General features: G+C 39.6%; 1 protein-coding gene across 2 annotated transcripts; it reads left to right on the forward strand.

The window, feature by feature from the left end:
- The first annotated feature begins 19,088 nt into the window (after nucleotides 1–19,088).
- On the forward strand, nucleotides 19,089–231,534 carry zfpm1 (zinc finger protein, FOG family member 1). 2 transcript variants are annotated; one of them, XM_059993028.1, is made up of 10 exons: nucleotides 19,089–19,308; nucleotides 73,196–73,327; nucleotides 90,099–90,194; nucleotides 174,676–174,812; nucleotides 195,337–195,439; nucleotides 209,915–210,160; nucleotides 212,499–212,723; nucleotides 218,758–218,853; nucleotides 225,419–225,562; nucleotides 225,849–231,534. In XM_059993028.1, exons 1-10 carry the CDS (start codon nucleotides 19,269–19,271, stop codon nucleotides 228,347–228,349), a joined length of 3,720 nt encoding a protein of 1,239 aa, XP_059849011.1. In that variant the 5' UTR covers nucleotides 19,089–19,268; the 3' UTR covers nucleotides 228,350–231,534. The 2 variants fall into 2 exon arrangements, with proteins under 2 accessions (XP_059849011.1, XP_059849012.1); XM_059993029.1 differs by lacking the exon at nucleotides 19,089–19,308 and adding an exon at nucleotides 20,419–20,528.
- The last annotated feature ends 56,824 nt before the right edge of the window (nucleotides 231,535–288,358 follow it).

Raw genomic sequence — 288,358 nt, forward strand, 5'->3', positions numbered from 1 at the left:
GGGAAGTCAGAGAACGATAGCAGATGGTTGCCTCTCTGACTGGAGGCCTGTGACCAGTTGAGTGCCACAGGGATTGGTGCTGGATCCGTTGCTGTTTGGTCATCTATATCAACAATCTAGATGGTAATATGGTAAACTGGATCAGCAAATTTGTGGATGACACCAAGATTGATGGTGTAGGGGACAATGAGGAAGATAATCAAAGCTTGCAGGGGGATCTGGACCAGCTGGAAAATTTAGCTGAAAAATGGCAGATGGAATTTAATGCAGGCAAGTGTGAGGTGTTGAATTTTGGGAGGACCAACCAAGACAGGTCTACATGTGAGTGGTAGTGCACCAAGGAGGCAGCATAATAGAGGGGTCTGTGAATACAGATCCGTAATTCCTTGAAAGTTGAATCACAAGTAGACGGGGTCATAAAGAAAGCTTTTGGCACATTGGCCTTCATTAATCAATATGTTGAGTGCAGGATTTGGGATGTTATGCTGAAATTGTGTAAGATGTTGATGAGGCTTAATTTGGAGTCTTATGTCCAATTTTGGTCAACTACCTACAGGAAAGATGTAAATAAGATTAAACAAGTGCAGAAAAAATTTACAAATATGTTGCTGGGACTTGAGGAGCTGAGGTATAGGGAAAGGTTAAATAGGCTAGGACTTCATTCCCTAGAACGTAGAGGATTGAGGGGACATTTGATAGATGGATACAAAAATATGAGGGTTAAATGCAACATTTAAGATAAATTTGGATAGGTTATGGGTGGAAGGGTTATGGAGGCCTATGGTCCAGGTGCTGATCAATGGGACTAAGTAGATTAATGGTTCAGCACAGACCAGGTGTGCTGAAAGACCTGTTTCTGTCTGGTAATGTTCAATCTTGCTGCTCTTATGTCAAGGGTGGTCACTCACACCTTACCTGTGGAAACCAGTTCCTTGGACAATGTTTAAACCAACATGTAATACTCTGGGTGGTCCTGGCAAAACCCAAATTGGGCATTAATGTTTATCAGATACTATCAAGACATAGCTAATTCTAACAATACATGCAAAGCAGCCTTAATTTTACACTGTGCAGGCAAATTTCTTCTGCTACTAAGAATGCTGGCTTGAAATATTTTGCTTTTCAATTTTTGATTCACTTTTATTGGTTATTATCTTTGGGAAAGTCAGTTAATTTTTCTTATTAAAAATATTGATATCAACTTGTAATTTTTATTAAAAAATTCAGATAAAGTACAAAAATAATACAGTAAATACTGTCTGCATATGAAAACATGTTCATTGTTGCCAATTTCTTTGCTATTCTTGGTACATGCCATGTTAACTAACAATACCACTGACTTATACTGTATATTTCAATGTGGCCAGAAACAGGCTAGTAGTTCTTGTACAATATTTCTATTTTGAAACCAAAATTTATGATTGTTATTAATCTCAACACCATACACAATTGGTGTATAAAATTTAAAATAAATACATTTCAAGCAGGTTTTAGGGGCGGAATTGTATTTTTTTGTTGTTATTGATTAAAACAGAAAAAAATTCAAGCCTTGGCTGTCGTGCAAACAAAATAAGCATTTTCATAGATACTAGCATATACTGATAAAGCCTTTAAAAATCTCCTGACAAAGATGTTTGTTTTATATAACAGATTTGCCTTCTATTTAAATCAATCAAAAAGCACAAATGCCAACAGCTGCAACATTTTGAACAATTGGTAGTGGCAGTAATTCTATGGTTTCTGAGAGCAATAAGTTACACTTCTGTTAGACAATTGTATGAAATATTAATGGTAAATGTTAATCATTAATTTTCAGGTATCAATTAAACACTTTGAAAAGTTCATTCCAAAATGACAGTGATTAATCCAGATTCTCCCGCTAATGAATGTTCTAGAAATATTAGTTGTAGTTATTTTTTATGGATGCCCTTCATATAATGTTTTTTACTGTGATTTTGTTATTTTTCAGGTCTTGTTTACTAGAAACAATGAATGAACAGAATTTTATATTGTTCTCAGTGTTATCAATTAAAAAGAATAGTAATTTCTGAGATGCGTCTTTCTTTCAGGATTGTTGCTAAAACATCTGAAATTATATTGTGTGAAAACAAAATTTATAACCTACCTTTATAACTTCGAGGATTTTCTAGTGACCAGATGAGGGTGGCATAACAGTGATACATCGGACACTGTTCTTTGTCAAAATCATGTGGCCTTGGAGACTTACACAAGTGACCATAGGTACAAGAGTGCCTGTATATAAGACTCTGACAGGGAATTAAAGTAATGGTGGTGGTGGTGCTGTTGGTCAGCCTTATTGCTTGGAGAAAGTAACTGTTTTTGAGTCTGGTAGTCCTGGTGTGGATGCTACATAGCCTCCTCCCTCACGGGAGTACAAGCATTGGTGAACATTCACACTTCTGGTCTGATGATGCAAGGAAACTCAGTGATGAAATAGGGGAAGAAGACTGGCCTAAGAGTGCTGCCTTAAGGAACTTCTGCCATAATGTTTTAAGCATGGTATGGTAGCCCTCTAATCACCAAGGTCATATCCTTTGTCCAAGGAAGGTATGTCATAATCTATTGGAACAGTTTTACTCTTCATTCTATTACACCCTTCATCACTGAGATCCTGCTGGATTCATCTTCTCTGTCTACTCGGTAATTTCTTCCCACAACAGAACTTAGAATATAGAGTGTGTTTCACAAATCTTCAGTTGGGCAAGTGACCCACCCAACATAGCTAACTGAAAATAACTGGTTGTTATCTTGGGGAATTATTCTGATATTGGTTTGCTTGTCCTTCCAGCAAATTTGGAAGAATTTTCAGAGAGAACATAAGTGGTATTTTTCCACTGTCTTGAGATACCTGTTGCATCTAGTCCAGGTGTCAGAAGCAACCAGGAGGAAGGAGGTGGCCCAAAAATGCCAGCATTAATGCAGATTTAGGAGAATATCAAGTTGAAGCTCATCGTCATTCAGCTGTACGCATGTATACCACCAAACATGACAACATACCTCTGGACTAAGGTGCATATTAGTAGGTAGAACTCACACACATAACACATAAAGTAGTATTACACAAATTAATAAATAATAAGGTGCATATATGATAAAAGTTAAAAAGTTAAACACTACCGACATTTCATACGCTATGAGACCCTGATGGTGGCAGGGAGTTCAGTAGTCTTACAGCCTGGGCAAGAAGCTGTAAGTTTCTCACCCTAACAGTTCTTTTCCTAATGCTACAGTACCTTCTGTAGGGGACAAAGGAGATTGTTAGATGGATGGGATGGATCACAGGGCCCTGCATACGCTGCGCTCCTGATAAATGTCTCTGATGGGTGGAAGAGAGACCCCAATGATCATCTCAGCATTCCTCGTAATCCTTTGTAGAGACTCATAGTCAGCTGACCTACAATTCCTGTACCAGGCAGTGATACATCTAGTCAGGAAATCTGATGGTGCTTCTATAAAAAAATGTTTAAAATAAGAGCCGGGGGGGGGGGTGGTGGTAGGAGGGGAAAGCCTCACTTGCCTTAATCTCCTCAGAAAGTGGAAACACTGTTGGGCTTTCTTAAGCAAAACAGTGTTGTTGCGGGACCAGCTGAGAGCACCCATTATGTGCACCCTCTGAACCTTGGTGCACCTAACTCTCTCCACGAGGAGCCGTGTATGTGCAATGAGGAGTGTTCAGGCAGAACCTTCCTAAAGTTTATGATCATCTAAACACAAAGTGTACTGCAGATGCTGTGGTCAAATCAAGATGTACAAAAAAGCTAGATGAACTCAGCAGGTCAGGCAGCATCCGTTGAAAGGAGCAGTCAACGTTTCGGGTCGAGACCCTTCATCAGGACTAAAGGAGGGGGCAGGGGTCCTATAAAGAAGGTGGGGGGGGGGTTGGAAAACCAATCAGAGGAAAGATCAAGGGGTGGAGGAGGGGAAGAAGGGAGGGGATAGGCAGGAGAGGTGAAGAAGGTATCAAAGGGGAAAGTACTACTGGTAGTAGAAGAAGGCAGAATCATGAGAGAGGTGACAGGCAGCTAGAAGAGGAGACAGAGTGAAGGTGGGATGGGGGAAGGGAGAGGGAGAGAATTACAGAAAGCTGGAGAATTCGATATTCATACCAAGGGGCTGGAGACTACCCAGACAGTATATGAGGTGTTGCTCCTCCAACCGAAGTTTGGCCTCATCATGGCAGTACAGGAGGCCATGTATGGACATATCCAAATGTGAATGTGAAAGAGTTGGAGTGGCATCCAGGAGATCCTGTCTGTTGTGGCGGACAGAGCGGAGGTGCTCAACGAAGCGGTCCCCCAATCTGCGTCAGGTCTCGCAGATGTAGAGGAGGCCACACCGGGAGCACCGGATGCAATAGATTACCCCAACAGACTCATAAGTGAAGTGTTGCCTCAACTGGAAGGACTGTTTGGGGCCCTGAATGGTGGTAAGAGAGGAGGTGTAGGGACGGGTGTAGCACTTACGCTTGCAGGGATAAGTGCCAGGTGGGAGATCTGTGGGGAGGGACGTGTGGACCAGGCAGTCGTGGAGGGAATGATCCCTGTGAAAAGCAGAGAGGGGTAGAGAGGGAAAGATGTTCTTAGTGGTGGGGTCCTGTTGAAGGTGGCGGAAGTTGCGGAGGATAATATGCTGGATCCGGAGGCTGGTGGGGTGATAGGTGAGGACAAGGGGGACACGGTCCCTGGTGCAGTGACGGGAGAATGGGGTGAGGGCCAAAGTGCGGGAGGTGGAGGAGATGCGGGTGAGGGCATCATTGATGACGGCAGAAGGGAAACCACGATTCTTAAAGAAAGAGGACATTTGGGATGTCCTGGAACGAAAGCCTCATCCTTGGAGCAGATGCGGCGGAGACGGAGGAACTGGGAATAGGGAATAGAATTTTTGCATTTGGCAGGGTGGGAAGAGGTATAATCAAGGTAGTTATGGGAGTCAGTGGGTTTATAGAAGATGTCAGTGGATAGTCTGTCTCCAAAGATGGAGACTGAGAGATAGAGAAAGGGGAGAGAAGTGTCTGAGATGGACCAAGTGAATTTGAGGGCTGGGTGGAAATTAAAGGCAAAGTTGATGGAATTGATGAGCTCAGCATGGGTGCAGGAAGCAGCACCAATGTAGTCGTCAATGTATCGAAGGAAAAGTTGGGGAGCAGTACCAGTATAGGTTTGGAGCATAGACTGTTCCACATAATCCACGAAGAGGCAGGCATAGCTAGGGCCCATGTGAGTGCCTATAGCTATACCCTTGGTCTGGAGAAAGTGGGAAGAGCCGAAAGAGAAGTTATTAAGTGTGAGTACCAGTTCCGCCAACCTGAGGAGTGTGCTGGTGGTGGGGAACTGGTGAGGTCTATTGTCCAGAAAGTAGCGGAGGGCTTTGAGGCCTTCTTGATGGGGAATTGAAGTGTATAAGGATTGGACATCCATGGTGAAAATGAAGTGGTTGGGACCGGGGAACTGGAAGTTATTGAGGAGGTGGAGGTGGATGTATCCCAGATGTAGGTAGGGAGGGACTGAACTATGGGTGACAAAATGGAGTCGAGGTAGGCAGACAAGTTCGGTGGGACAGGAGCAGGCCGAAACTATAGGCCTACCAGGACAGTCAGGCTTATGGATCTTGGGGAGGAGGTAAAAACGAGCAGTGCGGGGTGTGGGAATTATGAGTTTTTTGGCTGAGGATGGAAGGTCTCTGGAGTTGATAAGGGCAGTGATGGTACGGGAGACAATGGTTTATGATCATCTCTTTGGTCTTGTCCGCATTAAGACTCAATTTCTTATGCTCACGTCATTCTGTCAGCTGCTGTACCTCCTCTCTGTACACCGCCTCGACATCATTGTTGATGAGGCCAACCACTGTTGTGTCATCAGCAAACTTGATGGTTCAGTTTGAAATGCATTGGCAGCCTGAACAGCAGCAGACTAAGCATGTAGTCCTGGGGAGCGCCAGTGTTCAGCTTGATAGGACTAGAGATATTTCTGCCAACATGGACTGACTTTGACCTTTGTAAAGGCTGCAGTTACAGAGAGAGATGTTGAGGACAGTTTACCCACCAACTACTGAGCCATGATCAAACTGAATGCCAAGCTGAAGTGAATAAACAGCATCCTGGCATATGAGGCATTGCTTTCCAGGTGGGACAGAACAGGAGTGGAGGGCAGAGGCTATGGCATCATCAGCGGACTGATCTGAGCAATTAGTGAACTAGAAAAGGGTCCAATGTAGCAGGAGATGGAATTTAATGTGATCCATAACCAGCTGCTCAAGGCACATCATTATTGCTGAGAACAGTAGTCACTGAGGCTGGTTACTGCCACCCTCTTGGGAACTGGGCTGATGGTAGCCACTTTGAAGCCTGAGGGGACAAGCGAGATGTTAGAACCTCAGTTAACTGTGCTGCACAGTCCCTCAGCACATGACCAGGTATGCTATCATGCCCCACAGCTTTACATGGGTTGACTCTGGCTAGAGTCTTCCTCACATCAGCTGCAGCCGGACATCGTACCTGGTCCTTGGGCAGAAGTGGCATTCCATGCTGGCATATCATTCCATTTCTATCAAACTGAGAGTAGAAGACATTCAGCCCATCAGGAAGTGAAGCTTCACTGTCACTGACATGCAGAGTGGACTTGTAGTCTTTTATGGTCTCACTACTGGATAAATGATGTAGAAGTACAGTCCAACGATTCTCTGAGGGTCATCCTGTCATTGAGCCCCTTCTCTTGCATGTTCCAGATGCTGCAAACATACTCTGATATACCGGATGTTTTTTCATCCAGTTTCAAAAACACAAGAAATAAGAACAGGAGTTGACCTTCTGGCCCCTTGAACTCATCTCACCACACTATAAAGTTCTGGATGATCTGTGGTCTGTTTTCCATAACCCTCAGTTCTCCTAAGATTATAAAAATGAAACCTGGACCCAGCCTAACAATGATGCAGCAAACAATAAAGTGAAAGACCAGAAAAACAACCTCTGAGCAGGAAATGTAAAATTTGATACAATATACTAAGAACCATAACTAAAAAAAGTGAACTAGCAAATACTACAGGGATCTTTAACAAAAAGACAATGGCTTTCATGTCAACTACCTTCATGTCATGATGAATGTGGATCAATGACCATCACATATCAACTGGAGGATAATTTATATTATATATATTATTTATTACCCTGAATTTGGCTCACATGTTTTCCTGCTTACAGAATAATCTACTTTCCAACATATCTGGTAGGATTTTCACAGAAAATGCTTATTTCTTGCCTCCCACACCAGAGGTTTCGAAAGTCACTTAGTGTTGAAAGTTCACGCTCAATGGTCGCACTTCTAGGTTCCACACTGTAAGCAAAATCTATGTTTGTAGCTATTCCCTAACCAGTAAGGAAATGGGATATTTAATCTTCCTGTGCTATATATAGCTATTTCCTCCCTGGCAAATAGTCAATATTCCAGTGAACTAATACGCAAGATCATCAAAACACCTCGGCTAAGTTAACTAAAAATATTTAAGCCCGTTGCTCCTTACTGGGATATAGGCCATTGACAGAAGCTCACCAGAGTCCTCTGTCCTGGGCCATTATGCCCAGGTGTAGCCCATCTTCAAAGACTCTTCCTCTCCCAGGGATGAGGTCTTGGGAGCTTCGTTTGGCATTCCCATAGCTCTGGCTTTTTATGGGATGGCATTGCTACTCCATGCCCAACCCTCCTCCTTTTGCAGCCAAGCTGGGACCGTCCAAGGCAGAATTTGCTAAGTTAATTGCTGTAGATTTATTGTATTTATTTGATACATTGTGAGGAATTGTGTCATTGAAGTTGTTAAAACACATATTTGGCATAAGAGAATAATGAGTCCTAATCTGTACCTACCCAATGCCAAGTGATTACTCAAGTGAAAAAATGTTCCGTTCTCTACTCATCATATGCTTTCTAAAGATAAAAATGAATATCTATCAATGAACATATAATTTATTTTAAACTATGTGATAAACAAGTTAACATTTGTAGTGTTAAACTAAAAATGCTTATTGAATCATTAAATGGATGCTCAAGAGAAATAGATAGATTGAGTGAGTGGGCAAGGGTCTGGCAGATGGAGTACAACACTAGTAAATGTGAGGTCATCTACCTTGAAAGGAAAAATAGAAGATCCAATTATTATTTAAATCGTGAAAGACTGCAGCATGCTGTTGTGCAGCAGGACTTCAGAGTGTACATGCGCAAATTGGAAAAGATTGGTTCACAGGTGCAATAGCTTATCAAGAAAGCAAATGGAATGTTGGCCTTCACTGCCAGAGGAATTTAAGACTGAGGGATTATGCTACATCTATACAGGGTACTGGTGAGGCCACATCCAGGGTACTGCATGTTGTTCTTGTCTCCTACTTGAGGAAAGGCATATTGGCTTTGGAGTTGATACAGAGGAGGCTCACAAAGTTGTTTCTGGGGATGAAGGAGTTCTCCTATGAGGAGAGATTGAGTCGCCTAGGATTCAATCTTTCCTTATGGGTTATCTCCCCTCATTGCGGCAATTCTGAGAATGAGAAGGGATCTTATAGATTATGAAAGGACAGTAAAGTTGTTTCCACAGGTTAGTGAGACTAGAACTAGGGGACATAGCCTCAAGATTCAGGGGAACAGATTTAGGATGGAGGTGCAGAGAAACTGCTTTTCCCAGAGAGTAGTGAATCTGTGGAACTCTCTCTCGTAACTCACAGTTAAAAGGTTCTATTTATCATATGTATATTGCTAAAGGTGAAAATTAAGTATGAAAATATTCCAGGATATTTTCATTGGCACATCCTACCACATTTAATTTGTGGGAATCGTAGGTTGAAGTTGGAAATATGACCTATTACAAAAACAAAAGGATATGAATAACTTGCCAAAATCATAACTTGCCACATTTAATTTATTCTGTTAATGATTGCTCATTAGGTTTCAAATACTAAGCCAGAATTCATTATTGGTTAGTGTCAGTTCCATAGAAACCAACAGTCAGTGTGTCAGTACATTTTGGACTACAGTACTCTCAGTCATCACAATAGTAGATGTGAGCTATTACTGTAAGCATTAATATATTTATGAGATTTGGGGACCTTGCCACAGCAGGTAAGTACATGAACAGTACAGAAAACAAATTCCCAAGGAGTCTTCAGAAGCACTGGAAGAACATTGTCCTTCCAGGCTCTGGTCTAGAAAGAGAGTTCTGAGATCAGGTTCATTTTAATCACAGAGCAAAAGATCACAACATGAGCAGAACATGTAGGTTCAGGAGAGAGAAGAGTTAGATATCCCAGAACCTGAAGACCATCAGGGAGAGGAGAAAAATCAGAGGAAGTGACATAGGAGGGATCCTTGGGACATCATGAGTGAGTCACAGGTAGGAGACAGACCATCACTGCAGGGGGATAAATGGTCTTCTTTAATAGAGAGAAGCTTGAAGACCTGGCAACATACATGCAACACCATCTCCATCAAAGATGTATTTTTCTACCATCTAACTTACAAATAAGATATCAAAACCAGAATCAGGTTTATTATCTCTGACATATATCATGAAATATGAATGAAGACCTCTCACATCCTCATTTGCACATTCATTCATCAGCGCACATCAACAAAGGAATCCATTAATCACATATCACAATGGATTGTTTTAAAATCACTGCTACCTATACACCAGAATCAAGGAAATAGAATGTAGAGGCCAGCCAAGTAATACAACTTTCTCCCTGTCTTTGTTCTCTCAGCAAGTGTTATCATTGTTTAAACTTTTAACCTCTTCATATTGCTGGTCAATGCAGATATCTGGTAGGAAGAAGAGAAGATACAGTTGCTGAGTTATGTACATAGGAACAATGTAATCAGAAATAAAAACAAATGCTGGAAATAAGCAATAGCTCAGGCAGCATCTGTGGAGAAAGAAAGGGAATTAATTTCTCATCTTGATTCCCAGTCATTAGAACTGATTAATGTGCTGTACCTCTATACTGTGCTTATATTGCTGATGTATGAATGGTGATCGAAAGGTAAGGATGACACTGGAGAGGAAGTAATTTGTCAATGGAGTGTATGCGTGCACACGTGATAGTAAATTTCACCTTGCTCCATCTGATCGAAGCATGAACTATCTTGTGGCATTGCTGTATGGTGCAGGGATTAAAGCCATTGACCAAACCCCACCCAATTGTTCTGAATGGTAACTCTATTTCCTGGTGTCCCTGTAGCTGAGGAAGTCCTTCCTAATATTATTTAGCACTTTAAAAGTGTGCTGACTGAATTGTGAAATCACTTTCTGCTCCCTTGAAGATCACAGGGGAGAGCAAAAGAATGTCACAGATAGATAGTTATAGCTATCTGAGCTTCCTGGGGAGTGTGCCTTTATCGACTTGTCCTATGATAGTGTTATGCAGCAAAATGGGTTAAACGACTGGTAAAATAGTGAAACACTCATTTTACCATGCAACTCTCTGTCTAAAACATGTTATTAATTGCCTGATACCAATTTCTTTATGATCAAAATCAATGGGATTATTTTATGAATACCAATTCAGTAAAGTATGACCAAAATCCATTTAGTAGGCAAAGAATTTATTCAAGCATTTTGTTAAGTTTTATTATTTTAACTATATAGTGGCATCTTAATTAATTACAAGTGGATGAACATTTTAAAATGTAGACAGCTTTCAAAAGCTTCCGATTATCAGAGGCATTTGAAAATACTGGAACAGGCCTTTGATAGTGAGAAGGACAAGACCTGAAGGTCATTTGGAGCTGCGTGTTAGAGAGTCCAGTGCCACCTCGGGGCTAGTGCAGGACACAAGATAGGGCAGTGGGTTAGATTAACAAGATCCAGCCCAATCCTTGAATTAGCTATACCTAATTGCACTCTAACATATCACTCAAGTAAATGCCATGGCCTATGTGCAGTTAATTTTGTTTTGCGGAAAACAAGTGTTAGGTTAGTAATACTTAACCGATTAGTTGGTCCATCGGTTAGTCGGCGCAGTCGCTTATTTGGAACAATTCTTAAAGAACAAAAACTGATCAAGAAAATTGCTGGGATTCTCTTTGTTTACTTGGGACACCATGCCATTTAATTGGGACAGGAGAATGTTACTGAACATTTTCTAACTAGAGTCAGTCATATGAACTTGTACAGGCATTAAACAGTACACCATGCTTGGGACAAACACTTTAAATAGCATTAGTTGCGTGTGTCTGTGTAAAAATCAGTGACTTTTGTCACTGATAGTTGGCGAGAAATAAGCAGTAAGACAAATCAGAACTGTTTTGCTCACTGCACTTTCAAGCATTCAGGCTTGAGGATGCCAGAAACAACCAGGAATGAAAATGAAATGCAAGTTAGGAACTACAAACAATTTGAAGGTATTGACAGCCATCTGGAATAAAAATGAAGATTTGGAGGATGCAATCATCTAAAGCATTGTATGAAGTCAGTCCATTACTTGCACTTTGGTGCCTTAGCTAATTTTGTTCATTTACATTCAATCAAAAGAACATAGTGGTGCATTGGTTGTCGATCATAGCTGACAATGAAAGCTGAGCCTGTGCAGAGCTTTTAAAGTGGAAGAGCTGTTGCATTGGACAGTTCCACTCTCGCTACCTCAGATGAACCTGGGCGTGGCTATTATCATATGCAAACAGCTACTTGAAGTTACAGGTGAGAGCTGAGTGTCCGGAGAATGAGCTGCTTCAGAATGGACATGACGCATCCCTCCACCAGAGATGCTCCCTCTTCCTGGACACCTCACATACAATAGCATCCTCCATTGATAACTATTAGGAACTAATCCAGTTTTATAGTACTGTAGTACTGTAATTGGTAGTGCTCTAATTTGTTCTGTATTTAAGTATATAATGTATTACTCAGTTTGTTTTTTTATATTTCCATGAAACTTTGGCTAATTGGGACAGCTGCTTAATTGGGCCATTGTACTAGTCCCAATGTGTCTCAATTAACCAGAATTTACTGTATTTTCTTTTATTTTACTGCCACTCAATTTGCCATGTTCTGTTTCACAAGAAAATCCTCAGCTAAGGAGGACAGGCAAAACTCAAACAAGAAAGAGTTTGTGAAAAAGAATTTGTCAGATGCAAGTCAAAGTGACCCTTAGGTAATTAAAAAAAAATTTTAACAATGTGTATAACTAAGAGTGCATTATATTAGAAATTATAGCAAGTCCTGTAGTGTTATATAACATGGTATACCTATATAATATTCTATCAGGAAACATTGGATTGAAATATCAGAACCAACTCTGTGCCAAATCTGCTGGAATTTTTCAGATTGGTTAAGTTGGACACCAATTAAAAGACACATTAGTGTGGGCTGTATAAAATAGGATGCTTGGAAATTGATGCTTTGCTGAAGATTGTAACACTCATCTAAGAGAGTAGGAGATACACGTTTGGATCATGCAATTGCATTGGATGGCTCATGTAAGTTTTAATGCAAATTTTCCAAAAGTGTTTCTCAAACTAAATGGGAATTAGAGCAAGGCAAAGAGCAACTGAAACAAAATGCAGATATTTTGTTCAAGATTCAAGTTTATTTGTCCCAGGTACATTGAAACATACAGTAAAATGAATCGTTTTTGTTAACAATCAGTACACCCAAGGGTGTGCTGAGGGCAGACAGCCACATAGCACGCTCTCACTGCTTGCATAATAACACAGCACAACAAAACAGAACGAAAGGAACAAAACAACAACAGCAAAACAAGTCCCAAACCTTCCTCCCACCATGCAAACCCCAAGACAGTTTCTATTCAGCCTCCAGTGGCTCCAGATTCAAGTTTGGATTCAGACACTTTGACCATCAGAGACTCTCAGAGATTCACAGACCGTGGGCTCTGCCCAAAGGGCTTTGACTTCCAGACTTCCGATTCGACCCTTGGACCTCGATCCTCAAGAGTTGCTTATCACCGAGCTGTTATCCTGGTTTTCCAGGCAGATATCCTGGCTGAGTTTACAAGTGATCCTCATCTGCAACGCTGTGCTTTGAATGCAGAGTCAAGACTAAAGACTTAAGGCTCTGGCCTGACCTCCATTTCTTCTATATCCCTGTCCCTAAAATCCTAACCTGACCCCTAACTCCCTCCCTCTACTTTCTGTTCCCAAAACCATCCCCACAAGCCCAAATAAAAACACTAAAACAATTAAAACAGAACTGCAACCTGAATGGAGGGTGTAGAAGTGGGGCATATTCCATGGGAATATATGTATATCAGAATGAAATATGTCGAGGGGATGGATATGATACAGGAAATAAGTATTGCCTGTTCAACCCTGGAATTAGAGAGCAGAGCTTCAAAAGTATCATGGCCTTTAAATAAGTAGCTCAAGAACTACTTTTCCTTTCTTCCTTGTGAACCACCAGAATTTTCTCTTTGAACATTAACTATCCAACAGTTCACTTTGCTCAACATTGAATGCTGCATCAGATCCACAAACAGAAAATACTTGTACAGAGAATATTAAAACTCCTTTCTTATCTTATACAAATTGACATCAACTTATCTTTTATATCAGCTCTTTGATAGTACCAGCGAAACAGCCAACAGCTGACAATCTTGTCAGTATTCTCTCTAACTTTGCAGGAAATGCAGATGCAGTGGGTGCCACAGATATAATACCGGACAAGGAATTGTCAGCTGTAAACAAATTGTTGGAGGACTTCAGCTGGCTCGGCAATATCTGTGGAGGCCCAGGAATGGTTGATGCTTCAACTAAAAACATCAGCGATCTCAATGCCTCCACATTTGCTGCAGTGTCTTGTGTCTCTATTTACTAACCCACAATAATAGGATGGCATTCTCCTTTAGTAGGTGATGGACTGGCGGAAGGGTGGATTGGGGCTTTAAACTAGTGCTGTTTTAATGACTGCATACTTGCATAACCTTTGGTTCATAATGAAGAGCGAGCACAGTATCACACATTTCTATTTCTTCTCTCATTAATGTCAGGAATTTCTAACCTGCGTCATTCTTTTCTGAGGATCGACAACAGAAAAGGGAAGCAAGCCAGGGGATGAAGAATAGAAGCAGGTGATCAGGAGAAGAAAGAAGAAAAGCAAAACAGATCATCTTCCTCATGGACTGTGAAAGGGAGAGGGAGAATGAAAATTAGAGAGAAGTAGGGGTGAAACACATGCATCTATCACTGGGCCAAGGTCCTACCCTGCCTTCCTCGAGCACTCGGAGATAATGGACTCAACGATCGCTATATTTATTTATTCAGCTCTGGTGCACTACATGGTTTTGAAAGTTGCTTCCTGGTTGGATTTTGTTCTGCTCAGAATGAAAATTCTACTGACCAAGTTTTTTTTTGACACGATTACCACATCCAGTAACCTATTGGTGCAAGGAATTCTGTTACAAAATTTGTTATTATCTAGCACCTTCAGATGTGAAAAATATCTTTTGCTTTGGTTTATTTATATCTGAAAAATGTTTTCCTGCTACATTTAGATTTACACACAATCATCTCTTGAGGTTTTGTTCCATTTTATTCCAGAGCTAAGATTGTTCACGTAACATATGCACATAACTACTCCCGAAGCTCAATTTGCTCAGTCTTTTCAAGATTACTGAGTTGCAGTTTTTTTCAAATCGTTTGTGATCAATATATCTCTATGCTTAATTATTTCTCCAGTAGAGTTTGCAGGTGTTTTAGGTGTTATTTTAATAGGTAGAGTATTTGATAATTCTTTGAAGGTTTCAATAGCAGCTTATAATTTAATGAAGAAAACAAATTAATGAAGAGTAGCTGAAAAAGAAATCTGCCAAGATCTACTTTGAAGCTTGAAGAAGCCTGAAAACATATTCCATCCATAATCTAACAATTTACATTCAACTGTGCACATCTTTTAAATTGGAGCCGCTGGTCAGATCATGCAGTTGTCAATGAACTCATTAATGCCTGGAGTAATTCCTTGGAATCTTCTCACTATAACAATTTTACTGTTATAGCAGGAGAGAATCATGTTATCCAGTAGAACAGCCTAATACAACTTGGCATTCAGCTGAATTTAGGCAGTTCCAAGTTAGTTGAAGGCAAGTTATGTGATGGTTTATTTACACAGGAGAGGGAAGCATGGGCAGAAATAGATCAGAAAAAAAAAGCTATCATACAGGATTTGCCCTCAGTTTAATAGTGGTCTATGAAAACAAGCTCAGCAAGAGTACTGGAGAACTGAACCTACAACCATGGAAATAGTATCACTTTAAGCTCTGGGAATGATGTTGGAGTCCATTGAGGAGTTTAATGAACACTGTTTCTTATGGTTTCAGCTAATACCTGTAACTTGGAATCCAGTGGCTTGAGAAAAACAAGACAAAAACATTTAAACTGGTGGTGAGTGGAGAGTAGGATGAGATCTCAAGATAATGGGTTAACAGTCAGAGGGGTACTGTAATCATAAAATAAACACAGGGACAACTATCCCACAGTTGTCAGAGGGATGTCATTTAAGTAGCAGTCCAGGTCGCCCTGGCAAGTGGAGACTAGATTGCCATGAAGAACTGGTTTGTGAGCTGACCCTTCCTGTCTCTCCATCTCCCATCAGGTAAAGACATTGTGATGCATTTCCACTCCATGCTTCCCTGTCCCTGAAAAGGAAGTACTCCGAAGACTGAGGGTTACAAAGAGAGGTGTGGAAAACCAACATATTCACATCTTGCATCAGTGATGTGTGTGTATGTGTGCATGTGCTTGTTTTTAGACCATAAGATATAGGAGTAGAATTAGGCTATTCAGCCCATTGAGTCTCACTGCCAGTCGTCATGGCTGATTTAGTTTCCATTTCAGTCCCATTCTCTTGACTTCTCTTTGTAACTTTTGATGTCCTTACTAATCAAAAACCTATCAAGCCCCTACTTTAAATGTACCCAATGACTTGGGTCCACAGCTGCCTATAGCAGTGAATTCCAGATTCACCAACCTTTGTCCAAGGAAATTCCGCTTTATCTCAGTTCTAAAGAGACGTCTTATTCTGAGGCTCTGTTCTAGACTCTTCCACTACTGGAAACATCCTCTCCATGTCCAAACCATTTAGTCCTTTCGGTATTCAGGAGGTTTCAATGAGATTCCCTCTTATTCTTCTAAGCCCGAGCAAATGCAAGTCCTGAGCCATCAAATATTCTTCATACATTAGCCCTTTCATACCTGGGATCATTTTCATAAATCTGCTTTGGACCCTCCTCAATGCCAGCATATCCTTTCTTAGATCATGGGGCTCAAAACTGTTCACAATACTCCTAATGTGGTCTAATCAATCCCTTAATAACCTCAGCATTACATTCTTGCTTTTTATATCTAGTCCTTTTTGAAATAAATGCTAACATAGCATTTACCTTTCTTTCTACCATCTCATCCTGCAAGTTGACATTAAGGACATCCTCAAATTCAGAAATCAGAGGTACAAAGGGATTTGTGAATTCTGCACTAGGACTCCTAAACCCCTTTTTGCTTCTATTTTCTGAAGAGTTAGGATCTGCCCAAAAATACAAAATAATGGATTTACAAGGCCTTATTACTCAACATTGTTCTATACTGATAAGGATAAATTTAACAAAATGCCTCTCCTACTGTTAATACTAATATTGTAGAACAAAATATCAGGCTTTGTGTTAAAGGGCTCTCTGTCCCATTTATCACCTACTCTTCTTCTGTTTAAGTAAAGCTCCAGAGGCATTTAGGATGGATAGACTGTGATAGACATTAATACATAGAGTGTTTGAATAAATATTCTTTGTGCCCCTTTTGTGACCAAGCAATATTAAAACATGCCATGCCATTGTGGTCAGGTTATTAATGAAGTTAACCCCAGCATTCGGAATGCAACTATTGTAGCTAAATAGAACAAGAATATAATGGCCAATAGCTCAGGAGAAAATGTTACCCTCTCATCATTGTTCTATAGAGAGATTTAAGAGACTACTAGACAGGTACACGGAAGGATTTAAGATGAAGGGTTATATGGGAGGCAGGGTTTAAGGGTTGACACAACATTGTGGGCCGAAAGGCCTGTACTGTACTGTGCTGTATTGTTCTATGTTCTATCTGACTGGCAGTAGTTTGTATAAAGTGACTGTAGGTGGGTGATAGTTGTTCATCAGTTTTTGCTCTGGTGCCTGTAGTTAGTCAGCCAATTAAATGCTAGCATTAGCAATGCAAGGTTGTGCAGACTGCTACAGAGTATCTTGTGCTTAATGAAGGGACCTTGAGCTCTTAAGCATTCCAAGAGCCTGCCTACCTGTTATCATTGATCTGTTATCTGTGGAAATGGCCTAAATATTTGGTGGCACCACACCTCTTTGCGGTGTCAGAGCCTCCCATTATCAGAAGAGCCATTCCAGGTGCTCTCCTCAGCTTGCTCTCTCGGGCACCCGGGAAACAACTGCAGCTCACTGGTGTACATGCTCGAGTCTATGCACAGGTGGTGCTGTACCCCATTATCTACAATTCACTCTTCAGTAAATGATTGACCAACACCTCATTGAATTGCTTTCATGCATGCTATTTCAATACCTTTCATGTCCAAAGGATTGTTCGGCTTCACTTTCCAACCATGCAAAATGATCATATTGATAACTGAAATATGACTAATAAGCATGACTAATATCTGGTAGACATTCTCTTACAACTGGCTGTAGTTGCGCGAAGATTTTCCTCGGTGTTTCAAAACTAATGTCACATAGGGCTTACAATAGAGGCAAGCAATGCGCTTCAATAGAGTTGGCAATACTCCGTCATTACCTGTTTCTCGGACTTTTATAATTATTCTTGGTTCTTTTTGGTTAATACCCACAAACCGGTTTCCTGTTTTCAAATCTTGCCATTTTTTCCCCCTGTCAAAACCCAGGTTTTGGCAGAGAGAAAAAAACAAGCACAGTAGACAAGTTTATCGTTGTTTTGTATACAGTACTAAGTGGTGCGGTTTTAAATGGTTAAACTCTGATAGTACTCCTGCACAGATTTGGGAAGCCCGAAGATGATGCTGCACCGGCTGGTCCTTCGCTCCCTTGAACTACGAGGTACGTCTTCCTACAGATAAAGCAAGTGCCCCCAGTCAAGAAACCCGCGTGGCTTACTTAGAGTTGGGGAAGGTTCCCCCAAATTTCAGACATACATTACTAATAAAAAATGCTCGGGAAATAATTGAGGTCGCAAAGTATGTGACTGCGTGCGTGGAAGACTACCCAAAGAGAGTTTTAAAATCCAGTCTAGACTAGTCAACAAAAGGGATATTGTCCTTCACTCTCACACAAGTGTATCCTATTTTAATTTTCTCACTCGCGAGTAGTTGTACCTCGTGTTGAGGTCTACTGAAAGGGCAACAGGAACCATTCTCTTCCTCAACTCATTTTCCTCCAAGAACAAGGGTTCAGGAACGAGTACAATGACCAACAATTAAAAATACTTTCTAACATATTCACTACCGAACAAACGTGACCACTCTTCAAAAATAGGTTTTATTGGGTGTGAAGTGTTCTGGGGCACAGCAAGTTCGTGCAAGGGGTATTTGTTAGATTTGCTTTAAATATTACTTTTATTTGTCACATGTGCATCCAAACCTACAGTGATCATCAACACAAGAGATTCTTCGGGTAGGTACACCTCGAAGAGACTTCACAGTGCAGCAGCAAACCCCCAGCTTCTTGTGCTTACCCTGAAGAAGTTTAAATCCTTCGATGGGTGTTCAGTGAGACCCTCCTTCGCAGTTTGTTTTAACAGTGATATAGATTTATATTTAACATCAAACATCCAAGTGAAGTGATACGTCATCATTGTAATAGACTGTGTGAAATTTGGCCTACCTGGAAAATATGTTTAAACAATGCACAGGTCAATGATTTACCGGGCATCTGCGCTACTCGCGCACTTCCCAACACCAGGTTCGCTTCCGCGAGGGAACCCAGGTGCAGAGCGTGAGGTGGCGAATTTTATTTACATCGCTGCGCACTGACGTACGGACCAATGCTGCCGGGTTGCCATGGTTGTCGTGTGCGGCATGACGTCAGACGTCGGATTGGATACAGTGTATCGGGTGAGTGCTGGCTGGATAATAGCGCGGTGCTTGTGAATGGGACGTTTCTTAGCGGGTTGTCTCGGCTCTGGTCACTGAGTTCCGTACTCAGCCTGTGTTCTGCGAAGATACCATGCTACGAAAGCACGCCACAGTTGACCACCCGTAAATCCCCCCTCCCCTTCCCACGGCGACCGACAACCACAATGTCTAGGAGGAAACAGAGTAACCCCCGGCAGATTAAACGTGAGTTTGTTGCTTCGATTCTGCTCTTCTGATCACTTTACAAACTCTCTCGCTGTCTGTCAACTATAACAACGCCTTGCCGTCTCCCTTACGAGCTTTAAAACCATTCGTTTACAGGCAGGTGTTCGTAATTCAGATATGAAGTAGAAAACACGGGATATTTTTAATAGTCGACCTCGACAGAGAGCCAATGCCTGCTTAATACAAGCTAAAAATAATTAGGCACATTTACTTATCAAGTATATTTTTATATATCGCAGTAACAAACGCCAGATCATGACACTAGGTTTTCCCATTTTAAAATATGATTTTAATTTCATTTCTTTTCAACTGTTTTTTTAAACTGATGACGACTTTTTTTCTCTAGTAGAGGAAACATAGAACAAAAGTGGAGCTTGTTTGACTGTAGACTGGGTGATGAGAAAACACGATAAGCCGGAGGCTTGATCTAGGTCCTGATATAGATTGCCAAGTGCGATAACAGTTCTTATCAGTTCGAACCAGACTGGAGAGGTACCGAGTGGGACGGTTATACAAATACAAAGAAATATAAACGCGAAAAAACAAGACTGCTGATGTAATCGATTCCATCGTTAAGCTATTAATGCCATTGATTCCTTTAAATCTAAAATAGAGAGATCTTTGGAGTAGTGTGAGGAAAGGCGTACAAATATTTTAGCTTTTTAAAAAATATATTGTTCCACCTGGAATTAGTCTAAACTCCAATTTTTCACTTGTTATTTTCTTAAGAACTGTACACCTTTGACTATAAGACTGGTATACAGCTGTTAGGATCCAGGTGCCGGTTATTTCTTTTTCAAGAAAAAAGTTGTTTTGATGTAGCGATATGGGAAAATAGATGTAGGATATTACGTAACATTGGCAATTTATTAAGAAATTTACTTTATGAAAGATAAATAACTTGGGTTCTGAAGCTTTGCTGCAACAGAACATACTTTTCTGAAGCAATGTTTAACGTAGCAGGTCATTTGGATGGGATGCCCACGTCTCAGGTACTGTAAATTTTTTTTTTCAAAAATTGCTTGAAAGTCATCAACATTATGTGTAGCAAAATTGTTTCCAAAATGTACGAACTGTATTTGCATTTAGCTGGTAACCGATGTTTTAATTCGGGATTGGAATACATCGACAGGAGAACGTTTGAACAAAAAATAGTTGCGATGAAGATAAAGAACGGATCAATTAATATTAGACACGAGGTATTAGACACGTTTTTAACTTGATTACCATTTTGAGTTTTAAAACAGTGTGACAGTTGTTTTACAGAATGTTCAGAACATGTGAAATAGGCCGTTCGGCCTGTTGAGTGGGTACCAGCTCTGTAAGAACAATTAACTAGCACCTTTCCCCATAGGCATCCAAATTCATTCCTTTCAGATACTTTCTAAGTTCCTTTTTGAATGCTGCAATTAAATCGGCACCAACGTCTACCCCTAGCAGTTCATTCCAAGCTCTAAAAAAAAATCCCTCATCTCATTTTTGGTCCTTTTGCCAGTCACCTTCATTTCCTGTCCCCTTGGAGAGACAAGAGACTGCTGATGTTGCAATCTGGTGCACAGGTCTATAACCTAAGTCTGGGCCTTACTGCTAGTGGGAACAGTTTCTCTCTGTATACTTTGTTAATACACTTAATAATTTTAACTATCTCCAATGGATCTCCTTGCAATCTTATCTTTACCAAGGGGAACAACCCAATTTTTCCATTCTGTACACAGAACTGAAGTCTTCCCTACTTGGAGACCAGTTTAAATTATTACTACATTCCCTTTCATTAAGTGCAGCTCTCATAATTGGTGCAATATTCCAGTTCTGATTGAAGCATTGTTCTACAAGGTTTCATCATGACTGTCCTATAAAGCTCAGGCCCTTAACAACTTGCTCAACTTGACTTGCTGTTTTCAATGGAACATGCCCATGAGCATACAGATTTCTGTTCTTCTGCCAGTTTTGAAATTGCACCCTCTGGTTGATCTTGTTTCTCATTCTTCCAATCAAACTGCAACACTTAATATTTCTCAGTGTTAAATTCAGCTGCCACATTTTCCCCATGTGTCCAGCTTCTGTATGTAGAGTGCAACATTGTTTTAACCACGTGACACAAGTTGACCATGTTATTTGAAAGGATTCATAACAGTTTGTAGAGCTTTGAGGCTTGATTGATGGTGCTGCCCTGCTCAATTAAAATGTATATCATGCTTTTTATGATGAATATTCTGTTCGTTTGATGAAGTTACCTTTGAGCTGGATTTGAGCAGCTTGCAGTCTAGCTGAAGCCAGGGAACACTACAATTAACTAAAGTGTTATAATCTAATTATAGTATTTTCTCAGCCATCCGGCATCCATGGGGAATACACCAGTTGCATGAGAATTGCTAAACAAAAATACATTGCTCTTAACCATACACTTGGATTCAATGCAAAAACCATTAAATAAATTGCTGTAATGTCTGACACTGCACTAATATATTGTAAGACTAAATAGTATTAATATAAACCACAGCATATATAACTCAAATGAATGACTACTCACCATTACATATAATCCAAATTTTCAAAAAGGATGTCATTGCTAATCGGCAACAACTGCACCATCCTTGTGTATCAATGTAACTAAAGTTGTATTACTAGGTATTTAAAAAATTAACTAAATATTCAATTTTTTTTTACCAGTTGCATTATAATTATGTATTCACAAATACCAGATATACAAGATGTTACTGTAGAAAGAAATGGTTGTTCTGAAAGAAAGAAATTTTACTCTTTATTGGACTTCAGTCTGAATTTATTTTACAGATTTCTATGCACATGTGATCTAAGGGGTTTGTACTAAAACAATCTGACAATTTCTTTAAAAATCACGTGTAAAATTAGTGTAGTTGTATATTGTTCAGATTAAATGAAAGTGAAAATGAATGATCTCTTTAGAAACATAGATTGGTGCTCATTTGTAAAAATGTTTGTTAACCACAGATTATTGAAACAGTTGCCAATTGTCCCCCAGATTTTTAAAATAACAGACACTGGCCAAACATAGAAGTTGGTTCAATATTCTCAGCTGCTTGTGCATATAATTTTTTGAATGCATATTGTCTTCTCTATCTTAAAGACACGTGTGGAATAGTTTTTCTCTCCTATTGCAAGGATAATGCTAAATGCTACCTGGTAAAATGATTATGTTTACTAGTGCACTATTGATAAGGTTTTAGTTTGCTTAGTATGAGGTGTTATAGTTGGGGAATATACTTGCTTTTAGCTGCGTCCTTCTGTGAAAATAATTTAATAATAACTAAAGTTACCATTTATCATTTAGAGAGTATTTTAATATTCACCTTGTAAACTTTGTTTTAATATAAGAATATCTTGTATCAGCTACATTGTGAAAGCAAAGAATGTAATGTACTTGAGATCATGCATTCTTCATAATTCTACAATGTGTCTTTTTAGTTTTTTAACCCCCATTTCCTAATGCTTTGTTCTTTTTGCTTCATTTCTTTCTGTGGTCTGTTATCAAAGGTTGCAGGGTATTTGGTTGCTGTCCTTGATTTTCTTTAATTTTAATTATTTTTCTCTTTTTGCCTCATTGCTTTCTCTAACTGGCATTGTACCATTCTCTTCAATGCATTTCAAGTGTTACCTTTTTATCCTTTTGTTTCCCCTTTACTTCAAGCACAGTTCTTTTTAATTATATTTTCCTGTTATTTTTAGGAAGAATGGGTTCTATATATTTCTGTTCCTCTCTTTGTCTATACAGACCTCTTTATTTCCACACTTTGTTGCTTTCACCATCAGTGCTTTTCCCTTCTCTTGTACTCTGAGCTGCATAACACACTCTTAGTGTAGGCCTCATGGGCAGGTTTGCTATATGATAATGCAGAAAGTTGAACTGGCCCCATTACTATGAAGCGATGGTTGCCTTGATAAACTTTGATAATGGTACAGATAGCAAGTACTAAGCGACCAATGGTCGAGCCTTGTCCTCCATTAGCATTCCGCTCCAGTAATCTGCACAGCTCTGACAATCACTTCTCCATTTCCACTCCTCCAGTAGATAAGAATGGAAATACTGACTTCATGGGAGCTGATTAGGGTGTCTGGATTTCTCGATAATACCTTGATAAATTATGTTTCTTTTTTTTTAAAAAGGGGGAGAGTTAAAACTTCACATCTATTTTTTTCCTCTCAATGTGTTTTATTAAAGGAGCTTCCAGTCCGGTTGTGTGAAAAAAACTGTGATAAAAAGCAAAGATAAGTGTTGGACTGTTTTGTGTAGGAGTGCATATCAATGTTATCTATCTTTTTTTCACTTTACTGAGCAGCCTGTTGTTTTTAGCCTTATCACACTCCACCAAAATGCCAGGGAGAAAAAACTGCCTGGATTATTCATTGCCTGATGATAACATTTTTTTAATCTTTTTTTACATAAAATTAAATTTTTCAAATTGGGTTTGAGCAAACAAGGTGAATGTTCTTGTAATAAGATACAGCATGATTGACTGTCTGTCCACAGGAGAACGAGCACACTGTCTTCCAATCCCTTTTGTGTTTTAAAAAAAACTATTAATTTTGTACTGGAAATGTTAATTGAATGAGAGCTTTTTAAAAAAAGAGAATTGAGGGTTTGGAATTCTTCAGAATAATCATGGCAAGGAGATTTTTTCCATCAAATATTTCTTCTTTGGCGAAACAAGTAAGTTTTTTTTAGACTGTTTTAGTGATGTGTCCAGTTGAGAGACTGGAAGAGTTTGGCTTTCTGATTGATGGAAACCTGATATATTTGTGAGGTCTTATTTTTCCATGTAGTATTGTTAAGTGACTTCCCACTTGTACCTTCAAATTCATGAGCTGAGCTGAGTCCTGTGTGCTGAGAACTCTGTTCTTTTTCCACTTGCAACTTGTTTCTCGGGCTGTACCTGTCTCCTGCCTTTCAGGGTGTTGTTCATGGTCAAAAGGGGATATTCCTAATTTTCTTTCCTCCAAAAATGACTCAGAATAAAATATCCGGAATTTTGCTTATTATGGAATAGAAACAAAATGGGACTTAATTAACTGTTGTGATATTACAAGGCTTTGATTAAAAACAAAAAAAATATATATTTGGGGGGGGAAGAGTAATGCTATTTTACAGTGTCATGAGCATTTCTAGAAAACCAGCAGATCATCTCTGATTTGTCTCTTGTAGGATGATTTGGATGATTTCATAGCAAATCTCTTTTAATTCACTTTGGGCATGATTTCAGTAATGTCACCACTGTTATCACTGACTTAGCGAAAACAACAAAATAAAAATTTACAGTACAAGTTAGGTGATGCATCCACTTGTTGGAATTGTTTGGTAATAGGAATAAAATTAAATGGATGGGATGCTAGATAGATTCTGGGATATTGCATGACATTGTCTCTGTGTACCTTTCCAGTCTGGTCAACATTATAATTTTTATTTTAAAATAAATTTTGATGGAGAAATGTCAAATAGTAATGTGTATTTCTGTATTTCCTGACAAAGGTCTGTCCCTATCTGAGTAGTTCAGGATTATAATGGAACTGTTAGAAACTAGATGGCTCACTATAGAGGAAGCAGCCTAATTATGTTGGCACATTAGTGTCTGTTTGGATTTGACCTAATTATCTGTTTTTGGGAGGTCGTTGCAGCACCTCCTAGAAAATCGTAATGCAATGAGGCTAAACCAATATGGTTTTATGAAAACTATCTTGAAAGATATATTCTTGATGATATAACTAAGTAGGTGATTAAAAAGGAACCAGTGCATTATATTTGAATTTGCAAAGACAGTCGATAAACTGTTACAGACAGAGTTACTTCACATGTATTGAGGGTTATATTTTAACTTGGAAAGACAATTAGTTATCAGAGGAAGCAGAATAACTGTACCTTGTGTGTAATCAGTGAGATGAAATATGAATGTTGGTGTTCAGAGAGATCTTGGTATTTGTGTGCAAGGGCACCAGAAGGTGTGCATGGCAGTACCATGAGTAATGCGGAAGGCAAGTTCATTGTTGCCTCTTTTTGTAAGAAGTAATGACTTCACAACTAGGGAGTTCTTGCTGCAACTGTGACAGTGCTTTGGTGAGATTGCACATGGTTTATTGTGTGCAGTTTGGGCCTCTGTACTCGAGAAAGTGCTGTGAAGGTTCATGTGATTGAATGGTTTATTGTCACTGATATAACTCATGAAATTTGTTTAGTGACCACGGTACAATGCCGGACTAACAAAGATACAATAAAAACAGTGCAAAAGAGGAACAGTGTGTAGTGTCAGGGGTTCATGGATGGCTCATAAATCTGTTGGTAGAGGGGATGAAGTTGTTCCTAAAATGTCGGGTTTGGGTCTTCAAGCTCCTGTACCTCCTCCCTGATGTAATAATGAGGAGAGGGCATGCCCCAGATGGTGTGGATCCTTAATGCTGGATGCTGCATCCTTGAAGCACTGCCTTGATAGTGAGTGGGTGTATGCCTGTGATGGAGCTGGCTGAGGCTACAAGCTTCTGAAGCCTCTTACAATCCTGCATTCGACAGTGATGCAGCCAATCAGAATGCTCTCCATGGAGCCTCTGCAGACATTTGCTTTGGCTATGTACCAAATCTCCTTGGATTAAGGTCTGTGTGGAACAATTGAGTAGCTTGGGCTATACTACTGGTAGGTTAGAAAGACATGAGGTAGAGGGATCTTACTAAAATAGTATATGATTTCTGAAGAGGTTTTATATGGTAGATGCATTGAGGCTGATCTTGGGGTAAAGGTTAAAGTTATAAGGCATGGAAACAAGCTTTTTGGTCCACCATGTAGGTACCCATTGGCATTAGTCCTACCTTCCATCAATTGGTCCATGGCTTTCTATACTGAGTTGATTGAAGTGCTCATCTCAGCATTTAAATGCATTCTCGACTCAGCTTCCACCATTCTCTCAGGCATTCACCATCCTCTGAATACCCCTTAGATCCACTCTATGCCCTTTACCCTGTGTCCTCTAGCTTTATCTGCCTCTTAACTTGGGAAAAATTCCTGCTGTCACCCACCCCCCGCCCCCCATTTACCTCATAATTTAGCATTTCTCAATCTCGTCCACTCTTAAAGTCGTCTGCTGCAGGGAGAACACACTTGGCCTTTCCAGTCTTCCCTGATAACTGAGAAGTTCCTTCTCGGACAATATCATGGCGACTCTCCTTTGCACTGTCTCCAGCACTGTTACATCTTTCCTGTAGTGTGATAACCGGAACTGCTTTCACTATTTCAACGAAGATCTGAACAATGTTGAAGCATAACCTCCCTGCTATTTTCCTCAACATCTTAAAAGTGAGGGCCTGTATCCCACATGCCTTCTTAACCATAGACGGAGGTCCCTCCGTTTCTCAGTACTCCCCAGGATCCTAACATTTGTTGTGGATGTCTTAGCCGCATTAGTACTCATAAAATGCTTCACCTCACAAAGGTGTGTCCATTTAAGGCTGAAATACTGGTGATGTTCTTCCCTACGGATAATGAATATTTTTAAGTCAGAGGACTAGGAATGCTGAATGATTAACATCTCAAAGGCTGAGAGAAGTTTCTTTGGGAAAAGGAGATACAGTGTCTTGCAGGAATTGGGGAAGAAAGAGGATTTGAGGCCAATGTTCAGATCAGCAATAATTTCACAAAATAGTGTGCTGGAAGGCTGTGTGACCTACTGCTGTTCCTGAACACAAGATCCGACAAATGCTGGAAATCCAGAGCATCACGCAGAAAATGCTGGAGGAACTCAGCAGGTCCGGCAGCATCTATGGAAATGTATAAACAGCTGATGTTTCAGGCCGAGACCCTTCATCAGGACTGGGAAGGAAGGGAGAAGTTGCTAGAATAAGGTGGTGGTGGGAAGGAAGGGCGGACAAGCTAGAAGGTGATTGGAAGTGCCAGGTCGGCGGGGAGGGGGGATTGAAGTAAGAAACTGAGAGGTGATGAGTTGAAAAGGCAAAGGGCTGGAGAAGAAGGAATTCTTCTGAATTCTATTCCTGAATGTCATTTCTTATGTTCATCCAGTTAACATACCAAATCAAAACAGATAGCTACTTTGACTAAGGGGATGGAATACTGTGCTATATTTCAATTATTAGTTTAAAAGAAAGCATTTACAGACATGATAGAGGCTTAGGCTCTAAGTACAATTCAGTATTGGGAGCTAAATCTTTCTATAATTGTTGCAGTGCACTATTGCACTCCTAGGGCAAGTTTAATAGAAGTAGTTGACAACAAAAGATTCTCTGTCTCAGTTACAGAGCACTCTATTCTGCAGCAGTTGTATTCTTCCACTTCAGGAGTCATTGTGATATTACTTCTCAATAAGATTAAATTTGAGATTTATTTTCAGAATAAATACATTCACATAGTTTACTCTGAAATATTGTGCTCAGTGTTGGTGACTTCAACCTAGTAATTGCTATGACATCACCCAGTAGACACAAGACTGAGCCAACAAATGAAGGAAAATTCCTACTTAAGTCATAGTGGATACTATATTAGCTCACATTTCCCAGTTGGCCCTTTTGGAATTGTACTCTTCGATGCATTCATGGGGTTTCAGTTCCATTTAAGTGAGACTAGATAAAACTGTATAAAAAATGAGACAATAACAGGTTTCAGAACATCCCATCTTTCCCAGTGTTCATAAGTCATGAACTCCAAAAAGCATTTCCAAACTCTGCCATGGAAGATAAGGAAACAGACAGATAGGTGCACACAGAAAGGCCAGTGCCTAACAAATTGTCCCAAGACAGAAACTTGCTGTAAAGTGGAGCACAAGAATGTGGTCAATTGCAGGGTTGCATTTGGGATTTCACAAACAACAGACACTGTTTCTGTCTTGCACCATGGGCACAGAAAACGTGTATAGTTTCAGCAGGGCTTGACTTGGATTGCCAAATCTTGGAGACCATAGTTTTGAAGACACAATTTTAGGATAATATCTTAAAAGAGCTACTAGTGATACTTCTGACCTACTCACTTTCCCTCCCACCAACTACCACTTCCCACCCACCAACTACCACTTTCCCATCATCCTCTTTCAAAGAGTCAAGTTTCTGTTCTTCAAAACCCAACTTTCGTTTGCTATTGATTTATGACTTTCTAATGTGTGCCTCTATTGAGTAAGCAGCCCACATTATATTGTTGTTGTACCTTATAGATTGCCATGTTCTGTGTTTCAAAACACTGACTTCTTAAATTAACTTCATAGCTCTCCACTGCGACATAAACTAAACTGGGGGGAAATTGATTTAGGATTGGATAAGGCAGTTAATAAATGTAATACAGTCAGTATAGCAGGTGTTCTGAAATAGTATTTAGCCTGACAAAATATTCATCATCTGTACAGTATCCTACTGTACAAAGACTGAAACAAAATACTCCATGAAAAAAAGGCTATTATCAAACAATGAATAAGATATATCCTGAAGTTTTCTGATGCAAGTTAAGCTAAGGAATTATAATTACTATTTAATTTGTGCTGTTAGGAATTTCTTTCATATTGTTTCACGTTTTTGTTTAATATTAATACACCAGGGTTTGCTGACCCGATTTACAAAGTACTATAAATGCAGTGAAACTTGGTTTCTGGTGATTATTCTTTAGCTTGTGTTTTCCTGTAGCTAGTTAATTTACATTCACTCCTCTTTGCATTTTCTTTCTCCCTTCTGCTTTCCTTCTCCATTTACAGACTTTATTATGAATAGGGAAGTCCCCTACTTCTTTTAATCCTTGCAGTTTTAATTCAATATTTGAGTTGTTCTTTGTAGTTTGATACATCCGTTCTTACCTGCTTTTTTATGTCACATATTCCTTACGTTGTCTTTGTCATTCAGCTTCTCTCTCTGAAACAACTGATGGGAGCTGTATTGTGTGTTCTGGAAGCCACATATTCTCAAGTGAAACAATCTATTGTAATCTATCACACTTTTATCTGTACTATCTGAGAACTGAAAATGGCCTGCCCTTGCAATGGCGCCATGCTTGTAAGCTGATAAAGTTACAGAGTTCACTGGTGATGAATGTTAAGTAACTACACCCTCATTAGATAGGATATGGACTTGGCAGAAGGACTAGGTATTTGAAACTAAGCTACTCTGCATCTTAATCACTGGCTTTCTCAGGGCTCCTCTCAATAATAGCCCTCTAACATTATTGAATCAAGCAAGCCTCGAAAGAAACATTTATTCTGATCAAAATGTGTAAATTAATCAGCATATCTATTTAAAGATCTTCCTTCTATTTGCTATTTAATCAGTTAAAAAATAAACTAAATGGCTGGGTTGCTATAGATACGTGATGGAAAGGTCAAACTGAGTTTGCCTTATCATGATACAGACAGTTACTAATTAGAGATAGGTATTGGATTGGCAAAGTCTAACAGCATTTCTACCCATTATCAATGATGCACACCAGTGCAATATTAAAATTATCTGCAGACTCTGAAGGTACAAGTAAACTGAACACACCTAATGTTAGCTTTTAAATGAGTCATTTGATATATGTCAGGCTTTAAATTGAGAGATCCAGAGTTCCTCTTAAGACTGTTCATAACATAACAGGGCACTTTCTTTTTAAAGAAAAAGTTGTATATTATTTAATTTTGTTTTTATACTTCAGAAATTGTTTATAATACAGAATAGCATCACTTGAAATAGTTCATTTTAAAATATTTCTTCAAAATAATGTTCTTTGTGAAGCATAAATTAAAACAGGTGCAGATGGTACATTTTGCTTCAATAAAAGGTTTTATCTGCAAGCTACTTTTTCACACTCTTAGAAGGGGAACTATCAATTCACACAAGATAAAAGGTTGCTAGCTTATTAGTCTGCAAATATTCCTCAAATGTAAAGAATTGTAAAATTCAGCAGATAGTTAAATTCACTTTCAAAAAGTCTATGTCATTGATATGAAACCAGGGATCACTTTGTAACTTTGTATTGTTTTCAATGTTATCTGAGTAAGTGACCAGTTACTAGTTTGAACTGCCTGTCCATTTGTTGAAGCAAAATAATCCATATTTTATATGGTTGTATATGGTGACATGTATGTCTTTTTACTTTTAATTTTACTTACAACTATATTAGTCTTTTTGCACAGGGGCAATAAATAAATAGAAAAGTGAAATGACTGTTGCTGTTAAATTTGGCAGAATAGTGTGTTTAATTTACATACCATTTATAAGATACAATTAATCATGTACTGAATTAATGATGCTTGTGTTTTTTAGTATTATTGAATAATACTAAAGCTTTATTTTAATCAGTCTATTAACCATTGACGTCTTTTGAATTGTGAGGAAGAAATCTGAAGATTGGATTTGATCTGCTTTCTACTTTTATTTTAATATGGAGTGTTTATACATAAATCTTTTAATTTGACAGAGGAAAGGTCTTTGCTTTTTTTTTCCACTCTTCTCTTCCTCATAGTGAGTGTAATTGGCCTGAAACGTCACAGTTTACTCATCTCCATAGATGCTGAGCAACTCCAGCATTTTGTGTGCGTTGCTCTGGATTTCGAGCACCTGCAGAATCTCTTGAACTCGCGAATTTCAGCTCAGCTTTGCCCCTAAGCCAGGGGTTTAGAGCAGTTAGGTTTCTTCAGTTGAAATGAATTGATTTCCTCATGCTATATGTTTTAATATTTACAACAGTAAAATGAAGATTTGTTACGTTCAGCAAGAAGGATAATACTTAGCAGGTGGAAAGCAGTAATAGAATTTATGAGCATCAAAATATGTCCTTTTCATTTACGCGACGTGGATGTTGCAGCATTTGTTACTGCCCTTACAGAGTTTTGCTGCTTTTTACTTGTGTTTACCTTTATCCCTGCAAAAAGTGTAATTGAAATGGCAGATTTCTGATCTCCTCTTAGTGTTTGCAATTGTTCTTCAGCCTACAGTGGCATTATGGAGAAGTAGCCTGAGGGTTGTCACCCTCCTAAAAATCAGCATGGGGAATCAACTCTGAGAGGCTGAAATTCCATCTTACTGCTATTTATCAGATCTTGATGCAAAAACATCTTGTATCACTTAATTGTTTTTATCTATTTTGATCTGACAATGCTTTTACAAAAGTCAGGCAGTGACGCTTCCTTTGTAAGCAAAAGGGATATTGGCAAGTTTATTAAATTAATTTAGCTCCTTATTACATGTTAGTTCCCAACTGAGAATTCTGCCGTTTTCCTTTGTAGTCATCTCAAGCTCTACCTCCATTTACTGTTCTTGTCTCTTAATCTCACTGCTTCCTAAACCTCTTGCCCTTCACCAACTTGTTGACCTGTGGCATTTACTTAATGACCACAACCACAGATCAATCTGCACAATAGACAACAATTCTATGCCACTCATTATTGTTTTCATCTCTGCTCCTTGTAAGCCATCTTGTTCCAATGCAATTCCCATACTGCTTCTTACATCCTGTTAACTACATTGGCTTTGAGTTTAGTGGTTTAAAATTTAAATTCTCATGGCTTTTTACCATATTGCTGTAGCATCCACCTTTAGAACTTGTCATTCCAAAATACATGATTTGACCTCTGCCACATGCAAATCTTTCCCTAGTCCACCATTGGCAGCCAAGTCCACAATCGTCTGAGCTTCACACTTGGAACAGTTTCGTTCATAAAGCCCTGTACCTGTTTACATCTATACCAATCTGAAAACCTCCATAAACAATTTATCCTTTTAATTCAATCCACTGAGAGTTTGCCTGAGCACTTAACAATTGTATGTTGTTACCAGAACACTCAAATGGCTCTGACTAATCCATTTGAGTAGAGGATGACAACAGATCAGAGTGTGTCTATGGATCTTACCTGCAAGGGCTCCAGAGGTTCCACACTGAAAACTGCGTAATAATGAGTATATTCGGAATTCAAGGTAATCTTCTGACTTGGATTGAAACATTTTCTGGAGAGAAGAGGCAGATTGTAAAAAAAATTTGAGATATTTGAAGGGAGCAACATTAAGTCAGGAAGATGGGAGCAGAGGTTGCAGTGGGACTGAGATGAAGTGAGTGGATGAAATATGGGAAAGTGAAGCACAAATCACATGATTTAATTCTTGGAAGGATAAGCGAGCTAAAAATTAGGAGCTGGATTACCTATTGCCCCTGCTCCACCATTTAGTAAAGTCATGACTGCTCTAACTGTAATGCAATCCTGCATAACCTTTCAGCCTGTCACATAACAAGGTTCTATCTCCCTCTGCCTTAAAAATATTAAGACTCTGCTTCCACTGCTCTTTGAGGAAGAGTTTCAAAGACTCAACCCTCAGAATTTTTGTTGTCTTATCACAGGATTATAAGGTAAACCCCTTAGTTTAAAATTAAACCCTATTTCTATATTCTATCACTCCATTTTTTGCATGTACCCTCTCAAGACTTTTCATGATCTTAACTCATTTCAGTTATCTTTCACACTTGTAAGCTTCAGTAGATAGGCTAGCTTGTTCAATCTCTTTTCATTCAACAAACTACTTATTCTAGGTATCAGTCTAGAAAACTTTCTGTGAACTTCCAACATATTTGCAGCTTTCTTTAAATAAAAAGACCAGTGCTCTGCACAATACTCCAGCTGTGATGTCATCAGTTTTCTGTATAATTTGAAGGTTAGCATCCCTAATTTAGAATTAATTTCCCCTGAAACAAACAATAATATTCTTTTAGTTTGTGTAATGATTTGCTGTACTTCCAAATTAGCCCTTGCCAGCTTGTGCCCTGTGTGACGTCTGCATCTTGGAGCTCTGCAATATCTCACCATGGTGTGAATCTATGGCTTCATTCTTGTTCTGCAAAAAAAGGGTAATTTCACAATTTTTTTCATTATACTTTACAAGATCATTTAACCTAATGGTATATCTATAGCCTCCTTATGCTCTCTTCACAATTTATCTTTACATCATCACCAAATATAGCGAACATATCTTTGGTACTATCATTCATGTAATTTGTATGTGCTGTAAGAAGCTGGGGCTACAATACCAATGCCTGTGGTATCTTGGACATCTTGTCAACCAGTGGAAAAAAATTCAATTTTACCTACTGTTTCCTGTTAGTCAGCCTAATGTCTTGCCTTGCCGAAATACGGCCTATAATATTATGAGCTTTCATTTTCCACAATAATCTTTGTGGCATCTCATCAAATATTATCTAGAAACTTAAATATATTGTAATATGTTAAATTGCTCCTCTTTATCTGCAGCATCTGCCTTTTCATCAATAAAATCCAGTAAGTGGGCTAAACATGATTTCCTTTTCATATGCCCATGTTGATTTTACCTGAATTTGTCAAGTGCCCTAATAGCTTCTGAGATTTTCTCAATGACACTTGTTAAGGTAACTGCCTATAGTTTCATGCTTCTAATTTCCATTTTTTGTATGACTTTGGGTACTTTCTAAATTACATAAAAATAAGATCATTGGTGATGCAACGAGAAATAGAAGACAACATACACAAATTACTAAAACCATTTATCATCAATTGTCTCTGGTGATTCCTATAATATTGTAAGACAGTTTGTCTGATATTCAATCCTGGATGAGCCATTGACCTTTATACCAAGAATTGTATTTTAATGGAGATAACTTGTTTTCGATATCTGATATAACTTGCAAAGGGCAACTATATTTTTCAAAAGACATGAAAATCAGTGGATACTTGGGGTTGCACAAAAACAAACAGCTGCAGATGTTGGAAATCTGAATTAAAAATTTAAACTACTGACTGGACAAAGAAGGTAAATCAAACTCTGTGGAGAGTGGAAAATAGTTAATGCTGCAAGCCTATTGGAATTAGTGAAAGATTTGATGTATGCTTGGCAACCTGAGAAGTCAACTTTGAGTGAAATGCTGGTGCGATTCAATGTGAAAGCAGTGATAATGCCTATTTTAACAGATGGTGAGAACATTAGCAAAGAGAACAAATAATTTTTAGGAGGAGTCAGTGAGGAATTCACAATTATTGTCCAAATTTGCCAGAGGAAACTACTATGAATGCCGGATGTCTCAAATTAATATTGCTGAAAATGTTAATTATGTAAAATTGTTGTTCCTACTGTTGTATCAGGAATATGGGAATGTAACTATTGAAGATATGCCATTGCCCTTCAATACTAGCCTTCTCCTCATCTTTCTTGAATTCTAATGGGATATCTGACCAGAACCATCAAACCTGTTTCTCTCTCCATGGGTATTATCTGACTTGAATATTTCCAAAACCTTACCTCAGAATCAGATTTAATATCACTGGCATATGTCGTGAAATTTATTAACAGTGGCAGCTGTACATAAAATACATGGTAATATAGAGAAAAAAATTACACTACGTGTATATATGTTAACTTAAAAATAGTAGTGCAAGAACAGAAATAATTTTTTTTTAAGTGAGGTAGCGTTCATGGGTTCAAACTATTTTTATTTCAGAATTCCTGTATCCACCATGTTTTCTTTGGTTAGATCTCAGCTGACATGTTCCCATCCATTCCAATGGCTGTTTTTTCTCTTTACTATTAGCAATATTTCTAAATTTGTGTTTTATGAAAACATCCAAGTAGTGCCCAGTAGTTCCCAAATTGAAATTCCTAACTAATGATGAAAAAATTAATGATTATATAATACAGAGATGACCCTAGGAGTAGTGGCCCTTGTTTATTCATCCTCAAAAACAACAGTTCTACTTATTAATCTCATTAATCTAGACCAGCTATACAATAATAGACTAATAATTTGGAGTTACGTTCATATCATCTTAAGTTTGTTGGAAGTTTAAAGTCCAATTATATTTAGACTGGAAAGTTTATCTGTTAAGGCAATAAAGTTATTGTTTAAAAGTCCATCATCTTCACTGATTCCCTTTAGGGAAGAAAATACAATCTGTACTTGGTCTGGCCTTTGTGTCACCTGACCCATAACGTATAGTGAGACATAGGCCTGCTGTGTCTATCTGCTTTCAGCCTTCAGGAATGGTCTACTAAGCCAATAGGTTCAAAGGTAATTAGGAGTGTATGTACGTGTAGTAAATGATGCGGGAAAATAAAATGCACTGCCCTCAGTCCACTATTATTTTATCAAATAACTCAGTCAAGTTCATCAAACACAATTTGTCCTTGAGCAACAGACAATTTGCTGGAGGAATTCAGTGGGTCGAACAGCATCTGTGGGAGGAAAGGAATTGACAGCCTTTCAGGTTGAAACCATGCATCGGACAGTTTGTTCTTGGTTCAAGATTGTGCTGGTTCAAATTGTAATTAAGAAACAATAATTAGGTTAAAATTAGTGTTTTCCGGTGAGTAACAGGTTCACTGGCAAAATTTATTCTTCCTTTTAGTAAGGTGAGGATGCACATTTGAATGCTTCCAGCCCTTTGGAACTAACACTATATCTAAGAATTGTTGCAAGACCATGGCCAAAATCTCTACAATTTCTATTTTTACATCCCTCTGCAACCAATGATGAATCCCATCTGAATGGGTGACTTATTAAAACCTCTAATGCGGCTTTCTATTTTCTTTGATCTCACTCAGTGTTCCATTTTCCTTCTCGTTGAGTGAAGGAGCAGGAATAGTGCCGGTTGGCCCACCAAGTATTCAGGTCTGCTCCCTGAATTTTGAGACTGTGACCCTCAGTTTTATTCTCATATGCCTGTGGAAGCAACTCTCCTGCCTTTATGTTACCTGTCCCTTTCATAATTTCTGTAAGATCTCCTCTCATTCTTTTGAATTCCATCAACTCAATCTCTCCTCATAGGCTAAACCCCTCATCTGCAGAATCTACCCAGTGAACCTCCTCTACACCACCTCCAGAGGTATTCTTCACAATCAAGGAAACTAGAACTGCATGCAGTGCTCCATGTTAGCCTCACCAGTCCACATAACCTCCCTGCTCTTAAATCCAATAATGAAGGCCAGTGTTTTGTTTGCATTCTTGATGACCCATTGCACCTGTAAGCCAGCCTCCTGTGATTCATGTACAAGCCCTCCAAGTGCCTCTGCACAACAGCCTGCTGCAATCTTTCACTATTTAAATACTGATCTGATTATGCTAATTTTCCTTCCCAAGTGGATGACCTTGCATTTACCAGCATAGTACTCCACTCACCAAACCCTTGCCCACTCTCTTAACCATCTGTATCTCTCTGCAGACGGTGAAGTGGTGTTTGTTTATAACGATGCTGATAAATCCACTCTTTCAGTACATGATCAAGATCTTCATTCTTTGATTATACATTGTTCCTCTATTTTCACCAACTTCCATTCATTACATATGTGAGGTCATTGCTCAGAACTGTCTGTGGTGCACAGAAGCCTGCGCATTGCCTATGAACCTTCCCAGTGCCTTGAGGAATTTTCCATTTGTTACATCATGTCAGAGCTCAAAAAAGTTTAGGATTTTGGAATTTAAGATAAGGGCTACTCAACCTGTAAGCAACAGCTGTCTGTTACCTTCTACCCACCGTGCTCATTATATCGTCAATGAACTCCAATAATATTGTTGAACTTGCCTACCCATCATGGATCCGTGCTGCTTCTGCCTGATAGAATGATTTCTGTCTAGATGACCTTATGTTTCCTCTTTAATGATAGCTTTAATCATTATGCTAACCAGCTTGTAGTTACCTGCTTTTAGACTTTAGCAAATCCTCTTCCGTGGTAGTCACTGATACATAAGAACAGAAGTAATAGGAGCAGGAAATGGCCCGTTGAGACTGCTCCGCCATTCAATAAGATTAATGCAAATTACTGAACCATGTTTTCTTGCTCCATTACGATCCATTGGTCCTCTGTCAACTGTTCATGTGCTTTTAGAAGGTGTTTGTATCTAATTTTATTCTATCTCTTCTATTTCCTACTCTTGTTTTTGTTTATATTCAGCTCGCCTTCACTCTTCTCCAAATTCTTCATCCGTGAGCCTTTGGCTTTGGTTTCCCTTCCTTTTCTATTTGTTGGATTCTTTTTATATTGTATCCAAACCATTCTCTTTATGTTTAATGGTGCTATTATATTTCTGCTTTATAGTCTTTGAATCAATTTTGTTGGGAAAAAATGCCCTCCTGATTTTACTGATATTAGTTTTCCTTCAATTAACTCTTATCATCTTAAATGGCATCTTGACCTCCTCCATTATTCCTGAATTAGGCTCTAACCAGGATATCCTATATTTCATTCACTTCGATTATATTTTGCAGAGCTCCCTCCCTTATGGGGATTGGAATCAAGTGTATACTCTCAAATATGCTTGAAATCTTTTCCTCCATAATTCAATCAATACGTTATTAGACATCAGTGCAGAAATATTATTTGTTTACATTCTAGTAGGTGCTGCAAACACATTCTTAATTTAGTAAATAAATATTTTCACTGGATGAAGTTAAATGAGCTGGATAGTTTTTGAGACAATCTGATAGTTTGCCAATCAGCTGTGCTTCTGAATTTAAATTATTCAGCTTCCATGGTGAGCTTTAAACTTGTTTCCGAATCAAAAGCATAGACTTCTAGACAATTGCCCTGGTAGATTAAAATCTGCCAGTCCCCTTTAAATTCTCACATCAATAATTTTCTGTTTTTCCATCTCTCAATAATTCTGTGTCTCTATCTCCTTTATGTACCAAGTAGTATAATAGCTGCTGTATTGTTTCGCAATGCTTCAAAAAAACTCATGAAATCTGATGTTGAAATTGCACTGAGGAGATTACAAGGTCAAAAAGTAGTGAACTGGAACAGATTTTTATTGCAGATGATTATGTTGTGTGGTTTTTTTCTAGTTTGTGAAGAAATCGTTTGTTGTGTAAGTCTTTAATTTACTTTCAGAGCAATTTGTACAGTACATTATGCATGCATGATGCAGGTTTCTGGATTGCTACAAGTTGGCTTATGTGCATGTTACAATCCAGGATTTTGGTTACAAGCCATTCAAACAGGCTGGGAACCTGAACATATGAGACACCTAGCTGTTTTCTGATTGTGCAACAAGAACTGAAAATACACTTGGACTAAGATGTTAACTGCCCTGTGTTATCAGCAGTCGGATCATCAGTTTATCTGCCACCTGTCTTTAGGAGTTTCAGCCATTTATGATCAAGACTCCCTCGAGGCAGTGGGACAGCAGTGCTAAAGCACCACCTTCCACTGGTGAGCTTAAAAACTTGGCATCTGCTTCTATCAGAGTAGTTGGTCGCTTCCATCCAACAGATGGTCTACTCTTCAGGTGCCTACTGAAGGGTTTGCAAAAGATGCATACACTGTCTGACTATCTGCCCCTCTGGACATTCTTGGCCCACACCCATGACGATCCTGCCTCTGCTGCCTCAGCTACAGCCCTGCTGGTTGACTTGATCTCTCTTCTCGTGAAGCCAAAGTCATGCAGCCACTTCTGGAAAGTGAACGCAATAAAGCCACAGCAACCTACTTTCGAATGGATAGCATGAGACCTTCCACCCTCTGTCTCTGCACTCTGACCTTAATTCTGCATACTTGGCTAACTTATGCTCATGGGCTTCATCAGTGTTGTCTTCCCAGGAGACTGAGTTCACCAATAGCCACTTCTCTACTGATGTCAGACCATACGATTAGATCTGGACACAATGTGGTGAAGGTTACTTGTTCCGGCAGCTGAAGCAGCAGAGACAGGATCATCATGTACATCCAGAGGGGCAGATAGTCAGACAATGTATTCATCCTTCAGTTCATACTAATGTGCTCTCAACTTGTTCCAAAAAAGTACTGTAAGATGGTTACCTATTTCCTGAGTGCTCATCTTTTAAATAAAGGGAGGGAAAAAGTGTAATTGTCATAGGCATATGAGCAAAGTCACAGATGGTGTGTTTATGATAATCAACCCAAGATGTTAATTTTACTGGAGAACAAAGGGTGAAATGTGGAATTCACATGAGCCTTTTGATTTTTCTTTGGAAGAAACTGGAAACATTTTCTCAATTGGTATTCCCTTGTGCCTCTTAAACTATTTTATAAAATTATGTTTCTTGTTGAAGTTGTTGTTACTATAATAAAAGTATGTGTAAAGAATATGAAAAAGTTCCAAATGGAAGTAAAGTTGTTAGGAGTTGAGATATTTATCATTAACTTCAGTATTTTAAGACCATGAGACCTAGAAGCAGAATTAGGCAATTTGGCCCATCATGTCTGCTCCACCATTTCATCATGGCTGATTTATTATCCTTCTCAGCCCATTCTCCTGCCTTCTCTCTGTAGCATTTAATTCTCTGATTAATCAAGAACCTAACAACCTCTGCCTTAAATATACCCAATGACTTGGCTTGCACAGCAGTCTGTGGCAATGAATTCCACAGATTTGCCGTTCTCTGGATAAAGAAATGTTTCTCTCATCTCTGTTCTTAATGGATGCCCTTCCATTCTAAGTTTGTGCCCTCTGGTCCTGGACCCTTGCATTATAGGAAATGTCCTCTCCACATTCACTCCATCCAGACCTTTCAATATCAAATTGGTTTTGATGAGATTCCCCACACCCGTTCTTCTAAACTCCAGCAGGTACGGGCCCAGAGCCATAATATGCTCCTCATATGTTAACCATTTCATTCCTGGGATCATTCTTGTGAATCTTCCCTGGACTGTCTCTAGTGCCAGCATATCCTTATCTAGATAGGGTGTGCACAATTACTCTCAATACTCCCAAGTACGGTCTGGCCAATGCTTTATAAAGCCTCAGCATTATATCCTTGCTTTTGTATTCTAGTCCTCTAGAAATAAATGCTAGCATTACATTTGCCTTTCTTACTGCCAACTCAACCTACAAGTTAACCTTTAGGGAATCCTGCATGTGGACTCCCAAGTCCCTCTGTACCTCTGATTGTTGAATTTTCTCCGCATTTCTAAAATAGTCCACACCTTTATTCCTTCTGCCAAAATGCAGGACCATGCACTTCCCTACATATACATTCCATCTGCCATTTTGCCCATTCCCCCTAATTGTCGAAATCCTTCTGCAGATACCCGGCTTCCTCAACACTACCTGCTTTTCCACCTATCTTTGTAGCATCCATGAACTTGGCCACAAAGCCATCAGTTCCTTCATCCAAATCATTGACACGCAATGTGAAAAGAAGCGGTCCCAACACCAACTTCTGTAGCATACCAATAATCACAGGTAGCCAAACAGAAAAGGCCACCTTTATTCCCACTCTTTGTTTCCTGCCAGTCCACCAATCATTGTAGTACATTTCCCATAATGCCACGAGCTCTTATTTTATTAAGCAACCTTGTCAAAGGTCTTCAGAAAATCCAAGAAAACAACATCTACTGACTCTACTTCGTCTATCCTACCTGTTGTTTCCTCAAAAAAATACCAACAGCTTGGTCAGGCAAGATTTCCCTTTTAGAAAATCATGCTGACTTTGGCCTATTTTATCATGTGCTTCCAGATATCCTGAAAACTCATCCTTAATAATAGAATCCAACATCTTTCCAACCACTGAAGTGAAGTCAGGCGAACTGGCCTATAATTTACTTCTTTCTGCCTCCATTCCTTCTTAAAGAGTGGAGTGACATTTGCAATTTTCCAGTTCTAGAACCATCCCAAAATTTGGTGATTCTTCAATGATTATTGCTAATGCCTCCACAGTCTCTTCAGCTATTTCATTCAGAACCCTAGGGTGTAGTCTATTTGCTCCAGGTGACTTACCTACCTTCAGACTTTTCAGCTTCCCAAGCACCTTCTCCTTAATAATAGCAATGACACTCACTTCTGTCCCCGGACACGCTCACATTTCTGGCATTCAGCTCCTGTCTTCCACAGTGAAGACTGATGCAGAATACTTAGTTTGTCCACCATTTCTTGGTTCCCCCATTACTACCTCCAACATCATTTTCAAGCAGACCAATATCCATTCTCATCTCTCTTTTACTTGTATATTGATAAAATACTTTTTATATCTTCTTTTATATTATTGGCTAGCTTACCTTCATATTTTAACTTTAATTTCTTTATTGGGGTTTTAGTTGCCTTCTGTTGGTTTTTGAAAGCTTCCCAATATCCACCTTTCAACTAACTTTTGTTTTATTATATGCTCCCTCTTTTGTTTTTATACTGTCTTTGACTTCCCTTGTCAGCCATGGTTGCCTCAGCCTCCCTTGGGAATACTTCCTCATTTTTTGGCTGTATCTTTCCCTGCCTTTGGAATTTCCTCCCATAAACAACTGATGGCTGTTCTGCCATCATCCCTGCTCGTGCCCCCTTCCAATCGACTTTGACCAACTTCTCTCTCATGCCTTTGTAATTCCTTTTACTGCACTGTAATATTGATTCATTTGATTTTAGCTTCTCCTTCTCAAACTGCAGGATGAATTCTATCATATTATGATCACTGCCTCCTAAGGGTTCCTTTACATTAAGCTTCCTAATCAAATCTGTGTCATTATGTAACACCCACTCCAGAATTGCCATTCCCCTAGTGCGCTCAATCACAAGCTGCTCTAAAAAGCCACTTGGTAGGCATTCTACAAATCCCCTCTCTTGGCATCCAACATCCAATGGATTTCCCCAATCTACCTGCATATTGAAATTCCCCTTGGTTATCGCAACATTGTCTTTGTTGCCCACTTCCTGGCTACTGTTTGGAGGCCTGTATATAACTCCCATCAGGGTCTTTTTACCCATGCAGTTTAACTCTATCTACAAGGACTCTACATTTTCTGAGATTCTGTGTCACTTCTTTCTAAGGATTTGATTTCATTTTCTATCAACAGAGCCACCCCACCACCTCTTCCTACCTGCCTGTCCTTTGCATGCAATGTGTGTTGGTGGATGTTAAGCTCGCAACTATGATCTTTCTGCCATGACTCAGAGATGCCCACTGTATCATACCTGCCATTCTTTAACAGTGCTACCTTATGCCATATACTGTGTGTATTTAAATATAACATCTTCAGTCCAGTATTCATCACTCTTTTTGATTTTGGCCCCCTTTTACACTTTAACTCATCCCACTAACTACAATTTTTGCCCTATCATCTGCCTGTCCTTCCTCACAGTCTCACTACACACTCCATCTACTTGTATGCCAATCAATCAACCCACCTTCAGCCCTATCATACCAGTTCCTATCCACCTGCAAAGTATTTTAATCCCTCCCAAACAATTCTAGCAAACCTGCCAGTAGGGATATTAGTCCCCTTTGGGTTCAGGTGTAACCTGTCCTTTCCTCAGAAGAGATCTCAATGAACCAGAAATCTGAAACCTGGCCCCATGCACCTCTTCAGCTGCACCATCTGCCAAATCATCTTACTTTTACCCTCAATGGCACATGGCACGGGCAGCAATCCAGGTCCTGCTTTTCAGCTTTCTGCCTAACTCCCTACATTCTCTCTTTAGGACTTCCTCCCTTTTCATACCTATGTTATTGTTACACATATGTACCATATCTTCAGACTGTCAACCCTACCCTTTTAGAAAGCCGTGGACCCAGTCTGAGACATCTCTGACCCTGCCACCTGGGAGGCAACTTAACATCTGGGTGTCTCTTTCACATCCACAGAATCTGTCTTCTGCTCCTATAATTTTGGAATCCCCCATCACTACTGCATTCCTCTTCTCTCACATCCCTTCTGAGCCACAGAGCTGGATTCAATGCCCGAGACTCGTTCACAATGGTGGATTGTCCATCCACCGATAGTATCCAAAGCAGTATGCTTATTATTGAGGGGAATGATCATGGGTACTCTGCATGCTCTGCCTGTTCCCTTTCCCTCTTCTGACTGTCTTCACTTTATGAAGACTGTATGTGAAAGGTACCTTGAAAATAAGATTATCTGTTTATCTATTCAGATCTTCATTGCAATAGTTTCCTTCATAATACAAGCCATCGGGATTTTAAAATCATTTAGCATGCCACAAAGTATTGCAACAAACACCATCTTATTAGTAGTTCCATTTGCTGCAGCAGTCCAGAACTTTATATGGTATTCAATAGATGCCAGCTGGTGACATCTGATATTTGAAGATTAATTAACCAAGCATTTTGGAGTATCCGGCTAGAAATGAAATTTGAAGCATTTCATGATTAGCATTAAGATGAGTGCACAATATCAAGCTTTCCACTGAAGCTTCAACTTCATTCAGGCCATGAGGTTGGGTGTCAGATTAATTTGAAAATTTACTTACAATTGGAATTTTATTTTGTAATTATCACCAAAATGAGAGAACTTACAATTGCATGCATTCTAAAAATAATGTGAAATGTATCAACTGTATACAAAACTGTGTTTATTGTCATATGTAGAAATACAGGTGCAACTAAAATGTACTTGTAGCAATATCACAGGCATACAAAAAAAACAAGAAAATCAGATTAGTATTAAATATTACTGACCACCTGCAAGTGAACTGCTACCTGGGAAAAGGATTTTCTTTCTATTCTTTAAATGTGTACATTCTAACTAACTGTTGTACCATAACTCCAGCTCTTAAATGGATCATGTCTCTCAGGATCTGTGTTCTGGTCCTCAATGTAGATTCTAAATGCATTTTTCTCCTCATTTCTTCTGGTGAATCTTTAGTTTTAATTCAGTAAAGAGGACTTGAACTGAAGTTGGCATTCAGGATGAAGTGATGCCATTTAAAGATCATAGTGTTGGGAGGAGTGTGACAGACAGCAGTTGATAGGAATTCAGCACTGCTGATGGGCACAGTGTCTTTCTGTTTGATAGAACTGCTTTTACACGGAAAACATCTGGTAAAGGATGGTTCCCTTATTTTTAGAAATGCAATAACTCTTATGAGCAAGTGTTTGGGGTGAATCTGCACAGCTACAGTTTTCAGAGATCTGCTTTCTGGTGTCACCTGCTTTTTAAATTCCATAATACGATCGGTTCACTGTAGCTTTCTGTGTTTCCTGCTTTACCACAGGCCACGAGGATACGTGTATCCTCTGTGGTTTGACCCATCTTTCACAAATATCACTTTTGTCATTTAATCATCTTACAGTCGCTGTCTCAGCAGTACCTTTTTCTTTCTCTTCCCTTTTCCTTGGTTTTCTTCTCTTTATAGGCTGTTCGTCTGTAACATTTCACAGTTCAAACAAAAGATCACCAAGCTGACATGTTAGTGCTGCCCTCTTTACATTCATGCTACATAGTTGTGGAGTTATCCAGCCCTTTCTGTTTTTAACTTAAGAAACATTGAAGTAATTATCTCATTGGGAGCACTATTATACATTTTATCAAGCAAAGAAAGGTGAGATTCTGGATAATTGAGCAGTTTGTGGTAATTAGTAATATTGCAATTAAAATTAATTGTCTTGAACTGTCCTAGACAATTAATGGAAAGGGTTCTCGGAATGGACCATATTGCTCATCTCAGTGCGGCAGTGCAGTTTTTAACTATTTGAGGAAGTGTTCGAAGACCAAGAGCTCAAAGTTCAAAGTACATTTATGTCACCATATACAACCGTGAGATTCATTTTCTTTCGGGCATACTCAATAACTCCTAATAGAATAATAACCATAACAACTAATGTACAGAAGATAACAACCTGTGCAAATACAAGAAGAAAGAAATAATAAGAAATGAACAATAAATCTCGAGAACATGAGATGAAGAGTCCTTGAAAGTGAGAACATTTCAAGGATGGGGCAAGTCAAGTTGAGTGAAGTTATCCCATTGGATTCAAGAGCCTGATGGTTGAGGGGTAATAACTGTTCCTGAACCTGGTGGTTTGAGTCCTGAGACTCCTGTACCTTCTTCCTGATGGCAGTAGCGATAAGAGGGCATGTCCTGGGTGATGTAAGTCCCTGATGATGGATGCTGTGTTCCTGCAACAGTGTTTTGTGCAGATATGTTCAATGGTGGGGAGGGCTTTACCTGTGATGGGGTGTATCCCCTACTTTTTGTAGGATTTTCCATTCAAGGGCATTGGTGTTCCATACCAGGCTGTGATGCAGCCAATCAACATACTCTCCACTACACATGTAGAGAAGTTTGTCAAAATTTTAGATGTAGTGCTGAATCTTTGCAAACTTGAAGGAAGTAGAGGCGCTGCCGTGCTTTCTTCATAATTGCACTTAAGTGCTGGGTCCAGGGCACGTTCTCCAAAAGCATAAAGGAATTGAAAGTTGCTGACCCTCTCCACCTCTGAACCTCTGATGAGGACTGTCTAATGAACCTCCGGTTTTCTTCTCTCAAAGTCAATAATCAGCTCCTTGGTCTCACTGACATTGAGTAAGAGGTTGTTGTTATGGCACCACTCAGCCAGATTTTCAATCTCCATGCAAGCAAGGAAATCAAGGCTCCAGTTGTACAAGGAGGTATTAAGGCCAAGGTCTTAAATCTTATTGATTAGTTTTGATGCTGCACACGGGTAGCAATGATCCTTATCCATCTGAGAGATTCTGGATTATTGACCACTTACAACAGGTACCTCAAGGCACTGGAAAAATAAATACCAAAGATAGAAAATCCTCCAAATCCATTAACAGGAATAAACAAAGTAACGTCAACAGCCTATAATGTTCATTAATCAAAATGTTGTATGTCCATCGAGAAGGGTTGCACGCTCTGGTAAGTAAAGCAGGATAAGTGAGTGATAAAGATTGCAGAACATTTAAAATGTAGTAGTTACAACATAATTAGCTTCTGATCAATAAAACTAGATGACTTCAAGATGAAGGTGTTGGATTAGGAATCAGTTATTTTCAATGGCACAAAGAATGCTTAATCCAGATTAGTTGGATGGAAGAAAATAGTTCAAATGGTGATTTATCAGTTGAAGGTATTTTATTATTATATTTATGAGTAGCAGGTTGGATAAGGAAGAGGCATCAAAGAATGATTTTCCTGGAATAAATAATTAGCTGGAAAGACATTTTAACAGGAGTTTATGATAAAAGTTGAAATGGACAATACTGAAGAAAACTGGAAAGTAATGAATTGGAATATAAGAGCAAAGTTGATGAGGCTGATATATGGTGAAGAAAGGAGAATGACAATCAACATATAGACATGTACTCACCAAGTAAATCCAAAAAATAAGATGGAGAAAAGAAAGTAGAAGGAGGTCATCAGAAAAACTAGGTATTTCATTTTGTACATGAAATTAAAGGAATTGTGAGGGTTTTCAGTTGGTATTTTAACAATGCTCTTGCAGACAGAATTGAAGTTAAGGCAGTAGGTTATCTCTAAGGAGGATGGTAAACTGCATTTGAAAGGAAAGTTGCTTAGTTCAACTGAAAGAAGAAAATTGTCAGGCTGAATGAAATACATTCCTGAGTACTTGGGGAGTTAGGGAGGAGATATCAGACGCACTAACTATAATTTTCCAAATATCTTTGCAAATTGAAATTGTGTCAGTGTACTGGAGGATGGCCAATGTTACAAGCCTGATCAAGGAAAGGGACTGAGCCTATAAACTATTGACCATTTTATTTTATCTGAGTAAAAGTGTGTTCTGTTTGACTAATTTTGTTCTAAACGAGAGAAGAATATAATACATATATGCTGTTCAATATTTTGCTAAAGTTTTGTGTAGGATATTGAAAAGATTTAGTCATATTTTTAATGGTGGAAGTGTGCTTGCTGGTATTGACTTAGCATTGATGTCCTATATTTTTGTTATTTAGAAACCATTTGGATTTGGACACTGAGGAATAACATTGAGAGTTAATAATAATATCAAATTTGAAACTGCCAAAATGAAAAGAATCTTAAAAACTTAGAGGATACAGAGTTGCTGGGTGGAAAGAGTTTACTGGTGCATTTAAATGTTGAGAAATCTGAAACAACAGGCTTTGTGGGTGGGAAGAAGGGTTGTACCATAATGAGTAAACAGCAGGCAAGTAGTATTATTAAGAGTTTTATGCAAGATAGATTACAGGTAGAAGAATAATCGAGTGACGATTTTACATAGAGGGACATTAAATAGATAAGCGAGGAGGCGTTAATCTCTAGAAAATGTGGGTTAGTTACAATTGAACATCTTGTCATTGAATTACAGGAAGAATATGAGAGCTAAGGGAAGGCTACAGTAAACTCACTTGAGTGATTGTTAGAGAGCTACAAAGAAAAGCTTGAAAATTTGACTGAGCAGAGATGTTCAGTTTTGAGATGATTTCCTGTAGGAAGGGAAACACCAATTAAGGCACGTGAATTTAGTAGTATTATGAAAAGAGTGAATGGGAAATTTGGAAGAAAATTTAACAATGCCAAGCAAGAGTTGGTAAAACAGAATACTTCAATGATTTGTAATTGTCATTCTGAAGGGAAAGGAAATTCCTAAACTTCTCCACAGTGAACTATTTCCAAATTCTTCAGCTTGCCCAGTTTTTATCTTCACATCTGGCTGTTGGGGGAAATGTATCAACTTTTTGCATATAACTCAAATGATCAGTTTTGACGCCTTTTCTTGGATCTGTTAGCCCCTATTTTGATTCTCAGCTATGTTTTCTTTTGCCTGGAACATGATCAATGTTCCAACTAATGCACAAGTGGCATCATAGCCTCCCCTGCTTAAGAAGCATTGACTGCATCCACACCAAAGTACCAATGCCCATGAGCGGAAAGCTTACTAAAAGCGGTGGATACAGCCAAGGCACTCCCTACCATTGAGCACATCTGCAAGGGGTGCTGCCACAAGCATCATTCATCTTCGAGGAACGCCACCTTCCAAGACGTGCTCTTTTCTCGCTGCTGCCACCGGGAAGGAGGTACAGAGGCCTTGGGTCACGCTCCAGCAGGTTCAGGAACAGGGCACCCTGCAGTGTTGTCATGCTTGCAGCACCAACAGACAGTATTGTGTAAAAGTCATAGGCACATATATGATGAGGGTGGGGTGCAGTGGGACAGGTGGCAGCGAAGGAATGCCAGTAGCCGAGTGTGATGCGGGTGCAGAAGCACCCAGCCCTAAGACACCAGGCAAGGTCACAATTCCAAACAATTGGTTTATGTCTCTCTGGTGCTTACCTTTTCGTTTTCCTTCCCCTTTTCCCAACCATGATTCCCCTCTCTCTGCCCCCTTCCCACTCTTAGTCTGCAATAGAGACCCATATCAGAATCAGGCTTATCATCACTTACATATGTCATGTAATTTGGTTTTTCATGGCATCGGTACAATGCAATGCATAAAATTACTGCAGTACTGTGCAAATGTCTCCGGCATGTCTCAGGCTTTTGCATGGCACTGTGGTACGATATTTGGAAGGAGGTAAAGGAGCCTTGGGTCCTCCACCACTAGGTTCGGGAACAGTTAATACTCTTCAATAGTCAGGTTCTTGAACCAGTGTAAATAACTTCACTTACCTCAACACTCACCGCCCACTGTTCAATAACCCTAGACATACTTTTTTTTTAAACTGTAGGAGGAAATCAGAGCATTGAAGGAAACCCACATAATTGTGGGGCAAACATAAAAATTCCTTACAGACAGCAACATGAATTGATCCCCAAACTAAAGTGTTGTGCTAACCATTATGCTATCATGCTGCCCCTCAAAATGTCTCAGTGAGGACACATGAAATAACATGAGGACATGAAGAATACAATTTAAAAGCATTATCTGTTTGATCTTCCACTGAAGATGAAAACTGTATTTTCATTCTGCTCCAGAAAACATCAGGTTGCCAATGTGCCCAATTGTTCAAATATCTCAGGACTGGTGTTCAGAGCTGCTGTGGCATCTTTTCTATGTCCTTAAAATGTCTAACCCAAGGGTCTCATCCTCATCATTCATTATTCCATCACATTTCTGAGCTTATATTTACTGTTGAAGTTCTGGAAAGTTTAATGACTACCTTTCCATCGATTGATGATTTTAACTTGAATTTTATTCTTTTCACAGCCTACAGGTTATCTGATACACAGGTTATCTTCTCCCCTATGTTCTTCTGTTTTTATTTTACTTTTTCCCTTGTGACTTAGATAGAAGCTAGGCCTTTGGATCAACACAACTCTCCAATCCAATCAATCTCATTCTCCCACTGTTTCCCTATAATTTATTCTCTCAGATATTTCCTTTGTCATCCACCAACTACACCACCAGCTTTCCGATCTTCATACCACTCAAATACCGTACACCAGAAGGTCACAGTAGCCAATTTACTGTGGGAGCAAGCCAGAGTATTGGGGAGAAATCCAATTGATTATGGGTCGAACATTCAAATTCCTCTAGGACGACACTGGTGGCCAAAGTTGAAGCTGGATTATTGGAGCTGTGAATCAGTTGCATAGCCTACAATGCCACTGAGCTGCCCCATTGACAGCAGCTTTCCGCAGCTTCCCATTTTGTGGTCCATTGGACTTAGCAGCCCTGCCATTCTGTTTCAGCCACTGTTTCCTCTACTGTTGTTTGTTTTTCTCTTTTGCATGGCTGATTATTCACAAAATCTAACTGGCTTTCCCTTATTGTTCATTTCTTTGTTCTGTCGCGCTACTACTCACTGGGTTGCATCCATTTTCACTTAAGTGCTGCAGATCCCAAGCAAAATGTATTGGAGTTGTGAAGTCTGTGGTAAAAGCAGAAAATCTACAATAAAAACTGGTCAGGCAGCATCTGTGAACAAAAACATAGAACAAGTACTTCAGATTCATCATAGTTTCAGAATCCTTTGAGCTATAAATTGTCCCTCATATCTTCTGTAGAATTCAAATCTCGCATCTCATCTACTATCAACATTCCTTCCATTTCCTTGATGCCATTGTTTTGAACTTAAAGGTCTTATTCTCATTTACAAATCTCTCCCTTAGTTTACTTTTGTCTTCTTGCAAGCTATCTCTGGTGGACTAGTTCACATCCCACCCTTTTGTTTGGTTCTTCTGGAATAAAATTGGTTGTTTTGCATGCCCGCAGTTTTAGAATTTTTGCTCTTTTGTGTTTCATCTTCTCATTTGCAAGTGTTTAGATCATCATCACAATATTCCGCATTTCCTCTGCTCCTGATCCTCCTTGCCTCGTTGTTTTACAGCTGAAAGTTGCTTAACTGAAGATTACACCACTTTGTGCATATTCTGGACTTCGTAGCACCCTTTGAGAAATAAAATTCGGCTGAAGTGAGAAATGTATATTTACTCATGAAGTTGTTCTTTGCATGGATTCGCAGGACCTTCTAGGCTTTATCCAGGCGCTCTTGGTGAGAGATTGCTAGCAATTTCTGTGAGAGCATATGAACAGCATGAATATCCAAGTCTGAAGTGCGGATTAATTATTCTTGTGGGCTGAAGGAAAAGCAGATGAAGATTTAATTCCTTGCCTCCCTAATACAAGAGTGAACATGGTCAACAGCAGCTTGGAATTATCCTAAATCTAGGTGGATCATAACTTTCACGGGTAATGCCATTAATGAACACTTCTGGGGTGGTGTTTGTGGGTATAGGACAGAGCAGACAAAGAATTCAGTCCGAATGTTGGCCATTTAACTAGCATAGTATTGGGGAGATGGGATGTAAAATATGGATGTTCTATGAGTAACAATCTTTGACACTGAAGTGCTTGAGCCATTGAAAATTTGCTGAGAATTCAGAAATTGAATGTATTAATGTGTGTTAAGATATTCAGGAATATTGAACTGCAGAGTTCAATTTTATGCATATGACTATCTGGCCTTGGTATCTTAATATAAACATATAAAGTATGCATAATTTCATGAGTAACATACATAAAATGCTGAAGGAACTCTGCAGGTCAGGCAGCATCCATGAGGAGAATATGCAGTCAATGTTATGCTGAGATCCTTCATTAGGACAGATCAGCCAGCTCTGTTAGCCCGAAACATTGACTGTTTATTCCCCTCCGTTTATACTGCCTGACTTGCTGAAGCCCTCCAGCAATTTGTGTATGTCGCTCAAGATGTCTGACATCTGCAGAATCTTTTGTGTACAAGGAAAATAGGAGTAGGAGTTCGGTAGGATTATGGCTGGGAAATAATTTGGGTAAAAATTTAATGCTGGTGATTTGGGAGTCTGTGACCTGGGCGCTTGAGTCAGGTTGGGATTTTTCAAGTGTTGAATGGCTCTGCATGAACGATGGGTTGGATCAGGTAATCGGGTTTGGAGAGTTGATGTCAATTAGTTTTGGTGGTTGTTAAGTGATAGTGTTGAGGAAAGGGTAAGCACTACATTGGGTCCTCAGGAAAACAGTTAGGAAATTAAATTGGGGAAGATATAAATAATTTATTGTCACCCTGGCAGGTGGTCCCTTGATTTTGTAGACTGCAGTTGCTGGATTCTGGAGCAACAAACAAACTGCTGAAGGAACTGCAGGAGTTTCTCAGAAATGTTGTTTCTTTTGCCCCATTATATGATTTTGCTGCAATGCAAAATGCAGTGAAAATTACCCAGGTTGAAAATGCTAGTAGCAGCTGTGCTCGAGATGTCCTCCATCTCCTGTGTAAACTAATTTTCCTCACGCTGCTCTAAAGTAACATAACCTGGAGAATGACCATGCTACGAATTTCTGGGCATCCGTGTGGAAGCCCGCTGATTGTGCTAGTGCACCTCAACCAGGAAAAGTATGGTCTACTACGTAGAGTGGTTCGAGATGACCTGGAGATGGTTGTGATTTTGTTCTACTCTGGGTGGGCTGGGGTTCAGGTGGAGGGAATCAATCGCCTTGCATGCAGTGCTAGGGGGAAAATGTTGGTTTGCTTTGAGATCACAATTTTAGGCTTATGTTATCAATTTATCAATATTTGATGCTAAACCAGCAGTGTTGAACCCTGAAATGCCTGACATTTTGTTTACCTTAAGTAAACTAGATTTCTTTAGTGGGCCCTGTCTGTTACAAGTACCTGTGTTCGATTGACTGTTTCTCCCTCAGAATTCTATGTGTCACTGTCTTTGTCATGCAGAGATATACTGTATCTATGGGCCCTGTTTCTTATCTTCAACCTGGTAACCTGTCTTTCACCTGGTTTCACTTATCACTTGTCTGTTTGTACTCCTTCCCCCTCCCCCTCCCCCTCCACCCACCTTATTTATGGCTTCTTCCCCTCCCTTTCCAGTCCTGATGAAGGGTCTCAGCCCGAATCATCAGTTCTTTATTCTTTTCCATAGATGCTACTTAACCTGCTGAGTTCCTCCTGCATTTTGTGTATGTTGCTCTGGAATTCCAGCATCTGCCGAATCTCTTGTGTTTTAAGATTTCTTTAGTAGTTTGCACATTCAGATGGATGTCATGTGATTTGACTTCATTTACAAGTGGCAAATGTTACTGTTGCTTTGCAAAAATGTTCTCTGTTAAAACATTTGGCTATGGATATATCTGTGACAGGCTAGCCTCCCTTGGTAATGGGTCTGATTTTGTGCCATTAAAAGTTGTGGTTTCAGGAGCTTTTCAAGTAATAAAAAACATCTGCAGTATGTTATTTTTCCTTCAGTTTTGAAGATGAATTCAGGGTCATAGACTAGATAACAGTCTGAAGGACAAAGAGATTATCTGTTTTATATCAAGTTCAGTGAATTGCGGGGGACCTGTTTTGTGGCGAGTTCATTCCATCATAATCACTCCCCCTGCTCTTTCATGGTCAAGTTCAGGAAGGGAGCTGTTGAGCGGCTGGAAACTTTCAGAAGGGGTTAGTGGACTGATAGGCCAGTTGCCTTGTCTCGAGATTTCTGGATTGTGGGAAAGTTCGAATATGCTGCTATTTTCTATCTGTTATCAGGATGCTTATCATGGAACTCTTGTCTGCATACTTGGCTGGTTAGTCCGTGCATCGAGTTCTGGCAAAGTGTGCTTTATTTTGTTTTAGTGATTAAACTAGAATAGTTAAGGACAGTTAAATATTAAAAGACTAATGTTGGAAGATTTTATGTGACTTTTCGTAACCAAGTGAGAATAATTATGAAAATATCAGACAACTCAAAAGATGTTTAATCTAATATGGATAACTCTACCTATGTAATGAAATAAAGTGTAATTGCAACCACACTTGGTCTCGTTACATAGGGGGAGTTGTTCAGTTTATATTGAAAGTTTTTGCTTTTATTAATTGAAAAATGGAATTGGGCTTAAATGAGTTAGTTAAAATTTACTTGTTTACTTCCAGTCTTTGGCTCAGTGTCAAACCATCTTGCACTGGTGCAATTTTTTAGGCAAGATTTGTATTTCATAATATTGTAAACCCATAGGATTTGAAGCAATTAATCAATCAACTTCTGACCTTCTCTGTCTGTGAAGATTGGCATTCATCTGGGCCACATCTTTCAGGTGGTCCTCTGAAAGTCTGTAAATGCATTTTCTGCTACATGGTCAGTATCATGATTGTATGCAGAATGATGGATATCTCAATAGCATTGGATCTCATCAGAAAAGCATGTTGTATACGATTGATTAATTAATTGAAGTAACTTGCTCCTCAGCTCTGGTTCTCTTCTGGAATGAGTCATGCCAGTCATACCTGTCTTCCTTTTGATTTTGAAGTCAGCTTAATTTGTAGCTCTTTTGAAATTAAGCAATCAAGCAATAATTTGTGAGAGTCTTCATGATAAATCTCAATCCTCTTACCACAGCAAATTATGGCATTCTAATTCACAAGCCAACTTTACAATTATTTTCTCTTTTTTTAGATTGTATAAATGGAACCAAGTTGCTTTCAATGCATATTGCATTGACTTTGGTTTCAGTGTGATTTTATATTCAGTCCCCTGGGATTACAGAACTTTTAACATTTAAAAGTTCATTAGTATTTTTTTAAATCCAGTTTGGTTAACAGTTCAATTACTTATCTTGCAGTTAACTCTGATTCATGACGAGCCTTTCCAAGTTTTGTCAGTGTAAGTTAATGTATATCATTGTGGACCTAACTATTCAAAAGTCATCATATGTGCCACTAACTGCATTCAGCATGATGCTGGAGATCTAACATCTTGTTTGTAACATAAGGGTTTTTTTTCATGTCCAACAAAAACACTGTTAATCTAACTCTAAAATATCACTCTAGCATTTCTTTCTATAGTATGTAACATTGGACAGAGCTTTTAGAAGCAGTAGAAATCTGACAAACTGAGAATAAAATTGGACTTGATATGTGAGTGTTTATTTAAGGCTTTGTAGATTGCAAAAAGATGTGAAAATTAGTGAATTGTAATGGTTGTGCACGTGACTTATAAAAGTGACTACACCCGAACCAGTTACATGACCAGCTATTTTAGATGTGTTTATTCTTGCATAGAACTGTTTCGTAAGGAATAGATCCTTTTGCTGACTGTGTTGTGCCAACCTTTTAATTTGCTTCAAAATCAAACTGACCCTTCCCTCTCACATAGCCTTCCATCTTTCTTTCATCCATCTAAGAATCTCTTAAATACCCCTAAAGTATCTACCTTTACCACTACCCCAGCAGTGTGTTACACGCACACACTCTGTACAATAAAAAAAATCCCTGCCCTGATTCTTTCCTCCATTCACCGTAAAAGTATGTCCTCTCATATTAGGATATTAGGAATCTACCTGTTCCCTTTCCCTCTCCTGAATCACCCAGCTACCTATCCCCTACAACTCCCTATAGCTGCTATCTATTAGCTCCTCATTCTCCCGAATGATCCAGAGGTCAGCTAGCTCCTGTCTCGATCTGCAGCTCGATGTGGTGCCCTCTAGGGCTCTGAAGATCACCCTGACTTCCCACATCATACAGGAGGAGCACACCGCTGCCCTGCATGCCTTTCTCACTGCCTTACCTGCTCAATAGTAGAGGAAGAAAGAGAAATGCACCAGAAGCTCATCTTGGCCTCTGTCTCTGTGCTGAATCCTCTTGAGCCAAAGCCTCAGTTTTCCGCTCTAACCCTGTCTATTATGGCCACTCTCACAATGTCTCCTTCACTTAAGCCTAACTTCTTGCTGGCCCAAGTGAAACTCGCACATGAGACTTGCCATTTTCAATGTCAGTCTCATTTATCTGCCCCTTTCTAGTATAATAAGGGCAATGCTGTTGCATAGTGGTTAGCACAACGCTTTACAGTGCCAGCAACACAGGTTCAATACCCGCTGTTGCCTGTGAGGAGTTTGAACATCCTCTCTTTGACCGCGCGGGTTTTCTCCAGGTTTCCTTCCACAGTCCAAAGACATACCGGTCAGTAGGTTAACTGGTCATTGTCAGTTGCTCCATGATCAGGTTAGGATTAAGTCTGGGGGTTGCTGGGCAGAAGGCCCAGAGTGACCTACTCCATGCGGCATCTGAATAAAAATAAATAAAGAAATCAATACAGTGGATTCTAGTAAAATGGGACACATCAGGACCAGTTCATTTTGGTCCATTTAAGCAGCTGCCCCAATTAGCCAAAGTTTCATGGAAATAGTTAAAAAGGTATAAAAGACAAACTCTATAATGAATTATGTATTTAAATGAAATGAGAACAAGTAAGAACACAACCAACAGTACCACAGTGTTATTGTTAAAAAAATTGCGTATTAGTTTCTAATAGTTATCAACGGAGGAATGCATCTAGTATACATAATAAACAAATTCAACGCAGGCACCTAGACTGCTTTTGTACAAAGCTGTTTACTGAATGACATCCTCCAAGTTTTTAATTTTCATTGTAACATTCAAGATGATTATCGATAACGTCAAATTCTTTGTAGTGCCTAACTTGTTGAAGTAGTGGAATCATTTCATTTTCACTCCCGGCTGTTTCTGGCATCTCAAAGCTTGAATGCTTGAAACTGCAGTGAACAAAACAGTTTGAATTGTCTTATGTCTTGACAGCTATCGGTGATTGAAGTCACTGTGTTCTTTAACACAAACATATACAACTGATGCTACTTGGAAGCTGCTCGCTATAAGCACGGTGTAGCATCTAACAACCACACAAGTGTGCGAGACTGATTCCAGTTAAAACCTGTTCAGCAAGTCTGCTGCCCCAGTTCAGTGTCCCAAATAAACAAAGGCAATCCCAGCAATTTTTTCAATTTGTTTTTGTTCTTTAAGAGTTGTTGCAAATAAGTTGTCCCAATTAACTGATGGCCCAGTAAACCAGAATCCACCGTATTTTAATATTGAAGCTTTTGTGTATATTTTTTCAATCTGATAAAAAGCAAAAATGCATATTTTCCTACTATCAGGATTGTCAGCTTACCCAATCCAAATATATAGATTCATATTGTCACATTCTTTATGATGATGGTATATATAAATATAACCTTTTGATCTATTTTATAATAAACTGGTAGGAAATGCAAGGCAGGTTCTTATCTACCTGAAAAATAAGCTGACTTTTGAACTGTAAACTCTGAAATAAACGTGCATTTTATGTCAGTCTGGTGGAAAGCCAATGCCAATAGAAAACAAGGGGGCAGAAGTGGAACTGTTATACATAAATTCAGAGGAATTTGCATATTCTCTTCTGCTTCTATTTGCTTTAATCTACCTGAAAACTCATGGTGAATAAACATTTCCGAAGTACTGAATAGTGAAAATTTCTCTTTCTTTGAAGATGGAAATATATTTTAGCAAATGTATCCCTTTACTATGAAGCAAGCTCTGTATTTAACCATTGATGTGTCTTGTCACATTTCATCACTCTGCTTAAAAACCTTCTTCATCTGTTGGCAACATTTCACATAACTCTCTTTGTATCCCAAGTTTTGAGAGGTAGCCGCAAGTTTATGTACAGCATTAAATATATTGATAAATTGTTCTGTTCAAAAAGCAACCCATCTGCTGGAGCAGGATTGTTTGTTGCTCGAGATTCAGCATCTGAGGTTTTTTGTGTCTCCATTTTATTTTCAAGCTTTCCTTTAACCAACTGCTTTGAAGACAGACATAAATACTGATCAAGACATCATTATAATTTCAATGGTGAAGTTGATTTGTGGTGGAGCTTATTGAACATTGAGCAACAGTTTTGTTCTTTTGTTAGAGTAAAAGATTAATTGTCAAACATTTTTATTGAATTCCTGTATCACTTATCCACAGTATTCCATGAAGATCATATTTTGGGAAAATTGAGAGAAACGTGAATGAAGTGAAGGAAGATTTTTAATAACTTAATTGGTGTATTCTATTTGTACAATCCGTTTCACCATAAACCAATGTAGAATCAATAGGGTAATAATTTTAGTAACTTGCAAATAGTATTGTTTTGGAAGGTTAGGCCGCTCTTGTTTAATTTCCTTGCCTTTTCATGGACACTAGCTGCTTTTGAATTGCTGAAGTGTGTTCACATATTCATGGCATGATAAAAAGCTGTCACTAGGTAAGGGACTTGGTTAAAATGGATACAGATTTAAGAATGAAATAGACTGCCTGATGCTTTCTGTGAAAATTATGTATTTTTGATCCAGATCAGGGGTTCCCAACCTGGGGTCCACAGACACCTTGCCTAATGGTATTGGTCCATGGCATAAAACAGGTTGGGAACCCCTAATCTAGATGAACACCGTGAATTCAAAAATGAAATCTGACGAGCAAAATTCATGTAAAAAGCAATTGAGCAACCAAATATGACTTGGTAGCCAAGGATCAATTCACATTGTAATTGTGTACAGTTAAATTCACTGCAGAAAAATATTATACTTTGGAAGAAATAATGGTAATAATTAGATGAAAAGTATTAAACTGATGATGTACCTCCAGTGGAAGGAGTATGTCACTATGTTAATCAAGGTGAAGCCTGCCTATTCAAAGTTTAAAGCTTACTTAAACAGACAAATTATGTGTAGTCCCCAGTATTTATATTGAGCCTTTTGGATAGTTCAAGATTTTGTAAGATAATGTTGTGTGGGAAGGCTGACCAGAGGGACAACTTAGCAAAGCATTTCACATTTAAAAATAGCAATACAAAGGAGAGTTTAATTGAGCTATACAAGGTATACAAATTGAGTAGTGGAAATAGATCTGGAGAAATATTTGGTTTAACCATGATGAAAAAATATTGCCCCTCAGGAAATTTGGCAGCAAACTAATTAATTAATCTGTACAAATTTTGATTTGTATTTAATTTGTAAGCATGAAAGCACTATTCAAAATTTCTTTAGGAATGGATGCCATTATTTTATTTGTATAACTATAGAACACATTTTATCAGATTTGAAAGAGCTTAAATATTTTGTGAAAAATAACAGAAATAAGGCCCCGCAGCTTTTAATCCGTAAACTGAATGAAACCTTTTTGATTTGTTAAAGTCAGATTAGTTTTTGTAATTTTCCTCTGAATAAAATTAGAAAATTAGGTAAATTTCAGTAAATTAGATGCTCTCTTCTCAAATTCTGTGCAAAATCAATTAAACAACAAAATTTTAAGCGTCTTTGTATATGATGTCACAAAATAATTGCACAGTTATATTGGGCTGGTCACAATACGTCAGTATAATTAGGAATGCTGAGTGATTATGGAAAAATCACAGTTAATTGATATTATCCATGGTTTTAAATACAATGATAATGGAGTAACAGCGCAGATTGTCTTGAAAGGATAGTGTGTGGTGAAGAATGTGTTTGGGAGGGGTTGCATAGGAGAAGGAAAGGGCATATAGTGGAGGGAAGGAAGAGAAGGAGAGAGCTGGAGGAAGAGAGGGGTAGGAGAGCATGGGGGTTGAAGAAGGAAGAGAAGCTTGTAACGATGTGTGTGAGTGTGTTCACTACCTCTTGAGTATCCACTTTTGACCTGCTCCTGGTCTTAACTGTTTTCACCTGCTTGCTCTCTAAGCCGCCTTGCAATTTCCTTTCACTTTTAAGACTTGAGCTTTATTGTTAGATAGGCACCAAAGTGTACTGGCTGAGCCAATGTTCTTACAAGTATGCCTTTGTCATCTTCTGTTTGTAAGGGTTGAAGGTAGATAGAAAAAAAAGTTTTATGCTGAACTCTCCCTAACATCACATCTTGATTTGAGGCTATTTCCCAAAATTCAGGGGAGCAGGGAGGGGTGTGTTATGTAACCATCTGGCTTCAGACACCTCGGGGCATTTGCACTGGAATAAAGGGAAAATTATTTTAAGGCTTCTTTAAAAATACTCATATCTTCAATAAAGAAAGAAACATCTTGAGCATTTCAACAGCCTTATCAATAGTCCTGCCAACATGAAAGATTTCCTGGCTCTGCATTCTTAATTTTCTGTGTCCTTGCAACCCTTTAAAAATTGAGCACTTTTCAAGTTATATTGCCTCTCTTAATTTTTCCTTACAAAATGTTTTACTTCATTACTTCATGCTCCTCTTTTGTCATGCTTTGTTTGCTGTGTGTACACACAATTCACCAGTCCATTGTCTTGCTGTTTGCTACATTTCAGCAAACACAAAATTAGTGTAATCATGCCCCTTATGCAGTCCTGTGCATAAATCTTAGGCACAAATGTATACATTTGATGACGTGTGAGTGACGATAAACCTGATTCTGATATGGGTGTTTATTGGGAAGAGGGCAAGGAGAGGGGAAGAAACAGGAAACACTGCAGAGACATTCTGTAATGATTAATAAACCAATTGTTTGAAAACAAATTACCTTACCTGGTGTCTCTGGGCTAGGTGTATCTGCACCCACACCATCTCCCCACCCCAACACTCCTTGTCTGCTACCCATCCTGGGTATATATCCACAATATTATATATATACCATAGTATACAGGAGTGGAATCAGGCCATTTGGCCCATCGAATCTGCTCCACTATTTGATCATAGCTGATTTATTATTCCCTCTCAGCCCCAGCCTTGTGCCTTCATAACTTTTGAACCTCTTACTTGTCAAAAACCTATCGACCTCCACTTTAAATTGATAGATATAGATAAAAATGGAAAGAGCACTTTCCGAAACTGATCATTCATCCAATAACCATTCACTGTGATCCTCTGCTTAGCCAGTTTATACATTATCCATTTTCCTATGTAATTTGCTTCAAATATCTATTTGGAGATGCAGTGATGCATTTTAACACCATTTTAAAAATGCACTTCTTGTACAGGCTGTATATATAAACAGATTATAGAGTCGCAGAACATGGAAACGGGCCCTTTGTCCAACTCGTATATACTGACCAAGATGTCTATCTCAGCCAGTCCCATTTGTCTGTATTTGGCTGATCTCCATCTAAGCCTTTTCCATTCATGTGCCTTTTCAAAGGTTGTTTAAAAACTGTAATTGTACCACCTCTAAAGCTTCCTCTAGTGACTCATTCCATATCCCCACCACCCTCAGAGTGAAAATTATTTAAAAGTCTTTCTCCTTTTACTTTAAACCAGTGGCCTGTAGTTTTAGACTCGCCTATCTTGGGTAAAGTACTGTGGCCATCCACCTTATCTACACCCCACATGATTTTATATACTGTACCTTGATAAGGTCACCTCTCAACTTCTCATGTCCCAGCTTGTTAAGCTTCTTGTTGGAACTCAAACCCCCAGACCTGGTAATACCCTGCCACACAGCGTCCTTCCTATTGCTGGGTGAACAGAATAGTGCACAGTACTCCAGGAGTGATCTTGTTGATTGTGCAATTCTAACATGGCATCCCAATTTCTGTATTCAGTGTCCTAATTGATAAGGGCCAGTATGCCAAATGCCTTTATTAACCACCCTGTCTCCTGCGTTGTCAAGTTCACAGAAATGTCTACCTATAGGTCTCTGACGCGGTCATTGAATACCAAACATTGTATTTTTTTTGTCTTGTTTTATGTTCTTCCACCAGTAAAAGCCATCTGTTCCTATGAATTCCTTCCCTTTTTCGTAACGTACAGTGTCATGATAAGTCTTGATAAAGTAAATATGGTGTGGATATTTCCTCTCGTGCAAGAATTTCATTTCAGAGTTCACTATTCAAAAAAAAAACCTAAGGAATCGTTCATTTAAGGCAGATGATGTGTCATTTATCTTTGGAGCTACGTGTCAGTGGTGCTCTTCTCAAACAGCAGCAGAAGCGCAGTCTTTGAATGGGTTTAAGGCAGATGTACTTGATGAGCAAAGAGGAGGAAAGTCATAGAGTGCAGGTGGAAGTGAACAGCTGAAGTTAGAAACTGTCAGCCATGATCTTATTGAACAGTGGAGCAGGCTAAAGGAGTGGGGTGGAGAGGTATATTTTAATTCTTTCTTTGTACGCTATACCAGGAAGGAATGATGTACTGAAGGCAAAATTTTGCTTTCATTGGAAAACTTAGTTCATTTTTAAGAAGGGAAGATGTTATTCCTATCAAAGAAAGGACAAAATGGCTACCTTAAATTACTTACGATTACATTGTTCTTTGTTAGCCTGGGTATGGTGATAGAACAGTTGTTACAATCTGTATATTTGGCTGTCTGAATTATGACCATTACTGCACTATCAAATCTGTATGAACCTAGTAAATTACTGCTGTGAAGCTGCAATTGTAAGCTTATTATTTCAATTTAGTAGATGTTTTCTGGGGAAAAAAATGACTTAATTGTCATTTTTCCTGAAAGATCATTAACAGCTTTTCCCTCAGAAAATTCACAATTTCTGCCCATTAACGAGTTAATTTTTAAGAAGAGATTTGCTATTGGCTAAGATTATATTTTTTAGATTATTTCTTCCTAAAATATTTCCTTTCCATTTAGAATTGTTAATTTTGACTAATTCTATTCTTGATCCTAAGACCTTTTTGAATTGCAATTACATTGATCTTAAATTATAAATTTTGGGGAGGTGTTTTAGAAAGGGCATTTTATCATTAAGTTGTCCTTTTGCAAAAATACTCCATCTTGCGTTGTAAAGAAATCTGCAGATGCCTCCGCTCAGTGATGCAATATTTTTTTAAAGCATGAAAAGAGTTGATGAAATTCCACTATCAGTCCTGAACCAATATGCAAAATATCTTGATGGAAATCAAATAGCTATTATGTTTTCATTTCCATTCCTGCGTATTTGCTTAATGAAGAATAGAAAGATCAGACTGGTTGGCCGTGCCTGTTCGACTTGATAACCAAGCAAGGCTTCCAGCAATCCACAGAAATGATGCCACTAGTCAAATCAGTCTTTAAGTGCTGGCTTAATTTTATCTGGGAAACATGGAGCTGTGAAGCTCTGGAAGGAAAGATGAGCCTATTGCTGTTTCATTTGCACAGGATGGCTCTTTATCAGCTGCCAATTGTTTCAGAATATTATCAGGCATTCTTTTAATTGGAGTCGAGCTGAAATTAGTAGAATTAGAAAAATTACCTTCTCTTGCTTGGAGCCTCATTATTCATGGATATTGTTGTGTGCTATGTAGAGATTACCAGCTGTTTTGTTCTCTTGCTGTAAATATATATGCCTGCAGATACTGAGCTAAAGACAACAAATTAAAGCAAAAAAAAAGTTCAATAATAGAGAAAAAGTAGTTCTGAATCCTTTGAAGTTCAAGTTAAGTATAGACTTTGGAAAATTGCATTCGTATGTTCATGATTTAAATATAATTAAAAATGGATTTTTAACTTGTCATTTAAAATTTTCTTCATATTTATTTGAATTGAGCTCCAATTTAGAGAGAGTGCTTTTGCATTAAGGGGTATTTGGAAAATAGAGTCTATTCCATTACTGGATATGTAACTAAAGGCAGTTGGACTGTGACGCATTGCGGTGTAATTCCCAGATATTTGCAGTCCCTGCAGGAAAAGCAAACATTGTCCAAAGTGACGAAACTCCTGTAGAAATACAGCAGTCGCAAATACATAGAAGCCTTTGGTAAAGTTGTATTCTGGGTCAACAGACACTGGTTATCATATCCTTATTCAGAAGCATTTAACGAGAAGTTCAGATACATTGTAATTTCCCGCATTACGCTATTGAAAATTTAAATTGGCCGGAGTCAGTCAGTCATGACTAATATCTGTGTCATTTTATGTCAGTAGAAACTTGTGTAGCCTTTTCTAGAATTGGGTCACCCCTTGCTCAAAATTCCTGCAGCCGACGTGCATGGAAGTTATCATTGCTCCTTTTGGAGTGTTGCAGGAGAATTTGGCTCAAGCTATTCCAGGAACAACTGTTGCAGTATAGTTCCAAGACAAACATGTTTTAGAAACAGAATGCTAGACTGAGATCCATGCTTAAATTTGATCCTTTAGGCCTTCCCATTACTTACTATTTTTCCTGCATCCCATGCTTGCTGATCCTCATTCACTTACCTGACCTAGTGCTGATCTCAGCCAGTTACCTGATCAATGATCTCAGGCCCCAGATTGCATCATGTATATCACATGCCAACCTAATCAGCCACTCCCACGTACCCACCGCTACGCATTCCATATCTACCCCCATCTATTTCTGACCCAAGTCCCTAAGTCCCACCACCCAGTACTTGGCCTTTGGTTGCTGTCCTGTCTTCAAAGAACCCCCAGACTTTGCCTAGATCAGTTCCCAGTCTATAGCGGAAACTCTCAGAGCTCACCTGCTGAGATGACCATCTTCTGCTCCATTTTTAGTCTGGGAGAACTTCTATGTAATTGAAGCAATGGTAAGATTGCAAATAATTTTGCTGTTTTTGCATTTGTTTCTTTTAACAGCTGGAAAATATAAATGAAGAAAGGTGGGGAGGGGTGTGAATAACAATATAAAATATTAAATACAGAATATATATTAAGCGGTACACTGGGAGGTTGACCTGATAATTCCTGATACTGGCTGGTTCTAGGAATTGTGGGTAACTTTGATTTTGTTAGCCTGCTGCTCAAATTGATATCATAACCTAAAAACAAGATTTGGATTCATGTTGATTTGGCACAGAAGTTGTAAATCTGGAGTGTTGTATTGATGCAACAGGACGTTAATAAAAGTTAAGTTTCTGACTGGTAGGAGAAAAAATTTCTGAATGCGTCATTAAACCTTGAAACATACTGTCGGGAAAATGGAAGCAAAAACCATCATCATTTAAAATTATAATAAGTGCCATGATTAGAACAACGGGGGTTATGAGCAACCAAAGAAACTACAAGATGTGCTTTATTTGAATGGATGGATGAAAATCTTTTGAATGAAGATATTTGATATCTGCCATTTTTTGAGTTGCAGTCTTTAGATCTGGCCACTAGAAGACAAAGCAACATACTCATTCAGTTAACTTTCCAGATAGGCTCTGGGAGTTTTAATCATTCTTCAATGAAATTCTTTTGTATTGGATCCTGATGTGCAGTGCTGTTGTCATGATTAGGTTGTGTTTAGATAGTCAGGTGACATTTGTCAAACCAATGAAAATGAATCAATACTGATCTTCTCATTATTCAGCATAATGGAAATTAGAAGGCCAGATGATGAACAGGAGCACACAGACGCAGTTGTGTTTGCATGGAATGATGAGGTGATAATAGTAAATGATCTAAATTATGTGATGGAGTTTGGGAGGGGTTGAGTGCAAGTGGCAGGCACTGGTAGGAAAGGGTGCTGGGGAGACTGGTGACCCCAATGTTTGGAATACGTTACTGGTAATTCAGTTTTAGTTAAAGGCAAAGACGGGGTCCAGAGAGGTAGTGTCATTACCATTCACATGATAGCTGAAGCACAGTAAACCAAGTGTAAAATTTTAATTTTGAGGACAGTGAAATTACCTTTGTTGATTAGTATGCATTTTACAGTTTGATGTGTCCTAATTCTTACTCTGCAAATTGTAAATTTGCCTGACAATAAAAATGAAAGAATTATTATGTATCATCTCATGTCAATACACATCTGCCAGAGACTCACAATGCAGCTTTAGCACAAAAAAAATGAGTGAATAAATCTCGTGACCAGGATACTAACACTGCACTACTTGGGAGTGGACTGGTCTATTTTTATACGCTACTCAACCAACTGAGTGAAATTAGATCAGGAAGAGATTCCCCCCCCCCCTAATATTTTGAGATCAAACCATATGGTTAATATTTGAGTTTAATGCAAATAGATACCAATGCATTGATCTTACACTATTACACTAGAATCATATCAGGTTCTTTGAACAATTCTCTCCCTATTGGTCAGTGATGAGAAATATGAGTTTTTAATAAGTGTAAGCCAACAACTGATACTGCTACCTTGAACTTTCTTTATCTGTTCTGCAGCAGGAAAAGATTGCTTCCATATTTAGTACATGAGATTTTCTTCATATTTAACATATGTTTTTAATAAAACACAGGTGGGAATTCATTACAAGTTAATTTGGTATTGTTTTCCCTCGTGAAAATTTGGAATGTATGTAGTGGGTAACTCAATGAGCCAATATCCAATGTTATTTAGACCTCATCAAACATTATCAGGCCCTATTCTCTATTAAAACTGTTTAATGTTCCAGAAACACCCTGGAAGGTGAAAAACCCTTGGCAAAATTTCTCTACTCTTCATTATCTTAAATTTATTTTAAATGTCCTTTCTCCTCTTGCATAATTTCTCCTCTTGTAAGATATTGGCTGCCTTTGTCACCGCCCCCCCCCCCCCCAGCCCAGCAAATTCTCTACCCAGCAAGCAAGATTTCTTTGGCATCACCCAACCTCCACATATTTTACACCCCTTTCTCTCTTTCTATCTTCTTTACCAAATCCATTTTTGTACCGAGGTCCCTATTCCCACCAAACTAATGAAGATGCAGTTTCTACGTCAGCTGACACTGTGAGTGATTCTGTGTAGTTCAACTTTTCAGAAATCCACCATCGTTATACTATCCACGTTGCTTCAAAACTTTATTTTCAGGCCTTCTGTTTTAACAAATTGCCACACTCCCTCTCCTTCTCTAGAGATATCAAATAATGTTACTCTACAAATCCATGTTCCCTGAGCTCCGTGCTCTGATCCTGCTTTACTCTCCATCTCAAGCACTTCTTGTACATAGGCCTTGTCTTTGGCCCAACCCACTGATTGTTTAAACTCTCACTTAAGCTTTTGCTCCCCTCCTAATTTAATCATTTTGATGCTCTGCTGGTAATCATCCATTCCTCATTCTACATTCAGAACAAGTGCTCTTTGTTCATTTGTGGCTCATTCGCCATTCCTATGCTTGCTGATCTAAAGTGACTCGTGTTGGATCAACTCAACATATTTATCATGTTTCAGTCCTCCTGTGGCCTCGCCCTCTGCCCATCTCCCTAATTTCTTTAACTTCCAGTCCTTCTGGAGGACTTAAGGGTCCTGTTCTGAAATTTTGTTTCTCAACATTGCTTTCCATCACAGATGGTCTTCTCTTCTCTCCACTGTATCTCATTATCTTGCCCCCTTCTTCTCTCTCAACTGATCTATCCTCGTTACCACCCAAGGGGTTGACAAGCTACTTACTTAGAGGAGACAATGAGCATATTTATTATGTTAGTGTTGACCAGCAGTTTTATGGGATGTGAGTCTCTGGTTACTGCCATATACTTCTGCTGGATCTTGCTTGACAGAAACATAGAAATCTACAGAACATTTTGCAAGCTGTGTAACTTATTCTAGAAACTGCCTAGAATTACCCTACCATTTTGCCCTCTATTTTTCTAAGCTCCATGTACCTATCCAAGAGGATCTTAAAAGACCCTATTGTATCCACCTCTACCACCATCACCGGCAGTGCATTCCACGCACCCACCACTCTTTGCATGGAATAACTTACCCCTGACATCCCTCTTGTACCTACTTCCAAGCACCCCATTGTGTTAGCCATTTCTGCCCTGGGGGGTAAAAGCCTCTAGCTATCCACACGATCAATGCCTCTCTTGTACACCTCTTATCAGGTCACCTCATGGAGAGTGGGGGGGGGGGGGGCTACTGCACAGGACTGAAAGAAGCCACAGAGGGTCGTACATTTAATCAGCATCTTGGTACTAGCCTACAAAATACCTAGGACGTGTTCAAGGAGCAGTGTCTTAGAAAGGAAGCGTCCATTATTAAGGACCTCCAGCACCCAGGGCATGCCCTGTTACCATAGGGTAGGAGGTACAGGAGCCTGAAGGCACACACTCAGCGATTCAGGAACAGCCTCTTCCCCTCTGCCATCCGATTCCTAAATGGACATTGAACCCTGAGACACTACCTCACTTTTTTAAAAAAAAAAGTATTTCTGATTTTTGCACAATACATATCTAGTCAATATATGTATACTGTATGAAGTATACTGAATAAGATTCACTTATTATTATTTTCTTCTATATTATGTATTGCATTGAACTGCTGCTGCTAAGTGAACAAATTTCACGTCACATGGAGGTGATAGTAAACCTGATTCTGTTTCTCTGTCACTCCAAGGAGAGAAGGCCAAGTTTTGAGTGTCCTATGGACATGAACGCCAAGATCATGCTGATCCTCCACACTACCAATTAATATTATATTCTGTCTATATTCTGGCAGCTCTTCATATTTTAATCCCCACCTCCACCTTTTGTTTTCTAGTCTTTCCTTGGCAATGGTCTCTGACATGACCATTAAAGATCTTTCTGACATCCACTTCAGGACATTCAAAATGCCTTTTTTGATCTCCACTTCCCCACAGTCTTTGAGAGTTTTGAAAATTAAATTCTATATCTTCATTCTACCTTTCCTAATTGCAAACTAATTTCCCTGAAGGATCCCTCCTTCCAAACTAATATTGGGTTATGTGGCTCCAGTTTGAGATCGTATCGAGATCTTGTGCTGTAATTTCTGATGTACTATGATAAATAGAGATATTATATGCCCGAAGCATGCAGAAATTTACAATTTAACCACACATTAATAACTTAATTATTTTGGATGTTTTGAAGTTCAGCTTTACCTCATTTTATAAAATTCCAGTGAAAATTGGAGTGTAATATTTATTTTTTTAAAGCATCTTATGCAAGCCTTGCGCTAAAAATGTTTCTACTTCCCCCAGGGCTGTTAAATTGTAATTAATAATCATATCATAGACTTACAGGTATCAGTAGCTGGGTAGGATAAATCAAAAAGTGTGAAAATGGTTGTGCTAAACACTTCATTCAATTCTTAAGCAAAGTCAAGTTTATTGTCATATGTACAAGTACATGTGTGCATTGGTACAGTTAAAACTTCCAGCAGTATCACAGGCACGTAGCCTGATGTAGGCTGCTAGACATAAAATATGCCAGAAATACATAAATTAAACCTACACACAGTGGCCACATCATTCGGCACTCTTATATACCTGTTTGTTAATGCCAATAGCCAATCATGTGGCAACAACTCAATGCATAAAAGCTTGCAGACATGGTCAAGAAGTTCTGTTGTCTTTCAGACTAAACATCAGAATGGGTAAGAAATGTGATCAGATTGACTTTGGCCATGGAGTGATTGCTGGTCCCAAATGGAGCAGTTTGAGTATCTCCGAAGCTGCTGATCTCCCGGATTTTCATCCACAAGTTTGAAGAGTTTACAGAGAGTGGTGTGAAGAACAAAACAAAACAAAACATCCAGCAAGCAACAGTTCTGTGGGTGAAAATGTCTTGTTAATGAAAGGGATCAGAGGAGAATAGCCAGACTGCTTCAAGCTGACAGGAAGGCGGCAGTAACTACTCATTACAACAGTGATGTACAGAAGAGCATCTGTGAAGGCACAACATATCGAACCTTGAAGTAGATTGGCTACAGCAGTAGAAGACCATGAACACTAGGTGGACACACTGTTAGCTACAGGAAGTACCTGATTAGGTAGTCTTTATTAAGGGTCTCGGCCCGAAATACCGACTGTTTGCTCTTTTCCAAAGATGCTGCCTGGCCTGTTGAGTTCATCTAGCATTTTGTGTGTGTTGCCAGGTACTATTATAAAAGGCTACTGAATGTAAGTTATACATTTTTACAAGAAAGAATACAATTAGGACAAAAAAAAATCTATTTTTAGTGCAAAGTGACCAAAGTGGTCACTGTACTGTAGTGGTTAGGGTTGTGCCAATTGGTTTGACAACTGGATAGTTGAGGGGAAGTAGCTGTTCTGCCAATTTAAGTTCCAATGGTCGGTGACATTTTAATTTCTCCAGGTGACATGGTTACCATGAAGCTAATCAAATTTAGTCCCAAAATTGTGCAGATCCACACAAATCTACATTAACCACATCTTTCTGTTGATTTAACAATATGTACCAATCGGGGTACAGCTTGAACAGTATATTTGGAAAATTGATGGTAGCATTTTAGTCAAGTATGAACTGATTGGAAAGCTGAGCCTACTGGGCCTGAACACCTCCCTCTGCAACTGGATCCTAGACTTCCTGACTGGGACACCTCAGTCAGTCCGGATCGGGAGCAACATCTCCAACACCATCACACTGAGCACGGGGGCTCCCCAGGGTTGCGTGCTCAGTCCATTGCTGTTCACTCTGCTGACCCACGACTGTGCTGCAACACACAGCTTGAACCATGTCATCAAGTTCACTGATGACACAACTGTGGTGGGTCTCATCAGCAAGAATGACGAGTCAGCTTACATAGAGGAGGTGCAGCGGCTAACGGACTGGTACAGAGCCAACAACCTGTCTCTTAATGTGAACAAAACAAAAGAAGTGGTTGTTGACTTCAGGAGGGCATGGAGCGACCACTCTCCGCTGAACACCGACAGCTCCTCGGTAGAGATCATAAAGAGCACCAAATTTCTTGGTGTTCATCTGATGGAGAATCTCACCTGGTCCCTCAACACCGGCTCCTTAGCAAAGAAAGCCCAGCAGTGTCTCTACTTTTTGCGAAGGCTGAGGAAAGTCCATCTCCCACCCCCCCCCCCCCCAACCTCATCACATTCTACAGGGTTTGTATTGAGAACATCCTGAGCAACTGCATCACTGCCTGGTTTGGAAATTGCACCATCTTGGATCGCAAGATCTTGCAGCGGATAGTGAGGTCAGCTGAGAAGAACTCTTCCTGCCATCACAGACATTTACACTACACGCTGCATCCGCAAAGGAAACAGCATTGTGAAGGGCCCCATGCACTCCTCATACAATCTCTTCTCCCTCCTGCCATCTGGGAAAAGGCTCCAAAGCATTCGGGCTCTCACGACCAGACTATGTAACAGTTTCTTCCCCCAAGCTATCAGACTCCTCAATACCCAAAGCCTGGACTGACACCTTGCCCTACTGTCCTGTTTATTATTTATTGTAATGCCTGCACTGTTTTTGTGCACTTTATGCAGTCCAGTGTAGGTCTGTAGTGTAGTGTAACTTTCTCTTTTTTTTATTACGTAGTTCAGTCTAGTTTTTGTACTGTGTCATGTAACACCATGGTCCTGAGAAACATTGTCTCATTTTTACTATGCACTGTACCAGCAGTTATGATCAAAATGACAATAAAAGTTGACTTGACTTGACAGTGGAAATGGAAATAAAGTTAGTGTTTCAAGTTAAGTACCTTTCATTGGAATTGACAAACATTGGAGATGTAATTCTCTTGCGTTTGGAAGAAATGAAAGAAGATCTCATTAAAGTTTAAAAAATACTTTTAGGGTGGAAACGGGCTGGATGTTTTCCCTGACTGAACTCTAGAAGCAAGGTCACAGTCTCAGACCAAGATGTAGCATGCCGAGGAATAAAATTAAACATTTCTTTGGTCAGATGGTGACGAACCTTTGGAATTCTCTGTCCTTGAGGTTGAGAAGGAAGAGTTCTCATGTAGGGGCTTCAAACTGAAGTGTTAAAGCTGTGTTTTCTTTCACATCTGCTGTCTGTCTTCAGTGTTTCTAGCATTTACTTCATTTACTGTGAAGGCTCGCTAAATTCATTGAAAACAGAGGTCGATTGATTTTGGATATCAAGGGAATCGGGGGTATATAGGGATAGTACGGGAATAAAGCACTGAGGTAGAAAATTAGCCATAATTTTGATAAATACCCAAGCGGAGCTCAAAAGACCTCTTTGGTCTACACCGGCTCTTATTTCTTGTGTTTTTATTTTTGAGGAAATGGAGAGGTAGAGAAGATGAGACAGGGAAGAAAAGACAAGATCATCTATGTTTTAAGGCAGAAGGGATGTTGAACTTCATTGAAAGCATGTAAGAAGCTCAGGGAAGAGAGAGAGGAATGGAACTGGAGATGGGATGGTGAATTAAAAGAACCATCAGCTTGATAGTTGGTGAACTAAATTAAACCTGTCTTTCATGCTGGGTCTCCACAGGTAAAATAAGTAGTGTTAATTTTGTTTCCCCTTGTGTTTCTGACTTGCACAGATATTTTGGATGATTATTATCTGAAGTAAAGAAGTGGGATAAAGCCAGATCAGAGTTTGAAATTATGTTCAGAAATTGAAAGGAAAAGATTAGATTAAATGGAAAGCCATGTAGGCCAGACATTGTACTGCAAAAGAATTTAATAGTGGTTAGGATAGAGGTGCAGAGGTTTCGAAGCTTATGTCCTTTGGGGTTGGTTAGGAGTAGACTGAAATAGACAGATCACACAACCAACATTCCACAGCTTTCTTCCAATATCTATACAACCGGAAAGCAGAGCCTAGTTCAAGTTTTGAATCAAAAAAAGCAAACGTGATTTTAAAATAATACTGATTCTTAGCAAATCAATGGGAATTCAACACTAGTATCTGTATTTTGTTTAGATGCATTGTAAAATATGTTGTGGGTAATTGCCCTGTGAGGACCTAATCCACACGGCATTGTGGGAAACATTCAAGCGGTACTGTGGGACTCGTCCAGCAATCCGGTGTTCTTCACAGTGCAATCTGTCCATGGGCTCTGTACCCAAAGACTGTGGTAAAAATAATCATTTAATTTGATATTTTAAATGTAACACGATTGTAATTTATTAATCTTTAAAAAGCAGAAGCCTGTGGTTCATGGATTCACACACAAGAAACCTCTTGGGGTAACATTACGCCACGTATGCAAGGATGGTGCAGGTTTAGTTGTCCGTTGAAAATGAATTATCTGCTCTCATCTGAATGTTAGCGAGGTTTTTACATTTGCCCCTTTTACCTCTTGGGCAATGAAGATGGGAAAAGTCAAATGTGGTTTCGGAGCTTGATTGCTGTTCTGCCACAAAGTTCTAATTATTGACTTCCGGTGACGACAGGGTCAGGCTTCGATGGTGCACCCCAAACAGCACTGAATGACAGCACTCTGTGAGCCAAGATGCAGAGCAGTGATGCTGAGTTGCCTTATTCATGATGACAGAAATATACCTGTTAAAGCAATTATTTAATCAAGAAACCACCTCAATTGACAAATATAAATTGTATTTCACATAATCTCTCACAGCAGCTTTACTTTTGTTTGCAAAATGAATCTACTAAGTCATATCTTAAGAATGAAAATTTTAAAAACATTAATTACATTAATTTGACAGCCAATTTTTATTTGGTGTAAATTGCAAATTCAAATCATTGCTGTAATGGCAATTTCAAAGTTGCCTTGTTTTGCACTACTCCCTTTGTGCTTTCCATTCCTGCTATAAACCATGTACAACCAATTAACTCAGTTAAAATTGGTAGAAGAAATAAATTAATTTTTCTTGAAATTTACATTAAGGAATTAAACGCCTGACAAAAACATGGTCGTCCTTTGCAAAATCCAAAGTTCATGAGATTCTGGCAATCTTAGTAAAATATGTAGACCAATCTTAGCTCAAAAATGAAGGTTTTGTTGCATAGTTAAATTATCCTGAAATTAACTCCCCCCCCCCCCCCCACCATGTTTTTGTGTGAACTGGAACACAATTAAGAAAATGTAATTCTTGGCGCTAAGATTAATTTTTCATAACTTTGGTTAAAAATAATAAATGCTATATCCTTGCACAATCATCTACACACCTGTAAATGTTTTTCTCATACAATCCTAATCCTGATTCTCGAAAGACAGTAATAGAGTTATCAACTAATTAAATTCATGTGGTCTTCTAATTGACACATTCAATGGAAAACTTTAGTTTAAACTTGGATTTAATGTGCTCTGTGCTTCCTTTCAGAATCATAATCATGATGATCAGACACTATTGCAAAATATTTTTATGGAAATAATATTTATGTAGATTTACAGTTTTAGCTAAAGGACTTTGATGTTAAATAGAAAAGCTTTCTCAGTCTCCATGTTCTTTCTGATTTAGCAAATTTATTTTTGTTTAAAGGTTCCGTTGATGAAATGGAGAAAGGAGAGGAGAATCTAACTGATGACAACAATATGTCTGAAAGGGAAACAATAGCTTCAAACCACGATGAATCAGCAGACTGTGATACATCAAGTTCTTTTTATAGTGAAGGTAATACGATGTTACGGTTATCAATTATCTTTTTTATTGCAAGTTGGACTTGGGGACACAAATGTATTTCTTGAAATCCCAAATTTGATACATCTATTCCACATATGATGTCACAAGCAAGTTACAAAAATCATGAAGTTTTAACATATCGGTTTACCAACGTATTATACTTTCCTCTCCTATTTGAAACCCCTATGGCTCCTGAGCTCTAATCAGGCAAATCTTACACAGTGCAGGTTGTTCCAACCATGTCTCTTCCTTCAGACTCCCAAGAGACTGAAAATCACAGCTCCTTTCATAATCCTCTCTTGAGTATCTTGGTTACAACCATATTTATTTATCAAAATTAAACAATGTTCAAATGCTATGTATGTAGAATGTATTTGTTCACGGTATATTTTATTTAATAACGTTTGGAAGTGATAAGAAGGAACTGGTCTATGTTCATTTGACTTCTCATCATGTAACTTGAACTATAAACACTAATACATCAACACAAAATTATCTATAGGCTTTCAGCAACATTTAGTTCATTTACTAATTGAATATTTCTCCTTTGCTTTACATGAATTTCTGTTCATGATTTTCATGTCATGCTTTAGTAATTTACCAATACAGTGATTAATAAAATAATATTTTTACATGGTCTGTAAAACAGTTTGGTGGTTTGAACATAGATTCTTCAGCAATCTATAAATATATTTGAAGTGCAATGTTTACTGCAGCAATTGAAAGACTGTCAACTGTCATTTACCATTTATTGCCAAATCAGCACATAATTATAGTCAGGTGCCTGCTGAAGAGGTTGCAATGAAAAGGGCCTTAAAAGCTTTCACGTGTGAATTGCTTTTAGACATGCCTCCATCGTAATTTTCAAAACCTGAATTAAATATTCAATACATCTGCTTATTTCCTACATTTATTAAAATATGTATATTAAGAAGCAATGAAAACAGAAAAACTGAAAATGAAGGAAATATGAAATAAAGAAAACAGAAAATATTGGAAAAGCTCAACAGGTCAGGCAGCATCTGTGGGAGACAAAAAACTTAAATTTTAGGTTGCAGGCCCTCCATCAAAACAGGAAAAGAGAGAAAACAAAGTAGTTTTAAATTACAGGTAATGTGGGGGAGGAATGAATAGGACTAGGGAATATCTGTAAGGTGGGTCCAGCATTGCCATGGTGATCAGCACTTGATAACGCCATCTGGCTGAGAGATTAACGAGGGCTGTTGGAGGGAGAACAAAGGGACTTGCAAAAGCTGTGCAGTGCAGGTCAGAGGCAAAGGAAATGCTCAACAGGTCAGATGTTAGTGGGAAGAGAGAAAAAGCTGAGTAGCAGTTGCAAATGGATAATGTACAGCAGAAATGAGCAAAAGAGAAAATGAGATGCCTGGAATTGTTAAATTCAATATTGTTCCACTGAGGGCCAATGTGTGTAAATTACTGGAAGTATTCAGCAGGTGAGGCAGAGTCAGTGGAAAGAAAAACAATTTGAAGACTCTTTTCAAACCTTTAAAAAGGGGAAAAAGAAGTTGGGTTTAAATTGCAGAGAGGGTGGGAGAGAGAAGGATAGGGCAGAGGAAATGTCATTAGTAAAAGGAGATAACTTAAAACTAATGACTTCCTTTCAGCCCCCACCTCCCCAAGTTCTGATGAAGGTTCTTGGACATGAAACCTTAGCATCTATGGAAGGAGAAAGGTGCCTAACCTCCTGAGTATTTTTAGACTTCCATCATTTATATTTTTGTTTTGAGGCCCACTCCAAGAGGAACTACACCTCATCTTCTGCCTGGGTATGTTGACATTCTCACACCAAACAACTTGTCCACAACTCTTTCTTCAGATCAAATGTAAAGCTATGAGAACTCACATGGGCCTAATTTCCCTCTGTCTTTTAGTGGGCTAGATGAACTGTCATTGTTTCAGTTCTGCTCGGACCCATCCCTCTGCTCATTCTCTGGTGTACTGACAAGTACATTGATCCTGTGAGCTGTGCCTGGACACAACTCATTAACTTTTGCAATGAATTTCCCTTTGCTCTCAATTTCTCTTGTTCCAAGTCTGACTCTTTCTTTCCTTTTATGGATTTCTCTATCCCTGCCACCTTTAAAACTGCAGTGCTTTCCAGAAATTCTCCTTCTGTCACATCTTCTTGTGTATTGAGACTTTTCACAAAGGTGTGTCTGAGATGTTTTCCTTTTTACTTGACCATGCCTTCCTTTTTATAGTTGAAAAAGTTCTTAAACTTGCTGTCACACCCTCTCCTTCTGGAGTTTATTTGTCACTCCAGTAGCCCACACATTCAATGGATAATCTTTTATAATTTCTCCAATCTTCAACCAAGTTTCTCCTCTGGGCGCATTTTTCTGTCCTCAAGATATGGTCACCTCTGCGTTCAAGGAAATAAAAATGATGATTTCACAGAATCACTGGAGGAGATGGTGTAATAAGAGATGGGAATGACTTTGGGTGTCTATGACTTTGCATCATGAATTGTCATGGCTCAAGTTAAACAAAGCTAGAAAATTCTGGCTGATTACTACCTCTTGCCCTCCAGCTGATGAATCAGCACTTCTCTATGTCAAACATTTATTTGGGAGAAGCTTGAAAGTAACAAGTATATATTTGAACATTGGGTAAGAGCGTTCATCATTTAAATAGCCTCAGAAGTACTACTATTGATCAAACTGGCTGAATCCTGAAAGAAGCATTTGCAAACTTAGCTAATGGTAAGTGATGGGAATCAGCAGAAAGAAATGATATTTCTAATTATAATTTTAATAATATTATTAAACCTTCTGTCATCCTATCCAATGTTGCACTATCAACCCTTGCAATTTATTCCCAGGAGTCAATTTCATTCTGGACTTGGTTCACACCACTTGGTTCATGGCCAACGTATCAGTGCTGATCTGTAATGTCAAGAGTGCTCAGAGTGATTTCTCCAGTGCTTTATTTTGAGTTTTGCGTGAATTACTCTGCTCCTGTTCTGTTCTTAAATCCTTGATCCAAATGACATTCTAAAGACCAGTTAACATTGACAACAAAATAATACAGATGGCACCAAGTTTTAAAAAAAAAACTCAGTGAAATTGCAAAGAAAGCTGTCCAGCAATTTTAGCGAATAGATCCTTGAAGGCCAGTGAGCAATGGATTGATACTATAGTCTGTGTTGTGGAAGTACATGCATGAAATACAGTAACAAATAAAGGATGCCAAGCACACAAAATCTTTGGTTGTCTGTCTCATAGTTGAAACAATTTTTGCCACCATTTACAAAGGGTGCCAAGGTAATGGAGAGGGTGAAGGAATAGTATTGCAACATCAAATCCAGGCATATGTTTTTATCAGGACTCCTCTGATTATATAGAAAAGTTCTAAACTAGTGTGTGTAATCTCTTGATAATCTAGATAAGAAACTGCATTTTCTGGAAACAGAATGTTGTTTGTTCACTTTACATTCGTAACTACTGTATTGTTTTTTTTTGAACAATTATTTGCATGGTATTCCAAACTTATATTGATTACATTTTAGGCAGATTTCAAGATTATTGTTAAGGTGAATTATTGTCTATTAATATTTTAAGGTTCTCATTTCCTTTTATTTATGCAGGAACTGGTTGGCATGAGGTTTGGTTGAAAATGTCACTTCCTTGATTGTTCTGAATCCTATGGATGATGGATGTCAGACTTGCAAATCGAAAGATATATCTTGCTGGTGCTTTAATCAGTGGAACAGAATTTCCTTTGCAGAAGCATGAGGACACAATTTCCTCTGAGCCACTTCTGCTCCCTAGCCATATCTTTGGAAATTCGACATGAACAATTTATAATCAACATGTGATAGCAGAGAGAACCCCAGACAAAATTTAACTCATGGTGACTTTGCAACTTTTAGACATTTTAATCTGCACTCTCTAACAGACTGGAAGCATGTAGTAATGGAACAACATTCCTGGTATATGCCTTTCCGTTAACTTTAGAACATGGCTTAGCAATATATTCTCGATTGAAACAAACTACTTTGTGCCCAGAGGACAGCAAAACAATGGCATTTAGCCAGATGCAAAGAATGGTCAACTCATATATTTTGCAAATGAAGCAAACAAATCCCTTGCTGTAGCTGTCATCTGATGACCAAGAATGTTCATTTCTGTTGCTGGGAGGGTGTTCAAGCTGACTACTCTGTGACACAATGCTGGATCTTGACCCAAGATGTTGGACATCCCAGAGATGCTGCCTGACCTGCTGAGCTACTCCAGCATCTTTTTTTTTCAACTGTCTTCAGTCTCCTATGCATTGTAGAGCAGAGCTGAAAGGAGTTCCATATTTTAAATAAGTTTGCATTCTTGATTGCACTCTTTTCCACTTTGTGGACCTAGTCATCTTTAAACTTTACCTCAGCAACTAACATTCAACTAAGTCAACCTATTACTTCAGGAGGACTTCAACTTTACACCTTGCACAATGGTTAGTCAGTTCATTTCACATCAATTCGTTACAGAACTGGTAAACTTCTTACAGCACATTTCTTCATCTCCTATCTCATGCCATGATTTAGATTCTTCAGCTCGTTGTGCTCTCATTTTATGAGGGAAGGATGGCAGAGCCAGGTGGGACAAGGGAGGGTGAATGTGGAGACAGAGGCTGGAGGGCGATGAGCAGGTTCACAAGAGCTAGAAGTGCTGGTATCTGATAAATAAGCTGATAATGGCAACCATTCAAAATGGGTTGATAGATCCATTTACCCTCGGGGAAAGGATCCAGCAGGAAAAGTCTATGATTTCAATGGATGCTGCCCGACCTGCTGAGTTCATCCAGCTTCTTTGTAGGGGGAGGGAACCAAGAATGTGGAGGGGTGAAACTGGATGAGGGAGGCTGGAAGGGGCGCAAGGGAAGATGAACAAAAATACAAGGAACAGAGGTGGGTCAGAAGGAGAAAAAGCATGCTTTTGACATAGCCTCCTCTACATCCACAACACCAAGCACAAACTAGGTGACTATTTGCAGAGCACCTGTGTTTTGTCCACAGTGACCATCCAGTAATCCTGGCTGCAAGCCATTCCCAGTCCCCTTTCCATTCTCACATTGACCTGACTGTCCTTGGACTTTCCGTTGCCAGAGCAAGGCTAAAATGCAAAGTGGGAGAACAACATTTTGTGTTCTGCCTGGGTAGTCTACACACAATAGTATGACCACTGAACTTTCCAATTACAGCTAGCCCTTAACCTTCTTCTTAACTCTCTCTTCTTTGATCTACCATTGTTTCTCCAATTTTGTTTGTTTTCCATTCTCTCTTCTACCCCTCCAGATTGCCATTTTCACCCCCCTCACCATCTTGGTTTCATCCATTTACCACCCATACACTTTAACCAACCCATCTGGTAACATCTGCCCAGCCCTCCCTTGAATAGATACCATTATCACCTTTCTTTATCAAATTTCTGCAATACTAGCCAATGCATCCCTGCTCAGTACTTTCCAGTCTCCATGTCCACCTTCATCCTCCCCTCCCAATCTGACTCTTAACTGCCCATCATTTTTCATCCACCTAGATCCATCTATCATCTACTGATCCTTGTCTCAACTGTTCCCCTCTCCTCTTTGAGCCAATACTTCCCCTCTCCACTTTCATTCCCCAGGCATGGTCTCAACTCAAAATGTTGTTTGCTTTGATAATTCTTCAATATTGTGCCTTAGGGAAATTAACTACATTGAAATGCTGTGTTGGTGTCAAAGCCTTCATGTGTGGGTCAAGGAGCTCATGTCACTCAGTGTCTGCCTGTAGAAATAGTGGGGCCAGTGGAATCTTGACAGAACACATGCACTTTGTCATTCCTGTGAACTTCATAGTGAAGCAGTTTTCTACTTCTTGGATCCTTTGGCACTGATCTGTTCATAGATTCTTGTTCTACTTTTCTGGAAGCCATCACAGTAATGCAGAAGGAAGGTGATAGTAAAGAGATAATGAGAAAAAAGCTATTCTTAACCTAAATGTCAACAGAGCCCAACATGTGAGTGCCAAAGACAAGGGTAAAATGTTTGTGAACCGATTCAGCCACAAGAACCTTACAGAGAAGGTTGATTGTGTGTTCTCTTGAGTTTGCTGTTTGAAATGGGAACTTCTGTTGGTGGTAGAATCAAGTTAAAATGGTCTGGATGGAAGGTTAAAAAGCAGAGTGGTGCAGAGAAAAGTAAACTAATATGGCTTTGAATTTAAATTAGAAGAAGGTTCCCTTCAACTAGAGCTTTATTTGGAAAGCAGCCCAATAGATAATATCAAAAAGTTGGAATTGGTTATCCTCAGTGTATGTTAAATTGAGTCAATAGTCATCATCCATATTACTGAATGGAGAGGGGTTGCAGAGTGGAGCCAGAGAAATAATTGTTGCGCCACACAGGGAGCTAGTAAATGAGCACTTGCCTAGCCAAATTGTGTAGCAAAAATATTAGAAAATCATTTGGCTTTTAATATGTGCCTTTGTAGATGGAATGATGGAACCATTTAAGAATGGACTTATGGTGACCCTGTTTTTCTGAAATTGTAATAGAATTTCAGTTTGGTTGTTGTAAGCATTCTTTAGACAGTATAGGGAATGGTAGCATGATTCAATATTTAGAAAAGTATTCAGTTTTGTCTGGAGGCAATTTTCTTACTTGTCACATTGATTTCCTCTCCTAAATTAAGAAATTACATTTATTTCTTAAATGTAATATCTGCATTAGGTAGTTTACATTTTTTCTCATTTAATTTAATAATGTTTTATTTATTCAACTTCCTTTAAAGAAAAGTTTATCAGTGACTTTACTCAGACACCTGATATCTCTGTTTGACTAAATCACCCTTCAAGCCCATTGTGTGATTAAGTTCTCCTTCCACCCACTCTATTTTAAGATGGTATCCTCCTTGCTCATGCAGCAGTCAAGAATGTTGGACTGGCACAGCTTATCTTGCAACAATAGGGAATAAAGCTGTTTTAGATAGCATGGAAACCACATTCTGTTTAGAAGGATGAGGAAATCCATAGAGTTGGAACTATGACTATATCTTTCAAAAAGGTCAGTTGAAGAAATTAAGCATCTGGTGCTAATTCTCTGCTGTACTCTCCCCTTGCCCCCTCCTTCCCTCCCTCTCACCCTAATCTCCCATTGTCTCCTTTCAAAGTCTCCACTTAGTTCAGGATATATGTATCATATTAGCTTCTGTGTAAGTAGACCCATGTAATTATTAAGCTTCCCTGTGCTTATTCTTGTGTTGGTTTTGCTACCACTCCAGTCATGGGCACATCATGTCTACTTTGAATCTTTTATTCCTTTTTTTAAAGAACACATTTTCCCAAAGAACATCTTTTCCCTCTAACCTTACGAGTTTTTTCCATTCTGCAAATTGACATACTTTTCTTATCTCAGAGTAATTCTACCATTCCCAATCCCTATCTTGACCCTTGAGTACTGCTGTCTCTCTCATCTTTCTTCATCTTCCACCAAAACTTTACTGCTGCTGTTGATCTGCTCTCCCATGCTCCCTTCTCACCTTTGCTGCAGCATCCATTGGCGTCTCTCAACCTGGCCTCCTGTATGTACCTGCTTCTTGAGCTCTGATGGATGAATAAAATAGGTGAGCAATTGGTTTAATTGTACAGGATTGTGATCTTACTCTTACAATCAACAGCATAGTGTAATCTGTACCCTATTCCAAGATCATTCTGTAATACAGAATTAACTGTTAACAGTTTATTTTTGATGCAAGCCATTATTGTAAACCCTTCTTTCCTGGGTCCTCCGGTTTCACTGGCAGTTGTACATGAGGGGAAGTCAATAAGATCAAAATTGCCTGATTAACTACCTCTGCTGCTTCACTTCCTTACTCGGACCCTGTTGATCAAGCTTCCCAAGTGCTGAATCGATATCTTTCTCTAGTTTCTCTGTCACCTGTCAAGTAGAATCTGACCTCATTACTACCCACGAGACTCACTTCCTACTCTATTACCCTAGTCCATTAAACTGCTGACTACCCAATTATCTTAATGTTAGCTAATGCTTTTAATAGTTCTCTCTTGAGAGCTACTGGTCCATCGCCTTCAAATCTATCAACATCATCCCTCTGCTCAATTAAAATGTCCTGTGACATCTCCATCCATTGATTTGTATTCTTTTCCTCAAATTCCATGTATGAATCGTGGTCATTAAGTTTGTCTCCAGTCCTTAGCATTAAAACATACTTTATCAAAGTTACTAACGACACTTTCTGCAATTCTGATAAGAATAAATGATCCTTCTGTTTGACATTATCCAGCTCTGTTACCACACTTGGATCCATTCTCAATTACTGAGTCATAACAAGGTGTCTCTGGCATTTTCCATAGGCATCTCATTACCTTTATTCTTTAAATCATGATTTGTGCTCCCTTCTGATTTCCCATCTGCAAATCCATCGGTAATGCCTGATAACAGCATTCTTTTCTTCATTGTAAGCTGCCAGTAACCAGTTACATCTCACTACCACCTCCTTTAGCTTGGCGACGCTCCAGGGTGTCTATACCTCTCCATTACTGCTCTCTGAAACTGGAATTTCTCGATTCATTATATATTTATAGCTCTATAGTAAGCTGCCAAGGTCTTGGCTGTAGAATTTATAGTCTAAATCCTGCTACAAATGCAGCATGTTCAATACTAACATCATCCCCTTGTGTCTAGAGACAAGTATGCACTCAGTATACATGGTACGCCTGTACACTCGCTCGTTAATGCAAATATTTAATCAGCTGATCATGGACAGCAACTAAATGCCTAAAAGCATGCAAACATGGCCAAGGGGTTCAGAGAAAACATCAGAATGGGAGCGAAATGTGATCTAAGTGGCATTGATTGTGGAATGACTATTGGTGCCAGGGTGTATGGTTTAAGTATTTCAGAAACTGTGTTCTCCTGTGGTTTTCATGTGCAATAATCTAAGAATTTACAGAGGAACTGTGTGGTAAACAAAAACAAAATCAGTGAGCTGCTGTTCTGTGGGCAAAAATGCCTTGTTAATTAGTTCAAAGGTCAAAGTCAATTTATTATCAAAGTATGTGTGTCACCTGAGATTGATTTTCTCACTGGCATACTCAGTACATCCACTAACCATGATAGAATCAATGAAAGCCATACCAACAAGGTAGACAACCAGTGTGCAAAGACAACAAACTGTGCAAGTACAAAAAGAAAGAAAATGAAGAGATAATAATAAATACCAATAAATATCAAGTACATGAGATGAAGTGTCCTTGAGAGTGAGTCAATAGGTTCAGTTGAACAGTTCAGTGATGGGGCGAATGAAGTTATTCCCTCTGATTCAAGATCCTGATGTTTGAGGGATATTAACTGTTCTTGAATCTGGTGGTATGAGTTATGAGGCTCATGTACCTTCTTACTGATGGAAGCAGCCAGAAGAAAGCATGACCTGGGTAGTAGGGGCCCTTGATGATGAATGCTGCAAAGCTCCAAGTAGATATGGTCAATAGTGGAGAGAGGGCTTTTTCTGTCCAAGGGCATTGCTGCTTCAGCACGAGGCTTTGATATAGCCTCATACTCTCCACCACACAGTTATAGAAGTTTGTCAAAGTTTTAGATGTAAGCCGAGCCTTCACAATCTTCTAAGAAAGTGGTTTCTTCATTGTAGCTCCTACATCCTGGGCCCAGGACAGGTAATCTGAAATGGAGTATTTATTTTGCTGACCCTCTCCACCTCTGATCCTCTCCCTATCGATTTCCCTCCTGTATGCTGAATCATCACCAGCTTTGATTCAACCTATGGCAGTGGTGTTGTCAGCAAACTTATCGTAAGTGTAAAGCGATCACAATGAAGTGTAAAGAGGTTAGGGGAGAATGGACAGATTGGTTTAAGCTGACTGGAAGGCAACAATAACTCAAATAACCACGTGCTACAACTGTGGTGTGCAGAAGAGCATCTCTGAAGACTCAACACTTCAAACCTTGAAGTGGATGGGCTACAGCAGCATAATACCACAAACAGAAACTCAGTGGCCATTTTATTAGGTACAAAAGGTACATAGTAAATTGGCACTGTGCCTATATTTGATGCTTGATCTGAAATTGTCTTTCATGCTCTGTTGGGGCATATCATCATGTGTTCACATCACTCTTGATTTGATGATTTTCTGAACAAAGGCAATTTAGCTGTGATGTTTTTTTCTCTCTAGTTAGGATATTACATTTCAGTTTGGATAAAATGACCCAACAAGTATGGATATTTACTTTGGAATCTTAATATGCAAATAAATCTTTTCTTCTTGATTATCATATCTACCGGAGTTCAGTTGATCAGTTTTTATTATTTCAGCAGTTCTATGAAAAGGACTCTCAAGTTGATTTGACAGTTTCATCTGGATTGCCCATCATTTTATCATCTTTGTTTTGCTTTTTGGTTTTTGTCCATTATTGGTTTTTTTTGTAAGGGATCATAGTCTCACAGTGCAGAAATGGGCTCTTTGCTTCACCATGTCCATGCCAACCACCTTGCCCATCTGCACAAATTCCATCTGCCCACATTAGATCTGCATCTTTTATGCCTTGCCTGTTGAAGTCCATGTCTAAATGTCTCTTAAATGTAGAGATTGTATCAGATTTGCTTTGATCACATGTTCCAGGTGTCAAAGGCACTCAAAAAATTCCCCTCAAATCTCCTTTAAAACTCCTCCTTCTCACCTTAACCTATGCCTCACCATAGGAAAAAAGATTGACTATCTACCTGATCTTTATGTCAGTGGCGAGAAGTCATTGTGTGATTTTATTACTCTTTACATTTCACCATGTGTTTCAATTTCGCATCGTGGTCTGTAACGTTTAGAGTCAGTAATTGCATTGGAAGCATCTTAGATTGTTCGAAATGTTTGTGATACTGTTTTACTTTCTGTAGGGTAAAGGTTAAAATCTAAATAATCAGGTTAAGAAGGTGAAGATAAAGTATTAGATCTTAAGAGCCTTGTAGTATCACAATTTTCCAGCAAGGGAAGGCTTTGGTTACTCAAGCTTCAAGTGACCCAGCAGTTTCCTTGATGCAGTTTTAGAACCAGTACCGATGATTGTTTTTGCAATGTGTTCATGTTTTCAAAAATTCCAATTTCCTATTATCTTAGAAAACGAACTAGATTTCTTGTTTTACTTTTATAATTTTGAACTACTTTCAAATCTTTCAGTTGTATAGCCACAAGGAAAGCTTCCCTGGAAACTAATTATCAATACCAATGAAAATGCTAAAGTCCTTATCTTTCATGTGTCAAGTTATAATGTTACTTGCATTCTAGAGAAGAGACATGATTATCACTTTTCTTCAATATGATGTTTGCATGGATGAGTCCTGCATGGATCTTTGTAAAAATTCTTCATTTTGTAATCAGTTCCAGCTCTGATTATATATTTCTGAATGATACCAAATTAGTCCACAATCTTGACTTGTAATTAAAGGCCGGCATATGTTTGCCAACAATTTCTTTGTTTTCTATTGGCCCTATAAATAATGAAGTAACAAAATGTCTCAGTCTTTTCTGCTCTGTAACCTTAACTGCATTATCAGTTAATGTGTTCCACATTGTTTCCTCTTATGCTTTCACACTTCACAGAGAAGCCATCTCTCTGTTCATATCACCAGTGTAGATTTATCTCAATATTCAGAAATTCATCAACACAGCAAGTTACCTTTTGTCATCAGCAAACTTGAAAAGTTTTGCCCTCCAAAAGCAATAAGCAATTTATAAAAATAACAGTGTTTGATCATTGATCTATTGTGTGATTTAACCTTATAGTTATCTAATTCACTTATTTGAGCTTTTTAGTAAATTTGGTTTACATAACAAGGCCTTTTATATAACCACCAGACATGCATCGGTACAGCCTTAATATTTTGTCATCCTCCGTGCGTTTATGTGGAAGATTGACAAATGCTGTATCAAGTTGAAGTAAGTAATATCTACTCCTTAAGCATTATCTGCTAGATTTATAACCCAACAAAAGCTAGAATTCTGAAACCCCATGTTAATCTAAGTGTTCCTGACTGGATCAAGGCAATCTCTGCTTTTGGTCAAAATTGAAATGCATCATACAGCTATAAGATCATTAACAGCAGCTCTGTCTTCAAAATATGATTCATATTTACAACAGTCAAGTTTGTGAGCATGTTACTTGATTTCAGTAAATTTTTAAAAATACTGATAAGAACATTTATAATTACTGTGTCCACATATGATTGGTAGATTCTTGTTTGTAGCATGATCTATTGATATTTAAACCACAAGTTTCTTCCTCACTTCCCTGTCCCTAATCCACCCAATATGATTCTGATCCCTGCAGACATGGTCAAACATTACAGCATCATGAATATAATGCACATTGTCTTCTGAGATGTATACCGTATGCACGCAACGATGTGTTCAAGGTGCAAGTATATACCAATTCTAATGAATGCACAATCTTGTTGCCCCTGAGAAGAGGAGCAGATGCGTGCAAGAGTCATTTTCCAGTCTAATAATCATTTACAGATTGTTTTCAAGAAAACATTTGTATATATGTCACACACTAATCTGATAAGTACTTGAATACTAATTGGATATGCCATTGCCTCTCCTCCTTCATCATTGGATCAAAAAAATTCTAGAAGATTGCCTATGTGTCTTATCAAGGGTAGTTTGAGTTAAGCAAAAAATACCAGTTCAGGTGACATCAGTTAAAGTAATTTTCAGATGCAGAATACAAAACACCACAGGTACAATTTGTAAATAATATTGGCAGAAAATGAATTTCTCAGCAAATATCTCCAATTATGTATTTCACCCAAAAGTTTAAAACTATTATTGAAACAGATATTCCAACACATTTACAACTACCCACTGCCTGTTATGCCACAGGAATTTAGGGCAGCATTGAAAGTCCTCCATCTCTGATAGTGGTCAGGACTTCATTCATTGTGTCAGTAGCTCGGTTTTCACTACCATTAATCATGCAAGTCCCAGGTGGAAATTCAAGAATACCGTCACACTTAGATGTGGAAGGATTCTTCATTGCTGATGCCGTGTCAGAGTTGTTACCCCTCAGCTGAACCCCTGAACCTGGAGTCTGGCTTCAACCCTTTGACCTGTTTGAAATGGGTGACCCTATTAGGAGCCAAAACTCTGACTCCAGCCAACATAGGTTTCTATGTCATTGAGGTACACAAGCCTCTAAGCCCTATGACAAGGTTGTGGTCCTCTTGGATGACATTTACACTGCTGAAAGCTAAATTCATCAATAAATTTAATTGACAAAGACAATGAAATAGATTTCATTAAACAAAATTTAAAAAGGAAATTAACTTCTACTTGCCATTCTCAGTCAAAAACTCAAGATTCGGCTGGAACACAACGTTGTGCAGTTTTATACCAAGAGCAGAAAACTGCCAGTTAATGACCAGTTAATTATAAGCACAATGGGTCAATGGGTTCATCCTGTCTCTGTTTGAAAACACGTATAATATAGTGCTAGAATTATTTGTATAATATGATGGGCACTGATGTGCCTTAACTGTTACATATGTTTCACAGTAATTTGATAAAGATATTTTCCTAAGTTTATGACAGCTAGACTTATTTGATAAGTTCACCTATTTACTTTCCCTATGACAGTGTTACAAGTTATTGCCCAAAGTACATGTTTGTCTTTATATTGAATCCATGTTAACTAATATTTCAAATCGTTAACTGTCATACACCTCTATTCTGCCACGTCATTAACATTTAGATTATCAATATTGTGAACATAACAAAATCATATTAATAAAGATAGAAAACTTTTCAGAATATAGCTATAGAGGTAGCAATAAATAAGCAAACAGATTATTCTCCCTTTAAATTCTTATCTTTTCCTTTTAAAAGAAATAATCAATTAGGAATATAGGCCTTGTCCAACCTTAATATTGTTTATCAACTTATCGTTTTGACAAACAAGCCAGTACCAGGTGTAACGTACATTCTGCTTCCAAACTCCCTAAGCATAATTCCCATCCCAGCTCAATCTGATAAGCATACACTTTCCTTTTATACAATGAGGGCAAAGTCTGGTGAAAGCAAGCTGCCTTTTTTGGACCACATCCAAATAATTTTCCTAAACTTTTTTTTTCCTGCAAGCATGCTCTGAAAGAACAATTGTGTATTAATGGACTATGGTAGCAGTTTACAGAACACCCAATAATATTCCCTTGCATTCCTTGTTTTCTCTTCTACAATATCTGGCAGAAGAAATCTCAGTCATGTACATAATTTTTTTTGAATTGTATAAAAGGATGTAATGAGCATTTTTTTTCATTGAGATATGTAATATTGCATTCAAAGAGGAATTTATTTTAATTCAAATATAGTTTTTCAGTACTTGATTGCAGAAATGACTTATTGTAGAATAAAGCTGAATACCAAATCTCAGTATTTCTGGAGTTTGCAGATGCTGTAACTCGGAGCTAAAAAAGCACCTGCTAGATGCACTTAGCCGATCATGAAGCATCTGTAAAAGAAAAGGGATTGCAGTGTTGTGGATCAAGAGCTTCCATCAGCATTGAGAATGTAGAGGGCAGGTAGCCGCTATAGAGATGACAGGGATGGGTTAGGCAGGGGCTGGCAGGCAATAGGTGGAAGTGGGTGTGAGAGATTTTATGGTCTTACAGAGGATGAAAGAATGAAGTTGTAAGATATTGGCCGGTGGATGGAAAGCAGAGACAGACAAGGAGAGAAATTTAAAGAGTAGATAGAAGCAAGTGAGGTAAGAGGATGGGCAATGTAGAGACAGGCTGAAAAGTGAAGCGTGGAGGCATGAGATGGTAAAAATGCAAGGTGATAGCTAGAAATGAGATAAGGGAGGGATGACAAGCAGATGAAGGAGGGGCTAGGAGATCTGGTTGGATAAGTGTGTGGGTGACAGGCAGATGGAATCAGGTAGGTAAGGGGAATGGAATTAGGTAATGGGGCTGGGAGGGTTTAGAAATGGGGAGTTGAAGGAGCCTAGGTAGATCAACAAGAAAGAGAAAGAAATATAAATTACCTGAATTTGGGAAATTCAATGTTCATACCATTGAGATGGGAGCTATCAGTGGAACTGCCCTATACAGTGCCTGTTGTCTTGTCTATTATTTATTGTAATGCCTGCACTGTTTTGTGCACTTTATGCAGTCCAGTGTAGGTCTGTAGTCTAGTGTAGTTTCTTTCTGTGTTGTTTTCACTCAGTTCAGTGTAGTTTTTGTACTGTTTCATGTAGCACCATAGACCTGAAAAATGTTGTCTCGTTTTTACTGTGTACTGTACCAGCAGTTATGGTCAAAATGACAATAAAAAGTGACTTGACTTGAATGTGAGGTGTATTTTTCTTAGGTTGCGCAAATGCAAACTAAAAGAACACCATTTACAGGATCTTGACGTGGAACACTGATTATGTCTTTGCAGCCACAGAGGCTTTCAGATCTGTCACGTTCCACCAGCAGTTTGCTTTTTGCTCTCTTTAATTGTAGTTTTGATTTTCCAATGCAGGAGAGCTAAAGTTTGGAACCAATGTCAATTCTAATTCCACTGTCATCAATATCTAATTTCAGTCTCAAACATAAACTTACTTTTCCTCATTTTCTAAAGGCTCAACAGGAAATATCCCTAGAAATCTCAGATATTCCCAAGGTCAGTAATCAAGTAATGTCTTCCAATTCTCTGTAAAACCATTCATAATTCATCTGTACCTGGGTATGATTGTCGTGTGCCACAATTGCTTAAATTGCTTGCAATGCTCTGCTAAAGTTCAACTCAGCTACTAACATCTTATACATAAAATGTCACACTGTACTTCAGGATGATCTCTCATGGCTCTGGGGGCCTATGCTCAATCATGAAGTTGGGTTTGCCCTGCAAAGAGATCTCATATTCATTTTATGAATGCATGGGTTTTCCGTGGATGCCCTGGTTTTCTCTAACGTACTAATGACATGTCAAGTGGTTTATTAGCTACATAGGTTAAGCTTTAATATGTAACATCCCAAAACATTGAAGTGGAGCCTGTACGGTCTGACCAGTGCCTTAAGTGCAAACCTTTTTTGATACATGACCTCTAAATGTGGCTGAGCTGGTTGAGGCTTGGGTCTAGTTGTTAAATGCTCATACCCATCAAAAGATTGCTGATCATTGACTGGGGGATTTTAGAATGGTATTGTCTTTGTTCAGTTGGTTGATGAATATGAAATATTTATCAAAGTTTGAGAGATGATTTGATAGTGTTCAAATCATTAAGATTAAATAAATAAAAAGAAACATTGGAAGAATGATTGAGAACAAAAGTCGGAGGGCATTGGCTTAATATCTAGAGGAGAAGCATGCAACAAGTATTCTGAGAATAGCATTCACTGTCTGAGAAGCTGGTGAATGTAGTTTCAGTTGTTGGTTTCAAAAATTCAACAAGTTGAATACCCAAGGAAGAACAAATTACCAGGGCACAGGGGAAAAAGCTGGGGAATACAGCTGGAAATTTGCTCTTGCAAAAGGGAAATACCATCCTTCTATGCTTTACAAATTCTAGGACCTTTAATTCCTTTAAATATTTCAATGTCATTCCTGTTGTGTTGCTGTATATTCTAGTCATGTAGCAATCCGCCTTTAAGCAAATTAGTGCTGATAGACATGCAGAGATCCTAAATATTAGGTCTCTCTTAATACATGCTTGAAGGTTGCTTTATATGAACTCGCCATTAACAGGTGTTTTTCTGCCATTTTAGACCAATGGTTACAGGATGTACCAAAGACTCCTGAAGAAATGGAAGTAAAGTACCCAACAGATGATCAGAAGAATTCTGAAATATGGCACCTGCCAGGTAACTGTGATGTGTTTTTTTTTGCAGAACGAAGTACCAATTATAGTCTGAATTTTCACTCAGTGGCCATTTTATTAGGTACATTCTATGCGCACCTACTGAAGTATATATCCTCCACTTTGCTTATGTTACTCTTGCATCTTGGGAATTTCTTGTCAAAGTTTCCATGGAGAATATGCAAGCCTGGTGGAAGTAAATGTAAATTTGTGTATGTTTTGTGAAGCAGTGCATGTAATTGGTGGTTACGCACCTGATGAATAAACTTCCATCTTGCTTTTACCCAGACTAGATAATACATTAACCTGTATCGGTAATCAGCAGATTTTAAATTGATGCATGTCTGGTACCATGGTTGTTTAGTGGTTAGCACAATGCTATTACAGCTGGGGCTGTACCAGAGTTCAATTCTGGTGCTGTTCTGTAAGGAGTCTTTGTAAATCCTCCCTGTGGAATGTGTGGGTTTGCTCCGAGTCCTCTGGTTTCCTCCCATGGTCCAAAGACATACCGGATAGGCTAATTAGTCATTGTTGATTGTCCTGTGATTAGGTTAGGGTTAAGTCGGGTTTGTCAGGGGTTGCTGGGTCTACATTGCTCAAAGGGCGGGAAAGGCCTACTCCATAGTTTATCGCTCAATAAATAAACTAAGTAATACAGAGAGCGGCCAAGCATCACACACAAAATGCTGCAGGAACGTAGCAGACCAGGCAGCATCTATGGAAAAGAGTAATCAGTCGACATTTCAGGCCAAGACCCTTCTTTAGGACCCTTCCATAGATGCTGCCTGGCCTGCTGAGTTCCTCCGCCGTTTTGTGTGTGTTAATACAGAGCGAGCCATTTGGCAATTCCACTCCCTGCCAGCTCCCAAGCAGGCAATCCCATTACCCTTTTTTTTAATTTCCCGGGACTCCTGCTACTTACTTTGTCTCGCACATGTCCATCTTTAGATCTTTTTGCCATCAACCTATACAAAGGACAATTTACAACTGCTGATTAATCTACTGGCACCTCTACAGAGCATCTTGAGAAAACCCATGCACTCACCAAGAGAACCTGCAAGTTCCATGCGAACAGCCCACCAAAGCCCTGATCCTACCATGCCATTTTGTTCCCCAGTTGCACGTTTATGCACTATACCCAAATTTTAAATATAGTTAACCAGCCTCCCTCAGTTTCTCATCTTTATTCTTAAAAATTTCTAAAATTATTTTGTAATAGGTAATGAGTGGGAATAAAACGATCCTTTCCTGGTTGGCTGCCAGTGACTAGTGGTGTTCCGCAGGGGTCGGTGTTGGGAACTGCTTCTTTTTATGCTGTAAATCAATGACTTAGATGATGAAGTAGATGGCTTTGTTACCAAGCTTGTAGATGATACAAAGATTGGTGGAGGGCACGTAGTGTTGAGGAAACCAGTAGGCTGCAGAAGGACTTGGACAGAATAGAAGAATAGGCAAGAAAGTGGCAAATGAAATACAATACTGGAAAATGCACAGTCATGCACTTTGGTAGTAGAAATAAATGTGTGGACTATTTTCTAAATGGGGAGAAAATCCAAAAATCTGAGATGCAAAGGGCCTTGGGAGTCCTCGTGCAGGATTCCCTAAAGGTTAACTTGCAGGTTGAGTCGGTGGTGAGGAAGGCAAATGCAATGTTAGTATTCATTTCAAGAGGTCTTGAGTACAAGAACAGGGATGTGATGCTGAGGCTTTATAAGGCACTGGTGAGGCCTCACCTTGAATATTGTGAACAGATTTTGACCCCTCATCTAAGAAAATGTGTGCTGGCATTGGAGAGGGTTCAGAGGAGGTTCACAAGGATGATTCCGAGAATGAAAGGGTTATCATACAAGGAACATTTGATAGCTCTGGGTCTGTAGTAACTGGAATTTAGAAGGATGGTGGAGAGGGGGAATCCTTCAACTGTTGAAAGGCCTAGACAGAGTAGATGTGGAATGGATGTTTCCTACGGTAGTTGAGTCTGGGACAAGAGGGCTCAGGATAGAGGGGTGTCCATTTTAAACAGAGATGTGAACAGATGGGAAAAGAGGATCAGCCATGATTGAATGGCGGAACAGACTCAATGGGCCAAATGGCCTAATTCTGCTCCTATGACTTATGGTCTTATGTTGAGCCGTCGTGTTTTCCAATTCTGTTGCCTTTGGAGTATTTTAGCTCTTGTTGCAATTTGCTGAAAATTCTGACAAACAGCATCGGCCATTCTCTAAATCACATGATATATCACTGCTCAAAGGAAGCATATGCTGTGAGCAAAATATTGGGAATGATAGGGGAAGACCAAGATAAAGCTTACTCACCAGGGTTTTAAACCACCAATTTTCTGTAATATTTAACATCATTTAACAAAAAAGCTATCAACTTAAATTCACTCAGATTCTTGGCTGTATTTAAATTAAAACAAAACATCAAATCTCAGCATAGAGCTTTCACAACGTTTAATATCCTTGCAATGTGTTAGTATTCACAAAGATTTATTTTGGTAATTTTAAAATTGTTATTACTATAATATTTGCTTTTGCCCTTTACAAGATGCCTTTGATTTTTGGCCTTCTGTATAGTTCCAGTTTTGAGTAATAAGTATCTTGAATATCAGCTGAATTTATAAACTACTTGAAATGTTATATATCAACAATTCCATCTGTTTTTTTAATTCTATAAATTGAAAAAATGTGAAGAAACAGAAATTTAAATTTAATTTCAAATGTAGAATATATCTATTTGACTTCATAATGGTGAAATGAAAGTCTTGACTTTATTATTTAAATCTGATCAGATGTAGCTTCATTAACCACCCTTTGAGTTACCCGTATATAAAGTTTGCATTCCTTATGTGAAGATGGGAATTGTTGACATTTGGAAGATAGACAAAGACTTCACATTAACTAGTAAACAGTGTTGATGTATTTTTATAGTTTATAAAATAGATTCAAAGCTGCCATTTTAAAATTGCCAAATACCGTGGATTCTGGTTAATTGGGACAACTTGGGGGTGGTATATTTTGGCCCAAGTGGCGGAAGTTTCATGGGAATGGCTAACACAGTATAACATAAAGATCAATTGAGTAACAAATTATGTATTTAAATGAAATGTTGAGACAAGTTAGAACACTGCCAATAAATAGTATGACAGTACAATAAAACTGTGTATTAGTTTATAATAATTATCAACAGAGAAATTCATCCAGTGTACACAATAAACAAAATAAGTGCAAACACCTAGTGGAGATAATGGACTGTCTGTACTATGCTATCGTTGGTTGTATCCTGCAAATCTTCAATTTCATTGTAATGTTCAAGATGTTCATCGATACCTTCAAGTTCTTCCTGGTTCCTAACTTGTTGAAGTAGTGAAATCATTTCATTTTCACTCCCAGCCATTTCTGGCATCTGCAAGTCTGAATGCTTGAAACTGCAGTGAGCAAAACAGTTCAAAGTTGTCTTACTGCTTATTTCTCACCAACTTTTAGAGACAAAGTCACTGCTTTTTGAAAGCAAACAAATGCAATAGATGCTATTTAAAAGATAGTAAACACAAAGTACACTGCAGATGCTGTGGTCAAATCAACACATACAACAAGCTGGAGGAACTCAGCAGGTTTGACCACAGCCTCCAGCTTGTTGTATGTGTTGATTTGACCACAACATCTGCAGTGTACTTTGTGTTTACTATTCATTACTCCGCTGCAAAGTCTCTTCGAGGTATGCCTACCCTGAAGAAGTTTATATCTTCTCTTTGACGGGAGATCAGTGAGACCCTTTCTCACTGTTCACCCTGTTACGAACCCCATAACTGGGTCACTTACCAGCAAAGATAGAGAGGCCCGTTGAAGTCTGATGGTACTATTTTTAAAAGTCTTTATTTATAAAGGGGCACGAAAATAAGATTAATACAGACATTCAGATAAAATATGTAGTCAATACTCAATCAAAAAACATGGGTATAATAATAATCATCAATTAAGCAATAGCTCTATCGTTTGTCTAGGGGATATTGTATTGTCCAATGGAAAGTTAAAAGTCACTGTCCTTTCAAGCTGCAGCTATTTGGGTTTAAGAGAGACAGTTTTATTAAGACAACTTGCCCGGGACTTTTATGAGGCCAATCCGTTGCATCGGGGGAGTTGGTTCCCCGTTGTTAGTTCCAAGTCGTTTTCCGTGGTACCGGCCACCAGCCCCCAGGCAAGGGAACCGAACGCACGTGGCTTCCTTCAAATGGCTTCCCGATATTGCGGGATCGCTAGCGTTTCTTCTAGTGCGTCTGAAGGGGTTGTTCCCCCCAGACCCTCTTTTATACTTCCTCACGGGGTCTCAAATGTCAATCAGGTTGGGATGATGCAATCCCTCTCTCAACCAGCCCACTTTCCCCGAGGGCTTGCACGTAGCATAAAGTGTCTCCACAAACGTTGTCTCCAGGAGACAATGGCCAGGTCTCTCTCTCTCTCATTTCCTGGGTCCTCTGAGCCAACCCAATAATGCTCCTGCGATTCTCACAAAGGAGGGGGCTCCCCCGCCCCTTCAGCCCCTCAGAGCTGTGGTGCATTCATAACACCCCCTTTCTTCAAAGCATTTTCACCAGCGGTGAAACGAAGTAGTACAGAGTCTTACAGGGTTTTAGAATCTAACACAATACAAAAGTTTTTTTTCTACAGAGTAACACAGTGATACATTCAATTCAGCATCCAAATGGTTAACAATTACAGTGGCATTTCTTTTAATATTTTAACATCTTGTACCTTACTAAAGTCTTGTAGCATCAGACTTCAACTTAATAACCACCTATTTATTATTTTTTTTTAGCAACAAAACTAAGGAGTTGTGATCTTAGCTTATGTGCATCTACAGTTTATGTGAATACTAATCGTTTTGGTCGTTTTCACTTACCAGCAGGTTTCCAAGGGGGGTTGTCTTTATTATTCACAGGCTTTGGCGAAATCCCGCACAACCTGCTTTGCTATTTAAAATGGCATCCCCATTAACCGTTGCCTCTTTTCCGGTGAGTTCCCACGTGGGGAACTTGAGTAATCTGGCGAGGTAAACTCCCGCCCGCCTCGTTCATAGGGGTTATTTTATCAACACCATGTCCCAAACTTAGACCATTTCCACCCAATTCTTTAATTTTACACAGGTAGCTAGCCCTCTCATCAGGACCCTTCAGGCTATTGGTTTTTAATTCGAACTTTTCATTCAAGTAGCATTTCGAATTCGGCCTCTGCACACCCCATCCTGGCATAACAATAGAGTGGGGGGCCCCGCTATCTCCCGGCTCACTCTGTAAGCGATCTGCCGGGTTTAAAATTTCTTCATTCGACTTGGGAACTACAGACTTTCCATTTCCTTCAATAATAATTCTTATCTCCCCATTCTTAAATTCTGCATTAACTTTGAACACACCTTCGAGCACAAACACCTGGGAACTCTCACTTCCCACTGTTACCAAGGTTAACCCTTTTTCCACTGAACCAAGTCTATCTGACCCACAAGGACGGCGAACACGGGGCGTTCTACTGAATCAAATACCTCAGACTTTTTCTGAGCTCCGTTACTAGGTTCAGTACCACATGCATCCCCATCTTGGACACACTCAAACGGGACATTGGCCTCTTCCAGGCTTTCAATACCCGTACCCTTTTCAAATTCTAAGTTCCCCCGTTTCTCCCAGGTACTCTCTGGGCAACTCCCTTCCGGAGTAAACTCAACCCCGTGAGCTGAAACAACCTCACCTGCCAACCCAGCAGACTTCTTCGAGGTAAGGGCACCCTTTTCATCAAGGGCTGCCCTCATTTCATTATTGGGAACACCTTTAGAAGTTTCAACTTCCTCAAACAGTTCTGCCAAACCCGACAGATCATCCCTGTCCAACTCTGGACCTCTTAACCACTCTATCGATTCCTCATCTTTATTTCTGGCCTCTAGGACCTTTCTCCTCGCTAAAGGTAGATCTACCTCCGCTTCCTTACCCTCTTTTACTTTACTACTCTTCATTTTACCACTCACTAAACCCTCGTGGTACAGGGTCGGTAGAAACGTCTTGGCCAAATCAAAACTAGCCAGGTTTAAACTGCTCTCGTTCTCAGCTGCCTTTCTCGACAGGCTGCGAGTGATCGCGCATACGGGATAGATCTGGGACTCTAGGGGTGGGGCCACCGCACTCACCTGTCGGCCGGTCCTCATCATGGCTGCCCAAACCTTACCACCTGCTAAATCGTTACCGAGAAGGACGTCCGCGTCAGTTCTCGGGAATTCTGATGGCACCCCTATTTCAACGGGTCCAGACACCAGCTCACAATCCATAATGACCTCATGTAAGGCCACCATTTCTATCCTTTTACTTATTCCCTTTACAGCTACCCTTCTCGTCTTTCGACCAAACTCTAATACCTTACTGCTGATCAATGACAGCTCAGACCCCATGTCTCTCCAGATTCGTATGGGAACTGGTGGGTCTCCCTCCCTCACAGACACGGTTCCGTGTGACAGACAAGTCTCAGACCCTTCTCGTACTCTGTCTACCCAGGGCTCTCTTGTCGATCTACTGATTACCACTGCACATCCAAGAAGGACTGCTGCTTTCCCTTTTCCCGTCTCCCTCCTCGGAGCAAAGCACCGAGATGCAACATGCCCGCTCTTCCCACAATTAAAACAGGTCAAGCCCTGAAATCTCTGGCCGTCTTGCCTTTCCCCCTTGACCTTACCACTAGCTCCCAGCGGGACCTCTGCCTCAGCCGGCGGACTTTCTCGATCATTCCCATGGTCTCTCCGGGTACTTTTATTCGAGGAAAACTTTGCCTTGTGGGTTAGAGCATATTCATCTGCGAACCTAGCAAATTCTGAAATGGACTTATCCGGCTTCTCATTCAGATACGTCCGGATATCCTCCGAAACACAACCTTTAAATTCCTCAATCAGAATTAACTCCCTGAGATGCCCATAATCTTCTCCCACTCTCTCTGCAGTGCACCACCGGTCCAAGAGCACAGCCTTCTCATGGGCAAACTCGGTATACGTCTGATTCCACCCTTTCTGTAAATCTCTGAACTTTTGTCTATAAGCTTCAGGTACTAGCTCGTAACCCCGGAGAATGGCTGCCTTTACTTTGTCATAACTCTCCTCCTCCATGGACAACGCCGCATATGCCCGTTGTGCCTTCCCTTTTAACACACTTTGTAACACCGCCACCCACTGTGCTCTGGGCCACTCCTGATTCACTGCCACCTTTTCAAAAAGCAAGAAATAACTATCAACATCCATCTCCTCGAATGGGGGTACTAACCTCAATGCCCGACTAACATCAAACCGCTCCTCTCGGTCTGACCCCTGACTGCATTTAACTTTAACTTCTCCATCTCCAAGTCATGTTTCCTCTGTCTCTCTGCCTCCCTCTCCTTCTCAGCCCTTTCCTTCTCCTTCTCAGCTGCTTCCAGCTTTTTTAACTGAAGTTCATGCTCTCTTTGCTTCTCATCTCTTTCCTGCTCCCTTTTCACCTCTAAGGCCCTTAACTGGAGCTCCTGATCCTGTTTCACCTCTAACTCCTTTAGCTGGCGCGCATGCTCCCTTTGTTTGTCGGCTCTCTCTCTCTCCCTCTCCCTCTCCCCTCTCTCCCCCCCCTTTCTCCCTCTCCCTCTCTCTCTTTTTCTTTCTCGGCTGCTTCCAGCTGCTTTAACTTGATTTCATGTTCCAGCCTTAATTTCTCCAACTCGAACTGAGCCATCCCACTAGTTGGTACCTTTTCAGGGATATTTTCCAATACCTCAGCTGAAAACACATTCTTCACAATATAATACTGAGTTATGGCCCTCCGCACCTCCCACTTTTTCATTGACAACCTCACCTCTGCGAGGTTTAACCCTTTCGCCAGATTTATCAAGTCTGATTTGGTGGCCTCCTCTAGCGCCTCCAGAGTCGATTTTTCTATAAATTCACCCACGTCCATCATTGCTGGTTTCCCATCTGGCTACCCGCGTTTGGACTTACAAACCCGATTCATTGGCTCACCAATTTGGTTTCAAATCTTGAGACGAGAACCCCAATTGTTGTTACGAACCCTGTAACTGGGTCACTTACCAGCAAAGATAGAGAGGTCCGTTGAAGTCTGATGGTACTATTTTTAAAAGTCTTTATTTATAAAGGGGCACGAAAATAAGATTAATACAGACATTCAGATAAAATATGTCATCAATACTCAATCAAAAAACGCAGGTATAATAATAATCATCAATTAAGCAATAGCTCTATCGTTTGTCTAGGGGATATTGTATTGTCCGATGGAAAGATAAAAGTCACTGTCCTTTCAAGCTGCAGCTATTTGGGTTTAAGAGAGACAGTTTTATTAAGACAACTTCCCCGGAACTTTTATGAGGCCAATCCGTTGCATCGGGGGAGTTGGTTCCCCATTGTTAGTTCCAAGTCGTTTTCCGTGGTACCAGCCACCAGCCCCCAGGCAAGGGAACCGAACGCACGTGGCTTCCTTCAAATGGCTTCCCGATATTGCAGGATCGCTAGCGTTTCTTCTTGTTCCCCCCAGACCCTCTTTTATACTTCCTCACGGGGTCGCAGATGTCAATCGGGTTGGGATGATGCAATCTCTCTCTCAACCAGCCCACTTTCCCCGAGGGCTTGCACGTAGCATAGTCCCCAATCCACAAACGTTGTATCCAGGAGACAATGGCCAGGTCTCTCTCATTTCCTGGGTCCTCTGTGCCAACCCAATAATGCTCTTGCGATTCTCACAAAGGAGGGTGCTCCCCCGCCCCTTCGGCCCCTCAGAGCTGTGGTGCATTCATAACAACCCTCTGTGATCTCTGCCTCCCTCCGACTCTTCGATCATGTCCTGACCACAGCCACGTCTCATTTTTGGGAATATGTCTTTCCTCTGGTTTTTAATCTGACACCCACCAGCCTTCTCCTTCCCACCCTCCCCCCACCTTATTTATGGGTCCCCTGCCCCCTCCCTCTTCAGTCCTGACGAAGGGTCTCGGCCAGAAACATTGACTGCTCGTTTCCACGGATGCTGCCCAACCTGCTGAGTTCCTCCAGCTTGTTGTATGTGTCTATTTAAAGATGTTTGCCTGAAGCACACTGTGGCATCTAATGGCCACATAGTGACTGTTACTAGTTGGAGCCTGTTCAGCAACAGTCACCGGCCCCAATTAAATGGAATAGTGTCCCAAATAGATGAAGGGAATCCCAGCAATTTTCTCAATCAGATTTTGTTCTTTTAAGAGTTGTACCAAGCAAGGGGCTGCCCCAATTAACCAATGGCCCAACCGGAATCGACTGTATACTATAAGGAATTGGTAATTTTTTAGTTTTAAATCTCTGATTTAAAATCTGAGTTTTAAATCTCAAGATGAAGTTCTGACCCCTTTTTAAATCTGCTTCCAGTAATGAAGAAATTATGAATAATATTTTTTAATCTTAAGAATAAAAGGAGCTGTAAATGTAGTTTTATTGCTGAGAATCTCAAGGTCTGATGTCAAATCAAAGTTCAAAGTGAATTTATTACCACTGCTGCTTTCTGCAGGGATCACTCCCTGTGCGACTCCCTTGTCCACTTGTCCCTCCCTACTGATCTCCCTCCTGGCACTTATCCTTGCAAGTGGAACAAGTGCCACATCTCCCTCACGACCAGTCAGGGCCTCAAACAGTCCTTCCAGATGAGGTGACACTTCACCTGTGGGTCTGGATTCTCCTACTGTATCTGGTACTCCCAGTGTGACCTCCTGTGTATCAGTGAGACAAAACGTAGATTGGAAGACCACTTTGCTGAGCACTTATGCTCTGCCTGCCACAAAAAGTGTGATTTTTCTGGCAGCTACCCATTTCAATTCTACTTCTCATTCCTATTCTGACATATCATTTCTTGGCATCCTTTACTGCCATGATGAGGCCACACTCAGGTTGGAGAAGCCAAGTTTGTATTTCGCCTGGGTAGCCTCCAACCTGATGGCATGAATGTTGATCTATTGAACTTCCCCACCCCTCACCCTTTACCATTCCCCATTCCTCCTTTCCCACTCACACCTTCTCCCCTTACCTCTCATCATCTCCTTCTGGTGCTTTTCACCCTTCTTTTTCTTCCATCGTCTTCTGTTCTCTGCTATCAGGTAGCCACTTCTTCAGCCCTTTATCTCTTTCACCAATCAACTTCCCAGCTCTTTACTTAATTTCTCATCTCCCCATCCCCCCCTTTTTACCTATCTCCTACCACCTTGTATGACTTCCTCCCCTCCCCCCATGTTCTTGGTCTAACTCTTTCCCCCTTCCTTTCCGGTCCTGATGAATGGTCTCGGCCTGAAATGTCTGCTGTTTACTCATTTCCACGGATGCTGCCTGGCCTGCTGAGTTCCTCCAGCACTTTGTATGTGTTGTTGTATTAACAATATTGCTAGTTGTGCTGTTGGGGCCACTGAGCAGACGGTTGTATTCCATTGAAAATATGACTTCACAAAGTAACATCAGAAATATTGCCAAGTTTTTAATGCAGAGCTGCTGTGGATTGTGTGCAATGTTCATAGCAGAGTTATGTTTTCCAACAAACTGATTAGCTGGAAAACAGGTGGATGAAAAGAAAACAACAGATGCTTATTAACAAATGTAGTACCTGGATCTAGATGTGTTTGCTGTTGCCTTTATAGATTAAGATATTGATAAGCATTGCAATTAATCATATTAATGTAGCTTGGGAAGCAACACATGCTGAAGTTGGCCAGAAGGAGAGCTATTTTTATCAAATGTTGCATTAAAAGCTGTAAGTTATTTTATGGATTTATGGATTTTATGAGCTATTTATGATCTGTACATTGTGCACTTAAATTGCTTATACACTTCTGGTGCATGGCATGTTAATTTTCATCTAAGGGACTAGTTAGCATAGGCTTTCTTGTAACTTTCAACATCTTATGTTTGACAAAGTTAATAGAAAATTAATTTTTCAGGAGAAATGTCACCTTGATTTCTTTTTGACTTAACAAAAGAACCATTATTGCATCTCTAAGGACATCTAAATGCTGTTTACTCTGAATAGTCAATCAATAACTTGCAAATTTAATCCAGTGCTCATGAGCTGTGACCTTTTGAGAGTGAAATGCATCAAAAATATTTTGTTTTAGTTTGAAATGTGGTGTTATGTAATGTGACTAAATTATAGCTTAGTATATAAGGTTTATTTCCAAGCTTTCATAGTTTTGTGCCTGCAGGTTATACGAGGTATTAATGATTTGAAAATTAGTGAAGAAAGTCTTTCAGTTTTTTGTCCTCAACCTTCCCAGAGTTATACAAACCTGATGCATTCCCCTGCAGCACCCCCTCACCCCGACCCCATGTGGAATTTTACCACTTCTACTTCAGTATTCTATTACTGAAGTATTCTCCTTTCTATCAGATCAGGTGATCATTTCATTTCATCATCTTATAAATTTTCTTCATATTAAATTTGGAAATGACTGTACTCACTACCTAAGGTACCTTTGATTCAGTGAATCAGGGATGTTTTCAATATGATGCCTTTGAAATTCAGTTGAATTTCCTGTCCCATTTTCATGGTTTGAAGATCTCAGCGGTTGTAGCTAATGCTGAAGTAAATGTGCACTTCAAAGTAAAAAGTTCAAGTAAGCGTGCACTTCAAAGTACAAAGTTCAAAGTAAATTTACTATCAAAGGACATGTATGTCACCATATACAACGGTGGGATTCAATTTCTTGCAGGCATTCACAGAAAATACAAGAAATGCAATAGAATCAATGGAAGGCCACACCCAACAGGATGGAAAAACAGCTAATCTGATAAAGCTAACAAACTGTGCAATTATAGGGAAATAATAATAATAATAATGTATAAGCAATAAATATTGAAAATATTAGATGAAAAGTCCTTGAAAGTGAGTCCACAGGTTGTGGGAATACGTCAGTAATGGGGCAAATGAAGTTATCCCTTCTGATTCAAGAGCCTCATGTTGAGGGGTAATAACTGTTTCTGAACTTGGTGATCTGTGTCCTGAGACTCAGTACCACCTTCCTGGTGGCAACCACAAGAAGAGAGCATGGTCTGGATCGTTGGGGTCTTTAATGATAGAACTACTTTCCTGTGACAGCACTCCATGTAGATGTGCTCAGTGGTGGCAATGGTGTCCATGATGGACTGGGCAGTATCACTTCTTGTATGTCTTTCTGTACAAGGGAATTGGTGTTTCCATACCATGAGCAACCAGTCAATATATTCTCCATCACGTAGCTATAGAAGTTTATCAAAGTTTTAGATGACATGCTGAATCTTTGCAAACTTCTAAGAAAGTAGAGGTGCTGACGTGCTTTCTTCATGAAGACACCTGCATGCTGAACCCAGGACAGATCCTTTGAAATGTTAATACAAAAAAATTTGAAGTTGCCGACCTTCTCCACCTCTGATCTCCCGATGAGGACCAGCTTACAGACCTCTGGTTTCCTCCTTCTCAATCATCAGATTCTTGGTCTTGGTGTCACAGAATGAGATGTAGTTGTTGTACACCACTCAGCAAGATTTTCAGTCTCCCTTCTGATTTATCACCACCATTGATTCAGCCAACGACAGTGGTGTCATCTGCACAGTAGTGTTATAGTATTGGAGCTGTGCTTTGCCTATAGTCATAGTCATAACTGCAATGTGAGTAGAGCGAGGTCTAAACACACAATCCTGTGGTGCACCTGTGCTGATGGAGATTGTGGACAAGATGCTGTTGCCAATCTGAACTGACTGAGGTCTGTGAGTAGGGAAATAAAGGATCCATTTGCACAAGTTGGGGACAAGGTCTGGATACATATCACCTACAGCACCAGGAGTCTCAATGCACTCAGCCACTGCTATACTAAGATCAGGAATGCCTACTACTCCATGTCTAGACCGCATTTCAGCAAATCTGATCACTTGGTTGTCTTTCTCCTACCTGCATACAGATAGAGGCTGAAGAGCAAGGCTCCAGAGATGAGGACAACCAACAGGTGGTCACAGGAGGCAGAGGAACAGCTACGGGATTGCTTCGAATCGGTGGACTGGGCCGTGTTCAAGGAACTGAATGAATACACTATAGGTGCCATAGACTTTATTAAAACAGTTGTAGACAAGTGTGTCTGCACAAAGTTATTCTGAGTTGTCTCCAAGCAGAAGCTCTGGATGAACCATGAGATCCACAATCTTTTGAGGGCCAGGTCAGAGGCATTCAGGTCTGGAGACCAAGTAAAATACAGGATGTCCAGATGCAATCTTCTGAAAGCCATCACATGTGCAAAGTGCTTACAAAATGAAACCAAGCTCCAAAATGAGCTTAATGCCTTTTATGATCACTTTAGCCATCAAAACGTGAAATCTTAACGAACTCCTGCAGCCCCGGTTGACCTTATGATTTCAGTCTCTGAGGCCAAAGTGAAAGCATCAGTTAGGCGGATGAACCCATGGAAAGTATCCAGCTCAAACAGCATACCTGACTGAGTACTGAACTCCTGTACTGATCAACTGGTGATTTTCACCAATATCTTTGACGTCTTGCATTGGCAATCTGATGTACCCCCTGCTTCAAACAGGTTTCAGTTGTACCTGTGCCTAAGGAGAGTGTGGTGACCTGCTTCAATGACTATTCGCTTGCATACAGTTGATGAAGTCCTGTATGAGAAGTTGTTGATGAACCACATCAACTCCTGCCTGAGAAGCAACTTGAATTCACTCCAGTTTGTCCACCATCACAACAGGTCAACAGTAGATGCTCTTCAGTCAAGCCTGGAATATCTGAAGAGCAAAGATGCATATATCAGTATGGTCTTCATTAATTACAGCTCAGCATTCAATTATATCATCCCCTCAAAACTAATCAATAAGCTTCAAGTCTTTGGCCTCAATACTTTCTTGTGTAACTGGATCCTCTATTTCCTAACTTGTAAGATTTCCTCACGGTGGATACTTGGGCTTTGCAGGAGTTATAAGGAGCCTGCATATGGTTTTTTGTGTGTCACAGCCAAAAGGCTGCTGTTCCACATTATCAAACATTATATCTAATATCAGTACCTTCAACTTTTTCTCCATGGTGCCTTTGCAAGATATATATAGCTTAAACTTCTACACAGCGCAGAGCTCAAAGCTTCATTTAATTATGTTACCTTTGTGTTTCTCCACTGTATTTGGAGAATTAACCAAAAACAAATGTGCAATGAGCTTTAATTGTTGGGATGAAGTGCAGTGTAAAGTGAGTTTGAATTGGGTAAAGTTGGGGTGTGGTGAAGTTTTCTAATACCAACTCCATGGCAAATCCAAACTGCTGTGTCATTAGTTTGTAGTAGGATTCACAAAAGCGTAGAGCTGGAATGCACTCAAATGATTTCGTGGTATAGTGGGGATAATGGTGATTTGAATGAGTTGTCATCTAATCAGGAAATTATGACAGAACTTTCCACAGTGTAATGATGATATAAATGTGGAAACAAGGAGTCATATTGACAAAGTATGTGGTTTGAAGTTCCATGCTGGACTGTATTTTTGGTGGGTCCAATGCCGAGCAAACTTCACTAGCAATGTGAAGCAAGTTCAACATTTTGCCTAAAGGCTGGCATAAAGTCTTTTGTTGTGCCCCATTATGTTGCTAAATATGAATGTCTCAGTAAAAGAAAAAATTGGTGTTACTAAGTCACACAAGTTTGCTCTTCATTCCTATTAAGGAGTTGATGAATAGTATTTGGAAACTTCCCAACAGGGAAAGGCGAAGAGGATTTTATATAAAGTTATATCTGCCACCAGGGCCGTGTCAAGTATCTGTTAACAGCATCATTGTATGTAGAGGGATATTGAATACAGTTAAACTAAACTATTTATTTTATCCACATTTTGTGATTCTATGCAAGGACCCTTTGCATTAAAACTGCATTGGGCATACTCCGAGGAGATAGAATGACACGGTTATCAAATGACATTTATTTGAGTAAAGGTAAAATTAATTTGAATAGTCTTTTGTGCAGAATTCTTGTGCACAAATTGATTGCGAAATCAAGAACCAATGCAGGATTCTTTGTGATGTCTACCAAATCCTTTGTTTAATTACACTGTTACCTTTTACTGTACTTTAATAATAATATATAACACGCATATTCTCTAGTTCTGATTGTAGACTATAACTTAGAATTTAATTTACATCTAAATTGGCATGATTGCTTTTTAATATAGTTTAACTTTTAATCATTTTTATTTCTAAGATTCTCAGCTGAATTTTGTATTTTCTTTACATTTTGCTTTTGCTGTGTTACACATTGATTTCCGTGATTAACTTTGTTAATTTTAGTCACTGAGTTCACACATAATGAAAGTTTGGCATTTCTCAGCAATCAGAATGGAATTCCAAGGCAATCATAAAGAACTGTGGCAGTGAAAGGAGTAGTGTTTATTAATAAGATACTGTATTGCAGAATCCTATCACTATCTTACAGGCTGTCATTGGAGCAGCAATTGTTGAGAATATTAATTGTTCTGTGGTCTGGAGCTGATGGCAGGATGACGATACGTGGGATGATTATGGGTTTTTCGAAACTCCTTTCTGTGATAGACTGACTATCAGACACATTCCAGCTATTTTGCTTATCAGCAAAAGAGATTCGGGGAAGCAAGAGTTGGCGTTTTTGAGGTAGCTGTCTCAGTGTCTGCAGCTGTCAACTGGATAACCACAGAGATGGGAGGGATATGGCCAGGACACTTTGTTGTCTAAATGTTGCAGACATTTTTCTCTAATTTTGGTTCCTGTTCAAAATACTAATAAAATTTAAGAAGTTTGTTTAGGTATTTTCTCTTGTTTCCACTCATTGTTTCTTTTAATGATTTCAGGGTCTTGAAGAATATTTGAAAAAGTTTGATATTTGAAAGTTTACATCATTGTTCACCGTGTGTATTCAATTAGCACAAACAAAATTCCAGTGGTTCAATAATTCACTAATTCACTATATCTCTTAGAAGTTTATTTGGATGTAGAGGCTGGGGAAATGGCAGATAGGTAGTCCAATTATATATTAGTGGGAAGAATGAGAAGAGGCTAAGAAGGGGGACAAGAACAGACCCCTTCCTAAAGGTATAAATGCACAGTTCATTGAAAATGGTAAAGCAAGTTGAGAAAAGTTGCTTCTGAAAAAAGTAAATTGGATCCTTAGTTTTATAAATAGAAGTCTGAAGAAGAAGGGGCAGAAAATTATGATGTCTTTGTAAAACACTGGTTCAAAAGTTGAGTTTATTGTCATATGCACGTCCATGAATGCATGTGTGCAATAAAAATTTTACTGGCAGCAGCAATGCAGGCACATAGCATTATATTAACAGCATTCATAAGAAAAAAAATAATTAATCATAAATTATACCCAATTTTTACAACAAGTAATACAATTGGATCAAACAAGAACAAAGTCCATTTTACTGCAAAGTGATTAAAGTAGTCATAGTGTACTAAACTGTAGTGATTAAGGTTTTGCTGGCGATTCAAGAACCAGTTGGTTGAAGGGAAGCAGTGGTTCATTCAAAGCTAGAGTTTTGTTCAGTTCTGGATGCCAGACTTTAGGAAAGATCCAAGGATATAGAATGAGTGCAGAAACAATTTACTATAAATATTTCCTGGAAAATGTGGCTAAATTGGAGAATCTGGGATTGTTCTCCTTGGACAGAGGAGCTTACGCAATATTCAATAGAGATATTGGGCGAGGGACAGAGTAGGTGGAGGGGAAAATACATTCCCGTGTGTGGATTATAGCTCAAAAAGAAGTGACTTACAAACAGATCATAAATTAACATGAGGATTTTTTTTAACATGCACTGTCTATGGTAGTAGTAGTAGTGGCAGATTCAATTACAGCATACAAAAGAGAATTAGATGTACATCCAAAAGGGGAAAAAATTGAATGGTTATGGGAAATGAACCTGGTCAGTTGTCAGGTATCTCAGTGGGAGAGCATTTTGGAGATAGTGAACACAATTCTATCCCCTGTACCATAGCATTGGAGAGGGATAGAAACAGACAAGTTAGGGAAACGTTTAATTGGAGTAAGGGGAAATATGAGGCTATCAGGCAGGAACTTGGAAGCATAGAATGGAAACAGGTGTTCTCAGGCAAACATACAGAAGAAATGTGGCAAATGTTCAGGGGATATTTTTGTGGGGTTCTGAAGAGGCACATTCCAATGAGACATGGAAAGGATGGTAGGGTACAAGATCCGTGGTGTAAACAGGCTTTTGTAAATCTAGTCAGGAAGAAAAGAAGAGTTTACGAAAGGTTCAAAAAACTAGGTAATGATACGAATCTAGGAGATTATAAGGCTAACAGGAAGTTTAAGAATGAAATTAGGAGAGCCAGAAGGGATTATGAGAAGGCCTTGGTGAGCAGGATTAAGGAAAACCCCAAGGCATTCTACAAGTATGTGAAGAGCAAGAGGATAAAATCTGAGAGAAGAGGACCAAGCAAGTGTGACAGTGGAAAAGTGTGTATGGAACCAGAGGAAATAGCAGAGGTACTTAATGAATACTTTGCTTCAGTATTCACTACGGAAAAGGAGCTTGGCGATTGTAGGGATGACTTGCAGTGGACTGAAAAGCTTGAGAATGTAGGTGTTAAGGAAGATGATGTGCCTGGAGCTTTTGGAAAGCATCAAGTTCGAAAAGTCACCGGGACCAGACAGGATGTACCCCAGGCTACTGTGAGAAGCAAGGGAAGAGATTGCTGAGCCTCTGACATTGATCTTTGCATCATCAATGAGGACAGGAGAGGTTCCAGAGGATTGGAGGGTTGTGGATGTTGTTCCCTTATTCAAGAAAGGGAGTAGGGATAGTCCAGGAAATTATAGAGCAGTGAATCTTATTTCAGTGGTTGGTAAGGTGATGGAGAAGATCCTGAGAGGCAGGATTTATGAACATTTAGAGAGGCATAATATGATTAGGAATAGTCAGCTTGGCTTTGTCAAAGGCAGGTCGTGCCTTACGAGCCTGATTAAATTTTTTTGAGGATATGACTAAACACATTGATGAAAGTAGAGCCATAGATGTAGTGTATATGGATTTCAGCAAGGCATTTGATAAGGTAGCCCATGCATGACTTATTGAGAAAGTAAGGAGGCATGGGATCCAAGGGAACATTGCTTTGTGGATCCAGAACTGGCTTGCCCTCAAAAGGCAAAGAGTGGTTGCAGACGGGTGCATGGAGGCCGGTGAACAGTGGTATGCCTCAGGGATCATTGTGATTTTTATAAATGACCTGGATGAGGAAGTGGAGGGATGGGTTAGTAAATTTCCTGATGACACAAAGATTGGGGGTGTTGTGGATAGTGTGGAGGGCTATCAGAGGTTACAACGGGACAATGATAGGATGCAAAACTGGGCTGAGAAGTGGCACATCGAGTTCAACCCAGATGCATATGAGGTGGTTGATTTTGGTAGACAATAGACAATAGGGGCAGCAGTAGGCCATTCAGCCCTTCGAGCCAGCAGTCATTCAATGTGATCATGGCTGATCATCCACAATCAGTACCCTGTTCCTGCCTTCTCCCCAAATATTATGGCAGAATATAGAGTTAATGGTATAGCATTAACGTTTTTTACGCAGAGAGTAGTGAGTGTGCGGAATGGGCTGCCGGCAGCGTTTGTGGAGGTGGAAATGATAGGGTCTTTTAAGAGACTTCTGGATGGCTACATGGAGCTTGGGAATATAGAGGGCTATGGGTAAAGCCTAGGTAGTTCTAAGGGAGGGACATGATTGGCACAACTTTGTGTGCCGAAGGGCCTGTATTGTGCTGTGTGTTTTCTATGTTTCTATAAGTCCATAAGATTTAGAAGGAGAAGTAGACCATTCGGCCCATCGAGTCTTCTCCGCCATTCAATCATGGGCTGATCCGCTTCATCCAGTCATCCCCACTCCCCTGCTTTTATCCCATACCCATTGATGCCCTAGCTAATCAAGAACCCATCTATCTCTGCATTAAATGCACCCAATGACTTGGCCTCCACAGCCGCTCGTGGCAACAAATTCCACAGATTTACCACTTTTGGATTAAAGTAATTTATCTGCATCTCAGTTCTAAAAGGACATCTTTCAATCCTGAAGTTGTGCCCTTTCGTCCTAGAATCCCCTACCATTTGAAATAACTTTGCCATATCTAATCTGTTCAGGCCTTTTAATATTTGGAATGTTTCTATGAGATCCTCCCTCATTCTCCTGAACTCCAGGAAGTATAGCCCAACAGCTGCCAGACATTCCTCATAGGATAACCTTCTCATTCCTGGAATCATTCTCATGAAACTTCTCTGAACCCTCTCCAATATCAGTATATCCTTTCTAAAATAAGGAGCCCAAAAGTGCAAACCGTACTCCAAATGTGGTCTCACGAGTGCATTATAGAGCCTCAACATCACATCCCTGCTCTGATATTCTATACGTCTAGAAATGAATGCCCATTTGCCTTCTTCACAACCGGCTCAACCTGCCGGTTAACCTTTAGGGTATCTTGCACAAGAACTCCCAAGTCTCTTTGCATCACTGCATTTTGAATTCTCTCCCCATCTAAATAATAGTCTGCCCGTTTATTTCTTCCACCAAAATGCATGACCATACACTTTCAAACATTTGCCACTTCTTTGCCCATTCCCCTAAACTATTTAAGTCTCTCTGCAGGCTCTCTGTTTTCTCAACACTACCCACACCTCCACCCATCTTTGTATCATCAGCAAATTTAGCCAAATCATTGACATACATCATAAAAAGTAACTGTCCCAACACCAACTCCTGTGGAACTCCACTGGTAACCAGTAGCCAGCCAGAATAGGATCCCCTTATTCCCATTCTCTGTTTTCTGCCAACCAGCCAATGTTCCACCCACGCTAGTAACTTCCCTGTAATTCCATGGGTTCTTATCTTGCTAAGCAGCCTCATGTGCGGCACCTTATCAAAGACCTTCTGAAAATCCAAGTACACTATGTCTATTGCATCTCCTTTTTCTACCCTGCTTGTAACTTTCTCAAAGAATTGAAGTAGGTTTGTCAGGCAGCACCTTCCTTTCAGGAAAACATGCTGGCTTTGGCCTATCTTGTCATGTGCCTCTAGGTACTCCATAATCTCATCCCTAACAAATGATTCCAACAGCTTCCCAACCATTGACATCAGGCTAACAGATCTAACAGTCTGAGTAAAGACTGCGCGTTTTTCCTGTAGCTGCCTAGATTCCATCCCATGTCCTAAGTCATGGTTTGGGAGGTAAGGTAGGAATTCTAAATTGCACCTAGTATATAGGTAAATGATAAAATTTGTGGGGGTGGGGTTTGATGGGAACGTGGAGAGAATAGGTAATGGGAAAAATTAGTGGTACTCTGTGAATGAACTGAATAGCTAAGTTATATGGAAATCACCTTAAATTGATGATCAGCCTTAAGAGCCCCACTGCAAAGATTGGATGATAGAGTTCTTCAAGAAGAGGAGTACTTCAGTAGGTGAAGAGAGGGATTACATTTCCTTTGCCTTTGGAAGGGTTGATCCTTGAAAGATTGCAATGTGATTACTCTTTGTAGTGACCACAAGGTATACATACTGAAGTGGAAGCTTTTTTGGTTTAGATCTGCTCTTCCTGCTTTGTGGATATTAACTATCAAAGTTGGTCATCCAGGAGAGGCATTTCTTTTGCAGTCCAGTGTCTTTTGATTCTTTTCCTTTGACATCTCCCTATTTGAGCTGCGCTCAACTTGAGCAGAGAAGCTGTTTGACAACGGTGCAGCGTTTACATTCCTACTCTTAATATTAGTTAAGAACTGATTTCAGGTAAGGAAGTGGACCTCTGCCCTGTGATACAGTTTGGCTCCTTGCCAAGGACAGAAAAACAATGATTAATAATGAACTTTGAGTAAGTGCCATTTGTATAGCATATTGCTGTAAAACTTTTATTTGCTTTACTTTGCAGTTATGGAGCATGAACTTGAATTTGTTGTCACATTACAGGCCTAAATAATTTGGACAATGACTTATGAGATGAAAACTGAGCAATTTTCCTGTAGACAGAAATTGTACCTTGCAGCTGCTGCCATAAATATCATTTCAACTCAAGGTTCTGCAGAGTAACACAGACAAAATGCTGGAAGAACTCAGTAGGTCAGGCAGCATCTATGGAAATCACAATCATTTCAACATGTGTAATATGTAGTTTTATTCAAGTACTATATTTTAATATCATTTGTATTGTAATGTACTTCACAAACATTTGGCAGCATTTACCAAAATTAGAAGACTTAATTTAGAAACGGGCAACTGACTTCCTGTTTGAAATATGTTACAAATTAAATTCTGTATTTTTCCTTCAGTTTAATAGTATACTTGTGTACTTACGTGGGAAATGAATCCGTTAGAGCCTTGTCTTAACATGTCATGGTATTTTGTTCATTCATTCTCCCTCTCCCACCATCAATGAAACAGATTTATCTGGCCATTATTACATTGGGGTTTACACAAATTGGCCGCCCTATTACTTATGTTGCAAATGTAATTAGTTTGCTGTTATGAGCTGTGGTATATCTTGTGGTTGCAAAAAGGTATAGAAGGTCCAAGACATAATGACCAGTTGCGTCATTCCAAGAACATGGATACAAGTTAGCCAGGGTAAATTACTGGCTGTCTCTCCTTTTTTTTCAGTCAACATGAATGGTCTCAACTTGGAACATCAATTGTCTATGTCCTGCTCTAAATTATAGCCATGCTCTTACAGGTGACTTACTTTCTAGCTCACTTCATTGTTCATGGGGTATTATTAGAATGTTTGGAGAATATTTCTTCCTGTCTTAATACTTAATGTTTATATTATTAATCTTTGTTAAATCCAGAAGCTTTTCTTTTATTAATGGTTCAATTAAATTCATATTTGCTATGCTGAATTATAGATTTTTACCCCCTTGAACCAATATTATTGTATCCTAATTCTTTTAGTTTGTAACTAATGGTTCTTTTCACGTTCAAATTCAAGTCCAAGTATAGGCAAGTGTACTCTGGGGCCAAGTTGTCAACAGCCACATCTAGCACAGGGCAAATACAGTATACAGTCACACAAAAAAAATCCTGAGTCCATGAATGTTGCAGTGATCTGCAATCAGACACAATATGATTTGTCTTCTGCTGAGAAAACACTGGGGGAAGTGCTGTCTCCAGCTTGGATGTTGTGCGACACCCCCTCCGGTAGAGCGCATTAACTCCACCTCTCTCCTGGGCAACGGTAACCAGGCAACACCACAGCTTGGGGCCTAGTCCTTACTACAACTGAGGTCACATAGCTCCCCCGCCATCAGCCCCTGCCTATCGCCAAAAAATTGGTGAGTCAGACTTGCAGCATTCCACATTAACAATTTCACACAGTGTCTTGAAGACACTGAAAAGCGACTAAGATAATCACTTGCTGCACACTGCACACTGACATCTCCAACGCCTCTCTGATGCAGGCGGGAGCACGATCTGTACCAAGTCCAGCTCCTTCATTTTCTCCACCAACGGGCATCTCACTGATGGGGTAGATAGACAATAGACAATAGGTGCAGAAGTAGACCATTCGGCCCTTTGAGCCTGCACCGCCATTTTGAGATCATGGCTGATCATCTACTATCAATACCCGGTTCCTGCCTTGTCCCCATATCCCTTGATTCCCCTATCCATAAGATACCTATCTAGCTCCTTCTTGAAACCATCCAGAGAATTGGCCTCCACTGCCTTCCGAGGCAGTGCATTCCAGACCCCCACAACTCTCTGGGAGAAGAAGTTTTTCCTTAACTCTGTCCTAAACCCCTTATTCTCAAACCATGCCCTCTGGTACTGGACTCTCCCAGCATCTGGAACATATTTCCTGCCTCTATCTTGTCCAATCCCTTAATAATCTCATATGTTTCAATCAGATCCCCTCTCAATCTCCTTAATTCCAGCGTGTACAAGCACAGTCTCTCTAACCTCTCTGCGTAAGACAGTCTGGACATCCCAGGAATTAATTTCGTATATCTACGCTGCACTTCCTCTACAGCCAGGATGTCCTTCCTTAACCCTGGAGACCAAAACTGTACACAATACTCCAGGTGTGGTCTCACCAGGGCCTTGTACAAATGCACGAGGATTTCCTTGCTCTTGTACTCCATTCCCTTTGTAATAACGGCCAACATTCCATTAGCCTGCTGCACTTGCTCATTCACCTTCAGTGACTGATGAACAAGGACTCCTGGATCCCTTTGTACTTCTCCCTTACCTAACTTTACGCCGTTCAGATAATAATCTGCCTTCCTGTTCTTACTCCCAAAGTGGATAACCTCACACTTATCTGCAGTACTTTTAAGTTCTTGACGTTCAGCATGGTCTTAAGATCATAAAAAATTACTTTTAAAAAGTACAGTAACATCGTGGAAGCCACTACTATCAAACTCGCTTTGCCGTCTTATTAGAAAGGTCACATCTTTTGGTTTGCATCAGGAGCTAAAAGTGAAAGGTTTACTCAAAACCAAATGTTTAAATTGTGATTGTCGAAGTTAGTGTTAGTGGCTTTGGACTGTCAATTTCTCTTTTGCTCCAGTACATCTCAGCTGTTACCTTTTGGAGTATGTGTTTACTGTTCTCTCTTAAAACCCTGCATCTTTTGTAATGGACCTAAAGTTCAAGATTCAATATGCAGTTGTGCGTGCTGTCGTAGGTCACTACCTACGCTCCTTATCACATCTGGAGATAGGATAAATTGTTAACAGTTTGAATCCAGCTCAGCCTAATGGGTGAAAGTCCTTCGACTGATTGTAAAGATCATAATCTGACCCGAGGTTTGTGAACTTCAGTTCAGATCCCAAAATGCATAGGTCCACAATCAAAGACCCGAATTTGGTAATAATTTGTGTAACTTATAATTTATGAATCAGCTTCTCATGATAAGTCATGAAAGAATACTGATTCACATTGAGAACTTAAAGAGTTAATTTTATTATGAAGCACCTCTTCTGAAGGAGCTGGTGGAGCAGACTCACGATGGGCCAAATAGCCTAATTCTGTTCCTATGTTTTATGGTCTATATTTTATCATTTATAAACAACTTCAGTTTTACTTGAGTATTCAATGTATTTATCCCGATTTACATCAAAAGCCAAAATGAAAATACTTGATATTCTGGAAGATCAAATCAAATTGCTGTCACTTCAGGGCTTTCCCTATGGACAATAAAAGTCTCAATTCTTTGGTCAGCAGCTATACCATTAATTCAGAAGATGATCAGCCTAAGTCCTGGATTTGGAAAGTATGGGTTCTGATAATGGTAAACCATGAATTTAACTTTGTTGACATCTGTAGTTTCAGACACAATTGCCTTGGACGCACTGAGCCTGGAAGTAAGTGCGCCCAGTGTTAGAAAGAAACATTTCTTTGCACTTTTGATTATTGATGATATTACATTAATCATATTGACCAAACTCTCAATAAATCTAGTAAGTTTTTGGCGAGGCCAAATTGCTGGTCGTAATGGAGAATCAAAATGTACAGGATTTCTAGATAAGCTTCCTTAAGTTCCCTACCCTCCCAGCACTAGCAAAAAAATAGTATGCACAGCATTAGCTTTCAAAACTGTATAAGGTCAATCATTACATGTAAAGGAAAGCTGTTAATGGCTCAGTGTGCTATCCCTTCCATGACCTGGTTCTACTTGGGTATCGTTGGTGTGCATATCGATACTCTGCTGGATCACCAGGGCCATGCTTAGAGTGGCTGGCTCCAACATGGCTAGAAAAGTGCCATGTATTCCAACTACAGATCTGTGCCTGTTACCGTAAAATAATGAATAAGAGTGTTTAAGGGAAGAGAATAAATATTTGCTTCATTACTGCTATCAGTGTGGAGGGGCCAGGGCATCCAGTTAGGATAGTGTTACACAATAATACTGCATATTCTCTGCAAAGGCTGAGAAATTCTGTCTTGTACCACTGTGCTTTTGTTTTTTTTTGGTTTCAAAAAAAACTTGATAACTTTGTACATCACTAGTACACTTAACGATTTTTCATTGGCTCCTCTTTCCTTATGAGTGGACGACGATAAAGGTTACTGCTCTATACAAGGAGTCAAGTGTTTGTGGTCTGTGAGTATGAATATTGAAGCAGGTGTTAACTGGAAGATTGTGGCCTGTTTCAGTAATACCTACAGACCCCTGATTCTGTCTGTTTGCCAGAGAGTCTGCCAGCTGTTGTCTTTCAGGTAGATTATTCCTTTTAAAAAGTTCATTGTCAGTTAGTGCCTCGCATCAACCACCCATCTTTTACAGTGTCCTCAGCAACAGTTCCAATCATGAATTCAGAATTCTATTAGAACTAATTTAATCTGTTGCCATGCATTTGAGTTTACACGGAAGAACAAACTTGATTTGCAAAATATATCCTAAATCTAGGAACATAAGAAGTGATAATGAATTTAACTTAGTTACAACAATAGTCTTGGTCACTTAGAATCATAGAATTGTGTAGCCGAAAAATGGGCCCTACAGCCTATCGAGTTCATGCTAACCAGCTTACCCTTCTACATGAGTCCTATTTTCCTGCATTTAGATGGCATCCATCTATGCATTGCCTATTTAGGTGTGTGTTTAAATGTCTCTTAAACATATTACTTGCATCTGTTTCTGCGATCTCTTTGGCAGAATGTTCCAAACATAAGCCACTCTGTGTGACTTGTCATTCAGATCCCGTTTGAACTCCTTGCCTTCACCTTAAACCTTTATCATCTTGCTTTTGATACCCCTACCATTTGGTAACTTTTCAGTTAAGCATTGCTTTGTGGGGTGTCAGCTGTCTGAGTTTACATGTATGAAACACTGATGAACCAGCAATGTCAATGGTACCCTGGCGGAATTGGTGTGGGAAGTAGAAAGTTAAGATGTGGATACAATTTTTCCACTGTAGGATGTGGCACAAGAGTTTAACAGGATTTAACAAATTTATTTATTTGCTTGGCATAATAAACATTGATAAGCATAGAGAAGAAATGGGAAAGCTGTCAAAAAAGATGCAGAAGGAGAAGAAACTGAACATTAAATCAAAAAGGAAACAGCAGAGAAAAGAAAGAGTGCTGGATACAAACGAACACAGAGAGTTCAACATTTATAACAAAAGTTTGATGTCAAAGAAATTGAAGCATGGGAGAGGTAACCAGAAGCTTAAGCAATGAACAGAGGTTAAGCAGAATTTTCAAAGAGTGGTATAAGTATACTACTGAAATCAAGGCATTTAGGGTGAAAATTTGAGAATGAGCCTTTGCAGTCAGTGATGGAGTGAAGGCCGGAGGATCGGGGTTTGGGAAGTTGGTGACAACACAGCGTGAATTAAATTCCAGGATTAAGAATTTAAAGTTGAAGAAAGAAGTGAATTAGATCCATTTACTTGTCAGCAAGAGGAGGGCCAAGGCATAAATTTAGAGTGATTAAATCAAAAAGGGAGAGATATAGAGTGGAAGTTAAAGTCTCTTTGTCTACTTTTTAAACTATGTAATCTGCAGAAGTGGACAAGATGCTGCCATGCACTTCCAAAGATCTAGGTTGTTAGTAGACCTTGGAATGTATTTTCTCATATCAGTGGTGTAGGTGCTACAAGCTGAGATATTTTCTATCCTTTAAGGTATGAGAATCTCCAAACAGTCAAATAAATGTTTCTGTTTTTATTTCAGGCCAATGTGCAGCCTATTTGCCACTGTGCACATCAAGTTTTCTGTCATTGAGTTTGCTCTGTTGTTTAAGCAGGATGGTTTCCTGAAGACCAGAACCCTGAAGCAATGCAACACAAAAGTTATATGATTGAGACTGAGTGAATAATCCAGTCTCTGTATGCATCCACGAAAATATTAGCTTAGTTATGCAAACGGAGTTGAAGTATTCCTTTTAATCTTCAAAATAACCTTGTATGCCAGAGGGTTCAATATTTTTCAGAACTTTGATATGCAAAAAACTGATAAGTATAATCAGCACCGTGAGAGAACTGAAGCGGCCTTCAAGACCATCTTGTATCTTGGGCCGTTGAGGCTGATCTTTTGGCCTGTACAGGAAAACTGTTAGAACAAAGTAATTCTTATCAGAGAAGAATTTGATATACTTATATCATGTGATTATCTTCTGTGTAAATGTATCTTTTTGGCAGTTTTTTTGTTAGGCTGTTTTTCATCCACAAAAATTTACTTCAAAATAAATATCTAGCGTTAAGGCTAAAAGTAATTATTCTTCATTGTAAACATGTTTACCGATTGAATAGTTGGTTGAGGCTTGTACACAGATGAAAGTAACAAAGGAGTAATCTAAAGAACAGTTTGAATACAATTTACTCAAAATGTATGTCTTTGTTTATGTAGCAAAGTTAGAAGATTTGACAGACACTCAAAAGAGTAAAGAAGAATCTTATCGTATAGTTGACTTCAGCACAATTTTTCTTTTAGCTTTTGTTTTCTTCAGATGTTTTATAATAATAGGTCTTTCAATTAGACTTGGAGAATCTGTCTAGCAAGCCGCTTATAATTGGAGAGGTCTTGTCTCAGTCTTGGTTGTATTTCTAAACAACCAAAGCTGCAAACCTGGAAATGTATGGAACTTTTAATGAAAATATGAAGTATTATAATTGCAGCCGGGGAGGGAAATTTTTTCCCGTCTCACATGGGTTGCATCAAGGTACATCTGTTTTCACTGTGAAAACTACTCTTGAGTTCCTGATGGAAATGACAAAGGGAACTGTACCATAGTTTGACTATTTGCAAATCAATTATTGTTACATTTTCTATTCATTAATCGATGTATTAATATTCATTAGCTGTCTTTTGAACTTCTGTTTCCAAGATTCATTACATAGATTAAAGACGATGGGAATAGCAATAGTAAAGGAGGCATTTAATGATAAATGCAAAGTTCTTCACTGTAATATTATTCTATTGAAGTGCTTTTTTAAATAATTTAGCAATCTACTAAATTAAAAACTAGAAAAACCACTTTAATGAAAATGTGCTCTTATAAAATTAAATGCCGTGCTATTTTAACAGTTCAGATATTACCTTTACAGAATGAATTATTGATCTGCATTATTCACGAAAACTGCATACTCTTTTCCTTTTGATTCACAAAAACAAATTATCTTGAATAGATCTGTATGATATGACTTATGCTTGAATTGTTCTACCTTGAAAGAAAGCTCCGGGATAGTCTAATGAGTGGATAGCTCAATGATAATGGAGCACTGATTGAAAAATATGCACCATGCAAAGAAGCAAGACATCTGTGCGTTCTTGTTGGATAACTGGGATTCAGGCCATTGTACAGCCTGACTTGTTTAAATGGCTAAGTGGTATTATAAATGGGTGTTAATATGAAAATTTAATTGGGATTCAGACAGCCAAGAATGGGGTTCTTTAAGTATGCATGCACAGTGCTCTGCTTTTCACTGATTAGAAAGCAGTATGTACCAGAAATATATAACTCAGTGCTCCCAGTTTACATCACTGTCAAAGGAAGTAGCTCTCTCATAAACTAACTGCGCTGTGTATTTCTTAGGAAGATCGTCCTTTAATTGTATTTGGTGAAATTTTTAATTGATTGCTACTGGCAGTTTTTGTTAAGTTCAATTGGACTTCAACCACTAATTAATGCATTACCCACAAACAATGGTAATTTCACTTTCTCCAGTATTTTTTCTTTTTAACAAGCCATGATCTATATTAGAAACTTTAATCACCTTCTATGTTTCACAGAAGAACAATTCAAAATCATCCCCAGAAAGCTGTGAGATAACTAGGAAAATACAATAACCACATTTCCGAAACACACTAGTTGAGGTTATATTGTCTTTTCACATCAAGCTGCAACAGGTTGTGTAATTATTTAAAATGTTATTAATTTAATAATTTAACTGGTGCTTTCTATTATTAAATTGCACCTGTATAATAAAATGTAATCATACAAAAGGTATTTTAAATTTTGATATCCTAAACCATAGGTGCTTTTGGGACACTTTTAAGGTTATTCCTGTAATGCTCTTTTAAAAAAAATGTTGAGATTGTTGATTAGTTTATAATCCGAAAGAATATAAGTAGGTTGACTTCAGGAGACTAGTGTGTGTGTGTGTGTGTGCGTGTGTGTGTGTGTGTGTGTGTGTGTGTGGACGTGGACATGTACAGCTCAAATCAAAATCAATCACAAATGTAACATGAGGAGTCCAAGTGGTCTGTTGTGACTGTGCCAATTCATTAAAGGACTCATTCAACAAGCTCTACTGCCTCTCTCACTCCCTGTAGTCCAATTATCACTTCCTTTTCAAATGTATATCCAATTGCTTCTTAAAAGATACTCTTGCTAGTACACATACTCTATCCAGCAATGCATTCCAAATCATTATATCTTGTCAGGCATCCTACCTCTTCTCCTTTCCTCTCTAACTCTTTTATAAATTATCTTAAGTCTATGTCCGCCTGGTTACTGACCCCCCCCCACCCCAGTTTTTAGAAATAGCTTATTTGTTTTATCAAAATTCTTCTTAATTCTGAATAAAGCATTTGAACCTTCTCTGCTTTAACAATTTTCCACATAAACAAAGTCCCTCATCCCTGGTATCATTCTGGTAAATCTCCTCTGTATTTTGTTATTAGAAGTCAATTTGAACTTCCAATCTGTATTTTTGTGAGTTGTGATAAATTTTAAGATCCCAGTACAATACTGGTTAGTTAGCAGTAAATGTTAGCTTTTACTTAAACTGATTTTTTTTCCAGCAAAGGAACTGAGTTTGTTTGATTCTACGTAACTGCACAAAGCAGTAATGTCTCCTGTTTAAGACACAAAGTGTACTGACTTTGCTTTCTAGTTGTTGGTATGAGAATACTTTGCACTAAAATCTCATTCCTTCTATAGGGCGTCTGTAAAAGGGAACGCGAGTATCAGTTAACTTTTTTTTCTACTGTTTTCTGAGTTACTGATTTCAGCTACTGTCATCTAGGAATAACAGAATAAACTCATAACACTGCCAACATTATACTATTCTTTGCTAGAATTGACTAACTATATGTTTTTAGTGTGTTTATGGGTAGTGTATGAAATTAGGGACTATTAACTGCCTAACAGTACTTTCTGAACTAACATGACAATAATCCAGTGTTACTCAATCCTTCGTGCTTTGTCGAACCTGGCGATATACAAAATTAGTTGCTATATCTTATCTGCATAATAAGAGTCACTGCATGTCAAAAGTAATCCACAGATTATGAAATGCTTTGGGCTATTCTGAATATGTGTAAAATGAAATGTATGTGTAATGTAATTTTTTTCTTTTCAAATATTAAGGTGTTGAATGGGTAAAGTTGAGATGAAAAATTTGGATTAAAAATTGTATCTTTTATCCATAATTACACATTTGCTTCAATCTTGATAATTATTTTGAGAGTGAATCCCAACTACTCAGTTTAAAATTTACATATGCTGGAAATTATCATTGCTGAGCGAGCATCTGCTTTTTCTTCATTCACAAATATTAATCTGTCATGACTTAAATTAAGTTGTGAAATATGCAAGCATATAGGTCATTCTGAACATTTTTTCTAAACAAACACGATAAACTCCAAACCAATGGGCCAGTATGTTACCATTGTGTTCCATTATTGTACAAATACATATGGCAATACTTGGATTTTTTTCCAATATATCGTGCATGACTGAGATTATTTTATACTCTTTAGTATAAAAGAGTAATGACAGATTACTAAAGCTAGCATTATCCATGAGGTTCAAATTTAGATTGGAAACTTGGAAATTTGTAATCTTTTCGGCTCAGTCTGGAAAAAGAGAGAAGTAGGATCAGTTCCAGTTTAACGAGATGTTATTTATTAGGGAATACCAAAATATCTGTGACCCAACCATATCACTTACTGAGGGGCAGGTATGGTTGGTGAACTTTGAGCAAGTAAATAAATACATTTTTGTTTTATATGTGCATTTCCTGTTATAATCAATTTGTTTTGAAAAAACAATTTGCATGTTGGAAAAGATCTCTAGGACATATTCAATGTTGTTAAATATTCTATTTATTGAGCTCTGCAGAAATTTTATAGAGCAATTGAAATACAATTATTTTTCATTTTGTCACTACTATCCCCTTCTTTTTCCATAAAGTTCTGTCTGAACCATTATTTTTTCAATTGAAGCCCAAGGTCTGCTATCACAGAGAACACTAGTCAGTGGTAGTACTTGTTGTTCTGATGCAGCAGGAGGGATAAATTATTTAGATTATTCAGATGTTTTTCGTTTATACATTGCCAGATGCATGGTATGTGTGGGACAGAAATCAGTGAAGTAATTCCTTTTCATTTCACGGTTGTTTTCATCAAGAGTGGGGGGTTTAAGTAAGAGTCAGTCTGCAGAAATTAAAAGCTTCTCTTTCGGAGCTTTATCTTTTAGTTTTCATTATTATGAGCTTAAGAGTTATAAAAAAAAAATCTATCTATTGGCCATAATCTCAATGTACCATGCTACTTTGTACTTCAAAACGAATGTTTTATATGTGAGGATTTCTTTATCACATTGCATGTTTTTACCTCATAATTATTGCACTGAAAGAGAATTGAATTAATTTATTCATTTGGCATTAATGTTGCAAAGGTTATTATAATATTTTGGTATATTTGAATCCGGAAAAAGTCATCTAAATCTGCATTAATAACTAAAGGCCAGGCAGCATCTGAAGAAAGAAGCAGAATTAAAGTTTTTATTTCCTGACCTTCTATGTAATAAATAGAAAAAAATACGAAGCAAGTTTTAAGTGTCAAGGCAGAATGTGCTAAGAGGTTCAGGAAGATCCTTTTAATTGATGAGCATAAGAAAATATGAAATAGGAGCAGGAATAGTCCATAGAGTCTATTCTTCCATTCATTAAGATCATAGCGGATATTTTATGTCAGCCCCATTTTCCTGCATCATTCCCCTCCCCCGTATCTCTCGATTCCCTTAATCTTCAAAAATCTGTTGATGTTTTGAATAAGACTTGGTGTCTACAGTCATCCAGGCTAGAGGATTCCAAAGGTTCATCACCGTGTGAGTGATTTTTTTAAAAATCATCTCAGCCCTAAAGTGCAGAAACTATGTCTTCTGGCCCAAGACTCCAAGGAAATGAAAGACCTTTCCAACATCTAGCCTGTTAATTTATTTGACTATTCTATATGTTTCAAATAAGGCATCTCAGAGCACGCAGTCTCATTCTTCTCAATTTCTCATTCATCAAACCACCCTTCAATGGAACAAGACCAGGAAATCTTCACTGCCTTCTCTTTCTCGAGTTAAGAGACCAAAACTGCACACAACATACTAGGTTTGAATTTGCCAAGACCCTAGAAAATTGTAATAGATTATCATGCTCTGGCAGTCACACTCCTTTATACTAAAGGCTAATGTACCATTTCCCTCTTAATTGTTTGCTGAACTTGCATGTTGGGATTTGCCAATATGTGCAAGCAGTCTTGTCCCTTGAAACATGACCAATACTATACAAATATTCTGCTTTTCTGTTATGAACAGGGGCTTTTTCAGTTGTTTGCCTTTTGATGCAAACTTGTCAAAACCCTTGGATGCATCTGATTTTGTTTCGTACTTTTTCATTTTCAGTAATGTTCTCCTCAACACTGTGGTTGGAGGATTTGTTCAGGGTGACCAAAACCACAAGTTGATTTGGGCCTACACTCTGGCTCAAATGGTGGTTATCAATGGGGAGAAGATAGCAATATGGAGTGGACCAGGGAGTGCATGAGAATCCCTGGATTAGGGAGATCCATGTGGTAAGGAATCCAGAGCTCAATCGTATTTAGGCGGGGGAGTGTGGTAGAATTGAAAGGGGCTTTAGTGGAGCTTCCGTGAGCAGGATAATGGCATTGTAACCATGTTTGGTGTCTTATGTGAAAGCACCTGGTTGAACTTCAGTACGGTATAAAACAACACAAATGCTTTCATTGAGTTTAAGGCTTTTGAGAAAGATGAATGGTGAGGAAGAGTAAAAGGTATTTAAAAAAGCTACATCCAAATGATTTCCTGGCCAGTACAATCTTACAATGCCAGTGTTCACCAAAGCTGTTAATGATTTTTTTCTCTCTATAAGAAAAAATTGATGATAAAAAGTCATTAAAAGGTAATTTTTACTCTCTGGCTAGACTCTGGCATCATGACTCATTGAATTAAAATATAGTTTATAAACCAAATTCAAAAATTGGCTTCCAAACAAATAAAGCAAAGCTTCCAAAGAATAATAACCAGACGAAGCTGCAGAAACTAATACAATTTCAGGATGTAACAATTACTATGAGTTTGACAGCTGCACTGTGCATTTGATCCACATTGAATTGGAATCTGTAAAGTTATTGTTCTTTTTTATTATTGGCTTCAGATTAACCAAAAATGTAATTTATATTTTCAATTGGAAGCAATTTCAGTTAGTTTGTTTTTCCTTTGTAATTGAAACATAGAAAACCTACACTGCAATACAGGCCCTTTGGCCCACAAAGTTGTGCCAAACATGTCCCTACCTTAGAAATGACTAGGCTTACTCATAGCCCTCTATTTTACTAAGCTCCATGTACCTATCCAAAAGTCTCTTAAAAGACCCCATCGTATCCGCCTCCACCACCGTTGTCAGCAGCCCATTTCACACACTCGCCACTCTCTGAGTAAAAAACTTACCCCTGACACCTCCTCTGTACCTGCTCCCCAGCTCCTTAAATCTGTGTCCTCTTGTGACAACCATTTCAGCACTTGTAATGTTGAAGTCTCATACGTCGTAGGAGATTTTACCAAAATTTTTTTGATACGCATTTCAAACCAACATGGAATAAGAGTGGGAAATACAACAGAGGACCAGTAAATGCCTGGAAGTAAACAATGAAGATGGTTGCATGAAATGTCCAATCTGTCAGACATGAAAGAAAAGCATATTTTTAAAGTGACATCTGAATACATTTGTTTATAAGATCATAATTCTATCCCAAGTTCTAGAAAACCACAGCTTGTATTTTTCTGCTTGAAGCCAATATTTTCTAACTAGTTTGTGTTATCAATACGGTTTCATCAATACCTTTGAGCCATGCCCAGCCACAGTCATGGGTGCCATTGTGTGGCACTGCTCTTAGTGCAGATGTCAGCTGCATCTTTATAAATGCATTTTTTGCTGCATTCTTGCAACAAAGATTAATTTTTTTGTTCTTTGCAGCATTCTCAATTTAAGGAGACATTGGTAAAGATCAAAACTATAAGTATTGATCAGAATCAGATTGAATATTACTGGCATATGTCATGAAATTTGTATTTGTGGCAGCAGTACAATAATAGAAATTAATAGAAAACAAACATGAATTGCAGCAAATATTTAATACATTAAATAGTTAAATAAGTAGTGCAAAAATAGAAATAAAATGTAGTGAGGTAGTGTTGATGGGTTCAATGTCCATTCAGAAATTGGATGGCAGAGGGGAAGAAGCTGTTGATGAATCATTGAATGTGTGCCTTCAGGCTCCTGTACCACCTCCCTTATGGTAGCAATGAGAACAAGGCATGACATGAATGATGGGAGTCCTTAATGATGGATGCTGCCTTTTTGAGACATCACTCTTTAACGGTGTCCTGGATACTATAGAGGCTAGTGCCCATGATGGAGCTGACTAAGTTTACAATTCTCTGCAGTTTATTTCAATCCTGTGCAGTCCTCTAAACCCCACCACCCCCATACCAGATGGTGATACAGCCAGTTAAAATGCTCTCCATGGTACATCTGTAGAAATGCGCAAGTGTCTTTGGTGACATAGCAGATCTCCTCAAGCTCCTAATAAAATATAGCCACTATCATAACTGTAGAGTGGAAAAATATTTTTCCACTCTACAGATCATATGTAAAGTACAATTGAATTGAATACACTGCAGTACAAATTTCATTCTACTTTATGTAACATCTCAATCTCATTTAATGTAGAATTCTGTTTTTCGCTTGTGATTTCATACATACGCCTTACCATAGAAAAGAGAATAGGCTGAACATTCTGAAAGGGAATAGATTGGCTTTGCCCTCTTTCTTTCTGGGGTAAAGGAGTAATTGGTGGTGTGCTGAAATTTTAATAAAAAATGTTGCAATAATATATTTATCAAAGGGTTTGCCCACTGTTTTTATCTTTCCTTCAAGATTTCTGCCCCTTCTTGGCTCTAGGCGCCCAGCAACAACAAGAAATTTAATGGAGATTGGTCGTCAGACGAACATTTGTATCTGAACAACAACACACACAAAATGCTGGTAAAACACAGCAGGCTAGGCAGCATCTATAGGGAGAAGCGCTGTCGACGTTTCAGGCTGAGACCCTTTGTCAGGACTAACCGAAAGGAAAGATAGCAAGAGATTTGAAAGTAGTGGGGGGAGGGGGAAATGCAAAATGATAGGAGAAGACCGGAGGGGGTGGGGTGAAGCTGAGAGCTGGAAAGGTGATTGGCGAAAGTGATACAGAGCTAGAGAAGGGAAAGGATCTTGGGACGGGAGGCCTCTGCCACCCCCTTTCTTTCTCCTGAGGCTCCTAGCTTCATCCCACCCCCTCCGGTCTTCTCCTATCATTTCGCATTTCCTCCTCCCCCCACTACTTTCAAATCTCTTACTATCTTTCCTTTCAGTTAGTCCTGACGAAGGGTCTTGGCCCGAAATGTCAACAGCTCTTCTCCCTATAGATGCTGCCTAGCCTGCTGTGTTCTGCCAGCATTTGGTGTGTGTTGTTTGAATTTCCAGCATCTGCAGATTTCCTCGTGTTTGGTATTTGTATCTGAAATATATTGTTTGTTAACTGAAATAAGTGTTATGCAATTGAACATAAATTCAGCCTACAGTAAAGTAAAATTCTGTGCAGCGTGAAGTTCTCCAACTGGTCTTCTAACTGGTATCTTGGAAACGTGACCCTAATGTCCATTAGGATTTTCATCAGTGCAAGAAATATAGACATGGTGTGACAGTCACTTAAGTGACAACAGCAATATTGAAACTTTTTGCCTTACAACAGGATTTTTCAGCCTCATTGGTTGAATGTGATGGTAGTTCCTTGATGTTATGCAAGGAATAATCAAATTTTGAAAATGGTGTCTCCCCAAAACCAACTGTACTTTTTGCCAGACCACTCAATAGCGTTCTGCAGCTTCAGTCTACAGATTGTGCTCATGCAATATTGAGGCACCTTAGTCTTTTCTGAAGAAACAGAAACATTTTAACAGATGGCTGCCAAAAATGTTCTCGCTGTGTTTAAGATTTGCATTAAATAATGCTGTATAAGCTTTTTGTTTGCATATTTCAAAATATAATTACATGATTAGACCTGAATGTCATTTTTTCTCTTCTGTAAAATGCCATGTATTTTCATAATCTTTTACATCAAATTTGTTTTCTTAATTACCTTTCAGCCTTTACTAAATGCTACGTTAAATGAATCTAAAGTTGCAACTCCTGTTACAAGGTCCAATAGATTAACAAATGTTATCAGCTCCATACGTTGAGATGATTGGCTTTATGTTAGTAAACTAACATTTAGGTAGAATGGTGCAGAATATAATGTTCACCTTTTTACAGTAGTTCTGCTTATGCAAGAGAGATGTATTTTGTGCATTTGCAGAACTTCTGTAAAATCAGGTGGCACTTGAATTTATTGATTGTCATAAAATTAAAATGCTTTTGACCTTTAAATGCACAATAATTGATATATAGGATGCAGAACAATAAATAGATAGCCATAGACAGGCTAGATTCATCTTAGTGCATCTGTTGTTTTTTTCCTCACTATCAGTCATGTACCTTACACGTCATGTATTGCATATTTTTTCATTACCAAGATCAAAGATTATGAGTGCAACCTTTGATAAATAATTTAAGTAAATCTAGGAGTACATTGCACTATCTTGTTATGTCTCTGCCCATTTAACGGAGCACTATGCTGTCATCAGGAGAGCTAAGTGTCCAAGCAATGCGCACAAGATGCTGGATTTTGTCTGTTGCTTGGATTTACAGCAACTGTAGATTATCTAGTGTTTGTGACCGAAGTGTCCAGCTTCACAACTCATAGCGTAGATTACTTGTTTCAGAACTTACCTAAAGTTATGCTTATCTGCCAGGTTGGCATCGTTGCATTCTATCAATCGGTGGCTTAGCAGAGTCTGCCATGATGCCAGCAGCTCCCTCAGCTTTGTCACTGATTTAATCTTGGTTTTGTTTATTGGGTTTTATGATTATTGTCACGTTTAGTGTCAAACAGTGGAAAAACTAGGTTTTACATGCCATCTTACAGATCATCACATCAGTACATTGAAGTAGTACAGAGGAAAGGCAAAAGAATACAGAATAAAGTGTTAGAGTTACAGAGAAAATGCAGTACTGGCAAACAGTAAGCTGCACGGTAAATTGCATGGTCAACAGTTTGTTTATTAGTATCAGTGTACAAGAGGGAGATCGAAAATCTGGCTGAGCGGTGCCATAACTACAACCTCTTACTGAATGTCGGCAAGACTGAGGAGCTGATAATTGATTTCAGGAGGAGGAAACCCGGGATCCATGAGCTAGTCCTCATCAGAGGTTGAGAGGGTCAGCAACTTTAAATTCCTTGATGTTATTAATTTGGCGGACCTGTCCTGGGCCCAGCACATAAGTACAATTACAAAGGAAGCACTGCAGCACCTCTACTTCCTTAGAAATTTGCAAAGAGTTGGCATGACATCTAAAGCTTAGACAAACTTCTCTAGATGTTTAGTGGAAATTATATTGACTGGCTGTGATGTATCATAACACCAATGCCCTTGAATGTAAAATTCTCCAAAAGGTAGTGGATATGGCCCAGACCATCACGGGTAAAAGCCTACCCACCATTGAGCACATCCACATAAAACGCTGCTGCAGGGAAGCAGCATCCATCATCGGAGACCCCTACTACCAAGGTCATGCTCTTTTCCCGCTGATGCCATTGGGAAGAAGGTACAGGAGCCTCAGGACTCTCACCACCAGATTCAGGAACAGTTACTGCCCCGAACCTTCAGGCTCTTGAACTAATTGGGGATAACTTCACTCAGCTTCACTTGTGCCATCATTGAAATGCTCCTACGACCAATGTACTAGCTCTCAAGGAGTCTTCATCTCATGTTCTCAATATTTTTTTATTATTATTATTTCTTTTTGCATTTGCACAGTTTCTTGTCTTTTGCACACTGGTTAAACACCCAAGTTGGTGTGTTCGTTCATTGGTTCTGTTCTGATTATTATTCTATGGATTTATTGAGTATACTTGCAAGAAAATGAATCTCAGCATTGTATATGCTGACGTGTGTACTTTGATAATAAATTTAATTTGAACTTTGATCTGAAAATCTCTTCTACTTCAAAGATCACCCTGACCTCAATGGTACAAGTTGCTGCATAACCAAACTTGTTACTAGTGCAAGACTCTAATCTACAAATGTTTGTACTAACATTTGCTGTATCTCCCAATGGCTTGTGTTCCTCAAAACTAGAATGCTCATTGTGCTAGTCCCTTTTGATATACTGATGATATCCCCTGCTTAACACCATTCACCAGTCTCAAGGACTGCTTCTACCCTGCTATTATAAAACAGTTCCCTAGTATAATAAGATGTACTCCTGGCATCACACTCCTACCCTTTTATGAGCACAACATTGCAGCATATTGTTTAACTACGCTACTTCTGTAGCTATTGCACTTTATTCTACATTCCATTATTGTTTGACCTTCTGCTACCTTAATACACTGTGTAATGATTTGATATGTAGGACCAGTATGCGAGACAAGCTATTCACTGTATATGTGACAGAAATAATCCAATTCCAATTCCGCTTGTGAAGATCTCCCTGTCCTATGCAGAGGCTGCTTCCTATTCCCTTCATTGCCAACTGGGGAAGGTGAAGTAGATTTGTGGCAAATATCCTGGTTTAGAATGTTGACTTTGTGTGTACCTGGTGGAGTTCAAGTCAAGTCAAGTCTCTTCTTATTGTCATTTCTACCATAACTGCTGGTACAATACGTAGTAAAAATGAGACAATGTTTTCTCAGGACCATGGTGTTACATGACACAGTACAAAAACTAGACTGAACTACGTAAAAAACAACACAGAAAAAAAAAACTAGACTACAGACCTACCCCAGGACTGCATAAAGTGCACAAAATAGTGCAGGCATTACAATAAATTATAAATAAGACAATAGGGCAGTAAGGTGTCAGTCCAGGCTCTGGGTATTCAGGAGTTGGGTTGTAATAGTGGAAGAGGAAATTGAATGGTGATGGTATAGGACCTCAATCATTTCCTATTACAATAAGGTGGAGTCTTGAGCTCACATCCTAGCTTGTTATAATCTTGCACCTTATTGTTTACCTGCACTGGACACCCTCTGTAGTTGTTACACTTTATTCTGCATTCCTTGTTTTACCTTGTTCTACCTCGATGCACTGTATAGTGATTTGATCTACATGACCAATATGCAAGACAAGCTTTTCATTGTATCTCATTAATTAGATAATAAACCAATTCTAATTCCAGTGTGTGCAGTCACTTCTCTATATATGTGTGAGGGAGAGAGAGGATGGTATTTTTGCTAGTCTAGTGTTTACCTTGATGTTCAAAGCATGCCTAGGTGCACCAATGGTGTTTCATGAGATTTTTTTTTAATGCAGTTGTTAAAAATCTAAATAATAGAAAATACTGGAAACATTCCGCAAGTCAGCCAGCATCTCCGGAATAAAAAATAAAATGTATGCTCCTGCTGAGAACCCATTGATGAGGACATTATGATGAAGGGTCTGGTCTCTAACCTGGACTCTTTCCAGTATTTGCTGTTTTTAGCCATAAGAGATAATGCAATCTCTTCCAGTGTTGCTCTGTTGAACTGGGATTTTCACTCCTGCTGGAAATCACAAGAAATGCACTGCTCTTCAAATGTCAGGTCTCCTGAACCCTTGGCTCAGTGAGCTTCCTCTATGTTTCTCTCCTTTTCACTTTGAGAGAATCTCCTTCTTCCTCTGCAACACCTCCCTACTGCCCGGTTGCCCTAAGGTGTCGCTGCTGCTATTTTGGCCACTATGGGGAGTGTACCTTTTAAGGACAGACTTGTTTATTGCATTGCAAGTTATTTCTAGCCATGCTGATGGGTGAAGTTCTATTGAAGCACGTGATCTTGGGAGTACATTATCATAGCACCTAATTTTTTGGGCTAATTTCGTAAATTTGTTTGCAGAAAATCTAATTACACTATATATGGGTTGTTTTTAGTGTGCTACTCAAGGGTAAATCCAATTTACTTTATTCATTAATGCCAGTATTTGTTATCTGCTGGATAGAAGAGACAATCAAATTGGTAGATAGTTGAAAGAACCTGGTGGATTTTTTAATATGACAATCTAGTAGTTTCATGTTTATGGTTAGTAACAATTTAAAATTGTAACTTTACTTAACTTAATTCAATATTACTATGATTTGTAACTTCAAAACATTAAACTATTTCAAAGGAATACATGGGAGTCTGGAATGTGAGTTGAACAATGATGTCTGCATTACTGATCCAAAAGACCAGTTTGTTGTTTCAATAATTCGACCACTGCTTATCATGGTCTCGGGATTGTTTTGGAGCTTCCAAGAGAAGTGGCTGTGATGAATTGAATTGCTTTCTGTATCTATCATTTGAGTGAGATACTTCAGAACGTTAACAAGAATGGTATGTGGGGGGCAGAATGAAGACTGGTTTGTGGAAATGTTTTGGCTGAAGGTTCATAGTAGCTTTAACAGCAGTAAAGTCATGAAAATCAAATGAAATAGTGAATTCAGCAAAAAAAAAACAAGCTTGAGGAACTCAGTAGGTCAAGTAGCATCTGTGAAGGCAGAGAGATGATCAAGATTCAGGGATGACACCCTGAAGAGTTTGAGCTAACAGGTTAGGATTAATGATTTGGTGAGTCTCTAGTTGAGCTTGAAGAAGACAAGCATTGCATTGGCAGTTAAATAAAAAATGCAGCAAGCCCTGGATGAACCATGAGATCTGCAATTGGCTGATGGCCAAAACAGTGACATTCAAGGCCTTACAAAAGGTCAGGTACGATCTCCGGAAAGTTATCTCCCAGGCAAAGTAGCAATTCTGGACTAAAATTCAGTCACTGAAGGATGCTTGATGACTGTGGCAGGGCTTGAATGTTATTACCTCTGACAAAGTGAAACCAAGTGGAATAGGTGGTAAAAAGGCTTTGCTTCCACATGAGCTCAATGCCTTCTATGTTTGCTTTGACCATCAAAACCTTCACAAAAGCCCCACAGCCCTGGATGACAGTGTGGTTTCAGTCTCTGAAATGCATGTGAGAGCATCCTTTAGGAGGCTGAACCCATTGTAAGCATCTAGCCCAGACAGTGTACCTGGCCGAGTACAGATAGAACTGAAATACTTTTGGTTGGTCCCAAAGGCAAAAGAGAGAAACTTGTGGATAAACTTGGAAACTTGGCCTTGTAACGTCAGAAATGACTAGCCTGGGTAATATCCTTGATTCAGATTTGAATTTTAAATCCCACATAAGACAGAGCTGCATTTTTACACTTAAGAAATATTGCAAAGTTATGTCCATTTCTGTTACGTAATGAAGCTGGAAAACTAATTCATGCCTTTACATCAAATAGACTGGATTACTCCAATGCACTTTTTATTGGCTTTCCAAAGCAATCTATTGACAAACTTCAACTCATTCAGAATGCCATTGCTAGGCTTTTAACCAAAACCAGGATGAGGAAACATATTATTTCTCTACTAATTACATTGGCCTCCTGTATCTTTTAGAATTGACTTAAAGCCTCGTGTTTTTGAAGTTCTTAATGTTCTGGGACCGGAATACATCACAGAATCATTTTTGTTTTATAATCCTTCTCAAGCTCTCTATCTTCTTCCACTGGTTTCTTAAATTTAAACAATCTCTCTCAAAAGATAATTGGCAAGTCAGTTCTTTTTAGCTACACGTCTGTGTAAACTGTGGGATTCAATTCTTAAAACTATAAGGGGTGAAGACTCAGTTGACTCTTTTAAACACCAGCTCAAAATATATTTATTTAACCTTGCTTTCAACTAACATCTTTTTGTCTTTTATTTTTATTTTATTGTCAGATTTGTACATTTATCCCATTGTATACTACTTTGAGCTACATTATTTGTATGGAAATGGCTCTTTAACTTATAATTATTATTTAAAATTCTCAACATTTATAACCCTGATCTCTCAGCTTTTCCACAAGACATCTTGCCTATTGCTGGTGTTTGTGGATTTAATAGACCTTCTCCAAACAATTTTTAACTCCATGAATGGGGTGGCACAGTGCTTAGGATGTGGTTTTTCCAGATCCCCACATAACTAAGGTGTAATCTCAATACTTTTGGATTCAGTTCCTGAAATAAAATTCTGCCAGTTTCCCTAAGTATTTGCTGTACTTGTACCTAGTCCCTTATAAATCATACACCATGTCACTCAGATTTCACTCTATCATGGGTACTCATTATATAGATAAATACTTTTACTTTCCCTGACAAAATGGTAAACTTCACATTTTCTGAATTATACTCCATCTACAATAGATCTTTTCCAATGCCCTTTGTCTATATCACTTTCTAACCAGCTTGTGTTTTCCTGATTTATTTCCTATCAACCCTCACCTCAGTGAATTTAGGAACCATCCTCTTCCTTGTGGCACATTTTTTGTGATACCTTGACACCCAATAGTCATCTATGAATACTCACTGTATCTTAATAGCTGGGAAATCCTCCATCCATGACAACTTGTTTTCTACTGCATGGTGACATTCTATTTCCACTATAGCCTTTGATTTAGCACTTCATCGAATGTCTGGAAATTTAACTATGGCACATGCACTTGTTCCCCTCTATCGACAGCACATGCTACTATTTCAGAGCACTCCAGAAAGCTGCTTTCCTTTTGACCAAACCATGTGAACTTTACATGATTATCTTGAATGTTTATAATTGTCCTGATACATCATCCTTAAGAAAAATAGTTATAATATTTTCCATCTGATATATGTAAAGCTATTTGGCCGTTTCCTATTTTTGTTCTTTTCCCATATTGAATGAACTACAGTATATTTACTCTTCTCCAATTTGATAGAATTTTCACAAGTCAAGGGAATTTTAAAAAATTAAAGCCAGGGCATCAAACATCTTACCAGCCTCTTCTTTCAAGACCCAAATTTTAAGTGTCTTTGGATCTGGGGACTTGTACCCAAGAACTCCTACCATTAGCTCTGTATGACTTGCTTCTGGCAGGTAATCTTCCACATGTCCTCCCCAGCCTCTCCTCCTGATTCCTATTTACAATTATTGCTGGGATTCCAAATCTTTCAGTGAGAGTGATGCAAATGCCCATTTAACTTAACAGCCATCATATTATTTTCCATTATTAATTTCCTAAGTTCCCTCTAAGATTATCATTGGTTTATAAAATACCTTTCTAAATATATGTTAAAAACTGCATTTTTGCATTTCTAGCTAGTTTTATCTAATTTTTGGTCATTCTTTATTGACATTCTGTCCCAATTTTATAACTTGCCACTTGTCTTGCTGCAATCATATGCTTTTCCATTTCCACTTTTTATAATCTTTTTATTGATACATTATCTTCTACAGCTATAAAATGATACAAAACTTCAACAAATTTATATATATGCAATTACTAAAGCTGAAGGAAAAAAACTGATCGTAATATATGAAAATGAAAAAAAAAATTATAATGAAAAGAAGGAAAAAAAGAGAACACTGACTAACTAACAAAAAAACCCCACTAACTACAAAAAGAAAGAAAAAAGGGGAAAAAACCATTGGGAATCAACCCCCGAAGCAATGCGTCTTACCATAATCTATATATATAAGGAAAAAGAATCATCAACCGCCAATTCATGTTTATATAGAATAAAATTGGAAGGAAACCATATAAAATAATTCAAATTAAATGATAATATTTGGTAAAAGAGCCCCATCTTCTCTCAAGATCGAATCGAGGATCAAAAGTTCTATGAATTTTTTTTCCCCAAACTGAGACATAACATTACTTGAGAAAACCATTGAATTAATGTAGGGACAGAGGTATCTTTCCATATTAATAAAATAGCCCTTCTTGCCAACAATGTAACAAATGCAATTACACATTGATCTGAAGATTAAATACCCTGAATATGATGCAGAACTATTCCAAATAGAACAATCAATGTATTAAGTTGTAAATTAATTTTCAGAGCTTTAGAAATTGTAGAAAATAAAGATTTCCAAAAAGGTTTTGATGAAGAACATGACCAGAACATATGTGACAAAGTGGCTACTTCAGTTTTACACCTATCCCAGTAATTTTCTATGCTAGGAAATATTTTGGATAGTCTCTCCTTTGTTAAATAATACTATGCTTTTAAATTTAATATTATTTCTGGTTCAGTTACACACGGATAGTGGGTCCTTCTCTTGTGCAATCTGAAAAATCCCTTTTATGTCTGTGATTAAGGTTATGTTAATGGCCCTTGTATAAGTTTAAAATATTGGCCCTTAACCATTTCTTCTCTCCCTCAAATTGAATGTGAAACTGATCATCATATTGTGATTGCTGCTCTGTAGTGTTCATTCACTATGAAGTTGTAAATTAATCTTATCTCATTGCATAATACTGGGGCTAGTAAAACTTGCTGTCTGGCTTCAGAATGTGATGTTCAAAGAAAATGACTAGAAATCTACCTCTGGGTAACTGTCGTCCTTCTGTTCCTCCAATTCCCCCCTTTCTATGTAGGTAAAAATACCCTTTGATTATCACTTTGCCTCCAACTTTCACCCTGCCCTCAAATTTACCTGCTCCATTTCCGACACCTCCCTCCCGTTTCTTGATCTTTCTGTCTCCATCTCTGGAGCCAGCCTATCTACTGAAATCTACTATAAGCCTACAGATTCTCACAGCTACCTGGACTATTCCTCTTCCCACCCTGTCTCTTGCAAAAATGCTATCCCCTTCTCACAATTCCTCCATCTCCGCCGCATCTGCTCTCAGGATGAGGCTTTTCATTCCAGGATGAAGGAGATGTCTTCCTTTTTTAAACAAAGGGGCTTCCCTTCATCCACCATCAACTCTGCTCTCAAACGCATCTCTCCCATTTCCCGCACATCTGTCCTCACCCCATCCACCCGCCACCCCACTCGGGATAGGGTTCCCCTTGTCCTTACCTACCACCCCACCAGCCTCCAGGTCCAACGTATAATCCTCTGTAACTTCCGCCACCTCCAACGGGATCCCACTACCAAACACATTTTTCCCTCCCTCCACCCCCGCTTTTCACAGGGATCGCTCCCTACGCAACTCCCTTGTCCACCCGTCCTCGTCCTCCCCCCCCATCCCTTCCCACCGATCTCCCTCCTGGCACTTATCCTTGTAAACGGAACAAGTGCTACACCTGCCCTTACACTTCCTCCCTCACCACCATTCAGGGCCCCAGACAGTCCTTCCAGGTGAGGCGACACTTCACCTGTGAGTCGGCTGGTGTGGTATACTGCGTCTGATGCTCTCGGTGTGGCCTTTTATATATTGGTGAGACCCGACACAGACTGGGAGACCGTTTCGCTGAACACCTACTCTCGGTCCGCCAGAAAAAGCAGGATCTCCCAGTGGCCACACATTTTAATTACACGTCCCATTCCCATTCTGATATGTCTATCCATGGCCTCCTCTATTGTCAAAATGAATCCAAACTCAGGTTGGAGGAACAACACTATATATACCGGCTGGGTAGCCTCCAACCTGATGACATGAACATTGACTTCTCTAACTTCCGTTAATGTCCCTCCTCCCCTTCTTACCCCATCCCTGACATATTTAGTTGTTTGCCTGTTCTCCAATTCCCTGTGGTGCTCCCCCCCACCTCCTTTCTTTCTCCTGAGGCCTCTCGTCCCATGATCCTTTCCCTTCTCCAGCTCTGTATCACTTTCGCCAATCACTTTTCCAGTTCTTAGCTTCATCCCAACCCTTCCGGTCTTCTACTATCGTTTTGCATTTCCCCTTCCCCCCACTACTTTCAAATCTCTTACTATCTTTCCTTTCGGTTAGTCCTGATGAAGGGTCTCGGCCCAAAACGTCAACAGCGCTTCTCCCTATAGATGGTGCCTGGCCTACTGTGTTCCACCAGCATTTTGTGTGTGTTGCTGTTTGAATTTCCAGCATCTGGAGATTTCCTCATGTTTGCTCCATGATTATCACTATTATCTTTCTGGCAATTGCCTATTATTTCTTCTTTTATATTTCATCCTAAATATATTTACCCTTGAGGTGTCAGAACACCATTTCCATAAATAACACATTGTTTTTACTATTTTCATCCCTTTCCATACCACCTCTGCAGCCGAGTTTTCTGAAATTGCTATTTTTATTGTGTTGGGATCCCAAATCCACCCTTTCCTGGCTTCGTGTCCATTTAAGATGTCATACACCCTTCAATATTCAGGTCCAATCTATGACATTCTACAGTCACTTTTCTGTCAAAGCTTTCAGATCATGCACTTTATTGTTTGTTTGTGCTCTCAATTTATCTGTTTTATTTTAAATGCTATGTGTATTTGGATACAGAGATTTTAGTTTTGTCCTTTTTATTACTTTTGTAACCTCAAACCTTATCTGCTGATCTTCTCTTAGATTTGTACTCCTTATCCCTTCCACTCGCACTGTTTATCATTTGCAGTATTAATACCTTTCTCTCCAGTTGTGTCTCCACTCTTTTATTTACACCAATTTCACAAATTTGATACTTTATTGCAAAATAATACCACTTTTCAGACAGAGGGAATATTTTGAGCATTATTTGTTCATATGTTCTTTTTTCTCAAATTTTGCTTTGTGAGCCAAATATTACATTATTGTATGAAATTAGAGACTGTATAGCTGCACATCTTGATGAAGTCATTTCCGAAAGAGGGTTCTCATGAAATGAGCAGTAAGACAATTCAGAACTTTTTTTTTGCTCACTGCAGTTTCAAGCATTCAGGCTTGGACGTGCTAGAAACAGCCAGGAATGAAAATGAAACAATTTCACTAATTTAGCAAGTTAGGAACTACGAAAAATTTGGAAGGTATTGACAATCATCCTGAATGTTACAATGAAAATGAAGATTTGGAGATGTAATTGCCCAGAGCATTGAATGAAGGCTGTCTATCATACAAAAAGAGTTTGACTGACTGACTATCTCTCTCTCTCTCTCTCTCTCTCTCTCTCTATATATATATATATATATATATATATTTATATATATATATTTTATAGCTGCTAAATTGGGTCAGAATATATACTGATCCCAACGTATCCCAATTAAATGAAATCCACTATAATTGCTTTGAGTTATTGGTATAAAGGAATAGCAAAAAAATAGCTAGCTTTTGTAACTGTTAATGATTGCATTACTAATTGGACAATTCCATTTAGAAATGTGGCATTTGACTTTCAATTTTTTTCAGTAAAATTTGAACAAGCCTTCAGTTTGGTGACCTGAATTTTTTTATTTTTACGAAGGAGGTTCTATTTTATCTTACAAACGTGAACACTATCATAGTACATTATTAGAAGTATGCTGGGAACAGTAGTTTATGGATACAAAATTTTAATTTGGCAATGGTGACTGAGGATAATCTTAAAGCTGCAGTTTAGCCATGTCTTTGATGTAAAATATTATTTAAAGCATTTTGGTTGCAAAGTACAGTTGGGGACTGGAGGTTAATCGTTTTCTGGTGCATGTTGAAATTTGCTCTGTTTCCAAATACATAGATTCATGGAGTAGGCAAAGTAACTCCAGCAAGTATTTTCCAAATAAATTGGAGATATTTTGTTGGCTTGACCTCGAATATTTCTTTTCATTGCTGTGGTAACACCTCTTACTTAGAGCATAGAAATTACCCAGGGTTATCCATAGCCCTGTATTTTCTATCCAGGAATCTATTAAAAGACCCTATCGTTTTCACCTCCAGCACTGTTGCTGACAGCCCATTCCGCACACTCACCTTCTCTGTGTTTAAAAACAACTTACCTCTGACATCTCCACTGTACCTACTTCCAAACTCCTTAAAACTGTGCCCTCTCATGTTAGCCATTTCAGCCCTGGGAAAAGGCCTCTGACTATCCACACAATCAATGCCTCTCATCATTTCATACACCTCTATCAGGTCACCTCTCATTCTCCATCGCTCCAAGGAAAAAAGACAGAGTTCACTCAATCTATTCTCATAAGGCATGCTCCCCAATCCAGGCAACATCCTTGTAAATCTCCTCTGTACCCTTTCTATAGTTTCCACATCCTTCCTGTAGTGAGGCGACCAGAACTGAGCACAGTGCTCCAATTGGGGTCTCCCACGGTTGATGAAGGCTAGTGCACCATATGCCGCCTTAACCTGCGCAGCAGCTTTGAGTGTCCTATGGACTCGGACCCCAAGATCCCTCTGATCCTCCACAGTGCCAAGAATCTTACCGTTAATGCTATATTCTGCTATCATATTTGACCTACCAAAATGAACCACTTCACACTTACTATCTGTTACTATCTTTCCTTTCGGTTAGTCCTGACGAAGGGTCTCAGCCTGAAACGTCGACAGTGCTTCTCCCTATAGATGCTGCCTGACCTGCTGTGTTCCACCAGCATTTTGTGTGTGTTGTCACTTCATACTTATCTGGGTTGAACTCCATCTGCCATTTTTCAGTCCAGTCTTACATCCTGTAGATGTCCCGCTGTAACCTCTGACAGCCCTCCACACTATCCACAACACCCTCAACCTTTGTGTCATCAGGAAATTTACTAACCCATCCCTCCACTTCCTCATCCAGGTCATTTATAAAAATCATAAAGGGAAGGGGTCCCAGAACAGATCCCTGAGGCACACCACTGTTCACCAGCCTCCATGCAGAATATGACCCGTCTATAACCACTCTTTACCTTCTGTGGGCAAGCCAGTTCTGGATCCATAAAGCAATATTCCCTTGGATCCCATGCCTCTTTCCTTTCTCAATAAGCCTTGCATGGGATACCTTATCAAATGTCTTGCTGAAATCCATATATATTACATCTATAGCTCTACCTTCATCAATATGTTTAGTCACATCCTCAAAAAAATCTATCAGGCTTGTTAGGCACTAAATGCCTTTGACAAACCCATACTGACTATTCCTAATCATATTATGCCTCTCCAAATGTTCATAAATCCTGACTCTCAGGATTTTCTCCATTAACTTGCCAACCACTGAAGTAAGATTCACTGCTCTAACTTCCTGGGCTATCTCTACCCCTTTTCCTGAATAAGAGAACAACATCCGCAACCCTCCAATCCTCTGGAACCTCTCCCGTCCTCATTGATGATGTAAACATCATTGCCGGAGGCTCAGCAATCTCTTCCCTTGCTTCCCACAGTAGCCTGGGGTACATCCCATCCAGTTCCAGTGAACTATCCAACTTGATGCTTTCCAAAAACTCCAGCACATCCTCTTCTTAATATCTACATTCTCAAGCTTTTCAGTCTGTTGTAAGTCATCCCTACAATCATCAAGTTGTTTTTCTGTAGTGAATACTGAAGGAAAGTATTCATTAAGTACTTCTGCTATCTCCTCCAGTTCCATTCACACTTTTCCACTGTCACACTTGATTGGTCCTGCTCTCTCATGTCTTATCCTCTTGCTCTTCACATACTTGTAGAATGCCTTGGGGTTTTCCTTAATCCTGCTCGCCAAGGCCTTCTCATGGCCCCTTTTGGCTCTCCTAATTTAATTCTTAAGCTCCTTCCTACTAGCCTTATAATTTTGTAGGTCTCTGTCATTACCTAGTTTTTTAACCCTTTCATAAGCTTTTCTTTTCTTCTTGACTAGATTTTTAAACAGCCTTTGTAAACCATGGGTCCTGTACCCTACCATCTTTTCCCTGTCTCACTGGAACGTACCTATGCAGAATGTCACACAAATATCCCCTGAATGTATGCCATATCTCTGCCGTACATTTCCCTGAGAACATCTATTCCCAGTTTATACTTCCATGTTCCTGCCTGATAGCTTTATATTTCCCCTTGCTCAATTAAATGATTTCCTAACTTGTCTGCTCCTATCCCTCTCCAATGCTTTGGTAAAGGAGATAGAATTGTGATCACTATCTCCAAAATGCTCTCCCACTGAGAGACCTGACACCTGACCAGGTTCATTTCCCAATACCAGATCAAGTACAGCCTCTCCTCAAGTAGGCTTATCTATATATTGTGTCAGGAAACCTTCCTGAACACACCTAGCAAACTCCACCCCATCTAAACCCCTTGCTCTAGGAAGATGCCAATCAAGGACATTCTGGCAATTGAGGAAGTGCAGCGTAGATTCACTAGGTTGATTCCTGGGATGGCAGGGCTGTCTTACGCAGAGAGATTGGAGAGATTGGGCTTGTACACGCTGGAATTGAGGAGATTGAGAGGGGATCTGATTGCAACGTTTAAGATAATTAAAGGATTTGATAAGATTGAGGCAGGAAATATGTTCCAGATGTTGGGAGAGTCCAGTACCAGAGGGCATGGATTGAGAATAAGAGGTCAGTTATTTAAAGCAGAGTTGAGGAAGAGCTTCTTCTCCCAGAGAGTTGTGGAGGTGTGGAATGCACTGCCTCGGAAGACGGTGGAGGCCAATTCTCTGGATGCTTTCAAGAAGGAGCTAGATAGATATCTGATGGATAGGGGAATCAAGGGATATGGGGACAAGGCAGGGACTGGGTATTGATAGTGAATGATCAGCCATGATCTCAGAATGGCGGTGCAGACTCGAGGGGCCAAATGGTCTACTTCTGCACCTATTGTCTATTGTCTAATATTTGGGAAATTAAAATCTCCCACCACAACAACCCCGTTATTATTACACCTTTCCAAAATCTGTCTCCCTATTTGCTCCTCAATGTCCCTGTTACTATTGGGTTGTCTATATAAAAAAAAACACCCTGCAGCGTTATTGACCCCTTCCTGTTTCTAACCTCCACCCACAAAGACTCAGTGGACAATCCCTCCATGACTTCCTCCTTTTCTGCAGCCGTGACACTATCTCTGATCAACAGTGCCAAACTCCCACCTCTTTTGCCTCCCTCCCTGTCCTTTCTGAAACATCTAAAGCCTGGTACTCTAAGTAGCCATTCCTGCCCCTGAGCCATCCAAATCTCTGTAATGGCCACAACATCATAGCTCCAAGTACTGATCCACGCTGTAAGCTCATCCACTTTGTTCATGATGCTTCTTGCATTAAAATAGACACATCTCAAACCATCAGTCTGAGTGCATCCCTTCTATCACCTGCCTGTTCTTCCTCTAACACTGCCTACAAGATTTCTCTATTTGTGAGCCAACCGCCCCTTCCTCTGTCTCTTCAGTTCCATTCCCACCCCTAGCAATTCTAGTTTAAACTCTCCCTAATAGCCTTAGCAAACCTTCCCACCAGGATATTGGTCCCCCTTGGATTACAGTGCAACCCATCCTTTTTGTACAGGTCACACCTGCCCCAGAAGAGGTCCCAATGATCCAGAAATCTGAATCCCTGCCCCCTGCTCCAATCCCTCAGCTGTGTGTTTATCCTCCAACTCACTCTATTCCTATAGTCACTGTCGCATGGCACAGGCAGTAATCCTGAGATTACTACCTTTTGAGGTCCTGCTGATCAACTTCTTTCCTAACTCCCTGTAGTCTGTTTTCAAGACCTCCTCCATTTTCCTACCTGTGTCGTTGGTGCCAATATGTACCACGACCTCTGGCTGTTCACCTTCCCATTCCAGGAAATCGTGGATGCTATCAGAAACATTCTGGACCCTGGCACCTGAGAGGCAAACTACCATCTGTGTTTCTTTCCTGCATCCACAGAATCGCCTGTCTGACCCCCTAACTATAGAATCTACTATTACTGCTGCCATCCTCTTCCTTTATCTACCCTTCTGAGCCTAGGGCCAGAGTCTACATGGCCACTGTTGCTTCCCCCAGGTCGGCTGCCACCCCCAATACCCAAATTTGATTTATTCTTTAGCAAGTCATGTATCAATACATATTTCTTTTGTTTAAATTTTTTCACCCTGTAATTTGTAATTATGTGTTGTGAATAAATTCTACAAGCCAAGCAGGTTTAGTACAAATTTGCATTTGAAAGATGTGACTGAAGGTAACATTTAAGTGGTGTATATAGAAATTTTCATTTAAAAGCACCTAACTCCTGTGATTTTGTTCCCTGTAAGTTAGTAAATGATCTTTTTTAAGTGCAACTTATTGTGCTCAATGATGCATGTTCTAATGTTTTAAGGTTTACTTTAATTACTTTTAGGTCATAAAATCTAATTCAATCTTTGTTCGGTAAGTTTAATTGTTTGGTCATGGATATCCGTAAATTAAAATATAATTGTTGGGAGCATTCCACATTGTCATAAAAACTATTTCATTCAGCAATATTCTACAGAGGAGGAAATCTGCCCTCTTTATTTACCTGAAATATTAACTGTGTGTCTCTTGTTGAAAAATACTAAGCAACTTGCTGGATATTTCCAGAATTTCCTGTTTTTATTTCAAATTCTCTTCCAGCATAGAATTTAACTGAGGTAACTTTTTCATTCTTCTGTGAATTAATGTCTGCTGGCATGGTTCAACGGAAATGCTATATTTTGTAATAACTTGAATATTATGAAGGATATTGTATGCACTTCAATTTTAAATAGTCATGATTTTGTTTGCCACTTAAAGTAAACCCAATGGGAACCAGTGAGCTTTCATCATTCCAGATTGCAATAGTTATTGGATATGTGAAAAATAAGTTTTTTTTAACTTTGTCACCTCTCTTTGTCTTTCCCACTTAAAATCAAGCATGGACATTAATATAGCATTGTAATATTCTGCTTAATGCTTCCTGGTTAGAAAATGGATATCTTACTGAAGATTTTAACAATGGGTCAATGAGATATTGTTTGAGCTGTTCATGTAGATTCCATATAGAGCAAGTTTTTAAATTCTCTGCTACAAGCCATATGCAAAATGCAGCAGAATTCATAGACCGGTTAATCTTCCACTGCTGACTTCAAAATACAGTCTAATAAACTTGTTCACAAGTCTTGAGTTGGACTGTGGTGACAAATAGTGTTCGAGCATTATTTTGCATATTAAGTAGGATGTTATATTAAAACTATACTATTTTAATATCTCACATAAATCCATTTATATATTTTCTTGGCTGATTTTTGCTTTATAAGCTAGTTTATATCTTAAAAATAGTCTAACAAAAATACTGCGGATGTTGGAAATCTGAAATAAAATCGAGAAATACTGGAATAAGAGAGAGAGGAAGTTTCACATGGCTAAGGACAACATCTCCTTGCTCTGATGGATATTAGTGAATCAGATGGCTTTTTTTATATGACATCAGGTAGTGTTGTAATTGTTGCGAATTGGCAGGCTTGGGGGGTTTGGGTGATCTGTTTATTTTTGTACAAGAGAAAGGTTGGGGGTGTTTGGGGTTTGTGAGTTTTTATTTTTTCATGCGATGGGGGGATTGATGTCTGTCTTTCAACTACTTATGTGGTTTTCTGTTTTCTTTAACTATCTGGAGAAAGCAAGTTTCAGAGTTGTATTCTGCATACATACTTTGATAATAAAATGAACCTTTGAATTGTTTCCAATGAATAGTTTTGCAAGTTCAAGATTACTCAAGTTTAAGTTCATGACATCTGAAACTTTCCACCACTCATCTATAGAAGTTTGTCAGAGTATATCGACTGGCTGCATCACAAACTGGTATGGAAACACCTATGCCCTTGAATGGAAAATCCTACAAGTTGTGCATATGGCCCAGTCCATCACGGATAAACTTCCTCCATCATTGAGCATATCTGCATGCAGCATTGTCACAGGAAAGCAGCATCCATCATCAGGGACCCCCACCATTCAGGTCATGCTCTCTTCATGCTACTGCCATCAAGATGAAGGTTTTAGAGCCTTAGGACCCAAACCACCAGGTTCCAGAACAGTTATTACCCCTCAGCCATCAGCCTATTGACTGAAGGGGATAACGTCTCTCAACTTCACCTGCCCTATCACTGAAATTTTCCCACAACCTATGTCTCCCATTCAAGGACTCTACATCTTGTGTTCTCAATATTTATTGCTTATTTATCTATTTGTTTGTTTGTTTATTTTTCTTTTTATATGTGCACTATTCATTGTCTTTTGCACCCTGATTGATTACCCTATTGGTGTGATGTTTCGTTAATTCTGTTATGCTTATTGGATTTGTTGAGTATGTCTGTAAGAAAATAAATCTCAAGGTTGTATATGGTGACGTTATATGTACTTTGATAATAAATTTACTTTGTACTTATTAACTGAATTTAAGTTCTGAGTTTTGGATTGCTATTTCCTGCTTCAGCTTGTAGCTTGTAAATCTATCCATTTCTAAAAAAGCATCAAACGGGTGAATAACTGTTTTGTGGCACTGGCAACTAGAATTGATGTTTATAAATGTGAGTATTAAAACTGTTGTGTAAACGGTGCATGAAGTTGCAAGTTAAACAGCAAAACGAAGGACTGTACCAGAATTTCCAAGGCCTCATTTTATGTAATATTCTGAAATAGAAGCAGGGAATATTGGAAATGTTTAGAAGGTCAGACAGCATTGCTGAAATCTACAATTAAATCTGAAACATTACACTTTCTTTTCTCCTTCCACGAAGGTCCTGGCATTCTGGATCTTATATTTACATATTGGAAATGGAAACTACCTGTATTGATTTTTAAATATGGAGTGGCCATTGCACAGTAGCTAGCACATAGGCTTCAGGGACCAAGGTCTGTGACTGGAGGAAACAGATCACTAGAGATAAGGCTTAGTTACCTAGGTATTACCATGCTCCCAGCCGCAGTCTCCAACTCCCAAGTTCAGCCACAAACTTACCAAATGAGTAGACCCAATATTCAGAGCTAATGGGAACTTGTTCAACCTACTGTATATTTCAGGCCTTCAAAATTTGCAGATGGAAAAGTAGGAATTTTCCTTGGAATCCATTAAGATTGAGAGGATAAGAGGACAGGGAGAGCAGGAGAAACTACTGGAAGGGGGACAGAAAAAGACAGAGAAGAAGCAGATAACAGTTCCTAGCTAGGATATTTGGAGAACAATTCTCGGATCTGAACCTTTATGAGCAATGAGAATGCAATGTTTGTCTTTTGTAGGAACGACCTCTCTGCAATCTGCTAGACTCCTCAATCTCAAAACAGGTGAAGAGCTCGCTGCTATCAACTGTTAAATGAACATTAGATTAATTTGTGCACATCAGGCTTCTTCCCAGTTCGATGTAAAGATATTTGTAATACTTGACTGTTTATCATTTACTTCACCGAGGAATGTCACCGACAGTCCCTACTCAAAGCGAATTAACTCTGATTTTCTATTGTGGCTTTAAGACTGAAGTCATTTTTTTTCCCTGCGGTGTAAAATGCTAATGACTGTATGTGACTTCTGCCATGTTCTTGAGGACTTCCACCCACCAGGAGTCCAGCTGATGCTTCATTATGAACAGATCATTTGTGCCATTGTTCTGGCTGATATTTTTATTCTTCTGTAGTTTGTGCCACCACAGAAAGCAGATAAAGGACAATTGGACAACCTCATTACCTTTGCTTCCATCCAGATCGAAGTTTCGCAGTGTCCATCTCTGATGCTTCCCTTCCGTTTTTTAAGGAGATAGATGAGTGACCAGTATCCATTACAAACCCGCACACGTCTGGATGACATTGCCCTCCATCTTGCTTCCTGTATGGATTTCATTCCATTCGTTCAGCTTCCTCAGCTCAATTATACCTGTTCTGTTCACTTCTGCAATACTGCTGAGATACCCTTTTAATCTTCCAGAACAGGGTTAACATTCCTCTTCTCCTGATCTTCCACCCTACCAGCCTCCACATTGAATTCATTATCATTTTAATTTCCTCTGCATGATGCCTCATTTGACATTTTCTCCTCTATTTGAAGCAATCATTCATTCCACCAATTTTGTCACACAACTACATCTGCCCTTTATTTCCTCCATCCAAGGATCTACACACTCATTTCAGACTAAATCGTTATTTACCACATTTCAATTTTGGCGCAACAAGCTCCCACAAACAAAAAATGTGATCTTGACTAAATAATGTTTAATTGGGAGCACAGCTGAGTCAATCAGAACTAGAAAAGTTATAAAACACTCGTGATTATGTTAGGTGCGGGGGAGGGGGTCAGTGTCAGGAGAACAAAGGGAATCTCTGTGATAGGGCGCAGACCAAATTTGTCAAGGTGGAAGTTACTTTTAAAATTGGTAATTTAAGATAGAATGGCAAACAGGTACAGCTACATCTGTGGAAAACCAAAAACAAAGCTTTTAATATTTCTTTGATGTTGATTGATGGATAGATATTAGTGAGAAATTGGGGCAGTAGTCTCTATTTGTTCTTAATCTATGTTTCAATTACATCCATCTGACAAGTCTGCACTTTAATCATCCATAAGGTGCCACATTCCCTCAGCCCTCCACTCGATGACTGCTCAAGTCTGAGAGAGTTGTAACTGATTCAGAACTGCATGCATGGTCAATATGTCCTCAAGGGCTTTGGAGCAGCTTTTGGTGGCAGCATGGGCTCCCCAGTTCACAACTGCTCTGACTTACAAAAATCTGACGTCACCCAAATTCTCCCCTGCATTTTCAAGAGAGTTTTTCTAAGCTAGTAAATAATGATAAAATGCTTCATGGTCTTCATTTATTCCTGGGTACATTATATATTCCGTTACTTTAAATATGGGTAGTGTTAGGGTGATGAAATGAAAGATTTGTAGTATGTGCACATGAAGTAATCTGATGTGGGTAGCTGTAGAAAATGGATGTTTCTGAATTACAGAAAGATTGCCTTACAAACAACACCTTTACTGAATGCAGAGACTGCTTGTATAATGAGATAAGGGGTGATGTTGGCAGATTTAAAAGAGATGAGAAGAGTGTCTGAGTAAAGAAAGTAACTTACATCAGTAATGTGGAGTTCACAAGGACGTGAGGTGATCAGGTATTTAAGGGATCTAACATTTAGTTTGCACCTAGTGAGTCCCTTCGACTAAATGTTTTCAGAAAGGCCACGAGTGAATATACAGTATAAGGGAAGCTACAGAGAGATGAAAGAAGTGTGAGAAAAATGGGAAACTCTAGCAGTTTTGAATCACAATCAAGAGAAGATCTGCAGATGCTGGAAATCAAAATAATGCACTCAATATGCTGGAAGAACTCAGCAGCCCAGGTAGCATCTATGGGTAAGAGTAAACCGTACCTGCCCATTACCTCCCTCTGCTGCCCCTCCCCTTCCCATTTTTCCTTGGCCTCTGTCCTTTCCTATCAGATTCCCTCTTCTCCAGCCCTTTATCTTTTTCACCAATCAACTTCCCAGCTCTTTACTTCAGCCCCCCACCAATTTCACCTATCACCTACTACTTTGTACTTCCTCTTCCTCCCCCTCCCCCCCATTTTCTTCCTCTGACTTCTCATCTTTGCGCCAGTCTTGATGAAGGGTCTTGGCCCTCAATGTCAACTGTTTACTCTTTTCTGTAGATGCTGCCTGGCCTGCTGAGTTCCTCCATTGTGTGTGCCACTAGAAGTTTGATAGGAACAAATTGCTTCTTCATCACTGGTTCTGAAGTCATGAACCCCCTACACAACAACAGTGGGAACATATTCACCAAAAAGGCTATTTAAAATTCATGAATGTAGTTTCCTGTACCTTACTGAGAAGCATTAGGGATGGGCAATGTTGCCTTTATCAGTAGGTCCTGTATTCTATAAATGAATAGAAAAGTAATTAGATGTGATCTCTGAGGTAAGTGCAGTTGTGCAAATCTTTTGAAGTCATGCCAGGTCCTAAAACTCTTAAATTTCCTTGTGTAGCGTAGCCGTATTATTTTGGCAATTAAATAAATGAAGGCTAAACCCAATAAGGATGATTTAAGCTTGGTGCTTCATATATCTGGATCCAAACACTGAAAAACACCAAGGCTTATTAATGCTTTTTGGTGTTAAAACATTGTTCCATGTCTCTTTAACACTATTTTAAAAAGATCTAAGGAGATTGTGAAATTCAATGGAACTATTTTATATTGGCATTGTTGATCTCCCCTGTGTAACATCACATTGTTTTAGAAACAGCTGGCATCATTGTCAAGCTCTAATTGAATTTGTTGTAGCTGCTGGCACTTGGCCACACAACTGAGAATTCATCAACCAGCCCTTAAAGGCACAACATCAGCAATCCACTCCCCATTGCTGGACTCTGCGATTTCATTCACTAAGGTTAGATCATTGATTCCGGAGAGCAGGGAACATGATCCAAGGCTTGCCTTGAGAGGATTGTGAACCAATAGACAATTATCAGCAGATGCAGGAGTAGGCCATTTGGCCCTTCTAGCCAGCACTGCCATTCACTGTGGTCATGGTTGATCATACACAATCAGTATCCCGTTCCTGCCCTCTCCCCGTATCCCTTGACCCTGCTATCTATAAGAGCTCTATCTAACTCTCTCTTGAATGCATCCAGAGACTTGGCCTCCACTGCCTTCTGGGGAAGAGCATTCCCACTCTCTGGGTGAAAAAATTTTTCCGCATCTCTGTTCTAAATGGCCTACCCCTTATTCTTAAACTGTGGCCTCTAGTTCTGGACTCACCCATCAGCGGGAACATGCTTCCTTCCTCCAGTGTGTCCAATCCCTTAATAATCTTATATGTCCGCAGGGGGAATGCACTGTTTGTGACAGGACTGCAAAGTTCCTTCAGGGCCGTCTGCAGGTGATACTGATAGGAAATGCCAGGAGGCCACATTTTCCACACTGTCAATCAACGTGGTAAATGCATCGTGATTTCACAAGACATCACACCCTTTACATAGCTGTCACCTCAGAGCACAAGATAAATTCTTGTTTAGTAGATGCAGCCTGCAAAGGTATAAAGTCTCATTGTTGTGTGATGTTTTTCCATTCCTTGCATAGCTTTGACAAGTAAGTGATCCAAGTTGCATGGGGTCAGTCTGAGGTGGTGTGTCATGAAGTCACATGAAACGATCCAGGGCTATCTTATGGGCTCCGACCCGAGAGAACAATCAACACTACTAATAGCAGCCTGCTATTTTAAATCTCTTTTACAGCACAATGTTTTACTTTAATAATACTGGTGGACACACGTGGGCAATTTAAGGGCTGATACTGGCAAGTTACATGGAGATGCCTTTGAAGTTGTATGGAGTGATGTCATTATAAGTGTAGTCCCACAAGCAGAGCTAGTGGCCGGTGAGTTGAGATGCCTTTAGAAATGCGGATAATCTGAGTTTAGTGATTGAACTGTCCGATATCAAGCAGAAAGTCAAGCCGTGACTCGTGCCTTTCTGTCCAAGAACTGTCTGTCATGGAAAACTCTTTGTTGCTTGAAGAATCACAGAAACCCAGAAACAGATTTATCTGCTTGAAGCACATTGTTGCACCACTGCAGTGTCATTTCTTCACAGAGTCTTCCTTGGCTGTGACCCGAGAGCGGCAGTCAAAATACTAAATTAATTCTGAGCTGAATAGATTGCTGTACCATTGTTAGAGATTTCAAGTAATATCACAAGGTTTAAGTGTATGTGTCTTGACCATTTGTATCTGTTGAACAGAGAAGAGGGTGTAAGATACCCAGGTGAGTTGGCCTACAGTTTGTGTTTCATCCTAACTATCCATCAGTGTAATTAATTGTATGTGTTTTCCAAAGTGGGCCATTTGGTGATTGCCCATAGCTTTGTAAATATGAAAAGCTGCAAATCCCAGAAAGTTCTTCCAAATTTCATGAGATTGATTAGGTCACAGCTGAAGGAGCTTTACAGTAGAGGCGACCCAGCTTCATTTTCCGCCGCTTCCTGTCGGGAGCTTGTATCTTCTCCCTGTGGATTTCCTCTGGGTGCTCTAGATTTCTCTCGCAGTCCAAAGATGTGCCGGTTGGCAGGTTAGTTGGTCATTATAAATTGTTCTGTAATTGGACTAGGATTAAAGTTGGAGGATTGCTGGTTGGCATGGGTCGAAGGGCTGGACCTATGCCATGCTGTTTCTGAATAAAATAAAGAGCACAGGAAGTATACTGGCTGAGGTGCAAAGGTAATTCACCAGTTAGTTGAGGGAAATGGAGCATTTTAGTTATGAGGAAAGACTGGAGAGGTTGCATTTATTTTCTCTGGCATTGAGGAAGCTGAGCGAGATCTGATGGAGATGTACTAAATTATGCGAGGATTGAATCTGGGTCATTGGAGCAACCACTAGTTACATCGCTGATCTCTTTGACATTCAATGACAGGCATGGAGCTCCTGCTATTGGAGTTATGGACTGAATGGCTGCTTCTCCCATCTTTACATGGAGTACCTCCTCCTCTCCAGCAGATCTTGGTCATCCTGAAATTGTCTTCACTTGCAGATCCTGGTGTCTTAGTCGCTGAGTTCTCACATGACTCATCTTGTGAGATAATGGCTGGACCTGTCTATAGGTCAAATTATGCAATGCATTGCATTATATTAAAGTGTAGAGTGAAAGCACATTTTCAGTAGCTTACTGTGATGGGGTGAAGATGCACCTCTACCAAAGGAGGTGTAAGGTGCTCCTTCCCTCCACTAGCCTGTAGGTCATCCTTGGGCAAGGTGTGGAACCTGCTTAGCACTCCCCCTTCCTGATCAGGGTCACGTGAAGCCATTGGAGCAGGTTTGTATGAGTAGCTGGTGCATATCACAAATCCTGGTTATGCAACCACTGAAGCCAAGCCAACAATCTCTGAAGAGTATTGATAATAGCTGGGGTTACCCATCTTGTAAAGACACTGCCCAGAAGAAGGCAATGGCAAAGCACTTCTGTAGAAAAATTTGCCAAGAACAATCATGGTCTTGGCCATGATCACCCATCTCATACGACATAGAACATAATCATGATGATGACTGTTATCTCAACTAAGCCCTTGGTACTGTTATCTTCAGGGAGATGACGCTCATTTAGTGCATTTGATCTCTAGAGCAAAGTGACCTGCCATTTGAGTCAGGAGTGGTCCTTGCTGCAATGATCCATCTTTTTAGGGCATTGTGGTAATTGGAACAGTGAGATGAAGCTGCACTAGCTAGCACTGAATGAACAGGTGAATTTTTAGGGACAAGTGATCATATATTAAGCAACGGTAGCAACGGATGTATGCTTGCAGTGAGACTTGATGATCCCTTCAAATTTATATATAATGGTCAATCTAGAATTCATAACTGGTGATAAGGTGGGGAAGAAAAGATTCGTAGAATAAAAATTATAGATCTGTCATTTTTAGTTTCAATCTGAGAGGGACGGGGTCTGAAACTTGATAACTGCTAGAGATGAGAAGCAGTGGATAAGGGTTGGGAATAAAGCTCCTGTTGTTTAATGTGTTCTAGGGACATAGGTTCAATTTTCTCTACATTAAGAGATTGTGTGACAGACAGGGACAAAGACACAAAGAAAACAGTCTTCCATTTTGTGCTGGCTTGAGATCAAAATAGCAGCATACCCTAGTACATGATTTCCTTACAAAGGTTCTGCTAATTTCAAAAGTAAGAATTTTCAATAACCTCTACATCTCTATTGCATGTACTTTGTAGGATTTTTTAACTCATTTTGTGGACACTTTGCTAAATTATCATTTAAAAAGTACCATAGATATATACTACATATATAACCCATTTTATTTTTTTCAGTTGTACAAATTAATGAACGTATAAATTTTCAACCACCACATGCTTTTAACAGTAGTATACACTCAGCGATTTAGAAAACAAATGCCATTTTGGGTAGATTAAAATTGAGTTTGAATGGTAAGGAGGCATCATATTTTAGAATGAAATGGAAATTTCATTTTGCATTTGAATTTTAATTATAATATTGAGACAATTGTAACTCTAATGTACTTCAGTTTTAACGGCAACGTTTTCTGATAATCTTGCCAATGTATTATATAATCATTTTTAAAATGCAGCATGCTTTCGTAAGAAATGCTCCCTGTTTGAGTTTCAAAATGTTCAGAATCATGACTTGAAAAAGAATCATTGTCCAGAGAATAGACATGTATAACCTTTATTTAGTTTATAATGTGAGAAAAAATACAATAAATTTTAATGTTAAATGACCATCAATTGGCTTCCTGTTGGAGCAGATAAGCAGTTAAAGGCATGATTAAAAAAAAATATTTCCTATTGTGCCATCCACTATATTGTATTTATCCAGAGGAATTATTTGGTTATTCAAATAGATTCAAAGCTATTTTCTTAAATTGTAAATTGAATTGAAAAATGGATATAATTAGTTTATTTATAAATGTATATTCATCTCCTGTGTTATGTTTTTCTTCCTTTTCCTTTTTTCCCATTGTCATTCTATCTCTTCCTTCCTTGACGTGCAACATTTATCTTCTATTTCCTGTTTTTTTTGTGATCTCAAGACCCCAGACAATCTTGCGTTATGTCATAACTGGCATAAGGATGTCTTAACATCTGATATTTTTCCACAATGCAAGAAAAATGCCTGTGCATTGACCATGATTTGCAGTGGTTTACAAACTCAATCATCTGTTGAGCAGTACTGTACATCTTGCTCTAGTCTGGTTCATTAGTAACAGGGGAGTCAAAAAAATATCAGGAACTCTTTACATGGTGGTGATGATTGTGATTAGATTTTTGCTGATATGATTGAAAAGTAATTGTCTGTAATAGAAGGCATAAATAGATTATGTACTTTTAACTCTGAGTTGTATTTCTGGCTCCTCAACTGGTTGAACTGTAACTTGCAAGTGAAAATAACAAAGGAAAGATTTAACGATGATTAATCATTTTTCCGCTCTAAGTGAGGGAAATGGAAGAAAGGCGAATTCTTTGGTTGCAAACATTTCAAAAGCTAATCAAAACATTTGGGTAGAAAAGAAATTTTTTTTTTAAATAATTTTACATTTGAACCTTGTACTGAAATGTAGAATTATAAACAGTTTGTTTAGTCTTGTACTTGTTCCCTTGCCAGCTTGCTGTCTTTTAAAAAAAACTCACTGATTCATAGTGAGAAGTAAAGAAATTGTATGTAGATGAGCTGTTGCCTGAACAAAACCTGCTGCAAGTTAAAGTGCAATTAATCGCAATTTTCAAGAATTTAATTTTATGGAGGATGGCAGATGAAAGACCTGTCCTGAAAAGGATATTTTATGATAGTTCTATTTTCTCATTGTAGCAATGTTGCAGATAAGCCTGCCACTATCTAATAAGGTTATGGTTGAGGAGCAAGGTACTAAATAGGTTAATTCCAGGTAGGGCTCTTCAAATAGTGCAAAGGAAGGGAAGTGCTCATTGATGTCTATCAAGGTCAGTTAACATTAGCAAAGGGAAAAGAAAGATGAAATTAGCATTTGCTCCCTAAGGATATACGGTTGAAAATATACATGAATTTTGGGATAAAGTTTGCATTAACTTTAGTGACTCTGTTGTAAAATAGCTTGGAAGAATGTGAGGCTGGAAGAGAAGGGCCTCAATTGTTAGGGTAGCGGAGGTTGTCGTGTGAAAATCCAGAAAGAGGCATGGGACTGAGAAAGTTAAGGAACAAATATGTTTTTAAAAAGACTATTTTCTTAATTAGAGAAAAAAAAATCACCCATTAAGTTAAATTCACCAGAGAATATAGCAATTAGGGAGGGTTGATGAATTGAGAATACGTAAATCATTGTTTTCTGCAGAATTATGACCTGCTTCCTGTCATGTGTAGCAATGTGTGAAATGTTTGTGATCTCTTTTCCTGCAAAAAGTAAATTTTCCTTCTTGAGTTTGATATTCTGTTAATAGTTAATCTAACTGACTGGTAATTATAGTCATTACAAAGTCAATGTTGGTGCTGTACTTTTCTTTTAAGGCTCTAAAAGGGTTGGAAGGTTTGTGCTTTCAGTGCTGTGATATCTTTGTTCGCTAATGGGTATTGTTCAAATTTGCACAGATTAATCAACAAGATGGCTTTAAAAAGGACCTGCTCCTTCATTCCATTTACTTAACATCATCTGATTTGTCTTTGATAGGAAGGAGTTCCAAATATAGACAGGAAAGGTTGTTATTCCTACCTGTCATTCTACAGCTTGCAATATTTAACTGGTGTAAAGTTGATATTAATTTTTGAGCTCTTTGATTGGCATCCAAGCATTTCCTTGCACATCTTGCTCTTGAATGATTTGGGAAAAGAAGGAGTATCTTGGAGTGTGTTATCATTGACAGATTAAAACTTCAGTGATTTGGTATCTCTGGCTGGGAGTGGGGAGGGGGGGAAAATCTCTGGAGCGTTGCTTTAAAAAAGAATTTGAACTTTATCAAAAGAGGACTGATGCATTTTAAACAACTTTGACATTTTGTTTTCTTTGTATCAAGTTGACCTTTGAGTTAGGTTATGGGTTCAAGTTCCACTCTGGGAACTTGTGCACAAAACATTCCATTGCAGTATTGAGAGAGTCCTGCACTGCTGGAGATGTCCTTCAAATCAAGCATTGAACCAAGAGCTCCTCTGTTCTTTTATGTGTGTTAATGATGCTATGATGCTATCTGGAAGAACGAGGGACCACATATAGCTCATATCAGTAAAGTGTGGTTACATCCCTCTGCTTCTTTGTCTGTTCCTTATGTTTATTACTAAAATTGACTTTTTGATTAAGTGTAAACAGATAAATTTGCATTTACTTTAAATTTTGTATTATCATGTTGTATTGAAGTGTTTCAGATACAGTGAATTCCAGTCAAATGGGATACATCAGGACCAGTAAATTTTGGCCAAATTAAGTTGGTGACCCAATAAGCCAAAATTTAATGGAAGTAATTTAAAAAGGTATAAATAAGACAAACTATCGTTTAACTGAGTATCAAATTCTATATTTAAATGAGTACAGAAAAAAAATCCAACAATACCAATGCCACTGCAGTACTGCTTCGACCTGCAGATTAAACCAGGTGAGAGTAACCATTAGGCTTCATACAGCATTGAAATAGGATCAGGCCTCTCCTAGCATGCTAAGTCAGCTCTGACAGACTGGCAGAATGAGATCAACCACAGTAGCGTAGATGTTAGTGCAATGCTATTACAGATTGGGGTATCGGAGTTCAGAGTTCAAACCCGGTGTCCTCAGCAAGGAGTCTTTATGTCCTCCCCGTGGAGTTTGTGGGTTTCCTCCAGCTGCTCCTGTTTCCCCCCTCAGTCCAAAGGCATACTGGTTCATATGTTGATTGGTCATTGTAAACTGTTCAGTGATTAGGCTTGGGGTTAAGTTGGGGATCGATGGGCAATGCGGCTCCAATTATATCTCCAAATAAATAAATAACGGTGAGAGTCAGTGACCAAGAAGTCAGTTCTGCAATGCTTCATGGACACCAAAGACCATGATAAGGCATAGAAGTAGTCAGGGTTATCCGTGCAACCAAGGAAGACCCCAGTTTGTGACGACTACTGGAACATTTGACTGGACCTGGGTCAAGGGAGTGGAACTGTCTCAGTACAGTGGCTTCTCCACTTGGAAAAACTCTCCCACATAGGTTTCACTGTCATCATTGGATACAGGGGACAACCAACATGCTGCTGTGGTCTTTTGACTGACTGTAAATAAATAAAATTAGTTCAGACATCTTGTGCAAATGATGGACTGCCTTCATACGATGCTTTTAATGATTGCGTCCTCCAAATCTTCATTTTTCATTGTGACATTCAAGATGACCGTTGGTTCCTCCAAACTCTTCATAGTGCCTAACTTTTTGAGGCAGTGAAATTGTTTCATTTTCACTCCTAATCATTTCTGGCATTTCCAGGCCTGAATGCTTGAGGTCACAGTGAGCAAATCATTCTGAATTGTCTTGCCGCCTGTTTCTTGCCACCTTTCAGTTACAAAAATCGCAGCTGTTTGAACTCAAGCACACACAACTGGCGCTATTCAAAAACTGTTTGCACTAAGCATGGCGTAGCGTCTTAACGGCTGAACAAGTTGCATGACTGATGCTAGTTCGAAACCGATCAGCATCAGTCCCCTGTCCCAATGAAGTAGTATGGTGCCCCAAATAAACCCTGCTATTTTCTTGATTAGTTTTTGTTCTTTAAGAGTTATCCCAGATCGGCAGCTGCCTTTATAAACCAGTGGACTAATTAACTGGAATCCACTGTACAAACAATGCCAGTTTTCTTTGTGGTCACAGGAAGAACTGGTGGGATAATTGACCAATTAATCAAACCTCTATTAGTTTTCCAATCAGGCATATAAAGCACTTCCTGCTTTTCTGTAACCTGTTCCACCATCCTGCTGACCCAGGAGAACACTGCTTTTATATGGGAGGGACTGAGTAATGACCTGAAACAAATGCGAAGGCCTCTTACGTGAACGTGGAAGTCTTGAACTTTTTACAGAGTTTATTGCCAACCTCAATATCACTGTGTTATGAAGTTAATTCCTACTGGAGTCCAATAGTGGAGCATGTACTTCCTCAGCATTTGCATTGAGAATCACGAAAGCTAAATGTAATTCAGTAACTGCATTTCATTGGGTATTAACCAATCTGGAAGAAACTAGATTCAGGTCATTTTTGGAATTAGTGACATTAACAAGTTTATATAAATCCTTGTTTTCACCAGCTTTAATTATTATAAATGATTAAAATGTAAAACTGAAAAAATGTATTTTTTAATAATACAGTGCATAAATCTAAACTCTGATTAGTTCTGAATGTCTGTAGTACCATGTCCTGATGACCGGGTGTGCCTGGGTACTAGGGGACTGCACAGTTTAGAGCCTGGTCTTTGCCCATCATGAACACCAACGGCAACCTCCAGATATACGTGCAGATATAGAAGTGTTGATTGGGGGCAGCATGGGGGAAGACAATTCCAGCACATCTCTGTAGCACGTCCTTCAACTTGTACACAAACTAACTCTCTAAAATTGGAATGAGATTTGAACTTTGAACTCAAATGCACGAAGTTATTCCTATAATCTCATTGTGAAGTCATTTCAAAACAAAAATATAAGTGTAATTCAGAATGTAACCTGCAAACATACGAAATACATGATTTCCTCCTATTTTAAAATTTCCACTTCGTGTCACGAACCATGTTTTAAAACCTTTTCAGGTGCATGGTGGTGGTAGAGTTTGAGGGGGAGTGGAGTAAATCTGAATGGCGGCTGTTTTGTCCATTGTTTTGTTCACCAAGTGCACAACATAATTTGCCGCCAAGCAATGTGTACAAACAGTGCTGTATATAAACTGCTTCAATTCTTTTAAATGACCATGCACGTTTAAGAAGCTGCAAGTGAGACCATTGATGCAGATCAGGATGACAGTATAAAACAGCTTTACTGACAGGAATGCTCGATGCATGGAAGGTGAATTAAACCAATGGTGAAACTGGGGCTGAACAGAGTGATTTGTAAGTTGCATCTGAGGCAGCAATATGTATAATTTATATAAATAATGAGGACCTACGAGGAAAGGTACCATGACTAAATTCATTCTCAATTTAAGATGTTGTCAAGCAAGTATCGACAGCAGATACCAGGGAGATAAAATTTATGTGGAGAGGTGCGGACATAAAAAGATATTTTTTGAGGTTGAGATGATTTTCCACAACTCTTATCTGCATGATCCACTTTAAGATCATCTTATAAACCCTTAGTGCCATGCTTTTGGTTACCTCTTATTTCTCCTTTTGTGATTTGCTGTCAAGCTGTGAAGTGCCATGGGAATTGTTAGTTGCCCTACAAAGGCAAATTGAGGAAATTCAAATGGAATGCCCTTCCATGTATATTGGGAGCATTAAGCTGCAGCAGATCGAGGAGTGCATGATTGTCATGTGGATATTCATGTTTCTAACATCTGTCTTACGACACTGTAGAATAAATAGTATTGGAATTTTAATAACTTTCTATCTTTAATCAAGCATCAAATCATATTTTAGTGAAAACTTGGCATCAAACCAGGGGTTATTTGTGATAAATGTAAAAGTGGCATACAAGCATAGTGGAAACTAATTTGAATGAAATGAAATTGCTGAATTTTAGAAAGCTTTGCTTCTCAGTTCGCGACCTTTTAAAATATTTTCTTGTCAGTTTTGTCACTGCTTCCTCAGACTGCATTCACCTAGGTGCCCATGTAGGCACTTTCAGTGGCCACTGAATGACATAATGACATTTTTTAATGTGACTACAGAGCAAATTTTAATTTATGCACTAGGCCTAAAATACTGGACGATAGAAATGATTCATTTTGTTGGAAAGTCAAAAAGCACGGGGCAAGGAGTTGGCCTAGAGGCTCCAGAGCTCAGTCACTGACTGTATTCAAGACAGATCAATGAAGGCAGGAAGAGGAGGAAAGGGACTGAGTGATCTACTCTGGCTAATTCCTACATTCTTACATTGAACAGACCTTGTACGATCACAGGCATTTCCTTCACGCCCACTGCCAATGCGAAAGATGATGCTGGGGATCAGTGGGGGTGTTGGAGTAAGGTTTGGCTGCTCGGGATTGGTAAACTGTGAGTGAGGGTTGAGCAGTGATCAGGAAGGACTTGGGCATTGTGGGGAATAGCCATGGTCGGGGCCCAGTCAGAAACTCGTAAGCCTGGTTTGAAGCTGGGATTGTGGGTGAAGGGTCTGTGATCAATAGGAGGGCTTTGATAGGGGCCAGGGCAGGACTTTGTGCGAGGCTGCAAAGGTTGAAGCCAGAACAATGGTCTCAAAGGTACATTTAATGTCAGAGAAATTTATACAATATACATCCTGAAATGCTTTTTCTTGGCAACCATCCATGAAAACAGAGGACTGCCCCCAAAGAACGAATGACAGTTAAATGTTAGAACCCCAAAGTACACCCCCCAGCTCTCCTCCCTCCCATGTGTAAGTGGCGGCAAGCAACAATACCCCTTCCCCTCCCCCACCGTCAAAAAAAAGCATCAGCAGCCACCACCGAGCACTCAAGCACGAGCAAAGCAACAGCAAAGACACAGACTTGCAGTTACCCCAAAGACTACTTGTTCACCCGGCATTCAACATACCACAGGCTCTCTCACTGAGAAAGAGATGACTCTGTTTCACAGCCAGAGGGGAGACAGAAAAACAGCTTGCTAGCTTACAATGTTAAAAGTCCATTGCGTCACTTTTTCTGAGCTCTGTGCCCTAACATCTCGGGTCTTCGATCTTCCATCTCCCACGACACAGCGATCTCCTGCCCGTACCCAATCCCCGATTCCCCCTGTCTCCAGTCCTCTGCAGGCGAGTGGATCTCCGGCCGAGTCCTTGGCGTGCCGGATAACAGCCAGTTGTGAAACCCCGAGAGTGGGTCCCATACCCGCAAAGAACCGTAGTCAGCGGTGACTCCAGGTCAGGGTCTTCAAAAGAAACCTGAAAGGGAAAAATAGAGCTGTTTGCGAAGATGCAAGCAGGTGAGTCGCTGTTCTCCGAAGGTCCTCCTTTCCATGTTCAGGGTTGACCTCCAGATGAAGAGCTGTTCAGGCAGTGGTTTGGTATTCAGTGTGAAAGTGGGAACAGACTGCTAGAAGTGTCGTGCATGTTTGAAATTGTATATTGATATGTGGCAGTAGGGTAGCATAACAGCATGACGCTGTTACATCTTAGGGCGTTGGAGTTCAATTCATAGAAACATAGAAAATAGGTGCAGGAGTAGGCCATTTGGCCCTTCGAGTCTGCACTGCCATTCAGTATGATCATGGCCGATCATCCAACTCAGAACCCTGTACCTGCTTTCTCTCCATACCCCCTGATCCCTTTAGCCACAAGGGCCATATCTAACTTCCTCTTAAATATAGCCAATGAACTGGCCTCAACTGTTTCCTGTGGCAGAGAATTCCACAGATTCACCACTCTCTGTGTGAAGAAGTTTTTCCTCATCTCGGTCCTAAAAGGCTCACCCTTTATCCTTAAACTGTGACCCCTCGTTCTGGACTTCCCCAACATCTGAAACAATCTTCCTGCATCTAGCCTGTCCAATCCCTTTAGAATTTTATATGTTTCAATAAGATCCCCCCTCAATCTTCTAAATTCCAGTGAGTATAAGCCTAGTCGATCCAGTCTTTCTTCATATGAAATTGAAATTCAGGCGCCATCTGCAAGGAGTTTGTACGATCTTCCCATTTCAGCATGGGTTTCTTCCCACAGTCCAAAGACCTACCAGTTAGTAAGTTAATTGTTCATTGTAAATTAGCTCCATCTTGGATACTAACCTACAAAGTACTGAGAACATCTTCAAGCAACAGTGTTTCAGAAAGGCAGTGTCCATTATTAAGGACCTCAGCACCCCTTTTTCTCATTATTACCATCAGGTAGGAGATACAGAAGCCTGAAGGCACACACTCAACAATTCAGGAACAGCTTCTTCCCCTCTGCCATGGACATTAAACCTGTGAACACTACCTCTCTTCCTTAATATATACTATTTCTGTATTTGCATGATTTTTAATCTCGTAATTAATAATTACGAGATTATTAATTACATAATAATGTAATTTGCTTATTTACATTTATATTCTTTCCTTCTATATTATGTATTGCATTGAACTGCTGCAGGTAACAAATTTCAGGACAGATGCCAGTGATTCTGATTCTGACCTTTGACTAGCCTGGTGTTTCTGACCATTGTAGTTCATTGAGCAGGAGGGGCCTATTCTACACGGTATCTCTGAATGAATAAATAAATATAGGGGTATTGGAGACCATTGAAATTAAATCATAGGTTTCAAAGAGTTTGCAGTATCCACAGATTTTTCTTTTTGAATGATTTTTTTTCCTTGAAATTGCAGCCCTTTATGCAGTTATGCAATCCACCTGCTAGGCCCATGACTCTCAGCTACAGTGCTGAGTTCTGTCAAGTGCTCAAGAAAATTATTATTTGTGAAAGAGGTTTGCCTGAGTATCATGAGGCTGACCACTGCCTTACCAAGGGCATACTCTTCTGTGGTGCTGTCTATATCCCTTCAAAGGTAATATCAGTACAGCCAGGATAAAGCCTGGAACCTATCTGATTAATGGCTCTTTTACAGCTGTCTAGCGTGCTATGTTGTCTCTTCAAAGTATCACAAGTGCTTTGCAAGCTCTGAATTATTGTGAAGTGCAATGATTTGTTTTGTAGATAAACTGAAACATCAGTATAACTCAGCTGTACAGTGTGTGGAAATCGATAATAGGGGAAATTCTTCTGGTTGGAATCTGCACGTCCTATCGCAACTGTTGTCCATCTGTTTAAGCTTCAGTTAGTCCCGGGGTTCTTCACATTGTGCTGTTCAACACTCTAGACTGAAACTTACCGAGTGATGGACAGTGCCTCAACTGCCTCTGAGTGCCATGGCTGGTCTCCACGTACAGACCAATTGGAAGCTCAGTTTTACCAGTGTTCCCCAGCACCATGCTGGAAAAGTTGCCTCTTTATCTTCGAACTGAGTGCGACCCCATTGATTTCCATGCAAATTCTAGGTTTGCAGATTAGGAAGTGGAGGCAAAACTAATTATTATTTATTTTGCTTTCCTTTAATATTTTAAATTATTTTTAATTTTGCATTTTAGTAACAAGATTTTTATAGTTTTACATGTCACCCTAATGCTAGCAATGTTTAATTAAACTGTAAAAATTCTTGATTAGACAAAAGATGAGCCCACCACCTAGCTTTTGTTTTCTATCCAAGCCCAGCAAGGATGTTTTTTGTTGGAAGCTCTAGACTGTACTAACTGAGTCTTAATCATCACTGAGGCCATGAATCCTGCCTGCAGCAGACAGGCGTCAGTGAGATCAGCTCTCTGCCTTTTCCAGCTGAGAGCTGGTGATCAGGGAATGTGGGTAGTAGACTGAATCCGTCAAGAAACGGACCACTAAATGCTGATCGCCTTCATAAATCAATAACAATTTAAGACATTTATGTATTCATATTTTTTAAATCCTTTCTGCCTTTCACCTGTGGTTTGATGCCTTTGATTTAAAAAGCTTTCTGTCATATTGATGATGTGAAAGTAGCTTATTTGAGAGTTAGATGGGGAATGTCAACAAGACATTTGACCACATGATGTATTACAGTGAGTCACCAAATTCTAAATACACTTCCTCCTGAAATCTTTGTACAACAATAGTGACTTAAACCTTAACTTTCTTTCCCTCTGTACTATCCTGGAGACATTGTCACACCCTCCATTGCAATAATGGTTTCCAATTGAGAAACAATAATGAATAATTACTATAGTTCTGATCTCTATCACAGGCATATAGAGCAAGATATGAAAGTAAATATATTATTTAGAATGACTGAAGGTGACAATGCTTCATGAGACACATGGACAAATTTACTGAAATGGTAATTTTTTTTTAGTTGTTTCCCTTGTAAAAGGCATGACCCATATTAAGTGCTATCTAGCCTGACCCTGAGATCACTATGCCCCATTTAATCTTCTCCCTGGATCTTTCTTCATGTAAGTACCTTAAAATGATTTTGAGTGAACTTATCTGAAATATTTTTGTTGTAGAGAGCTGAACTTGTGTAGGAACAAAAGAAATCCATTTGTTAGATAAATGGTGCTGACAGCAACTGTTATTTTCTGTATCTTTATCAAAAGCAAACAGCCTGGATACCTCACAGAATTTGGTTAATGATCCTGTAGATAGGAATTATTCTGATAAATTTAAGGTCATGTGATCATGCTAAGTCCAATCAAATTTAGAAACTCAAGCTGATGCGAAGATAAGATAATCAAATTGCATTAACGTGGATACTGCAGCAAACAAAGCAGCCTTGCTATAGATACCAGGATAGGCAGGAGTATGGACTTTGTTACAGCTGATAATGAAAGATCATTTGAACTATTAGTCTCTAATAGATCATTGAGTTTCACTTCTAGAGAAAAGCAAGGCAAGGAAACAGTGAAAGGTGAAGAGCTGTTGCTTGCCGGGCATCCATGTTGAACAGCAGTAGTTAGAAAATATTTATTTTTTAGATAATTATTTAATTTACTGATTTAGTTTGATAGCCATTTGCAAAATCCCATAGTCTTATTTTTCCTTGGTTGGTTCATGCTCTTAGTAGCTTTGATCCTTGAGTTTTCTCGGATAGCTAGTTTATGAATTCTAATAATATTAATTCTTGCTCTTGTTGGTGTCAAATGCTTCCTTCTCGAGTCCTTTTCTTGGAATATTCTTTCATGAACTGTACACCTCAATTAAACCTTTATGGTGTCTACTATTTTCCTTTTGGACTCTGACAACTCATGACCTCTGAAACAACATGGGTGTTGACTAGGAAAGGCCAGGAACATGCTGACTTTCAGCGTGTATTACCAAAGAAGGTAATTGCCGAAACATTCAACGAGAAAGTTACATAGAATTAATTTTAGACCACATGATAGCACCTTTAAAAGCATCATAATTTCTATCCTACAGCAAAATGTGAAGGCTTATCTGACAGGCTGACCTGAGCTTTTGATTTTTGAAGCAGGAAAATAAAGTTTATAAAATAAAATAATCACTTTGAAAGGGCAGTCTGGGTTTGACCAATTGTAGAAATTTGGAAATTAAGGGATGGGTGGTTGAACTTATGATTGATTGGAGATGCTTAAACAATTTTCCAAATCTGACAAGAGACCTTTCAGTTTAGGCCAGTGTTCAAACTGTAGTGCTGGCTTGCAGAGATGATTGTATAATAGGTGGCATGAAAGCAGTCAGCCTTCCAGGATTACCTAAAAGTCTCTGTCTCTAATGATATTGAAGCTACCCAAAAGGAAATTTTCCGAATGTTATGTTTAATACATCATTTTCTTTAAGCAGTTTTGTTTATTAGTTTTAGCATATTGACTATGAACAGATAATAATGGGAAACTGAGTAATGAATGAAATTGGTAGACTTGTGTGGTGCATTCTGATGTTAATGTTAATACCAATTTGCATTTTATGATTTTTCAACTTAATCAATACATGCTGTAATTGGAGAGGTACACTGTTTTAATGCATGTTGAAAATACGAGTTTTTCCCATTTTCTCCTTAAACATAATTTCACACCTTTTAATTCGCAACTTTTTAAAATCTTTTGAGTTTAATAAAGGAATCTTATTTATCAACATTTTATTTCCAAAATTCTTAAAATTTTACATAATGTACTCTGTAAAACTGCAAATCTTGATTTAACTTTCAGGAACTAGGAAGTGTCTGTGATTAAATCCCAGACTTACTTTTTATAAAGATAATTGAAAGTTTAGTATTTGTCTAATATTTGTAACAAACACAAATCTGGTAACACATATAGTTGGCTCTCAGGGGAAAGAAGTTAAGCAAGACTTGTTTGATTATGCACTTGCCGTGAGTCAGATGTTTACAAGTTAAAAGTCTCGGTCCAGAACACACATCTGAGCTTGCACTCAAGTAAAGTGTTATCAATGTGGCATAATGAATTTACATCTTTCAAATGAGGTATTAGATATTAGTCCCAATGGATCACCCAAGTAACTCTAAGTGTCTCTGAGGCATTATTTTAAGGAAGTGCAAGGGAGTTATCTACACAAAGTTTTCCATCTGTATTGCTAAAATATAACTTTGTATCAATTCAGACTCATTTTGGATTCTGTTTTTTTTTGCATTATAATTACACACTTCAACAGTACCTGATTGGTTGCAGAGTTTCTTTGAAACACTCTTGATGAAATTTGGCAGATGCAACAAAAGCTGAGGCTTAGTTTTCTTGTCTAACGGAAATAATGGCATTTTGACCACCGCGCCCCCCCCCCCGCCCCCCCACCAGTCTTCCTGGTGATATTGGGGAACAATGCTGGACAATTTGCCATGTTACATTGGTGTGTGTGTAGTATCTTTCGTAAGTCTAGAAACAAAATAAAAGTTTCCCAGCTCTGGAAATCTTTGCCAACCAACTGCAGTAGTTAGTTTTTCCCAAAGTTATGTTGGTCTGTTTTACAGCCATTCGAAAGTGTCATTCCCATTAGAAATAAGAGGTTAGGCTGACATGTATAATTGTCAGAAATTGACATTCCTTGGACAAGCAAACCTATGGACTGAATTAGAAGAATTAAGATAAAACAACTGCAAGGCTACTTTATGATCTTAATCTGAATGTTTGTATTAACATTGCATTTCCACCAAACTGCTTTCATTAAGCTGAGATTTATGTTTGTAACATTTGCCTTACTTTTCCATCAGAACAGGTAGCTTAAGAACTTTTTACCTTGTTAACTAGATGGTTGTCCTGATAGTTTGAATCCTCTTGCATCATAAAATGGTGGAATACATAGTTGCATTCCTGTTGTTGTGTGTTGTATTGGATTTGGGAGAAGTACTGTTCACTGCCCTCAATTTTTAAAACAATGGTCACATTTTGAAAGCACACTTACCTTATCTGGTGTGGAGGCCAGTATTTGTTGAAATTCTCTCTATTGGATCATGAAATTAGGAACTGTGTATTGGTGTAATTTTACTTTTGACCCCAAAACATGCTTGGATGCCATGGCTTGGCATCTAATAAGAATTTGAAAGAAGCGCTTCCTGATATCCATCCAGTCCTGATAAAGGGCCTCAGCCTGAAACATGCTGTTTATTCCCCTCTGTAGATGCTACCTGATTTGCTGAGTTCCTCTTCATTTTGTGTGTGATGATCTGGATTTCCAGCATTGGCAGAATCTCTTATGTTTATATATTTCAAAAATATTATATATATTCAGGTAAAGAAAGCATTGAAAGAAATGCTGCTGATCGTTCGAAAGACATGGTGGATTTGCACAATGATAATTTGTCAAACTGCTAAGATACTCAGACAGAAGCTGCTTTGCTGCCATAATTTACCAAATACCTTTGCCCAAATGCTCAGTTGCATTGCTGTTTCAAATGTTGCATTTATTACTGAGATGGATGCAATTGCACTGGTTTGCAAGTGAATTAGCACTACAGTAAATAAGGAACTTGGTGCATCCTGCCACAAATTATTTATATTCTGAACAGTCGCTTTCCCTGTTGGGCTGTGTAGTAATAATGCCACTCTGGGAGTTACAAACGCACTATGGATGTAATCAGGGAGATTTCATCATATGGACCAATAAAATAGTGTCATTACTGATGACCTCTTGTGTACACTAAACCTAATTTTCTATGGCTTCGTTGCTTTGCCTCTAAGGAATACGAGTCACAATTTCACAACTTAAGAATATTACAAAAACAATATTGCAAAACATCCAGTTGTAAAGTTAGATTAAGTTTATATTATCTCGTTTGTTAATTGTCATGTTTCAGTCTGTGTGTGTTCATATGTATGTCAGTTAAGCTCATTATTAAAAGTTTTTAAAATAAAACAATAAATCATTAGTAAATAACATGCTGGAAAATACATTGATTGGGATTAAAATTACATTTTGTATAAGTATTATGTCTCTGGTAGCACAGTGCCTTTGCTCACAATCTCTCTCTTAAATCTGTACTTCAGTTGACTTCTTGCTGCCTTCAGCAATTCCATGACCCTGTTAACATATCTTTTAAAACTCAGTGCATGACATAAAGTTCAATTATATCCCTAGTTCTGGTTTCACATTTCCACTCATTTTTTAATTCCTCTCTGCAGAAAATAACCCAGTTGAAAATCCTTTCACAGGAGTACTTTGAGACATGTATGGTTTATGTGAACTTTAAAAAATCTATTTCTATTTTCAGGTAATTGTTTGAAAATTTCTACCCATTCACTTTTTTTTAATCTTTTAAACATGGCAATCATTTTAAAAACAAAGTAGAAATTCAGCCAATCACCCAAGATCAGACAATTCTGCAGTGTTTTCTAGTAAAGAGAATCAACAGTTTTCTTGGGAAAAAAATTAATCTCATCTACTTCCTCAGATCTTCACATATAAAATGGGGTGACATTGCCTTTGCAAATCTTACAGAGACCAAAGGTCTTACATGTCACAATTTGTATAGTTACCATTCTCGTGTTGTTTTTTCTTCAGCACTTCATAAAACATCCTATCAGGTTATATAGAAAGCAAATGTAGCAAAGGGAGAGAGACTCCAGCACATTCTTATTGAATCTTCAAACTTTCTTCTTTCCCCTCTGATAGGAAATGTACCTTTAACGTATACTATCAGAATAAGATCCATTGTTTTGCAAGCAAAATGTACAACCGCCTAGCTATTAGTGGATGCTGAAGTTCCTCATATAATTTCTACAAATTATAAGGATGAGATGAGAGATGTCATCCTTACAGTAGATGACTGTATATTAAATGTGAAATGCAAGATCTTTAATGTCAACACAAAGCTTTTATTCTTTTTTAATTGTTTTGTGTCACATTGTATTTGCATGTAATCTGAATCATTCTGTCATTCATTTACTCTGATAAACTGATCTTCATTTCCTAAAATTGGCAGGCATTATTAGCTTTTAGTTGATTAATTGACCTGAAATGTATGTTATGGCTGTTTTCTTCAAAAATATGTAAAATGTATGCAGTAGTTGCCTTGTTATCTTTGCAAGAATAATGCAAGCCATGTTTGGTCCCTTCAAATTTGAAAAAAGAGTAGTCACTGAGTAAATTAGTTTTGACTTCCCATATTAGGCGCTGGTAATGGATGTGTTAGATGGGACAGGGAATATGTGACTTGGTCACCTGCTTTGTCTGTGGAACAAATGGAAATGTTCTTGAGATAAAAGGAGATCATAAGTCCTGAGGGAGGACCAGAACAGAGAAAAGGCAGTATAGATGCTGGAGGTAGGTCCAGAGAGATGTGGGATGTTTGTGAGTCTAATGACATACCAATTACAGATCTTGTATGAGGATATGGTAAAAACACTGAAAGACACATTTTTATGTAACACCTTAGAGATTTTCTTTACAGCTGCAAGTCTGGCACATGCAACCACAAACCAGATAAAAGAGTTGTTATACATGTAGCTGGGCTAAAAAAAAGGGCAAAATAATAAAAAGATGAATTTTTCAACCACCTTAGATTGGGTAATGGGGGATTGCTTTGTGTGCTGACTGACAAATGGAAGGATTTGGACAAAACAGGCATCAATTTGGAGGTAACACTCAGGAACACAATCTTTTTCACTCAGGGTAAAAGCAGGGAACAAGTTGAGAGACTGTAAGCAGAGTGTGATCGTACATCCTTACGGCCACTTCACACAGCTGCTGTGTTGATTGAGAAGAAAACTAGTATGCCACATACTGCAAGTACAAAAGACAGGAGGAATTTCCAGAGATTTTACAAGAGTCACCCAGCCTTAAAATGCCCATTCGTGTTACAATTGTCACAGGGTAGGGAATGTGTCACAAGGGTAATATTTCCTGAGGAAGGTAACAGTCAGTAAAGATGTTATTTATTATTTATTTTTTTGATAAACAGCATAGAATAGGCCCTTCAAGCCATGCCACCCAACAATCCCCAGCATTTAACTCTAGCCTAATCACAGGACAATTTATAATGACCAATTAACCTACCAACTGATAGGTCTTTGGACTATGGGAGGAAACCCACACAGTCATGGGGAGAAGGTATAAATTCCTTACAGGTAGCAACAGGAAATGGACCTGCACCTGTACCATAAAGCGTTGTGCTGACCATTATACTACCATACTGCCCATGATCATTCCCAGATGGCTCAGCAAATGGAGCACTGTTATGGAACAGCATGGGTGGAATACCATATACAAATGTAGAATAAGATAGTAAGCTGGTGGGAACACAAGGGCTAAATGATTTCTGTTACACACCCTGGTAGAAGAAAGTGTCAACATATTTAAAATGCATTTTTTAATCAATATTACGGTCGGTCTTTTGTAAACCAAATTGTGCATCATAAATTCCTACAACCATTTTCTGTTGAGACAGGAAAAATGTGTTGAGTTAATGGTATTGCTTAATGTACTATTTTAGGTACAATGAATAGTTGTAAAGGGATACAAGTCTCTGCATAAAATTTTTGTGGGCAGTTTAGTGCAAGTAGATGACATCCAGGATGGCCGAAAGTTCAGAAGATAATATTTGGACAGGCAGTTAGGTTGAAGCAGTGATTGTTAAACGGAAGCTAGATGTCCATGAGGCCTGTTTGAGGAAGCCATCCACTGGATTTAGCAGTGCCTGGAGTCGATACCTCAGGAAAGTCAAGTTTAGCTTGTGGAGAAGAGATCAATGAACCAAATGGTTAAGAGATTAAGTGAGTTTGCAGCTGGTGGAATTCACAGCTTGGTGATGCAAGTTTTATAGTTAATGTTTTGTTTGACTTTATTTCTAAAGGTGAAGCAGCATTATATATTATCACATGACAGTGTACATTTAAGAACTGAGTGAAATATGAGTTATGATTTTGATACAATGACACTACTGATAGAAGATTATGGCTTTCATTAAAGGATATCCTCCATTTTAATTCTGCCTCTGTTTATTTTTTAATGCAAGCAGCAGTACAAAGGAAGCTGTAGACCCTGTACATGCCTGTTTATCAACACTGCAGCACACAGAACTGGCCTATTCTTGTGCCAAGCTGATGTATTTGGGTCCTGAGTGCTACTGATTTGGAAGCAGCAAATCTGTGACCAAAATGGTGGTCGGCACACTGATCAAACTGGTTAACAAATGCTAATTTTTGTTAACGTGACAATCGACATTTGTAGCTAAAGCACAATATGGAGAGTTGTTTCATTGTAAAGAAATACTGTTAGCTCAGTTTTGTATTAATGCCAGTGAAAATATTTTGAGATCACGTTAGAAAATCTCATTTGTTTATCACAGTTATCCTGTTTGCTTTCTTAGAACAAAGACACACAAGTGGTCATAAAACAGTTTGACAACTCAGTTGGGGAAAGTGGTTAAAGTGTCATTGCAGTAGCTGGAGAGCCATTCTCTGTTGGCCAGGAAGGCTTGTTTATCTTTAACAGAGCATTTTGCTCTGGTGGGGTTTGATATATGGAAGATAGATTAGTGTTTTGACATGGAGCATGTCGAACAAACATTCTTATCTCTGCACCATAGTATCCTGACCTGGAATGAGTGATGAACTAAGGACAGGACTAGGTGCAGCATGGGAGGAGATGTTGTGATCAGTTCAAGGGTATGTTGCTTAGTGGAGCTCTTTAGAAAGAGTTAATCATGTCTCTTAAAATTAAAATGGGTCCCTGCAATTCCTAGCACGTTGTTTCTAATAGTTGGTTTGCAGGTTGATGCAGTCTCCACTGTTTATCATTTAGGCACTTAAGGCTAAAATGAAACATGTGGCTGCTGTTCCAGTGAAGTAATGAACTGCCGCAAGTTATTTTTGTTCCCCGTAGCAATAGCGTTATGTCAGTACAGCATTCCTTTCATTTCAGTGAGTTTAAAAAATATTTGGTTTAAAAAAACTGCTGACTCATTTTCCAAAGTAGTGTAGATTGAGGAGTGGATCAGATATAAGGTTGAGGTCTGAGAGCAGGAGTGGAGCAAAAGGCAAGGGCTATTTAAAGAATGACTAAAATACTTAAGGTAGAGCAAGCTATGTATACTGCTGGACCAAGTAACTGAAAATAAATAGCTGTTCACAGTGTGTTGGTAAAGTCCTTACCCATTCCCGCTGATGGATTAGAGTTCATTTGTGGTAAGGTTCCTGCATCCAATTGAGGGCGTTAGTGATCTTGCACTGTTTTGTCCTCTCATTTGTGTTGGGTATAGTTTGTGAAGCATTGAAAAGTAGTGGTTTTGTGCCAGAGGGAAAAGCAGAAACACGGCCGTGTTGGCAAACGTAAAGCCCTGACATTATGACCCACCTGTTTCGTATTCAAATTCTAACAGGGCTTGTGCTAAAATAATTGCCTCAGATTTAAACTGGAACAGAATATTGGGAGGTATTCTTTAAAACCTAAAACTTATATTTTGAAGCACCAGATTAGAGATGACTAATGATTCTTGATTCATTGCATTTCTCTGGCATGATGGCTATTTGTTTTCATCAGTATAAATCTGGCTGTTATTCAGCCAGTGTTTCAACTGGGAAGAATTCCACATTTGAATTAAATGTAATGCTGTAAAGGGAGTGGTTATATTTTTAAAGGGAAATGGGTGGTAAATTTTGCAGAAATACCATCTAGAAATTTTATGGCAGATAAAACTGGAAAAGTTATTTCCCTTACGTGGCAGCTGCTTCTGAAGTTGTCTCCACCTTGAAGTCAGGCCCTAGTAAAGTTCTGCATTGTAAAGACTATCCTGTTTATGGGGATCACATTTTCAAATGTTATTCAAGTGAGTTTCAATCTTCCCAATCATACCTGCAACTGGCCTCTGAAATGTAATTGCTGCCTCTCCGAGTCATATGCTTCAATGTGACAATGAAAAAACTGATTTCTCGGGGGTCAGTGGCCCAGACCTCTGACTGCTGGTCTCACAACAGAACCATTTTCCCAATCACACCCTGTGAGAAATGGGTAACCTAAGTACCCAAGTGACTGACAATAAACTAAACATGAAGTCTTTAACAATTTTTCTTAGTTGCTTCAGTTGTCTATTTTAAGAGTGAAATGAAAGCAAATGCTATAATAGAAATACTATTGAAGCAATTGTTAAATTCAGTAAAACCTGGTGATTTCTGTAAAATAATCAGAGCTGTTCAGAAAACAACCCAAACAATGCAAACATTATAAATATTTGAATAGTCAGAAGAGAAGTTTCATTATAAAACTCTCATCCCTTTTCATTCTTTACTTGAGAATTATTACCAAAAAAAAAATGTATGTTCATGAAAGAGGGGATTCTGTGTAAGCTTTGATCTGACCCTCAATACAGGTGTCCCTCAGGGCAGTGTCCTAAGCCCCCTCTTTTACTCTCTGTTTACCCATGACTGAGTCGCCATCCAAGGCTCCGATCTGCTAACTAAATTTGCTGACGACACCACACTGAATGGCCGAATCTCAAATAGTAATGAGGCAGCCTACAGAGAAGAAGTCATCACTCTGACACAAAAACAAAGGAGCTGGTTGTAAACTACAGGAGGAGTGGAGACAGGCTAACCCCTACTGACATCAATGGATCTGGGGTTGAGAGAGGGAACAGCTTTAAGTTCCTTGGCACCGAGGACCTCACGTGGTCTGTACACTGGCTGTGTGGTGAAAAAGGCACAACAGCACCTCTTTCACCTCAGACGGATGAAGAAGTTTGGTGTGGGCCCCCAAACCCTAAGAACATTTTACAGGGGCACAACTGAGGGCATCCTGACCGGCTGCATCACTGCCTGGTATGGAAACTGTACCTCGCTTAATCACAGGATTCTGCAGAGAGCGGTACGGACAGCCCAGTGCATCAGTAGATGTGAACTGCCCACTATTCAGGACATTTACAAAGACAGGTGCATAAAAAAGGCCCGAAGGATCATTGGGGGCCCAAGTCACCCCAACCACAATCTACTCCAGCTGCTACCATCCAGGAAACAGTGCCGTAGCATAAAAGCCTGGATCAACAGGCTCCAGGACAGCTTCTTCCACCAGACCATCAGATTGATTAACTCATGCTGACACAACTGTATTTCTATGTTATATTGACTATCCTGTTGTACACACTATTTATTAGAAATAACTATAAATTGCACATTGCACATTTAGACGGAGACACAAAGTAAAGATTTTTACTCATGTATATGAAGGTTGTAAGTAATAAAGTCAATTCATTTCAATTTTTAAAAAATGGCTTAACCACAAAGTCGTAAGCTGTGGGAAATGTAAATCAAAAATACTGCAGATGCTGGAAATCTCAACCAAAGCCAGAAAAAGGCAGCAATCAGGTGACATCGGTAAAAAGCGAAACCGTTCGCATTTTAGGTCAAAGACCTTAATCAGAAGTTGAAAATATCTTGTGGACTGAAGGAGGATGGTCAGTATAATTCCAAGAATTATTGCTCAGTCCACTGCTTTTTCATATATAAATAAGGTGAATTTTAGAATCAGATGTAAAATGTCAAAGTATACTATCAAAGTTTTGACTGACTTTGAGGAAGATAACAGTTGATTTACAACATGGCATAGGCCAGCAGAATGGCAGTCAGGTAGCATTTAATACAGAGATTATGGAAAAGATGCATTTTGGAAGAAAGAATTGAGCGAGCCGTCATAAACGATAAAACAATCCTCTTGAGGGAACAGTAACAAAAGGTCTCGGGTGTTAATATGAATTATGTCTTTAAAAGTGGCAGGACATATTAGTTGTCAGTGTGTATAGCATCTTTGATATTGTAATTTTGGTATTACAAGGAAAAGCAAGAAAGTTACGCTAAATCTTTATGAAGATCTGGTTATATCACATTTCAGGTTGGCACCATTTAGGAATGCCAGGAAGATCTTTGAGGTGTTCCCAAGGAGATTTGCCCAAAGGGTTCCCGTGTTGAAAGATTTTATCCATGGTTTGGTTGGAAAGGCTGGATTGGTTCTCCTTGAAACAGAAAACATTGAAGAGGGGTGGTGAGTGGGAGAGGACTGGGTGGGTTGATGTTAAACTAAAGTAGTAAAAGCAGATCTGCTGTCATGATTTAGGGGAGTGACACAGTGCAGAAGAGCATTTCTGTGCAGTGAATGGTAATGATCTAGAACTGCTGACTGTGATGGTGTTGGATGTGGAGATTATCAATGATTTTGGAAGAAAATAAGATGGGCATGACAAACTAAACTTGCTGGGCTTTGGGGATAAAGCAGAGAAATGGGATCAACAAGCCTGCTCTATGTTTAAGCTGGCTTAAACTTCATGAACTATACTTTGATCCTGACCTGCTGAGTTTCTGAATTTGTGCATACTACTCTGGGTTTCCAACATCTGCAGAATCTCTTGTGTGTTGCGAACTAAATAACTTCCTTCTGTGCCATAATGGTTCTGTAACTTGTGCAAATGTTATTGGCTAATGCTAAATATTCTCTTTTATATAGAACAGACAAAACTGGCATAGAGCAAAGCCCTGTCTCTGTAGTGAATTCAATGAACAAAAGTTGAACAATCTGTTTTCTGTGCAGGAGACAACAGCAAACAAAACTTCTGTACACTGCAAAATCTTGTAGTAAATTCTAATAATGTTTTTTTAAAAAAATAAACAACGATGGCAGTATGATACTTGCAGTACATGACCCATTCCCATTCATTATTATCAGATTATGGTAGAGTGTGGAGAGAGACTTAAAATGCTGCCTCTGCTTGTGGTAGCACAAAAATAGTGTTTTGTTGCAGGCTGTTTTTAAGCGGTGCAGAGAACTATTAAAAAGTACCTTTCAACCTTCTTTCAATTTTGAGTTGCTTTGAAGGAACACTTTTTGTAGATTGCATTTAATAAATGAGACACATTAAAATAAATCTATTTAAATTTCATTTCATCAGAGTCTTTGGAACTACATCACCTCGAAAGTGAAGTGCAAGTGCGCGCGTGTCATAACCTGGCAAAAGGATTATCGTGGGGTCCATATGAGGGGTCGATGAACAGCAGTAAGAAAAATACTCCAGAAAGTGACAAGACGGTAGGATATTTTTTTTTTATATTTTGTGTTCCTTTCTGAATAAAGCTGATGTGCTTATCTGGCAACCTGGTAATTCCAAATGCATGAGCTTTGATTTATACTGTATGTAGTATGATTATTGCAAATCAGGTTAAGAAAAAATTGCTTGTATCTCCATGAGTTGAGTGTGTCAAGCAACTGATGGAGATGCTCAATTTTTAGAGAGCTCACAAAACTTTCTCCATAACGTGATTTGCAATGACTATTCTAGATGTAAGTATGATTCGTAAGCTGTTTCACAAAACAGTGGATATATGTGAGCACAATGGTCAACATATTGTTGGTGTTGCACTTGGGTTTGTTTCTCAATTAAAAGAAGGTGCTCAAAGTGTTAGGATTTTCATTGTACTTAAGATGGATTATGTTGTGGTTTAAATTTTTATTGAATTAATTGTAATGCTTACAACTTTGTTCCAATTGTCTGCTTCACAGCATTTAATTGTTCACGATTTGGCACTTATTTGCAGTTGAAGGGTACAGAAATCATGCTCGCGGTGAAAGGTTTGTTTTCTAAGGTTGAGCTTATAAGGTAGCACATAGTGAGATTTTCATTCAAATAAATAAAGCTGCAGATTTTGCAGCCATGCAACAATCACATCCTTTCCTGAAATTTTAGCATCAGCTTTGACTCGTTTTCTTCAGGTGATATGTGTATTTTTTAATTATTATTATTAGCTTTCTAAGCTTTTTTTAAAACAAGGATGGATGGATTTAATCTTCAGATAAACAATATTCAATTACAAATGCAATTTATTCATATGGCCATGCCAGTGATGTTGTTTAGGATTGTTGGAATGGAACAAGAATAACACCACAGTCTCAGAAGTCTAATGTGATAGTAATGAGAATGCAGGTTTATAGCACAAAAACTTGATTTCTAATCGGGTACTGTGAAGCCATTGAATTGTTTGGTCAAGGGATTGCTAGTGCATTGCATTTTCTTATGGGGTACATATTCCTTTTAATTTGAATTAGAAAAATCACAGTTATTTAATAAGGCTGGATGCTAAAAATATTGTGATGGATTTGATTGCGAGATTGCTTTTAGAATTTCTGAGAAAAAGAAACAACCTTGACCTGTACCAGCAGGTGTACTTTACAGATATGGTTTATTTTGGGTTGCTGTGAATCTGCATGATACAACTCATTGCTTTTAAAAATGATAAATCCTTGAATGCTTGAACAGTAAAATTGTCAATGGTCCCACTTAAGGAGAGGGTACTGATTGGATTAATAAATAAATATATCTGTGCACATATAATGTGATCAATGTGCCAAGCCAACTTTTTCACAGTTGAGTAGTAGTGCAATCACTCGAGTGTGAATTTCTGCTAAGGCAGGGGTTCCTAACCTGGGATCCGCAGACCCCCTAGCTTAATGGTCTTGTTTTTTGGCATAAAGAAGGTTCGGGGCCCCTGTCCTCAGGGGTTGTCTACTGGTGGGTCCTCAACTAGCTGTAAAGGCTGTTCCAGGATCCACGTGTTCTGCTCCAGTGTGGGCAAGAGTGGTTGTTGAGTATGTATTAGGGGATAGAAATGTCATTAAGCATGAGAAACACACACAAGATGCTGGAGGAACTCAGCAGGCCAGGCAGCACATATGGAAAAGAGTACAATTGACATTTTGGGCGGAGACCCTTCTGCAGGACTGGAGAAAAAAAGCTGAGGAGTAGATTTAAAAGGTGGGGTGAGAGGAGAAAGAAACACAAGGGGATTGATGAAACCTGAAGGGGGAGGGATGAAGTAAAGAGCTGGGAAGTTGATTGGTGAAAGAGATACAGGGTGGGGGGGTCTGATAGAAGAGGACAGAAGGCCATGGAAGAAAGAAAGAGGGGAAGAACATCAGAGGCAGGCTGTTGGCAGGCAAGGAGATGAGATAAAGGGGGTGGGAAATGGTGAAGGAGAGGGGGGGTGAAGGGGAAGTTCGAGAAATCAATGTTCATGCCATCAGGTTGGAGGCTACCCAAACAGTATATAAGGGTGTTGTTCCTGCAACCTAAGTATGACCTCATCACAACAGTGGAGACGGCTGTGGATATGCTTATCAGAATGGGAAGTGGAATTAAAATGGGTGGCCACTGGGAGATCCCGCTTTTTGTGGTGGATGGAGCATAAGTGCTCAGTGAAGCGGTCTCCCAGTCTGTGTTTGGTCCCACCGATATACAGGTGAGCAGTTCACCATGCCCTGAGAGGAGAGGTTTGGTAGCCATTTGAAGTGCAAGTATTAGTGTATTTTCCTCAATCCAGGGAATTAGCAAATAATTTCTGAGTTTCCGACAGTGTTGTGTCGACAGTGCAATGACACTCACAATTTTTGTCTTTATGTTCGTAGGGATACTATAGATGTTAAGTTATTGATTTAGAGAATGTGTGCATCATTGACCAGGCTGAAGTCTATTTCTTATCCCAAGTATTGCATGAGAAGTTGGTGGTAATCTGCCTTCCTGAATCTTTCTAATGGTCCAAGTTTTCCCACTATAGTTTTTCTTTTGAGAATTACAGAATTTAATCCTAGCTATGAAGAAGCAACAATTTATTTCCATGTTAGAGTGAAGAGTGACTTGGAGCAGAAACTTCAGGAAGTGATATTGCTAAAACTTTGCCTTCTACATTCTTCATGCTGGTTTGGATTGTAGGTGTGGAAGCTGCTTGACAAGGGAGAAACTTTGCCAAGTAATTGATGTGCATTTTGTGAGTGGAACATACTGCAAAGAATGTGCTGGTGGCAGAGGGAATGAACATTTAATGTAATGACTGACCGTGCATGCTGTTAAGGTTCAGTTGTACGCTCATTCAGGGACATTTTTCTCTATTTAACTAATAAATCCTTCCTAGATATTTTGCTTTATCTGATGTACTTTAACACTCTCTGCATTGATATTTTTCTTTGCTCTGCTCCCAATAATGGTGAAATCTTCCTCTGCTTTGCAACCTCCCTGCTTCATTAACTTTGTATAATTGTGGGTGTTACAAGGGTGGGTGTGGTAACATTGAATTAGTACTCTCAAGCTTTGGCTATTGATCTTGGAATATGATTATGAAATTATTAAGCAATTGGTGAAAAATGTGATACTAGCTTTCTTGGGGTTCAATTTTCCAGTCAAAGACAAATCCGTGGCAATATTTCTATTTTCATTATTTTTGTTGCCAGCTTTTCCAGAGAACTGCTTCAAAGGAATTGCTGCAATCTAAGTGGGTCAAATCCACTGCCTTGCATTTATTAAGCTCCATTATCACAACCTCAAAGTAAGCCAGTAAATTAGACTGACAAAACTACCTTGTCATAATCTTATTTTGGATGGTTTTTATGACTATTTCTATGCAAATGATTTCAATGAATACATTGCTGTTTTACCAAGTGTTTCAGCAGCTTTGTGCTCTTTCTCAGAGTCAGGTTTTCCAGCGCTTTATGCATGATTTATTCAAAATCACTAGTCTGTAGTTCACCGCTTCACAGTTTCTATATTTTTCTCAATAAGAGCAGCACTTGCCTTTCACCCATACACTACATTAACTGATAGAATTTTGAAAATTACGTTTCATTTTTCGGATCCTCATGTGCATCTTATTAGGCCCTTGATGACTATAAATGTGCAGCTGTTGGACATAAATACAGTTAGTAAAATGAGTTCTGTTTCCAGATCAAGTGTGTAACTACTTAATCAAAAATGACTGCAAGGTTATTTTGCAGTCTCTGAATCAGTTGTTATGCCCTCATCCAATCCCATTGCTGTTGACCTTACTCCATCCCTGCTTTCTTGCCATGTTTAATTTGATGATTCATTTTACTGGTTTACTAACTAGCTGCATTCTAGACACAAGCATAAATTTGATACACAATTCAATTATCTGTGATCATTTTCCTGTTTCTGAAATTTGCCGAAGCAGTATAGTTCCATTATTATAATTCAGCACAAAGTTTAGGGATTCAGAAACTGTTTTTGGTGGATTTCAGTGTCAAGCAATATTTTCCTGAAGGATGCTGATGTTGATTGACAGCATCATGTTAATTTATTCCTGTGCTGTTCGATCAAGAAGAGCTTCATTGTGCTCTGTAATCATTGATGTACAACCTGTGTGATTCTTTCTTCCCCACTTTAAGTAACCCAGCTCATAACTCAGCATCAGTCTTTTCTCCATTTTATAAATGTATTTGGTTCCATTTTGCATTGACCAAACTTTATAAACTAGAAGCATCAACTCCCTTGTCTTAATTGCCTAGTTATTTTATCATCTTCTTGACATGCATTTCTCCACTATCTCCAGGAATCTGAAAAGGTGCAGAAGAGATTCACCAGGATGTTGCCTGGGATGGAGTGTTTCAGTTGTGAGAAGAGTCTGGAGAGACTGGGTCTGTGTATCCTGGAGCAGAGGAGGTTAGGAAGGGGCATAACAGAATTATGTAAGATATGAGGGGCATAGGTGGGGTACATTCAAGGAACACTTTCACAGATTAGAGGTAGATAAAACCATAGGACATAGATTTAGGCTAAGGAGTAAGTGATTCAGAGGGGATCTGAGGAGGACTATTTCCCTCCAGAAAGTGAGTACACTACGTGAGACAGTAGTTGAAAGTTCAAAGTAAATTTACAGGTAGTCCCTGAGTTACGAACGCCTGACTTACAGGCAACTCATACTTATGAACCGAGAAAGGAGAATGCCGTCCACCACATTAAGTCGTTGCCGTTGACGCTGTGTTGAGTGTGTAACTTTGTATTTGGCTTAAATTTTTCTTAGCAAGATTCACCCCGACCCTGCTTCCACCCCCCCCCCCCACCCCATTCCGGACAGCTGGTGGCACAATGAGTTCAGCCCCGGGCTGGAGAACGGAGTTTTCCGAGTTCGATCCAGTGACAGACCGCTCCCGTGCCGGGTTGATGTCGATCCAGTGACTCCCGTACCATCCGTGTCGGGTTGATGTCAATCGCGCAACTCGACCTCGTAAAAAAAACACAATTCCATCTCCAGTTTAAATTCCCACACGGAATATTGTGGAGGATCAAATACAGTACCCAAACCCAGCACAGCCCCCACTTGTCCCATTTAACCTGTTTCAGTGTGGTGGACTTTCGGACCAGGGGAATTCAGTGTGGTGGTCCTTAGGACCCAGCGGATCTCGGGAGCCAGAGGAGGTTGGGACCCACTGCCCGCAGTGTTTCTGTTCCGTTGATGGGAAGTGATCATGATTGAAAATAAAGTGGAAATGATAAAGCGATTGAAAAGAGTTGAAACGCCATCGGTCATTGGAAAAGCGTTAGGCTATGGTCGTCAATGATCTGAACAATTTTAAAGGATAAAGTGAGAATAATGGAGCACGTGAAAGGCCCTGCCCGGATGAAAGCTACAATTATTACTAAGCAATGCAGTGGTTTAATTATTGGAATACATATGTTTCTTAAGAGTTTTATATGCATAGAAAGATAAAAATATATACTATATACTAAGACAAATGTTTAACTAACTGACGCTAAATAATACCGGATGTACTTGTTCTGACTTGCATACAAATCCGACTTAAAGACGGACTCAGGAATGGAACTCGTACATAACCCGGGGACTGCCTGTATTATCAAGCTACATGTGTCGCCTTATACAACCTTGGGATTCATTGCCTTGCAGGTGTACTGAATAAATTCATAGAAACATAAGAGAATCAATGAACCACACCAACTTGGGCATTCAACCAGTCTGCAAAAGACACCAAACTGCACAAATACAAAAATAATAGTAAATAACTAAGCAATAAATAGTGCGAACATGAGATGAAGAGTCCTTGAAAGTGAGTCCACAGGTTGTGGGACCATTTCAATTGTGTGGTAAGTGAAGTTGATTTAAGTTATCCTCTTTGGTTCAAGAAAATCATATTTAATATTTAAGACATATCTAGAAAGAGTGCTTGTATCATCTGTGCATGTGATTAATGCAAGTGGATGTCCAATGGTGATCCTGAATATGATGGGCTAAATGGCCCGCTTCCAAGCTGTGCAACTCTTCTCCTAATTGTCATATTGCTGTTAATCTACACAACGGACTTGATGCTCTAAGAATTGTAAGCGTTACGTTCAAAATCTAAGTTAAAGTTGCTGATGAATATAGAGCAGTTTGCTGTAGCCTTATAAAAGAAATACCACCACAAAGTGCCCAGGTCAGATTCTAATCATTATTGTACAAGAGAGGCCTTTGCCAATTCCTTAGAGATGTCCTAATTTGAAATGTAGTTGTCATATAGAATGAGTGGTGAAATATTTTGTGCCATGAAAACAAGAGAAACATTTTTTAAAAGTTGACCAAAGACTGGATCCCTGTGGTTCAGATGCTTGTTAACTTTTAAGATGTTATTCATGGGGCGACAGATATATAGCAGAATTTTAGACATTTCTACAATGAGAAAGAAGATGATAATTAATAGACCACTTTATATGGTATAAAGACACATGTTTTTTTTTGTTGTGAATCCTTTATCAGCTTGTGCATAAGCACACACACTGCTAGATATGCTTACTAAAACTGAATAGAGTATGATGCTTGCTTGATGGCATATGCGAAACTATATCTGACATTTGAGGCAGCTGAGCACCACAAAACGAAGATTGAAGTAAGTCATAATTGGACATCTGAACCTAATTCATTGTCACTCTGGCCATATCCAGCCACTGCTCCTAGTCAGAGGCATCCTTGTTTCTCTGGGTTAGTTTGATTGAAAATAATACTGTTTCATTACACAATAATGGGCTCAGGCAGAGATATTTAAAACATCCTTGGTGAGGTGCTAGATGACAAGCTAACTAATATCCAAAATATCAGGGGTTCCCAACCTGGAGTCCATGGCATAAAAAAGGTCAGGAACCTCTGCTCTAGATAGATGATGGCTAATGTTCTTCTGTTGTTCAAGACCAATGAGAAAGGCTCTAAACATAAGCCAAGAAAGTATAGGCCAGTGCCGTGAGCCTGTTGTCAGTCATGGCTAAATTATTGGAAAGTATTCTAAGGAAAAGCATATATGAGTATTGGATAGTCAGAGCCTGATTATGGATAGTCAACATAACCTTGTGCAAGATAGGTCATGACTATCTTGTAGGCATTCAGGATGAAGTAATAAATTTTATTATTCACAGGTCAGAGAATGGTATTAGATGGTTGCCGCTCTGAATGGAAATGTGTGACTAGCGGTATTCTGCAGGGATCAGTGCTGGGTCCATTGTTGTTTATCATCTATATTAATAGTTTAGGGGATAATGTGGTCAACTGGATCAGCAACTTTGTAGATGATACCAAGATTGGGGATACGATGGACAACAAGGAAGGCCATTAAAGCTTGCAGCATAATCTCAACAGCTGGGAAAATGGCAGATGGAATTGCAATGCAGGCAAGTGTGAGATGTTGCACTTGGAAGGGCAAACCAGGGTAAAACTAACACAGTGAGTGCGAGGGCTCTGAGGTGTGCCATGGAGCAAAGGGGTCTGGGAATACAGATCCATAATTCCTTGAAAGTAGCATCAGTTAGATAAGGTAGTAAAGGGAGCTTTTGGAACGTTGACCTTCATAAATCAGGGCAATGAGTCCAGGAGTTGGGATATTATGTTGAAATTGTAAATGACATCAGTGATGCAGAATTTGCAACATTGAGTACTGTTCTGGTCACCTATCTACAGGAAAGATCCCAATAAGCTTGAAAGAATGCAGAGAAAATTTACAAGGATGTTGCCTGGACTTGAGGACCTGAGTTATAGGAAAAGGCTAAATAAGTTCAAACTTTATTCCCTGGAGCACAGGAGAATGAGGATGTAGATGTATAATAGATGTATAGAAAATTATGAGGGGTATAGATAAGGTGAATGCATGCAGGCTTTTTTTCTCTCAAATTGGGTGAAATTTTAGCTAGAAGTCATAGGTTTTGGGTAAAAGGTGAAATATTCAAGAGGAACCTGAGGGGAATCGTTTTCATTCAGGGTGGAGTGAGAGTGATACAGGTTGACAGTGGAAGTGGTAGATATAGGTTCTGCCGTATCATTTATGAGAAGTTTCTTATAGGTTCGGGGACACCCTAATGGAATGGAGGGCTATGGCACACATGCAGGTAGATGGGACTAGCAGAAGACTGGGTCAGCACAGACTAGATGGGCTGAAGGGGCTGTTTCTGTGTTGGGATGCTCTATGACTCCAATAGAGGTATTCTTTATCAATTACGATATCCAGTTAACTTTGCAGTGTTTCTTATTTAAGCTGTACTTTGTAGAAAAACATTCATATACCTGGAGTATCACATACAACTTTGGTTATCCTGTTGCAGGAAAGGTGTTTTCAAGTCAGAAAGATGGCAAAGATGATTTACAAGAATGTTACAAGCACCCAAGGGCCTGATTATTGGGATAATTTCAGAACCTGACTCATATTTATTATCACTGATATATGTCACGAAATTTGTTGCTATACAGTGCAGACATAAACATTTATAAATTTCATAAGTAAATAAATAGTGTGGAAAAGGCATAATGTGTGTTCATGGGTTCATGGTTTGTTCCAAAATCTGAAGTATGCTGGCACATGATTCTTTGCAGTGTAGGAGACTGAGGGATTATCTTGAAGATATAAGGGGTATCAACAGGATGAGTGCACACAGACTTTTTCCCAGAGAAAGGGAATCAAAAAACTAGAGGGTATATTTTCAACTTTAGAAGAGATTGACTTTGCAGATGACCTCACATTATTATCACATGCATTCCTTTAGTTGGACTAGGAGCCAGCCAGAGAAAGACTGAGACCATGACTCTCAATGTAGAGTCTCCTCCTCCCCTCAAGGAATATGGTCGCGACTTAACCAGTGCCAGCAGATTCACGTAGCTGAGCAGCATCATTCAGCAGGATGGTAGGACCAAGGATAACGTCCAGTGCAAGCTCACAAAGCTAGAATCATCTTCCGATCAATGATTAACATATAGATATCAACCAAGTACAGTGTCCACACCAAGGTGAAGCTCGGCCACACTCCTGTATGGGTCAGAATGCAGGTGCATGACAAAGAGCCACCTTGCCAAGTTGTCATCATTCCATACCATGAGCCTCCGGGAGATCCTCTGGATTTTCTGGCCAAGAAAAATTTCTAGCCTGGCCCTACTCCTTCAGTGACATGGTCGCAACCATCATGAGGAAATGTTGGTGATGCATTGGGCATGTGATGAGAAGAGAGGCCAACTCGATCATCAAGGCAGACTTCATTGGACCCCTGAAGGGCCGAGGAAATGCGGGAGACCAAAGACGATTTGGTCTATGGTGCCATACCATAGGGGCAGAAATGAGGACCCTGACCCACAGTTGTGGCACAATAGAGAAGGTGGCCAAGGACAGAGAGAGATGGAGGTCCTTCATTGCTGCCCTAAGCACCAGCAGGGTAATGGGCAGTAAGAGACATAGGTTTAAGGTAAGAAGGGAAAGATTTAATAGGAATTTGTGTTATATTTCCTTCACTCAGAGGGTGGTGCATATATGGAAAGCATTTTATTTTTTAATAACTTGCATAAACTTTTGATTTAAACTGTTATTGGATATTTCTGAATATCATCTTCCACAAATTGTTAAGCCAGCACATAATAGAAAATTTTGTAAAATCTCACCTGCTGAAGGTTTTTTGATCTGAAAGGTTAACTGTTTCACTTTCTACAGATGATGCTTGACCAGCCGAGTTTTTCCAGTATTTTCAATTTTTATTTCAGTTTTCCTATACTGGCAGCTTTTTTGCTTCCCCTTCTTTTTAGTTAGCTGCTCGTTCCTTGAAGGTGATTGAAGAGCAGGGCTCATTTTGCCCACTCCATCAAAATGATGTCATTAATATCACAGGAAATCCACCTCGTTGGAGTCAGCAACCTCCTACCCTTGCTCTGTGCAATACTTCTAGCATGCAGCTCACTTACCTGAAAATATTGAGCCAATCTTTGTAAAGTCCAAATTGAAGCACGTAGACATTCCCTTATCTCCTCTCTCTATTGGGCAGAAGATACAAAAACCTGAAAGCTCATCTACTACCTGCTATTGTGAGTTTATTGACTGGTTCCCTAGTATGAGAAGATGGGCTCTACCTCACAATCTAGCTTGTTTTGATCTTGCGCCTTGTTGTCTACCAGCACTACACTTACTCTGTAACGGTTGCACTTTAATCTGAATTCTTTCATTGTTTTACCTCGAACTGCCTCGGTGCACTATGCAAACCTTTGATCTGTATGCAAGACTGTACCTCAGTACCTTTGGCAATAATAAAGCAATTCAATTCTAGCATTTGGTGCTTATCATTGTGAGGTATATTATGTTGGGGAATGGTTCAATGTGGGCATCTTGTGCTACTAGATCAAGGGAAGCAAAACCAAGAGTAAAGTAAAGGTTTCTTTAGTTCACTCAGCTAACCAGTCCTTTTCACATCCTCGGTGTTAATTAATGTGATGAAGTTATTCCATGCAATTCATATTGTCGATTCTCTGAGGTTGACAATTATTCTGAATTATTGAATATTTGTATTGGACTACATTCATGTACCCTTGGAGCTGGATTCAGATACTCTTATGTCCCCAATTTTGAAAATGTTGGAAATTACAACATGTCAGGCAGTATCAATTGAGATAAATATTATTAACATTTCAGATCATTGACCTTCAAAGAACTGAGAAAAGTTTAAAGTCATATGAGTGTTATGTTGCAGGGAAGAGGGGGTGTGGAAAGTAAAAAGAGAAGCAGGAACAAGCTCTGCCACCACAATCACACGAATTTGCAGATAACCCATCTGAGAGAGCTATAAATAAATAGGGATGAATAAAAATTAGAAGAGATGGAAAAACGATACTGGAACTGAGTAATACATAGAGTTAAATCACTGGATATCTTGAATAAAAGCAGAGAGTGCTGCAAACACTTAACAAGTTGAACAGCATCTGTGGAGTGAGAAACAGATAATGTTTCAGACCAATGACCTTTCTTCTAAACTGGCAGTTCTGATGCAAACTGGAAAGGCTGGTTATCTGAAATTGCAATGTGGCTACATGAAAGTTGAGATAATTTTCCTCAAACTTGATGTGCTTCATTGGGCCAATTATGAGTATGACTGGGATAGATAATTAAACTATGGCAAACTTTGGAAATATAATCTTGAATATAGTCGGGTACCATCCAAGACCAGTTGAGATGTGCTACCTATACAGGGGAGAATAAAAGTGTTTTTAGGTAGTTGGTCTGTTTTTCCACAAAATTCCACTAACCAAATTGCAACCAAACGTTAATGATGGATGAGAATCAACCCCTTTAGTATTCTCACCAGACTGATAATAACCATTAGAATAAATTGTACTTGTAAAGTCACTCTGCTTAATAAGAAACTGAAATCTATCTTCTCTCAAGATCTAACATAAGATATTGCATAGTCAATTTTCATCACTCAAGTTATTAAAAAATGTATTTGTTAGAATTAGACATTGAACATTTTTGATTTGGAGAACCAATGTTGACATCAAGAAATCTTATCAGAGTGTGTTCATCCAGGGTGGGAGGAAATTTATTCTCCTTTGATTTAGATTCAAACCCAGTTTCTAAAAGTGAAAAGCCAGCAGTTGTTTTCATTAACAAGCAAGTTTTATATAAATAAAGCTATATTTATAACAGTATTTTTCCACACAGGATTACCATTACTTTTACCTGCATATATATTAGAATTTTGGAAACTTGCAGGCAATATACAGTACAAATGCAAGAAAGAATATAACATTTCAAGTTTAAATTATAACCAGCTAGATTACTTGGTAATATTTATTGTGTGTGACCAGCTTGGAACTGGGTTTTACAAACTAGTATGATTTGGTGACATTCTGAATTTAATTTTGGCCATACAAATGTTTCTGATAAGAGAAAATAGTTAAACTGGTAATTAACAAAACTATATGGTTGTCTGGTTTGTGAGAACATAGCATGATTACATAAAAGCATCTATATTTCTGGGTTCATTAAATGTCCTGTTCATCATCTCCTTGAATTAAATACAGATTAACCCTTATCTCTCTAGTCTGTACTTTATCTCAGTCAGGCGCCATGCTTCTGGGAGGCTGTTGGTACACCAAGTCCAAAAATGATTGATTTCTGGCTGATGCTTGTTCATTCCCAAGATTTAGACTTCTATCTACATATTTGTTTATTTCCGGCAGCAGGGTTATCGTTCCTACTATATAATAAGCAGAAGAATATTTCAGTTCACTAGAGATGCAACAGTTTCTCAGTTAGGAGTTCATTAATCAGTCAATTAACAATGCAGCAAAAAATCTGTAAAAATTCTCCATAATTTGGCAAATGCGTTTCTAGTGCAGTGCTTGTCTTTGAAGTTATCACAATTGATTAAAAAAAAGGTCTAATATATTTACTAAAATATTACTGATGTTACAGAAACTGGGCTTTTGAAACAACTTCGATGACTGGAAAATGGGGTGGGTTGTTTAAAGCTGTGAAATGCACTCTATTTTCGGACTTCAAATCTCTGTAATTAGAGGATGTCAGCTGACCTATATGACTTGATTGTAGAGTATTTGCCATACGATGTCGTATTTAAAAATAAGTAACAAAATTGCTGTTTTGACAATATGTGAAATGTAAGCACATTAAATGTTCAATATTAAAAATAAGGGGAGTCTTTGGAAGTATTTTTGGATTTTTGTGTTAACCATTCCAGCATATTCTTTATGCAGAAAATGGTATTTTAAAAGGATTGTTATTCCTGAAAAATTTGTTGGATCCAGATACTGCTGCAAGCCTAATTCATGGTTTAATTCTACAATTGTTAAAATATTCTATAAAGCCATCATTCCTGCTTGGTCTGTGTTACTCTCAGTCATAACAGGTTCTGTTAATCTATACAAATCCTTATCAGCTACTTGAAAGTTTCTAAACTATCACTGCAAAAACGTTGGGTCAAGGGCAAGAGTCAATAGGCCTACGTAGCCACGGGGAAAAAATAAGCTGTTTAGAAACAAAACAAGCTTTGATGAAATAGCCTGTTGGATTTTAAAGAAGAATTAAGCATCTTGGTTTAAAAGAGATATTTATAATTGTGCTCAATATGCTAAGATGAGCCAAATTGAAGTAATGATATTTCTTCCTCTTAGCTATTTGACTAAAATCTGCAACCTTCGACAAGCAAAAGTAAGGTTTGATTTTCTAAAGCAGCTGATAAAGTGCCTCGTGTTATAATCACCATTAATTGGATTTGTAATGCTGCAATTTAAGGATTCACTTTTTCATTTTGTAAAATAGCTTCTATATAAAATCAGTGTGGGAAAATGCAGTATTAATTTTATTTAAGTTTGTGTCATAGAATAATTTTTAAGTTTTGACTACAAGACAAATCGTGAACAGTCTGAAGTTTTCCATGGCTTCTCAAATGTTTTCATACCTAGTGGCTTCATTTTTTTAAGTCACTTTTGTTTGTTACCAATTTGTGCTCAAGATATATGGTTGTAAAATAATTTGTTACTTGACGGCAAACTGAAAAGCAAATTTAAGTAATGAGTTTGAACCCTGGCATTGCAGCTGGGGGATTTAAATAAACTGAGGATAGAAGTTTTGTATTAGTGATGATGACAGTGAAACTATAGGAAGTTCTAATTTCAGCAGCCAGATGATTATTTGAGATTATTAACTGGGAGCTACAAAGATGATCCTACATCAAACCTCTTTGACCGTCATAGACACTTTGGACTGAATGATCTCACTTCTCTGTCTTAAATTTCTGTAATTCTGTTGGGATTTTTCTTCTTCCTGATGTATGAAGAATTTACATCATTATAATTTAAAATGGTATATAAACATAATACATTAAACATTTAAAATATTAAAAAATTGCTTCAGTGTAGTATGATTATTTTGTATCGGTTAATACTTTATAAAATTTGGAAACAATAACTAAGCTTTCCTTAAGTTTGAGAGATGACCATCTGACTAAATTCATAATAGCTGGATGAATTATCATAATCATGTTAACTAAGTTGGTAGCTATTTAAGCAATTAAAAGAACTGAAGGTATAATGAGAAGCTAATTTTCTAAGAACCATAATAATTTGTCTTTATATATCCTGGTTTCTTATTTTTATATACCTTCAGCTGATGCAACCATTCTCTGCATGTACCATAGCAGCAGATGGAAAGGGGCTGCTACTTTTGCATTGGCTATGGTACAACTTTACAAATGCAATTTTGATCTTCTGATGCCATAGAAAGACATGACTCCCTATGAGTTGTGAAATGGCAGGCAGTATGGTTTTCTTTAAAGCTTGTCACCCATGCACTGGAAATGGGATACACATGATGGCACTCCTGCTCTGGGTCCAATGTCATATGTTGAAGTTGAAGTACTGCTGTTGTAGTACTTGTAGTCATAATGGTAGAACTGGAATTTCAGCAAGAAATCCCTTCCTGGGTAATTAGAGATGGAGTTTATCTGTCTATTCCATGGTGTTTGTATCCTGGGGAAAAATACCAAGGCTTGCCACTGATCAGAATTACAGCACAGTGACAAAGAAATTAAAAGCAAAGAGGTCCACTGTTAGCATTTAAGCTCTTTATTTTTCTTGCAAAAAGTCACTTCCACATTTAATCAGAACTACCAATCAAAAACTAATTTTACAAGTTTCTTCCAAAAGTCATTTAATAGACCATTAAAATGGGCAATTGCCCAGATGATCAATAATAGAACAGCTGCCCTGTTTTTCACTTTTAACCCCAATGTAATGATACTAATAGTATCGTACCAATTCCCTCTCCAGCTGCTATCATGCAGCACATTAGAGACAGGACATTTCCTCATCTCTGTACCTGGTGTACATGTTGGGTAAACTAACAGAACCATTGATGCAGCATTGTATTCATTGTTAAATTAGGGATTGGGTGAACTTGTAAGGCAAGGCAAGCTCAGCAGACTGAGGAAGACCTGGAAGTAATTTGGCAAAGTCATTTGCAAAAGGAAGATTAGTGGGGGGGGGGGGGGGGAACAGTGAAAGTCAGGAAAGAGAGTAATTGAATGTGCTGCAGGATACTGAGAGCAAAAGGTGAAGAAGGAGAAGAAATCACAGGAGAGCCCCTCCAACTCTGATGCTAATGCAAGTATGGATGGGTGATTTTTTTTTCCCTCTCCTTTTCACGGGTTGAACATTGTGGAGGCAGATAATTAGTTTCACATTAAGGTTCATTGTGTATTTGCTTGTGATTAAGACCAGTTTGTGATTGCAAGGAAGAAAGAAACACTGCTGTGCATAAATATTCAATTGATTGTAAAATGTACTGACCCTTTTACGTATGGGTTGTGGCACTGGTTTGTAGTGTAATGACAGCTTCAGCTAGCTATTTTCTAATAATTTGGTCAATCTCTGCTGGTAGGTAGTTGAACTATGAATTTTACAGGAATGTATATTTTTAAATTGACTAATTTTCATGTAGTTTTATTGTTTTTGCTGCCAGACTACCATGTGGCAGTGGATTATTGGAAAGAAGGTGCAATCTCAAAACAAGGAAACCTACAGATCCTTGCATTAATTTAGTGATAGCAACTTTTGCTGAGACTTTAAATATTCCCTGAAAATGCCACAAGATAATTAAAGGTTATTTAAATGTTTATCTTATGCAAATCTCATTCCAAATGTTATAGTTGTTTCTCTAGTGGCCCATTTTAAATGTACAATTCTTTTCATGTTGAGAATTTAAAACTCTCCAATCATCAGATTGTATTTTCGGCAAACTATTTTCCTGTAAGAACTGCTTGATAGTGCAATTAAACTTGGTCGTTTGTATCACAGCTTTCTGATATTACACTGCAGTTATGTGTTCTGTTTATGTTATCTGTGAAGTTTCCTAAAAACTCTTAAAATTTCTTTTCCTTCTAAAGAAACTCAACAGTTTGATGGATGTTTTCCAGAACTACAAAGTGTGATAAATTAAACAGCTCAGCAAGCTTCAAGTATCTGAGCCTCTAGTGCACTGGGGAGAAGCCTGATAAATTAGTGATAAGTAGATGATAAAGATGTGGTATGGAACATGTTTGTGTATGATATGTATTTGAGACAGTCTGGTTAATATTACCAGCGCTAAGCTCTTGTCATAGTTTTCCTTCATCTCTGTAAAAGTATGGTATACATTGTAAGTTGAGATACCAGAACCATGCTTTTTATACTCAAATATTTTAATGATCAGTTTCTAAATTTCAAATATACAAGAAATTCCAAAATACATATCAAAACTAAAAGGTATAGTTAAGAAATGTATTTTGCCAGTACTGTGTAATTTGCATGTTTTACACAGGTGAGCACACTTCTGCAAAGTAATTTCTGAATAAGTTTTTCTAATGTTATGTATGTGGAATTGGTATTTCAAATACTTTACTAGATGGACAATTTGTTGAATACTTGCACTGGGTTAGTAATCAGCTTTGTTTTCTTAAAGCACATCACTATAATAATTACTTAAGCTTCTTTGTACTATCATCTTGAAAACATGACATTAGGATTCTAGTGAAAATTTTGTTCTTTCTGAATCTTTAATTCTATTTAGGCAGCTATATGTTGCATCCATATTTGAAACTGGGTTCTAAAGAGTTATTTCTAATCTTGATTTAACATGCCATTATCCCATATGTTGTACAAAGAATTTAATTTGCATTTGTATGCTGACTTGAATTTAAAATTCAGTTTTCAAAGGTGCACTCTGTTCAATTGTACTGCTCTAACCATCCACTTGTAATATATTTGATCCAGCAAGATTAGTTGCAATTTTTTTACTCTAGTATTTTCTTTAGATCTTTTTTCTGCAAATATATTTTCCTTGTGCCCTGCCCCTTACATATTATTTTTAAAACTTGCTGGATTACAAAGAGTTTTTAGTTCAGTGCTTCATTTAGCTGTCCATGGATTCCTATTTTGGACACAGTTTTGTTTATTGGCTCCTGTAAACTGCACAAGATCACATGAAAAGGCAATTAAAGAAAAATATTAGAAGTGTGGAAGTGTGGAAATTGAAATCAAAAATTGAGAGGCCATTTCTAGTGGTGAAAATAAAACCCATTATCCAGTTACCCTGCTATTTGACGACATAATCATGCCTGTAAACAAACATAAAAAGATTGCGAAATTCATCGAATAGAAAATTTACATAACTACAAGTGGAGCATCTGAATTGTTAATTAATATGGCTAGAATCTGACAACCTTTGGTAATCCATCAGTAGGATGGGATTCGTAAAATAAAGTTGGTCTGGTTTCAGTTTTATCTTCCACAGATTTCAAATTATCAACAGATCCTAATGCAACCCATATTTACTAACTGCTGTAGCACGCAGTGTACTTATACTGATATAACTTTTGAGGTTTCTCATAATAAATCTAACTTTACAAGAAAGTCCTCTTCAACTGAATTCCATTCTCCCCACTTAGCATCCCAAAATGGGATCTACAGTTAAGAAAAACAAAGTTGCTAACTTTCCTGAACAAGTTTTAGTATCAAATTTAGTAAAAGGATTTTAGTGACCATATATTTTAATTTGCAGCTTGAAATATAATCATATTTAGCTGACTAGAGCATATCAAATCTAAGACATGCTTTCTCCTATGCATAAATAAGATGTTTTATTTTTGGTTAAACTTGGGTTTTGCTGTGAATGTTGGATATTGCATCAGGATTTGAACACCAGCTACTGCACTGATGAGTTCTCAGTGATGACTGTAATTCTTGGTTTGAGGCTGAATAATTGGATTTCATATCAACAGCTCAGCAACAGCTCGGGGATCATCCCAGATTAAAATTTTCACCATCATTAACATTCATTGGAAAAGGATGTGAGAGATTTCAGTATTGCAGACATCAGCATCATTGTCAAGCATTGAGTAATTTCAGAAGCAGATATAACAGCAAGACTAGGGACTAAAACTTTTTTTGCCAAGTGCACAGGCAAAAATTATTGCATTTTGGAGGGGCAACTTCTCTTGATGACTGTTCTTCATAGCTAATAAGGTTCTACTAATATGAGACATTCAGTGCACTAAACACCGAGAATCGTCAAATTTTATAGTCCAAAGGGCTGTGCAGTTCTTTGTCTTTAATGACTTTCTGAAAGAACTAAAAGCCTAACCTTGTTTCCTTTTATCCTCTATCACTTAGGATTTGTGTCAAATGATTTGCATTTCAGTTGAAAAAGAAATAGATTTGTAAATGCAGGAGCCTGAAATAAAAATGGAATTTCTGGAAGAACTCAGCCAGTCAAGCAGCAGCTGTGGAACGAGCAACAGGTCACCATTGTGGGTCAGCAACCTGTCCTCAGAAGTGGGTGGGGTGGTGGCGGAGAGGAAGAGTATAGGGATTGTTTTGCAGCAGAGCTGGGGCAAAAGCCTGTAATGAGAGGGGCTGGGAATGATCTGGTAACGAGGAGCATGAAGGCTGACTGTTAATAAGATACTTGGTGAAAAGAGGATATTAGCATAATGAAAAATTAGGAAGGAACAATTTCACAGAGGGAGGGAAATAAGATGTTCATTTTAGAGTAAGGGTTCCCAACCTGGAGTCCACAGACCCCTCAGACTGATTGGCATAAAAAACATTGTAAAGTGTCTGGATGGAAGCTGAATCGTTTTTGCTTTGGTTTGGAATAGGGAGAATGTGAAATTGTAGAATAACAATATATTTTTCCCCTAGAATATTATCGATGGCAGCAAACTCACTCACTTAGAAGCATCCCTGTTTTCTCTGATATGCTGCCAATTTTAATTTAGCCACCCCATGGTTCCCTAAAAATATTGTCTGTCATTTCTTTTAATGCGTCACTTGTGATCACTGCAAATATAGATCCAGGATATGATCTAGTTATGACTAAATACATTTGCAATGGAACTACTGTTGCAAGAATACTACAGGAAAAGTGCTATTGTATAACTTTATGGTAATAACATTTTTCACTGATTCTCCAGCATTTTTTATTAACCGTACCATTCAAATCCATGTTATGTTTTTTTTTGTGTGCAATAATTTACTATGAAATAATTTTAGTAAATCTAGCAGCATAGCAATCATTCCAGCTTGATAGTCTAAACATAAAAAAGATTTGTCTGTTGTTAATTCATTTTTAAATCTGGGTCTGTTCCAACTGTACTTTGAGTTATACATTTTGTGACGTTGCTCAGACAGGAAAAGAAATTCTGAAATGGGTGCAAGGGTAAGTCCATCACTGGCACCATCTTGTGGCTGGTTGCTTTATTTAACACAGTGAGGATATTTCTGGTTATGGTATTTATCAAAGGAAAGTCAAGAGTATCACAAACTTTGTAACATGCTTTATTTTTAAAATGTGGGAACTTCAGTTAATAACCATTTACTAGAAACAAGTTGCAGACTCCGTTAGTGATATCTAGCAGCTAACAAATTTTCTTTAAAAATGGAGTGATGGTGAAGGAATAACCTTGTAAATAAATAACCCATTAAAGCAATGGTGCCACGAGCACTGATCAGAAGCCAAGAGACAGTGCACCCTGATGCCTTCTGGATGGCCACGTGGGACTTCAACCAAGCTCAGATTTATTTATCAATTGTACATTGAAGCATACAGTGAAATGCTTCATTTACATTAACAGCCAACACACCCAAAGACATGTTGGGGGCAGCTCACAAGTGTAGCTACACATTCTGGTGCCAACGTAGCATGCCCACAATACTCAGCAGAGCAATCTTCCCACCCACTCACTCTCACACACAGACAGGCCTCTGGGTCTCCATTCAATAGCAGCATATTTTGATTTTGTAGAGTATTTGCTTTCTGCACTTTTCAGAATGATTGTTAAAAAAAAAAGTTTGGATAACCACTTGTTCATAAGTAAGGTGAAATATTAATATAATTCAGTTTTACAATCCAGTATTTTCTCAATGTTTCTTATGATGTGCCTACTTAAATTTTCTGCACATTTCAAATTGCTAGTTTATGAAATTCTGCATTTATTACTAAAAGGTTTGACTCAACAAAATCTGAAGGCAATATAGTATAAATGAATTTCCATTGATTAATAAAAATATGTGTAATTAGAAATGTTACTACTTTATTGCATTTTATATATTTAAGCGTGCATTTTTTGCGCAAATTGACGATGATGCAAAACGATTTCCTCTTAACATCAATGTTAGCTTTGTAAATCTGTAACAAGATTCACTCTGCAACAGTGATAATCCCTCTTGGTTTAACAATTGAATCTCTATCTCAGGCAGAATTCAATATAACAACTTTGGAATTGTGCAAATGAAGTTTTTTCTCATAGATGAGAGACGAGTCGATGCACTGATTGCAACAGAGTCATTAGCTTTAAATGAATCAAAGCTGTTAACCACATTTTTCGAGCTTTGCTGTAATCTTGAATTTATTTTGCAGTGTATCAAATTTAGGTGAAGAAAGAATGGTTGAATAATAAACAGCTTGCTAAACTGGATGCTTTGTCTTCTCGCAGCCTGTTATTGCACCTCTGCATTTAAAAGAGGAATGTTGCTGGCTAAGGCAACTGAAAATAACTGGGAATGAAGAAACAGCCAATTGTACCATCTATTGCAAAGGTATGTGCATTTTACATAATTTTTAGATTTTCAGTGTAATTTTGTTTAAGTTTATCATATCTCCTGCTTAGAAAATGGGCAGGTTTTGTTTAATTAAGAAAGGATACAGTGTATTCTGATTAATTGGGACACATTCGGATCAGTACATTTTGGCCCAATTAAGTGGTTTCATGGAAATGGTTAAAAAAGGTATTAAAAAAAAGATGATCTACTATTTACTTGAATAACAATTACGTATTTAAATGAAATACAGAACAAATTAGAACACTACCAATGCAAGTATATGACTATAAAACTATTAGTTCCTAATAGTTATCAACAGGGGAACTTATCCAGTGTATGTTGCCGTGTTCTTTTGACTATCTGTAGACAAACAAAATCAGTACAGATACCTTGTGCAAATACCTTCATGCTGCCTTCATACAATGCTTTTGATGACCACATCCTCCAAGTCTTCTTTTCAAGAAGATTGTTGTTACCTTCAAATTCTTCATGGTTCCTAACTTGATGAAGTAGTGAAATCACACTCCTGGCCATTTCTAGCATTGCCAAGTCTGAATACTTGAAACCACAATGAGCAAAAAAAGTTCTGACTTGCCATCCTGCATATTTCTCACCAACTAACAGTGACAAAAATCACTGCTTTTTGAACACAAACACACGGAACTGACTCTATTTATAAACTGGTGGCTGTAAGCACGACAAAGGGTCTGACAGCCACACAAATGCACGCACATGACACTAGTTAGAAACTGTTCAGCAACCGTCTCCTGTCCCAAGTAAGCGAAGGGAATCCTGGCTATTTTGTCAATTAGTTTTTGTTAGAACATAGAAAACCAACAACACAATACAGGCCCTTCAGCCCACAAAGCTGTGCCGAACATGTCCTTACCTTAGAGCTACCTAGGCTTTACCCATAGCCCTCTATTTTTCTAAGCTCCATGTACCTATCCAGGAGTCTGTTAAAAGACACTAACATTTCCACCTCCACTACCGCCGCCAACAGCCCATTCCACACACTCACCACTCTCTGCATAAAAAAAAACAACAACTTGCCCTGTCATCTCCTCTGTATCTACTTCCAAGCACGTTAAAACTGCCCTCTCAAACTAGCCATTTCAGCCCTGGGAAAAAGCTTCTGACGACTCACATGGTCAGTGCTTCTCATTATCTTGTACGCCTCTATCAGGTCACCTCTCATCCTCTGTCGCTCCAAGGAAAGAAGGCCGAGTTCACTCAACTTATTCTCATAAGGCATGCTCCCCAATCCAGGCAACATCCTTGTAAATTTCCTCTGCACCCTTTCAATGGCTTCCACATCCTTCTTGTAGTGAGGCAACCAGAACTGAGCACAGTACTCCCAAGTGGGGTCTGACCAGGGTCCTATATAGCTGCAACATTACCTCTCGGCTCCTAAACGCAATCCCACAATTGATGAAGGCCAATGCACCATATGCCTTCTTAACCACACAGTCAACCTGTGTGGCAGCTTTGAGCGTCCTATGGACTCTGACCCCAAGATCCCTCTGATGCTTCACACTGCCAAGAGTCTTACCATTAATGCTATATCATATTTATCCTACTAAAATGAACCACTTCACACTTATCTGGGTTGAACTCCATCTGCCACTTCTCAACCCAGTTTTGCATCCTACCAATGTCCTGCTGTAACCTCTGACAGCCCTCCACAATATCCACAACGCCCCCAACCTTTGTGTCATCAGCAAATTTACTAACCCATCCCTCCACTTCCTCATCCAGGTCACTTATAAAAATCACGTAGAGGTCCCAGAACAGATCCCTGAGACACACCACTGGTTACCAACCTCCATGCAGAATATGACCTGTCTACAACTACTCATTACCTTCTGTAGGCAAGCCAGTTCTGGATCCACAAGGCAATGTCCCCTTGGATTCTATGCCTCCTTACTTTCTCAATAAACCTTGCATGGGGTACCTTATCAAATGCCTTGTTGAAATCCATCTACTGCTCTACTTTCATCAGTGTGTTTAGTCACATCCTCAAAAAATTCGATCCGCTCGTAAGGCACAACCTGCCTTTGACAAAGACATGCTGACTATTCCTGATCATATTATGCCTCTCCAAATGTTCATAAATCCTGCCTCTCAGGATCTTCTCCATCAGCTTACCAACCGTTGAAGTAAGACTCACTGCTCTTTTAATTCCTTGGACTATCTCTACCCCCTTTCTTGAATAAGGGAACAATATCAGCAACCTTCCAATCCTCCGGAACCTCTGCTGTCCTCATTGATGATACAAACATCATTGCCAGAGGCTCAGCGATCTCTTCCCTTGCTTCCCACAGTACCCTAGGGTACATCCCGTTCAGTCCCAGTGACTTCCAAAAGTGCTTTCCAAAAGCTCCAGTACACCCTCTTCCTTAATGTCTATATGCTCAAGCTTTTCAGTCTGCTGTAAGTCATCCCTACAATCACCCAGATCCTTTTCCATAGTGAATACTGAAGCAAAGTATTCATTAAATACCTCTGCTATCTCCTCTGGTTCCATGCACTTTTCCACTGTCACAGTTGATTGGTCCTGTTCTATCACGCCTTATCCTCTTGCTCTTCACATACTTGTAGAATGCCTTGGGGTTTTCCTTAACCTGTCTGCCAAAGCCTTCTCATGGCCCCTTCTGGCTCTCATAATTTCATTCTTAAGCTTCTTCCTGCTAGTCTTATAATCTTCTAGATCTTTATCATTACCTAGATTTTTGTTCTTTAAGAGTTGTCCCAAATAAACATTTGTTCCAATTAACCAATGACCGAATTAACCAGAATCCATTGTATCCAAATATCCTGTAATGTTGTGTGCAGAAAAGGGAATTTTCTTTCTCAAATCTCCATCTGCAAAACATTAGCTTTAAGCGTCAATTTTGCTCTTGAAAAATCAGATGCGAACAGCACTCTCTATTCTAAATATGAAATCCATACAGCTGAGTCAAGGGACTGTTGGCTAGAAACATCCAAAAGTTATTATTTCAGCACACCATTTTCTTCAGTGAAATAACTTGTTATTTTCTCTCTTCGCCTTTAAAACCTCTTGAATGATATAACGTTACGGGCGGCACAGTCGCGCAATTAGTGCAATTGCTGTACAGTGCCACAAATGACCATTTAGGGTTTGATTCCCACCACTGTCTGTTCGTTCTCCCCATGACCGCGTGGGTTTCCTCGGGATGTCCCGGTTTCCTCCCACATTCCAAAAAACATGTACCGTAAATTCCGGACTATAAGCCGCTACTTTTTTCCCACGCTTTGAACACTGCGGCCTATACTACGGTGCGGCTAATGCATGTTTTTTTTTTCATGCCGCCAAAAACATTTTGCCTCGTAACAGTAGACCAATAAAATTGATGAGTAGTTCACAGAGGTCCAATGAAATTGTACGATAAATCAAGCGCACTTTCACAATTAAATTATTGTAAATCAGTCATTTGTACTCCCCCTCATCAACATGGAAAACACTCGAAGAAAAGCATATGATGCAGCTTTTAAGTTAAAGGCGATCAATCTGGCAGTTGAAGAAGGAAATCGAGCTGCTGCACATAATCTTGGCATAAATGAATCGATGGTGAGACGGTGGAGACGCCAGCGTGAAGAACTGAGTCAATGCAAAAAGATGACAAAAGCTTTCAGAGGTAATCATAGCAGATGGCCCGAACTTGAAAACTTTCTTGAAGACTGGGTTAACACACAGAGAGCAGGCGGCCGCGGTGTTTCCACCGTGCAGGTCAGACTGAAGGCTAAAGCAATCGCCACCAAAATGAAAATCGAAGATTTTAGAGGTGGGCCATCGTGATGTTTTAGATTTATGAGACGAAAAGGCCTGTCCGTCAGGGTACGCACGACTCTGTGTCAGCAGCTCCCTCCCGACCACCCACAAGGAACAACTTGCTAACTTCCGCACATTCACTCAAACAAAGATAGCGGAGGAAGATGAAGAAGGCGATCAATAACTTTTCCTGGTAGGCTGCAGTATATATATATTTTTTTACCAGTCGTTAGGAGATATTGGAATGTTGTTCGTGCACTGTTCAGTAAAAAAGTATACGCAACGTAATTTGTGTGTTACCGATACGTATGTATATTTAAAAGTAACTGTGTTACAGGCACTGTTCGAAAAAAAGCATTTGCAATATGTATTTGTTTATGTTACCATACGGATTTAATTAAAAGTTAAAAAATCCTCACGTGTAATATCTTTCTGTGTAAATATCTCATATTACAACGTGGGACACCTGCGGCTTAAAATCCGGTGCGGCCTGTACAAGTACAAAATTGATTTTCTTTCTAAAATTAGAGCGTGCGGCTTTTAATCAGGTGCGCTCTGTAGTCCGGAATTTATGGTAGTTAGGGTTAGGGTCAGTAAGTTGTGGGCATGCAATGGCACTCCTTGCTGACTTGATTTGATGCAAAACAATGCATTTCACTGTACGTTTCAATGTACTTGACAAATAAACTTAATCCTTATCTTTATCCATTTATGAATGAGTTAAACTTGCCTTAGAAAGTTTTCATTTCAACTTGGAAAAATACTTAACAGTTTGATGGCATTGAATATTGCCATTCCTGCTGCTGTGAATTGAAACATAATTATCATGCGTAGACTTCATTTTTTTCAGGTTAACTTACTTGTTATTTTCTCCTTCAATCCATTCTTTCTTACCACCTTCCTTTGTCTTTCAGACTGAATTTGGTGTTGAGTTGGATTTTGTTCTCAGTAGTCAACAGTATGTGCATTCATTGCACCTATACTGTCCCAGAGTCACTTTATAATTAGTGGTGTTGAACAGGACTGGGAAGGAAATACTACCGTTTATTTCCTTAACTAGTCATCCTGAAGAAATGCTATTTAATTAGGAATTAACATAATATTTCTTGTTCAATCCTTTTATTATTGTTATTAATATCAACAAAATACAATTGATATATAGGTAATGAGATTACAAACATACTCATTTCCATTGCACATGAAAGAATACATAAGCAATGATTACAGTATAAATGAGTATTCCCAAATCATGAATGATACAGTATATAGATGAACAAGGTAAATCTGGGTATATCATAATATATAATTTAAAAAAACAGAAAAAAATAAAAAAAATTATTATGCAAAAAAAACTAAACTAATAATCTAATAACTAATAAAGAAAAAAAAAGAAAAAAAAGTAAAAGAAAAACTGGAAAAAGAAAAAAAAAGGGCTGTTTATAATATCTCACAAGAATACATAATCATCAGTGTCGTCAACTCCGATCCTCTCAACATATATAAAATTAAAACTGGAAAATCAAATAGGCTTGAAACAGGGTCATATTACATCATATGAAAATATTGAATAAATGGTCTCCATATCTTTTCAAATTTAATAGAAGTATCAAATACACCACTTCTAATTTTTTCTAAATTTAAACATAACATAGTTTGAGAAAACCAATGAAATACAGTGGGAGTATTAATTTCCTTCCAAATCAGCAAAATAGATCTTCTAGCCATTAGAGTAAGAAACGCAATCATTCGACAGGCGGAAGAAGATAAATGAAGTGAGTCCATCATTGGTAAACCAAAAATTGCGGTAATAGGATGGGGTTGTAAATCAATGTTCAATACCGCAGAGATAATATCAAAAATATCTTTCCAATATTTTTTCAAAAGCGGACACGACCAGAACATACAAGTTAAAGACGCTATTTCAGAATGACATCTATCACAAATAGGATTTATATAAGAATAAAAATGAGCTAATTTATCCTTGGATATATGAGCCCTATGTACGACCTTAAACTGTATTAATGAATGTTTGGCACATATAGATGATGTATTAACTAATTGAAGAATTCTATCCCAATTCTCAATAGGAATAATAAGATTAAGCTCTCTTTCCCAATCAAACATAATATTTAAAACAATGATGATTAAGCATAGAAAAGGAAACACAGGGAAGAAGTGTAGGATTATGAAAAGGAATATTTATATTTAGTGTGAAAGGGTCACCCCGAGCTTCAAATTACTTTTCAGTATAATTTCCTATCCCTCTCAACCCTGAACTCCACCTTTGGCCTCCTGCATGATTCAACCAAAGCCAAATAAATTTGAGAAGCAACATTTCATCTTCCATTTCGGCATGTCACTCAGTACTAAATTCAACAATTTTAGATAAACATTGTTTTCCTGTATTGTGTCAGAACTGACAATTTTGTGATATGAGGTCACCAACTTCTAACATTAGCTCAGTTTTATCTCTCCATAGATGCTGCCTCATCTGATTAATTTCAGCATTCTCTTTTATTTCAGATTTCCAGTGACTATTTGCTCTGTGCTTCTATTTTGGCATTTTCTACTCTTCTCCTTCACTGACCTCTGTGCACCTCACTAGGCAGACCAGCTATGATTTACATGCATTCATCACTCACTCAAATGCAGTTGTATCTCCTGGACACTTTCGATTCTCACGTTTTCACAGATATCTCATTCAACCCACCTTGCTTGCTGTAACTTAAAGTACATATATTTGATCACTTCAGTGGTTCTGATGAACGATCATTGGCTTAAAAGCATAAATTTGTTTCTGTCTTCATATATGCTGCCTGAATTGGTGACTAAGCCCAGCACTTTCTGGTATTCATTTTTTAATCTATTGTTTTAAAATCACCACAATAATTAAAATCTGAAGGGATGAGATTGTTCATCCATAGGTTTCAGCACCAGAATATGTTTGACAGGAAGTACGATATGTTGTAGCATTGAGACATTTACTCTCACTGACTTGGAGTAAGGCCCATGCAGTGTATAAGAGCACGTGTAACCTTAGCAAGTTTACAATTTTACTTGTATTCCCCTTGTTTTCCTGTAATGGAACGTCATAAAAACTGATTAAAATACCTTGGAACTTCTTTAGAAAAACTGGTTAAAATGCGATGTGAATAAGCAGATGTGAAGAAGGCATACAGGATATTCGCTTTTACTGACTGAATCTTATAATGTTAAAGCAGAACGCTCATGCTAGGATTCTACAACACTAACTCAGCCCAGCAAAATCTGCAGAATGTGATGGTAGAGATGATGCAGAGGGAATTCACACAGATGGCTAGAGAGTTATAGTTGAGAGAAGATATTGCTGGAACAGGTCTCAATTTCTAAACAAAGGAGACCTGTTTAGTTAAGGCATAAAGAAATTATGAAACTCATAGAAAGAGTTAACACAAAAAAACCCCTTCATTTAGGGGAAAGCTCAATAATTAGGGGGTGTAGATTGGGGAGAAGTTTACAAATCTAGGAGTAAGAATAAAGTTTGCTTTTAACCTTCAGGCGTTATTTACTTAAGAACATAAGAATTTTCTGAATCTTAAATGGCTTATCCATTTTTTAAAACTGTGCCTCTTCAGTCAGGGTAAAACTGTCTTCCTGCATCAAGCCTGTGAGGTCCTTTAAGAATTTTGTATGTTTCGGTGAGGTCCACTCTCCTTTTGAAGATAATAGAATACAAACTCAATCTACTCAAATCTGTCCTCATTTGGCAAACCTGTCATCACAGAAGACAGTAATGTTAATCTCTGTTGAGATCCTTGGCTGAGGAGACCAGATCTGTAATATTTCTGATACAAACCAAAACACTTTTGATACCAAATATATTCCGTTTGTCCTGTCGTTCCTTTTCACCACCTTCTCTACTGACTTGCTACCTCCTGTCTTATCTCTGACATAAGGACTTTGATGTTAAGTGTTAACTCTGTTTCTCTTTACACAGGTCCTGTAAAGAGCTGTTGAATGTGTTTAGCATTTTCTCTTTTTTTTCCTGAGGATTTATACATCTATTGTTGGCCTACAGTACTGTGTTACAACAACCTGATATGGATCAAAATTAAAACCAAACCTAACTCCACCAGAACCAATCTGAATCCTTCCCTAATCCAGGGACCTATACTGATTCCCATACCTGACAATCTGAAGACATTTGCAAAACATCGCACCCAGACACTGACACAGAGTTGGGGTCAATACCCACCTCCACATTCCAAGCCTGTGAAAAAGCTTTGCTGCCACCCATTATGTGATCACAGTTGAACTCAGACAAATGATGCCAGCACTGAGAAAGCTGCTTCCCCACCCTGGGCATGTTCCCTATCCAGTCCCCGGGCAAAACCTTCGACCAGACTATGGCATTGCGACAAACCTGGATTAATATCAAAGGATAAGCTCCCCAAGCTCCAAAGAAAGTAACAGTTGGATTCCTTCACCAAGTATCACATCCTGCCACCAGGCCTGAACCAAACTGTAAAGTACTCTGAAGATGTTAAACGTTCCTCATAAACTCCAAGACCCACAGTTCCCTTGTCTATCTGAAACCTCATCAAAGCCTGGCCACTGGTCTCTTGACAAATATCAATTCCTGTTGTTAATACCAAACTAACCTTAAGATCAACATTCAAAATCGTGCTTCAATCCTTGCTCAATTCCCATGTCCAATTCCTAGTGAAGTTTCAATTCAGCACAGTCTCTACCTGCTGACACTGAGTCAAACTGTCCCCAGTAAAGCACTGGGCCAGGCCCGCATAGCTTTACCTGAACCTGAAACACAAGGGTAGTTTGGTATTCTGTGGTTGGTATTCTGGCACTGCTATGTAGCATAACTGAATGGGGCAGTATGCTTGTTTCTGTGAAAGTGATAGCCATTTAATTCCTTTTTCTGAAATTGGTTAACCTCCTGACATAAATTAGATGGTGTGTGTTGTGACAGGGCTTGTATGAAAGAGAAACCCCGAAGTGGTGAAGCTAACATTTTCTAGGCCTGTTATTTCTCCTGTGGCATGGTAGCCCCTGCAACCAATATTTAATCAGAATGCGTATTGCCTCTTTAGGGATGCAAAACTCTCTTAGACCAGTTTCAGAAGCCGAGCTTTGGGAAATTAACTCTCTATCCCATTAATGTTACCAAGTAAGCTTAACAGACCAAGATCACCCATGGTGTACCACCAGGATGTTTTTAACAACTGTACTTTGTGTATGTTTTCAAGGTTGCAGTATATACTGCAGACACGTAGAGCTGGAGGCAAGGTCCCTGAACTGATGAACTGAGAAATGACTCAGTGTAATCAGTGGACCTTATGAATTTAGAAGCTATTTTGTTCCAATAATAACTCACAGGCCAGTATACCTTATTGCCAATGTCATGAAGAATGTTTTATGAAAGACAATATATAAAAATAAATTTCAAGGAAATAAACTTGTACTTTATAGAAAGGAAATAGTGACACAGGAGAATATTAAAATGAATGCCATTTTGCGAACAGGAAATATGCTTCAGCAATAAATAAATAGCACAATTTGAATGTTTAAAGTGTAAACATTTTATAAATGTATAAAAATTATAAATTCTATTTGATTTATAAAACTATTTAACAAAATGGATATTTGATTTCTTATTGTTTAATAAGATTTCTGCTCAGATCTGTAGAAGACAAAAAGAACATATAACCACTGTTTATTTATGTAGAAATCGAGCATGGAAGAGACTTTTCCAGCCCAATGAACCACACCACCCAGTAACCCATCTGTTTAACCCTAGCCTAATCACAGGACAATTTACAATGACTAACTAATGTACTTACTAACTGGTACATTAACTGTGGGGAGAAACAGTAGCACCCGGAGGAAAGCCATGCGTTCTCAGGGAGAATTTACAAGCTCCGTACAGAGGATTCTGGAACTGAACACCGAACTCAGATGCCCTGGGCTGTAATCTCGTCACGCTAACCGCTGTGTTACTGTATAACTAATAGATTTATTTAGTGGCAGCAATGTGATGTCTATTAGAAGGATTTTGATAATGATTTATCAGAATAAAACTCTCTGTGGTTATTTTGCTGATGTAGTAGCATTGCTATGCCATAGTGGTTCCCATAGGGAAAAAAAAAGTTCTTGTTTGCGCGGTGAAATTTATCAAATGTTACCTCCCTAAGATTTCAAGCTCTAAGACTTGCTAGCTGATAGCTGAAGGGAAAAAGTTCATGCCTGAAATTCTCATAGAGAGCATGTCCACCTATTACGCATGACCAAGACAACCTGAAAGCCAGAAGCTAACACATCAGACCTCAAACAGTGGACTTGCCTTCGAGTTCAATGACAAGAGAGTGATGTGCTGAAGAGAGGGTCCAGATATATTTGTATCCATTAATTTCATGAACAGCGAGAGCTGGTATATGGACAGTGCCCTGAATCATTAGAGCGACAGTCACTAATTCTAAAATTTGTGTGTGACCCCTTTGATTATATATGCTACCTGGGGCCGACTTGGCATGGGGCCTGCTTCTCCTCACCAGTTCTGCTTAGTTGCAGAGTGCTCGCTTGTTCAGGGTCTCCACATCCAGGAAATATAAGTGTGGGTGACAGATGACCATGGTGTGGTTCCCGACAAACCAGCCTCCTGTTTCTCCTTAAAGCCAAACGTGTTTCTCAGCCAGCAGACTGATAAGAAATTACTTAGGAGAAAAGAAAAGGCATCTAATTTTTTACTTTATTTAAAATAGTGTGGTAGAGATTTAGTCTGCTCTCATTAATCCTTCATCAATTAAGAAGGCTATTTAAAATGGAAAGCAATTTGTTTCCCTTGTTCCTCAGCCAATCAAGGTCAGCATCAGGGACTCCCACCCCCCCCCCCCCCGCCCCCCAACGCAGCTTCTTGCTAAACATTTGCCTCGGGATGCCACTTTGAATAGAATGTTCTGTCCCTCACGGCTCCCCTCCTTCCCTGTTATAAAAGCACTGTCTCACCACAGATCCCATAATTTATGTAAACATTTGGTCCTTGTTTGCTAACATAAATTTCCAGTCACGATGTTTTGGTGGGGTGGGGGGCGGGGGGGAACAATGTATTCTTTGTGCAGGAGTAGGGTTTCACATTGGTCGAAAATATTTTAGATTAAAATATTCCTAATTGAAAATTTGTGTGTGATGTGGTCTGGCTGTAATTTTGTTCAGTTGTGGTGTTTTTGTATCGTTGATTGGTCCATGTGGCATGGCGTTTGCCATTTCTCATTTCTCGGTTAATCCATCGCTGTCGGCAATTCAGTCTCTCTTGTGTCTGCTCCCCAAAATCTGTGGTCCTCCTGTTTCTTCCCTTCCTCTTATCTTTCCTCAATCTTGTCTCAGTTTTCCCCTCCTTTCAACATTCCCCGACTTCTGCTGTCCATATTGTCGGTCCTGGCCCACTCAACAGCAAAGCAGCGTAAACCTTGTTCAAAACTAGGCTCCTGCTGTCTGCTATTATGGCTAACATGAGCACCCTCAGGATGCTTTCTGCCAATAATTTATATCAATGCTTTATAGTTTTCTTCAGTGCAATTATCATTTTTTTCAGCATTAGATGTCTATATTCGTAATTTGTGTCTTTGAGCTGATGAACAAAATTAACTGTAACCCATTGTTTTCATTTTTTATAGTCAGCAGTTTAATCGATTACTTTTATTGTATTAATTGCATTTGTAATTGTACATTTTGTCGCTGGTACGTTCTGGTAATAGATGAGCTCCAATGTAGCTGCCTTATCCACACAGTGCAGAGCACAAAATCCAGGCTTTGCAGAAGGACTTCATGTTCTGAAAGCTAAAAGCAACACGTGGTTCATTTTTATCCATTAGTGGGGGGGCACTCATTTGGTCAGGGTCGAACCTGAATACTGCATTCTTGCTGTCCACATGATAGTGCAGGCTAGGGCCGTACAATGTGGACAGCAAATGTGCCCCGGCAGCAGGCTGCCCTTCTCCGTGCAGCTGATAAATCCAAAAGAACGGCAGATATCCATACACGTTTGGCACCTACAGCATCTCTGGAGTCGCCAGTTGGTGTTGAAATCCATGTAGGACTGTCTTCAGGACTCCAGCACCGGATTTGTCCTCCGGGCTTACTCCCAAAGCCTTCGGCATGAGTGGGTGCAGCCACAAGACAGCAGAGTTTGAGGTCACTGTTCTCCTTCTCCTAGATGAGCTGCCAGCCACAGCTGACGAGCCCCGTCTGCCCAAAGCGACTGGTTCTAGGGTGCCAGTAACCCGCCTTTGCCCCTTCTCCTGTCGGTAGAAATGGCTTCACTGGGCTGAGTAGCTAAGCTGCACAATGCACTTGAAATCATGGATTACTAACGTGGGGGATATTAGAGCTCGTCTTTGAGCTCTGCCATGTTCAAGACTGTTTTGTGTGCTGACGTCATGGGCTAGATTGTCCTGAATTTGTCTCATTGCACAGCATCTGCAGCAACTACCCACTCCTAACCCAAGTTGATTTGTATGCTGGTGGTTGTCGTGTGAGGCAGAGTGGGCTCTGAGTAGAATCTTACCCCAGTACACTCAAATAGCCCCTTGACCACCAGCTGCTGTCAAAGCCTTTCGAATTGAAGTGGTTGCAAATGTCATTGAAAAACAGTTTAATTCTGAACACCTCACAGTCCTAAATCTAATTAAGAACATTAAGATAATTGTGATAAAGCAAAGCAATTTATCTTTCCATGTGCACAGATTCATGTTCAGGTTTATTGTCAGGGGCTGTAGACGCTACAAATATTAGCTTTTTGCAGCAGCTGCACAGTACATTATAAATATGACAATATAAATCATGCAAATTAGCATAAGTTATGCATAAATTGCATGAATAAATAAATATAAACATATTAACATTAGTGCAAGTTGAACAAAATATAGTCAAGTAGGAAGTGGGTTTTTACAGGTCAGTTCAGGAACCTGATGCCAGTGGGGGAAAAGCTGTTGTTGAACTTTTAGGCACGAACTTTCAGGATCCTCCATCTCCTGCCTGAGGGCAAGAATGAGAAGAGTGCATGACCCAGGCGGCAGGTCCTTATCAGTGGACATCATCCTAAGATGTCACTTCTTGTGGATATCCTCGTGGGAGTGGGAGGAGCAGTGATGGAACTAGCTGAGTTACCACTCTCTGTAGTCTGTAATATTCCTGTGCATTGGAGTGTTCATACTAGGTGATGAAATCCACTGCACAACTTTAGAGGTCTATCAGAGTCTTTGATGACCTGCTGAATCTCTTTAAACATTTAAGAAAGTAGAAATCTGCCAAACCTCCTTCATGATTGCATTAATGTGCTTCACCTAGATGTTGACACCCAGGGGCTTGAAGCTGTTCACCCTTTCCACCACGGGTGCTTTAATGAGACAATGCTGTTGACTTGCCTGCCTTCCACTTCCTAAAGTCCACAGTTTGTTCCTAGTTTTGATGATGTTTGTATGCAAGATTGCTGTTATAACATCACTCAGTCAACTGGTCTATGGTATCTAACTCCTAGAGTCATAGTCATAGAATACATACAGCACAGAAACAGGCCCTTTGGCCCATCTAGTCCATGGCAAAACCAATTAAATTGCCTGCTCCCGACGACCTGCACTAGGACCATAGTCTTCCATACCCCTACTATCCATGTACTCTCAAACATTGAATTTGAGCTGGCATATACCACTTGTGCTGGCAACTCATTCCACACTCTCATGACCCTCTGATTAAAGAAGTTCCCCTTCATGTTTTCCTTAAACTTCTCACCTTTTACCCTTAAGCCATGACCTCTGGTTGAGGTCCCACCCAATCTCAGTGGAAAAAGCCTGCTTGTATCTACCCTACAATACACCTCATGCCCCTCATGTACAAACATGCTTCCTTGTTATCTTCTGTGATTCTGCCAAGAACAATAGTGTCATTAGCAAATTTTTAGATGGCCGTTGGAGCTAACCAACACAAAGTCATCGGTTTAGTCTACAGAGGGACTGAAAATAATAATTGTAGGTATCTCCTTTATGTCAAGCAAACTGGAATACAATTTTTATTCTTAGTTATACCAAACCTCAGAAAGGATATTTTGACTTTAGAATTCATAAAGACTGAGGTTATAAGCACATTTTTCCTGAAGTTGGTATTCAATAACTTTAGCAATCTACGTAATTGGATCTTGGAAATTATAGTTGCTGCAATGTACAAATTACTCTTAAATAAATGTAGTTTTGGTTTTATAGTAAATATGGAAAAGCTTTTTCTCCTGTTTGGATGATCTGGATGAGGAAATGCTATTTGAAATATAATCTTAAATTTTCAGAATGAAGTCGGGAAGCAAAAGGTAACTAAGTTGTGGGGAAAAAAACTTTTGGCCATGTTCTTAAAAAAATGTTTTGAGAAGAAAAGAACAACAGCTGGTAGTGACTCAGTAAAGGTGAAATGAGTCTCAACATGGAAACGAAGAAAAACAAATTTACAAGTTTTAACATAAAAGGGAAATTATCTTTGTAAGTCATTAAATCATAATTCTGTTTGTGGAGTATTTGTGCATTTCTTGGGAGTAGTTTGTTGCAGATTATAGAATCATTACTGTGTTTTGCGTTCTTTTGGTAGCAGCATGGTTAATAGCTTTTAGAATTTATTTCACAGAAGCATATTGTATTCTCCTACAGATGATCAGATCTGGTGTAAAACCACAAAGCCCATCGTAGAAGGGGAATGTTTAAGAGCAACTGTTGATCCTTCGGAACAGAGTACTCAAAATCCTGTGTTGAATCTCAGTGTTAAGATGGAACCAGCTGAGTCCGCAGAGTGCTCAGAGCAGGCAGCCACATACCCAGCTTCAATGCATTCAGACATCCAGCTGCTTCCTCAGCAGGCGGGAATGGCTGCCATATTAGCCACTGCAGTCGTCAACAGTAAGTTACAGTGAAATAGAAATAGAATATGTGATTGCTGTGCTGTTTTATTCTTAAGTGATTTAATGTTTAGCAGGAAAGCTTAATCCAAATATAGTTATTCTTGATGTGTGATTATTGTTGTCTTAAGATTTTGATTTAATGTCCTTGGAAGTGTTGCCTTCAATAGACTGCAATCTTTTGATACTGAAATAGTAACCTGGATGAGTATAAGTTCTGGGATGTGGTAAAAATTTCAGCAGGGAAAGTTAGAAAACTAATTAAAGTATTGATAAGATGTGGAATATGAAATACCTTACCCAATGCATTTCTTTCTTTCCCTTCCTCCTTTAAATCTGAATTTATAAAAATAGAATCTCAGGTAGGTGATGTAGTGCTCAAACCTGCTAAATCTTTGAATAAAATCATGGCTATTCTAATGTTGGACTTGATTCCATATTCCTTTCTGTTTTCCTTCACACTTGACTCACTTTTACACTAGTTATCTGTCCTGGCTTAAAAAACATTTAATTATTAATTATATGATCTCTGCAGCTCCCTGTTTTGTAAATACCTAACGATTCATGATCCTCCGATAGAAGAGAATGCTGTTCATCATTTTATTATATAGGCCATATCTTATTCTGAACATGTATATCCTCTATGTTGAGATCCTCCTTAGAGGGCAAACAACTTCTCCACATCTGTCTGGTCCATCTAGTACATCAATAAGATCGTCTCTTATTGAATTGAATTCCAGTCATTACATAAGGCCAACATAAGACCATAAGATATAGGAGCAGAATTAGGACATTTAGCCCATTGAGTCTGCTCCACCATTCATCGTGGCTGATCCATTTTCCCTCTCAGCCCCAATCTCTTACCTCCTTCCTGTATCCCTTCATGCCCTGATCAACCAAGAATCTACCAACCTCTGCCTTAAATATACATACAGACTTGGCCTCCACAGTTGCCTGTGGCAACAGTTTCCTCAGATCACCACTCTCTGGCTAAAGGAATTCCTCCTCGTCTCCATTCTAAAAGGAGGTCCCTCTATTCTGAGGCTGTATCTTCTGAGACTCTCCCACCATAGGAAACATCCTCTCCACATCAACACTATCATGGCCTTTCGCCATTCACAAAATGCTGGTGGAACACAGCAGGCCAGGCAGCATCTATAAGGAGAAGCACTGTCGACGTTTCGGGCCGAGACCCTTCGTCAGGACTAACTGAAAGGAAAGATAGTAAGAGATTTGAAAGTAGTGGGGGGAGGGGGAAATGCAAAATGATAGGAGAAGACCGGAGGGGGTGGGATGAAGCTAAGAGCTGGAAAAGTGATTGGCGAAAGTGATACAGAGCTGGAGAAAGGAAAGGATCATGGGACGGGAGGCCTCAGGAGAAAGAAGTGGGGGTGGGGGGGAAGCACCAGATGGAGATGGAGAACAGGCAAACAACTAAATATGTCAGGGATGGGGTACAAAAGGGAGGAGGGGCATTAACGGAAATTAGAGGTCAATGAACATTGACCTCTAATTTCCGTTAATGCCCCTCCTCCCCTTCTTACCCCATCCCTGACATATTTAGTTGTTTTTTTTTCCTCTCTCTCTCTCTGCCCATCACTCTGCCTGTTCTCCATCTCCCTCTGGTGCTTCCCCCCCACCCCCACTTCTTTCTCCCTAGGCCTCCCGTCCCATGATCCTTTCCCTTCTCCAGTTCTGTATCACTTTCGCCAATCACTTTTCCAGCTCTTAGCTTCATCCCACCCCCTCCGGTCTTCTGCTATCATTTCGCATTTCCCCTTCCCCCCACTACTTTCAAATCTCTTACTATCTTTCCTTTCAGTTAGTCCTGACGAAGGGTCTCGGCCCGAAACGTCGACAGTGCTTCTCCCTATAGATGCTGCCTGGCCTGCTGTGTTCCACCAGCACTTTGTGTGTGTTGTTTGAATTTCCAGCATCGACAGATTTCCTCGTGTTTGCCTTTCACCATTCGATAGGTTTTGATGGGGTCACTGCTCATTCTTCTGAATTCCAGTGAATACAGGCCCAGAGCCATCAAACACTCCCCATGTGACAGGCTGTTCAATCCTGGAATCATTTTTGTGAACTTCCTTTGGCCTATCTACTTGGAATGTAGAATGTATAAGATATTTGTGGCATAGGATATCTTCTCACATCTGGTAAGAGCTTAACATGAATTGGTATCTTTATTGAGTTGTACTTGCTTGTCCTTTTTCTGGGTTCGGAGTGCCAGGAAAATACCAAAAAAAAGCAAACAATCAGTAACAAATTTAGTTACCTGCTTAATTTGTAGTCTTCATGCTGGCTCTGAATATTTATTTTAAATGTGATTATTCCAGAGGACATCTTCCCTTGCAAATCTTGTGGAATTTGGTATCGGAGTGAAAGGAACCTGCAGGCTCACTTGATGTACTACTGTGCCAGTCGACAGAAGTCTCCATCCACACCCAAGGAAGACAAACTGAAGGAACCATCCCCACACGAGCGCATATGTCCCTTCCCACAATGTAACAAAAGCTGTCCCAGTGCTAGTTCACTGGAGATTCACGTGCGTAGTCACAGTGGTAAGTCGTCTTGCATCAATAAATAACCTCTTTTCACTCAGTAGGCTTCATTTTGGAAAGAATCTAGAAGTACAGCTGGCAAGGAGTCAGTTTGCAGACCTAATCTGATCACTGAGTTAATGTGAGGAAATGGGTACTTTTATTCCATATTGATAGTACGAAATTGTTTGTTGTGCAGTTTTGCAACTTGGAATCTGCCAAATCATGCCTCATCAAAAATGACAGGCAGGGCACTTTTATCAAACCAGAACTTGTTTGCCTTAGGAAATGAAAGATGCTCGCTGTGTCTGTAAAGCATGCTGTAAATTAAACCATTTTAAAATGACCAAAAACAGCATAAATTCAAAATTCCCAATGCAGGTTTATTAGTGTGCTCGACTACAGGGTATTAAATGTCCAGTATAAATGAGAGACACAGACTTTGGCAACCCACAGTGGCTCCATGGTCACTGGAATATACTGGGAATAATAAATAAAGATCAGAAAGTGGCAGTCAATTCCAAATAACTGAGAATTCTCTCACAAGCAACCAATCCGTGCTTTGGATTACACTGATTTCCTGAAAGGATTGAGTGTTTCATATAATCATGTATTAGATTTAAAGCTAGCGTTATGCCTATCTTTTATTTATTTTCTAAGTGTGACTAGATTGCAGTTAGTACAGAATAGTAAATGCATTTTAAGTCCCTTTTAATTTTTATGCTGTCTTCACAGTAATTATTCCTGATTTTGTAAATAATGTAGTTTTCTATATTCTAAATAAAGCCAAATGGTCTTTCTACTGAAATTATACCACATGAAGTTAAACATTAACAATATTTGAAACAATGAATCCAATTTTGTTATCATTCAGTAAAAGAATTTCTGAATCCAGACTTTTAACAATTAAAATAATAACATTAACTCCAATGTACCTATTTTTCAATAGAAACTTTTGTGGCATTGACTCAATGTGGAACTGTGCTTACCGCTGATCTACCGTGCAGCTCAGCCAGAACTAGTGATTTACTTTCCTTTTATCCATCATCCGTTCGCGGGAATTTGGGGAAGATGTGGGATGCAAGCCCAGTCATCAGAGGATGTAATGTAATCAGTTCACCTGGGTAGCAGTGCAAGCCTCTCCTACATCATCTCCCTAACCAAATATTTAAGATTTGTAAAATTAAATGTCTCGGCTGTACAAAATGACATACTAAAAAGTATTAGAAGTATTTACATTTTTAAAAATTAAAATTACATAAATAATTAAAAACAAAATCTAAATGTACTTGTTAGCCCCTTTATCGTCAGCTAACTTAGTACAGGATAATTCCCATGAATACCCCACTATAAATGTCAGGGAACCATCGCAACCTTGTACGAAAGTGCATTCAGAAAACGACAGCAAGCTACAGACCACGTCATTGACTTCCATGTTCTGATGTTACTCATGAAATTGCTCCCAGATACAAATGGATATGCAAGGCCATACTTTTCCAAAACTGTCCACAAATAGTTTCCTTCAACAATTGTATTTGTAAGATATTTTAAAATTTAAACTTTATTTCTTACTCATTTAATGTTCAGTAATTGTCTTTTCATAGATATATAATTCTAGTCAGCCACAGAGCTCTTTGTAAAAATAATTTAGCACAGCTCGACTGTTGAAGGTGCCATTTGATGAATGAATTTTTAAACTGTTAAGCTATCCCTCTGTTGGGTGTGTATAAAAGTAAACCATGGCAATATTATACAGTAGAGCAGAGATATTCCCCCAGTTCTTGGTCAACATTTTTTCCATCTATCAACATACCCAAGATTATGTGGTAATTTTGCTGTGCCCAAAATGGCTGAATATTTGTCTGCATTATTACAGTAATGTCTCACCTTGTGATGTGCTGAAGCTCCAAAAGCAGTTAGATAAGTGCAAGTTTCATTTTCATTTCATAAAGATATTGGGATTTTTTTAAGACACCACCTCCTTGGACCTTCTGTCAAGCAAATAATAATATTCTAAGAAGATAATGCAGAGATTGTTGAGTTCTTTCCTGTGAACAGGTGTCTAAGTTGGTGGCATCTGGTATAGATATGGGAATATAATAAATTGTAGAACATTTAGACACTGTTGCCTGCTTAATCATTCACAAAATCATGACTGATCTTTTACCTCAGCTCCACTTTCCTGCAATAATATTCTCTCTCCATGTGCCCTGTTTCGCTTAATCGCTGAAAATCTAATCAGTGATTGAATGTCCATTGTCCTCGTGGGTAGAGAACTCCATAAATTCACTTCTGTCTGGGTAAAGAAATAGCTCCTGTTCTCATCTCTGAAGACCTCATTTTGAGACCATGCCTCCTGTTTTGAGACATGCCAGCCAAGGGGAAGCACCAGCTTCCTGTCAGGCTCCTTATGAATTTTATATGATTCCATGACATTACCTTTCACACTTCTAACCTCAAGAAACAAATGAATTTAGTCTGTTTAATCTCTCCCCATGTATCAATCGTGCCATTACAGAAATCAATCCTTCGCTCCTGGTGGAATTATAATTGCTCAAACAGTGTTTATGAAAAGAGTTTAAAGATTTCACCACTAGAAGTAGAAAATCTGGCAAGGAAGAATTAGCATTCAAAGGTTCAAAGGTCCAATTTAATGTCAGAGAAATGTATACAATATGCATCCTGAAATGCTTTATCTTCGCAAACATTCACTAAAACAGAGAAGTGCCCCAAAGAGTGAACGTCAGATAAACGCAAGAAGCCGAAGTCTCCCCCCCACCCCCAGCTCCTCTCCCTCCTGCATGTAAGCAGCAGCAAGTGACAATCCCCCCCTCACCCCGGCAAACAAAACAAGTTTCGGCACCATCACCCCTCCCTCCTGCGCGTAAGCGGCAGCAAGCAACGATCCCCCTCCACCCCCTCACTGGCAAAATAAACATCGGTCCCCGCCACTGAGCTCTCAAGTACGAGCAAAGCAACAGCAAAGACACAGACTTGCGGTTACCCCAAAGACTTCTCATTACACCCAGCATTCGACATGCTGCAGATTCTCTCTCCCTAATAAGAGAGAAAAAGGTGTCTCCATTTTCCCAGCGAGCGGGGAGACATAACAAACAACTCGCTGGTTTTCAATGCTAAAAGTCTGTTACATCACTTTTTTCAAGCTCTGTGCCGGAAGATTACAAAGATCTCGAGTCCCAGGGCCCACAGCAGATATCCAGACTCCCCCAACGACACACAGGTCTCCTGCCGTGTCACTAACCCTCGATCCACCCGTCTCCGGAGCCCTGAGATCTTAAGCTCCCGAATTCGAGCCGGACTCTCAGGTTGAACATTGGCCAGTCCTGAATTCATCTAAGTTTTAATTGAAATGATGTAAAACTCTCAAATACTGTTCAACCAAATTAAATTTGTTTGAAAATTCAACTTAACATTTTTGGGAAAAAAAATGCTATCCCTTAGTAAGGATAAGATCCATCAAATGGAGCTGTGTTTAAGAGCAGAGAAAGTTGGCACAGTCCTGTATCCTGATGCAAGACATTCATTCATCAGAGTTCCTGAACCTATTCCCCCAACCAAAACTTGTTAAATTTTAAAAGAAAGTTCTTGTAGATATCATTATTTTAGTGTTTTCTTTACACTACGTACTCTACGTCTGGTACTCTACGTAGGACTGCCCACACAGTACAGATTCACAATTGTGACGGTGCTCTCCAATTTCAGCACTCGCCGGTAGGTACCCCATGTTCCTCAAAGGCCTTCACTCGTGTTCTGCCAGAAACCTGGTGTGCCCATGTTGGTATATTGTGAGGTGTGAAGCCTGGAGCTGTTTTCAGACAGGCATGATGTGCCAGACAGGTGTGTTCACAAACCTTCCACCTCCCTCATCGCCACATGCTGCTTGTGTTGACACTTTGCCACTGTCTTCTTTGTATATAGCTCCCCCAAGTACTTTTGAGTTCAGGGCCAAAAAGAAATGTTCGGGTCAGGAGTGCTAAGCGCTGTTGTGAAACAGAGAGAAGCTGTCACTACCAGCCCATCAGCAATCTGTGTCATCCAGGATCCAGCCCTTAGCCCACATCTTGTAATGGGGCACCCATACTACTCACCCCTCTCAGAGGTAGCCTCTCCCCCTGAGTCACATTTACATAATCTCATACAAATTTCACAGCAAATGGAGCAACCTCTCAAGCACTTTTGAAAAGCTAATTTAAGATCAGAGCTTAGAGCAATGCTGATCAGACAGTATGTGGAGAGTGATGCGGTCTGACTGAAAATTAAAGATTAGCTTTGTTTATCACATGTACATCAAAACAGTGAAGTGCATCATTTGTGGCACTGACTAATACAGTCTAAGAATGTGCTGGAAGCAGCCCACGAGTGTTGCCTTGCTTCCGGTGCCAAAGTAACATGCCCACAGCTTACACCTTATGCCTTTGGAACATGGGAGGAAACCAGAGCACCTGGAGGAAACCCACATAGTCATGGCGAGTATGTACAAATTCCTTACAGGCAGCAGCGGGAGCTGAACCCCAATCGCTGGTGCTGTAAAGCGTTACACTAGCTCTGTTTCTTTCTACACAGCTGCCTGGCCTCCTAGGTATTTCTAGTATTCTCTGGTTTTCATTTCGAATTTCCAAAATCTGCAGTTCCTTGCTTTGAGATTAGTGTTTACGTTTGAAAAAGATGGTTGAAACATTGAGAATTTAATCATAATGGGCACAAGTGGGGTGCTATTCATATTAACAATACCCAAGGAGTTGAGATATTATGGTACAGATCTGATACTTGAACATTGAAGGAAACCTGTACATTTTACTTTGATATATTGAAATATTTATATCTGATATAGTCTTTATTTAAATTTGTTTTTTTTAAATTCTGTTTATAATTATAACAAGAATATCAATGGATACACTTGTAGCTTTCTCTTGGTAAAAATGAAGTGTTTACATCTGGAAATGCATCAGGATATCATTTTCCTTAGGGAAGCCACATCCTCAATTTAGACAAGAAATCCTTAGTTTCAAACAGGAAGTTGAATCATATCCAAGGGATTAATCCTGTATCATGTCTACCTACAGCAATTTTATTTAAGCTTTTCTAGAAGAATTGTTGGATAGCATTTGCGAGACCACTTAAAGCAATTTGTGATTAAAGGAAGGGTACAAATATGCATGGATGACATAAGCAGAAAGAATATAATGTAACAATAGCAGAACATTTGATATGGACAAACATGGTGTTGCAGAAGGCTCAAATTGTTGCCATAATGTTGATGGTTAGAGAGCAGGGAAACATGCCCTTTGACTCACTAAGCCCATGCAACCATCAACTATCCATTACGTCAGGGATTCCCATTATCTTTTATACTGTGGACCCTTACCATTAACCATGGATCCCAGGTTGGGAACCCTTGCATTATACTAATGCCATTTATTTTCCCCACGATGACTGAAAAATTTGGAAACATTGAATTGGGTATAATTTGCCTAGAATTTCTATTCGACTCAAATGTGCATGTTAGGGGAGCTTAGCAAGGGGCAGCAAAAAACCGTTTTGCAATAGGGCTCAAGATGGGAAGTGAGGGGTTGTAGAGATGCTAAAGAAAGCAGGAGTCTGGCAGTGTACTAAACCTAATTGTTGCTTCTGGACCTCATGGTCAAGTTGCCCACCATACTGACACCTGCAATTGCCCTCTCAAAATTCTGAGATGTGAGGCAAGACAATATGACAACGAAAGTTAATTCATTTTAGCAAAGGGAGAGAATGGGATGAGGGGAATAGAGAGAATCTATGTACAATTGCATTGTGCTGAGATAACACAGGAAAGAATTTAAATTGGAATATATTCCTGCCATTTGGCTGTATCGATTCAGAATGAACTGAATTAAATAGGCAGGCTGTGGCTAATCATTGCCAATTTTCAATATTATCAAAGCACAAAGTAAAAATGCAGAGATGGGAACAGCATCATTCCATATTCACTTTTCTTTAAAGTGATTCCATTCAATGATTTGGTTTTCAGACTGATCGATGTTCTTTTATTGCCCAGGTGAAAGGCCGTTTGTATGTCTAATCTGTTTGTCTGCATTTACAACAAAGGCAAACTGTGAACGACACTTGAAAGTGCACACGGACACCCTGAATGGTAATTTATCTTTCAACCTCAGAGTCTACAAGAAGTTTTAGGATAAAATTCGCCACATGTAATGTAGGGCTTTCTCTTGAGTTCTTGCAATGTAACTAAATATATAGCCCTGTAACAAACAGTATGTTAGGAGATGTTAGAATATAAATATATATATTTATATAGTCATATAGCTCAGAAATAAGCCTTTCTAGCTATTGTATTCAAGTCAACCATCCAGTACTCATCAGTACTTCTCACATGTACCAACACTTGATCCATAGCTTTCTAAGCTTTGGTGTTTAAACCGCTCATTCATTTAAAACTTTAAGTAAATATTCTACATGTTTAAAACTGCTAAATAACATAGGATAGATTGTGGTATAACTTTTAATATTTTGCATAAGTGCACTTTGCCAACTGGCCAAAGACACAAAGGAATGACATATTCCATAGGGTGTAGCTTTTCACGATGGGATTTCAATATGGTGATTCAGTTCGTATCCAGTGGTCTCTGACCGAACTACCATTTTTATGTGTTGGGCAGGCATGAGATCAAAAGATGGTTGCCCTAACTGAGAGGCAAGTGATTTTATTTACTGGTTGGTCTTCTAGAGAACCTCAAGCCACATGTACAGCTCAGATAATTTCAAAGTGCTATCATTCCATTTACTTTAGAGCCCTTGTCCTTTTTTTCCTGAAAGCTTTCATTATTCCAATGGTAATTAGTATAGATTAAGATACATCTATATTTGGGACATAAATGCTTTGGGGAAAAAACATTAACATTAATCCCAATTTTTTAGTTGAAATCCATATAAAATCTTGAAATTTTTCTTCTATTTTCTTCAATTTTTGCATTTTTTGTTGAAGGATCACAGAATCGAGAAAATAATGAATGCCATTTAATTGTTGCCCTAGACTATCTATTACTTGGGACACAAGGATGTAAATCAGTAACAGTGGGCATATAACCAGATTATCCAAGCAAAAAAAAAACTCAACTTACAGCTATTTTAGTTGCTAATCTTAACTCTGATTTAGACCGGTCCAAAGTAAATGTGACCTAAATTGGTCATTCATGCAAGTACTACAGTAGTTTGTCTCACGTCTCCATCTACTTTAGTAACCTAGAATGTGTTTTAAGTAACATGCACAAAATGCTGGTGGAACTCAGCAGGTCAGGCGACATCTGTGGAAGTGAACAAGCTGTTGACATTTCAGGACAAGACCCTTCTTCAGGATTGGAAAGAAAGGACAAAGATGCCAGAATAAAAAGTTGGGGGAGGCGAAGAAGGATAGCTAGAAGGTGAAGCCAGGTGCGTCGGAAAGGTAAAGGACTGGAGCTGAAGGAATTTGATAGGAGAGGAAAGTGGACCATTGGAAAAAGGGAAGAAGGAGAGAGACCTGGTGGAGGTGATAGGCAGTTGATTAAGAGCTAAGAGGCCAGAATGGGGAACAGAGAAAGAGGGGAGGGGAAAGAAATGTTTTTTTTACAGGAAGAAGAAACCGATATTCATGCCATCAGGTTGGAGGTTACCCCAATGGAATATAAGGTTGCTTCTCCACCCTGAGAGTGGCATCATCATGGCACAAGAGGAGGCCATGGACTGACATGTTGGGACAGGAACGGGAATCGGAATTAAATTGTTGGGCCACGGGGAAGTTCTGCTTTTGGTGGGTGGAGTGGAAGTGCTCAAGAAAGCGGTCCCCCAATTTACAATGGGTCTCACCGATATAGAGGGGGCTGCATCAGGAGCACCAGATACAATAGACAACCTCAGCAGATTCACAGGTGAAGTGTTGCCTTGCCTGGAAAGACTGCTTGGGGCCCTGAATGGAGGTGAGGGTGGATGTGAATGGGCACATACAGCACTTTAGCCACTTGCAGGGAGAAGTGCCTGGAGGAAAATTAGTGGGGAGGGGTGAGTGGATAAAGGAATTACAGTGGGAGCAGTTCTTGCAGAAAGTGGGGAGGGGGAGGAGGTAAAGATGCGTTCAGTTTTAAGACATGTTTGTAGAAACAGATTATTCAGGTTTGTAGTCACCCGAATTTAAATTTGAACTGGAGTTTTGCTTTAACAGTTAACAAATGATCAAATGCTTATGGAGTTATGATGATGTAATCTCCTAGTTCAATCCATTATTCCCTCATAATCTTCTATTTTCCACAATTGTGAAACATTGGTTTCAGTGAATGAGTTATTGATGACTATTCTACTCGGCATGCTTTACTCACCAAAAGTGACTAATCCCCATTTCTCATCTGTGCAGTAAGGTGATAATTCACCACATCTAAATTTTATTATTTTTAAACCCCGTTTATATAACGCCTATTCTTTTTTTTTGTGATATTTCAATCTCAATTTCGGCAAATATGCAACAATTGTAGGCATAATGGGGTTACTTTAGTAAACACATTAACAAATGGTAAGATAAGTAAAATTAGTAATGTGATGAATGATGAGTCTGTTTTTATTTTGTTTTTGGGATATTGATCGAAAGATTAAGACCATAAGATTTAAGAGCAGAATTTGGCCCATTGAGTCTGCTCTGCCATTTCATCATGGCTGATCAATTTTTTCTTAGTCCCACCCACCTGCCTTTTCCCCATATCCCTTCATGCCCCGACTAATCAAGAATCTATCAAACTCTGCCTTAAATATACCCAATGACTTGGCCTCCACAGCTGCCCATGGCAACCAATCCCACAAATTCACCTCTCTGTGACTAATGAAATTCCTCCTCATCTTCAAAGATTCAAAGGTTTATTTTATCAAAGTATGTATGCAGAATACAACTCTGAGATTGTTCTTCCCCAGATAGCCATAAAATACAAAAACCATAGGAGTTGTTGAAAGAAAGACATCAATCCTGCCCCAGACGAGAAAGAAAAAGAAACAAAAACTTGCAAACCTCAACCTCTCCCTTGCACAAAGATTAACAGATCACCCACGTGGAGAAAAAAGAACATCAAACGCCGAACTTCCAGCCCACCAATCGGCAACAAGAACTGAAAAAGACCAAAATGAACAACGGTTGGTTTGAACTAAAGTCCAATCCATAAATCTCAGAATTTCGATAACATCTCCGAGAGCATTGGGACCCAGGGAGGCAACCTGAACCAGAGGCCTGTCCAAGTGCAGCGACACGAACCAGCTTCTTCTGCGAGGGCAGCAACTCAAACCAGCAGCCTTTCCAAAGGCATCTCCATTCTAAAAGGACACCGCTCTATTATGAGGCTGTGTTCTCTGGTTCTAGACTCCCCTACCATAGGAACTGTCTTCTCTATATCCACCCTTTCTAGGCCTTTCAACGTTCGATAGGTTTCATTCTTCTGAATTCCAGTGAGTAGAGGCTGAGAACCATTAAATGCTCCTCATACATCAAAACCTTTCAATCCCAGAATCATTTTCACAAACCTCCTTTGAACTCTCTCCAACATCAACAAAACTTAGCTTTGCTTATTGTAGCCTCTTTGAATTTTTAAAGTCAGCTTTAGAGATCGTATAATATGAGTCTACTTTAAACAATGTTGCATGCCTCTGGTACTACAACGTGATGTGTGCTTGCATTTGTGCTTAAGTTTCGAACACACGATGTTCTAACTTGGAGACAATATTTCTTGTTGTTCAGTCATTAAGTCACGTTGGACTCTTTGTGACCTCATGGATTCCTACACACCAAGCCTTCTTGTTGGAAACTGCTTCTCTAAGATCCCCCAAGGCCGCATGCATTGCCTGAGTAATATTATCTATCCATCGTAGCATCTGTTGTCCACTCCTTCTGTTACCTTCTGTTTTACCTAACATGAGAATATTCTCCAAGGAATCCTGTCTTCTCATGATCTGGCCAAAATATTTGAAATTTTGTCTCATAATCAAGCCTCCTAGTGAGCAGTCTGGCTATATTTCTTCAACTATTGACTTGTTGGATCTTCTTGCTGTCCAATGAGAGCTCTTAATCCTTTCCTCCAGCATCCAAGTTCAAAGGCATTGATTCTTTTGTATTCAGCCTTACCAACAGTCCAGCTCTCACAGCCATATACCACACCTGGAAGTGCCATAGCCTTGACTATTCAGATTTTCACAGACAGTGTTATGTCTCTGCTCTTCAGTATTTTATCTAAATTTGCCATTGCTGCCCTCCCAAGAAGTAGGTGCCATTTAATTTTGTGGCTGCAGTTACCATCTATAGAAATCTTTGAACCAAGGAAGACAAAATCCATCACTGCCTCCACTTCCTTTCCATTAATTACCATGGAGTTAATAGGACTGGTCGACATAATCTTGGTTTTCTTAATATTGAGCAACAAGCCAGCTTTTATGCTTTCTTCTTTCACTGTGATCAGAAGCTTCCTCAGATCCTCCTCACTCTCACCCATTAGAATAGTATCCTTTGCATATCTGAAGTTATTACTGTTTCGTCCGGCAATTTTAATTCCATTTGAGTCCTCTAGACCAGCATTCCTCATGATGTGTTCAGCATATAGATTAAATAAGTAGGGTGACAGTATGCAGCCTTGAACTCCTTTCCCAACCATGAACCTGTTTGTTGTTCCGTGTTCGGCTCTAACTGTTGCTTCTTGATCTTCATTCACGTTTCTCACAAGGCAGATCAGATGTCCAGGCATCCCCATTTCTTTAAGGATTTGCCATAGTTTATTATGGTCCACACTCTCAAAGGCTGTAATGTAGTCAATAAAACCTAGATAAATACTCTTCTTGTATTCCCTCAATTTCTCCGTTATCCAGCATATGGTGTCTGGTGCCTCTGCCTCTTCTAAAACCAGCTTGTACATCTCGCAGTTCTCCTTCCATATATTGCTGGAGACTTGCTTGCATGACCTTTAACATTACCTTGCTAGTACATGCAGTCAATGAAACTGTTCAGTAATTTGAACATTCCTTTACATTTCCCTCCTTGGGAACTGGGATATAAACTCATATTTTTCAGTCTAAAGGCAAGATTTGACAGGACAATATTGCTGCCTTAGAGTTAAGTTGATGTTTTTGAAATAATACTTTATAATCTTGAACACGGTGCTAAAATACCTGTACAAAGTTCATTTATGATACAATTGATGATAAAAAATATTTATATATGTATGCATATGTGTGTATATATGTATGCAAATATATATACATACACATAATAATATATGTATTATGCATGTGTATAAATATAGATAATTTTAGCCTACCTTAAAAAAATGTTCATTTACAAAATTGCTCAATGGATCCCTTCAATAACCTAGCTGCATAAATGAAGTGCATAACGTCAATTAACAGTGTTTGCTAATCTCTTCTCATAATTCTATTGGGTCTCTCAGACTGACTGTGGTCCTCTTGTTTTCTCCATTCCAATTTTTGACTTGTGAGAAAAAGTTATTACTTATGTTTTCAATGGCAGATCTGTACGTAAAAATCCTATTCTTAGATTTAAAATAGTTGATTGAGGCCAGGAGACTAAGCAGATTTTTCTTCAAGTAGAGTTTTCAGTCATTTGTGAGAGGTTAATATTTATTGTCACTCTTTAATTATGCACTGAATTGAGTAGCTTGCTAGACTAATTCAGAAATTGTCAACGTTGTTAGGCGAATTTAATACATCCGAGAAAAAACAGGATCTTACACCCGAACAGTTAAGGAAAAAAATCAATGTAATCAGGCAAAATCAAAACACAGTAAAATTAGGAGAACTAACAGAGTACCGTTTATTAATTAGGGAACTGAATGCACAGAATAAAAGAAGTGGCTACAGCATGGTGAAGGTCCGTGACCCCGATCTGTCTCATGGCTCTCTACCAAAGCAACTCACTCAATGTCCCTTTCACTGTTTCTATAAACTGTCTTGCTGATATTCAGTACTCGTGCTGCTTAATACCTGATCTGACTTAATCAATTCCATAAACTCTTTTGTTTTACGTTTTATTCCTCCTATCAGTTCTGCTTTAAAAACTGACAACCCTCCTCCCTTCCCCCAGTTTTGAGCAAGGGTCCCTAACCCAAAACGTTAAGTGATTTCTCTTTCCACAGATGTTACCCTTCACCGGCTGAACTCTTCCAACATTTCTGTTTTTGTTTCCATTCAGAAGTATTGTACAAGAAAATAAAATAACTGTTTTAAGAAAGTTAATAGCATGGTGAATTGGGAAGTATTCATGGAAGTAGTGAATGTGGAGTGGTTGTGTTCTTGGAATTTTCAAATATGAACTCATCAAATAGCAAATAACTTTCAAGTGTGCATCCGTGATTAGTTGAAGACAAGCAACCACAGTGGTGCAATAAAAGAAATGGTTAATTAGCAGGATATGTTATGTGACATCCCCAAAAGTCAGGTAATTTACTTTATGCACAGAGAATTTATCTACAGTTTATCTGAATGGGAGAGAAGGTTTAAGGAGCTCAATGATCCAGACATGTTTCTATGTAATTGTTAATGCTAACACATCAGTGAACTTAATTTTTAAAAAGGTATCAGTTCTAAAATACTGTGCATAGGGCAAAATAGTATACTTTGTATATAATGTTGATAGAGAGGGGATCGATTTCCAATATTTCTAAAGCTGTTGTGGTTTGCTATAGGTGTTTGTCATGGCTGTGGATTTGTCTCTACCACAAGAGACATCCTGTATAGTCATCTAGTTACCAATCATATGGTATGCCAGCCTGGTTCAAAGAATGAAGCACAATCTCCAGCACCAGGAGTACCAGCACTACCTTTAACAGGTAAGTAAGAATGGTCCGAAATTTGCTTCTCTTAGTGTTGGTGGAAAATGGGAAAAGTTTGCATTACTAATTATCTATTTGATATAATATTAATATAAAATACACTTTCAAAAGAATCATGCTTTCATTTTCTAAGGAAAACCATTTGTAAATACTAAGATTGGTTTTAAAAGACCATCACATTTGCATGTAGTGCCAACTGTGTAGAACTGATGGTTTTTGAGATATTCTGTATAATGCTGTATTTTTTTTATTTGTAATAACTTTTGCAATTTCTTCATTGCAGTTGGGAAAGTCACAAGTCCTTTCCCGAATTTGAAATGTAGCCAGTGTGAGTACGTTGGGGATTCCGAATCAAGCTTACAGCAGCACAGCTCATTGCATGCGTCTCAGGATACATTTCAATGTCATCAAAGTCAAGAAAAGCTAAAAGATTCAACTGACCTAGTCAAACACATGGAGGTTCACCAAGGCAATGAGCTACAGCACAATATGGAGGAAACTAGGGGCAAGGAAGATGGAGGTTCTCCTGTGAATAAAGACATTCCTGAGGAATTCAATGTAATGGTGAAAATCAAAGAAGAACCTCTCAATTTGAAAGCTGATGTGGAAGTTGATAGAACTATGGAAGGCCAGGAAGATCCCACCCCTGACCATTCCAACAGCGTTTTGTCCCCAAGGAGCACCCTGTTAGTAAAAGTGAAGTCAGAACATTCAAGCCCAACACCAGCCTCCAGCCCAGTCCATTCTGGGACTGGCTCAGTTATGTCTGAAGGGACTGTTCTGCTTCCATACATGTTCAGTCATGATACTTCCTCATTTCCACAAGCTTCAGAAATTTTAGCTAAAATGTCTGAGCTGGTGCATAGCAGACTAAAGCAAGGGGTTAACAACTATCCAGTCCTTTATGCAGGAGCGCCCATTCAAAAAGGAGCCACATGCTATGAATGTGACATTACATTCAATAATATTAACAACTACTTGGCACACAAACGATTGTATTGTTCTAGTAGGCATCAACAGGTAGATAACCCAGCTGTTGATGAAACTGGGAAGGATTCCGCATCAATAAACAAAGCTGAACAAACATCTCATTGCCCAACTTTAGTAATGGAAAATCAGCATGCTGCTTCCTCCTCACAGACAGACTCTGAAAAAGACGTACGGATTCCACCTGTGGAGAATAAAGTACCGGAAATCAAATCTGAGGACATTGGAATGAAGGATACTTCCTCGGAAGGAGAAAGTGTGAGTAGAATTAGTGAAGGTAGTCGAAGTCCTAGCAACTCCGTTGAAGACTTTGACCTGGACCCTTCAAAAACTGTTTGTGAAGCTTGTAATATAAGGTTTACACGTCATGAAACCTATGTTGTGCACAAACGTTTGTATTGCGCTTCGAGACATGACCCTCCGTTGCGGAGGCCGAATGGTGGGAAAGTGGCAGTCCTTCAGCAAACTGTACGTACGCGCAGACGTAGAAAGCTGTATGAGATTCATGGCTCAGGCCACCAGCCACTTCCACCTCCCTCTCCAAGTGAAGTGCCTATTCATAGTCCTTCTGCTGGCACCCTTCAAAATGCTGGGGCTTCTAACAATGTAGAAGCTTTGAAAGTAAAACAGGAAACACTCTCAATTTCTTCAAGGTCAAATGAATCCCTTTCCCTGTCAACAAGTTATATGTTAACTACTCAGTCCAGTGCAACTTCATCACCAGGTTCAAGTTCTGATGTTGATGGACCAATTGATCTTAGCAAAAAGCCTCGTATTAAGGAAGAACCAGTAATTCCCGCTACCCCTTTGCTTCCAGCTTTGCGTTTTTCAACAGACTACCATGAATGTACCTCCTGTAAAATTAGTTTTAACAGTGTGGAAAATTATCTTACTCACAAGAAGTATTACTGTTCTGCTACTGCCCTTCAGCATAATAAGGTGGATCTTCTCAGCAGGGTGAAAATGCAGAGTCCTGCGTCAGTGAAAGCTAAGAAGAATAGGATGGAAATTGCAGATCCTCATGTACAAGCAGAGGAATTGAAGAAGAAAGAAACAAGCACTAAATGTATTCCAGAAAGTCCAAACTTAGTTAATGCCTCCATTACTCCAAGTAACTCACCAGGAATGTACCACTGCAGTCCAGATACTCTGCAAGCTGGGCCTCAGTTATCGTCTCACTTTAAGACCTTCTCAACACCTAAACGTACTCATTCAGTCATCTGTCCTTATTGCCCACTCAATGGGCCAATTGAAGGAGACCTTATTGAGCATTTTAAAAATGCACATGATTTGCTGTTGACCAAGCAACTTTTACCTGGGTATGCAGTAGAAGGTGCAATGGAGGACATAGTATCACAAAGTAAACTCATGACAAATAGTATTTCTGAAAGCAGTCCTCAAAACTCAAGAGTTCCTGCTCTATCTCCAAAGTTGAGTGCTCAAATACAGAAGAATATTCCAAATGCCAAAGATCAAAGAGAGTCTGTCTCGTCCCAATCTTCAGTTGAATCTCCTCTGCAGAATATCTCACCTAAACCTTCAATAATGCCATCCCCTAATGTTGCTCTTAAAATCTCACCAGTGCCTGATAGTCCCAGGGATCTAGGCTTCAAATCCCTCAGTCCACACAATAATGTTGACAAATCTGTTCAAACAGCTATGACACTCCCAAGCCCTGTGCAGAATGGAAACAGCAGATACTGTCGCTTGTGTAACATCAAGTTCAGTAGTCTTTCAACTTTTATAGCTCACAAGAAGTATTACTGTTCTTCTCATACTGCAGAACATGTTAAATGAGTTTTTACAGCTACGGACTATATCCTAAATGTTTGCTGTGGTGTTTGACACAAATTATCTCACACCTTAATACCTTCGTGCAGTTTAGAAACAATCATGAAAACACATTGGTTTCTCACGTTCAAAAGTTAACCAAATCCCAATTTTAATAATGGTGGAATTGACCCAGGGTGGAAAGATTTTTTTGCTTCAAAACTGTCTTTAAATTGGATTAATTTGAAACTTCATGCTTAGATGATAAATATCATTCACCAAAACAAAATAGTTTTTCCATTTATGTGCTTGGTTTAACATGTCTCTCATGTTCAAAAGTGTGTTTATTAGTTGCATAACTTAATTTTGTTAGTGAAGTTTTGGAAACCAATTTTGCTATATCAGCTCTCTTTTTCAAAATGTCCATTTGCAGCCTTTGGGCAAGTTAATAAAATCAAACAAATATCAGAAATTCATCACTTCTGACAACCTGACATCCACTTTTTGTCTTCCATTTAGGAGAATAGCCTGCAGATCTTGAAACTAGGAAGAAAATCCTAAGATTAGTTAAAGTTGAGATATCCCACTAATTTTTTCATTGAAACTATTTATGTTAAATCCTCAGTGCATGTAGTTAAACCTCTTTCTACTAGAGGATTTATTAACAGAGTGCCTCTGTTTCCTATTTTTATTTCAGCCTTGAGGAAGTCCTAATAATCATTAAAAACAGCTAACTGGCCATAAATTTCAAACTACTTCAGGTAACAAATGTAGTTTAATTTTCAGATAGGCATGGTTGTCACAGAATGAGCAGAACTTACAAATTCAGTATTTATATGTCAAATTATTGGCAGTGATGCCAAAGAAGTATGCTCACATTTTCATGCAATACTTATCACATGAAACTGATGGCTGAATACTACTGAGATATTAAAAAGTAATTGGGGTTAGGATAATTTAAAGCTAGTTCGTGTAGACTTAATAATCCTGTTAATTATTTAGTGCATGCTAATCTTTTTGACTTCTGTTTCAGTGCATTTAGTTCAAACATAGAAATGTCTTTAATTTTTATTTATTAGTGTTGTATTTATTATGAGGGTTTATGTGCAAACCCAGCACTAATTAAAAAAAAAGTGCTGACAGAAATGCATCTTCTTTTAATTTTGAGATTATTTTACCAAAAACAGGGCTCTGATCAATCAGTAATTTGAATTGTTTGATTGTGCAAGATTTCAAAGTTCAATGTATCCCCCTGCGGTTAATTCCTTTTCCCCTTTTTGCATTTTATTCGTAGATGTAGCTTATTGCTATAATGCACATTAAATGTGCTTAATGGATCAAATGGTATCTTGGTGTTTAAATGTAAATGATTTCTAATCTTTATCAATGTGGTGTTCTTCAGGAATAACATTCACCATTATTATAGTTAATAATACTCATCTAAAAGGTGTAATGTTAGATGTGAGGAGCAAGTCACAATGTTCAAGGGCATTCATGTTAAAATGATTTAATGTTTTTAAATTTGGGAGGGAGAAAAGCAACATGGAAGAAGGGAGAGAATGCTATCCATCTGCCTCTGCCATTTCTATTTGAATAAGTTTCATAAAAGATGGAGCATGCAATTAAACTATCCAACCTAAACAGATTGCCAACAATAGCTTTTAATCTTAGTTTCTCTGTTTAATTGCTTCCCTTTTTCTTCACCCAATTTCTGCCCATGAACATTGTGGTTTGTTTGGACCTTAAGAAACACACTTATTCCTGTTCTGAATGAAAGTAATAGGCAGCACTGGTACTTGAACCAAAAGGTGCAAGTATTTGATCCACTCACTGGCAGATAGACGTTCTCTCTTGAGGGTCAAAACATGTTACTGACCAAATACTACATCTGTAGACTGTTACCTGCAATGCCTTGCTAGTCTTTTTGAAGGTTTATTGTGGTATATTTTTAAATATAATTTTGACTTTATTCATCAAGAACATTGTTACATCACTAAATTTAATAAAACTCAATGGGCGACTATAGAGTTTGTAGACTACAAATATTTTATTAAAAATAAAAGCAATGACATTTAAATGAAGTTGAATCAAACAAAAGGTATATAGTCTCTGAAACTCTTGTTGTTTGCATGATTGTTCCTATGTAATTGGAAAAGCTAGGCTTTGGTTGCATGTGTGTCTTTCTACAACTTTATGAAATACAAGATTTTTTACTTTTCCAGAAGGTGCTGTTAATTTATTTATATTGTAGAGCAGTGTTTACTATGATCTGTGGAATAAATCTTGGCATAAGCCTCTCTCTACAAAGCAGTGCTAATGGATGTTCAGTTTAATAAATCCATTTTTACACTTTTTGCACTGTATTGTATAAATTCTGCTGAATGATGTAGTTTAGAAGCTATTTACAGAATATTTATGTTTCAATTCACCAATTTTATACCTCTCTGAATTTGCCTACTATAGTGACCAATAACTTTCAACTTTGAGTTGAAAGTGGCCTTCGATGATTTAACCATGTCTGAAAATGATCGTGCTATTAAAGTGAATGTCATTCTTAATTTCCAATTGGGAATTGACCCACTACACACTAGTTTGAGCTATGCATGCTAATAAATTGTCCCATGGGACATCTTGAAGCACTACTCTGCCTCCCTTGTCTGTGTGTGTCCTTTGGTTTCTTGTGTTTCTCTCTGAGGCAGTGTATTTCTCAGCAAAAATCTAATTACTTAGAAACAGATCATTGCAACTACATCACATCAATAAATCTGGACATTTTCAGGTATGCAGCATCTGTAGTAAGCCCTGTCTGGTGATGGATCACATGGATAACTTTGTTTGTGCCACTATACTTTGAAAAAGAGTGAAGTGACAACATAATAATGCTTTGAAATGATTCATATTGATTACATCTACTGGAAACTATGCACAGAATTGGTTTCATATGTAGTTATTAAACAACATTATGTAGACAAGAAATAGCACAAGTATTTTTCTGTGGAGAATACAGGGTTTAAATTTTGGTTTAAAACAAAGTTCTGAATGGAACAGTTTTGCTATTGGATCCATGTTTCAAAAATGATTTTCAGAAGGCATGACATTAAATTACATGTTTAAAATGTCAACATGTGGTGAGCGTTTAAAATTTACAATTATGGCAAAAGTGGAGAACACATTAAAATTTCTCAGTGACATAATGGGTTTGCATTGACCTGCAGTTTAAATGTAGAGTTCCACTTTTCAAAAGATGAGTCTTAATTAAAATTAGTCTATAGCTTAATACTCAGTGGCTGTCTGTCAGGAGATGAATCTCAGGGTTGTAAAATGTATACATGCTTTGATAATAAATGAACTTTGAACATTTTCCAACTAATTTCACAGATATTTTCCCAGCTAATGCCAAAGTTAATCCTATATACCATAGGTTAATTATTTTTTTTAGGACAGCAGTTCAAAAGTCAGTGTTGTATTTTGTTTCCATAAGGATTCTTCAATAACATTTTCCTTTGTTGTAAGTTGGTTCACAATTCCCTCCCTCCTGGTGCATAAATTTTCTGTTTATGATAATGATGTGTAAGTATATTATGAAATGGAATTATTCTTCAGTGTCTTTGTAACTCCTATATTAATTCTTTTAAAAATAGCATTCATTGTGATCAGTGTTAGAGTTGTTGAGCACAATAACAGGCTCTTTCGTCCACTGAGTCCACACAATGAAGCTACACTGATATTACATTAACTCCTATTAAATTTGCCTCGCATTCCCCTCAACCCCTCCAGGTTCTACCATAGGCAATTTACACTATGAATTAATCTACCAACAATGTACATCTCTGAGATGTGGGGGGAAACTGGAACAGCTGGAGGAAATCAGGGAAAATATGGAAACTCCGCATAGATAGCAGTTGAGGTCAGGATCATGCATGGGTCCCTGCACTAAGTGTTTCCCTCGTTGTGTAGCAAGCATTCGACACCTTACATAATGTGAGATCATTTGTTGGAAAAGCCAAACAGTCCTGGATATTCTTTCTATGCATTATAAGATGTAAGATTTTATGGGTGTCAGTAACTTTATGGTTGCTGATATTTAAGCAACTTTGCATTTCCTTAGGGGATCATGATGAACAGATTTTGGGCAAGACTCACAGTGCAGAAAGAGACCAGGATGTAGCTCAGTACTCAGGACTTCATCCAGTCATTAATGGTGGACAATATTTAAATAGCTGTGGGGGGGTGGGGTGGTAAGAGGAGGAGGATCCAAGAACCTCCCAGTGTCAGCAATGACAGGCCTAGCACTTGAACACAAAAGACAGCTGAAGCATACAGTACATAGCCATTCTGATTGAGTGAATGATCAAGTTTATTGGCATTCAACTGAATGCATGTATACCACCAAATGAGACAAATTTCCCCTGGACCATGGTGCATGTCACAATACATACAACTCACACACAACACAAGGTAATATTACCACAAATAATAAAATATATTCCAGAAAGTTGACACTTGGCATAAGATGCATTTAAACACAAGTCAAAAAGTAAACCGTATAATGCTACTGGCGCTTCATGAGTGCTGAGACCTGGGCGCCAGCAGAGAGCGCAGTAGTGTTGTGGCGTGGGGAAAGAAGGTGTTTCCCATCCTTATTGTTCTTATCCTGATGCTTCAGTACCTCCTGCCTGCTGGTAGGGATTGTGGAATGGGTTGGAGGGATCCTTGTCAATGCTGAGGGCCCTGCTTTCCATGTGTAAATATCAGTAATCACAAATATCCAGCATGACTTTCTTTGTTAGTTCGCTGAACATGGTTCCAGTTGTTGAAAATCAATCATCCAAGCCCTCAGATGTTACTGTAGGAGTCCTGGGCCTTCCTTCTGTCATTACTTCAGAACTGGGATTATTCACAGATACTCCCAAACTGAACAACTCCTAGGGAACAGAACTGTCCTCACACAGTCAAATCTGGGTATCTTTCAAGCCCAGATTGATGGTGTCAAGTAAAATTCACACTACAAAATTGCTAGGCAATGAGCACCAACAACAAGAGCTTCGAGTCATGCATCTCCCCAAGACTTATCTCCACTTCCATTGAATAGTGTAGCTGTATTATCCAAATCAAAACTTCTTGAAAAGTTGTCTGTTTAATTGGTACCTCCTCTGCCACACTAAATTATCATTGATGCAGGAACTGTTTTAGCTGCTGTCTATGAAATGCATTGCAGTTACTTGCCTGTTGCAGCACTCCACCCCCAAAGGAGGAAATAGTGGCAGAGTGGGTGGTGCTGCTGCTTCACAGTTTCATCTCGGGACTAATGCCGCCTTTGAGCAATGTGTGTGCACAACCCCTCTGTGACTGGGTACACCCCCACAGCAATGATTTCTGGTTTTCACACACGTCTCAAAAGCATGCGAGTAGATCAGTCAGCTGCTTTAAACCATCCCTAGCATTGGCGAGTGACGGAGAAATGATTGCACAGAGGTAAAAGGAAGGAATAGGACTCAGGAGCTTCATCTGGGGCCAGCATAAACTCAAAGGGCTGAATGGCCTCCACCTGAGCTGAAATTTTATATCATCACTTGCAGATCTCACTCCCAAGCACCACCACAGCCTGACTTGAAAGGAAATCACCATTTCTTTGACATTCCTGACTCTGAGTTCCTGGAACTCCCTACCCAACTGCACCATGGGACTGTGGCAGTTCAAACTTGCTGTTGTGCTTTCAAAAGCTGTTAGGGCTGTGTTATAAGCTCAGGTCACGTCAGTGGTACCAGGTCTCTAAAAATGAGCCCATGTTCTAAAAAGTGAGGAGGAAAGGAGGACGGGAAGATTATAATGTGCATTCAGTGATAGCTCGGGTTTTTGTGTTTGCTGTATAATAACAGTACAGAAAGATATTAATAGCTTTGTGTATTACAACATACTTTGTGCATGGATAATATAGTTGAGATTAGGTCCTTAGGATTCCAGAAGCAATGCAAAATAATAGGATATGGTTATTGTATAAAGGCTGTGGAGGTATAACTCTTTATATCTGAGTCGTTCGAATGCAGAGGTTCACAAACTTTTTAATGCCATGCGGCCTTACCATTAACTGAGAGATCGGTGGACCCCAGGTTGGGATAGCTGGATCGAATGTTTTTTGTGCTGCGAGTTCTCCTCACATTTATAAATAGTATAGCTATCTGTAGGACACCCCTAAAGAGTTCATGATTTCCCTTTCTGCTAGTCGTAATTAGATTTCCTCTTGCTCACTTGCCCCAGCAATCACCATTCTTGAAGATTTCCTCTCCCTGTGCCCCGCCTCCAAATCCTTGGGCTACATGAAGAGGTTTACTCTATATCTGATCATAATTGCATACCCCAGTGCCTCCAACCCAGCCCTGTCTGACTCTAGATTTCTCCAGCGCACCCTTCTATCCATCCTCAAGCCTGTCCTGCAATGGCATCTATAATTCAGCCCGTTCAAAGTCAGCAGCCTTGAAGTGCTACAGCTACCTGGGGAGCTTTGCATGCCGGCTAGATCAAAACTCATGAAAGCTGGGAGACAACCTCAAGCAGGCCTGGGCCTGGATGGAATCATGCAGAATGTTGATACAAGCCCACTCCAGTGAGAGGACATCACATTCACGGCAACACTTCCATTACAATTGTAAAACAGTATTGTTTATTGTGAAAGTATTAACTGGAAATGCAACAGTAACATTTCTGAGCAAAAGGTGTGCTTTGGTTTGGCTGAACTTTTAAATGAATCACCTTCCCTAACCACACCTGACTTTCTCCACATCAACCACAGCTCTTTCCATTTTTATTCTCCTATCGTGGCTGTACTCCAAAAAAACTGCTTCCTGGAAGCATTAGGTTTGTAGAAATGCGTTAAAATCCTTCAACCATTGTCACACTCCATCAGTAGAATTGGGTTCTTCCTCGAGCCTTTTAATGACTTCTATAATCTCCGCAGTTAGGGCCACTGCAGCATCTTTTCTAGTGCAGATCGCACATTGCTCAGGCCTGGATTTCAAAAGTGACAGTGAAATTGGCACTGTGTTGACTGCATGTAAATGAACATCTGAGTGTGATGAAGAATATGTGCATATGATGCCATTTTGTAATTAAAAGGGGACCTGAAGCATTTAAAAACACACAGTGCAGAATATTTAAGCAACAGATTTATAGATGTTATTAATTTGTTTCTCATTCAAGCAAGAAGATTTTTGGCTAACTGATTTTCTTGGCAGCGAGAAAGGATTAAATCATCCTGCAACAGAATCCCACCCAATCTAATGCAGCAGACCTTGCCAATTGTTCTCTCAGGTCAAATTAAATCCGGCTTTACTCTGTTTCTTAAAGAATAATTCTCTATCAATAAAGTGTTTTGTCTTCACCAACATTTGGTTATCACCTTCAGTAAAACATCTTACAGTTCTGTTTTTGTTATACAATGGGAAGATGCACATAGGAACAGACAATTAAAAATTTAACCTGAAGAGCCTTTCTCTTAGTGTCATTCAGTGAGGCTGAGCTAAAGCCCTTGAAAGATTAAATCAAAACTTGTCAAAGAATATGGCAACAGAAGTTGCAGAAACTTTCACTGGACACATCCCAGGAACAGATTGATGTCCAAGGAACAATAGCATCACCTCAACCTACTTTTACATTTAGTTAACATGGGGGAATGGGGCTTTTAGGTATTCTTAAGTCAATGAGACAGAATGATGAGTGACCATGCTAATAAATTTAAAAAGGAATAACAAAACCAAAGTTGCAAATTAAAGCAATCACTAGGAGAATAAAAGTTAATGTAGTAACTGCTGATTATACTGCAAATGGATTAGAGTATAAGAGATGTTCCATTTCTATAGGACCCAGGTGAGAGTGCATCTGAAGTGTTATGTACAGGTCTGGTTTCTCTATGCAAGAACGTATATACTAAGATGGAGGGAGGGCAGCCAAGGAGCACTAGATTTATTCCAGGGATAGTGCATTTGTCCAATGCAAAGTTTTAAAGTAGAGCCAGCCTGTTGTCTCTTGCATTTTGAAGAATGATAGGCGTTCACATTAGAACATGAAAAAAAAATCTTGAAGGTATTTATATGTCAAATTATTGGCAGTGATGCCAATAACCCAAGAATAGGAACATTATTTACAAATAACTTTATGACCCATTTCCCACAAATTGCTCCTTTAATGTAAAATTATTTGTAAATAATGTTCCTATTCTTGGGTGTACTGAACGATCACCCTGTGACGGAGAAAAATTATCCCAGGAGGATTGCTCGGTAAAGAAGGAGCTTACCCATTATTTCTGTACTTGGTAGATCTCGGATCATCCAATATAGCCCGAAGTAGAAATAGTAAAAATCTGCTTCCATAACCAAAGTCAGGGATTCATGCAAGTCACACAAACATTAAAGCAGCAACAAATGCAGAGGCAGGGAGAACGGCTGTTAGGGGGGTAGCACTTGGGTTTGGTTAGAAGGAGCAAATAAGACAGCAAAAGGAAAGGGAATCAGAGTCAGATTTTCATTATCACTGTGTGAAATTTGTGGTTTTGTGGCAGCAGTACAGTGCAAAGACATGAAGTTACTATAAATTACAAACAAATAAATACGGCAATAAAAGGAATAGTGAAGTAATGCTCATGGGTTCATATTCGATTAAGAAATCTGATGGCAGAGGAAATTTTCTGAATTGCTGACTATGGCTCTTGTTCCTCTTCTCTGATGGTAGTAACAAGAAGAGGGTACATTCTGGATAGTGAGGGTGCTTAGTCATAGATGCCACCTTCTTGAAGTATTGCCACTTGAAGGTGTCCTTGACAGTTGTGCCCATAGTGGAGTTAGCTGGGTGAACAACCCTCTGCAGTCTCTTTCGATCCTGCACATTGAAGCCTCCGTACAGCAGTGCTGAAACCAGTCAGACTCTCTCCGCAGTACATATATAGGAATTTGCTAGTCTTTGGTGTCATACCAAATCTCCTCAGACTCCTAATGAAGTGGAGACACTGGAGTGCCTTCTTCAAAGCAATGAGCCCAGGATAGATCCTCCGGGCAGCAGATGCCCAGGAACTTGAAGCTGCTCACCCTTTCCACCATTGATCCCTCTGTGTGTTGTCTCAACTTTCCCTTCCTGAAGTCCACAATCAATTCCTTGGTCTCACTGGTGATGAGTGTGAGGTTGTTGCTTGACATCACTCAGCCAATCCTCTGCCCCTACACCCCTGTACACCTCTTCATCGTCATCTGAGGTTCAACCAACAACAGCAATGCTGTTGGCAAATTTATAGATGGCATCCGAGCTGTCCTTAGCCACACAGTCATGAGTGTAGAGAGAGTCGAGCACACATCCTTGAGTGCGCCTGCATTGTTTGTCAGTGACAGGTTAATTCACGAAGGTTTGGGAACCCAACGTTGTTCAGTAAGGATCAAAGTGACATGAAACAGGCTGGCTGATAGTGGAGAGAGGCATAGATAAAGATGTTATTGGTGGAGAGTGCTGGTTCTGTTATGAAGCTGGAAGTGACTGTTCTTTTCTTCTCAGTTAAATGTAAAGTTCCACTTTAATCCAGGCAGAGCACCAAGTCTTCATAAATTCTAGTTCAGCCTGGGGAGCTTGTGAGATGGGTTTGGAATGGAATGAGAGTAGAAGGGGAGAAATAACTAGAACTGCCTGTTCTAGTCGGCTTGCCCATCATTAGATCCTGGATAAGGGCACAGGAAGTAACACAGCCAAAAGAAACACTGGGAGATTGAGAGAGCTGCATACATTTTAAAATGAACAGTGCTGGATGTTTGTTTCAATGAAAAAGGGATGATCGTTGTTGAGAGACCAAGGAGGTGACAATGCAGGCGGGTACAGATAATAACTGATGATGTGTTGAGGTAAGATCAGGAACGTATGAGGTCAGGACTATACAATTAGATGATGGTGGAGAATTGCAGGTCCATCTGAGGGAAGATCTGTATAAACACAGGGGATAAAGAGAGTCAGAGACACAGAATTTGTCATATATCACTTCAGGTCGAGAAGTTACAAAGGCAAGTGAGAAAGGCACCCCGATTGGACCGATACATCGGGGAGCTTTGAGAAACAAGGATGCAGACTCTGAAAACGTTACGTTCAATGAGCTGAATATAAAGGGAGATTAATGAGGAAGGGATGAAAGATATAAGTACATCTTAGTTATTTTTTTATTTTGAAAGGAAGATAAATGCTGGAACAGAGAATCACTGATGAGCTCTAGAAATGGGTTCTAGAAATGGTCAATAAAGAAATGGGTTCTAGAAATGGTCAATAAAGAAATGGGAAAGGGTTCAGATTCAGGTTTACTTATCACATGTACTGTTAAATGTTGTTTATCTTGTTATCTATTGCCTCTCCTCTGTCATTTATTTTGAAAGCATGATTTCAATATTGTCTCACCCTCGATAATGCATCTTCTCACTTCCTCATTCCTCCTTGCACCGTCACCGCCAAGTCTTACTGTCCTCTGTTTCATCCACACAGCATCGTTTTTCTTGCATCTATCTCTCTTTCTCTTTGTCATTTCTTTTGACCCTCCGCTAGATTCATCTTCCATTCGTCAACATCTCCCCCTGTGACCCTGCCCAAGCTGCACTTGCTGCTTGTTTCTTGCTGCTTGTTTAATGGCTTTTCTGCTTGAAGGGGCTTCAGTCGTTACGATGATTGTGCAAGCCAGATGGAATTAGGCAGGTGTTAGTTCTGATAAAAGTTTATCCAGAGTTTCTATTCCTTTAAAATGATCCTCGTTTCAGTTTGAAAGAATAAATTATAGTCAAACCAAATCTGGCAATGAGGAAACCTATTGGTCTTCCTTATAGACAAGGAGATTAGGTTCTACAAGAGGACAGTGGCCACAATTATGTTATGTTTAGAAACTCAAAAACATAAAAACTAATTGAAAGGAAAACACAGAGCCCAGAGTGCGAGTTTAACTTTGTTTTTACATTAAGCAAGTCACATATGTATGACATGGCAGTATCACAACATACGCGATTTATGTATTTTTACATATAACCCATATGAATCATTCAAACAATATATTTACAATACTACTGAAATCTTACTGAAATATTAATTTGCTGATTTTCGGTGAGTTAGTGTAGGTTAGAACAGAGGGAGCATTATGAGCAGCTTCACAGTTCTTAGAGGGAGGAGGCCAATAATCTGGATATATAGGGTTGAATTGTGCAGGAACTAGATCTAGATGGTGAGAATAACGTTTTTAGAAGAAGCGTGAGAGGTAATAATTTACAATTATAATCTTGTCCAGCAAGACCAAAAGATTCTTTAAAAAAATTGAGTGAGTAAATTTACATGAATGTTGAGTTTGGGAAAGAATAAAAGGCCAGTTAGGTCTGAAATGAGATCAGAGGATCATTGTTAAGAATCACACTGATATTGCTGAGAAGCAGGAGATAATACAAGAGCACTAACATAAAGGCGGGGAGAGAAGGTGGAAACTTTGTGAAGAGGTTTATCAGTGATATGGAGGGCACGAAGTAACAATGTGAGCAGGGGAAGCCCATTTATCCCTTCAAGTCTGCTCTGTCATTCAATAGGAGCATAGTCAATTGGGCTTCAGCCTCAATTTAATTTTCTTGCCTATCTCTTTACTCTCCATTGTTCCCTTTAATCCATAAATCTGTCTCCAACTTGAAAACATCTACTTTCTCCATGGTGAAAGAGTTCCAATGATTACACTTCTCTGAGAGAAGAAACTGTTTCTTCTCATCTAATTCTTAGATCACAGTCAACGCATAAATCAGCCTTGCATCAACTAAAATTCCAAAAACAGCAGATTCTGGAAAATAAAAATAACAACACCAAAAACTGTAAGCTGTGCAGCATCTATGCAGAGAGAAATAGTGTAGGGTTAATATTTCAGATTAAAGACTCACTGTCATAAGTAAAAGGAAGGAAACTTTCAGAGTAAGTTGTATAGAAGTTGGAGACTCTATGAACAGAACAAAAATAATATGCCTTTTAGGATCAGGTTGGTGTTGCCTGGGAGATTTGCCATTGATAAAGCTTGATTTCCATTGGGCTCTGAGTGAATGGAGAATAACCAAATCAACAATAATACATTTGTGAAAATGAGTTAGGAAGTACTGCAATATATTATGAAGAAGAATATCAGCTTTTCTAAAACACATTAACTCTAGAGGCCAAGAAATATGTGGAAATATTATTTATATTCATGATTAGTACAACAGAACTATATGATTCACTCCCTGTTAATAGTTTCGTAAAATCAATGGAGATCCCTCTTGGAAAGAAAGAGCAGAATTAAGTTAATATGCAGAAGCTGTGCAAGTAATCTTGATACTATTTTAATATAATAGAGAAAATAATTAAAAGATAAACATTAAAAATTCATATCATTTTTCTAAATACGCTAACACAGGATTTACATTGCATGTTTAATACAATATACATAAGCTTATAAATGTGCAATTTAAACTCTATATTAATCAATAAATGATGTTCCTTCACTATAGAAAATAGTTCCTTTTGCTGCACTGCTTGCTTCTATCTCCTGCCGAGGATCCACAAACCAGACTGTCTGGCAGGCCTCTTGTCCCTGCCTGCTCCTGCCCCACTGAACTCGTGTCTCATATCTCAATTCCATTCTGTCCCCCTTGGTTCAGTCCCTTGCCACCTATGTCTGTGACACTTCTCATGTCCTTGATCTCCTCAGTAACTGACTGCCTCACTTTCACCATGGACGTCTAGTCTCCATACACTTCTATCCCCCATCATGAAGGCCCCAGAGTTCTCTACTTCTTTCTTGACAAAAGAACCAACCAACCCCCTCCACCACCACCCTCCTCCGTCACCTCCATTCAGGATCTCAGGCACTCCTTCCAGGTGAGGCAGCACATCACCTGCGAATCTGCCGGGGACGTTGACTGTACCACTGTTCCCAATGCAGCCTCCTCCACGCTGATTGAGAACCATTGTAAGCTGGGGGGTTGCTTCGTCGGGCGGGGCTCACGGTGGCTGACTATTTCAATTCCCGTTCCTGTTACAATGTGCCAATCCATGGCCTCAGTGTATAGAAGCAACACCTTATGTTCTGTCCAACCAGATGGCACGAATATCGATTTCTCCTTCTCCCCCACCTCCTCCTCTATTCCCCACTCCGATCTTTTACCTCTTCTCACCTGCCTATCACTTCCCCTCCTCCTTCCCTTTCTCCAGTGGCCCACTCTTCCCTCAAATTAGACTCCTCCTTCATCAGTGCTTGATCTTTCCCATCAACCTTACTTCACCTTTCACCTTCCAGCTAACCTCCTGCCCCTTCCCCCCACCTTCCCCCCTCCCTCTCAATCCTGAAGAAGAATCTCGGCCTGAAACATTGACTATCGATTCATTTCCTTCGCTGCTGCCTGACCTGCGGAATCCCTCCAGCATTTTGCGTGTGTCGTGGTGAGCAGCGGAGTTTTAAATTGTTGAAAGGGGAGTGATAATGTCATTAATATTATTGGATGTATATGAGGACTCATGTTTATAAAATCTCAACGAACTTCTAATTTAATATGTAAGAACCTATGCCCCCACCATAGGCGTATTTAAAAGAAATGTTAATTTTGAAGCTATTCCAGGCCCCAGTCTCCATGTAACCCCAGATTAAATCACTTCACCATGAGGAAAGACAGGACAGGCTAGGCTGTTTTCTTTGGAACAGGGGAATATGAATTGAGACCTAATTGTGCTGTTTAAAATAGTGAAGGACCGAAAGATTCGGAGGGTGCTGAGGGATGTTTTCACAGACCGGAGGTTGGTGAGGACTTGGAAAATACTGAGTGGAGGGAAGAGGAATAAACAATGTCTGAATGTACATTTGAAAAGCCATGGCCTGCAGGGCTATAGACTGTTTAGAATGCAGAACTGTTCTTCAACTAACTCATGGGCACAATAGTCTATTACCACATTAGACGTTTGCTGTGACACTGTCATTGATTTCATTTGGCTTGGCCCTGACCCCTGGAATTCCTTCTGGCTTTGTTTCCTAGCCTCCTTCACGGCACTCCCTAAAGCCAGAGTACGTGTTTGTACACCTGTCCTAATCTCTCATTATTTGGGTTTCATTTGATAACATTCTGTGAAGTACCTTTAGACAATATTAAAGTCTCCACGTAAATGCAAGTTCTGGTTGCAAAACCCCGAGGGATGGGAGCTTCTCTACTGTCGTGCGAACTAACTGTACCATGGCAGCACATTGAACACTGCCCCTGCAAGAGCTAGTGATGAAGTGGTGTGTTAGCCGTTAATAATGTAAAGTTAATAGCCATGGGAAATTGCCGTGTCCCTCTGACACAGCGTATTCCAGTGAGAAATCCCTGCCTGTGGTGCAACACTGCCCTCTCGTGGTCCAACACTGTATGACATCATAATCACAGCACCAACACGGACAAAGGACAGAGAGGACTTACCTCCTCCACCTTGTGACAAGCATACTGCTGCCAAATATTTCTCCACCAAATTCACCTCGGTTATGACTGACATAAGTAAAATAGAATAATTGCTATTAGACTATCTGAGCTGCCAAGAACAGCTCTAAAACTGACTTCATTGCAAAGCTATAAAAATAAATTCAATCCTACAGTAGAAACAATGATATACTAACAAATTTTTCACATACAACATGGAAAAGAGCAATACAGAAATAAAAAGCACTGAACATTTATTCATCTGAACAGGGCTCAAGGAGCTGACATTGGAACAAAATGTACTGTTAGCTCACTTGGCACTCAGAATATATTCCCAGGAGTGAGTGAATGAGTGGGGTTATTATACTAGTAGGAATGTAAAGAGATATGTTACTGACATCCCCTCGGCTCGGTACGGCAACTGCTCTGCCTGTGAGCACAAGGAACTGCAGAGTTGTGGCACAGCCCCGCGTATCACAGAAAACAGCCTCCCCTCCATGGACTCTGTCTAGACTTCCTGCTTCTTTGGTAAAGCATCCAACATAACCAAAGTATCACAGCCTGTGCTCGACCTCTGCCGCGCCCCCCAGCCACCCTGGCGGTGCTCCTGTTGTGGGGGCTACCGTTGGGCAAGCCTGTCTGGGCAGTAGTGATGTGGGTTCTGTCTGGCCCGGACCGCTACGAGTACTGATAGTGCTTGAGCCTCAGGTCCTGAATTCTCCTTGTTGGATATGAGGGAAGCTGCTCTCCACTGAACCTCACACACTGAGACAGGAAGAGCTGGACAGCGACTCCCATCACATCCAGCCGCAGTGAGGGAGACAGCCAGTGGGATCTAAGCCATCTGTCAACACGGAAAGCCCCGAGCCCCGATAAGCCGTAAAGCTCAGCGGTGAGAGGTCACACCGCTGGACTGGTCTCCACCACAACCCATGGGGTTGGCACTCGTTTCTCTGAACAGCAGCACATAGACTGTGCAAAAAAAAGTCAGCCATTGGTAGACTTCGTCATTCAGAGGAACTGCCATTTATAAAGGCATGAAGGATGTTGAAATACTTCATCGAATTAAGTTAAATGATTTAGGAAACATTGCTCACTAATAGTTGAGTTTCCTGAATCTCAACTATGCTTGTTTAGACCATAAGACTATATGATATAGGAGCGGAATTAGACCATTTGGCCCATCAGGTCTGTTCCGCCATTTCATCAGCTCAAAGCTCCTGCCTTCTCCCTGTACCCCTTCATGCCCTGACTAATCAAGAATCTATCAACCTCTGCCTTAAATATACTTAAAGACTTGTCTTCCATAGCTACCCGTAGCAACAAATTCCAGATTCACCAATCTCTGGCTAAAGAAATTCCTCCTCATTTCTGTACTAGAAGGATACCCCTCTATTCTGAGGCTGCACCCCTGTATCTTAGACTGCCCCACCATAGGAAACATCCTCCCCACATTCACTCTATCACCATTCAATAGGTTTCAATGAGGTCACCCCTCACTCTTCTGAATTCCAGTGAATACTGGCCCAGAGCCATCAAATATGATTCGAGCCTTTCAATCCTGGAAGCAACTTTGTGAACCTCCTTTGAACCCCCTCCAATGACAACACACCCTTTCTTAGATAAAGGCCCTAAAACTGTTCACAATACTCCAAGTGAGGCCTCGCCAGTGCTTCATAAAGCCTCATCATTACGTTGTTGCTTTTATATTCTAGACCTCTTAAAATAAACGTTAACATCACATTTGACTTCCTCACCACCGACTCAATCTGCAAGTTAACCTTTAGGGAATCCCACACAAGGACTCCTAAGTCCCTTTGCACCTCCCTTATTCTACGAGGCAGAGCGAAGTTAAGATGGCGCTAAACAGCGACTCCTTTGCTTGCATCTTCGGAAACAGCTCTATTTCCATCTTTAGTATCTTTATTTTTCCCTTTCAGGGTTCTTTTGAAGACCCTGACCTGGAGTTACAGGCTGACATTGGTTCTTTGCGGGAATGGGACCTGCTCTCGGCGTTTCGGGGCTAGCCGTTATTCGGCACGCCAAGGATTCGGCCTGAGAGTCCGACTCGGACTTGGAAGCCTAAGATCTTGGGGCTCTGGAGACGAGGGTCGGTGTCGTGGCAAGAGACCAGTGTGTTGTTGGGGGAGTCGGAAAGTCTACTGCTGTGTGCTTGAGATCTCTGGGATCAGAGCTTTGAAAAAGTGACGTAATGGACTTTTAACATCATAAACCAGCGAGGTTTTTGTTATGTCTGCCCACTCACTGGGAAAAACAAAGACACCTTCTCCCTTATTAGGGAGATAGAGAGAGAGCCTGTGGTATGTCGAATGCCGGGTGAAACGCCAAGTCTGTGTCTTTGCTGTTGCTTTGCTCACGCTTGAGTGCTCGGTGGTGGGTGCTGATGTTTTTTTTGCCAATGCGGGGGGGATCGTTGCTTGCTGCCGCTTATGTGCGGGAGGGAGGGGAGCTGGGGGCACCCTTTGGAGTTCTTCCTTTTAACGGTTGTTCACTCTTTGGGGTGCTGCTCTGTTTCTGTGGATGTTTGCAAAGATAAAGCATTTCAGGATGTATACTGTATACATTTCTCTGACATTAATTTGGACCTTTGAAGCTCAGATTTTTGAATTCTCTCTCCGTTTGGAAAATTATCTACTTTTATTTCTTCTACCAGAGCTTATGACCATACACTTCCCAACACTGCTACTTCTTTTTAACATTCTCCTAATCTGTCTAAGTCCTTTTGTAGCCTCTCTACTTCCTCAGAACTGTTTGCCCCTCCACCTATCTTTGTATCATCTGCAGACTTGGCCACAAAGCCAGCAATTACTTCACCCAAGTTTTTGACATATAAGGTCAAAAAAAAAGGTCATACAAAGTGGTCCTATCACAAATCCCTGTCAGCCAATCAGAAAAGACTCTTTGTCTCCAGCCGATCAGCCACTCACTTTCCTGTAAAACCATGGGCTCTTAACTTGTTAAGCAGCCCCTTGTGTGGCACCATGTCAAATGTCTTCTGGAGATTCAAGCACACAACATCCACTGATTGTCTATCCTGCTTGTTATTTCTTCAAAGAATTCCAACAGATTTGTCAGGCAAGATTTTTCTTGAGGAAACCATGCTGAATACAGCCTATTTTTATCACATCCCTCCAAGTACCCCCAAACCACATCGTGAACAGTCGACTCCAACATCTTCCCAACCACTCAGAAGTGACTAACTGGCCTATAATTTCCTTTGCTCTGCCTCCCTCCCTTCTTGAGGAGTGGAGTGACATTTGCAATTTTTCACTCCTGTGATATCATGCCAGAATCAATCAATTCTTGAAAGGTTATTAATAATGCCTCCACAGACTCTTCAGCCACCTCTTTCAGAGCCCTGATGGTGTATTCCAACTGGTCCAGGTGACTTACATACCTTCAGACATTTCAGTTTCCCAAGAGCCTTCTCCCTAGTAATTGCAACTTCACACACTTCTGCCCCCTGACACTTGTGAACTTCTGGCACACTGTTAGTGTCTTCCCCAGTGAAGACTGATAACATGAAGGAAAACAGAATCTTTTTGTAGATTGCAGCAAATAATTCTTCAAATGATCAGCACTGGAGCTGCAAGCTGACCTTTTTACTTTCTGTTTTTCTCTAATTCTGAACTTTAATTAACACCCACTAATCATTCTTTTAGATTATTTCAATAGACCAGTATTCCAGTATAAGATTAATTCAATTCAGAAATGTTTTTTCATAGCAAGTTGAACAGTAGAGCACAGTTTTATCTTCACTATTTTTATTTCATTATATTATCTAACTTTTAAAATAGTGGCTTATTTAAATAATTGCAATGTTCTATGAAAATTAAACTGCACTTACTGCAGTTCTTGTGGAAAAACCTGTTGAAAAGGGCAAGATATAAAACTTCAAACAACTTGCATTTCATATTTAAGCTATCTCTCCTCTATATAACATTTTACACAAACATGCGAATTCGGATCAGGAAAAAGACGTCTTGGCTACCTGAGTCTGACCCACTTAAAATAAAACTGTGGCTGCTCTCATTGTATCCACAACCTATATTCTTGGATATCTGTGATAAGATGGCAGCACATTGGCCAACCAAAGTGATTTTGTTTCTTTTATATGACGTATTTATGATCGCAAGACAATACTGGACATTAAAAATGGCATGTCCTGCAGGTCTACCCCGTCAGCGAGCTGCTTTTTGACAGAGGAGTTGTACTTGGTGTGGGTCGTGTTACTGCCTGCTGCAGGAAGACATCGGAGTCAGTGATCGAAAGTGGCAGGCAGTCTAACAGCAAGTGATGGTCTTGGACATTTCCCTTGTGATGGACAGTGATAATACTGCAAGCCCATTTGCCTTGTTTATTGGTGAGAAAAGCAGTGGGGGCCTTGCTTGGCCTTGGTTGTAGCGAGGACTGGGCCTCAAGCTGCAGGCTTGCCTGTTGCAGCTGTTCAAGAGAGAAGACGCCAGAGGCAGTGTAGCGTGGCATCCAAGCTAGGTTGTGGCTGACCCTCCCATTGGTGCTGCCCTCCAGTGTTCACTCGGTGGAGGACATGAGGGATTGTATGTATGTGCATGCTCGTCTGCGCACTGCTGACAGCTGCTTGTTCCCGCTGATAACACCCATGCACCATTACTTGTTACATACACCTGTTAGGGTGCATTCTCCAGATACCTAATGAGGTAACCATAGCCTTCAGCCAAGAGCAGATGATTCCCAACCTTCACAGAGTGTTTCGACCTTTAACCACGACACTCTCCAGTTGTTGGACCAGCACTGGTGGCCAAATCACTACCCATCTGCTCCTGGCCTTCAGCTTCCCTCCTCTTGCCTACTCTAAATCCAACAAGAGGCTCGTTCGGCCTCTTCGCCCATCCTACAAGCTGCTTGATTTTGCTCCTTTTGTCCAGGCCCAGAGCTGACAACAACCGCCATGCTGATTTGGCTGGGAAACCTCTGCAGCCGATCTCCACAGGGAACAACTATGCCTGCTATTCCTTGTCTTTGCACTCCTGCACTAACAGATTACTACTCATTGTATCCTGAAGTGTGTTATCTGGGCAGAACAACTGCAGAAAATGTAATTACATGCATGAAATCAGTTTTTTCAAGACATGGTGTACCTGATGAAGTTTTCACAGACAATAGTCCACAATTCAATGGTGAATGCAAGAAGCATTTTGCTCGTGAATGGGGCTTTGTTCATGCAACATCTAATCCATTTTTCCCTCAGTCTAGTGGGAGGAAAGGCAGGTGATGGAGAAGGGATGCGCTCAGCCCGAAGATGTAGGGGAGAAGAAAGAAAAGGATAATAAATTTGAATGCATTGTTAGGGATGGAAAGAGAGGAGGGGTTGGAGAGTATCTTAAATATATCTATTTTAATGCTAGGAGCATTGTAAGAAAGGTGGATGAGCTTAAAGCGTGGATTGATACCTGGAATTATGATGTTGTAGCTATTAGTGAAACATGGTTGCAGGAGGGGTGTGATTGGCAACTAAATATTCCTGGATTTAGTTGCTTCAGGTGTAATAGAGTAGGAGGGGCCAGAGGAGGAGGTGTTGCATTGCTTGTCCGAGAAAATCTTATGGCGGTGCTTTGGAAGGATAGATTAGAGAGCTCCTCTAGGGAGGCCATTTGGGTGGAATTGAAGAATGGGAAAGGTGCAGTAACACTGATAGGAGTGTATTATAGGCCACCTAATGGGGCGCGTGAGTTGGAAGAGCAAATGTGTAAGGAGATAGCAGATATTTGTAGTAAACACAAGGTGGTGATTGTGGGAGATTTTAATTTTCCACACGTAGACTGGGAAGCTCATTCTGTAAAAGGGCTGAATGGTTTAGAGTTTGTGAAATGTGTGCAGGATAATTTTTTGCAACAATACATAGAAGTACCGACTAGAGATGGGGCAGTGTTGGATCTCCTGTTAGGGAATGCGATAGGTCAGCTGACAGATGTATGTGTTGGGGAGCACTTCGGGTCCAGTGATCACAATAGCATTAGCTTCAATATAATTATGGAGAAGGACAGGACTGGACCTAGAGTTGAGATTTTTGATTGGAGAAAGGCTAACTTTGAGGGGATGCGAAGGGATTTAGAGAGAGTGGATTGGGTCAAGTTGTTTTATGGGAAGGATGTATTAGAGAAATGGAGGTCATTTAAGGGTGAAATTATGAGGGTACAGAATCTTTCTGTTCCTGTTAGGGTGAAAGGAAAGGTTAAAGGTTTGAGAGCACCATGGTTTTCAAGGGATATTAGAAATTTGGTTCAGAAAAAGAGGGATGTCTACAATAGATATAGGCAGCATGGAGTAAAGGAATTGCTCGAGGAATATAAAGAATGTAAAAGGAATCTTAAGAAAGAGATTAGAAAAGCTAAAAGAAGATACGAGGTTGGTTTGGCAAATAAGGTGAAAGTAAATCCGAAAGGTTTCTACAGTTATATTAAAAGCAAAAGGATAGTGAGGGATAAAATTGGCCCCTTAGAGAATCAGAGTGGTCAGCTATGTGTGGAACCGAAGGAGATGGGAGAGATTTTGAATGATTTCTTCTCTTTGGTATTCACTAAGGAGAAGGATATTGAATTGTCTAAGGTGTGGGAAATAAGTAAGGAAGTTATGGAACCTATGACAATTAAAGAGGTGGAGGTACTGGCGCTTTTAAGAAATTTAAAAGTGGATAAATCTCCAGGTCCTGACAGAATATTCCCCAGGACCTTGAGGAAAGTTTGTGTAGAAATAGCAGGAGCTCTGACGGAGATCTTTAATATGTCATTAGAAACGGGGATTGTGCCGGAGGATTGGCGTATTGCTCATGTGGTTCCATTGTTTAAAAAGGGTTCTAGAAGTAAGCCTAGCAATTATAGACCTGTCAGTTTGACATCAGTGGTGGGTAAATTAATGGAAAGTATTCTTAGAGATAGTATTTATAATTATCTGGATAGACGGGATCTGATTAGAAGTAGCCAGCATGGATTTGTGCTTGGAAGGTCATGTTTGACAAATCTTATTGAATTTTTTGAAGAAGTTACGAGGAATGTTGACGAGGGTAAGGCAGTGGATGTAGTCTATATGGACTTCAGCAAAGCCTTTGACAAAGTTCCACATGGAAGGTTAGTTAAGAAGGTTCAGTCGTTAGGTATTAATGCTGGAGTAATAAAATGGATTCAACAGTGGCTAGATGGGAGCAGAGAGTAGTGGTGGATAATTGTTTATCGGGATGGAGGCCGGTGACTAGCGGGGTGCCTCAGGGATCTGTTTTGGGCCCAATGTTGTTTGTAATATACATAAATGATCTGGATGATGGGGTGGTAAATTGGATTAGTAAGTATGCCGATGATACTAAGGTAGGAGGTGTTGTGGATAATGAGGTGGATTTTCAAAGCTTGCAGGGAGATTTATGCCGGTTAGAAGAATGGGCTGAACGTTGGCAGATGGAGTTTAATGCTGAGAAGTGTGAGGTTCTACATTTTGGCAGGAATAATCCAAATAGAACATACAGAGTAAATGGTAGGGCATTGAGGAATGCAGAGGAACAGAGAGATCTAGGAATAACTGTGCATAGTTCCCTGAAAGTGGAGTCTCATGTAGATAGGGTGGTGAAGAGGGCTTTTGGAACGCTGGCCTTTATAAATCAAAGCATTGAGTACAGAAGTTGGGATGTAATGCTAAAGTTGTACAAGGCATTGGTAAGGCCAAATTTGGAATATTGTGTACAGTTCTGGTCACCGAATTATAGGAAAGATATCAATAAATTAGAGAGAGTGCAGAGATGATTTACTAGGATGTTACCTGGGTTTCAGCAATTAAGTTACAGAGAAAGGTTGAACAAGTTAGGTCTCTATTCATTGGAGCGTAGAAGGTTGAGGGGGGATTTGATCGAGGTATTTAAAATTTTGAGAGGGATAGATAGAGTTGACGTGAACATGCTGTTTCCATTGAGAGTAGGGGAGATTCAAACGAGAGGACTTGATTTGAGAGTTAGGGGGCAGAAGTTTAAGGGAAACGTGAGGGGGTATTTCTTTACTCAAAGAGTGATAGCTGTGTGGAATGAGCTTCCTGTAGAAGTAGTAGAGGCCAGTTCAGTTGTGTCATTTAAGGTAAAATTGGATAGGTATATGGACAGGAAATGAGTGGAGGGTTATGGGCTGAGTGCGGGTAGGTGGGACTAGGTGAGATTAAGGGTTCGGCACGGACTAGGAGGGCCGAGATGGCCTGTTTCCGTGCTGTGATTGTTATATGGTTATATGGTAGTTGAAAAATAGGTAGGAATTATCAAGAAACTGATGCACAAAGCAAAAGATAGTGGTGGTGGTTTTTATAAAGCCTTGTTAGCCTTCTGAGGTACTCCACTTGAATGTGGATTTACTCCTGCTCAGCTCTTGATGAGATGATGTTTGAGATCCAATCTGCCAATAGATGAGAGACTCTGAGAACAGGGGGAGGTGAACAAGTGAAAAGATGGAAAGATGAACACAAGCAAAGCAGAAAATACACTTTGATAGACATTCTCCTCCATTACCTGAACTGCATCAGGGAGGTGAAGTAAGAATACAAGACAAAGTGAACAGATGGACACAGAAAGCTACAATACTTGAAGAAGTACAACCCAGATCATACATGGTCCAAATAGAGGAGGGAGCAGCAGGGAGAAGAAATTGCAAAGACCTCAAGAAAGAGCCTATTTCAGAGATTCAGTTAACAGATGCAAATGGGACAAAACATGTAAATAATAACAAGGAAACACAAGATCTGTGTGTACCACTTAGGAGGTCTACTTTGTATTCATAAACCCACAGAGAGACTGATAGTATCATGCTCCCGATTGTTAATCCCCTATCTTGCCCCTAATCTCCTTTGATTATGCCTTGATTCCAATAATTAATTTCCCATTTACTGCTAATTCGCTTGATGACAGCACACCTGGTCTCCATCAAGAACTGCAGTATAAGAACCCTGGTGTCACAACCACTGGTTGCCAGTTTATTGGTCGGTTCCTATGTGATAACTTTGTTTCCTGACCGCTTAGAACCGTTATTCTAAGTTCAGCTCCAGTTTCAAGATATTCCATGAAAACCCCGTCTCAGTGTCAAGACTCCGTAGCAGAGCTCCATGTCAAGATTCCTCCTGTTTGCTGTTCAACGTTCATGTCTGTGCTCGCATCCCCAACTCAATCTCCATGCCTGTGTCCTGCACTTGGGTTCTCCTCAGTTGCTCTGTGCAGCAGATAGAGACTTGTTGAATTATGTACTTGCTTTGACTAATGTTGTTAATTGGCTTTTTTTAAGGAAGATGTGGTGATATCAATGTGCAATGATGTGCCAGTACATGATTAGACAGCACTGAGCATGTGCGGGATTGCCAGAATGTTTCAGCATGTGACTGGGTTAAGACATGTTTATTTATTACTGAAAATAAAAGTTCCCTAATTCTTCCAGAATATGATTCTTCACTGTTAACCCACGGTACGTTTAAACAGAAGTAACATAACAGCTAATATTATGAACTACAATGAAAGTGTTGCCTCAAAGACATCACAGCGATACTGTGATTTCAAATTTGCCCTTTCTGTTAAAGTTAAGACTGGGTCAATTAAGACATTCACATTGAACTATATGTTTAGATACATAGAGTTTGAAGAACTGAGAATTCTTGTTGACATTTCAAGCTCCTAGCGCTGAATACAAACATGAATTCAGTTTTATGAATTCTATCAAATGTACATCCAGAAACAGACCAGGAATGGAACTTTGGGATGATCCATTGAGGGTCTGGATGTATCTGGTCAGTGTTTATAGACAATGTAATAAAGACAGATGAGGAAAAGTTTATGAAAGGTGAAAGATTTCTAATGGTGCTGTATTTCATTGTAGGTTTCAATTAATAAAATCAAAAGTATGTGATTTTTCAATTTTCATTCTGAATATTCATAGTATACATATTACATTTTTAAAAAATTAGAGTGCCACGCAGTTTTCAGGTCATGTAAAAATTTTCAATGCAAAGCAATGGTTGGACCTTACAGCAAAAAATATAATATAATATTAAAAAATATTAGAAGGAGTGTTTCCACGGAGAATAAACAGTAAGCTAATCTGTGAAGATTGTGTACTTACAGTATAATCTCTCTTCAGTGTGAGTACTTGTGGGTATTTACATCTGATAGGACCTAATGTTTTCATCTGAGTTTAGAACTTCACACTCAGCAAACCCAATACCATCACAATAGAATCAGAGCAAAACTGATGAAAATGTGGTAGAATTTTAAAAATGGAATTAATGTACAACTACAGTAACTGGTTGCTTGGTTGATGAATACTCCGTGGGCTGAAGGGCCAGTTCTGTGCTGTGTCACTCTTTGACTCTGTATAACAGGAAGGTCATTGGCATTTCATCAGAGCTGAGTGATTCTTACTTGTCAATAAGACTTCAGCTGCAGATGAAAGGCCTCTAGTTATTCCACTCTCCTTCTCCAGCCCTTTACCTTTCCCACCCGCCTGGCTTCACCTATTATTTTCTATCTAGTCCTCCTTCCCACCCCCCACTTTTTATTCTGGTGTCTTCCCCCTTCCCTTCCAGTCCTAAAGAAGGGTTTTGACCTGAAACATCGACTGTTCATTTCCATAGTTACTCCCTGACCTGCTGAGTGCCGTCAGCCCCAATCCAAAGGAACTGTCCAAGAAGGAGATTTTATATCATTCTCCCTTTTTATATCAGGCTTCCAGTAATTTACAGCTTTTCACTGTCTACCACTCATGATTTTGCCAAGGGATAAGAGAATTACAGTTGACCATGAGGATTGATTGTGGTTCAGATGGCTCATCCATACCTGTGCCCATCAATTATCAGGAAAGTACAATCAATGTGAACAGAGTGTCACCCTTTCTGACAGCCTTAGTCAATCAGACTGTGAACAGGTCAACGAGACAATTGCCGAATTTCAGCTGCTCCAGGTATGTCCAGTTGTACGCAGAGATCCGGACACTTCACCCGTATTACCAAATGGATAACCCAAACAAACAGCAGCAAATAAAAGAGTTTTGCACAGATACCTCTTCAGAGCAAGTTTTAAAAATGTTGATTGAGCAATGGAAATAATGGAATGAACTTGAGAGCATTTATATGCAATTGTCTAAAGTTTAACATGTGACCTTCGGCAAAGATAACAATGAACACAACATAATGGATGCTGGGTATATTGAGATAAATGTTCATTAGCACCTGTATCTAATAACATCCACGCCACAGGATGCCTAAATAAAATCACACTATTACTGTCAACTGCCAGTTGATAAACGTAAGTGAGAACACAGAATGGCTCTGCGGAGGCATTTCACCATTTAAACAATCGGTGAATGTCATGTCCAGAAACCCCAGTGAACTGAGGATTATTGTTCCTTTGCCTGCACTGAACTGATAAGCGTCATAAATTTCAGGTGAGAGACTGCTGTTAAATGAGCAAAAGCTGACAACTTGTAGCTGTCTATAGCCATGGCTGCAAATGTTTGAAGAATTCGACTATTGGTTACTTTATTACCTGTTGCAAAACGAACTATTTCTTAGTTTTAAAATGTTCTCCTTTCTTGATGCTTGATCACTGGGGAAAGGACAGCACCTTTATTTCAAGGGTTAAATATCATACAGGCTTATTAATGCTATTGCACCATTGTCTGAAGCTCACGGTGCTGGCTGATCTCTCGTCTCCAGGGGCAGCAATTCAGTGAAGCATGGTGGCATCTCACTTCGAGCCAAACACAGAATGCTGGAAACGCTCATCAGGTCAAACAACACTGTCAACAAGTGGCCGATCCGTCTGATTACTGAATGTTTTTAGCATTTTTATTTTAGACTTCCTGTGTTTCTTTCTGTTTTCAAGTTCTTCCCTCAGGCCGCCTGTCTGTTTAATTACAGATACCTCCCAATGCCCACTATTCTGATAGCTAATCACCTGCTTCTCTCTCCCCGCCTTCTCAACCATTCCTGACTGTCTCTTTGTTTATCCCTGCCTGCTCTTTCAGTTCTCAACTCTGATCCGAGGTTTACCAGTGGTCAGATTCAGTTGCTGACCAGTGCCTTGTGTGAAGTCATTCACTTCTCAGCTGCTCCACTGGCACGATATTCATTCACTGAGTGATAGGGGTGAGGAAGCCAGGGGACACTGACCACCACAAACACCTTTGTGCTGGATATGATTCCAGCCCAGGGGTATTAAAAATGTTGGGAACCCCTGTTCTAGACAAAAGGCAGCTTTCTGCCTGCTTGCTATTGAAGTCAGTTTTATCTAAGATCCTGAAGCCACACTCAATAGACCAGTGACTTGATGTTAAGGGCAGTAAGCTCCTTTTGTTTGTGCTTACACCAAAATTGTGATGAAGTCTTAATAGATCAGAGCAGGGGCGAATCTATGGAATACAGCGCCTATGGCAAGCACTGAAATTGCGCCCCTGTCCAAACATCTAACACTCATCTTTTAGATAACTTTACCATAATATCAGCTCAAAAATACAAGTCAAGCTCATTAATCTTTTAATGAACATATTATGGCACTACATGAAAATTATAACTGGACCTTCCTTGCTTTCACTGATACAAATTGGTCCCTGATGTGATCAAAGTCAGTTTTTTCAGTTTCTCTTTCTACGCTCAGCAGAGCAAGATCACAGAGTCTGCCTTGACCCATAGAGGCTCTCAAATACGAAAGTATTAGTTTTGACTTGCTGAATGATCTCTCACAGCTGGCGATGGAAACTGCATGGTTAGATTATTTGATTAGCAATGCAAAGAATGGGAAAGACACTCTCATCTCCATACTGACAATAAATTCAAGAAGCTCTTCAGGTCTTGGTATTTTCACGTTGACCCGCCTTGATAGCAACATACTGCAATCCAAAATTTCTTCATATAGCAGCTGTCCATCAACATCAGAGCTGTACAATTCGCCCATTCACACTTCTTCTTTAGGTTGTTACTGTCGGTGCCGTAACACAGTCCCTCAACATCAAGAAGGAGCCAAACTTGGCATCAATGTCGTGCAAACGAGCAAACCTTTCATCCATTTCTCTGTGAAGATGGTCAAATGCTCCCTTCATGACTCTTTCCATTTCCTCCTTAGCTGTTAACCTAGCGTCTCCTGTTCTCATCAACCATTCATTTCTTTCATCTCTGACATCTTTCAACTTCAATATTCCACTCTTGACTCCTTCTTCAAGTGACTCTCTGACCAACACTTCTCTTTCATCTTAAAAATGATCTCAGAGGGCTTTCAAATCCAGGGCAGCATCATGGAAGTTCGTGCTAGGATCCTGCAGCCTCTTTTGAATACGGTCAATGCCAATGAGTACTTTGTCCCAAAATCCTAGCAAAATCAGAAAATCATAACTCAACATGCAGTTGTACAGCTGCCTTGCATCAATTCTTGTTTCACTGGTCTCATTTTCATTGTCTATCATGTCCTGGAGAAATTGAAGTATTTCCTCAAGGTACTTGATGATAGGCTTCACTGCTTCTGTCCTTGCACTCCACCTGGTTTTGGACTCCAACTTAACAACCACAGGCACAGCGTTTTTGAGTTTTTCCCAGCGCTGTGTTGAACGAGAGAAAAACACGGAGATAGCTTGGATGGTTCCAAAAAACGTGGCCATCATTGTATCCTGTTTGGCTGCATGTACACCCACCAAGTTGAGTGAGTGATTGTCGCAAATCACAAACTCTGCCAGGTTGTTTTTCTCACTTATTCTTTGATGAACACCATTTCCGTGTCCAGCCATCACAGCAGTGTAGTCATAGCACTATGACAGACAATCTTGTAGCTCCATTTCATCCTTCTCTAGCTGTTTCAAGATGTCTTCAACCAAGCTCTCAGCATCCTTCTGGCTTATCTGGGTAAAACCAAGGAAGGACTCTCTAACACGGACTGTTTTCCTCTCAAAATCAACTCCCACATACCTCACTACTTCTGACATCTGCTCATAGTGTGCCTGATCAGGAGTCGAGCCGACCATGAGACCATAGTACTTGGCTTTACCAATGCTTCTCAGTAAACTTTGGCGAACAGTGGATGCCATCATATAGATGAATTCATTCTGGACACCTGGTGAAAGATATGACATGGATCCAGGATGACTTCCCAAATGAGTGAGGTGTTCTTTTATGACAGGGTCAAAGATGGCCAGTAGTTTCAGGAAATTTCTCACACTGGAGTCATCGTCTAGCTGAAGTGACTCCCTGTGTCCCCGCAAAGCCAGGTGCTGAGCGACTGTCGCAAGGAACTTCATGCAGCAAAGGATTCTCGTCAAGATATCATGCCACTTTTGCTTTTCCTTCTCAATCTGTGACTGAAATACCGCATCAATAACTCCTCTGTAGCCAGCTAAATTTCTTTCCATTTCTTTCCACTCTGTGAAGCATTTCTGATGATTCTTGGCATTTTCGTGAACACTGGAGGCAGGAAGCATGTTCCTGCTGATGGGTGAGTCCAGAACCAGAGGCCACAGTTTAAGAATAAGGGGTAGGCCATTTAGAACAGAGATGCGGAAAAACTTTTTCACCCAGAGAGTGGTGGATAGGTGGAATGCTCTGCCCCAGAAGGCAGTGGAGACCAAGTCTCTGGATGCATTCAAGAGAAAGTTAGATAGAGCTCTTATAGATAGCGGGGTCAAGGGATATGGGGAGAGGGCAGGAACGGGGTACTGATTGTGTATGATCAGCCACGATCACAGTGAATGGCGGTGCTGGCTAGAAGGGCTGAATGGCCTTTTCCTGCACCTACTGTCTATTGTTTATTGACTAATCCTTTCAGGTGATTTCCACTGGTTGAATCCACTTTCCTGCTCCAATGAGGATTGATGGTCTGACCGGGAACAGAGAAGACAACACATACACCTTGAACCAAGTTTTGTTCATTGAGCAGTTAATTGTTGGTAGGAAAGGCCGCTCACTGTTCTGGAAATACATCAAACCCAGTTTTATTATTTCTGTTCTCAAAGCATCAGGCAGAATTGCTTTTCCAGTATCCTTGTCGAACTTCAGAAGTCCAACATCATGATGTTCAATCACTTCTGGTATGACAATTCGAAGTTCTTTGACACCATCCAGTTCACTAGGATCAGTGTCATCAGGTTCAATCTCGTCAGGTAAAATCTCGTCAATAAACTCAACATCACCACCACCACCATCATCTTCCCCTCATGTCCACGTTCTCTGTGGCAGCCTCACTCTTAATCTCGTCATACTCGCATTTGCCTGACTTGACTTCCTCCTCGGCTTGTGACGCATTTGTACTTGATCCACCTTCGGATTCAAACGAACTTGTAGCAGGTGCAGGCGACTCCATGGAATGTGTTGAACTACTTGTGCTGGGCTTTTCAAAGAAGGGCATGAAGAACTTGCTTGACTTCTTGGCTTCCTCCGCCTCCAAATATCATCTCTTCCATCCTTCAGCTCCACTTTCCTTTTTCTTCATGAAGAAACATTTCATGGTCTTCTTACACAATGCTCTGAAATAAGGACATCCCAGTGCTTCTCACCCATGAAAATCAAAGATCATCTTCATACATCTGAAGGAAATTCTTTTTTCACTATCTGAGGATGGCTTGTCTGACTTTAATAGAAACGGCTCAGTGGCACCCAGGGCACCTGCCATACCTGCCATACGTCAGATACGCCACTGGATCGGAGGAGAAAAATATTTTCCTACCTTCCAATTTTGAGCATATTGACACCTTTACCGAGGCACAGGAGATTCTGCAGATGCAGGAAGTTTTGAGTGACACACATAAAATGCTGGAGGAACTCAGCAAGTCAGGCAGCTAAGGAGCAAACTGACAGCGATGTTCTGGACTGTGGCTTTTCAACGGGAGTCCTTTATCAAGCTCACATCCACTTTATGTCTTTATGGATCAATCCATTTCTGCATTCATGGATTTCACAATGATTTATTTCCTCTCACCAATGCTAAATGGACAGGGAATTTAAAGTACGTAGGCTAGGCTAATTACCTGCCTCAAAGCTTGCGGGATTCTATTCCATCAGCTTCAACACACTACCTGACTGGTCGCGTGGCTCATCGTCTGCATTCCTGCAAATCTAGCTCTACTCACATTGCCTGAGCCTGAAGAGTATTTCAACATGGACTGAGCAAAAGTCAAATCATCAGCTTTATAAAGATCTGAAGACAATTTGGGCTTGGGAAAGGTGTTGATACCTGCACACCCAAACTCAGGGAGCTCCTGTGCACCCAAATTTGGAGCATCCCCTGCACCCAAATTTGGAGCTTTCCCTGTGTACCTAAACATAGGGAGGCCTTGTGCTCCCAACACGGAGAGGCTCTATGCACCCAAACTCAGAGAAGTCCTGCGCCTCCAAACTCGGAGAGATCCTGGGCACCCAAATTCAGGGCTTCTCCTGTGCACTAAACACAGGGAGGTCCTGTGCTCCCGGACAGAGGGAGGTGTGGCCCTGTGCATCTGGACACAGGGAGGCCCTGTTCTCCCAGACACAAGAAGGCCCTATGCACCCACAGTTGGATGCCCATTTGTATTATTTTGGCCTGAACCTGCATCTACATCCATAACCAAGTCTGTGTGCTGCCCTGGTGTATGGGTATGTAAATATACAATACCATTGTTCTGAAGTGTACCAGATGGTATAATACAATGCTAGTTGCCAAATTGATCACTTAATATCCTGGGGTGTAGGAGAAAGGGGACAGTCTTTTGCCAGAAGCAACTGAAATTTCATAGTGTACTTCAGGCAGGGCTGGTACCGAAGAATGGACTCTAAAATACTTTAATAACCTCCCTCCTGGTTTTACTGCTGTTACAGAGAGACATGCATTGAAACATGAGGAATTCTCAGATAAAGCCCATGCTGAGAGCTGTGGTGGTTATTGAGGGTATACAGGAAGGAAATGCCTCCAGCTTCCTGGCTTAGGGCAGGGCTTGTCACTCAGAGGAAATGTGGAAACAACCAACTTTTTAAAAATTAGTTGTTTCTCTATTTTCCTCTGCATGTGCTCTTGGAGTGCTACCCTTAGGATTTACCTCTGAATGTAATGGCACATTTTCAAGAACATTGTGTTTTCAAGTACGTTCCGATTCCTGGAACCTGACTGGCAGTTTATTCTAATGAATTCCCTATCATTTCAGACAATGCCCACAGGAGACAGTTTGACATCTGTGTTGTTCCCAGAATCTGCACCACACCTTATCATTGGAACAAGACACCAACACAATGCAGCAAGTGGGAGGTGGCTTTATGTGAGGGTGTACCAGCCCTGGAGTCTGGAGCTTGGTGCTGGCCATTGACATGTGCACTTTAAGTGAAACCCTGTGCCTTTTCCCCTTCACCTCCACACAGCCACTCCATACTTTACAATGACACCCATCCACTCAACGTCCCTCTCATCACAACCCCAAAAACGCAAACCTAACTTAGATGACACTCAGCCCTCTCACTATTGCCCCTCCCCACCATTTCAAGCTGCCACCACCTCAACGACTTATCTGTTCTCTTCCACACGCTTTGCCTTGAATTGCTCCACAGTAGGGTTTTTGCAGCAGTAATTCTGCCTGGCTGTGTATATCGCACATTGAGAACGTCTACCTGGGAACTGAAGGATTTCTGAGCCACTGCATTTTCTTGGTTCGAAATTCTGAAAAGATAAGAAGAAACACATGGGTAACAGTTAGTTCATTTTTTTTCTGTACAAATCATTTTTATTTGATAAGATAATATATTTCTGAAATTGAACATAAATATTAATGTAGCCCATGCTTTATACAAGCTCAGCTGGCTTGGTAATAAGATTATGCAGCCTGCGCGCTTGAATCTAATTGCAGAACTCTTCAGCCACGTGATGCTTCCAAAGACGGGAAAGCTGAGATAATGTGATAACGTGGAAGCACACAAATGACATTTATTACCACTTCCATTCAGCACTCAAGTAAGCTGCACTAGAAAATGAATTAAGTACCAAGTATGTACAGTACATGGAATTAAAAGTGCCCTTTTTTTTTAGTTTAGTAAGAGCTTCAGCATTTGAAGATCAAACACAGGAGTTAATTTCAGCCTTGAATATCTGGAGATGCACAGATGAAGGAGATTAAGAAATCCGGAGGTGAATAATTACTTCGATCAAACATAAACAGAAAGTGCCGAGACTGTAATGACTGTAGAGAAGGAGAACATTTCTGGTCTGCTGATTATTTCCACCACTTTCCTTTCACATTTCAGATTTCCGCAGAAGTTATATTGAAATGAAGAAAACTAAAGCAGGGAGTAGCCAAGTTCCCCATGACCTAAAATGGGATTCGAAAAGGAAAGGTGTATATTCATCACAGGTTTGAGAAGATTTGGAACTCAGTTAGAGTGATGTATGTGAAGGGAAAAGATACACCTTGTACAAATACTGAACAACCAATGTTTTATTAATAGATACCATATTGAACAGAAAATGGATAATCACATCAAGAGAATTACTTAGTTTTATTAAATCAAAAATAGGGTTTTTTAATTAATGAATAATTAATTATTCAGTATCAGCCTCAGTTCAGAGGAACACTATCATTTCTGAGTCAGGCCATGATTGAGTTTTCAGAGAAGTATTCGGCAGCACTTTACTAAAAGAGCTATAAAAATTATTACGAATTCCATGGAGCATGTGGAGATCTTCCAACCACCAGGCATTCTTTCTTTCTTTCTTTCTTTCTTTTTTTTTCTATAGGGCAGTTAGGGGGGAGGGGTTAAGGGGAGGGGGTATGGGTTATATACATTGTTTTTTCATACTTTGTAATCATTTAAAAATGCAATAAAAAAGTTTAAAAAAAAAAAAAAATCCAATGATCTGGTTAACAGAAGCTCCTCCTGTCTTGACTAAGAACTCATCCCCCCTCTGGAAGAAGAGCCACAGAATTCCCTTTGGAGGTCTGACCAACATTGATCCTACAACCAATAAAGCAGAAGCAGATCACGCGGTGTTTGAGTTCTCTGACCAAAATGTGAAATGTGAGAGAGTCTTACAAAGATACCAGGAGCTCCAGTGAATAAAACTGCCTATTAAAGTGGCTTTCCTTGAGCATGTCGTGAAGCTCTTAAAGCAACGTTACTCTCAAAATAACATCAACCACCTGACACTCTACTTATGGATGTCACCACTTTAGAATCACGACCAGTTATAGATGTGCACTCTGCTGCCCTTTAACTTAAAAGAACATGCTTACAAATGTGCAGGTTCAGCACAAGTCCTCTCTGGCTCTGAGTTTCCAGCAGTCTCAATGTGGCCGAGATATCTCTGGCATTGAGCCTAGATGCTGACTGGCAATCACCCTAGGATTCATTCTAATCGGTCTCCGTCTCCCAATCATAACGTTGTCTACAACTTACCGATGTTTGACCATCCTAAGCATCTTCAGTGACTTGATTTAGGTTGCAACCAATTCTGCACTATGGGAGACAAGTACAAGTAATTAATAACCTTCCTGGACTTTCAGATGATCTCCACCAGCAATTCATCTTCAATCACTTCTCCCAGGTCTCACCTAGATGTTCTTTCCTTGCCTCATTCTTATCTTGTCACCTACTCTTCTGATTTTGTGAAGTTGAACGTGCATTAACCATATTTTCAGTATCTTGCTCTACCCCAGGTCAATAAGCAAGCCCAGATACTACCTCCACCATATGTATCTGTAACAGACCAAGATATCAGGCATGGAAATTACTTAAGTCTCACCCTTGAAGAGTTCCAGGAATAACCACACAGATTTTCCACACAACTCCCACCCAGTCTGTAGACAGGCCACATCTGCAGCTGATCAGATCAGATATTCTCAAGACTGAACATCACCAAGAGCCTTTACTGGTCCAGCCATGTTGACACCACAGCCAAGAAAGCTTGCACGTGCCTCAACTTGCTCAGCGGGCTAAAGGAATTTGGCATGTCTCCTTTTACCCTCACCGATTTTTATTGATAAACCATAGGAAGCGTCCTTTCTGGATGCATCACAGCCTGGTGTGGCAGCGGCTCTGCCTATGCCCACCAGAGAGCTGTGGATGCCACTCAGCATGTCACAGAAATCAAATTCCCCTCCGTGGACTCTGTCTCAGTCCACTTTCCTATCTTCTGTAAACAATATGTCAACCCAGAAATCAGCCACTTTACAGAAAGAGATAGATGCTGTAAAATTGTACGTTCTTTTTTACAAACAATATGAACTAGCTGTTTTTCTCCACTGCATTGGCTAGAATTCAATAGGACGTCACTCACTGTGCACACTAAGTTTAGAAAAGATACCCGATATTGCTGGTTCATTTATTACCAAAAGTTACTAATTGGGACATAATAAACTATCTATTAACCTGCTTTAATAACTCAGTGAATTTAGTAGTAGGCAGCCATCGATCCCAGGGGACCATGGGTTTGTGTCCCTGGTGGACTGTGTCCTCTCCAGGGTACAAGCCTGGGTGGGAAGATTTGAAGAACTGGCTGTTACCCATGCAGCGGGTTCCCATCTCCACGTCACTGATGTAGCCCAAGGGAAGGGTAAGCGCCGATACAGCCTGGCACCTGTGTCGTCGCAGAGGTTGCCGGAGTGAAGTTGAAAACAACATCAAACTGCCTAGGAACCCCGGCTCCGGATTTGTTCCTCGAGATTTACTCCTGAAGCATTTCCCATGGGTGGGTATGGCCGCAAGGCAGTGGAGGTTTAAAATCAAAGTTTACCTTCTCCTAGGCAGTCTGGTTTTGAGGTGCCAGTGGTCCGCCTTGGCCCCTTCTCTGGTCAGTACTGTGAATCGGTTCCGCTAGGCCTAGTAGCTAAGCCCCATGTGAAGGCCAAGAGCTGGTTATCACAGGCTGTTAGAGTTGCATGCCATTTCGAGCACTTTATAGGTCGTGGGAGCTTATCCCCACTACCACCCCCGGCTATGACAACCTCAGGAACCACAGTGAGTCTGTCTAATTATAACTGACAAGTACAGATGAGATAGATTAAAGTTTTGAAGCATCATCCATGCTGAATTCACTGATCATGGTTGGAATAACATTTACCTCACTGGCTCTGGATTACAAAAGGAAAAGTTTCACATATGTACAAGCCATCTTGTCTGGAAATGGTTAAGTGAGCCTTGGGGAGGCAGAGAAGTATTGTAATGGTGTTTGTAAACAAGCAGCCTTCTAACCTTCACTACTAAGAGCAAAACATGATGGGCTGCCATATGGTAAATTTGTAGAGGCTGGCCAACGAATGTGAGGCATTAACCTAATTCATTGCCTTCGGGGAGGAGAGGTGAAAATATAAACAGTTGTGAAAACAGTCAACAAATCATACAGTGTAATACCTCTGCAAAAGAAAAATATAAATAAGTAAAAGTAAATAATGACCATTAGAATATGTGTTCATGAAATTACCCCAGTCAATATGTTCATGATTAAAGTACAGTTTTTGAACATCCCAATAACCAGAGTTACTGCATTTCTACCTCAGAAACAGAACCTGGCATAACATACTTCTATTTTCTTCCTATTTCTATTACTTTGATTTTTCATTCTTGTTTAGACTGAAACAAGAATGACATAGCTGAACAGAATCCTAAGGCTTTCTCATGTTTTCTCATGTCATATTCCTTATCTTTAAGAAATATTTATATTGTTTTTTTCCTTCATAAATACAGTAATGTCTGATTGTCCTTTGAGAAAAATATATTTAAAAAGCAGAACTACTGAATCATAAGTAATTAAGTATCAATTCAATCACTGCTAAATGATGTGTTCATTCTGGTTAGGAAAGATTTATTCAAGATCTCCTGCGTCCCTGCCCCTCAATTACAAGTAAAAGTGCTAATTAGATGGACTAATTAGGGGAATATAAAAATTCCCCAGAGAGCAAGGTCTCAATTACACACAGCATGCCACAGTCTAATTTTCCTGTTGGATTCTCCCTTAATTAACAGAGCACATACTGTCAAGGGAACAGAACTGTACGCATTTTTGTGAACTATCTCCTACTTACTGATGCACCATCAATAACTCTCTCTGAGACGTAAAGGCGAGATATCGGCTTTTATTGACTGGAAGAAGGAACAAGCAGTAGTTGACCACCATACTACATCCTGGAGACAGAGAGGCCGGGCTCAGACCTCAATCGCCTTTATACAGGGGTCTGTGGGAGGAGCCACAGGAGCAGTCAGCAGGGAGCGTGTCCAGACAGGTATATGTAGTTCACCACACTTACAAGAATCTGGCATTGTATCATCTCACAAAAAAAAGCTTCTCAAAAATGCACATAAAATATATACATAAGTCAGAAAATGATTTGGGCAATAGAGTTGCAATTATAAACAGGTATCAGTTGTTGCTTGGTTGGAGTCCGAGTCAGAAGGTATCTCCCCAGTGATTTGAGCTAAGCTCAAACAGTGCAGCTTTGAGGGAGTTAAGCACTGTTGGAGGTGTAATTTTTTAAATGAGATGTAGAAAATTAAGGCATGGGAGTTATTCCCAGCCTCCTGGGAATTAGATATCTCTCCATCACCATTAAATAAATAAGCAAGAGTAATTAAATGACAAAGAGATGGGTTGTGTAGGGGGAGAATGGATTGTAAAGAGATTAGTGAATAAAGAAAGCTTAAGAAAAGGGAGGAAAAGAATAAGCAAATAATACAATCACAACAAAATAACTGAATGCTAGCAATGTGAATTGCAAATTTTGGAAAAGCATGGGGTCATGTTTTCAATCTGAACGACAGAGATTACCCCTCCATATTTGATTTCCACCAGGTAGAAGAGATGACATTGGGAAAAAAAGTAAAGGAAAATTATTTCTTTGCCTGGAAAGATCACAATTGCCTAGAAAATGGGAAGAGGAAAGGGAGGTATATTTCATGGGTACAAATCATTAACACTAGAGATTCTGCAGATGGTGGAAATTCAGAGCAACACACACAAAATGCTGGAGGAACTCAGCAAGTCAGGCCGCATCTATGGAGAGGAATAAACAGTCAACCTTTTGGACACAGGGCCAGTGCAGTAATGATGCACTGAGAGTGGAGGCTGGGTGGGGTGGAATGTAAGAACAAGGATGATCCAATAGGAATTCTGTCTGGGAGGAGAGTGTGGTGACAAGTGTCAGGAATGGAAATGGCATAGCTTAGGCCCTAACCTGGGAGTACACGGTTGAATACAAAGGAAGTTGTTTTGGAAGCACAGTGTGGAATATATTGTCAAAACATCTGTACAGCAGAGCTGGGGAAATGGAAAGAATGGAGCTCTAGTGGGTAGTAGAGTTAGAGGACCTAAGGTTACTAAGTGCCCTAAGGTAAGAGACCATCCTGTTCTTTGAAATAAATGTAGAGAACTTGATGAAGGCAAGGGAAATGTTGAAGAGAAGATCATAAGACATACTGTAGGAGCAGACCTAGGCCATTCAGCCCATTGAGACATACTGTATGAGCAGGCCTAGGCCATTCAGCCCATTGAGACATACTGTACGAGCAGACCTAGACCATTCAGCCCATTGAGACATACTGTATGAGCAGATGGGCTATTCAGCCCATTGAGTCTGCTCCCCATTTAATCATAGCTGATGTATTTTCATTCTCAACCCCCATTCTCTTGCTTTAGAGTTATAGAGTACAGCACAGAAACTGGGTCTTCAGCCCATCTAGTTCATGCTGAAGCCATTAAAATTGCCTACACCCATCCACGTACACTGGGACCACAGCCCTCCAGACCCCTACCATCCATGTACCTTTCCAAACCTCTCAAACATTGACATTGAGCTTGCATGCACTACTAGTGCTGGTAGCTCATTCCACACTCTCATGACTCTGAGTGAAGAAGTTTCCCCTCATGTGCCCCTTAAACATTTCTCCATTCACACTTAAGCCATGACCTCTAGTTGTAGTCCCACCAACCTTGGTGGAAAAGCCTGCTTGCATTTACCCTACCTATACCCTTCATAATTTTTGTGTACCTCAATCTCTCCTCAATCTTCTATGTTCTAATGAATACAGTCCTAGCCTGTTCCATTTTTCCTTATAACTCAGGACATCCAGACCCAGCATCATCCTTGTAAATTTTCTTTGTACTATTTCAACCTTGTTTACATCTCTCCTGGTGGTAGGTGTCCAAAACAGCACATAGGGTGTAAAGGAGAGGTGTGGGTGGATATTGGATCACTGGAAAACAATGCTCGAGAGCTAGTAATGGAGGACAATGAAATAGATGAACTGAATAAGTATTTTGCATCAGCCATCATGGTGTAAGACAGTAGCAGTATGGTGGAAGTTCCAGGTGTCAGGGGACATGAGGTGGGTGAAGTGAACACAACTAGAGAGAAGGCTCTTGGGAAACTGAAAGGTCTGAAAGTAGATAAGTCACCTGGACCAGATGGTGTACACTCCAGAGTTCTGAAAGAGGTGTCTGAAGAGATTGTGGAGACATTAGCAATGATCCTTCAAGAATCACTAGATTCTGGAAGACTGGAAAATTGCAGATGTTATTCCACTCTTCAAGAAGGGAGAGAGGCAGGAGAAAGGAAATTATAGGCCAATTAGTCTGACCTTGGTACTTGGGAAGACGTTGGAGTTGATTATCAACGGTGAGGTCTCAGTGTACTAGGAGGGACATGATAAAATAGGCTGTAGTCAGCATGGTTTCCTCAAGGGAAAATCTTGCCTGACAAATCTGTTAGAATTCTTTGAAGAAATAACAAGCAAGATAGACAAAGGAGAATTGGTTGATGTGGTGTACTTGGATTTTTAGAAGGCCTTTGACAAGGTGCCACTCATGAGGTTGCTTAACAAGCTACGAGACCAGGGTATTACAAGAAAGTTTCCAGAATGAATAAAGGAGTTGCTGATTGACTGGAAGCAAAGACTAGGAATAAAGCGATCCTTTTCTGGCTGTCTACAGGTGACTAGTGGTTTTCCACAGGGGTCTGTGTTGGGATGATTCTTTTTATGTTGTATGTCAATGATTTGGAATTGATGGTTTTGTTGCAAAGTTTGCAGATGAAATGAAGATAGATTAAGGGTCAAGTCGTTTTGAGGAAGCAGGGAGGCTACAGAAGGACTTAGACAGATTAGGAGAATGGGCAAAAAATGGCAGATGGAATACAGTGTCAGGAAATGTCAGGAACTTTAGTAGAAGAAATGAAAGGGTTGACTATTTTCTAAATGGAGAGTAAATACAAAAATCTGAGGTGACAGATATTTTGGAGACCTTGCAACACACACAAAATGCTGAAGGAACTCAGCAGGCCAGGCAGCAGCTATGAAAAACTATGAAAAACTATGAAAAACAGTACAGTCAACATTTCCAGCCAAAACCCTTCAGCAGGACTGGAGAAAAAAGCTGAGGAGTAGATTTGAAAGGTTGGGGGGGGGGGATGGGAAAGAGAAACGCCAGGAAATGGGTGAAACTTGGAGGGGGAGGGATTGAGAGAAGGGGATGACATTTTTACAAGCAGCAGGGTGGGATGAGATGTAGCCCAGGTAGCTATGAGAGTCCGTAGGTTTATGATAGACATTGGTGGATATGCCATCTCCAGTGAGATCGAGAAAGGGAAGGGAAGTGTCAGAAATGGATCAAGTGAATTTGAGGGACGGGTGGAAGTTGGAGGCAAAGTGGATGAAATTGACAAGTTCAACAGGAAGCAGCACCAATGCAGTCATCGATGTAGCACAGGAAAAGTGCGGGACGGTCACCAGTGTAGGCTTGCAACATAGACTGTTCCACGTAGCCGACAAACAAGCAGGCATAGCTGGGACCCAAAGCTAGGTCTTTGGAGACCTTGTGCCAGATTCCCTAATGGTTAATTTGCACGTTGAGACAGTGGCAAGGAAGGCAAATGCAATGCTAGCATTCGTTTCAAGAGGACTAGAATACTGTATAAAAGCAAGGATGTAATGTTGAAACTTTATAAAGCACTGGTGAGGTCTCACTTGGAGTATTGTGAACAGTTTTGGGCCCCCTATCTTCGAAAGAATGTGCTGAAACTGGAGAGGGTTCAAAGGAGGGTCACGAAAATGATTCCAGGATTGAACAGCTTGTCATATGGAGAGTTCTGCAATTCTGGGCCTGTATTCACAAGAATTCAGAATAATGAGGGGTGATCTCATTGAAACCTATTGAGTGGTGAAAGAGCTTGATAGAGTGGATGTGGAGAGAATGTTTCCTCTGGTGGGAGAGTCTAAGACCGGAAGACACAGCCTCAGAATGGAGATGAGGAGGAACTTCTTTAGCCGGAGAGTGAGGGATCTGTGGAATTCTTTGCCATAGGCAGCTGTGGAGGCCAAGTCTTTATGTAGATTTAATGCAGAGGTTGATAGATTCTTGATTGGCTAGGGCCTGAAGAGATATGGGGGGAGGGCAGCAGGCTGGGGCTGAGAGGAAAATTGGATCATCCATCTTGTAATGGTGGAGAAGACTTGATGGGCCAAATGGCCTAATTCTGCTCCTATATCTTATGATCTTATGGTCTTACAATATTCCAAATTAGGCTTCACCAATGCCCTATACAACTTCAACATAACATTCCATTTCCTCTACTCGATACATTGATTTATGAAGGCCAATGCACCAAAATCTTTTTTTTTGACAAACCTATCTAAATACGATGCCACTTTCAATGAAAAATGGACCTGTATCCCCTGAAGCCTTTGTTCTACCACAGTCCTCAGGGTCCTACCATTCAATGTGTAAGACCCACCCTGGTTGATCCTACCGAAGTACAAAACCTCACACTTGTCCATCTGCCATTTTTCCAGCTGATGCCGATCCCTCTGTATGCCATGATAGGCTTCCTCAACGTCTTGGTGTCATCTGCAAATTTGCTGATCCAGTTAACCACATTATCATCCAGATCATTGATATAGATGACAAACAACAACAGACCCAGCAACGATCCTTGCAGCACTTCACTATTCACAGGCCTCCAGTCAGAGAGGCACCCATCAGCTAGCACTCTCTGGCTTCTCCCACAAAGCCAATGTCAAATTCAATTTACTACCTCATCTTCAATACCAAATGACTGAACCTTCTTGACCAAACTCTCATGCAGGACTTTGTCAAATGTAGACAGCATCTACTGCCTTGCCTTCATCCATTTTTCTGGTAACTTCCTTGAAAAGCACACAAGATTGGTTAGACATGACCTACCATGTACAAAGCCATGCTGACTATCCCTAACCAGTCCCTGCCTATCCAAATACTTATATATCCAGAATAACTTTTTCACAACTGATATCAGACTCACTGGTCTATGATTTCCTGGTTTATGTTAAGAGACTTTTTTAAATAGTGGAACAACATTGGCTATCCTCCAGTCCTTCGGTACCTCTCCTGTCACTAAAGATGATTTAAATATCTCTGCTAGGACCCCAGCAATTTTTGAACTTGCCTCCCATAGGGTCTGAGATAACCCCTTGTCAGGAATTATCCACCCTGATTTGCTTCAGAGTAGCAAACATCTCCTCCTCTGTAATCAGTACAGGGTCTGTGGAGTCGATGCTGCTTTGCCTCACTGCTACAGACTCTGTGTCCAGGTCCTGAGTAAATACAGATGCAAAAAAAAATTAAGATCTTCCCTCATCTGTTTTGGTTCCACACAATTCTGGTCTTCCAGAGGACGAATTTTGTCCCTTCCAATTCTTTTGCTCTTAACATATCTGCAGAATCCCTTAGGATTTCATGCTTTCTTTTAGCCCACCTGATTTCCTTCTTAAGTGTTCTCTTGCATTTCTAGTACTCCACAAGTACCTTATTTGTTCCTACCTGCCTTTCCTATTTTTTCTTAACCAGGGCCTCAATATCTCTTAAAAGTCAAGGTTCCCTATGCTTGTTATCTTTAACTTTTATTCTGCCAGTTCAGGTGCAAACCAACTCTTCTGTACAGGTCCCGTTTTCCCTGAAATAGAGCCCAATGATCCAAAAATCTTATACCCTCCCTCCTACACCAACTTCTTAGCCACATGTTAATTGTATAATCTCCCGAGTTCTGGCCTCAGTAGCACGTGACACAGGTAGTGATCCTGGGATCACAGCCCTAGAGGTCCTTCTCTTTAACTTAGCATCTAACTCCTTGAACTCCCTATGCAGAACCTTGTCACTCACTGTACCCATGTCATTGGTACCTACATGGGCCACGACCCCTGGATGTTCACCCTCCTACTTGAGAATGCTGAGGACTTGATCCAATATGTCCCAGACCCTGGAAGCTGGGAGGCAACATACCATCCAGGAAATCTCATTCTCACCCACAGAACCTCTTTTCTTTTTCCCTACCTAATGAATCCCTTATCAGAACAGTGCATCTCTTCTCCCCACTTCATAACTGAGTCACAGAGCCAGGCTCAGTGCCAGAGACCTGACCACTCTGACTTTCCTCTGTTAGGTCATTCCCCCCAACACTATCCAAAGTTATATACCTGCTGTTGAAGCAGATGGCCACAGGGGTACTCTGTACTGGCTCTTTAACACCTTTGCCCTTCCTGACTGTCACTGAGTTTCCTGCATCGAGTCCCTTGGGTGTAACTGCCTCTCTATATGTCCTATCTATCACCCCCTCAGCCTCCCAAATGATCTGGAGTTCATCCTGTTCCAGCTCCAACTCCTTAACGCTGCATCTGGATGCCCTTCTCCTAATTGCAGTCATCAGGGACACTGGAGATCTCCCTGCTTTCTCACACCCCGCAAGAGGAGCATTCAGCTATCCTGCCTGGCATTACTACTGCCCTAACTGAGTAGATGTAAAGAGGGGAGGGAAAAGAAAACTTTACCTAGAGCTTTTCTATACTTTTTTTGCCTGCTCTAACTGAAGCTTTGAAGAGCTAAAGCCTCAAGATCACCTCTCTGACCCTGTCCACTCCACCAATAGCCACTGTGCTTTTCCTGCCCTCCTTTAACTTGCTCTTGCTAATCAATTCCAAACGTCAAATGCTCACCAGTCAGCCAATATTCTACCCATGTTAGTACCTTCCCTGTAACACCACGGGCTCCTATCCTGCTCAGCAGCCTCATGTGCTGCACCTTGTCAAAGACCTTCTAAAAATCTAAGTAAGCAACATTCACTTCTTTGTCTACCCTGCCACTTATTTCCTGAAAGAACTCCAATAGATTCATCAGGGAAGACTTCCCCTTAATGGAATCATGCTGACATCGGCCTGTTTATCATGAGTCTTTATGTACCCCGAAACCTCATCATGAATAAAAGACTTTTAACATCTTGCCAACCACTGAAGTCGGGCTAACTGGCTTATAATTTCCTGTCTTTTGCTTCCCTCCCTTCTTGGAAAGTGGAGTGACAGTTGTAATATTCCTTGGAACTATGAAGCAGATGAGATGAATCATGAGATGAGCCGGTTAAAAGTGAGTTCAGGGTGAAAATTGGCAGCAAAGGGTTAAAATCTCCTGGTTCAAAGAGAGAGCAGGAAGCAGCATCTTTACAATCAAAAGCTTCAGCACTGCCTCCCAGACCCTGGGGGGCTTCTGTGTGACAGTCTTGAACTCCTCTGCACTTCACTGAATAATGCCAACAGCAATTCTGAACAGTGAATCTCACTACTCACCTGCCCACACATTCACACTCTGTATACTTGCAGCCAGGAGGTCCCATTTAAAATGCCATTGTAATGTTCGCACTACTTCTGTCCAGAAATGTTAATTATGAAATACTAGAGCTAGGTATAAAGGACACAAGAAGCTAATCCAAAGAGCCTAGATAATATTTCAGAGCGGATCACCATTCATTGGTATCCTATCATTCTGGCAGAGACACCATCAGACACAGAACAGACATCCTAATATAAGCACTGCAATTCATCGTTGACTTGATATCATTGACATTTTGACATTTAAATAGAATTATTATTAACCATAGATTTAAATTCCAAAATCAGATTGAATGTTCGTGAAAATGGAACCAAATAATACGATTGAAATCTATTCAAAGGCAGTTGGCTCACAGGTGACCTAGGAAGGAGCCTTCATTTGGTGGGTGAGTGCATGGGATAAGGACCGGACAATCCTCCAACAATGCCACTACTATGCATGATTCTGGAAGGAGAGACACAGGTACGTCCACTCTGCATAAAATTAATTTGTGCATTAGATTTATCATTCTATACAATTAAAGCCCAAAATGTCAGAGTTTGCACTCAGTGTTTACTAAGTGCTACAAAAATTCCTGTGCCCTTTGCTCAAGGATGATCACAGAAGATCGTTTATATCTCTGTTAGAGGTTTATCTCTTTCTGTTCTTCCTTAAGAAGTCCCCTTCCATCAGAGATACTTCTAAATGAAATGAAAATAATTCATTTTGCTTATAAGAAATCAGCCCATATCCGTTGTGAAGATTCCTGGGTTTAACTCAGTCATCTTAGGGCAGTTTACACATCCCATGATTGAGACGAACACTGAACATTAGGGCAATTTGATCTGTAATTGCTTCATAAGTTTACAGTGTGTGTTTGAACATTTCCCGTGTTATTTTTTTCATCATTGGCTCAATCACTGATGCATTCAGCTCATTCTCTCATAGAAACATAGAAAATAGGTGCAGAAGTAGGCCATTCGGCCCTTCGAGCCTGCACCACCATTCAGTATGATCATGGCTGATCATCCAACTCAGAACCCTGTACCTGCTTTCTCTCCATACCCCCTGATCCGTTTAGCCACAAGGGCCATATCTAACTTCCTCTTAAATATAGCCAATGAACTGGCCTCAACTGTTTCCTGTGGCACAGAATTCCACAGATTCACCACTCTCTGTGTGAAGAAGTTTTTCCTCATCTCGGTCCTAAAAGGCCTCCCCTTTATCCTTAAACTGTGACCCCTCGTTCTGGACTTCCCCAACATTGGAAACAATCTTCCTGCATCTAGCCTGTCCAATCCCTTTAGAATTTTATGCGTTTCAATAGGATCCCCCCTCAATCTTCTAAATTCTAGTGAGTATAAGCCTAGTCGATCTAGTCTTTCTTCATATGAAAGTCCTGCCATCCCAGAAATCAATCTGGTGAACCTTCTCTGTACTCCCTCTATGGCAAGAATGTCTTTCCTCAGATTAGGGGACCAAAACTGCACACAATATTCTAGGTGCGGCTCACCAAGGCCTTGTACAACTGCAGTAGAAACTCCCTGCTCCTGTACTCAAATCCTTTTGCTATGAATGCCAACATACCATTTGCCTTTTTCACCACCTGCTGTGCCTGCATGCCCACCTTCAATGACTGGTGTACAATGACACCCAGGTCTCGTTGCATCTCCCCTTTTCTTAATCGGCCACCATTCAGATAATAATATGTTTTCCTGTTCTTGCAACCAAAGTGGATAACCTCACATGTATCCACATTAAATTGCATCTGCCATGAATTTGCCCACTCACCTAACCTATCCAAGTCACCCTGCATCCTCTTAGCATCCTCCTCACCGCCGCCCAGCTTCATGTCATCCGCAAACTTGGAGATGCTGCATTTAATTCCCTCGTCTAAATCATTAATATATATTGTAAACAACTGGGGTCCCAGCACTGAGCCTTGTCGCTGCCTGCCATTCTGAAAAGGTCCCATTTACTCCCACTCTTTGCTTCCTGTCTGCCAACCAATTCTCTATCCACATCAATACCATACCCCCAATACCATGTGCTTTAAGTTTGCACACTAATCTCCTGTGTGGGAACTTGTCAAAAGCCTTTTGAAAATCTAAATATACCACATCCACTGGCTCTCCCCTATCCACTCTACTAGTTACATCTTCAAAAAATTCTATAAGATTCGTCAGACATGATTTTCCTTTCACAAATCCATGCTGACTTCGTCCGATGATTTCACCTCTTTTCAAATGTGCTGTTATCACATCTTTGATAACCGACTCTAGCATTTTCCCCACCACCGATGTCAGACAGATGGCTCATTTATTATCAATCCAAAAATAGTTGAAGGAAACTTTACTGGGGAATCAAGGTTCTCCTGGATGTAATAGAATATATCAGAATGTAATTTATAAAAACAATTTTTTAAACTATTCTGAAGACTTAATGCTACTGAATAGAACAAAAGACTGGTAGACTGGGAGTGAGGAGCTTAAAGGGTTCTATTTATGAAGGGTTTTCTGATTTATGTTGTGAAATAGAAATTACAAGTACCTATCTCCACACAGAAAGCAAAGATGGTTTGAATTTAAAAACTGAAAGTAAAGGCACCAATGCAGATTTCAAAAAAGTTGAGAATACTGAGGGAGAAAGCATGTAAATCCAAGGAAGTGATATTAAATGCAGAACCCACACACCCAGAGCTTCTCTGTGCTTAGTCAAAGGCGTTTAATACTAATCACTGAAGCACAACTGAGCTGCTTGGTTTCTCTCTCTCTCAACTCTTTTGCAGTGTTGTTAATGGTTGACTTTAGACCATTTGCCACTGTAACACCAAGGATACCTACAGAAATGTTAAGCAGTAAGGAACTTGAAATAATTGTGTGATAATTGTGTGATAATAGGCAGGGTCTTTACCCTGCCTATTTTATAGTGAGCAATAATTAATCATCCTTTTGGCCTAATGTTATAGAGATTTTTCAAACATAATACAAAACTTTTTCACTCATTGTTTCCTGGATAGAAATTGAGATTAATATTTGGAATGTACTAGAGTATTGACTCTTAATTCAGCTAAGGATGAGCTTGCATTTATGTTAGAGATACTCTCAATGTCTGGACATCCCAAATATTTTGGAGCTAATAGAGTATATTTTAAATGAAATGTAGAAAACCTGACAGCCAACTTGTACACAGAAAGGTTCCAGATAGAGATATTAATCCCTATTGTTCAAGATTTTAGTAGATGAAGAAAATAATGATGGAATTGTAAATGGTCTACATACTCTACACTGAGTAGTTCTACACATATATTTATTTTTTGAGGTGAACGTAATGAGTTTCAGTGAGCTAATATTGTTTTTCTTGGATCTACATCATCATTAGTACCTCCTTGCAAACTGAAGATACAGATGACTGCAGATGCTGGAATTCCATAAAAAACTCTGGAGAAACTCAGCAGTGCAGGCATCAATTATAGAGGGAAATGAACAGTCAATATCGCAGGTCCGGATAAGGAGTCTTGACCCCAAAACGTCAACTGTTCAATTCCTTCCATAGATGCTGCCTAAACTATGAATTCCTCCAGTGTGTTCCACTTTTTTTTTACAAGAATCCACCTCTTATTTTCCTGAATTGGTAGTTAACAAGTATATTAAAGTTATCTGCTAACAATCAGTTCCTTTAACTTTCTTCCTACTAGGAAAAAGCAGCTTTCTGCCACCTCCCTACCCATCCCTTCCCACCCTCTTCACAGCTGCCCCATTAACATTAATAGCACAATAGTGTATGGAACAAGAGACAAGCAGACCTGGTCATAGTTCAATCATGGCCTTGGAAGCTGAAAACTTAGTATACTGCTTCACTGTTTTCCATTTACTGAGCTTCAGTCAGTTCATAGTCATCACTGAGAAATAGCAGAAATCTAACCTCTTTAAAAATGTTATATCCTATTATATTGAATTGAATTGACTTTATTACTTACATCCTTCATATACATGAGGAGTAAAAATCTTTACGCTACATCTCCATCTAAATATGCAATGTGCAATTATAGTAATTTATTATAAATATTATGTAGAACAGGATAGTCAATATAACATAGAAATACAGTTGTGTCAGCATGAATTAAGCAGCCCGATGGTCTGGCGGAAGAAGCTGTCCCGGAGCCTGTTGATCCAGGCTTTTATGCTGAGGTACTGTTTCCCGGATGGTAGCAGCTGGAACGGTTTGTGATTGGGGTGACTCAGGTCTCCAATGATCCTTCGGGCCCTTTTTACACACCTGTCTCTGTAAATGTCCTGTGTAGTGGGAATAGTAACTTCCCTGTGAATAGAGGGAAGTCCACATCTACTGATGCGCTGGGCTGTCCGCACCACTCTCTGCGATTGAGGGGAGTACAGTTCCCATACCAGGTAATGATGCAGCCAGTCAGGATGCTCTCACTTGTGCCCCTATAGAACATTCTTAGAATTTGGGGGGGCTGTATCAAACTTCTTTAACCGTCTGAGGTAAAAGAGGCACTCTTGCACCTTTTTCACCACACATTTGGTACGTACAGACCATGTGAGTTCCTCAGGACGTTTATGCTGAGGAACTTTAAGTTCTTCATCCTCTCAACTCCAGATCCATTGATGTCTATAGCGGTTAGCCTGACTCCATTCCTCCTGTAGTCCACAACGGGCTCCTTTGTTTTACCATAAAGCAATATGTGTAGTAAACTACATATACCTGTCTGGACACGCCCCTCTGCTGACTGTTCCTGTGGCTCCTCCCACAGACCCCTGTATAAAGGCGATTGGAGGCACTGCTCCTCCCTCAGTCTCCAGGATGTTGTGTGGTGGTCTCTTGCTGCTAATAAAAGCCTATCGTTCGCCTCCTGTCTCCAAGAGTTATTGATGGTGCATCAATATGTAAGCCTATTTTTGTATCAAAAATCTTCCTACACTGTTATTTAACCACTGTAGTTTAACAATAAAGATTATGTTACTGTCATTGCATTGAATGATATAGAAGACAAACCAATATGTCAGCTTTTTTGTTTTGGCTCAGGGAATGTAATAAAAATACATTTTGTTTAATTATTTAGTAGTGTGCAGTGCTAGACCCATGGGGGAATAGTATGATGTGAGGCACTAAGATATTGTGCGCTCTGAAGAGCTGTTAAAGTTGAGGTCCTGGTCTGAGAACTGACCCATAGCATCATCAAGGATGGGACATGGAGGCAGAGTGGTTAAGTTACTAAACCAACAACTAGGACTGTGATGAAATAGCAGAATCGACCTCATGTGCTGGATAGCCTGATTCTACTCCCTGTTTCTTATTGTCTGAACCATTGATCCAGAAGCATAGTTTGATACACATGACAGAATCTGGGAAATGTAAACGCCAATAATTAAATAAATCTAGAATTTTAAGGAAAAGTGTAATAGTATCCACGGAATTACCAGAGTGTCCTTCAAAGCTCCAACTGGTCCACTAACATCCACAAGGGAAGAAAGTCTGGAGAAAAAATGCTAACTGCTGCAAGGACTCAGCAGGTCAGGCAGCATCTGAGGAGGCAAAAAGAATGAACATGAAGAGAAGAGATAGCCGTTGTAATGAGGTAAGAAGGAGGGGTGGGATGGGGGCTGGTAGGGGATGGGTTGAGCAGGGTAAGAAGGGGATTGATGGAACCAGGTGTGGAAGGATTTGGAGTTGGGAGGTGGTGGCTTGTTGGTGATTAATGATAATAATTATGAGTAATAACTATTATTAGAGGCAAAGAAGGGAAAGAAAAAATGATGCTGATGGAGCCAAGTGGGGAAGAGAAGGATAGAGGCAGAAACAGAGACTAGAAGGTGGTATCCCAATTTCCCTCAGGATCAATAAAGTATGTCTGTCTAAGTGGAGAAAGAGGCTGCAGGTTCTAGATATTGATAAGTAAGGAATGTGATAAGTTGAACCAGACAGTGGGTAATGATGGGCAGATAGATTGTGTGGGGAGGGGGCAGGAAAACCAGAAGGAATAGTGTGTGGGTGACCGGCAGATGGAACCAGGTGAAGTGCGGAACAAGGCTGAGCGATGGGTTCTGGGGGTTGGGGAGGGGAGGAGAAGGGAACCAGAAGTATTGAGAAAGGAGTACTAGGTGTATGGTTTACCAAGAATATAGAATACTTAATGCTCTTCCCATAGCGTTAGAACATAGAACATAGAATATAGAAAACCTACAGCACAATACAGGCCCTTTGGCCCACAAAGCTGTGCCACATGTACTTTAGGAATTACCTAGGGTTACCCATAGCCCTCTATTTCTCTAAGCTGCATGTACCTATCCAGGAGTCTCTTAAAAGACCCTATTGTAACAGCCTCCACCACCATCACTGGCAGCCCATTCCACGCAGTCACCACCCTCTGCATAAAAAATTTACCCCGATATCTCCTCTGTACCTACTTCCCAGCACCTTAAACCTGTGTCCTTTTGTGGCCACCATATCAGCCCTGGGAAAAAAGCCTCTGACTATACACACGGTCAACGCTTCTCATCATCTTGCACACCTCTGTCAGGTCACCTCTCATCCTCCGTCAAGGAGAAAAGGCAGAGTTCACTCAACCTATTCTCATAGGCATGCTCCCCAGTCCAGGCAACATCCTTGAAAATCTCCTCTGCATCCTTCCTATGGCTTCCACATCTTTCCTGCAGTGAAGTGACCAGAACTGAGCACAGCACTCCAAGTGGAGTCTGACCAGGGTCCTATAAAACTGTAACATTACCTCTCAGCTCTTAAAGTCAATCCCACAGTTGATGAAGGCCAATGCACCATATGACTTCTTAACTACACAGTCAACCTGCACAGCAACTTTGAGTGTCCTATGGACTTGGACCCCAAGGTCCTTCTGATCCTCCACACAGCCAAGAGTCTTCCCATTAATGCTATATTCTGCCATCATATTTGACCTACCAAAATGAACTATCTCACACTTACCTGGGTTGAATTCCATCTGCCACTACTCCGCCCAGTTTTGCATCCTATCGATGTCCCACTGTAACCTCTGACAGCCCTCCACACTATCCACAACACCCCCCAACTTTTGTGTCATCAGGAAATTTACTAACCTTTCCCTCCACTTCCTCATCTGGGTCACTTATAAAAACCAAGAAGAGAAGTGTTCCCAGAACAGATCCCTGAGGCACACCGCTGATCACCATGCAGAATATGACCCATCTACAACCACTCTTTGCCTTCTGTGGGAAAGCCAATTCTGGATCCACAAAGCAAGGTCCCCTTGGATCCCATGCCTCCTTACTTACTCAATAAGCCTTGCATCGGTACCTTGTCAAATGCCTTGCTGAAATCCATATACGCTACATCTACTGCTCTTCCTTCATCAATGTGTTTAGTCACATCCTCAATAAACTCAATCTGGCTCGTAAGGTACGAACTGCCTTTGACAAAGCCATGCTGACTATTCCTAATCATATTATGCCTCTCCAAATGTTCATAAATTCTGCCTTTCAGGATCTTTTCCATCAACTTATCAACCACTGAAGTAAGACTCACTGGGCTATAATTTCCTGGGCTATCTCTACTCCCTTTCTTGAATAAGGGAACAACGTCTGCAACCCTCCAGGCCTCCAGGACCTCTCCCGTCCCCATTGTCAGAGGATCAGGAATTTCCTCCCTCATCTCCCACAGTAGCCTGGGCTACATTGCATCCAGTCCCGGCAACTTTTCCAACGTGATGCTTTCCAAAAGCTCCACCACATCCTCTTTCTTAATGTCCATATGCTCAAGCTTTTCAGTCCACTGTAAATCATCCATACAATCACCAAGGTCCCTTTCCATAGTGAATACTGAAGCAAAGTATTCATTAAGTATCTCCGCTATCTCCTCCAGTTCCTTACACACTTTTCCACTATCACATTTGATTGGTCCTATTCTCTCACGTCTTATCCTCTTGCTCTTCACATACTTGTAGAATGCCTTGGGGTTTTCCTTAATCCTGCTCGTCAAGGTCTTCTCATGGCCCATTCTGGCTGTCCTAATTTCATTCTTTTTTTTTTTTTAATAATTTTTTATTGCATTTTTAAATGATTACAAAGTATGAAAAAACAATGTATATAACCCATACCCCCTCCCCTTAACCCCTCCCCCCTAACTGCCCCATAGAAAAAAAAAAGAAAGAAAGAAAGAAAGAAAGAATGCCTGGTGGTTGGAAGATCTCCACATGCTCCATGGAGTTCGTAATAATTTTAATATGTATATTTATTTCTTTCCCCTAATAACCAATTGTTTCATCTTAAAAGCATCTATATATTTAATCCTGTCTTTTGTAAATAAGGGCTCCAAATTTTCAAAAATGTTTCATATTTATCTCTTAAATTATAAGTAATTTTTTCTAATGGAATACAACCATAGATTTCTTTCTTCCAAGAATCTATACTTAAATGTGTATCCGATTTCCAAGTAACTGCAATAGCTTTTTTGGCTACTGCCAGTGCAATTTTTATAAATTCTTTCTGATACTTATTTAGTTTGAGTTTCGGTTTTATCCCTTCAATATCACCTAGTAAAAATAATATTGGATTATGAGGAAATTGTGTTCCTGTAATTTGTTCCAGTAAAAGTCTTAAATTTGTCCAAAATGGTTGAATTTTAGAGCAAGACCATGTCGAATGTAAAAAAGTACCAGTTTCCTGGTTACATCGGAAACACTGATCCGATAAATTTAGATTAAATTTTTTTATTTTTTGTGGTGTAATATATAATTGATGTAGAAAATTATACTGCACTAATCTTAACTAATTTCATTCTTAAACTCCTTCCTGCTAGCCTTATAATCTTCTAGATCAGGGAAGGAATTATACTCTCTGTAACAATTCTGACTTGTGGTCAGGCCCTCATGAACTTGAACCAGTTGAGTATCAAATAGGGGAGGCAGCAATTCCTTCACTTAATGTGGACGAATAAACCTGGACACAAACTGAGTGTGAGGATCACTCACATCCAGGACTTCCATTAGTAATCTCCAGGCCTCATAAACAGCACTAGTCTACCAAGGATTACAAGGGATGGTCCAGTGAAAAAATTATTACCCCAACTGGCCTTGTTCTTATCATACATCTTGCTCAACTATCTGCTGCAAAGGGTTCTTTTGCTCTGACATGCCAACTGTTGGTTGCTGATGCGAGAATTTCTGTCTTTATGATTCCAGGGTTCTCAAATCATATTGTGATTTGCAGAATAGAGAACGGTATTTATATACTGAAATAAGCTGTGGTAGGACCACTTTAATATTTAACAGAGTGCTGTATAACAGTTTATATATCCTCAGGTTGGTGAGGCAGATTGTGGTAAACCATGTATATAGGTTGTAACTGGGTTATCTGTCTGGACTTGCCTGGACACGTCCCTCTGCTGACTGCTCCTGTGGCTCCTCCCAGAGACCCCTGAATAAAGGCGATTATGTCACTGTTCCTCCCACTGTCCAGGACAGACATACAGCATGGACGTGGATCCATTTTATTGTTAATAAAAGCCTTTCAGTATTTACTCTACTTCCAGTCTTTTGGAGTAATTGATAGTGCATCACAGATTCAATGTGATATTTCACTAAAATCAGATCATTAATCTAAACAAAAGCACTAACTTAACCATCAGGCATTTGGGAGAGCCTCAAATCATTCAGAGACTAACACGCTACTTGAATGGAAACTTCACATTTAACGACGAGATTGTGAAATATCAAATTTTCTTTTCACATTTTTCTTCCTAGTAAGGTCAGCAGATGAAAAAAAATTAACTACCAATTGAAATGCTGATTTTTGCTAGTCATGAGATAATTTTCTATAGCATCTACTCAATATCATTGACAAGTTTAGTGATTTAATGTGAAATATAATTAAATGAGACATATTGGGAAAATAATAAACACAAGAAATTCTGCAGTTGCTGGAAATCCAAGTAACATACGCAAAAAGCTGGAGGAACTCAGCTGGCCAGGCAGCATCTATGGAAACGAGAAAACAGTCGATGTTTCAGGCCGAGACCCTTCTTCAGGACAGGAAAGGAAGGGAGAAGCTGACAGCCAGAATAAAAAAGTGGGGGGAGAGAATGTTGTGTATTTACTATTTTACTTGTATTTGAGTAATCTTGAGTGTGTGTGTATATATATATATAAATACATTGCTTGATTAAGCATTCTTGTTCATTTAAATAATTAATTATGGCTTATATTTCACATACATGACTTGCAACATCATCACGCTACCTACCACGTGAGTAAATACCAAGTTAGACCTGCAATCCTGAATTGTCTTCCTTTGAATTAGTTTAAAGTTTTGAAGTTACAAAATGTAACATTGGCAACAAGGTATTTTGAAAATAAACCAGTCGGCTATCAACCTGTTGAAGTGCAGAAAAATGTTTGGACTAAAAAAAATACAATGGTCCAATTATTTTTAAAAACATCCCAGCACATGCAAAGACATTCAAGTTAAAAGAAGAACTGCACAACACATGTTCTTTGGAAGGGAAGATACAACGTGATTTAAAGAAAAGTCAGAATATGAAGGAACCCACCAGTTCATAATGAATGATTACCCAGTGATAATAATCATAAAAAAAGCAGAAATGGCTGGCTACATGGGAAATATTGACATGGTTGGTTACACAACAGATAACTGGATTTTATATACTGAGCAAATTGAACACTATTTTGAAGCAAATGTATAACCAATGAGAAGCAACCACCAATTTTGCCAAGTGCATTGGGTTTAAAGAAGTAAAGTTTGCTTCAAAATTTGATTGCTCCAACCCAACCAGCAAAATGAGCTTTGCTGATATTGTCAAAGTGTAAAGAGGGTTTCTTCTTTTTGTTAACTAGCAGGAATGCTAATTTACTGATAACGCGAATGGTATTCCTTTGTAAACCAAATGGGGATTAATGTTCTTTCTTCTGAGTCTGTAAGCTTTTGTTGACGGGCTTTTGGGCAGATCGGCGCGAGGGGGTCGAGAGAGAGGACGCAATGCTCTAAGCCGGGCGAGGATCGGACCCCAAAGGGGGGTCCGAGGCCGGGAGATTCTCCGGGGGGGGGGGGGGATGAAGCTAGATGTGCTTGGTTGACCACTCGGAGGGTCCTGAGCTGTTTGGAGAGTCGAGGAGTTCGGAGGGTCCTGAGCTGCGAGTCGAGGAGTTCGGAGGGGAGCGAATGGTGGCCAGAAGACTTCAGTAATTGAGCTCCAACGGCTGTGCACGAAGTGGTTTGGACTTTGATAAGTTTGGCGCCTTTTCTTTAATTTTCTCTTCATATATACTGTATCGTTATTAATCACTTAGTTATAGTAACCTTTATAAATTGTACTCATTTAATCGCATATGGTGTACTGTCTGTTTTTGGGCGAGGCGGGGACATCACACAGCATCCACACCAGCTGATTACCCAGTTTGGCGGGGCCGAAGGCTGCTCCCCCTAGACGAGAACGAGCTGAGCGAGCCTGAGGCGACCCAGGGGGTTACATTGTGGGGTGCTCGTCCGGGGTTGATTTCTGTGGAAGCTGTGTGATCACCCTCTTTAAATTGTGTCTGCGGCAAAGAGCTGGTGTGCCTTTGTGGGTGTGCGATTGCTGGTTATCGCGGTGTGTGGTTGGGTGGGGTGGTTGCTGTTGGCTGACGAAATGGTGGTGGGACCATGGGTTGTCCGTACTGTTTGGAGATTGAGGAGTGACAGGTTGGGATGGTTCAGCAGTGGTGAGCTCCGCCCGGTTATTGGAATAATGTCCAGCCCTAAAGGGGCGGAGGCGTGGGCGGAGCGGACCTCTCAGTTGTTGGGTGAGTGGCAGTGCTTGGCTGAGGAAAAGCGACAGGGACGGGTTGAAAGTTTGAGTAGGCGGGCTGGTGACTTTGTTAGAAATGTCAGGCGCAATTACCTCGAAGTGACCGCTGCCAGCTCTGGGGAAGTGTGGGAAAATGCGTGTGGTTTGACTGGAAGTCAAATGCCGCAGCTGGGGGGCTTATTATATCTGTGGCAGGAGATTGGTGGGAAGTTTTTAGGGTATCCCTTTTTGCCTAGGGGGGCAGATAAATTGCTTGTGGTGCCAAGGGGATCTGTCAAGGGGATCAGTTGTTCCGTTGATTCGAGAGGTGTCGGGAAACTTAGAGGAGGCCCAGTGGGGGAACGGCTTGGGGTCTCTGGGGGAGCACGTTCCCAGCAATGTACCAAGGAACTCCCGAAAGGAACAGACCCTATTCCTGAAGGCTTAGAGGGGCCATGCGCACAGGTGTTGTTACGGATGGATGGAAGTCAAGTTAAAGCCATCCTCGGCACCGGGGCGCCGGTGAAGTTGCTGTACAGTTTGTTTCATAACCGTTATTGGAAGCATTTACCCTTGACAACATTGAGGACACTGGAGATTCGGGGTACCAGTGTCGGTGATTATCCAGACAACGGTTGTTGGTCAGTGAAAATGGAGTTCTTAGAGGCAAATGTGGAGGAGACTGAGGTTCATGAATCGTTAATGCTGATGTGTCCGGACCCTGTTGAGACGAGCAGCGTTTCTGTTCTAGAAAGAACCAATATCCTGCTGGTGCGCTTGGGGGCCTGCCCGGAGGAGGCGGGTGAGCGCTGTTTGGAGGCATTGTCGATGCACCCAGGGTTTCGAGCTGCTTGTGCGGACGTGTGTAGCAGCATTGGGCTGATAACGAATTCAAACAAGAGCCAGTGGTGGTACGGCCTGGGGGAAGTATCTGATGGTGAGACCCTCTTCGTGGACGCTGCGAAATACCACAAGGGAGGGGAGTTGATTGCTGAAGACACCTCGGAGAGAGAGAGGTTGCGGCGACTGGCCCCTACAGCCGTGGAAGATGTAGGCAGCGTGTGTATGGATTATATTGCGTTGAAGAGGCGCACTGTCAGTGACCAGAATATGGCCCTGAGGGCCAGAGAGGTGATGGCCTGTCTGAGTGGTGTGAAGTGGTTTAAGGTGCTGGATCTGAGGAGTGGATGTTGCCATATCCCGATGAGTGGGGCCAACAAGGAGAAGGCGGCCGTTATAAATTCCCTAGGAGTCTTCAGGTCCGAAAAGATGCCACAGGGCATATCTGGAGCCCTTGCAACCTTCCTGCGGGGCAGGTGGAAGACCATAGGGGAGGTGGAGGCGTTTGGAGTTTTGGTGTATGTGGATGATCTATTGGTATTTGGATTTGCCTCAGGAGAATATGAAGTGAGGTCGTTGCAGGAGCAGCTGAGAACTACCGAGTTAAAGCGTTTTCGGGACACGTGCCAGGGCTGGCGAAGGTCGCAGCTCGTGAGAGACTGTCTCTACGGAATCAAGTTTGAAATGAAGACGGAGAGACTGGAGAAAGTGATCTGGAACCATTCGGAAGACTTACAAGTTGGAGAGAATGAAGAAAGTTGTCTGACTGAGGGTAATAGCAAACTGAGAACCCGGAGAGGGGAGTTTGCGGAGGTGAAGAAATTACAGACGAATCTCAGAAGAGAGAAGCGGAAGCTTGAAGGGAACCTGAAGATGACCATCGACAGTTCAAATGAAGTGCAAAACCTGAAAGTTGATCTGGAAGAAGTCATGAGGAAGAAAAAGCTGGAGAGAAGTGCAGTGAATACTGAACAGGAGGCTGAAGAGACTGCGGGAGCAGTGCAGACCACGTGTTTCCGTTTGGAGAAGATCAAACAGCAGCTACCGATCACAGGAATGAGGAAGAATACAGATTCGATGGATGATGTGCTGGATGTGTGGTACATGCTGCCTTTTGCTGACTTTCCCTCGATTGAGGAAGAGACCTTTGGCCCTTCTCCCATTGAGTCAGGTGTAGCGGGGAGGGTTAGCTGTGTGCAGTGTGGGGCATGAGTGTGAGGTTGAGAGAGGAGTTGGTAGTGGGCCCAAGGTATCCCCAGTTGTGTCCGAGCCTGAAGGGTTTAGGTGAGGGGGTACGGAGGTCTCAGAAGGGTTAGGGAACTCCCAGATAGTTGGCCTAAGTAGCGCCTGAAAAACAGGGCGTGAGGGTTACTGTGTGGGGAGAAGATGTCACTGTTTGTGCTTGGGTTACAGTGTGTTGGCAGGAAAGGTGGCGAGTTATTTAGTAGTCATGAGGACATTACTTATTTGGTGGAGGGAGAGTGTAAAGAGGGTTTCTTCTTTTTGTTAACTAGCAGGAATGCTAATTTACTGATAACGCGAATGGTATTCCTTTGTAAACCAAATGGGGATTAATGTTCTTTCTTCTGAGTCTGTAAGCTTTTGTTGACGGGCTTTTGGGCAGATCGGCGCGAGGGGGTCGAGAGAGAGGACGCAATGCTCTAAGCCGGGCGAGGATCGGACCCCAAAGGGGGGTCCGAGGCCGGGAGATTCTCCGGGGGGGGGGGGGATGAAGCTAGATGTGCTTGGTTGACCACTCGGAGGGTCCTGAGCTGTTTGGAGAGTCGAGGAGTTCGGAGGGTCCTGAGCTGCGAGTCGAGGAGTTCGGAGGGGAGCGAATGGTGGCCAGAAGACTTCAGTAATTGAGCTCCAACGGCTGTGCACGAAGTGGTTTGGACTTTGATAAGTTTGGCGCCTTTTCTTTAATTTTCTCTTCATATATACTGTATCGTTATTAATCACTTAGTTATAGTAACCTTTATAAATTGTACTCATTTAATCGCATATGGTGTACTGTCTGTTTTTGGGCGAGGCGGGGACATCACACAGCATCCACACCAGCTGATTACCCAGTTTGGCGGGGCCGAAGGCTGCTCCCCCTAGACGAGAACGAGCTGAGCGAGCCTGAGGCGACCCAGGGGGTTACAAAAGTAACACAGAAACATTTAGAATCAACGCCATTGTTGATTACAGAATACTTTAGGTTTCATAAGTGGAATCAAAAAGAAGGGGAGTTCATTTTGACGTATATGGCTGAATTGAAGAGACTGTCTGGTCATTGCCAGAACAATAATAGTCTTAATGATGCACTACGCTGAGAGATCATTTAGTTTGTGGAATCTTACAAGAAATCATTCAGAAATGACTCCTAACTGAAGCACAACTGACATTTAAAAGAGCAGTTGAAATCACTGTTTCAATGGAAACAGCAGAGATGCAAATGAGTTGCAGCCAAGAATTAAAGTGAGCATGAACAAAATTTCAGTGTCTAGGCAGAGGGCTCCCTGGCCGAACAAACTGTGTTACTGTTGTGAGAGAGAGAGACAGACAGACAGACAGACAGACAGAACGTTCGAACACAGGACACAGGACACAGGACTCCTTCGGGAGCAGCGAGCAAGAGGGAGAGAGAGAGAGAGAAAGAGACCATCATATGCAGATATCTTCCTCCAGCAACAGCGAGCAAGAGGCTAATAGATAGAACAGAACACCTGCTCGTCCTCTGCACTCACCTCAATGATTTCAATCCTTCTCACTGCTATAATCAGCAAGATTGATGAGAGAAGGAGTCAAACATGGATTTGCATCCCATCTCCAGCCTTCTTGGCCTGAAGGCCACATCCTTTTGCCCGAAGCCTCAGGAAACACCCTCCAAGACAGCAGAGTGCCACATCCCTCAATTGGCCTGAAAACATGCCACCAAAGTGTAGACCACAGACTCCAACAGGAGCAGAACCACATTTGAAAGATAAAGAAGAGGTAAAAGAAATGAAAGTAGTTTTATGAACATAATGGAGGATGTCGCCCTTGGTTGCGTTGTTTGCTGGTGTCATCTTCTTCCAGAATTTACAACGGGGCTCACCAATGCAGAGAAGGCCACATCGGGAGCACCAGAAAATTATGCAGCTAACACTTACTTGGAGAAAATGAAGGGCAACAATAAAACATTCAGAAGATAAGGCATTGGCCTGACTCGTTGCACTGAACAGCCGCTTGTTGTGGCTGTGCCATTCTGTGTGAGAGGAGGAGTTGCTGTAAGTGGTGCACTGGCTGCATTGAAAAAGATAAAAAGGAAGTTAAGTAAATGGTACACAAGTGAATCAAAGTGTATGTGCAGTTAACCAAGTGAAACATTACAGA

This window comes from Hypanus sabinus, chromosome 17, assembly GCF_030144855.1.
Source record: "Hypanus sabinus isolate sHypSab1 chromosome 17, sHypSab1.hap1, whole genome shotgun sequence".
Taxonomy (NCBI): domain Eukaryota; kingdom Metazoa; phylum Chordata; class Chondrichthyes; order Myliobatiformes; family Dasyatidae; genus Hypanus; species Hypanus sabinus.

Bases quoted from the DNA above. Each gene is read 5' to 3' on its own strand.
- zfpm1 (XM_059993028.1), top strand. From the start codon at position 19,269: ATGTCTAGGAGGAAACAGAGTAACCCCCGGCAGATTAAAC. The intron at 195,440-209,914 runs GTATGTGCATTT...ATTCTCCTACAG, and splicing joins TTGTACCATCTATTGCAAAG to ATGATCAGATCTGGTGTAAA. The intron at 225,563-225,848 runs GTAAGTAAGAAT...TCTTCATTGCAG, and splicing joins ACCAGCACTACCTTTAACAG to TTGGGAAAGTCACAAGTCCT.